The sequence below is a fragment of the Corvus moneduloides genome, chromosome 6 (genome assembly GCF_009650955.1).
Source record: "Corvus moneduloides isolate bCorMon1 chromosome 6, bCorMon1.pri, whole genome shotgun sequence".
Taxonomy (NCBI): domain Eukaryota; kingdom Metazoa; phylum Chordata; class Aves; order Passeriformes; family Corvidae; genus Corvus; species Corvus moneduloides.
The window spans coordinates 41,026,002-41,314,359 of NC_045481.1; the positions used below are offsets into that span (position 1 = coordinate 41,026,002).

The window sequence follows — 288,358 nt, forward strand, 5'->3', positions numbered from 1 at the left end:
TTCTCAAGTAGAAGTGCCACCCACAAGTTAAATATATTTAGTGGGCATATTTTCAGGGTGTTTAATTTAATGTGTATATTGATTTGCCACACTTGAAAGAAAAATATACATTAGACATGACATCTTCCTGCAGAGAACACAATAAATTCTAAGTAATTCAATAAATTATAATCAAAAGATGAATTACAAACCTACTTTCTCCTCTCAAGAGCAAGTCAAAGATGGCAGTGTGCTGAAACAAGGAAATAATCTCCAGGGTTTGCTTTTTTAAATTTATTGAAATTTAGTTTTCTACTTCGTCGGATTTTACTCTCTCAGCCTAAGAGTGGAAAGACTTCACAGGACTGCACTAAACTCATGAATACTGTGCATACAGCACAGCAGTGTCAGGACCATTTTCTGCCCCAGCTGGTGCCAGGGCTCTGCTTGAATCCCACAAGCACGGCTCCTAGGGTGACGGCGTGAGGCAACAGTGGGACTGGAGGCTGCTCCAGAAGCCCCACTACCACATGCATCATCCTCTCAGGAATTACTGTGAAGTGCAAGCACTACTGGGTTTGGGAAGCAGGTGGCAGCTCTTACTCCATTTAACAGTGGTAATGACTGGGTAGAATACACATTTTTTTCTGAACAGAATTTTGAACAGAGTGTTGTTATTCCAAATGCTCTCTTAACCTCGGTTTATAAGAAAAAATGTATCTCAGCACTGAATTTCAGAAAGTATCATATTTTTTAATGGAATAATTTTTGGGCTTCTTTTTCAACAAAAAGTTCTTATGGGAAAAAAAAGTTTGCATTAGGATGGAGAGGGAGGAAGGCAGTACTCTCTTAAGTTACATATTTCAACCAGCTTTTATAAGAAAACTTACTTTTCTGAACTCTTCAATGGGGTACATCTCTCTAGCATATCAAGCCAAAAAATAGATAGAGGAGAGGCACTTTTACTAAGAAAGAAAAAAACTCTCTTCACCATTCCACGGGAAATTGTTACTGACAATGAGCCACAGTCTGTGAACTTAAAATTCCTTGCATTTGAAATGGTTTGAGGTTTTTTTTCAGTGTTTTACTCCCAGATCTGACCACCCACATGGGACAGGAAAAATTGAGAAGAGCATACAGCTTGCACAAAAAGATTCCTGCAACAAAAGGATCCTTTATTACCTGAACTGATTATAAGGTATCTCTCTTATGACAATTTCCAGGATATGTTCAGCACTGCAGCTTGCAGGTCAGAAGATCAGACCAACATTAAAAGTTCTGAGAGCAAATTTTCAACATCACTGACTAGAACTGAAGAGTCAAAACCAAAAATACCAAACCTAAAAGGCTATGGTTTGGTGGGTTTTTTCTTCTAACATAGGAAACACAAACTATTGAAGTTTCCTCAAAACAGGAAACACATACTGTTGAAGTTTTTAATCCAGAAAAACATTGTATTCTGGTGCCGCCATACTGATAAACTGGAGTTCCTAAATCACACTCCAATGCATTCATAAGCATCCTGAACAGAAGAGATGTCATTTTCACTTGAGAAGCAAGTAGATTTGCAGAAGTCTAGTAGGGTTGTCCTCCACCCTCTATAAAAATAGCATTATCTCTGCATTTCTAGATGAGAAAAAGCAAGTCTTTGATTTGCTAATACCACTAAACTTTAATGAAAAACAATGAAAATACATGTGCCAATGTTTAAAGAGGCACCTAATGTAATAGTTGTTATTTTGAAAGAGTGGTTTCTATCCAAGGCTTTGTAAATCACTATCCACTTCGGATGCCCTCATTCTGCAGTTTCTGACTTGTGCCCCTCTAGCAGGGGGTTGACATCTCAAATCTAAAGTGGCCTAGACATTTTAAAAAGCAGACCAAGTAATAAAGCAGGGATGAGAAGAATCTTGTACCCGCCTACTGATTCCACAGTCTTCATCAAAGACATCTTTTCAGTAAAACTTAAGCTGTGACACTTTCTCCTGTTTCTCTCATATCATCTGAGCATATTTTACCAAAAACTTATTATCAAGCCTGTGGATATTCCCATCCTGCAAGGGAAAAATCTGTAGAGGTGTCTGAGCTGCTGCCATCCAGATCTGGCCCATGCCTACATCCATGCAGCACGGAGGGCTTGTTTACAGCACAGACCTCGAAAGCAGCCCAGCCTTGTTTAGAAGGGCATGTGCTTGGATTTATAGCCCTCTTCTCTCAAGCAGAGCACACCATCAGCACTCCCAGACCACTTCTGTTCCCAAGGCAACCTCAATGTGAGCCCTCTGGTGTGCTCCACTGAGTTGCAAGGACAAGGTAGCTCAATCTGCTTGAGCAACACCTGAGCAACACTTAGTTCAAGCTTGCACCGCTGGGGCCAGCAGACCCTGCCTGCAGGCACAGCTTTAGCAGCAGCACAGCCCACCTGCTCTGCTGATACTGGGCAAGCAGGTGTGTTCCCATTTGGGGAGTTGAGGTTCACTTCCACTCTTACTTTACTGGCTGGAAACCAACTCATCCACCACCCTTGCCGCGACCACATGCAAATTCCCGGCACCAAGGGCTCACCACTTAGCTTAACTTTGCTCCTCCTTCTCTCAACAGCACCAGTCCAGCTGGGACTGCATCACACTCAGCAGTGTGCTACATCTCTGCAGAGGAACCTTGAGTCTCTTTCCTTTCTGAAAAGGGTAGGCTTGAAGGAATGAAATTGCCGTGGCTTTTCGAGAAAGGTTCAAGCTCTGCAGTGCCTGTGCCTTGTTCTGCCAAAAAAGCGAGGTTACAGCCTGCAGAGGAAAAGCTTCCATTTGTGGTGGCAAGGTATCCTCATAGCAACCTGAGAGAGGCAGAGCAGAAGTTCCCCACACCAGTGACTCCTGGTGGTGCTTCTACACGTACAAATGGAAGAATCTGGGAGTGAGTGTAACTGGTAAATATTAGCGTTTTCTCTCTTTTCCTTGCTTTCAAACTGATCAATCTAAACAAGGCTCTCAAGGAACAAGAGATCCCACCACAAATGAGAAAATACAAGATAGAAGTCCAAGCCTCTTCCTTTTTCCAGCAACACCTTTCATGGCTCTTCATGTGTAACTGAGAAGTAGCTGTACTGTAAAAGTAAACTCCTGTGGAAAAGGAATGGTAGGAACATTTGTCTTCTGCAGTGGAAAAATTAGGTAGTGAGGGAGTTCTTGTGCCTGGTTTGTATCATCAAAAAAAAACCAGAAAGAGAGGGGCCAATGACAGCTCCACTCCTCTGGCATGGGTAAAAGTAGTCTAGTTTGATATGTGATATTGAGGGATATTTCCTTGTAGCTTCCAAACCAGAGAAGTTCTTGTTAAGCTCTTGGAGATGATCCACTACGGAGCAGTCGGAAATCCTGCCTCAGAACCTAGAAAATTTGAGGTTGAAAGTTTCGTGTTTTGCCTGTGTTTAATAAGATGAGCAATACTGGTTGCTAGGCTTTGCAATATGCCAAGCACATTCTCTTTCCTTTGTTATATATCTCAGGGAAAGACAAAGGATGAGGGTGAAATTAGGAATATTCTTCTCAGGTAATGAGGAGACTGTTTGGATGCATGAGTGATACTCTTGGTATAAGAACAAGAGAAACTAAAGAGAAATCTAATTTTTCTGGAATGGGCAAACAATTCATGTTATTCTAATTGAATTATTGCACTACAGGACAACTTGAATTGAAGCCTTGTTTTTCTCTCCACACACAGCATTGCTGGTTTTAAGTATTATGCCCCATTTGCACTACTACATTTGTAGGGCTCTGCTATTCAGTGTTGTTATTCTCCTCAATCCCTGCCAGAAGTTTTGGGTTTCAGATTCAGTGGAGCTCATCTGAAAATCCGTAGTTCCTCATTGCTGCTCAGCTGGCCTGACTTCATTGCTTCTGTTCCTGCCTGAGACTCAGCCTTAAGAGCTGGCAAGCTGAGAAGTCAGGCCAAGATGAATTTGAAGCTGCAGCAGGGCAAATAGTTGCAGTCACTGTGAATTTAAAATGAAGAAAAAGAAGGTAAATAATGCTAGGTCCTAGGAACATCTGAGTTACGAAATCCATGTCATCCAAACAAGAAATCATGGCACAATGGCTCATTGTCCCACAGTCCCATGACCCATGGGGCATGAGCCAAGACCAAAGATCTACTGCCCCTCTTTATCACAACGCTTGCATCCCAGCATGTTCTACTGAGAATTAAACCAGGAAAGTCCTGTGTCTGCTGTTAGACAAGCAGGTCATGCAAGGCAAGCATAGCTCCCTCTGGACCAACTTAGGACTCTCACTGCCCCAGATTCAGCAAGCAACAACTGAGTTAGTAATACCTCTCCACCTCTGGAGTTTCAATATCAATTTTTTAATCCAAGTTCTCAGTGTTAGTAAGGATTGAGACTTGGATAAAAAATTTAAAAATTACTCCTCACACTCAAAATTAAATGTTAGTTATTATTAAGTGGAAACTTGCTCAGTGGCATGGCTTCTTCAGCTCCATTATGGGGAGATGGTCTGTATCAGAAATTTAATTTACCCAGCTTCAATGAGCACTAAAACAGTCCTTCAGGATCTAGCCAATATCTGATATCTGACAGTGCCCCAAACCGCATGCAGAGCAAAGATAAATCCACAGCAGTGCTGGAGGAGGGCACTCTCCAGCAGGGACTGCCCAAGGCAGAGCAGCTGCTGTTTTAATATGCTCAGGGACAGATCTTTTCTTTTCTTAAACTTGCTGCAGACTGGGCTGCCTAGGTACTGCGAGACACCTGGGCATGGCAATAACCAAGGAGTGATAACACAAGTGTGTCTGTAAGCATCAGGTGCCTGTGACTGGCTGCACATCCTCTCTTGTCCATCTGCCATTCCCATCCATGAATGCAGGGAAAAAAGCCACCTTCCTAAATCTCTGCTGGATGTTTCATGTCAGGAACACAAATTTATCTTCCTCAAATATTTGGTCGGCTGTATTTAATAAGACCTTAATCTTTATCACCAGTGGCAAAATGTGCTTAGGATTCATATTATCTGGCGATCACTTCATCTTGCTTCACCTTCACTTTGCACTTCATCTTGATGTAATCTGTTCTGTGACAAGAGTATCAGGCACCTTTTCCTTTCCAGAGCCTGTGGACTGCAATGCCATGGCTTCTTTCACTGCCACAGGTGCAGTGGGGTCCTGCTCTGCACATGTCTCTTTCACCACCATCTATACCTCATTTTGCTCTATGCCAGTGGTTCCTTTCACACAAAAGAAGCCTTTTGGTCCATATAAGATCTGGTTTAAATAGGCTGACAGCAGGCAAGTTTCTGAATGTGCGTTTAGGTAGGAGCACAGCACAGAAACATATCTGAATAACCACTGCAGGTAAGGTGCAGTTTAACACAACATGCGTTTTACCCACTCATGAGTTCACCATCCCTCATCCCCCACACTCACCACAGTGCTGTTCTTCCCTTTCCCATCTGTCACAGCCTCTACTGTGTGTTTCCCATCTGCCCCACATACCCTGTGCTGCAGAGAGCGTGAAAGAGTCAGACTCAATATCAGGTGACAGTGCAGAGGGGCAGACTCTGCAACTTTCACCCCATCTAGCCCAAACTTGTTCATGCAACCAAGAGTTACTCATTCTCCTGCAGCCCCAAATGGCTTGGCACTGGCAGAACCTTCTGTCCAAGGTGCCCCAGCAACCCCTCACATCCAACCATCCTGCTTGCACCAGCATGCATGCTGACGCAGGGCAGTGTTCCTCCAGCCCCACCGAGAGCAAGAGCTGATAAAAACCCTCTCCCAACTGCTGGCTGCCCAGTCCCAGGGCTGGGGAACTCCGGGGCTCCACAAGTGTTCGGCACCTGCAGCCTACCCCAGCTCCCAGCTGCTGCCTGGCCAGCCCCGTTCTCCCTCTCGGCTGTGGGAAGCAGCCGCTGAAAGGCGATCTGCCTGACCTGATGTGAAAGGGATTTCACTGGTGTTAGGACACTTGATGACAGGGGGAGGGAGGATTGAAATGAACTCCTTCCATCTTTCTGATGCAAAATGAGTGCAGACACATTGCTTTAATATCTTCTTTGTAATTCATTTCCTCCTGCAAAGACTGAAGACTTGATGCTTTATGTGTCTCTGGGTTTATGCCAGCAAACTACTTGCAAACTGACCCATCTGGAATAGACAGGGGTCATTAGTAGTTCTGATCCAGCTCTTTGTATCCTCTCCAAGATGGGCATTAGCCCTGTATGAGTATTGAGAGCTAATCTGCTCCTTTAAGAGGTGATTTAACTGCTTCATACAACAGCCTTTACCTTTTCTCATCATTAAGATGTTGCTTTTCTCAGACAGTGTCCTAATGTCTTGACTGCCACCAGTAAGGAGCCATGGTTGAGTCCGTGAGTAGGAATGGTTTCAGCACAACCACACAGTAACAAACCTCAGCTGCTGCTCCCAGTAGGCAGCATCAATGCCTTTAGTTTCAGGTTCGCCAAAGATCTCTGCATGGAGGCACAAAATGGCTTGGGCTGGAAGAAGGGTCGATTCTGCTTGAAAAGTGCCAACCGCCTCTCACCTCCAGAAGGAAACCCAAAGACCTAGGCTCAGGGATTGCCAGGTCTTCTTTGGAGAGCCTCCTTCCCAGACATCTTATGAGACTGGGATCACACCCAAGACTGAAAAATCCTTAGGGCCAACATACATCTTAAAGGGAAAGAGTAACAAGTCACGACACTCTCTAAAAGATTGCACACAGAGAGAAGAACCTGCTTGCAGCTTGCTCCTTGTTGCCAGCGTTCTCCCTGCTGGGAGGATTCCTTCCTGTCACAAGCAGAAGGAACAGGAGACAAGGCCACTGCATCTTTCTTGCTCTTGATGTTGCCACTGAGCATTGCAGATGGGTGATCAAAATACGCCAAGTTTTTCTCCCAAACTTTGTTCCTGTTATGTGACTCAGTCAGGCATATTGTCTGTTTAAGGTAAATTGTGTTTGTAGTTTGTGTTCGGGAGCTTGGAGGCCTTTGGACAAGGTCCTCCTGCAGATGAAAGCCTGTTATTAGTGTTTGTTATATTGAATAACACCTGTAAGCATTATGTAGTGTCAGCACATTTGTCCCTGCAGGGAAAGGAGACTTGGTTATTCCATCCCAGAGCCAGTGCCATCTGGTTTGGTTCTTATTCAGTGCAGAAAATACAAAGACTGCACGTTTTCCATTAGAAGGCTTACCAACACTAGGCTCCATTTATGAGTCAGTCTTAGTAAATTGAATTTATTTGGAAATATACATGGCCTCTGAATCAGCTCAAACTGTCTTTTAACTTTATCTGTCTGTGCTATGTATGGTGATGGAAATGTTTAACCCATTTAATCTGGAGTGCTTTCTCCAAGTCCTGCTGAAATTGCAGATCCAAATGTTTGTTCATTAGTGTGGATACCCTATGCCCAGGGCTGATGGCTATCCTTTCCTAAAGAAGCTACTTCTGACATAAAACTTGGGCTAAGAAAGAAATGCTTTGGACCATATAAGGTCTCCAATTGTCAAAGAGCACTGAAAACCCTGCAAAGGTACTATTGACAAATACACAAGCTCTGTGTATTTCTTACATTTTCTTACAGGATTTCAACCTCTTTTCTTTTCTTTTTTCTTTTTCTTTTCTTTTCTTTTCTTTTCTTTTCTTTTCTTTTCTTTTCTTTTCTTCTGAGAGGATGGGTAGAAAAGGTTATCTTGACTTGAAGACACTGTTTTTAAGCCAGTTATTAAGACTACGCACAGCTCCTTAACATCCCTGTTCTGAATTTCAGTATTCAGCTCTGTCCCCTACCAGGTCAATAAGCATCATTACATTTATTTTACCAATACCTTGTCAGATCATCCCAAAGCCTGGTGGTTAGCACATCATGAAGCCCAGAACACAACAGTGAAGTTCTCATTTTCAGACCTGCTTGTGACTTACAGGACTAAGAAATGGCCTTACAGTTAGTGCACCCACTACACCCCTTGTACAGCCTAGAAATCACTTTGAAATCATGTGGTTGGGTGGATTGTTCTATTCTGCTCTTGGCAATACGAACAGTTATTTAAGATTGTGCTGCAGTGAGAAATGGTTCTATTTTCATCTATCTGTCAAGTTCTAACTCAGGCTCTGGAGTTTTTAATTTTTCTCCTAGATTCACTGGTGGAATCATAAGCTTCTCCACTAGACTTGAATGTTGCCTTCTAATGCTATCCTTATGCAAGGTTGTTGCAGAATAAATGGAAGCTGCCAGTGTTGGCATATCTAAAAACAAAGCAGGCTTCTATTCACAGGAAAATGTCCTTGTCAATAACTTTTCCTCATAACTGCTGCAACTCTTTCCTCTAAGGTGTAAACCAAGTTCAGCCACAGTAGAAAACTGCTGAAATCAGCTCCTGTCAATGAATTCACACCTTTTTGCAAAATCGGTGACACGTTTTCTCTTCATCTACTCAGTGATTCCCATTGTAAACAAGGCAAATTTTCTGACAACCCATCAGTCCTAAGAGGGTGGGCAACATGACCTGTTTGTAGCTATTTCCTGAGACACAGCAAGAACTTTCCTTCCCTCACCATACAGACTCCTTCAGTGGGCTGTTGAGACGCCATAACGGTCAAGTCATTGGAAGTTAATATGAAACTGGATAAAAATGGGCATGTAATTGGATAAAAATGCAGAGTTAGCAGTTCTAAATGAGCTGATGAACCTGATCTAACACATCACTGAATGTCCAATTAAGTCCGTCCCAAAACATCAGATTTCTCAATCAAACTGTCATTCTGGCACATCTTATTAAAGCATCTCACTGTTTGAATGTCAGCATTGCTACACAATTTTCTCTGCTGCAATTTCAAAATTTATTCTAGTGAAGATTTTTCTTGTACCGGACGTAGAAGTTAAGTTAAGGATACAAAAGGTTTTTTGTGCCATGGCTGAGACGGGGTACTGCAATCTGTAGGCTGTCAGCTCTTCCCCTGCAAAAGTAACCTGTTGATCTGTACAAGGAGGGGCTTGGTAGCACTAGCAGCCTCATTTCCAGCCATGTCACAGAAATCAGAGATTTTGTTCAAAAAACTTAAATCTCTTCCTGTATTCTGATTTATCCACCAGGTGGATGGAATAGGTGACCATTTAAAAATTAATCTTCTTTCAGAAGAAGAATTGTAAAGTGTACTTTGCTGCCCAGGGTGATCATTCCCATGGACTAACATACGGCCTCCATTTTCATAAATGGTGACACACATGGCACAGTGATGCAAGGCAGAGGGGGATTCTGTTTCCTGTACATGTCCTTTTTATGTCTTTTTCTTTGTAGAGAGAAACTCCCAAGAAAAAACAAAACAGCAATTCTTTCACTGGCCTTTCTTAGAAGACAGTTGCAGGAGCAAAGGAATTAATGAAACATCAGACTAGACTGCTGGTGTTCATTAAGAGATTCAGTGGCAGCCACTACCTTTCCTTTTTAAAGAAAGCTTAAACCTCACATAAAACACCTGTCTAATTGTGCAGTAATGCACAGAAATTAGCTGTGGTGGAAATTTCTTTCTGACCCTCACATGTTTGGCATTGCTCCATGGAGCATCAGATTTGCTTATCCTAAATATAACCAAATGCTAGTCATAAATGTATTTAACTGTTATTTTTTCTTTAATTTACGGCATTGGACTTGCAACTTTCTGTGGTTGAGATTTCCACAGTCTGACTGTAAATGAAGGTTTTTGTAAATCTCAGTTTGGATATAGAATGTGTTCCTAAGATGTCAAAAGGAGTTAATATTAGACATTTAGAAGCCAAATAGGTTGTAGAATCTGTGAATGTATGTGTGTGGACTTACTTGTTTTAAAATGGGACAGAGGAAAATTTTGCAAATTTCAGATCTGGAGGAAGCATGGGGCCAGCCTTGGGCTCTCCTCTGAGCCAGCAGTGCTCCACAGAGTGGTACACATTCTGTGAGACACACATCCAAAAACCCTGGCCCCATGGGTTCCCCTCCACCAGCTGCAGGAGCCACAGGTCGAGTACAGGGATACACACAAACAGAACATGCTGTGAACAATACAGCCTCACTCTAACTTGTAACAAACTAAATTCTGCAAAATTAAGGTATATTTGGTTGTCGCGAGAGGCTACCTCCTAGAAGCCAGAGGATACCCAAATCTATAGGTAGATCTGCATTGTGGAAGAGCCCATGGCCTTGGCCGTAACGCAGGGTGGTACTAACACCTCTGAAATATTCCTCAGAAGTTGGTTTTTTTTCTCTTCTGATCTCCATTGCGGCAACTCTAGGGACCCCAGTCAACATTGTATTTGTGAAGCAGGCACTCTCCCTGCACTAAGCACATTTTTTAAATAAGCCTGAAGAAAAAGCTCAGTGGGAAAAGGGAAAGGGAACACTATGTATCCTATTCCATTCAATTATAGCCAGGGAAAGCAGAAGGAAAGACGACCTTAAAAAGTCATCTAGCCTGTCCTCCTGCCTGAAGGCAGTGGGTACCATCTCTTAATTTGATACACACTGAACAGAAATTAAATGGGTTGAAGGATGGGGTTTTTTTCCCAACAGGACTTACCAAAAAACCCTTCGTTTTCACTTCACGTAGTTTAAAGCTGATTTAGGCCTCTTCATTGCAAATGGTTGATGCATTTTGTTGATCCAAATCACCAGACATTTTCATTTTAAAATAATGGCATATCAAAAAACAATTTTTCCTCCTCAAAAGACAAAAAGATCAATCTTCATTTACTTTCATAAAAGGTTTTTAATTGATAGAGTGAAAAATAGCTGCCTTTTTCTGTATATTAGATCTAAGCTCAGCCCTTTCCTATTTCTATCTACAATTGCCCTTAGCTGGATTTTTGGAAAGATTTTGGGTTTTTTTAAATAAAATTTTCTCTTGCTATTTTACCCTTGTACAGTGGTATTTTTCTATATAGTTCACTTGTGCCTTTTATGCATCTGAATTTTTTTGCATTTTCATGTCTTTCTTTTCTATTTGCGTTTAAACTAGCTTTAAATTTCTGCCCTCTTTAATTCCTTAACTTGTGCCATTTTATTGCCATGATTAAGTAGCTGTCCCTAGGCAGCAGCAATGAAAATGCAAGCTTTCCCATCACATTAACTTATCTGGTACTTGCTGGAATTAAGATTAATTATAGTTGTCAGCGCATAACTAAAATCACAAATGTCAATTTCCTCTTTTCACGTTTTTCGCTGTCAGAATAAATTGCATAATCATCACTTAATACCGAGCTCTTGTTTCCCTAATAATATGCTGCAGCCAAACGTTTACCAAGGGGAGCCCAAGGAAAACACACGAAACCTGAGAGGGTAAATACAACGTGGGAAAGCACAATTGCGATAAGGCTGGAGAGAAACCTTCACAGGGACTCCAGGACTTAACCTTGCTGGCAGTACTTCCATGGGCCACAGAGGTGGGCTTTGCTCTGTTGGGTGTGATTGCTTAGAGAATGAACACCTTGGGAGATGGCCTGAGGTACATCTCTTCCCAGAAAAATGGCCAGCAATCAGCCAGAACTTTTCACAGGTCTTTCCCAGGGAGGAGCTCTGCAGGTGCAGAAAGAGATCTGGGCTGGAAACATCTGACAGCAGCCCACATCTTCAATGTGAGCAGTTTGTGAAAGCCCTCCTTTGAATACTTGCTCTCACCACCTTCCCAACATCTCAGTGTGCCCACCACCAGATATGGTCTCCTGCAGGGTTGTGTCACTTTGGGTTTGACAGAATTAGAACATATCTGTTAGAACACATCTGTAACAGACTGCCCTGTCAATGTGTTCTGTTCATGTGGCTCATGTTCTTGCTATACAAACTCATCTTCTAAGCATGTAGTTAGATCGTGGCCCAAGGAGGTAAATGGGGAAGCTCATTTCCAAGTTAGGATCCCAGAAATTACATCAACACAAAATCCACTTTGTTGCCCTAAACTCCTGCCCGATCCCATCCTACATACTGATGTCAGGCCCTGAGAATCACATACTTGCTGTCCTCACAATCTATCTTTGTGCTGGTTTTTAGACCCTACTTCTCTATGTTTTCTGTCTTAGTAATGTTAGACAAATCTACTAAAACCTGTGTTCCCATGGCCTTTAATAGAGGGCAACTGGGGAAGCAACTACCCCTTGTATCTTTACTCCATGTCCTGCTCAGGTACCAACTTCCCCTCAGAAGAATTCCTCTCTTTCCTCTGACCTTCCAGGAAGGACTCTCAGAAAAGTCATCTGCAGTTGTGGGTACCTGCAGCTGGATGATGTTTGTCTCAGCTTTTGAAAAACTGAAATGCAGTCTTCTCTTTTTATCTTCCTTTTTAAAGAAAAAACAAACTTCAGAGATTTACCATTAAAAGAAATAAAAACCTATACTTCAAAGAGAAAACTCAGAATCTTTTATGAAAATTCTGTATTTTAGCTTCCAGCTCTTAAACTGGAGAGTATATTCAAATCTTGACTCATATTTGTTAGTCCTTTCATTCTCCTAATGCTTTCTAACTCAATTTCCCATTTTTAAAAAAATTAATTCTAGTATCAAATTCATTCGGAGAGTTCAGCACTACAAAGTGAGAGAAATATATGACTTCTGACCTGGTATATCAATAGTACATTTGTGTGCAAACCAGAATGAAAATACCACTGTAGTCAAGGCCCTTTGGTAAAGTTACTGTTCCCCTTCCAGTCCCCTAGTTTAAGTGGAATTTTTAAGATGGATTGCCATAAGTCTTCTTTATTTTTAGGTCGGATTGTTTGGGTTTTTTATTGTTGTCTGCTGTCTTGAGAAGCTCAAGGCACCTGGTTTCAGGAACTAAATGCAGGAATGTATAGATGTGCTTACAGATGCCAGGTGTTTGGAAAACTGGCCCTACAAAGGGACTTTGCTCAGCTTCTGACATTTGCAAAGATCTTTGACATCCAAAATACAGGAAACCTCCAAAACTCACTGTCCTCAGGAGAACCTGGTCTCCAGAGTAGAAATGCAGAGTGAAGAATCAGAGCAGAGGAGCTGGTGGGGGATTTGCAGAAGGGAACAGGCACTGCAGCAACAGGAACATCTAGGTCTGGCCTATGCCCCTCACCTGGCAGCAGTAAGGCATCCTGCAGCCCTTCAGCTTGCAGGGTGACCACGCTGAAAATGCATGGCTAAATTGCTGCACATTACAGTGCACACAGAAAAGAAACCCCACACCTTGTAAAATCAGATACTTAAGACTCTTGAATGCAGTTCACTGTCGTCCTTGGCTCCTGCAGCTGTGACAGGTCTTCTTCAGAGACACAGGGTAAGGGAGCCTTTAGTAGAGGTACTGGGGGCCAGATGCCTTGTTTTCTTTCTGATTGGCTGCTTTGGCTTTGTACCAGACTCTTGTGAAGTGCTCTGGGAAGCTGGTATGTGAAAGGAGAGACGGAGAAGAGCTAGGATGACATTTTGCAGTGCATGTGCTAACTTCAACTGCCAGCTTTGACTGCTTTCCCACAGACAGCACTCTTCCCAAACCCTTCTCCCCAGCCTCCTAATCCTCCAGCCCTCTCTGAGGGCTGTGGTGTAGCCGAGGCACCAGCAGTGGTAAGACTGGGGAGCCAAGTATTTCCATCCCACTTTCCAACAAGTAGAGCTGCTCCTCTCCTGGCCCCTCATCTGCCCCACAGCCCACCAGACATACTCTCGTGGTTAATGGAAACGGTCAGAGATAAATAGCTAACTCCAGCACTGGAGGAGTAGATCATGGAAGTATTTTAATGGAGGCAGCATATCAAACAGTGAAATAATTTGGCTTGGTGTATTTCCTATGGCTTCTTTTCTTCACAGAAAGAAAAGCATGAATGCATGCTTTTGGGCATATGCCTACTGGCTGCAGTGCCAGGATAGAGAGAACACAGAAAGAGGATGCGCTTTCTCTTCTGCATTGTGTCAGAAGTAACAAGCTGCCAAGATGAAAAGGGGCCACATGAGATCCTGCTGCTCCTTTCTGGGGCTTGACTGGGGCTCAGAGGCAGCAAAAGCCCAATGTTACTTCACCCCTTTAAATAGGCAAAGAGGGTTCGGGACAAGAGAGGTACCAGTAAAAGGAGCAAGCAGCAGAAAGTGGGTTATTTTTACTCTCCTAATGAGCTACTTCTCCAGACAGGCTTGTCTAAGGCAATCACGGCTCCCTCAAGACAAACCTCCCTCCCATCATTCTCTTACTTGGGTCACATACTTGAACAATATAATTCGTAGTTTGGTTTATTTTCTTTTTTTAAAAAGCTCTTGTGTTTTAATGCTGTCAGTCTAAAGCCTTCTGTAACAACGGAATCTGTCAATAGCTTCCAGATCTTCTCACGCTTCCCACCAAAAGCTCTTTAAATATTTGTAATATCCAAAATTGTGATAATTAGCATTTTGCCCCTTCTTGGATGATGTCATGGTCACTGACTGATACAGTAAGAGTGGCTCAGCAGGCTAGCTCTCCAACTATGAGGAATACTCTTCTATCTGTAGGAATGTTAATGTGCACTATCATTCTCTGCACTGCAAGACAGATCAAGGCTGGGGGCAGAGATGCTGTTTCCTGGCTGGAGAGCTTTCTTTTGTCGCAATAGGGTAATCACTGGCCAAAAAATGCTGCTACTAATTTTCCAGTGTTTCATGTATGCTGTTAAAATCTGTGAAGTGCTGGAGACTCGCGCATTTCTTTGTGCATCTCATCCTAATCTGAACTTTTCTAGCAAGCAAGCAATACAACATTACATCAGTGTTTTAATTTACAAAATCACTTCCAAACCAGTTCGAGTATTTGTGACCAGCTGTTGATTAAAGTATGAATCCTCATCCTATTCCTACTCAATACAGAAGTGGTTTGTTTTCTCATACAGAAGATTGGTGGCACTATGGAGGTTCCTGGATCTCAGCTCTAGCCTCTCTATAAGGCTGAGGGTAGCGCAGAGGCAGTGAACAGCAAGGGTTACAGATGCACAGCCTGGTAGCCATGAGAGCCAAGCTAGCAGGATGCAGGGCCTCCACTACTGCCAGCTCGTGTGGACAGTTTTATGTGCCGTTTCTCTGCCTCCTGATTCACAGGCAGGATAAAAACAGTGTGTGAAAAAAGCCAAGAACACATTTTATATGAACACCATGTACTGTAGGAAACGTGTCTCTGCCATCTTCCAGCCTTGGCTCCTTTTATAAGAAGTTAATCACTAAATGGAGAAAATTCAATTTCTTCCTCGTCTGTATTTTCTAAGTGTGTCAAGACCCATATGAAGAGGTCATTAACAGACTAAAGGAGCACAATGCCCGCAGCACATATTTGGGGGGAGGCAGATGGTTCCAGAGAGCTGATGTCACCTGGAGCTGTGTGGGGGCTTTTCCGAAACAGAGGAGGCTGGGCTGGTGTGCCCTGGGCCCAACAGGTGTGTCCCCACAGCCCTTCACTCACTTTATAGGCAGGTAGCTCTCTCCTCCTCTGCAGCTGAGACTGTTCTGGCTCTGTCCTTCCTAGGGCATGTGACCCTCCGCCCCATCTTTTTGGGCTGCACATTTCGGTGACTGCAGATGCACTTACAAGATGGAAGCTTACATGCTTTCTAAGCAGTGAAGTTCTGTGTCACCCCTCCCTCCTGGACCTTCTATTACATGAATAAACTCCTTATTCAGGGAAAAGGGCCTCCTATGCTGAGCACACTTTTCTTCTGAAAGTGTCAGTCTTTCCTTGTACAGATGGGCTAAGCAAAAGGGAAAATACGTAAATTTTGTCAGCTCAAAGTCAAAGTTTTCTGTTTAGGACCAAGGGCTTTTACCAGTGTGTATGGATGTATACATCTTCATTCAATATGGGTACTAGAAAACCTGTCCTGTTTTGTCTGAGGAGATACCAGGGAGATACTAAAGGTTGAATTAGCTTTTTTTTTTTTGCTTGGAGTTAAATCAATTCCAGACTCTATTAATTTGAGCAAATGCCCTTGGTCCCATTGCCCAGCTATCCAGAGCTATTGTATAACAACTAATTGGTCTATGTGTCCCCTTCAATAAGGTGAGGCTGCCGCAGACACGGGGCTCGTGGAGCCCATAAGAGACGCCTGGGTAGGGGGAGCTGCTACACAAGGGGGATTTAGCGCAGCCCCGCCGTGTTGTGTTAACCTCTGCGGGCGGGGGCCTGCAGCAGCCCCCGGGGTGCGCGCGCAGCTCCTCGGGAAGGGGCTGGGGTTAGGGGAGGCAGGAGGGTGAACAGTTCAGAGAGATTATGAACCAAAAGACAAATAAACACCACCCCCAACCCCAGGCTCTGAGGATGGTGAAGGTTTAGCTGTGCATGTTGGGATGGCAGAAGAGGGAAAGCGGGACTTGGGGCTCCGAGCAGGGGTGGGCTGGACTGGAAGCAGCCTGGTAGCCATAGCCTGGCAGCAGAGGCATGGAGGCAAGGAGTCAGTGAGGAGTCAGGAGAGCTGCTGAGCTGCAGGAGCAGAGGAGACGGATGTCTGGCCAGCCAAACCCAGCCCGAGGGCTTTGCTGTCACTCCCACAGACGGAACTGACGTGGCTCTGAGGGTGAGCAAGCAACCTCTGCTCGCATGGGGATAGTGCTGAAAACTTATTTGCCACCTCACTGGGGGAAAACATCCCCTCCATATGTGATGATGGGGCAACAGCAAGGAGGCTGCCGCTGGTCTGGTGGCACAGGATGTGTCCCCAAAAACCACTCCTTGGGGCTGATCCCAGTCCCTGGGTCAAGGAATATGCGTAAGAGCGTTAGGCCTAGGGGGCTGCAAAGGGGGATCCCATGAATGAACAGGCCTGTTCAGCTCTTAACCTGAACAGGATTCCATGTTAGAAAAGACATTCTCGTGGAAGACTCTGTGGCTGTCCTGGCCCCAGAGAGGACAGCCCTTCTCTCCCAGCAGGACTATGTCCTGTGAGGGCTTCAGCATTCCCTCAGGAGATGCCAATGAGAGAACCAGGACAAACATTTCGGCTGCAGGAAGGTTTCCTGATGGGGCACAGGGCCAGGCTTTGGCTCACAGGTTTAATAATTGACACCAGGGGTAATTTTGGTTTCCTCGGGGCTTCATTCCCCTGGGAGCCTCCCTACCCACCCTCGAGGCACCAAGTCCTGTGGACTTGGGCCAAAGCTGGACTTGGGCCCAGCACTAGAAGTGGCTCCAGGGCACACAGCAGGGCTTGCCAGCCGACTCCACCCTTGCACAGGGCTGATACAATGTCCCCATGTCCTTGTGCTGCAAAATGATGAGAGGACGAATCTGGCACAGCTTTCAGCCCTTTGGTGCTGCCATTTCTTTTTCCTCAGACAAGAAACAAAGAGAAGAGATCTGCAGCAACAAACACAGAGATGGACTGATGCTTTGCCCATCATGATGCTTCAAATCAGCCACTGCTTTCTCCCATATTTGAGTCTACCCTGCCATGGACATCCTTCATCAGACGTGATAAATCTGCAATTAGTAAATATCAGGCAGAGGAATAAAGATGCTACTAATTGTGGGGAAAAATTTAGCCCCCTCATCAAGAACAGTGGGGAGAAGAAGGCTGAGGGGAGAAAGGGGAGGAAGTGGGTATGCTGAGAGCACAGGAAAAGAGAGAGCAGGAAAGGACAGAGAGAGGGGACAGGCAGTGTGAACAGGAGAAGGAAGAGGTGGGAAGGGGCAGTGGGAGAGGATGAGACACAGGCACAAAGGAATGGATACCAAGGAGGACAAAGAGCGGTGTGGGGTAGATGGAGGGAATGGCATGAATGTGTTTGCAGAAGAATACACACTAATTCTTGGAATATGCCCGTCCCTTAAATCACTGCCACAGGAGGGGATCCATCCAAGGCTGGGGAGCCCCACGGACTCTGGGTGACAGGCCCATGGTCTTTCCTCAATGAGAGACTGAGCAGAGACAGGAAAGCTTGAATCACTGCACCTCCTCTGAGGGCTAACATTTCTCTCCCTCTTTCTTTTCTTTCTTGTCTTAAACTTGAGAAAATCAAAAAAGAAAGCAAGTAAAACAAAAGCTCCTTTGCCTTAATTAAATTACTCAGCCGCCCTCTGGGGTTGACACTGGGGATACATGAGGCTTTTGTGTAATATCTGGAGGAATTCTCCCGCCGCCTCCTGCCTCCCCCTGCCCCGTCCCGGGGACAGGCGGGAGGATTTCAAAGGGGAAGGGAAAGGAAGGGGGAGGGGGGTAAGCTAATAGGGATGGGAATTATTCTGTGATGGCTGGAGGGATAAGAGAAAAAAGGGAAGGAAAGTCGCTGCTGAAATTGAAAGCCGATTCCCTGCGCTGGCTCGAGGCAGTGCTCTGACCTGAGGTAACTGCCCTTTTGCCAGAGACACAAGCAAAGTTCAGGGCACAGGGAAAGCTGCATAAATATGAAGTCTTTATCAGGGGGATGATCCGCTGCCTCAGGACGTTCCTGCCCATTTTGGACGCAGCGTGACAAGGCAAGGCCAGCTCTCCATGGTCACCAGCACTGGGCAGGGCTCGAGGCAGCCTGGCCCCATTGCTGTGCAGCTATGCAGGGGCAGCTGTGGGGCTGTGCCTGAGCAGGGATGCTGCTGGCAGCCAAGCCAGACCATCCTGCAAGCTCCCAAGAGCATCCCTACTGACCCAGGCAGCAAGATCATCATTCCACATCTGCTGCAGCAAGCTCCCTGGGTCCCACCAGAAGGTTAGCAGTGGGAAAACCAGCTTTCATGAGCAGCAGGATTCATTCAGAGAGGGCACTGATTTTTTTTATCAGTTCCCCCAGCTTTTTGCAGAGCGTGTCCTGGAAATGCTGTGGCAAATGCATGCTCTGCCAGAAGGATTGCTTTTACACTGCTGCCATTGGTGGACTTGTTTGAGAGCTGTGGTGTTCTTAACCAGAATCTCCCATTGGCAAGACCCTACATCTTCCCCTCTGAAACCTGGGCGAAGGGAGCTTTGTTTTGCACCTTCAGTTTGGCCTGAAAAAAGAAACCCATATCTGTGCTTGAAAGAGAAATGCGCCCTTCGCATTAGGAGTAGTCTGCAATGGTAGTTGAGTCCATGAGGGACTTGCTGGATCCTTTCCACCATCTCCCCTCATTGCCCAGGTCCCAGAGTCCCAACATCAGGTTTGATCTGTGGCTTTTGGGGAGGTAACTGGAACTGGGGGTGTAACTCATAAACAAGCGATGCAAACAGAAGGAGCAGGGACTGCATACCAGCACCAGTTCCCTTTTACTTACTGTTGGGAAGGAATATTCTGGGAACAAAGAACATCTGGGCTGTAGGCTGAACTGGGCTTTATATGATGAAGCTTGTAATACTGTCCCATCTGGAGAGCAGCTCCAGTGAGCTCTGTGGGGAGATAAGAGACAGAGTCAACCATAAATCCACTCCTTTAAGCATGACAAGTGTGTGCCTCATATTCCAAAGAGAGGAGGGGGAAAAGTAAGTGGAAACATTTTTCTCTGTGCTGAACACACGCAGAGCTCAAAAAAGGCCCGTCCCTCCATAGTGTGATGGGAGGCTGGTAAGCATGGAGCACCCCCAGGGTGCCAACAAGAACAGTCAAAGGCTTTTCCTGCAGTGACAGCTTCATTCCCGAGTGACAGTCAGGCCTGGCTGGGATGCACAGGAGCTGGGGGATGATGCCACACACACAAAGCCCCCATGCAGCTGGAGCTGGAGGCAACTACCACTAGGGCAAGAGAAGGAACCAAAACTTTGGGGCTTCCACCTTGGTGGGGAAATTGGCCTCCCACTTCTCAGAGCTCCTCTGCTGTTTATTACTAACCATGATTTATGGCATTAATAACAAAAGCCTTGCAGATGTGGAAGGCCCAGGTGAGGAATCAGGCTGAGGGTGTGGGGGAATAGTATCACTGTTAGGGAAAAAAAATAAAAAGATGTATTATTTCCCCAGGTGAGCTATCAAGGTTCAAATGAGCTCTTGCAGTTTGTACCCGATGGACTGGCAGCACATTTCAAATACCCACCTTGCAGCCAGCATGTGATGCTCCCTGCAGTGGTCGGCCTCCCCTGTGGCAGTGTGGCCCCATGATCAGCCCACCCAGGTAACCCATGTCTGGTGAGCACCTGTGTCAGCCAGCTTGGAGGAAGGTACAAATACACCCTTGTGTTTATCTAGGATTTCCCACTCACAGTCTTTGGCTTTCAAATAGCCACCCACTTGAGACAAGCAGGCAGCATCCGCGCTTCTATCCTCCAAATTTCTCTTGCAATTCCTTTTTCCCTCTTGCTTCCTGTGATTTTCCAGATTGGGTTGATTGATTATGACAAATCAATATTACAATTGATTTAAAAGTCTATCTGCAAGTTCTTTTTGGTATGTTTGAAGAAGAAGATTTTAATCCACATCCGGATCTTTTGTGGACAGTCTGCCACTGTTCATAAAGAAAAATCATTTGCAGGGCTGCAAAACAGCACATTGCATGGCACAGTGCCTAGTGCAGAGCTAAACTGCCCTGCTCCCCACTCCAAGAAGCTTCCAATCAGAAAGCACTGGAGAGGGGACTGACTGGGGTGGTGGAGGCCAAAACAAGGAGAGAAGTGAAGCAGGAGGAGGAATGCTTGGGGTTGGGGTAGGCACTGGTGCACTGCTCCTTCTACAGCCCGTGCCAGGACAGATCAGTCCCTTCTCATCCAGGGGCTGGTTGTGCCACACAGGGAGCAAGGTGAGTTGCCAGCATTTGAATAAGAAAATATCACAAGGAGGGGGCTTTGAGGGAGGACTATCCTTGAGAAGTTAGTCAGAGGTGGGATGTGGGGCAGAGGCATGAATGATGTCATGGGGACTGTATCATGATCACACCTTTTGTACCTTTGTGCACATTGTCCTGTGCCATTTATTAAAGTCATCTAGCAATGCCTGGATGTGAAGGAATGGAAAACTCTCAGCTTGCATATCTGTCTGAAGTGAAAGCCTTCATTTATTTATGTCCCAGAATGTGCTGTCTGGATCTTGCACCCCAGGTTGACAATAACTCAAGCACCACTTACCTTGGCTTTTAGTTGCTAAAAAGCAGGGTTTAGCATAAAATGAGATTTGTGCTGGCCCATGATGGAGGTGTTATTTTCATTCACTATTCCCTAAACTATATTTTCCTACAGAATAGAAGGGGAAGAAGAGGACAGGTAAGGGTGCTGGCCCATGATGGAGGTGTTATTTTCATTCACTATTCCCTAACCTATATTTTCCTATAGAATAGAAGGGGAAAAAGAGGACAGGTAAGGGGAAAAGTCTTCCTTGTAGAATGCTGTCCTCATCTGATCCATACCCCACCCTTGTTCTTCCTTCTGCCATCTCTCCCCAGTCCATGGCAAAAACATCAAAGACATCAAATGGTGCGTGTGTGTGTGTCTGTGTCAAAGGGAGAGAGGGAGACCATTTAAGACACAGGTTGTTTATTGGAGGTTTAATATTGCTCCATATAGAAATTAAATGGAACAGCATCCAGACATGCCATTAAAATTTACTGCTTCTTGCTATTTAAAACCCACATAATCATTTCAAGTAACACTGATTAAGGTCTTGCAAGAAATGAAAAAAAACCCAAACAACTCAACTCAGGCATCACCACAATGTCTCCACCTAATAGCAGCTTTATTAACACAAGTCTGGAAGTAGGACTGCCTTATGTTAAATTTATTTATTTTCCATTTACACATCACTTTTCTGTTGGATTTCTTTTCTAAACCATTTGCATGATAACCACTTCCTTCTTGACAGACTGCCTGACTATATGGTATTTAATGTTTCACTGATATAAACATGTTCATTTCCCCAAAAGCGTGATTTTTTTTTTTCTTTATAAATCTGGCCTTTATATTTTCTTCTTAACTTGCTCTTTCTGGAGTGAATATGCGTGAATGCACATATGTTCAAATGCATGCACATGAAACACACTGTCTGTCTCCCTCTTCCCTTTCTATTTCTTTTATTTACACACATATATACCTCCTCCCAGCACTTTATTTTATATGCATTCCTAGACATATGTTCACATATAAAAGTGCATGTGAAAAACTTGTAGTTTTCAAACCAAGCTGGACTCTTTTCATTGTCCATGCCTTGACACCCAGGGAAATTCTTACAAACTACTTAAGGTTTGGATTTGGGGACTGTTTTATTTGCCCTTTTGCAGATGAATTAATAAGAAGGCAGGAAAGCTATACTGGGCTATGTGGTAAATGCTTATTTGCTTCAATTATTGATCGTGGTGTTCAAATTACAACAGATTGCTTTGGATCAACATTCAGTCTCCTTAGCTGGAGTCCTTTGGTGGTGCCAAGTGCGAAGGCCATGTTTGTGTGATGGGTTTAGCCCTGAAACTCAGGAAAAGGTGTGGATGGTGGTGACTTTGAAAAACATGCTGGAGGCCAACTGCTGGAGGTCATTCACATGATTATTGTGCCATATGTGGGTCCCTGTGAAGATCATCATATGGTGACCTGGAGATTGCGTATGTGATGAGGTAGACACATAAAGGCTGCATCTTACACTATCTGGTTTAGTGGCATTGCACCAGTCAGGAAAATGCTGTAAGGTACTCCTACCAGATAAACACTAGGATTTTTTTCACATGCATTCTGTCAGTATTAAAGCAAACACTCCTGGATTCACTGCCATCACATAAGACTGGAAGAGAAAAAAAAGAGACTGCCCAGAAGTGTAAGCCATGAAAAAAGCAGCCTGGAGGAGGCTTTGAAGCATTATCCTGTCCAGCTTCCTATGCCAGGGGAAGCCAGGCTATTTCTGTGTCATTCCTGACAAACAGTTGTCCAGCTGTTTCCATAGAAGTTGCAGTAGGAGAAGTTATGCATCTTCCTCAAGCAGTTTGTGGCTATGCTTTGCTACCCTCACTTCTGGAAAGCTTTAATCCCAACATCTGTCTCAAAATCATCACCACAGTCCTGCTCATTTTGGTATTTATGCTCCTGTTGGACAGAAGAATTCAGAAGAGCATTTGGAGACAGACAGGAACTGAGAAATCAGAGAGTTTCATCTTGGCTGAAGGGCAAGAGAGGAGGTAGCCCTGAGGAGGTCTGCCCAGAGCAAGGTTTTCCTGCAGTAGGGATAGGTGACGTGTTGACAAGGTTAACAGTTCCCCCAAAATTAGCTTTAAAAGTCATCACTGAAAGATAGGATGGATTATTAACACGGTCTTCTAGCTTGCATCAATAAATAAAGCTTCAAGGAGGTCAGATACAGGAAGGTAATAAGTAAGTATTTTCCAAATGATTCCTGTTCCTCTACAGCTGGCATGCCTTGCTTGAGAGCTAGAAAAATGGATGAGGAGGAGGCAGGTTACTAGTCAGCATTTCATTGCTTTCACTTGGGTTTTTTGGTGGGGTTTTTTGGGGGGTTTTTTTGTAACTTTGTATCCAAGTTTATAACCAACAAATTAAACCCTCACTTTGCCAGAAGTTGTCTTTTTTATGCATTAGCTTGTTTGTTATTTAACTGAACTGAAGGGTGCATAGTAAGAACAGCTTCTACTTTCTCAGCCACAGTCAGACAAGCAGTAGCTGCTGTTAGAAGAAGCTCTGGCTGCCTGAAGCCTCAAGAGGTTTTGGAGTCATAGAAGGTTGGGAAGCATTTACTTGCAGGATATGCAAAGGATTCTGATGGATGGTTTATCCTGCCAGGTGTAACCTGAGGCCCTTTCAACAGGAGTGTCTGTGAGACAGCCCACAGGCTGATGCGCCCCACACCTTGCACAAGGTAGGTCACCCATGACTGCCCTTTGAATGAGTGAAACCAATCGTGAAGAAGCTCAGTCAAGCTCACTTACTATCTTGTTCTCCCCCGAGTTTCTCACTAGCCTGGTCTTTGCCTTTCCTCAAACATGGATTGGATTGACTCACTCCTGACCTAAGTAGAAACACGTGCTTTATCCAGCATATTGATCTGGTTTACAGAAAAAATTTTTTTCCAAAATATGGTAGCCTTAAATGCTGGTGTCCTCTGCGCTTCTCCACTGGAGTGAGTGACCTCCTGCCTTGGTTTCCCTAGTGACTTAACTAAACAGAAGGTGCAGGCTGGGGACATGCCAGCTGCTCAGGACTGACTGATGCTAGTCCAAGGTGTGTTATTCATCTCAACCTCCTTTCATTTGTCTGCTCTCAGTAGAGCAAAATAGCAGCACTACAGCTTGTATCATGATATGTATTTACAACATGATGCCTCAGCACCACCGCTGGAACCACACCAGGTAGTTTGGTGATTAGTTTTGCCTGCTAAATGGCACCATCATGCAACGATGTTGCATTATGACTGCTCATTTTTAGCATACAGCCTCCTCTATAGCCTCAGCTTCTCAAATATAACTCAGGTGAAGTTCCATGGCTGATCGGATGGACGGCAGTACTAATGGAAAATTATCTGCTGGGCCAACAGTGTGCCAACACCTTCCTGGGGCTTTCCTCATGGAGAATTCCAATCACCATGTCTCTATAATAGCATGTACAAAAATACTTTGGTAACATCTTCACCTGTTAGGAAAAAAATTGCCCCTCGTCTCATCCACTCTTCCTCAGAGATCATTTTGTTTAATGAAATAGAATTTTCAAACATACATATTTAAAAATGCATATTCAATACTTTTCTCTTATGCCTCTTTTTTTTCTCTGAAGCTTGACACATGGGAATGGTGTATTGATCCATGGATTAAACTTAGTTACCTTGGCTAGCAATTGAGCCTGGAGTGCCAAGATAACCAGGTCAAGGAGGGGAAAAGCATGAATATTAAAAAAAACAATGTTTGACTGACAAAAGCAATTTTGAAGAGATGTGCAGGATAAGGGGAAGTGAGGAGGAGAGTCCTGGTTTACACTGAAAAAGTCTGTTATACAACTTAAACATTGCAACTGTTGGTTTTGCTCCACCACCCACTGTTTTGCCCAGATGGAATAGCCTGAGGAGGGTATATAATACTTTGAGTCAGTGGAGATGCTGATGGCAGCAGACTTCTGTCTGCTGCTGAGTGTCCACTGCCACTCAGCAGGCAAGACACAGGAGTTGGTGCCATGAGAGGACTGCTTTGCCCCATGAGCCAAAGGAAGGGCAGCACCAGCTTTTCTTTCTGTACCTTCCTCAGCCTTCTTTATCTAACAGCTGCCTTCCTGAAGAAGAGCTCAGGGGGCATTTTCTGAAGAAACTCGTACACACTTATACACCCCTTAGAAAGCTCCGTTTTTGTCAGAAAAATTTCAGTTCCAGGAAAGGGCTAATTTCAAAGCCTTTTCTGGTCTGAAGACCAGAACTCTGAGGAGAAACAATGGTAATCCTATCCTCTTTTGGCATCCCCAGCAGGAAAAGGTAGGGGTTCTCCCACAGTTCATTGACACAAAACCAAAGTGAAAATCCAAGGTAAACATTTTGATTGACCAAATCTCTGTTTGGTTTTCCTGTGGACTGTAGGCATGCAGAGATATCAGAGAGCTTTCTCACCTCAGGACAGAAGGGCAAAGCCTGTCCATGGCTGGTGCCCAGACATCCCTCCCCAGAGGCCCAGGAAACCTTGGCAGAAGCAATCCTTTTCTCTGGAACATTCCTGGGACTGGCTTCTCAAGAGCATCTGCAGAACCATTGTTTCACCAGCCTGTGAAGCCAAAGCTATTACCAGACTGGAGGGCCTTGTATCATTTTACCTTCAGCAGTGCTTTAGCCTTTGCTGTGAACTCTCCATCAGTTTCCCTTTGATTTCCTGCACACGTACACGGGGACCAGTGGCAGAATCACAGGTCGAGGAAAGAAGCGTGATACTACCTTGAAGCAGTAGAAGCCAGCCCATTGTTTTGTTCACAGGGTTGAAATAGGACTTAAGTGATGCTTTTGTTTCTCCTGAGTTTTTTTGTACAGGCAGGGTGTTCATGATTGGAATATGGCACGGGTACTGGGCTCTGTGTGTGTACTGTGTGTATACACACACTCTTCCTGGGGTAGTTCTCAGTCGGGGGCAGGCAGTGAATGGGAGCTGGATTAACTGTTTTCAGTCTCTAGATTGCCACAGCCCCACAGAATCTAGGAGTCTATTAAGAAATCTTGCAGTATTGGATAACCAGCAGCTCTCATGCAGCAATTTCCAAGCACTTTCAAGAAAATAACAGAGTAGCCAGGCATGGCCAGCCTAAAACTCTGCCAGCCCAGCGTCCTGTCAATGTATAAACACAATGCAAGAACAAAGAAACCTACAGTAATGGTTATAAATATTAATGGCATGGTGAAGAACTGACATTTTGTAAGCACATGAAGAAATCTATCTCAACCCCGCTAACCTGGCCAGCTAAATCAGCATCATTTGGAATTCCTAATTCTCTCCTGCAGGGGAGGCAAGAATTATCCTCCTGACTACATTATTGGTGTAATAAAAAGACACAACAACACTGAGGCAAAATAGTACAGGGAAAGCTAGAGACCGAGATATATGTTCCTGTGAGCACAAGTAATTATTACAGTATGTTTTAAGAAGCAAAGAAGGTTTGGTTAATAAAGGTGTTGTAGACTAGATGCAGTGAGTTTAAAAAAAAATACTGATTTGACAGTGGTTTTCCACATCCTACACATTTCCATCTTACCTTTTCATTTACTGAAATCATGGGATTTTCTTTTTGTCTCTCAATAGGATTGTGGAACTTCCTCAGTAATGTGGAGATAGGACCAAAGCATTTGCAGCTTCACTGATATCAAATCTTGATCTCTGTGTTTCACAGGTGTGTCAGGCAGCAATATGAAACGTTAAAAAGTTGTCATAACACAGTACAAGCAAGTTTGCAAAGTAGTCACTCTGTGAGCTCTGATAACCCTTGGTGGTGCAGAAAGACCTCCAGACATTCCAGGACTGCAGTCTTTTGTGCACTAAAATGACAATTGCCGTTGAGCTTGGCAATAAACTAGGCTGAATAACTCAGACCTCATTTCAACCCACAGATCTTGGATCTCCAAATGACCGCTTGCCAGATTTACATCTGTTTCCTCTATGGGGAATGTGGAGTCCTTTTCAAACCCTTTGAGCTCGGTTTTTCTTCTCCTCTTGGCTTTGCTGCCAGATGATAAAGATTTAATTCTTTTATTACCGTTACAATCCATCTGGTTTTGAGCACAGAAGCAAGCTGAGCTTTCAGAGTAGCTTCTGTTTCTAAGAGAAAATTAAGTGTTTTCACCTATCCTAGTGTGCTTCTCTCTTGGGCACAAAATACACTTAACAGTGGGGGTTATCCTTGCTCTCCCCATGTCCCGTACCTCACCTGTATTGTAGTATGGACTTGACAATACAGAAGGATGGCTCTTCTTCCCTTCATTCTTCAGCCCAGGGGACACTAACATGGAAAGTTTCCATTTTATCTTCAGTCTGAGTTTATGCTTGGTTTGGCTTAGAGTGGTATGGGGATAGAGAGCAGTCCTGAGCACCAGCGTTCAACTGCCACAAAGAAAACAGTGCTGTCATTCCCTCTGGTGGCCTCAGTTTCTTGCTAACCTCCTCTACAATCTAGTGACAATATATTGACTTGGAGGCAAAACCTGTGCTTGCTACAGATAATGTGGGCTTTCTTTTCATCAGAACAAGGGTATTATCTGTGAAATGTCTTCTGCAGTGCAGGCAAAGCATAGGCTATTTATCCCATTGTGCATTGTTAGAAAAAAAGCCAAAGCTGGCTTCTTTCCACTGATGTCTGAAATAGCCAAAACATTTCCCTTGCCCCCTGTTTTTAAGAGATCTGTGATCTCTGGATGAAAGCTCCTAGATATATGTGAGTTAATTAATCTTACCAAACCAAGTTCTTCAGTCATCAAAAAGTTCTCACTCATCAGCTGGGCACATCTCTGTGGAATATCAAACTTTCTTCACTTTCTAGTGCAGCTCCAGGGGCAGTATTTCTCTAGAATAAGAGCATGCAACATTTTAAGGATTTACAGTGAGTTTTCTCTGGCATTTGCTATGCCCAATATTATGGGCCTCTGTAACCAATGACAGGACTGTAATCAGTGATCAGGCATACCAGAGATCTAGAAATCCTGATATTAATATTGAGCAAAGTGTATGGAAAAAAACATAGTCAGATACTCCTGCTGAGATATCGTCGTTCCACAAATACAGCCAAGCAGTCTGTGTTCTTACCTTTCAGTCCATATGCCCATTTCATCCATAGCTGTAGAACTTTCTGCAAGCAGAGTTGATATTGAGGGTTAAAGGTCAGAACTAAAAATCCAGACACTGCTCTGACCAGGCTGCAAAAGCAATAAAGAGTCAAAACATGAGAAAAACCTTCTCAGCTCATAGCTTACCTGCTCCAGGGGTTTGCTAGGAGTTGGATTGAGGGGATAAAAGAGAGTGGAAGAGACCCAGGACTGGGGCTCAGAGCTGGAAAAAGAAACAACAGTGAAAAGGTCAATGTTCAGATGATGGTATCACATCCTCCTTTCATCCCTGCAGTTCACACGAAGGCCGGGATCCTTGCTTTGCTTTACTTTGGGGAAAACTCTTGCTTTATTTGTTCATGTTGAACTCCTATCAGAGCTCAATGTCTCAGTGTTGTGTTTTAATAACATCAGTTTCCCTGGACCAGATACATATGAAGTCGGTTAGACGATTCTATAAACAATGGATCCAAGTCACGCAATGCAACATTTCTGATTGCAAGATAACCTTTCCAAGGGCGAAGTTAGCGAGGTGAGGGGTTGGATTCCTCAGCCAGGCATGAGGGGAGACCTTCACTGTTCCGAGTTGCTCCAGTGGGACAAGGTTCGTCTCCTCTTCTTTTGGGGGAGCAGCTCCCTGGTTTGTTTTTCTAATCCCCAGTCAGCACACTGGGTGACTTTTCTGAATTCTGGCTGCCCAGAGCATACTTTGTTGACAGTTCATTTAAGGAGATCTGCGCAGAATATTTTCTTTGAAATCACTTGAGAAGAGGAGTTACGCTGAAGTTTTAGTGAGTGCTTCATTTTTATTTTGGAGTTTAAAAAAAAGCAACACTTGTGGGAAGATGTTTCCAAACCAAGAAATGGGAAGGTTCATTGAACATAGTATGGGAAAGGTCAGAAAGGAAGAGAGGACAAAATCAGCCAGATGGAGATTTTGGAAAAGCTTCTCTCAGTTTCTAGCATTTACAGTTATTTGTTGATGAAGGTATTAGTTTCTAACATCTATTTTAATCCACTATGAAGTGTATGTGATGTTTGAAATTTTTTTCCTTTCTTTAGTGATTAACACAAGGGAAAACCTCAAATGGACAACCTGTAGCTTTGCCTTCACCAGCTGATGAGCATGGTTACCAGCACTTGTGAAGGAACCTGACCTTCACATTTGTAAACAATACCAGTTTGGCACCTACAAATACTCTAACTGTATGTCCCAGCATGAGATCCATTCATACACTTTTGTTAGGAGAATTCTGCTCTGGAGGTTTTTGTGTTCTTTTTACTGTATAACCACACACAAGCTGAGTACAGAGACATGCAGGCTTTATTCTTTTTTTTCCTGTAGCAAAGTTTGTGTGCAAAGCTGCATAGATCATGAGATGCTGATGTGTTTTTGCTCATGATTCAAGTCCTTTTCTGGTGGTGTTAACTTCAGATATGTTTGTTGAGTGTAAATCACAGTGAAAACAGCCCTTCCCTGCTGCTAAGTGAGTGGTTCCCAAAGTGAACATGGACTTTCTTCTTCAGGTACCAGGAGCAGTTTTGACGTTATGGCATAGGGCTTCATCTTTCCTGTGGGCTGATTTGCTCTCTCTTCATGAGTTCAGATGAGAGTGGATAGAGGAATTTGATTCAGTTCATAAAATCTGAGATTTAGGTCTTCAGCTTAATCCTAAAGTGTAAATGTTCAGAGCAGAGACTACAGTTGTAATCCATTTTTTAATTGGTTCTAATCCATAAATAATTTAAGTAGATCTTTAACCCAACCTGCATCTCCATAACTCTCATCATTTGTAACAGGTGGTATCCAAGTTTCATTCAGGGAGAAACTTCATTCATCTAAAGGAATAGGGCATCAGGGGGAGGCTAGACAGCAAATTCAAGTTATTAGTCTCTCCCAACACCCTGTAAAACAAACCCTCATTCACTTTCACAACAAGGAAATCCTGGACTAAACACCTGGAATGGTTTCCCAGTTCAAGGGATGGTCTGGAGTAGGATTACAACCATGGGGTATTCCAGACCCTATCTGAATTCCCAATGTCCTGTTTGGCTGATAGGTCTGGCCATGGAGCAACCAGCTGATTCTGCCAGACGTGGTGACAGTTGCAAAATTCCTTTGCAGACAAGGCACCAGTTGGCTGCAAGTGGCACACGGATGCAAGTGACTGCCTGCCACATTTTATCAGCTTTTACTTTATGTTGTAGAGAAACAGCTCATATTGCTCAACAGTCTGGATCTCGTATAACTACCCAGGCTGCATTGGATTATCAAGCAGTCCCATGCATAGAGAGTCAAAAGAGGACATATTTCTAGCTGCACAGAGTGCCCTTGTGAACTGGGCTGCTGTATTTTAGATCAGTGATTGACACTTTACCGTGCCGTAAATCAAGTCACTCCTGTTGGGAGAGAATTTGCTGAAAGTCCTTGCAAGGAGTTTCAAAGATAAACTGAGACTTTTCCTTTAGTTTCAATGCTTCCAGATAGTTGTTTATTAAGTCTTATCAGAGGAACAGAGCCACTAGCGTGACCCAGGTACAGCATAGAAGACAGAAAAGTAGGAGTGAGAACTAATTATCAAGATTTACACAGCCTTTTAAAGATATTTTAACCAATAGTTACCAAAAACGTACATTATTTTCACTTTCCTACCAATTACTCAGTAACGCGACTAGGAACTGCGGAATTTTCTATCCAATCAATCCAAACTACTTTTACTGCAGAATATGGAGTAGTAGAAGAAGAAGAAGGTTTAGAGAACAACAACAATCCTCCATTTTGATATTTTTTGCTCTTATCTATGTACTACAAAGAGAAGCCCAAAACCTCTAGATTTTTCACCCTGTGACAATCTTACATAGTAGTCTATCACCTAATTCACAGCATTGTATTTTCTAGTTCTTGTCTGACTGTTGGTAATTTTTTCCAAGGTTTGAAGCTAAAAGAGTGTTGTTCAGGGGGGTAAGAATGCTTAAAAACAGGCAGAGAAATATTCTAAGCACTCTGGGTTCCTACAAGTGATTATGCTGCTAAAGTCAATCACCAGCCCATCCCTCTGTGCATATAGCTATCTGTCTGCTTTACAGGAAAGGAGCTAACATCTCGCATATGTTTGGGGAAGACTTAATTAAGCAGAAATTAATTGACACAATGAGAGTTCATTTACAGTTTACAGTGGCTTATGCATATACATACAAATCTGGGTTTTAGAAAAGGCTCTGGCTGAGTATCCTGGGGGTCTGGATTCAATTCTCAGCTTTGCCATAGGCTTCCTGTTTAAACCTAGGCCAACCACACAAGGACAGATCCATGAGGTATCAAGGTATTTGATCCCTAAATGTTTATTGATTTCTTCATAAGGGCTATGGTGCCTTTCTGCCTCATTTTATCCACCTATAAAAGGGAGATAATTGAGGGTTTCTTCACACACAGTGGCTGGAGCATTTGTTTCAAGCAAAGGATACTTCTGACTGTGCCTCTGTACAGCAGCAGGAGAAATTGGATCTTGATCTCAGTTATGATCTTTTGAGCACTTCAGTGTTGTGAATAAAAATAACCCTTAGTGCAGAGAGTGGCATACATACTGACACTTATACTAGCACTCACTCTGTTTGTTTGTTTGTTACTTAATTTTGTGAGTGGATTGTTTTTTTCTTGGAATACTTGTTGTATATTCCCCCCAGCTATGATTCTGTGCTCCAGTTGCAATGTTTAACAATGGGAAGATCCCTGACCTTTTGTCCTGACCTAATACTAACTGACTGGATTATTTTAACAAGAGGAAAAGTAAGTTTTCCCACTTCCTTCTCAGTTTAAGCCTTGTGTAAGAGTCATGGTCTCTGTTGAACTCTTCCTTTTTCTGTCTCTCCCTTTTTCTCCTGTCAGCTTTTTCCTGAGCCAAATAGTCTTTTCCACATGACACTATGCTCCATTGCTTTACAGTTTTTTTGTATAAACCAGGATCCAGCATTGCCAGTGAGCATTAATTATTGCCTCAATTATGACACACAATGTTTTTCTGGGTAAAATGAAAGCCACCATCATCAAGAATTCATGACCAGTCCTCTCAGCAGGGACCAGTAATCCATGGGGTAGACATTTTTGAAAGATACTTAAATCCATAAGTCATTGTATTGATTAAAAGCAAAAGGGGGCTAGCTACTCTGTGTTAAAACATTCTGTAGCTTTTCCAAGTTAATTATTCAACCACAGAGGCATTCTACCACCCAAGAACTGCACTCACTTTCTTCCTGAATTCTAAAGGAAATGTCTTTTCAGTCCCTTTGCACCAGCCATCTCCTGAGCCAGAGTGACCAAGATGAACTACAAAAGCTCAACAAAAAAGGCCTTGCCCAGGAGGACCCTCATTCCCACCTGTTTTTCCCCATTTCTTTGCAAAGACATTTGGGGTGATCCACCATTCTTTTGTACCCAGCACATCCATCTTGATGTGGCAATTCCCAGGTTGCTTCCCCATATCAGGAAATGCCTCTGTAGCCTAGCTTTTACTAGTGTGCTGAGGGCCCTGACCAGGCTGACCTGCTCAACTCTGTTTCGCCCCTGACCTCCTTAAGCCTCTAGGAAGAAGAAAAAAGCAGGTGCCACAGCAGGTTCAAGTTTTTCTTCCTTCGTCTTTTATCCCCAAAGGGTTTTAAAGAAGTAGCCGAGCTGTTCCTCAGCAGGGACCTGGCCTGCTCTTCAGTCCTGCTGGATTTCAAGCTCTTCCTGCCAGGCTGCCCTGGTGCTGGTTCAAACACATGTCATCACATGCAATATGGACACAATACCCTCATTCCTACGGGCTCCAGGACCCAGCAGAAGAAAGCGCAGGCAGAAGATCAAACATGGAAGGAACAGAAGACAGAGGAGCTGCTGTTGTCGTCTGCGTCTGGAACAGAAAAATGAACACAAGGGAAGAGACAGGGTAGGGGGATAATTACTTTCATCCCAATTTTATTCCCACAATTCCCAACCACTTTTGAAGCCAATTTTCCTTTAATAAAATATACTATTAATGACTCGAGTAGAAGCCTTTTGTGCAAGACAATACTCAGTGCTCCAGATGGAAGTATTTTGTGTTCTGCACAATATACATGTATGTATATTTATATACATAAACGGAGCTGTGAGCATAGCCTGTATTACCGTATTTTTCAAATTGAATAAGCTATTTCAAAATATGTTTAACATACTTCCTTTCTTTGAAACTAATTCTTTCATAGCTCTCCCTCCTCTTCTAGCTCTCCTTATCCCTTAAAGAGAAACACAAGCCAAACAGCAACAAGAACTATATCCCATCAGTTCTGGAAGCCATTCATTTGCTATTTCTGTTCATCACAGCTTCAGAATGAAGGAATTTAAAGAGCTACTGATGCCTTTTGTTGGCATATATATCCAATATTGTCTTTCAAGAAGTTTAGACACATCCTTCTTCTCTTTCTTCTTTAACAGCCTGTCAAAGAAACAGGCCTAATTAGTTTATTGTGGGTTTGTGTGTGAAGAAGTTATTGAGGGAGTGCCAAGTCAAAAAGTCAAACACAAACTGATTAATTTTCACAATGCACCCCTCTGAGGTGGGGAAGTTCTGACAAATCCACTGGGTGTTCACAGTTATCCTGTGCTCAGCTCACGGAGGCTGGGAGCCATATGGAGAGCAGAGAGCTGGCACCACACTTCCCACTTCCCAAAGCTCACTCTCTGGATGCTGGGGCTGATGCTGAACTTTGATGCCCACTGGGAGCTCTGCCCATCAGACCTGTCACTTTCTCTTCTCCCACTATCATATAGACACCTCATGACGGCCCTTCCTTGAGGTCAACTTTCTGGGCACAGCAGAATATGCACATCTTAAGAGTGTGACACAATCATTCATTGGCTCACAAAATAGATATCTGGGGTTTGATAATCCATTAGGGTAAGCATCAGTGTGCCCATCACCATGATAGGGCAGCTTCAGTCCTGTCTGATCAGGCAGGCGCCAGTCAGGAGCAGCTGGGTTGGCCTCTGAAGTTCTTGGGAGCTAACTCCTCTCAGTGCTCCATTGTCACCTTCCCCTGGCTTCACTGGCAGCAACAACACTGACTTCCCCACACAGGGACACTGCAATTCCTCACAAGCCTCCACAGGGTTTAGTATTCTTTGCTGGTTTGTTGGTTTGGGGTTTGTGTTTTTGTGCTTTATGGTTTTCAATGTTTCATGGCAGTGCTTTCCCTATTGAATCCTTGAGCTACATATGAACCCATCTCAACAGTGGGACCTTGTCTGTCAGTAATTTTACTTTTCCCGTCTCTCTACAGACTTTCTCACAGCTCTTCCTCAGCAGCCTGAATCAAGGTTTTGATTCTGTGTCATATCAGAGCAGGGCTCTGCTCCTTGGTTCACAGGCAGCTGAATCCAGAGAGGGTTTACAGAGGGGAGCTACAACAGTTACTTGGGAAGGTCAAAAGGAAATGACTGGGTGGGCTGGTGTTAAAGCCTGGCAAGAGACTGGGCTAGATTGGTGGCTTTTAGCTCAATGAAACTTCCAGAAAAAAGTTCATGAGCCACAGTGGTTTCCATTTCCAACCAAATACAAATTAGACTGACCTTTAAGAGTTTGGTTAGTGATTTGTTATACTGCCCATTGCATTTGCTTGCTTTCTCAGATGCCAGAGAATATCAGGAAGAAGGAAGGTTTATTTCCCCCAACGGTTTTGTGAAATGCCTTGTAATGCCTTTCAGATCAGCAGTGGTTCGCTTGATCCTGAGCTAAGAAACACTGTCCTAAGTGATTTCCTAAGGTCCCTTCCAGCGCTAGTTTGTTTAATTTTGGAAACTCAGAACCTCTTGAATTTCTATCACTATTCTATTGCCACCAGCTATGTGTCTTCAGGCTCTCAGGACTATCTTTTGTCCCCTATTATGCTAGCCAAATAGTTTCAATACAACAGAATACTTGTCCAGAAGGGAATTATTGTTCCTGCCACAAAAGGTTATTTGAAGTCACAGCTGCCACAGGGATAAGTTTGGCAGCACTGCAACCTTCAAAGACTTGAGTTTATCTCACTTGGAGCTGTTTCCAGGTTGCAAGTTCCATGACCTTGTGCAGGTTGCAAAACTAGATCTCCACCCACTCAAAAAAACCCACTTCAAACCCTAATTCTGTGAACTTTAGATTGTGTTTCAATAAAGCTATTCACCCCTCTGTCTTTATCTCTGCTTTAACAATCTTCTCCATTGAAGCATTTTTTACAGTTGTGTGCTTAAAACGGCGTAAAACCAGACACTGAAGCAATATTAAGAAGTGATCACAACACATCCAATTCTACCAACAGCTTCTCTGAGCTAAAGTCTCACCTTTCTTTGGTATAGAATATATAAATATATATTCAAACAAGTAACTAGGAGGTGAGAGGAGAAGTTATTTCTATATTCAAGGAGCTGACAACTGACAACTGACCTTGAGGTCACTTACCTGAAGCTGTGGACCTCAGGCCACATTTCCATAGGGGGCCCATCAACACACTGGTCTGGTATTGACCACAGGATCATTCAAGCCTCTTCACTGGTTTAGCTTTAAACCTCTATACGCTGGGTCAGATTTGCAAGAGTTGGTTTTTGTGGTAGGGCACTGTGCCGCAGCCATCAGCCTCATTTGGATTCAAACAACATTATGAGACTCGAGGGGTTTATCTGAAATATGAAAGCACCATTAATATTCATTTTGAGAAAATCCTGCTCAGACAGGGAGCATAGAGCAGACTGATTTGTGCCCTGCTAATACCGTCCGGCTGTGAGTGGGCAGGGAGACCCCAATATTGCCTGTTCGTCAGACCCATATCAGATCCACGTGGCTGGCTTGACGTCGTCCTGCTGTTGGCAACCTCACAGTCCCCCAGGGAGCCATGGGCTTCCACTGAGCAGCTCAACAGTGACTTGCCATTCAGCTTACAGCAAGGAAAGACAGTTCCCGTGCCTTCCACGTATGCTGACTGGAATGTCTTGCACATGGGTGCAAGGCAGGCACAACAGAGATATCTAATGTTGGTCTGATTCAGTGGAAATGAAAATAACTAGACATATGTTAAACACATTAAAAGTACTGGTGCATACTGTGCCCTGATTACTGTTACTTCTCCTTTTCTTTTTTTTAGGACAATTCTTGCAGATCCTCCCTCCATACCCACATGTAGCTTCATGGGGAGAAGGGCAAACTTTAGAAAAATACTGAAAATTTACTCTATGGTCAAGGTAATGTCCCTCATGTTTAGAAGCCGTGTCCTGAGTCAGAGGAGATCATTTGGTGGAGTTTTCATTGAGTGCAGTGCTGGATCAGATGCCCCTTGTCCCCCTTGTCTGTGCCCCAACATCAGCAACCCAGAGTCCCTCACCAGTCCCAGACATCTTCAGAGGAAAAGGACAGGCAGCAGCCACCTTAATCCAATTTCATCTAAGTATGTAATTAGGGCTGTACATCTGGGATCACTTTTTCTCCCCTTCAAAAGTTAAAAAGCTGTATGAACTAGAGGCAGGAAGAAGGGTTTGATCCAGCTTTGGGTGTTGAAAAATTCCTCTCATCTCAGCTCAGCCGTACAAGACTCCAGAGCCTCGCACTAACCATTTGATGGCCCTGAGGGAAGCCAAAAACTTGTGCAGTCATCCCAGGGCTGTCTCATAACCATTTCTCTGCTGTGTGTGCACAGGATTTCTGTTTCTCCCCAGTATAATCTTCTGGCCTTCTTTTGCCAAGGTGGGACACCAGAGCAGTGAGCAGCTGCTCACCCGAGCATCCCACCAGGCTCTAGGGTTTTCCCAGACATTGGTGTTTGGAGACACATGCTTCATGGGGGATGCTCCCATGCAATGCTTTGTGCAAAAAGGGGCATCTCTGCCATCAACGTGTGCCCCTGTTCACTCTCCATATATGACAAGGTTCAAAAGAGGCTGGATATTTTCAGAGATAGCAGAATTACTCAAAATATATTATCTAATGTGAATGCATTCCAGGAAGTTTGTCCAGCCCCTGCTTCAGGAGAGGACTTTTTTGGCCTGACATTCACAGCCGGCTTGTGACCTGGGGAAAAATATTTAACATTTCCGCCTCTTTGTTAAAATTCATGCAGATAAACAGTTATCTGAAGGTATGAAAATTTTGGAATGGAGGGAAGAGGCAAAGAGGAAGAACTGAGGAACAGTATGCTGTGAATGTACTGTTGAAGAAATTCTCCAGGCAATGTATGTGATCCAAGAGGTTTGCCACTTTCCTCCTATCCTTTCAGAAAATCATCTTTTTCCCCTTCCACTGTGACAACACTAAATTTGTGTGGCCAAGTGTCAGCTGAGAGCCTGGAAACTCCGCAGGCAAAACACATGTGGGTGAGGACACAGTCAGATATGTGGAAGCAGTAGACACTTACCAATGGACTTCAGGGCTTAAACACAGCATTTGCTACCAATAAGCAGGAGAGCACAGAGAGAAGGCAGAGGCTATTCCATGTGGGCTCCCAGGTGTCTCCTCCTTGAGAGCACAGAGGGTTGTCAGGGCACACAAGGCTGTGTGGGAGCTGAGATGGAGCTGATCATGTGTGGGCAATCTTGTTCCGAGACCTGGCACGTGTGCCAGGCCCTACAGGCAGGATGGTGTGACCACTTGCCCAACACCTCCACCACCATTGGCTCATCCTCGATTGACCATGGGCTCCAAAAGAGCTGTGAAGATCAGAACATGGTGATTTTAAAAGATTACCAAGAAGAAAAACAACTGATTCTGACCCCTCTCTTAAGGCTTGCTTCATCAGATTGGCTGGGCCAGTCTCAGCCTTTATGGAGGCAAAAATACACTCCTCTAACTGCAGCTTTTGAGCCAAACCCTCAGCTGGTGTGACACTATTTTCAATGGAGCTGTGCTAATTTACAGCAGTCTTGTGTCTGACCTTCTTCTGGGGAACAATTCAATGTGAAGAGAATGAGGATTATAGGGGAGTAACCTCAGCCTTTCTTCTAATATAAATCACAGAGGAGTAAAGTTGGCAACTGACGCTGGTCAGAGAAAGCTGATGGAATTGCACTCTATGAGAATATGCCCTTCCATCAAGATAAAACAGATACTGCTGTTGTTATGTGAAGAAGAAACCTGAGGGAAGGGAAGGAATTCCAACAATGCCAGTAAAAAACACAAGATATTTTAATATTCTGGAACAGAGAAATAACCCTTTCTTTTTTGATACAAAGTTTTGCTAATACTTTTTTTCTAATTCAAGCTGTATTTAAGAAACAAGAAAACAGTTAAAAAATTAGAAATCCAAAATCAATCAGAAGTATTTCAACAGATCCCAAATATATTTTTCTGTAGAATTTTGTGTCGTAGAGATCTTAACCTGGGGAGGGTTGATCAGATTTGGAGCAGAACCAAATTCCAAAATCCTGAACTATTTCTTGAAGCAAGCATTTCATCCACTTCACTGAACAAGTCAGAAAGCTTGGGTTTGTTGTAGGTGAATGCTTCCTGCTACTTCCTAACTGCTTTTTAGCCTTCCCAAACACTAAAGATGTCTGGTTTTGTTTGAGACTCAACAACCTCAGTCCCAGAGAAGTTACAGAGAAGCTTGTCTGAGCAACTTACATTTACCCACTTAAAAAATAAATAAATTCAAATGCACTAAGCAAAGGATTACAAAGTCAGATTTAGAGATAGACCCTGAAGAAACTTATTTGTAGATGGGCTTAAAGTGTGGATAATAGTGCTGACTCACCATTATGAACTGCTTTGAGGTCTAGGGATAAAAGGGTTTATGTTAGTACTAGGTATTATTACATTTTATTGTTAATTTCAAAAGCTAGAAAATTAATAACAAGCAGAAAAGAAAATCTCTCAGTGAAATTAAGGACTTAACCTGATAAGAGATCCCAAATGTCAACACTCTGGCACTATAACTGTCCCTCCAGCCCTTCTTACCGTGCTGGCACTTTTTAAATCCCTTCAGTGGGGAATGGGTCAAAAAACTGCAGGCACTTGGACTTGAAAATTCATAGGGTTTTTCATAACCTATTTCTTCTGCTGTAGGTGTTGTCATGTATGACTTTGTTGCTTGTCATGCTGTCAGAGAGCCCTTACACACACTCTCAAACACACGTTTTTCCTGCCATACACACTCTATCCTTAACAGGTAGCACATACAGCACAAAAGGGGGAGAAACAAGAAAGTATTGGGAAATCAACATCTGGTTTGAATAATTCCCCTATTTAAATTTTTACTTAGAGAACTCCCATTGGTATAAAATAATTGAACTAGGTTATTTACAGCTGAAAATCCTGGTAGCCCTGTTCCTCTCTGGTTTCACGTTGTGGATCGTCACACCTTGGCTCCTAAATCCTCACTGGGGATTTTCGTTGCAGGTACCGCACACCAAAAGGCAGATCCCTGTTCCTCCCTGCCTCCTCCTCCCATTGGCAGGCATTAAAAGACATTGCCTTGCTTTCTCCTGCTCCTCTCTTTATTAGGAGACGTTGAACTTATAACAAATACACTTCACTTTGCAAAAAAGCAGTGTAATTAGCCTTGCTTTTTTTGGCCTGCATGTGTGTGGTAAAATGTCTAGTAATAGTTGGCAAGGCTTCTGCAGGGAATGAGATTCCCATGGTTAGATCTAAAGCCCAAATACTTGGAACAAATTAACACCAGCCAAGAAAGTGAGGTTAATTACTGGAACACTTGGAAGGGGAGGTCTCCCTAGCCTGGAAAACTGCAATACGTATCTGCATGTATGGTATGTGGCCAACAGGGATCTCTCCCTCTCTTTCTCTCTCTTACTTGCCCTCTTTCTTTCTTTCTTTTTGTGTCCCAACTGCAGACAAATGTCAGAGCCACTGAGAGAAAAGACTTCATTTTCCTCTGACCCACTCCTCCATCAGGCCAGTGCCATCGATGGCCCTGGAAGCTACTCAAAGCTGAGAAACACTGCCATCAGGGGCTGGCTCTCCTTCTGTCTATGTTTTCTCATTAGTGGTTTTGCGTTGTTGAAAGGCATCTTCATTGGAGGCCCAGTATTCCAGCAACATGCTGCTTTAATCTGGGGTGGGCACTGAAGCTTTCAAAAACACAGCCTACGACCCAACAGGAGAGCAGTCATCTTCCCTAATATGCTCTTTGGAGAGCAAATCTGTAAATCCTGTAGGCCCCTAAACATCTGCCTTTGGTAACGTTTTAATGGGGAAAATTTGCCTAGTAACCACATTGCCGTTGACCTTTGATGCGTGAGGAATGTATACATGCACATGTCTGGGGGGAGCTGCGTACGGGCGAAAACCTGTGAAATCAAGGTTGAAAAACCATGGAGGTGGAAGCTCCGTAGACCAGTTCAGTTACCTGTGCACCTTTAGGAGGGCTCCCTCATGTGTTTGCTTTACTCATGACACAGCCTTCTGTGGCATGAGGACAAGGCTTTTTTCCATGAGATGGGTGCCTCACTCTGTGCTCAGGAGGGATACTGTTCATTACAGGAACAGCTATTCAAGATTTTGTTTTTTCTTCATTGTTCAGCTTGTGACCTCAAGCCTTACTGACTGCTCACTATTCAAATCCTCCTCTGAAAACAACATAATTTTGTTTTCTCATGGGCTTTTCTATAGCACTCATGACAATAGTATCAAAGTGTCTCGTAAAGATTAATTCATCTATTTTTGCTACAGCCCCAGGAGTCAAGTTGGTATTTTCTTCATTCTCCAAATGTTGAACTGAAAGCATAAACCCTGTCTATACAATCATGGGTGCAGTTTACTAAGCAGCTAAAGCCGTGGTGTCCTCTGAGGCCCCACAACTCTTTCAAACAGTGCCTGCATGGTCCGTCAGGCTACATCTGGCTTCAGCATGTGCACTGCCTGACCCCCTGGCCACACTTGCAAACTTACAAAATTGAATCTAGTCTTGAAGGCAGCCTCAGGGCCTTTGACAGTATAGACATAGCCATATGGTCAACAGTGTGTCTACAAGATCCGTGGTAAGCATTAATTTTAAATCCTGTCATTGAGATGCCTAGGTCTTGATTTTTCCTCTTGCTTATCATTAACCAGCACTGCATATGTTCATAGCAGAGCTCCTGCCAACGTCAGTCCAGCTGAGACCCCAGGATGTCAGGCTATATGAGATACATAAATGAGATCCTACATCTAGGAACCCTCAGTGAACATTCAGTGTAGGCAACATGGCCAAGCCTCTGCGAGGCCGGACCCTCTGCTCTCACAACTCCCTCCGGTACAGCACCGGCCCTCCCTTTGCTCATCCTGCTTCAGCCGTCTCTCAGTTGCTGTCGCCTGCAGGAGTCCAGGGGCTGGTAGCCTCCTGTCTTTGCTGGATCATGGCAGGAGACCTGTGGGAAAGAGGCTTCAAGAATGTAACTAACACATGATCTGCCCAAAAGGGTGAGATTACCAGTGCACATGAAGACCTAATCCAAGTATTTCCTGACTTTTGAGTGATCAAATAGAAAACCTTGGTAATGTTCCCTTACGACTGGGATGCTGTATTTCCTATGTCTTAAAGTAAGCTAGGGGACAGCATAGGCATGTGAAAGTAGCCATACCATGGATGTCTACAGGGTTTGCCATCAAGATGGCAACTTTCTAGTGCATGCTGCTGTGCCAGGAGTTAAGCTGGCAGAAGTAACAGCTCCTCTCCACTTGGTTTTTCTAAGTATTATAACTTGGCCAAATGTGAGTAGTTTTTCACAGGGACAGACAAAGCCCATCCCCAACACAAAAGCCACCTCTTCTGCCAAGTGTCCGATTGCACTTCCAAAGCACAGGGGTTCTAGGGCTTTCCAAATAAAAGGTTGTAAAAAAAAAAGGAAAAAGCAACAAGGCAAACAATGTATTTTTCCAGGCTTCTTCTCAGAAACACTATGTCATTTTGGCTGAAATTTCCATAAATAATTCAGTTTGAGGCAAACACCCTGTACCTAAAATTTAAGACCAAACAGTTGAAGCCGTCAAAGTTATAAATAAGTGAAAGGCCATATAACTAAAAATGTTAGTCCAACTTACTAATAAGCAGTTTTGCAGCTATATGTGATGCATTATGTGGGCATTTGCACATATTCAATAGGGGCTGATACATCAGGCTGACTTTTAAAGTTGTTCCGAGAGTCCTGCCCTGAGAAAAAGACCCACACTGACTGCTTGCCGTGCCATTTAGAAAAGAATATTGGAAAATGGACAGAGAGAGGAGACAAAATACACTGTAGTGACAAGAAATTAATCAGTGCAGTCTATATAGCTCAGAAGGGCTTTCTTCTTCTGCCAACCCAGCCTCTGGGGCTTTCCAGATTCTTAGACTAACAGGTCCAGCAAAACATGGAAATGCAGGGCTGAAAGTAAGGAATTCATCTAGCCCAGCCCTCATATCTAAACTAGGATTAAACCAATTTATTCTTGACCAACTGACGTCTAACTTTTTCTTCCAGCACTTCAGGAAGAGGATCCCCAGTACCCCCCGCCTCTCCCAGTGCTGAACTGAAAGTGCTTAGAATAACTTCATTCAATTTCAAATGGCCTATTCACTTCAAACTGAACACATTCTTTCTACCTCTGCCCAGTGTAACAGGGAGCATGAAAGATCACTGTTCATTCCAGAAGCAGCTTTACATACCAGGGGACTTTTATATTTCCCCCACTATTCTCTTTTCCGAACATACATGGAATTCCTTTGCTCTTTCCCGGTGTTTTCCAACCGTTATTATTCTGGGCTGTCATCACTACATCTTTCCTGAAGTGCAATACCTAATACAAGAGAGTCTTCCATTTGGGTGTAAAGTAAAAGTCATATCCAAGCAGCCCATCTGCTTGCAGCTCATCCATGCCTGTGTAAGCAAACTGCTTGACATGTATAGAAGAACCCCAATTCGAGAGTACTCAGGAGACTAATTTTACAGCTACATTAATACAGTCCAGCATTTAGGATGGCCCAGAATAATGCCTATAAGCCTTATAAAGACTTGCCTGGTACCCTGGCCACAAAGTCAGAGTACAACAGGGTAATTACCTTGCATAAAATATTCATTTTGCCACATTGCAAAATCAGGTTGGTGGGAGGTTCTTTCAGTATGCAACTGCATCATGTTGGTGGCTAATCGTCTTTGGGGTTTTTTAACCAGTTTTGTGCTGTCTTCAACCAGGTCATGCTTTTCTGTTCACAGGGAAGGATATTTGAGAGCTTTCTTGATGCCAAGGTGTAACACAGACCTGGGTTTATTTGAACACACCAGAGCAGATACCATTTTCAAGAGAGAATTCTATTTTATGTTTCTTTGTCTGAAACACCTTGTACAAAATCAGGAATTAATATGTTTCTCAAGCCAACATATCATGGAGTAAGGGCCCCCACTTACAGGAAATACATCCAAAGGGGTATCTGGGTACCTGACATTCCTTCCAAAGCTCACAAAATACACCTGTGGTGCCAGAAACAGCCTACTAGTAATGAGATGTACTACTTTACATTCCCGTTGAGCCATCCTCCTAGGTGGATGGGGCAGCTACCTCTGCTCTGAAAAGCACATATTCCTCATCCAAGCTTGCTTACTGTCCTAGAACCTTAAATCATTTCCCTACTAAGATCTGTGTATGTGTCCTCTTTGCTCTTTTGACTACTTTGAAACCACATTTATCTTGCTAACTCTTGCAGAGCACATAAGCAGCATCATATGCCCAGAGGATGCTCTGTGCCCTCTGTGATAATCCAGAATCTCCTATCTGTGCAGATGTGCACACAGACATATGACCCTGAAGTCTCCTGTTAAAGAAAAATAATCGTTTCTGAGCCCTGTCGGGTTTAGTGAACCCATCACACCGTACAGGAGTTTTGAAAGTTCACAGAACAGCAAAGATCACTGTGTTTATGCATGGAACAAAGGGAAAGAGAGGCAGGTACAACACTAATGTAAATGTGGCCATTTACCAGCCTGTTTTCATACCCCTGTAATGAGGTGCTGAGGAAGGTGTAGGTCATGCAACAGAAATCAGCATCCACATGTGTTCTCTGCATGATCATCTCCCTCCTGCTAAGGCTTGGTGGGAAAAAGAAGAGTGATACAAGTGTGCCCAGACTTGCAATTGCTACCCATGGAGGCAGCCATCCCACGGTGTAGGCATGCTCAGAGACTGCAGGTTTGGGCACATCCCATCAAGAGGGGTGAAAATGTTTCCTTCCTAGCCTTTGATTGCTATATCAGCAGTCATCATGCATGCTCTGTACAGCTTGTGTGTGCTCATGGAATGTCTTGCACTAGGGAAGGGGGAGGAAACCTCTGGCCAGTCTGCGAGTGTGATCTGCCCTTGGCAAAGTGAGGGCAGCAGTGGGAGCTGTAAGCTGGGACTGTGGAGGTAAGCTCACCAAGGCACACAGAGGACACTGTAAGAATGCAAAGCTCTCCAATACTATTATTCCATAGCACTTGGTGGAAGGTAGTGTGTACAATAAATATATATTGCAAAATAGGGTTTATTTCCTTAAAAAATCATTTCACTCCATTCTCCAAGGTGTTGCTCAAAGCAAATGTAATTTCATTGCTGACAGTTTAGAGAAGCTGAGGCTGTTATTCCAGTGCTGGTGGGAGGCAGCTGTATTTGGCTCATTTCATCACTTGCATATGGAGAAAATTTTGTTATTAGAGTCTCTCAAAGTCGAAATTTATTTCCTTGAACCCCGACTTCCAGCTGTGAGAAACAGAGACTTCCAGCACTGGTGGCATATGAGGACTAGAATATGTATCCTAAGCTCAAGCAAGTGAAGGTCTTGACAGCTCTTCTTGGATTGAATTAGTGTTTTCCTGCATAAAGGCACAAAAACTGCTTCTTTTGTGTGCTCAATGATTGACTTATATTAGGGAAGGGTGAGAAACCCTCTGGCCATGAGTGTGAGCTTTGGTTGCGCTCCCTTTCTCAGGAAGGTAAGATAGGAAATGCCCTGGCTTGTTTGGAATCCTCTGCCCACATGTTCTTTCCTTCATAAGACCTGGCAAACTCAAAAAAAGCTTAACTCAGCCTTTGGTACGCCTATGAGTGACCCTTCTTTAGATAATTTTCCTTAGGATTTCCACAACACTTCTGAGAGCCTGCAAACATCTTTTCTTAATAACGGCATTGCATCATGAGGAGCAATATACATTAATACCAATTTTCTCTTCATCCAAGATGTCAGACATAGCTTTTCAAAGATGCTTTAGTTAAGCCCCATAATCTCTCCAACAGAGCAGTTGGTACTGTTACCCTCTGAAGACGATGGACCCAAGGTGCAGAAAGATGAAGTAACTTGCCCACAGCTGCACAATATATCAGTCACAAAGCTGCAGAGTCCAAGAAGCCCAGCTCCCAATCTTAAGTGTTAACCACTAGACTGTGATCTGTACAATACCAAAAAGAGCAGGAAGGACCAAGAGGCAGCTACGTAACATGAGGAATTAATTCCACTGGAGGGATGCAGGAGAGGCAGAGGAGCAAATCTTAGTCAGCATGGGCTCTGTGATGATTGCTGCCTTACTGTTCATGGGCAGCAGAATCTGTCTTCCGTTCCCACATCTGCCCTGACTCTCACTGATCTTCTCTCTCTTTTCCATTTTTCCTGCCTCTCCTCATCTTCCTACGGCCTCCCTAGATGTTTGTCTTTTCACTTATTTAAAAAGAGAATCTTGTCTTTTGCCCAGTTCTTTTTCTTTAAACTCATTGGGAAGAGATCTAAAATGCCTGTCGCTCTCCAGAGTCTTAAGGCAACACAGCTTCACAGTCTCTGGGAAGCCCAGCTCTTCACCACTGTAGATTTAAATCCCAGCATGAGCCCCCATAGAATTTATTGCGTAGTACCATATAATGAAATTGCACAGTACCTTGTACCTATCAGCTGTTTTGTACAGATAATTTTCACCAGAAATTAATTTCTCTTCAGATGTGTAGTCCAAAGTCATTTTGGCTCTGGCATCAGTTTTTCTACTCTGCAGAAATCTCAGGAGGATTTCATTGTATATCTATAAACTTCTGGAAACTCATATGGATCCAAATAGCAAAGGGGAGCAACCTCTATGATGTGGCACCAGGAGAAGGACACATTCTACAGGCTTTTCAAGAGAAGTTTCCTAGTTTCAGTTCCAGTATGTGAAGCCAGACTACCTCTAAGCAAGTGAAATTTGAATGTGAGAGAGATGGCCAGTAAAAATGGAAAGTGTGTTGCAAACTGTTAATCTGTAAATCTGAATGACCAAACCTCTGCAGTCCTGAATGACCTCTGAATTTCAGAATCAAAGTCCTTTTTGAGATAGGCATTACTGCCAGGGAAAGTAAGTAAAAGCCTCAAAATGGGTCTCTAGTCCACATTTTGAACAAAAACACTATATGGAGTCTACCAACCTTTTTTTTCTGCAGACAGAATTCTGATATAAAGCATTAACTTATGCAAATAAGACTTTTCAAAGTCATAGGAAATAAAGGTCTCCCTTTAGAAAGAACAACCATATTTTGTCAGGAAAAACCCCACAATTTAATCTCATTACAAATAATACTAATAATAGTAAACTATATTGTATCAGAGAACTCATAAACAACATTTCTCCTGAAAAACAGGACTGTCAACAGCATACAGAATGTCAAGAGAGCTTGATAAAAAGCCATATTAATGTATTTATTTCCCTTACTGGTCCTACAGTGGTGAGTTTTGCAGGCTACCCCTTGAAGCACTGGTGATCCCATGGAGTTAGCATTCCTGGTTTGTTGCTTCCAGGATCAAAGCAATGCAGTGAGCCAGCAATTACAGAGTTAACTGATAGTGGTATACCTCTGGTGACTCCAGGATGCTTAGGTGATTGAGTTCCAGGACTGGGTAGTTTTGATGGTGCTCTTTCTAATGGAGCTGCTGCAGTGATGCCATTTATCAATGGTTTTTATTTCTCAGGAGAGGAGGTATAAACTGTATATGGCTACAAACTGCCCATACACTTCCATACAGATTCAGGTGGTCAGAAATCCTGCTGCCTGCTGAGTTAAATGGAGTTTTCGACAATAGGAAAGTGAAGTGTGGCCACCTGGCATTCATCAATCCTCTTACCATTTCATGAGTGTCCATTAGAAACCTATATGCATGATACCTGCATTTCAATTGTTAGAAAAATTAGCTGTTAACCATCAGGAAATTACCTGTTTCCCCAGCACAGTCACTCAGAGCCATTATAGGCCCTGTTCTAAGTCCTCTTCTTATTGAACACAATTTAAAAGAGGTTCACCATAATCTCTTTAAAATTAGATTTTTGTTCTTTTTCTAAGCCATTCAGATTGTTACTTAAATAAAATCTTTTTTTCTGGTTGCAGAGAGAATGAGAAGTCGACACCAGGGTGGGTGATGTGGTATCATGCATGACTGCAGGAGAGTTGATTCATAATTTGGGGTGCAAAATAGTTTTCCATCAGAAGTGGCTGATTTACAAAGAACACTTCTCACATGTGGAGTGTCATACCTGGTGACAGCTGGGAAGAGGCAGGAAGAAGTTCAAGAGAAAACAGGCAGATAGCCCCAACCATGGCAAATCTTCAGACCCTCTTTGGCCTCCTTTGGACAGAGAGGGATGGGGCCCCTTTCCATACATGTGGGGCATGTGGCTACTGCCCCTGCTGCCAGCCTGGCAAAGCTGTTAGATGTCAAAGAAATACTCATTGGAAAAGTGAGAGATTGAGCTGCAACCCCATGATTAAGCAAGTATTTAAATCCACAATATGTGAGCACTTTGCCACCAGGCTTACTGAAAATGTTTGGTTGTTTTTCTGTGTTTCTGAGAGGGAGAACAAAAGGGAAGAGGTGGACAAGGGTTTTGGGAGAAAGTATTTATGTAGCCTGCTTTCCATTTGGCTGTGCAATAGCAAAGCACATTTTTTAAGCTCTGAAACATTTTGGTTTCAAGAAATGCTCTCAGTTTAAAGTTTTTGATTCCTGCCTAGTTCTCAGCTGAGTGAGATTCTCCATGGCAGGTATTGTGCCTCCAGGTACCCCTGTGCAAAACTGCACGTACCAGTTGCCCTAGTGAAATTGGAGACTACAGTTGTGCGGTCCCGTTACAGGACATACATCCCACACATGGGTGCTTATCTTCAGTCTTTAAGACACACTCATTGACTGGTCTTGGGCCCCTTCTCAAACACCAGGAGGAGAGTGGATTAACTGATTTCAGGAAGCTGAGACTGAGCTCTGTGTAGAAACCAGGACTCAGTCTGGGCAGTGTATGTACAGAAGGAAGAAAAGGGCAACCAGAAAACTTGACCACTTCAGGGGTGTCAGAAATATATGGTTGAGGTCCAAGACAAGTGTAGACACTGAGCTGCCACCCTCATAATTGTTCATAACCCAGAAGAGTACAATGCCCATGAGATTTTGTTGCAGAGACACAGTTTGCATTTCAAAGGAAACACTGAAAAATCCTAAACAATAATGTGTCTGTTTAGCGCAAAAGCTGGTCTTCCACCCTTCTCTATCTAGTCATTGCCCTTCTGAAACTCATTTGCTATTTACTCCAGAAAACATCATCCCAGCAGCAGACCAGTAGAAGCCAGGGTGGAAAAAAACGTTTAATTTCAAACTGTAATTAGAGGATGCTGAAGGCAACATTTCAACAGTCAGATGTATCAAGCACTGGAAAGTCTGTCAGGAGAAGCAGTGGAAAGAATATTGCTTCAATCATGGCAGCAAAGCTCTGGGAAATGCATACTAGGCAGAAATTTTGCCTTAGCTCGTTGGTTATCAAAAGGCAGGAAGCCGCTTCTCACGCCAGCGAAAGCACACAGCCTGTGGCAGGGGGAAACCCGCTTCCCACAGAAACTCGAACCTCAGTTTGGGCTCACACACTGCAGGTGGAAATAAGAGCTCACTACTCAGGGAGAGCTGTGGGTGATGCTCAGCTGCCCCAGTGCTGGACACCCACTGGCTGCTCAGCCCATGCTGCCTTACACAAGTCTGGCCTCCCACCTTCAGTGGTACTTTCTTTTTTTTTTCCGAGTAAATTTAATCAGAACTTTACTCGCATCTTTAACTCACTTCATGTGAACTTAATTTCCAGCTCTGATAGTTATTTTTAAAAAGGAATTTTTAAAATGCAGTGGGGTTTGTGGACGAAAGAAGGAGGGAAAATTCAATTAACATCATTTCCTGTGTTTCCGTATTTCTTGGGTGTATGAGCAAAGCCATTTCAGGCATTAGAGGAGTTATTTAGATTTGGACTGTACCGTGCCTGACAGATCATATAACCAGGCTTTTGGGTTTTTGGACCTTATCCAGTAGGAAGGATGGTTTCTGCACTCCACCAGCACAGAGCAATGCCCTCGGGAGCACCCGACAGCGAGGGACAGTTTTGTGACATTGCCTGGGCTAACACCCAGGAGAAGGTGTTACAGCCTGGGACTGTTAGAAGGTATTTAAGAAAACACAGAAACAAGGAGGTATGGACTAAGCCTATTTTAAAATGGAAAAAAACTATGGAAAATCAATAGACCTTATGGAAAATGAGCTTTTCTCCCTTAATCTATGGAGCAAGATTGCCCTTCAAGGATTTTGGGGTGGGGCATTTTTTTCTTGCTTTTTACATCACAAAGTGTAGCTACTTTTAACCTCCCTGCTCAATTGTAAGGGATAGGAAGCACCAGTAAGGACAACAGGATGCCTTAAAGCAAAAATCCATAGTTTGGGTTTTTTTATTCGTTTTCAAAATCTTTTCATTTTAAAAACTTAGAGTCAAATAAACTAATTCTGAAATTAAACTATTATATTCTGATTTTAATTGAAGTTCTAGTTACAATTTGCAACAAAGTAAAAAATACTCCTTTTCTAGTCTTTTTCTTTTCAAATGGAACAAAAAGTGAACTAAATAGTTTTTTTGTAAGCGTTCTTGAAGAAGAGCATTAATTTGCATCCAGTTATTTAACCAACCAAGGACATGAGTTCCTAATAAGTATATTATGTGATCACCAATTTAATCAATCCTTTCTTTGGTGGAGACAAACTTCTCTGGGTGTGGGCCAGGAGATAGGAGTCAGAGAATGACCTATTTCATTGAATTTGCTTAATTAATCCCGAGCAGTTTCTCATGTGTTTTCCATTCATCGATGTGTCCAAATGTTTTCCCCAATAAAAAATCAAAAATAAAAATGTGATTAATGCCAAACAGATAAACCCCACTGATCAGACATATGTCAATATTTTGGTGGCCATCCCAATAAAATCTGTGTAAATCCCCACTGCTACATACTTTATACAATGAAGTCTAATATGTGGGAGTTTATACTTTTTCTAACTTTCTGTCTTTCAGAAAGATACTCAGTGCTTCCTGATGATCCAAACTTCAATCCTTAAAAAAACCGCGTAGTTGTTTGATTGATGACAATTTCAAAACCATGGCTCTTGCTCTCCTCACTACTTGCTAGTGGCGAGGAGGCCACGTGCAACTTCCCAAGACCTCTCTGTCTTCAGGTGACAAAATGAGATCTTTCTCAAACAACATCTTTTTTTTGGTTTGTTTTTTTCCCTAGATTTTCTGTATTAGTTACCAATTCAGTAAAACTGACAAATATTCAAAAACCCCCACCATTTGATGCATTTTAGCCATGCAAAAGAGACTTGTTTTATGTATCTCTACTTCTGGACTTGAAATTTTTTAATTCTCTTCTCCCATTATTTGTTTTTTCTTTTCAGTCTGTACATGCTCACAAGAAATAAGAGATTGCCTTCTTGTCCATGTCTGGAAATCTCTTAGATAGATACCTAGGTGGAGCTGCCTGAGCTATGATGGCTTTAGACGCAATTTTCAAGTTAGTCTCAAACATTTCTACCCTCCAGCAGCAGAGAGCTATCATCAAGCATGCATTTTTGGGGGGAAGGCCATAGACAATGCATTCCCCAGTACCGCTACTTGTCACAGCACAAACCATCCTGGTGGTGTGATGTGGCAGCAACTGGCACAGCAGTGCAGTCTTCCTCACCATCTTTACTTTAGCAGCGACCTTCCCTTCCCTTCCCTTCCCTTCCCTTCCCTTCCCTTCCCTTCCCTTCCCTTCCCTTCCCTTCCCTTCCCTTCCCTTCCCTTCCCTTCCCTTCCCTTCCCTTCCCTTCCCTTCCCTTCCCTTCCCTTCCCTTCCCTTCCCTTCCCTTCCCTTCCCTTCCCTTCCCTTCCCTTCCCTTCCCTTCCCTTCCCTTCCCTTCCCTTCCTCTTTCCCTAGAAGTGCCTCTGCTGAATCTTTTCCTGGTATTTTGTTGACTCATTCCTTAAGGCATGTGACACCTTAATGATCCTACTCGTTGCTATTGAAACTTTCCTCATAAAGTCACCATTGTCACGATCACATCAATCATCTTTTTTTTTGCCCTTCTCTCTCTCACTAGCTTGCCTCTGTTTGGTTACTCCAGCAACAGATTCCTTAGTTTTCACTCCCTGTCACACGCTCCCTGACCACTAACACCTTCCTGCTGTCAACTGCAGTTGGAAGAGCAACCTAATTCATGGAAGTCTTCTGTACTTTGACAGGAGAGTTTCCCTGTAAATCCTGAGTGGAGACCTTTGCTCCTGCTGGTTAGCAGCTTATCCAAATGAAGCACTTTCGTGCAAGAATTGCTGATGCTCAGTAATTTCTTCTGTGTTCTCTTCTGCTCAGAAATCTGTTTACTGAGGAGTGGTGACAGTCCACTTTCCCCAGCTAGAGCTGCCTAAAAATTGTTTTCCCTTTGCTTGTCTTCCTATGCTAGAAGGCTTTGGAGGCTTTACCACTATTTTAAGATACTTTGGCAATGTGTTCAAGTGAAGGGAAGAGCAGTGAAAATGCAGAGGCTGGCCTTGCAGTGTGGGAGGTGTCTTAGCAGTGCAACTACAGCATCATTATCAGTATCCATTTCCCCCACGGATGCTTTGGCCCTTGGTGACAAAAAACACTTTACAAATAATGGTAAATTAACCTTCATAGCCTTAGCCCAAGCAGGACAAGATTTGTCCCCACAGTACACTTGGAAAAACTGAGACATCCAGCAACAAAATAACTTTGCTGAGCAATCCTGTGGTAAATCAAAGGAAAAAAGAACGAAAGACTTCACTCTCAACCTCATGATCTAGTCATGAACTATTATCTTCCATTACTCAAAGAAAATAAATACATTATCCTGGATGACATCTCTACTGGTCTCCAGATTTTGTTTTGCTGTCCTCTTTGCCTCCTAAGCCTCATCCAATACAAAGGTTCTCAGTGGACATTTTGATAAAACATGGGGCAGGAGAGGAATGGAGCAGGGTGGCATTAAGTTTTATCACCCCTTAAACTGTAATACTTTCCTTTGCATGCTCTGTTTCTTATTCACACAGCTATAAAATTTGCCACATCCGGGCGAGAACATCCCTCCAGTCAGCCAGGCAGTGTTTACGAACTGGAAAAGGCGTTCTCTCGCTCCTCACCATAGGGGTGAGACAGAAACATTAACAAGTCGCTTGTGGTTTTCTCTTTCCAGGTTGGGCAATCAGACCCCTCTTAACACCACAAGAGGGGACATAACAATTTAGGGACATTTTATACCTCTGAAGATTTGCAATCAGCAAATTGTCTGGAACGTGTTTGATTTCCCCACCCACCTCCCCTCCATGGTGTCCCACCACAGAGCCTCTTGCTAGGGACATCTTGATGTTTGTGGTCTCAGAGATTCCTTGCTCCAGCCAAACGTATTTCTGGTAATGCTGGTTCTCAGCCGAGCTTGCTTTACATCATAAATGTAAAAAGGTTTCTTTTAAAAAAAATTAAAATAAATTAAACAAAAAAAAAAAAGACAAAACACACAACCAACCTATAAACAGAACATAAAAGCTGTTTAATGGAGTGCATAATGAAGCAGAGAGGAAACAGACTCACATTGATTTTCCCTGACATTTCACCTATTAAATTAAAAGCTTCTTAAGGAAGAGTCTGAATTTTTGGGGGTTTTTTCAGTTCATTTAAGTTCTGTAATGAATAACAAAAACATTATTGTCCCCAGCAAGGCGGACTGAGGCTGTGCGATAGGCAAGTCAAGAAGAAATAAAGCCTGAGTACAAAGACCCCCAGGAAAATATCCCTCCCCATTTCAGACACCCCTCATGCCAGTCTGGACACACTACAGGAGAGATTCTGAAGGAAAACCAGGTCACAGAAAACCATATCTTTGAGACAAGTGAGAAAGTGAGACCTCAGGCCTGGTAACAGAGCTTTGAGACTTCTACTACAGTTTTGGGCAAGCTGCTCAGACCCCCAGCTACTTGATCCTGTCCTCTGCACAACAGGAGCAGCAGTGTTGACCACTACTAAACCACCTACTGAGGTTACTGGAAAGATTAATTAATCTCTCAGGCTCTATTGAAGGCAGCGTTCACGCCAAGAATTCATCTGGAAGTCCTCATGCAGTCGTTGGGAAAAACTATAAAGCACACCACGTAGCTGGAAACTGGGGAGTAAAGGGCTGCCCATGCTGAGGCAGGGAGTCACTTAATTAAGGACAAGATGAAAAAAATAGCAGCACAGCAGGAAAGTGAAAAAACAATGTAGGATTCATTCCTTCAGGCACAATGACTATTTTTAACATGAACTCAGCCTCACAAGTCAGTGTTTGCTCCTCTCAGGCAGGCAGAAGAGCACCCCAGTGTGAGGGTCTGTGTGGCTGAGCACAGGGATGCTTGGAGAGGTCAGGGCAAGGGTGTGAGTCCCATGTGTTGACAGTGCCAGCGCCATTGTCAGCCCCACAGGTTCTGCCAATACAGACACCCCAGAGGAGGGCAAGGGGCTGGTGTCACTCACAGAGCCATGGCATGGCAGGACCAGCAGCCTGGCCACCCAGCAAACTCCTTGTCATAATGTGGGCCAGCTGTCAGCTGTATTAGGACACACTTCTTTATAGCACTCCAAAATAGGGGGAAATTTTGGAGATGCTCTTGGTTTCCATGCAGACACTGAACCCTGTCATTCCCAGGGCAGCCCAGCTTGCTGGGGGCTGTCTCAGGACCCACACCGCACCTCAGCATCTGCTCTTCAGTCACTTGGCACGGCCCTTCCTTGGTTTGTCTCAGAAGCATCTGCACTGTGCTAAAACTGAAGCTTTGAATTATCAGCAGGTCAGAGCAGCCAGAGCAAAGCCTTGGACATCAGCAATACTGGTTTAGCGTCTTAAGAAAGGTGGGGTTCTTCCAAGTGAATGTTAAAGAAAAAAGAAGGAAAAAGACTTTTCAAACATAATCCTGCTAAGCAGAGCAAAGTTCCCACTTCTGTTAGCAGTGCCACGTCCTTGAGGCGCCAACATGCCTTGGGAGCTGTGTTTGTAACTGAAGAGTTGTTCAGCTTTGAGGTGATGACCTAGTGAGCTCTGTCTCCTTGGGTGTGCCACTCACATGGGTGACACAACAAAGCGCAATAAATTCTTCATGTGAGATTTGTGATCTTCAGGGTCTGGAAGCACCACACACACAAAGTCTTGCTTGAAAGGATTTTCTTCACACAGATAGAAGTTCTTCCCCAAACCACACACAAAGCAAACCAAGGCCTGTAGTATTGATGGGAACATCAGCTGAAGTAACTCTTACATGTGTTGTTATGACTCACACAGTTGTAAGAATACACCTGCATGTCCCAAAAACCATCCACCGCAGTAATACTGCTCTTCTGGTTTGCCCTGTGCAAGCAACCAATTTGAGTCCTTCTGACTAAATAATGCCAGAACTCTGTAAATCAGTAAACTTTATGGTAAGATAAAGCAAAGAATTGTTCTGGAAAGCTTGTTATGTCACCGGAGAGTACCTGACTTCCTCAAAGATGTGTTCCTTCACTTCTGGAGACTTCGGTGGCCCAGCAGTGCAGGGCACACAGGCTGTGCCACTGCTCCTCCACACACCATGAGTGCCGTCGTGCAGGTGGGCCGGGATGCTGCTGCCAGCCTGGACCCCAGGAGCAGCACTGAGTGAGGACGAGGCAGGGACTGATGTCCCTGGGGTCTCTCACACCAGGTGCACCCACCGGAGCATGGGTCTCACGTGCATTCCAAGTGCCATCATGTCCCACAGGTTGCCAAGGGCATGCCAGCCGTGGCAGGGAGGCACAGCATGCCACGGCATGGCACAGCGTGGGGGTTGGAGTGCTCAGCTATGTGACCAGGTCGCCACTTGGTTTGGTTTCACATAACTTCTTGAACTTATTAGGAGGCTGGGGAAAGGAGACATTGTTTTGCTTTGGCTGTGAGGTTTTGGATGCTTTGCTTCCAGGCCTCCATCCCAGTGATCCCAGCAATGAGGACAGATCGAGGGAAGATTAAGTCAACGCCTTAGGAAATTTACAGTTGGAGCCTGGAAGAGAAGGCTGTCTTCTTGGGAGAAAAAAGAAAAGTGATAGTAATGCAAATCAGAATGCGTATACATGTGTGTATATATAGACACATACATACAAACATGGTTTTTTGCGTTTCAGTGTAGTTATGTCTCTGACCATTTATTTCTGTATTTCTCTATTTTAAGTTTCAGGTAGACAGAGGCAATTGAAGAGTTTTCCTCCCACGCACACCCCGCTAGCTATAATGGGGGAATAGCACCACTGTAATTAAAGATCAAGATTTGCTGTTGGACAGAAAGTTTTTCTAAGTGCTTCAAAAATCCACGTGCTTATTCAAATTTTCATGAAAATTGCTTGCCTAGAGGGCTCCTGGGGAAGAGCTCCAGAACAGCCTCCTCTGCCTTTGAATAAGCAGACACCCCACAGACGATGCAGCAGCAGCAGTGTTGCACTCATCTTGCAGAGTGCACTGTTCTGCACAGCTGTGGCTCATACTTCCTCTTTGGTCCTTTTCACCAGCTAACTCATTTAGTATTCAGATGGTATTCGGTCATCTCCACTACCTGTTTTTGTAAAAAGGAATCTCTGTTTTAAGAGTTTTTTGAGTTATAAATTGAACCACTGGATAAGGGCTGCCCTGTAAGTCCAGGCAAAGGGGGAAGCTGCCTTTCGCAGCTGGTCAGGCTAGTGCAGATGCTGGGTGAAGGCCAGCTTACATGAGTGGCTGCTTCTTCTCAGGAACCTGTGGAAATCACCATTGCAGGCTCTCCACAGTGCTCCCTTTCATTTCCTGTGGTGGGGGACACTCAGCCCATCACCCCTAGATAGCAAAACTCAGGTTTACCCTTGCTGAGGTGAGTCTGGGGATCCAGTGTCAAACCAGTGAACCCAGTTTGGGAATTTCCTCCTCTGCAGCAGAGGCCCCAGATGGCAGAGCGAGGCTGTTGTGAAGTATTATGCCATGGGGGACAAATTCAGGTGTCTCTCCAGCCAGTGGTTTTGAGACTTTCATTTTATGCTCTTTAAAATTAGGGGATTTGCCTGTGTAATCTGGGGACCCCTGTAGAAGCTTTGCTTTAAAAGCAAAAATTCTGATTCCATAGCTAAAATTTAAAAATCTGGTAAAACATGCATGCTGACTCTGATTTTAAATAATTAGCATCCAGAGAAAAATCATTAAGCAGCGAGATATTATTTTAGAGCAACATAATATTTCCTTGCGCCCCTTATCCATTTGTGGACAGGGGGAATGAGTGTCATATTAAAATAAAGTGAATTGCTTATCCCCAGGAACTCAGCAAGGCAACAAAAAGCAAAGGTTCATAGGAGACAGGTCAACCACAAAATGCTGTAATTTGGGGGAACAGGAAAAATCAGACGTCATGCCAAACCTGCCACGTGACCTTTCTTAGAGTAGCTGTAATAAACCTCAAATGATATTTTAGGGCATACAGAAAAATGAGTGGAATGCAGACAAGAATAAACAAATGAAAAACATTTAACCTGAAGCACAGAGACCTGGCAGGCCCTTCTGCTTTTTGCTGAGAGGAAAATCCCCAGATAAGCACCATGATGGTGCTGTCACATGTCTCCCTTTGTACTCCCGTGCCCCATGAAGGCCCAGGGCTCTCTTTGTGATCACAGTGGTTTTACCTTTCCTCTGTCTTGTGGCTTTCTGGGGGTGAATTTAAATGAATTTAGCATAACAGCAAGCAAGCACTACACATCTCACACCTTGTAACCAAGGCCATGGATTAAAAACAGGGGCCTTATTCGCCTTTCTTTTGCAGGGGAAGTAAACCCCAATATTTCACTGAATTAATGTTAAATTAGAGTGAAGTAGTGAATTAAAATTAAATTGGTAAGGCTAGACTTAACCAAAAGGGTGATTAAAAGCAAAACATTAAAAAATAGACTGGAAGGATGGGAAAATCCTTTTTGTTTTGCTGTTCCATGTTTGTTTGACAAGAAGCACATTCCTTGTTATTTCAGTAATATTGGCATCCTCCTTTCTTTTGCGCCATAAACTCACGTGTCTCAAGTGGCGTTTTCCAAACTGCATTTTCCATCCATTTCAGGGGCATGTGACAGGTTCACTCTGCTTCTAGAGATGTGTTAAGTGCACCCCAAAGCTAATAGTTCAACAGGTGCTGTTCCTAAAGCACAGCACTGGACTTTGTGCCAGGAGACTGGCTTACTTTTATTATTTGCTATTATCAGCTTCCTTGCCATGGTGTATACGTATAAATATATTGTAGCCTTTCCAAATGCCTTTTGGGGAGCTGGATTGTATTCATGGCTGCTTAGGAGATGAAGGTTCCTTGGATGGTTAAGGTGAAAGACAGTTCACTACTGCTGCTGCTCTCCTTAAAGCAGCTGGGCGGAATGCTGAGGCACTGGAAGCACCCAGGGAAGGTGATATCTTGAAATGCTATCAGATGGCAAAATCCATTTTGGAACAATAGGTGGCTTCTCAAGAATGCCTTTGACCTGACACAGAACTGAACCTTTAACCACTAAATTGGGAGATTTGGTCAGGGCTAAAGGTGAAGCTGAGGCACTTGAGACCTGCGTGGTTTGGGAAATTATCTAATTAGGACTTTTCGGCAGTGACGTCATGAGGAGTTCCTGATTCCACAGCTGGTTTGTAACTGGCAAGGTTTTTGTGAAGGCTCAAGAGGTCTGAAAGGTCATCTGATCCCTGAAAGCTGGTCTGTTCTTTCCTCTATTGTGTTCTGTGCTCCCTGCTTTGGGACCCCTAAGATGCCAGCAGCAACTAAAACAAACCAAAAAAATAGTTTATTTATCTTTTTTGCCTAGTACACTGCTAGGAAGAAACATTTCCAGACTATGACAATTGTCAATTGTAGGAGAGGAAGTTCAAACATAATCAAAACCACTGATGCATCCCAAACTCCCCAGGCCACAGCTGTTGGCTGAATGGGATTGCTCCTGGCCTCACAGGCATGAACCCGGCTGGTGTCACGGCACTGACCAGGGTCCCCTTTGAGGTGGCCTGGAGATGCCTCCAGCTGGTGCAGAGGTTATTATCCCTGCTGTGGTTTGCAGGAATGAATAAGGACAAATGAATGATAAATGCCATGTGATGTGCTGTTTAAGCTCTAAGTGTCATACCAGCTATCAGCCTTCTTAGCTCTGTAATCAATCCATTCTCACCTGCTGGTGAGCTGCAGGGCCCCAGTGTCACCTGGCTTTACAGAGCCTCTCTCCTGCATCTCTCCCACACAGACCCCTACAACCACACTGCAGGGTGTAGGTCTCTGTATCAAAGCATCTTATTGTCGGTTTTTCCAGTCTTTACTAAAAAACACTCTTCTGCAGCTAACTGTTTCTTGCCCTCTGTATCAGACTGCTAAATCTTCTTTCCTGAAATGCTTCTTGTCACTCAACCTGAGGATTTACAAAACATGGGTCCATTTACAAAGTCTACGGGACTGCAGAGAAAAGGTATGTGACAACTCATCACAGGTTGAGTTAAATTTACAATAATCTATAGTTGGAAAGGCCATCTGAGTTGTTATTTAGAGCCCTGATTTGCTGAGGGACCATGAACAACCAAGAAGAGAATGCCCCGTCAGAGAATCCGTAAGCCTAAAATTTTTGGACAGAAGATGCAGGCTGGATTTAGAAATCACATTTCCCCTCTCTTGTCTTCCTATTTGGTCTGTTCCCAGTATTTTATGTCCTCTTTTCACCTCTCTTTTTTAGCGCTTTTGCAGCATTAGAGGCAAATGTGGAGTAAATGTTTCTTTGTATGTTCTGCAGAGAAGGACTACTTTGTTCTTTCTCTGCCTTAATGGGCCCAGGATCTCTGGTAACATGCTGCCTGCTCCCCATGACTAACACACTTTGGAAGGAACAACATGCCATCTCAAATGACTTTTTCCACAGTGGAAATGCCTGGATCTGTAACCCTGTAACTCAAAAACAGGCTGCTCGAGTATCTTTCTGAGGCCAGACCCAGTGTTCAGTAAAGCAAGTTTTATTAAGGGTGCAAAATTTCTGTCTGAAATTCAGCCAGTTCAGAGAAGAAACATCCAAGGCTGTGGCTTTCATGTGCAATGAAGCATGGCACAGAGCCCCCCAACCTGCCTCAGACCCTGGCAGTGGGCACACATGTGCAATACAGCATGAGGCCAGGACAGAGAAGCAGAGCAGTGTCTCTGCAGCATTGCTCCAGCCCATCGTGGCCATGGTCCTTCCGTGTTCAGCATTCATTTGTGCAGACCCAGCTTCTGCCTTTCCATGCACAAACACACATTCCTGGTCTGGTTACACAGACATCATTCATAAGAATGATGTGATAAAATGCTAGTGACCCTCAGGTTCGGGAATAGAACCAAACAAACCAACCCTGTTATCTTTAGCTCATCCCCAGCACACCCATCCATTTGAAGTCCGAGCTTCCTCGGTCCCATGTGGGAAAACTTGGGCCCAGTCACACAGACTGTCATCATAACCAACAGTCTCAAGCCTTGATGAAGAGGGCTTGAAGAATGGGCCCAGAGTGGGAATGTGCCTGCCTTTGGGTGACTGGGGAAAGCAGGAAAAATGGCATATCCAAGGACAAGCCCCTTATTTTCCAAAAGAAACAGCTCTGTGGCAGCTCAGACATTTGAAGAGGATGTGTGTGTACAGGTATATGCTCACATAAACACCCTCACCAGACCAGTCATACCTGGCACTCTGCGTGTCTAATTCCCAGTCAAACTGGGGAAACAAGTACAAAATAGCCTAGATAACTTAAGAAAATACTTTGTGCAGGGACGTCTCATTCTGGCAAGATTCATACTGTCAGATTATGTCCTTGTTGCATGCCCTAAGACACATAACTACATTTCTGTTCCTGCTAATGCTCCCTATTACCTGGAGCATCCTCATCCAGTATATTCTTCCTCAAAGATCAGCAAAGTGGTGATACACTCTTCACAGCATTAAGTACTAATCATGCAGGGTCAGAAAGAGAGTAAGACTGAAGAAAATTGGTTTACATCTCCCTTTCATTCTCCTTCCTTTCTCTCCTTTCTTCTGTTCTTCCCCAGAAATTGTCAATCCTTCACTTTCCAACCCAAAAGCAATCAAGCTGAAGCAAGATAGCGGGGTGCGGAGGGTGATCTGAGTCAACCCCCTTTATATCAATTTCAGTTCCTGTTGGGTGTTCTCATGACATTTCAAAAGACTGCAATCCTAATGAAAACCACACAAGCTCCTGAAATTAAGTTAACTGCTTTTGTAAAAATGCAGGGGTGGGAGGATGGAGGGAGGGGAGAAGGGGGGTGAGAGGAAAGAAAAAGGAAAAGGGAAAGAAAAGAAAATGGGAAAATTAAAGAAAAATCCCTTTTGGGTTGTATTCATGCATGTAAAGAGCATATTGTTTATAAAGCCTTATTCTGCCCTGTAAACAAACACACTTGTAGTTACTGCAGAGCAGAAAAGCTACAAAGATTTTCTATTCGACATTTTTGCCTTAAGAAACCAAAGTAAAATAATTAACACAGCTTTTTTTTTGGTGCAAGATGTCACTCTTGGGGTTTTTTTCCATATCTCTTTTTGTATTATTTTGTCCTTTAATGGATCAGCACGTTGAAAAACCTTCTCTCTTCCTATTAATTTGGTTTCCTAAGCAGCACAAATCCCGTACTTTTTCTGAATGTTGCCGACTTAGACCATGACTTCTTCCTGTGTCTATACAGAGCTGAGCACAAAAGAACTCCAAATCTTGCTGCACTACTGATTATCCTAATGTAAACTGAAGTAAAATACTTACAGTTCTAAAGGGAAGTAGCTCCAGGGTGCCAAAATCTAGAGGTTAAAAATAATGATACAGAGAGAGTGAAAAAGACTGTAGAATCCCTAGCCAGCCCCCAGTAGAAAGTGGATGTACTGCTTAGATCCCAGAAGAAAAGTTGTTTTGTGGGGCATTATTGTTGAATAAATGAGTGTAAGGAGCACATCCATCAAAAAAATAGATATATAGCTAAGCCTTTGCCTGTCAGAGTCCAAGAAGCATCTGGACTATGATCTTAGTTATATGGTTTAGTGTTTGGTAGTCCTGAAAAGAGCAGAGATGGACTTGATGATCCTTAAGTGTCCCTTGAGATGTTCTTGACTGAGATATTCTTGCTTGAGATACTCCACAATTCTATGATTGCAACATTTCTTGGCCTATTTTTAAACGAAATGTTCTTCATTGATTTTCTCAAGTCATACAGCATGTGTAAAATGAACATCCAAAGCAACATGAGCTCAGCAAAAGGGTAATAGCTTAGCCATTTCAGCAGTCCAGCTGGTCAGATGTCAATTGATGTTGGGCTTGTCAGCCATTTAGTCACCTGGGCGAGATCCTTCCTTAGTGCAAGCAAGTGCAGTCACTCTTCCGTATCTCCAGAAATTTTGAAATTTCATTCCTGAGTCTTGTTGCTTGGTCTCCTGCTAAAGTAGTGGGGACATATTCTGGGAACTGAAAGCTTGGTGATCAACCCTTTTCAGCATTTCAAGGAGAAGTTAAAACCAAGTTTGTCTGGCTTTGATGATGACCGGAGAAGAGAAGCTAGAATTAAAAGTCAAATCAACACTTGGCTTTCCATGCCTCTCTATTGGATAGGTTCTTCTATGACCACTCCCAAAGTAACCTTTTGCTTTTTCCATAATTTGTCAAGGATCACATTTTGAGCCCTCATCAGATTTTCCATTCTCTGATTCTCCTTCAAATGTTCCCCCCTCAGGTTCCTGTTGAAAAAAGCTTGGACTTCGGTGGAGTACAGGTCAGTATGGAAGCTCCCATCCTAAAGAAGGTTTGGAGATAGATGATGATTTCAGACATAGAATGTGGTCAGTAAATCCACTGGTGTCAGTAGACTTGCTTAGAGTACAGGACCATGGCCTGGCCCTTTCTGAGTCACCTTGTGGTTCGGATAACCATTGACAAACGAATAGGAAAAAGCCTCATCGTGCTCTTGTTCTCTAACCAACTCAGAGAAAACAAAAGATTTTAACAGGATGACAGGAGACCTCTGGCAGGATTTTCACTGCATTTCTCATAATTTCTAGTGTATACAACAGGGAAAAATCTTTCATTCCTGGTTGTGATGACCTTCATATATTGTGAAATCCTCCAGAGTTTCAACATAAGAATGTGGCAATTTCTAACAGTACAGAGCTTAAACTCATGGGCCTGAACCGCAATGTCAAGAAAGCTGAAACTTGGCATTGCCCCTAACTGTATGGGAATCATTATATACATTTTCTTATAGTCAGAGTTATCCACTCCAATGCCAAGATGAACAGGGAAAGAAAAGTCATTAAACAGACGTAAACAAAGTTCACCAGAAACAACTTCAGACTATGGACCTCACCCAGAACCTGAGATGCAGAGGCCTTGGGTAGATGTGTTTTCAAGAGGTTTTTCAGAACAAACAAGTTGAAAGAGAATATGTCACCTTGAGGATGGAAACTTAAAAACAGTCATCTTCTCTCTTTCCATCTCTCCCTTCTTCTGTCTTCACCAATATCCTCAGGCAGCTGGAAGAACCACCAGGGTGATCTCAGTGGTAAACAACGTCCAACATGTTTTTCCCCGCTTTTGATAATGAGCTGGTTTCATCAAAGCTTGGCCCATTTGGAGAGGCTCATGGGGAGCTCAGACCCACAAGGCTTCCTCCTTTGCAATGTGCTTTCAAAAGTTTCCAGGACAATGACATCATGAGAAAAATGCCTGTCTCCTGTTGCCTAGACAAGTTTTGGGAGAGGTGTGCCTCTGCTCTGCTTTGCTTCAAGTGGGGAAGTTAGACACAGTAGGCTCAATTTTTCAGAAAATTACAGCAATTGCGCAGCTGTCCAGAGGTGTGATTGCTCCTTCAAGGCCCTTCAAGAAGTGGCCTTATTTGCAGACACCTCAGATAGCTCACAGCATTCCACTACAATGCACACATTTTTACAAAGCTGATGATGTAAGTGGGAGGTTTTGGATGCTGAGAACTTTTGTTGATCTGACCTGTGGTTATGTGAGCCATGCCTTAGCTAGGCAGGGTCTCAGTACAGAGAGGGTACTGCCATTGCAGGGTGGCTCGTGAGCTCCTGGCCATACAGTTCCTACAGTCATCCCTCCATTAGGACCAGGTATTGCTTCCCTGTTACTCATTTAGGCCACACTGCTACTGAAAATACAGCTGATGCATAGCTCTCCAGTGTGGAGTTAAACTACATGGCTCAAATACCTTTCTAGGGTTCATCTGGGATGAGAAGGGAGCATGGGAAGGAGGATGGGTGTCAGTGGGTAACCCACACTGAGCTCCACAGTGCTGCAGCTCATTCAGTTTGCCATGCTGGTCCTCCCAGCTGTAACACAGGAGCTCAAGGCTTCATGGCAATATAGACCAAAATGTTTGTTCCTACCCCATGGATCTGGGCTGAAGTTAACCTGGCTTTTCTGCTGGTGAAGAGTGGAGCTGAGGTGGATATTCTTTGGAGTGCAAAGGGACTGGGAAGGGAAGAAGCGAGGGGTTAGGCACAAACGACTGGTGCTGGGATCAACACCATTCCTGTCGTAAATACAGAGTGCAGCTCCTTTCACAAGTGAAAGCAACAGTATTTTTGGCTCTCCAAACCTGTCTTTTTGCACAGGCAAAGGATGTGTCAGACAAAACATGTTGCAGGCAGCTGCCAGCTTTGCCTAAGCCCAGAGTCCACCCTGTGCACAACTCTCCCACACATTCCTAGCACTAGATGTTCATAGGACTCTAACTCAGGAGAAGGAAAGTCTTAGAAATTACTCTTCCAACCTTCTGAAAGCACATGTTACTGCAATGGCTATCAATGGGGCTTATTTATATATATTGAGTGCTAATCTCCCCTCTCTCATGTCTGCAGCCACAGAGCCAGAGAAGAGCTCAAAGGACTTGTGCACACAGAGCAGAAAACACATCTGCAGCTCTAGATCCCCCAGAACTACACAGCTGTTTGCAGGACTGGAAACCACTAATGCTACCAAGGTGCCTTCCCAGTCAGTATCTTGCAGCTGAGTTAATTCTCCTGCCAAGCAATTACCACAGTCTCCATACATGAAGAGGAAGGAAGAGCAATGGACATAATGAAATCCAGTGCTCTGGGCCCAAAACTGGGAGACATGGACTGCAGCACTCCCGCTCCACTGCATCCCCTCTAAGATCTCAGTCAAATCACTTTATTTTCTCCTGCTTTAAGACAAGGTTCGTAATGCCCACTCCATAATGGGAGATAGGTGGTCAGCAGTAAGTATTTCTACAGCCCTGCAGCGTGTGCTCAGCTGGGTCAGATCCCATAGTAGTTGGGGACCAAAATCCCATCAGTTAGATTGTTGCCCTCTGAAAAAGAACATTTTTCTGTTTTGCACAACATCTCTTGCCACTCCATCCCCTCTCTCCAGCCAAGCTGTCTACCTGTTCCCTGAAGCAGGAAGATGGATGCATCCCCTGTGGGGCGATCCATGCAATAGTTGCTCCTTTTTCCTGACTGCCACTGTTGTTTTCAGGTAGCTCTCACATCTGGCTGTCTGATGTTAAGCCAGTTAAATCTTGCTACTGGGTCTGTGTGGTCAGGACTGGCTTTTTCCATATATGTTACTTTTGCAACATTTAGTTTCCTATTCTATAACTAATCTTTTGTAGTCACGTTGCAACTCTTTCCATTTCCTTTTATGTTTGACTACCCAGATCAGTACTGTATCATCTGTATTTTATCAGCTCACTGTTTATGCCTTTTTGTGGATCATCATTTCTGAATACCCTAAACGGTGATCCCAGAAGGGTTCTCAAAGGACACTGTGGGTAACCTCCCTCTATTGTGAAAGATGACTATTTCAGCCTATTCTATTTCCCTGCTCCTTTCAACTTGGCATTATTCTAAGAGAGGAGCTTCCCTATTGCCCCAGGATAGTTTATTTTCATTAGTCCACCTTTGTAAATGCTCTTTTGAAAATTTGAGTGGTTTAGATCTGCTAACTACCTTCCTCCATGTGCTTACTGACTCTATATGGCTCATGAAATTAGTACTATACTTATGCATATTTATTTCCATTGATTTTTACGGAACTTTGTGAAATTTGCCTGTAACCTGGCCTAAAAGATGAAGTCACGATTGCCACATTCAGCTAAATGCTAAGTGCTGGGGTATCCCTTAAATCAGCACCTCCAGTTCATCTCACACTACAGGGCGAATGCAAGTTCCTCTGCATCCTCCTCCTCACTTCTGATTCTTCTTCTGATGCTCCCACTTGAGCAAGTGCCTCCACTTTATGCAGCAGAAGAACTGGGTCTTGCACGAGAACTGACCCCAACGAAACATGTTGGTCCTGCTGCTCATTTTTGGGGCAGCTGTCATTTATGGGGCCTGACAATGTAACGTCCCCACAACACTCTCTTAGAGCATTTGTCCCCTCTACATGGGGATGCACAAAATTCCCTCTATGCTTTCTTCTTTTGCAGCTATTAAATTCTATTAGCCTTTCTACAGCCACTACCAAAATTTGACAGGCTGATCAATACTACATCATAGTCCCACTAGTACTAATGGTCCCTAGTGACCCCCCACATCTCTAAAATTACAGTAAATAGATACTCTGTGGTAGGTGTTGATGTGATTAGCTTGTTTCCCTTCTTTGACATTACGCTTTCTGTAATACAGAGGGCCACCCCCCACAAGCACTATCAGATCTGTCTTCCCAACCCCTGGGTGGTAAATTAATGTTGTCATTCATATTTATCCATGAGTAAGTACTCTGAAATGCAGACAGCTGAGGGGCATCCAATGTCAGCCTAGACCATAAGCTCCCTGGGGCAGAGATGGCATCTCTACTGTGCATGTAACCAAGCTTGCAACTTTTCAGACTTCACCATTTCTCCTGGTGAAGGGATTTGGCTGAACCACAACATTCAAAGATTAAGTGGTGGAAATTTTTCCAGTTCTCCAGGTTTCACTCAGACATCTTCAACAAAAAGGCTGATGAACCTCTGGGAGCCTTTGGATGAACTTTTGCCAGAATTGCAGATGGTCACTAACACATAAGCCCAGATAAATTTAACAGAGCTTCTGGGTTTGCAGCTAAAGTTTAAATGTGAGTGGTTTCATCAGAGGCACTCTTAAATCAAACTGGGATCTCTTAAAGCACAGTATCTTAGTGATGATTCTTATCCACATGTGAATTTTGCCATTCAGGTCAACACTGTCAAAAGCAGATATCAACATATGTGGTTCTGCATCCATCTCCCACAGCGCAGTGCTACACTTTGCTAACTTTCTCCAGACCCGAAAAGACTCCTTTGCTTGGAGACAGCCACAGCACAGCCTGGCTAGATCACTTTCAAGTGACTCCTTTATCTTTGACAATTGTTTTTTCCTAACAGTGCTTTTCCTCTGGATGAATCTGCTTATACAAAGTCAAAGCTTTGAACATGTTGTATTAGTTAACAGAAAAATTCAGCATAGCTAAACTATGCCGTAAGGTCTTTTCTACCCCTCTTCTCCACTGCAGAGAGAGAACAAAGGTTCTGCCCCAGGAAAGCAGGAGATGGAAGAGGAGGGACTGGTGGGGCTGACTGTGAGGCTGTAGGCCTGCTCTTCCTGTGGATGCAGAAGGAAGAAGGAGGAAAGGGAAGGGAAGGGAAGGGAAGGGAAGGGAAGGGAAGGGAAGGGAAGGGAAGGGAAGGGAAGGGAAGGGAAGGGAAGGGAAGGGAAGGGAAGGGAAGGGAAGGGAAGGGAAGGGAAGGGAAGGGAAGGGAAGGGAAGGGAAGGGAAGGGAAGGGAAGGGAAGGGAATATCACACTAGCTGTAAGGGATGGGTTAGTGGGAAGGAATCTGCCTGTGAAACATCTTTATGAAACCCCAAATTCACTGGAATAAAAAGACAAAATGCAAAAACTACTTAGATGCAAAGTGAGCACTGTCATTAAACTCTTCCCTTTGGTATGAACTGCTATTATTCATAGGCATTTCTCTGGTTTTCAGAGGGTCCAGGGCCCTTCATAGAAGGGGGAGAAGATCAGTCACCCAGAGATTGTGTGTGTCTCTAAGACATTTGGGAGAAAACATTGTCACTTTTAGATTCTGTATATGGAGATTAGTGGAGAGCAAAAAGGAGGAGAGAGGCATCTTGTAAGAAGAGAAAATAATACCCTGTGTTTATTTCTGCTGAACATAGGACCACTGACCATCATCTTGTTTTCTAAACCTTTGGTTTAGGAGGGGCTGAACACATTTTGGGGGAAGCTTCTGGTTAAGTGGCAGAACAAACATGTCAATTCACAGTTCATGCTACAGTGTGTTAAAGTATATTATTAAGCTCAAAGTATCTTGAGGACTGCCTGAAACACAGCCCACAGCTGTCTGTCTTGTAACAGTTCTTCTTTCATAGTCAATTGCCTACAATGAAAGAGATAGTTTATGTCATGGCCCAAATAAAGAGGAAAGTGATTCATCAACATCCAAGATTTTAAAAGATGAGGTTGAAGGGCTTGTGAGGTTCTAAATTATAAAGCAAAAAAAAAGTATGAAAGAATGAAGTGGTCAGTTTTGATCAATACTGGAGTCTGTATTCCACAGCAGACAATGTAGAAATGATATCCTAGTACCTGTCTTGTCTTCCACCTCTTTCCTTCCTACTATGCCTTTCCCCTGCCATCTCAAGGGTCACAACTCATCTTAAAGGTGGATTGCAAAACTGTCCCGTTCATCTACATTTGGATATCTTAAACAGTGTGGCCAGTGTCACACGAAATTGGCCAAAAGACAGCATGAGACCAGTGCCAGTATTTCAGTTTCATCTCAACCCCCAGGAAAACACACATGCAAATCAAAATGTGCAAAACCTTTCACCATCTGGGGCAGAAGCTGATCAGTGAAGGTGATAGGGATTGGAAAGGATGTTACTGCCCCCACCTCCAGACAGAGAGCAATAATTTTTCTTCTGAAAGCAAAATGGAAACAAAGCGCCTCTAAAGGTGTAAAAGCTCTTACAAAGCCAACGAAGTTATTTCTGTACAAAGTCTACAAGCCAGCATTGCAGCACTTCCAGATGTTCCCCTTTATCTGGCTGCTGCCTCCCCATGGTGCACCTGCCTTTCCCCTTACCCTTGTAAACAAGTTATCTTCCACAAGCCAGGGCATATTTTTCTCCTGCTTTAACCCATGACCTAAAAGCTTGTGATGAAGTTGTATAAGGTTTTAAATGAAATGATCAGAGGTAAAATAACACAGTAATAGTATACCCATCCTACATTATGTGTCTTATCTGAAAAACAATCACCCACATCTTAAGGAAGCTCAAACAGCTGAAAATCCAGCAGATGATAGAAGATCTGCTCAAAGATGTTGGGCTAAGGTCTGCAGAGACATTAGCGTGGGAGTAAGGCCCAAAAGTGTGGAAAAAATTCATTAATGTCTCAAATACCATCAATTTCTACCTTTTCCCCTAGCATCTTCCCTAAAGACATACAGAGGGATAGGTCATCCCAAGTGACTGCAAAGAGCTTCCATATTGGGCGGTTTCAGGATTACATTACTGATCCTTAACTGGCTTGTGCTCTGCTGCCCACTGCTACCTCTCAGTACCCATCCTGGTGCACACACTGCACACCTGGGTAGAGTAGCACATCTGTTCATGTCCTAGGTGCATGCAGGGAAGTAGCTCCAGGAGCCCAGGAGCTGCAGAGCCGGGCTGATGACAGCTGGCAGTGCTGCGGGTACAGAACCCACAACTGAACCAAGATCAGGCATGTCCATGGTTAGAGTGGAGAGGAGTAGTCAAAGTCGCTCATTTTCAAGTGCTGGCTTCTGTCCATGTGCAGAAGTGTGTCACAGGCACCACCACAGGGCAGAAAACATGACCATGGAAATCGACGCAGTGTTTGGAGAACAAAATGTTCCAATGTGTTTGGCTTGTGATCCCTTGTGCCACAATCTGACTCTGTAGCTTTCTTTAGTCAATCAAGGCTGTAAAAATACCTGTGTCCTCCCACCACCAAGCAATGATGCGGCCTCTCCGGCTCAAAGGGAGGGAATTTATGAAATGCCAACATTAAGCAATGCCATCCATTTGGAACAGTACAAGGCTTGAACTTCAAGTATTCTGTAGCTATATTAATCAACTCTTTTTAAAAATTATTATGGCTCCCATTTTCCTCTTAGGTCTTCTCTGCAGATAAGTATGATTTGATGGACACATTGGTGGGATCCTTCCCACCCATTCCAATGCCTGGTTTTATCTACTCGCTTCTAAAGTGGAGATTTAATGTTCATATTAAGAATATCCAGATGGCACTAAGGTAATTAACAATACAGAACAGCATGCCTCAGGACAGGCCAAATTCCAGATGCCTGAGGTCTGGAGAAAAAAGAAATCTCTTTAGAAAATTAGCCCAAAAATTGTCCATAAATTATATTTTCCCAGTTTCTTAAGAAGCAGTAGGCAACAGCCACCACCCAGTTTGCTCATTCAGCTAGTTCATCAGATCTAGCACAAGGATTTCTACAGTCAAATAAAACAGGCAAACAAGTAGAAGCAGCTCAGGACCCTGGGAAAAGCCAAAGGCAGGCACCCCACTTCACTCTGATATTTATCATTGCCTCTGGGAGGCACTGAGTGTCAGCTTTCATTGCAGGAGAAGTTCAAGATCAGATCTTTGGAGTGGTGCAAGAAGGATAATTAATGTCCCCTGAATTTATTAAGAAATATTCATAAGGACAAAAGGCACAGAAATCAAACTGCACCTGAATTGCAATTAAACTTTTCCGCTTTCTGCTCCATATTTCATCACCCAGCCTTCCTTCCTGCTCCCATTCACCTTCTTTATTGCATTTATTATCTTTGCTTTCCATCCAACATATCCCCTCTAGGGATGGTCTGCTGACTGCTCTTCCCACCCCCTCAGTCCCAGGCTCTTCCTGGGTTGCCATCCCAGTGCCTGTGCTCTCGTGCCCCATGCTGAGCACAGAGAGCTTAGAGCCATCATTTCTGCCGGTGACAGCACTGCCCTGGGTCTGCACAACCCTTGGAAGATGCTGACATGGCCTCTGAAGCCTGGCAGCACATCTCAGCCCTCTCTGCTGACAGCCATGGAGAAGAGGTGGCCCTGCCTCACTGCATCTGCTTCCCATGATGCCTTCAATTCCTGCTTCAGTGGAGGGGATTTGAACAGAAGGTGATTGATTGTTGATTCATTGAGCTTTGCAGTAATACACAGCATCCTTGTCCATTATCTTCCTTCAACAATTATCTGCCTGATTTTATTGTTTCAAGAATAGGTAATTATTAATTATATTGCGAAAGGTACTGCAAGCAAAAAGCTCAAGTTGGTCTGAATGTGTTTATTTGGTTTGTCTGTTGCAAGAAAACATGGGTATTTTCACTAAAATATGTCGCAATTTTATATTTTAATGTTTTCATAGGAATGTAAGAGTTGCCATCTCAGAGCAGCCTGAAGTCCTGTCACCCTCTTGTCCTGGATCCAGAAATGAGAGCTACTTCAGGAGGTGTGCTAAATTATATGTTATATATATTCTTCAGATCTTCAGATAAAGAAATTATCTCAGGCTCCAAAGCCTCCAGAGTCTAATGTCTCAGTCACAAAAGGATCATTATTGATGATCATGATAATGTATTTCCTTGGTGTCCCCTTAATGTATGAGAGGAACCACCTAAAATATTTGTGAGTCTTGGAACATCACAAGTTAAAGCAAGACCCTAACACTGGTTATTTTTCCCTTAGCTTTGGGATTGAATTTCAGCTGGCTACTTTAGGTACTTGATCATGTTCTTTTCAAAATATTTATTTTGAAATTTTAAAAAAACCAAAAATCAAAATAAAGTCTAATAAGAACTTTTCCGAATAAGTTTATTAAGTGGATTTCACATGCTTAGCTACCTTGAATTGATCCGATGCTACTGCAGAAGAGGCACTCTGCCAATGATAGTCTTCAATTTTCCCTGGGGAGCACAGTGTGGAGAGCAGGTGCTCTGCACAGGGAAGAGGCAGCCCCTGTTTCGGCAAGGCAGCGCTGCTCCTCTCAGACAGGGCTGAGTGCAGCTCAGAGTGGCCCATTTTGGGGTGGCTTCCACCCCAGCCCCTGCCTGCCAGCTCTGCCCCAGCAGGCTGCCGTGCACGTGAGGATGCACAGCAGGCTCCCTCTGATCACTAGCTCAGGGGGGAAAGGCCGATGTGCTGCAGCAAGCTCGAGAATTTCATGGCCTGTTTGGGTGGTGGCTATCAGCTTCAAGGGCCTTCTCAAGGGAAGCAGAAAATACACCAATTTCATGTGGATTCTGGCCAAAAGATGAATTTCCCCACTTCGTCCCTGGAGGAGTGGAATGCATCAGTCATGACAAACAGAGCCCTGTCGCTGCTGCACTGGAGATGTCCTCTGAAGAGGCAATTTATTCAGGTTGGAAGCAACACATAAACTTACAGAGCACAACCCATAGCCTCTATAGGTCACAGTATCTGCTGGACAGACAAATTTAGCCTCTGCTGATCTGTCCTTTCATATTCAAGGCTTCACCCTCCTCTTATATGCTCAGATATTACTTTACATCCCTTCCTTTCATCAGCAGAGAATCACCTCACCTGAAGGGTCAAAAGCTTGGGAGCCTCCTGCACGCTTCCTGTCCCCATGGGGCGTGTTGCTCAGGATGGAGTGCTGGGAAGCTGGTCTCACCCATCTGTCCTCAGGATCCCAGCTCAGCAGTGAGTACTGTTATGGGTAGGTGAGATGGAGAGGGGGGTGCTGCTAAGCAAGGACTGCACCATTCTCAGACCTGAGGGCTCGTACTGGTCCCCACCATTTTTTATTCTGCTCCTCATCCCCAAAGAACAAACCTTATTTTAACCTGGACTGCTCCTAATTTTGCCGGACAGACTACAGCAGTCAGCAAGGCACTAAAAGGTGCTCACCTTACCCTGGAGACTCTAGCCTAGCTACTTCTCCCAAGCCTCCAAGAAGGCCATATGGATTTGTACCAGACCAGGAAAATAATGTGACTTTCACATTTAAAACTTTGTCTTCTCTGTTGGGAAGTATTAGTGCCTTCCATCATGTCAGGACACTGTAGTTACACCCCCACACCCCATTTCCATATGTGGAACAAGGACATTCAGTCTTGCCCCACTCTGGTCAGTGTGCAGATGAAGAAGTCAAAGTGGGAAGCTCTGACAGATGTCCATACCTGACATGAGGAGAGTGATTATTCACTAGAATGAGGAATAAGTTTCACACAGTAAAACTGCAGGAAGAATTTTATTTAGGGGGGTGAATTCTAGGTCTGAGTAAGTCAGGGCAGACCTTTTAGCTCACTACTAACACTGCACTAGTGAGGGGTTCAGGTCTTTTTAAATTCAGATGCCAAGCTGAAATTTGGGTTAGGTTTGAATTGATGGCTTGGCATCAAGCTAAAATTTTAAGCTTTCACAGAACAAAGGAAAAAATGCCTGTCTTTGTTTTGTTCCAGCTCCAAATGCTTCCTATGACTCAAAACAATTGGAAATTGTTTAATTTTTTTCTCTCACTTTCATTTTTACCTTGTGGTTTTTTTTGTTAAACTGCATTAGTTTTGCACTTCTAAAATGTTTCATACTGTTGTTAACAAAGAAAAATAAATAAAGCCCTATTAAAAAGTTCTTACATAAGACCCTTTTCTCTATGATTTACCATTTTTCCAGGTTCTCTCCACTGAAAACAGCACAGGCCATTTTGCCTGAGACAATGGCAGACAATCTCTGTGAAACAATTCCTGTTTGTTAGAAGAGCAGGATGCCCTTACTGTGTAAGGCACGTCTGACCTGACACATCTATGAGATCACTGAGCCAGGAGAGCACCAAAGCAACTGGCAACACCTTTAGGACTAAGAGGGCAAGGCAAAGAAGCCAAAATGTTGAATCAGTTTAATTCACTGCTGCCTGCAAGGATGGCACAAGGCAAGGCAAGGATCATGTTTAAACAACTGCCTATACCTGTTGTAAATAGTCAGGTCTTTTTTCTCCAGTGCGTTATACCCACTATGTGTCTCTGTTTGCCCCAGCATTTTCCTGAGCTGAAGCCGAGGGATTTTTCCATGTCCCCAGGGAGTGTGTTAGAAAAGCAGTGTTTATGTTAAGGGACTTCATTAACATTACTAGTCAGGCTGTAGTACCCAGAGACCATCACAGCGAAAACAAGACCTTGTTCCTTTGCGTCATTGGCCCAAGCAACCACCAGGCTGAAACCTAACCCTGGCTGCTTGCCTTCAGGGGAAAAAATAAGAAGGGTAAAGTAAACAAGGTCCCTGTTCAGCTTTCCTGAGCCTAGATGAGAATTGCTTGCAATTATATATCAAAACTCGGAGCTGACTCTGAGCAGGCTCAGCTCTGCTCCTCTGCAGCCACAGCCATGGGAAGAAAATCCATGCCCGCAGCTTGCAGCTGCTCTGACCAGCCACCTCCACCCTGAGCCACGAATCCAGGAAACTCTTAAGTACATGCTTAAATCTACCATTCCTCAGGACAGCACTGATTTGATACCAGTGGGGCTTAAAAGCAAGCATGAGGTTACAGGCTTTCCTGAACATGCTTGCTTTACCGAGCCTGGTTTTCAGACATTCATTATTTTATCCTGATGACAGCTGAGGTTTGGGGTTTTCTGGCTGCTGAGCTCAATCCCCCCACTCTCCTCTCCATCATGGCAAGTTCAGCCATGCCGTCCCCACTGCATGCCTGCCCCTGCCAGTTCATCCCACTCAGTGAGCTCCATCACATCTCCTGGTTCTGCAGCTGACCCCACTCCTCCTGCAGCACCGGCAGCTCAGCTGCCTCTGCTCTGGTGGGGATGCCTGGGGGTCATGAATAGCCACTCACCTGCAGCTAAAACCCCCCAAGCACCAGGTGCAGGTGCACCAGGGTCCCCTGCATCACCCCATCCCCTCACATCCCCTCCTGTCCCACTGGCAGAGAACAAGGGCTCCCACTGCCTCCCCAGCCCGTCCTGCTCAACAGGCATAGGGCCCTAAAAACGCACATCTAGGGCCCTGGAGTCCTTCCTACCCTAATGCAGCCTATTTTCTAATCTGTTCCACATTCTTGGGAAAAGACAATTAGTTTCCACCTTCCCTGTGAGCTTTAAAATTCCCCCACGTCTCAACAAATCAACTGCACAGAACCAGAGGAAGGGTGTCAAGTAAAACCAGTCCTGCCCTCGTCTTGTAGCCTCTGACATTATCTTATGTGAGTATAAAGAAATTCTCCAAACAGACTTGCAGAATCTAGAGATAGTTGTGCTGGGTGGATTTTATATAGCTGACAGGAAAATTTAAGCTTTGGATTTCAAGTGACAGCTGAAGCAATACAGCCTTATCTCACCATTAATTTCCCCTCCTTCCCCAAACTGTGTAAGCTAACTAGGCTTCTGACCAGACAGCATTCTATGTCTTCTCTTCTCTTCTCTTCTCTTCTCTTCTCTTCTCTTCTCTTCTCTTCTCTTCTCTTCTCTTCTCTTCTCTTCTCTTCTCTTCTTTTCTCTTCTCTTCTCTTCTCTCTTTTCACAATTCATAATGATGCATTTAATTAATAGTAAATGTGCATAGAAGTTTTCTGGGCAGCCGTATGACAACCAGTCACTTTAACACCACACGAGCCCAAAATTGTTTATTGTTATTTTAGTAAATACCAAAGTGAATTAAGAATGTTTGATCAGACACTTATTGTGACTTGACCAAATATATACATATTTAATAAAAGGATGTTTCAAAAGAAGAAAGAGAAATGCAGGCAGAAGAGAAATTCAAATATATATATGCCTCTTTCTTGTTTGTTTGTTTAAAAAAATAGCTAATTAGCTGAGCTGCGTGGCCATATTTGAAAGAAACAAAAGTATTCACTATGCTTAGTACCACTACGCTAACCCAAGGTGACACCTACAGAAATAACTTGGAAGTGTCACTTTACAATCCATCAATTCCTTATGGTCACAAACCCATTTGAAAAACCGTGGCACCAAAGGTGCTTAATTAAGTAAAAAATTAATAGGGCATTTAAAATCGCATGGAAAGACAGAAACATGTCGGGCTGGGAGGAAGGCAGGAGCAGGAGGGCCCTGCCTGGTATCCTTGTGCTCTCTGCAGGGAAGCGCACGGAGATCGGGGAGTCCCCCACGGGGAGTGCCCCTGCACTGCGCTCACCCAGGGAAACAAAAAAAGCAGGAACCCTTATTGAAAAGATTATCTTTCCCATCAATAATCCCCCTCTAAGAGTTCTTTATTAGTAAACCCCATGGCAAAACCTGACATATTTACAGCTTGCAGTAAACTTTATGTATCTGAAACAGTATTAATAATAAGGAGCCGGTGACCAGAGCAAATCATTTCGGCCTGCAAAATGATCAACTGAAAGCTTAATTGTACTGAAAAGAGAGAGTCCTGACAAGTTGAAAATCCTTCCCACACACCCTTTCCAAAAAGCAAACTTTACTAAGATGAAAAAAGTGTGTTGGAGGATTGGAAACATAAGAATACATATTTAAAAAAAAAAAAAAAAAGCCCAAGTCTGATATCACAGGCTGAGCTGAGACAGAAACCTGATCTTTTACATGGAATGGGCAACATTTGGGTCTGTTTTATGTGAATTGCTCCAAGCTGTTTTGGTTAGAAATGTATAGATTTTAAGGTAAGGAGTACCGTATAGGCAGTGCAGGTCATTGGAAGACGTTCTCCATTACTTTTCAGCTGACAAAGGTAGGGTCCAAATTTTCTTTCTTTGCTGAGTAACTTATTTGCTTTAACGCTGAGCTGGATTTGGCAAGAGAAACACTTGTATTTTGCTGCCTGATTGTGCTTTTCAACACTCTCATTCCCTGTCTCCCTCCCTTCTAAGGATTATCTTATTTTAGTCACCAACACGCAGAAATTTTTATTTTCCTTGTTCCTTCTGATGTAAAAAATAAAAATAAAAAAAATTGTTATTTCTCAGTAGTTCTACAAACTTGTCTCTGCTGGTGAAAATGGGAAAAATTTTGCTGTTTATAACAATATTTTGGAGAGGATAAATCTGAAGAGCTCCAACTGTTTTTCAAGTAGGCTTTGTTCCTTACTAGACAGCATTTATGTGCTCTTCTTATTAATTTTTTCACTAAAAATATTGAAAAATACCTTCCCATTCTGCCAGTCAAAAATATTACCTTGCCTTTGTTTTGCTTGACATAATAACTTGCGAGCATCTTTATATTGACTAAAGAAGAGAACTGTTCATGGTTTGGAAAAGGCAACTAGAAATGCCAAACACAGCATAAGAATTTTTGTAAGAATTGTAACAACTTCCAGGATGTTCTCTAAAGTCTGTTTCTGCTACCAAAAAAAAAAAAAAATCAAGCTTAGTTCCACTTTTATTCCTTTAATTATTTAAAACTATATTTTGACAGCATCATATTTCTTATACATGTGTGTTAAAACAAGGGGGACAAATACTGCAATTTATTTTTGAATGCCTGATATGTGCCATTTGTTGATTTAAAATTTACCACTGAAAAACATAGCAAGAAAGCTGTAAAACTCCCTTTAATAGGTTACATATTTAAGTAGTGCTTACTTGTCACATTTTGGCTAATACTTACGTAGCCTTTTAAAATGAAAATAAAATATCTTGACCATGATGTTGTAATTATGCGCAGCACGTCCGTTCCCTTTCCAGAATGACTCCCTGCTTTATTCTTCTCTGATAATCACACAGCAGTAGCTTCCCTACGTGGCAATTTCTTTTTTGTCTTCAACGTATTTCTGCTCTCAGAAGGGTTTGTGTTTGTAGGGCAGCAGGTCCAGACAAGGAGCCGCAAATACATACTGCTCTGTCCCCGTGTATGTAGCGCATAGATGGATGGGCAGCGGGTACAGTTCAGTTTTACAGAGAAAGGAAGAAAATCCTACAGGAACCCGCTCCGCTATTTCCTGCCTTCGAGCCGTACTGGTTCACTGTCAGGGCTTGTGTGTTTGGCACACAAGTTTCCTCTGAGTTTGTCCTTTAGATTTTTATCTGCTTAAAACATGGAGCTTTTCTTCCTCAGAGCATGGGGTCAGATCTTATTTGTTTGTTCGCTTTGTGTCATCAATTGTCACAAGACACATTTTCACTAAATTCATTTTGCCGCTGTACAATAGTTATAAATGAAGTGAGGGGTGGGAGGGTGACTGCTGGGTGACTTGTTTTTTCCTCAACTATCTTCATAGAAATAGACAGAGATTTCATAAAAAGAATGAGGGAATAATTTTGTTTGAAAAAAAAATAATGCAAGCAGCAGAGATGTGTTGCCTACTGCCCTCAAGAAATTACTAGAAGAGACTTGAGAAAAACATCATCTATTTTTGCCTTGTGATTCTCTTTAATTTATTTTTATTGTCTATTATTATGTAGAGATACATCTGTCCATAAATAGATTGCATTACTTGCTTTCCTAATATAGCTCTACTAATTAAACCAACCTCAAAAAAGAAATATTTTCTCATCACATCTTCAGCTTAATTGCCTCAAACTTGGAACTAAAAATTGTTTTAATTTCAGTACACTAAGAAGACTCATATTTTAAAAGAATAAAGTATCATTCTCTAAACTTATAGTGATTTTCCTTTAGCCCGTTAAACTTTCTAATAATCTTGACTTGCCTGTTTGGAAATTTTAAAGACAATACCACTATAAACACAGCTCTTTCTGTATTACCAGGTACATGCACATATATATATATATTCCAAAGGCAGGTTATAAACTGCACCAAGTTGGCAGCTGTCGGGAAGGTTATTTGTGGAGCGAGCGCTTTAGCCTAGGGACGTAGTGGGCTCTTAATAATAAGCAAGGGGGGGAAGATTTAATGTTTTCTTTAAATTAAGACTCAAACAGAATTGCTTTAATGAATATCGGAGGAACTCACAGGCTTCAGTTTTCTCCTACTCTAACAAAATTTCCTTTGTGGTTTTCAGTGTAAGATCAAAAGGAGCCAATTAACTTTTCTATAAGGTAAACAAACGGGGAACTAGAAATATCCCCGCAAATGATCCGACTGGTGGGGTCCGGCTTTTGTTGTTTTCCCTTTATTTTTGGTGCCATTTCCCGCATCCCCAGGGCAGGGGCAGAGGAGGTGCCCCCCGTGCCGGGCTCGGAGGGGACCCGAGCAGGGGCTGAGGAGGCAGCTCAGCCCTGTCGGGCTCAGAAGGGTGGCCGGGAAAGCTGACAGCGCCCGCACAGAGGAGCCCAGGGCTGGACCAATGATTGCCCTGTGTGCACTGCAGCTTTTGGAATGCAAGATGTTTCTCAGCACTGAGGAGGATAATATAAACTGAGACCACCATATAATGGGGGAATGGGAGCATTTCCTCACCCTCACAAACTGCAGTCCCTCCCCCACTGCTGCCTTCAACAGGGTCCTCCACAGCCTGAAAAGTCCCACGCAGGCATAGGAACCCATTGGGTTGAGGGACTCGTGCACAGCTTGACCATGCTTCATGTCCCAGGGAGAGATGAGGGGGCACACACAACTGGGGTTGCTCTGGAGAAATCTGGGGTAGTAGAGAAGCAATATGTTCACACACAGACACAGAGACAAGAGCAGTGGCCAGGGAAGGAGAAACAGAACGCACAAGAAAAACGTTCAGCTAAACCCTCTCCCGTTTTCTTCTCACAATGTGAAAATAAAAAAAAAACCAAACCAAAACAGCACAAAAATATGCAGGTCCTCACTCCCACCTTGCACATAACCAAGAAACCTGCTCTTTTTAACTTTTCCCTTGCTGGATGTTTGCTTGGCTGCCTAACACAGCTGCACTTGCCCAGTTAGCCGTGGAACAGCTGTGCTGCTCTCCCAGTGAGAAAACGGAGTGCTCAGGATTGCTCCTCTCTGCTGGGAGTGCCACACTGACCCCCCAATCCAGCCCCAGCTCCAGGGAGCAGCCACTGCTTGCCATCATCACCCAGACTGGAGAGACCAGACGGCTCCCTGCACCTCAGCAAAGTCACTCTGGTTTTAGAGAGCACCAGCTATATTTATAAATGCAGATAATGGAATAAAATCACCTACCCTGGGGAAAGAAAAAGGAAAAAAAAATGTTTTCTGGAGCTCCAGTTATGTTTACTTGAAGTGGCCATTTCATCTTTGAGAGAGACACTGAAATTGAGTGTGCCACAATCAGGACAGAAGAATGCTCATTTTTTACTCATTTTCTGATTTTCCACTGAAAAGTGGATAATTCAGGAAGGTGTCAGGCCGTGGTGATGCTCATGCTTTGCCTCCAAGGTAGCTCTGTCTGAATTAACTGAAGTACCTCTGATCCACACCACCTCATGGTGTGGGGCCCAGAGGTGCTGCTCTGGAAACAGAGAGGCTGTGCCTGCAGCCCCTCCAGCCCCAGCAGTATTGCTGCTTACGACAGCAGCAGCCACATCAGCCATCAAAATATCAGGGTGCAGGAGCCCCCAAAAGTTTCAAAGCTCACAATGTCCTGCCTTTAGCTGTGGGGTCAGAGAGCCCGCATTTGCAAGGCCAAGCAGGTCTTGGTCATCCACGCAATGTGAAGTTCATCAGCATTAATTGCTTTGCAGGGTCAGATCCAGAGGCAGGAGCAAACTCAGCGGTAGTGACACCAAACTGTTTTTGGCTCTTGGGTCAGGTGCTGCAGTCACCAGCACCATGGAAATACCGCAGATTGACAGGCTGAAAGATGCCAGGATGCAGATGTGGGTCACATACTTTATCACTGTACAAATATCTCAAAATTCTTCCAAACCTCTGAATAACAGAGAAATGCAGCCAGCTCTGGGATGGAGGGCAGCGGACAGCAAACTGGAACATTACGGAGTAATGGCAGGAAGGAAGGAAGGATTTGGCAGGTTCCCACTCACACCAAAAGGCATCCATGGTGTTTGATGTCTATGCAAAAATATCTCCCCCCTCCCAACAGCACCAAAGAATTGCAAAGCCATCTCACCTGCATGCCCACCCTCAGCAGTTCCAGCCCCGGGTGTCCCCCCAAGTGCCTGGGAGCAGAAAGACACATCTGCACTCCCACCAGCCATGGGGCTTGCTGGCTCTCATTTCAGTGCCACGGCCTCGCTGGAGATATGCAGAGAGGAAAGCACTGTTCCAAGGGTTCTCCTCGTGCTGCCGCAGGCTGGCTTCTGCACATGCCTTTCAGGAGCACAGAGAGTGTCTGCCCCTGGAAAGCGTGCAGGGGTGACCTGAGCAGAGTGCTCTGTATCCATGGGACAAAGCATCCCACCGTCCTTATGCACAGAATAGTTTGAGGAGAGGGGGAAGCAGAGTGATGACTGCAACTGCATGGATTGTTATTTTAACCCTCAAATGGGTTTAATTACTAGGAGGTTTTTTTCTCCCTATTCCAAGGGGCAGCTAACAGTTTCTTGGGTTTTTTAGAACAGGCTTTCCTCGTCATGTCACCAATACATGAAATTAAGAATTTCTCTGCCCCCGCTCCCAACCCCCACACCTTCCTGTCAGATCCCTTTGGTGGGGAAGGAGAGTTAGCAATATTCACAGATCCCAGTCATTAGGCCTTTCCTGCATAATTTCTAAAATGCACTAAGAGAAAAGTGGGGGGTGGAGGGGGGGGGCAAAGAAAAACTCCTTTATTGTGCTGAGGCTCATAAATTCACTGCAGGATGATTTATAGCAGCAGAGCGTAGCACCTAACTCAAGTCAATGCAAGAGGTTAATATGAAAGGTTAAGGAACTCGGTTCTGGCTGATTTATGGTTGGACTGTCGGCTTTTATCCTGACCACAGCTCTGCAACTGTAGCTTGGGACTCTACAAAGCACAAGAGGGGGTGGTGGTGGTGTTAAAAAAATAATGTGTATTTAGACATTATCCCTGCCCATAAAATAAAGACCCCAAAATTCTTAAATGACCAAGGAGCTTTCGTATCACCACATGCCACTGCTAAAGCAAAGCACCTCCAGTCTTCTATTCCCAGGCTCCCAGACCAGAGGGGATTGCTGTGATCATCTTGTTTGCTTGCTGTATTACACAGGCAATAGGTTTTTCCCTGAAAGTGGGGTTAAAGAATGTCTTTCTGAAAGCTGCCCAAGCTTAAAATTCCCAAGTGCCAGGAAGCTACAGGACAGAGCCTGGGATAGGCAGAGGTGCCTTTGGAGACAATGAAATGACACTTTGCTCCAAGGATGAACTTGCTTGACTCCAGCATCCAGCCACTGCATCATAAAAAGCATTTTTGCTTGCAGGGTGGAAAAGCCCCGTGTATGTGGATATCTCTGTTTGCAAGTGCACACACTCAGTGATCTCCCAACATTTTGTCTCCAACAAAATGACTGGATTATGCTCTACACAGCCTCCTTCTATGAAACTTATTAGATTGCCTTGCCAAAAATTTTTTCAACCTCCTCCAGCACTTGTCCAGCAGAGGAGAGCAGAATTGGGTGCAACATCTGAGTAGCAGCCTTACCAAGTGTCATACAAGCTCTGCTCCCAGAAATATGCATTTCTACCGGTGTCACACTGGTGGTATTTTCATTAAAATACATGAACAAATTTGCTCTCAGTTTATAAAGTTCCATCTTAATTCCACATACTAGAAGTTTTTAATCTGGCAGTATTAAGACAGGCATCGTAAAGAAATATGAGTATATGGATTTAATGTAAGTTGGCTTTACCAAGCAGGCTGTATTCCTGTTTGAAAGGGACAAGCAGCTCCTCTCACGAGATCCATTCCTGTGAAGCAGTGTATTGGCAAAAGACTTTTGTCTTTGCTGTTTTCCAAAATCATTTTAATCCATGACCAATATCAGACTGCTCTGTCTATAGATCCCTGAATCATCTTTCAGTCCCAGACTTAGCATTGTTTGTTCTCAAAGTCTTGTGGATTTGCCCTAGGTTTACCTCTGTGTAACTGAGAGCCCAGTCTGGGCACTCGGGAGCAGTTCTGTCTAACCACCCATGCTGGAGAAGGGACATAGCGAGGATACTTTCACAGTAACATTTTGCAGCTATGATCCAAACCCACAAGAAATTTCTGTGCCTGTAGGTCTATTAGTTTGTTAGAGAAAAATTGCATTTGTCCTTTGATTTTTTTTATATAAGAGCATCTGTCTGTCAAAGCTCTGAGGAGCTGGGCTGTGTGGAGGCTCCAGCCTAGAACTGGCCATGTGGTCTTTCTGCTCAGGAGGGAGGAAGGACTGGGAGCCAGAGGCAAACCTCAGGCACTCAGTCTTCCTCTCTCTGCTGTGCAGGGCAGGGTGTAACTCAGCACCCCCAGCCAGGACACAGTGTCCTCTCAGTGCCTGCCAGAGCCCTTGGCCATCCTGGTCTTTGCCCATGAGGTACAGAAACTCCACTCCCACAACTGCCCTTCCCAAGCTGCCTTTCCAGCAGCTGCCTCCCAGCATGGCAGACAAAGGATGTTTACGTACCAGCTGGGCAGCAGCACAGAGGGAACAGTGTCCCTGTCTGTTTGCAAATGCTCCCTGCACCAAGGATACACTCCTGGCCAAAAATAGTCTTTGGGTTTACATGTGTTGGCTAAACAAATCATAAAGCTTTTAACCCCACTTGAAACCCAAATCTCCTGAGGATTTCTAATCAGAGAGAGAGAAATGTACCCTTATGTGTTCAGGAAAGACATTATTTTTTTCTTAGCTGTGTAACTAAGCCTTTTGTTTTCACTTCATTTGCTTTTTGGTCAATTATGGTTGAATAAGCTCAAATTTTAATATCTGCATGTTTGTGCTACTAGCCACTGTTCCTGCTGCTTCTGGAGAATAGAGGATATTGGTTCATGGCTCATATGAGGCGGAGAGAGACAGAGACAGAGAGAAACAGAGAGAGAGGAAAGAAGTTAATTTTAAGACTCTTTCTTACCCAATTTTTGAAGAACAACTCGGGGCATATTCCTGTTCTTGGGTCTTAAATGATTTGCATAATACTCTAAATGTGTAAGATGTGCAAGTATTTTTAAGAGCCATTATGCAAAGGTGAAGTACAGAGTAACTTTGCCAAGTTATTGTCATCTGGGAAGGTAGGCATTTGCATAAAGAACTGTAAGTTTTGTACACACCTAGTAAGATGCTTAAATGCTCAGTGTACGGTATTTCAAGTAAAAAAATATTGTCTCTCCCTCTCCTCTTGCTTTCCCTGTCATCAATTGACATCAATGGTTAAAGCCCTTGGCAGAAAACCTAAATCACAGATAAAGAAATAATACAAACAGAAAGCTTAATCCTGCTGCCAAGAAGTTGAACAGCAAAAATTTTATTGGCGTTAGCACAGTCCAGATTGGGCCCAGGCACACAGAAATTAGGACAAGTTGCTATCTAGATCGTATGAGCCATCATAATGCAGTCTCAGGAGGTTAGGGAGATTTCACTTTGGAAATGCATCCACCCAAATGCTTGAAAAGAGAAGGAGATAGTTCCCGAAATTCAACTTCCCTCACAGACCTGGTCATATGCTTCTTGGACAGCTCCTATATATATATATATATATATATATATATATATTTCTCTTTTTAGCAGAAAAGAAAGCAAAGTTTAAAGTCCACCTGCCTGTGCTAGTAGAACATATGTGTGTGTACTTTTTGTGTAAAGATGGGCTGAAGAATTGAATATTCTTAACACTTCTCCAAACTGTTGCATGTTCTTGCACTCTTCAAGATCAGACATCTTTTTACAAGTTTAATAGCGTGAGCAGCCACAGCTGTAGGGAGTCCACGCTGCTGTATATATGTGGTCCTTCATATTCTTATCAGGGGAATCTCTCAGGAGATTGAAATATCAGTACAATGGCCTTGAATCGGCCTCTGCTTCTGTAAGGAGACTGTGCAACAGGGGTATCCTCAGCAGACCTGAACAGCAACATCACTGCAGTGAACTTCACTGGAGGGCTTTTCCTCTGGGGCATTAATTTGATCTCCAGGTAAATTCAGTTCCCCGTGACCATACCTGCCACTCAAAGAAGGACATAACCTTGCAGACCCAGTCATAACCACACCATTTTCCTTTTCCTGCTATCGTTATTTAGGGATTTCAGAGGGTGGTTCAGAAGGATCAGCTTGGCAAACCCTATCTGGCTTCTGATAACAAATCAAGACAGTGCTTGGCAACTTGTCATGCGCGGGTACGAAACAGGTCAGGGTCAAGCGTCCAAGAGGACACCACCAAATCTTCCCCACTGCTTCTTGCACCAGCTTTCCTGGGTAGTTGCCAAAGCCAGGGCACTGACTCTACCTGCCAGGCTTGCACTCAGGGTAACACAGAAATCATGCCCCTGGTGAGGAGGAACTGGACATGAGGCAATGGATGGAGTTCCATTTCATCCTCAGCCATGGAAGTAACCAGACTCATGTTTCTTTGGTATCTGTGAGGTCTCTATTCATCTGTGCAGTTCAGTGATCTCATCCTTGCTGCTTGTCCCAAGGTAAAATAAATTTATGGATTTAAGGTGACTGAAGGTTTTTAAAACAAATCTATTCTTGTCCCTCAAGGAACCTAAAAAAATCATATTTCAGCTTTCTGTTTTGTTTAAATGGCATCACAAAACTCCATTGCCCTCCCGGAAATATCACTGAAGAACTGCCTCAAATATGACCTGGGAGAGTGCTGATGCAGTTGAAGTAAATCATGCCGGTCATCCAGAGTGAACTGCTATTCCCATTCTCCTTATAAAAATAATATTAACCTAGGAAAAAAAAAAGAAAAATGCTGAGTTTCTTGGAACTGGCTATCAGCTGAGTGGGTCAATTTAAGGTTTTTAGTGAATATATTTTCTTCATGCTGCTTGAGGCCTTGAAGAGGAGCTACTATACCCCTTCCAATATTTTTCAGTGCCGTGTGTTGTATAAAAAAAGAAATCAGATAGACACACTGCTGGACTCTCTCCTTTTGTCCAGGTTGGCCGGAAGTTTTGCTGATTCTGACTGTTAAAACACAATCAACCCAAACCCAAGCTGCCCTCCTTCTGAACTGCATTATTTTGTTAAAACATCAATAGACTTCTTCTTTTTTTTTTTTAAATTGAGACAAATACTGAAGAGTCAAATGCCTTATGTGAATCACCATGATGCCACCAGAGCCATACCTATTTCTGTGAGGTAAAAAAACCATCCTGGGTATTCAGTATATTAAGCCCACTGTAGACAGTTCTGCTGGGAAGGAAGATGGGAAAATACGAGAGGTAAAAAGATGGGTCTTAACCCCTCTAGAAACAGCAGGTTCATATTTCAGACTCATGGGGTCACAGACTGATGTGTTTCTTAAAAGGAGTCAAAAAGTCACAAATACTGTTCCCTGAGCAGATGTCCTCCAGGTAATAGCAAAGGCACGTTTGATTAATACTGTTTTGCCAGCATACTTAAATCTTGCCCTACAGAGCTGTAGGCTGCTTAATTAAATTTTTGTTCAAAAGGAGAGTGGAAAGAAAGCAAAGGACCAGCTTCTAGGTGTAAAACTAGTGTTATCCTCATTGAAACCACCCTGAAGCCAATAGAGCAAGTTAGCCAATAGAACTTGAAGTAAGGAAAATTCTGACATTTTCTAGCCATGTTCTGGCAGCAAATATGTTTTTGACAATCATTGGCAAGGAGCTGAGAGCTGTTCCTATTCCCATGTCAGCAGAGTACTTGGTGGTGGGCAGCTCACCATTGCCACGAGCCTTTTGTTTCCAGTAAAGTCGACATGAGTTCACAATCATGTGCATGCCTCATGATGTGTGTGACTAGGAATAATTCAAATAGAAATGATCACATTAGCTCAAAAATGGAGATCAAAAACCTTATTGACCTTTACAGGCAGTGACACCTTCACTCTGACCAGTGTGCTCAGGACCAAGTCTTGATGCTCGTTTCATACCTCTGAGAAAAAACAGAGGCACACTGCGGGGTGTCGTGGGCAGGAGTAATATATTTTGTCTCTCTATGATTTGGAGTGGTTTTTTTGCCTTTGATGACAGGATTCAGTGCAGAGTTTCACTCAGATGGCATGGAAATTTCAGAGAGTCACAGACAGCATGGAGTCCCTTTTAGGAGAATCTGGGTATTGTGAACACTTACAAACTGGTCATTTATGTCAAAATATAAGAATTAGTGTGAGATAACAGATTCCTCCATATGTGGAAGTCAAGACAATAATATCTATTTTATTATATACCACTTGCCCAGTGAATCTAATATCATAAGCCAAACAACAGAGAGTCATTTTGTCCATAGAAACCTCAAGTGTTGGATGTGAACTCAAGAGTGAGGTCGGCCTGATCGCAAAAAGGGGTTGAAGTCACTCCTGTGCCACCATAGCAGAACTGTTTGGTGGATTCGGTGCCCTTGACCCAGGGCAGAGAATCTTTCTGATTTCACTACTGAGAAGTGGGGAGAAGTGAATGCTATATAAAAGTATTCAGAGATCAGAGATACTCCGTGGAAAAGGGAGAACAGGTTGAGCTGGTTCCTTCATGAACCAATGGAATTTGTTCCAAGGGAGTGTGTACAGGCACTGATGGTTCAGTGGAACATCACAATATGGTCAGTCTCTGTATCTACTTGGAGTCTAGAGTGATCTGAGGAGAGAAGAAAATCTGAAAAATTCAGGCCTAGCCACAACTGGATTAATACACACAGAAGGCAGGAACACAGCCACACCAGCAAGTATCTGATTTACTGGACAGAGAATGCAAGGTGAAGTGTGCCTTGGAGAATGGGCAATCCAAGAGCTTTTACGACATTTAGATCTGGTAATTCCTTAAACCCATTGTCTTTTCCTGGTCTGATGCACAAAGATGTGTTTCACGTGCTCTGGATGTGCAGTTCTCCATGATTAGCCCATGCATACTTCCCACACACGTCTCCCTGTAGGCCTGGGACACATCCCTCCTTAGGGAGCAACCAGGTTATGTAGTGCTGCTGCTCTCAGCACATTTTTGTTAATCATATCTGAATGAGGGTTACTACTTCTGGGTAAGCAATCAGAAGTTTAAACTGCATCTGGGTAAATATTCACCATCACATGAGGGCTTAAGCTGCTCCCAGCGGAGTCAGGAGTCATCGAGCAAACACCCACGGCTTGTCTGGGTGTATCACCATCTGTCTGCATGGTTTTGTCCTTTTTCAGTGGCAAATGGGGGCTTAGTGCTTGTGCACGTGAAGGACTGGTGGCTTCACAGAAAAGCAGGTGCTCTGAAAGCTTTAAATAGCTCTGCCACATACTTCAAACATGACTGGCAGCACTCCTAGTATTCTGCCCTGCATTATTTGGCCAAGAAGCCTCAGCCTTTAACTTCCAGGCTTGGCCATTTTAACCTTAAGCCTCCATATGTCTCAGTCCCTCAGAGCATCCCACCACTGAACCTTGCTTAACACAGGTATGGCTCCCTGGGGTGCTGTTCAAACATGCCAAGGGAGGGGAACATAATGAGAGCCCATGGCAGGGCATCTGTAATTTAAGCCAGGGTTTGAACCCAGGCCTTGGCAGATGTCTAGGAGAATTTTGCCCAAGTGTGCTTGCTTTCCTCCTTTCTTTTTCCAAGTGTTTGTTTCCCAGTTTGCACTAAATTTTATTGAAAACATCAGGCTAATAGCAATGGGGAGAGTGGTTGAGTAGATTTTGCCTCTTTTTCCCTTTTCTTTCTGGAATGCAGCCATCAAAATAAACATTAAATGTAAAATGCTGGGGCTTGAGTTATTACTTGTGAGGGTGCTGGGAGGGAAATTTATAGCAACATTACTGTGTTTTGCTAGAAATCTCTTAATGCACCAAAGTGGAGAGGTGTGTGTGTTTTTTATTAAAATGTTACACTCTATAAATCTGAGCAGCAGGGAGGACACAGGTGGCCCCAGGGCTCAGCTGACTGGACTGTCATTTTAAACTTGGGGAAGGTCTGTCTGACTGTCCTCCCACCCCATCCCAGCATCAGCACGGCCACGGGCTGTCTCCATCACTGACTGCAATGGCTCTGGAGGCTCTGCCTTTGCTTCATTATAGCAGCCTTCCAGTACCTAAAGGGGACCTACAAGAAAGAGGGAGAGGGATTTTTTACAAGAGCCTGTAGTGATAGGACAAGGGGGAATGGCTTTAAACTGAATGAGGGTATGTTTAGATTAGATATTAGGGAGAAATTCTTCACTGTGAGGATTGTGAGGCACTGGAACAGGTTGCCCAGACAAGATGTTTATGCCCCATCCCTGGAAATGTTCCAGGCCAGGGTGGACAGGGCTTTGAGCAACCTGCTCTAGTGGAAGGTGTCCCTGCCCATGGCAGGGGGATTGGAACTGGGTGATCTTTAAGGCCTCTTCCAACACATACCATTCTATGATTCTTTGCTGTTATTGTTGTTGCTGTGGGGTTTACTCCCTCTTTTTGTCCTTCTGATTTTTAAGCCACCAAAAATGACCAGTCAGACTGAGTCATTGCTCCTGCTTTGATAGCAAATTTCCTAATGATTTCATTCAAACACTGCTCCTTTTTAGGACTCTCTCAGTGACCTTCTCTTGTACCCTGGCAGCAGTGTGTCCTGATGAGAAGTTTTTGTGAGTGGATGACCCCTAAAAGCTGAGGATGGCAGCTGGGCAGAGGTCTGTTGCTGTGGCTGAGTGAAGTTGTCACCATGCAATTTGGAGACTTGGGTGCACTTCACCAAGGCTGCTAACTCAGTACAGATTTCTGTGTGAGATGCTGCAGCTTGCTCAGGCTCCGGGGAAAACTGGAGAAGGTCAGGACCCAGAGAAATACCAGTCCCTTGTGTCCCCATGTCTGTCAGTAGGTAAGGTACTTTTGCGTGAAATTCGGAGGCTGGCTGAGCCGCTCACCTGGGCGGGTGGCTGGTACTGCTGAGCTGCTCACTGGAGGAAGGGGCAGGGACCCGCAGGACTCCGGGGCTCTTTCCCAGCTTCCAGTGGACAGCAGATATTGTGGCTTAGTGGGAGTTCGGGCAATCACTTTTTTTGAGACTCATTTTCTCTGCCTTAAATCGAGGGTGCTTCCCTCAGTGTGAGGCTTCACAGTAAGAACATGACATCCTCATGGGATGTACATGCAGGCATCTCCTCAGCCTGCTCCACTGCTTGCAAAATATACTGGATGCTTTCTGTAAGACCAATCCTGGACCATTCTGTGGAGGGAATTTGCAAACCCTGTGAACCGATTCCCCCTTAATTAGACATGGCTTTGACACAATAAGTCTTGATAGGATTTTTTTGCGAGTTAAAAAAAAAAAAAAAGGAATAGCAGGGTTTAGGACTGTTTAAAAAAGTAAACAAGCAAACGAGTAACAGCAAAGAAGGGGTCATATCTACGGTCCAGGAGACTGGAACAGCAGCATGAAGCCCCTGCTAGGAATCACATCTGCTCAGAGATCCCGCCGCTGCGGCTGTGAGACCAGGCCGTGGCCGAAAGCTGAGCCCCCGGGGAGCCGCGGCGGGGCCGGGCAGCCCTCGGGCCGGGCGCTGTGTGCCCGAGGCCGCCAAGGGCCATAGGGCAGCAGGCGGGCGCGGAGTGTCCCGAGACAAGACACAGTGCGAACGAGCCGAACGCTCTATTTGCAAATCCCCTTTGTCCCGCGCCTCTCCCTCTTCGGACAGTTCTGGAAGGGACTTTTCCAGAGCTTGCCTAAGCTCCCCAAAAAGCACACGTTCCTCTTCTTGTATTCCTCCTCGAATGAACCTGCTGATAAGAGGGGGGCTTCCTCCGGCGCCAGTGCCTTGGAAACAGGCGCTCCGAGCAGCGGGATGGGAGAAAGCCGCTGCCGTGGCCGTGGAGCAAGCGCGGGAGCCCAGCGCGGGCACTCCTCGCCCGGGCCAGGAGCTCAGGGACTCCGCGGCGCATTGATCCATCGCCCTGAGCATTTAAACCGTGCTGGGTCAGCAGATTTTGGCGCAAATCACAAGGAAAATTAGTTTGCGAGCCTCGCATTTTGCTGTGATATCTGTAATGGGTACGGGATTGTTATCAGAAAAAAAAAAAAAAAAGTCACGATTATAATTCCTAGCAGTGGGTCACGAATTGCTTTACTTGGGAAGATCTGTTCTTTGGTTTAGAGATGGTTTAAGGGAACTGCTTGGAAATTGCAACGAGAAAGGTGTATTTGTTACAAACAACCCGGGAAATGTCCATCGGAGAGTAAGGCAAGGAGAGGAACAAACGAAGTTCAAGGGCCCGGCAGGACCGGGGACGGGGCTAAGCCGGCCGCCTCATCGCGGCAGCCCGAACGTTCGAAAGAGCACTGCAGAATGCAGGAACGGGTGCGGGTTTGCCGCCCCTCTCCCAGACCTGGAGTCGCCTTGCCCTGAGCGCTTCATATTAGCAATTAAAAGTATCCACGCTTCTCTGGGAGAGCTTTTCATCCTCCCTCGGCAGCAGGCACCAGCTGCTCTTCGCCGAGGGATGCTGGAGGTGGGTCTCCGGGCTGGGGCAGCGTTGTGCCCGCGGCCTGGGCGGCAGGGCCGGGTCCCAGCACCAGGCGTGACGGGCCGGGGGCGAGCTCCCTTTCGCTCAACCTCCCCCCCGCCCCAGCGTGTCCCCGTCTCTTCTCCCTCGGCCCCGCCGCCGCGGGCTGTCCCAGCTCTGCCCTGCGCATAAAGGTCAGGGGGAGCCGCTCTCGCCGCGCTGACAGGTGCACCAGCTGCCACTGGATGCCTTCGGCTCGGAGCTCCCTCCTCCCCGACCTCTTTGTTTCAAGCGCAGGGCAAGGAGGACATTCCCAGGCCGACGCACCCCATGGGGAAATGCCTCTCCCGCGGCGCATGGCGGCCCCGGCCCCAAAAGGTCACCAGTATCGGGGGCTGTCCTTGTCCTGTTCCTGGGACCAGAGCCGGGACGCTTGGGGCAGTGGGTCCGCCCGGTCCCGTAGCACATTCCCAGCACGGGCGGGTGGTACCCAGAGCGCGCTGCCGCATCCCCAGGGCTCTGCTGGCCCGCCGAGCCGCCCGGCCCGCCGCCTCCCTCAGCCCCCGTGGGTGCTGCCGTGCACCCTCCCGCGGAGCCTTCGGCCGCTTTCTCGGCATTACCGCCCGGAGGACCCCCGGCTTCCCTGAAGGCAGAGCCGCCCTGCCTTCACTGCGCCCGAACCACTGACTTCAGCGAAAAATAGCCCCTGAGTTCAGAGCCAGCGCTGGCAAGGTCACACACAAAAGGAAAGGATCGAGCAAATTAATAGCAAGTGCATATTTCCCCGCGTGAAGGAATTTACAGACAGCCACCAGGGATGGCACACTAAATATAGACACCCTCCCCCCCATCTCAGATCTGTCCGGGGTGCTTGGTAGCGGGATGAAGTGAGCAGCACCGCTTTAATTCAGCCCGGCTCTACCGTCTAAGCCTGTTTGTGGTCCACCCCGCCTGGCTCAGCCCGGACCGGGGCACGGTGCCGGCTGGGTGCGCTCCGCCAAGCCCGCCGGGACGCGAGGCGGAATGGGGTGCGGATCGGGGTGCGGGGGGCGCGGGGGCCGCCCCTGCTCCGTCTTCCCATTGGTTCTCACATGCTGGCGTCACCCGGGGCCCCGCGAGAGCGATGCCAAAAGAGGTGATTTTCCATGTTTTTCTGGGAACACTGAGGAAAGGACGGGATCGAGGGGTTTGTGATGCTCCGGAGACTCCGGGCTCCGCTGCGCACCCGGGCGCCAGAGCAGGGCACAGCCTGCCGGGGAGCGGGCCCAGCCGCCCTTCTCCAGCCGCGGCAGCCTCGGGGTCTCCGTGCAGGGCCGGGTATATCAGCGCCCTTCGCTGCCCGCAGCTTGGCGCGAGCTCCACACTGCCTGGAAAAGAAAACAAAATTTAAAAATTAAAAAAAACCCCAAAACTAAGGGAACACAATTCTCGTCTGGAAAGCCCTTGCGGCCCGGAGCAGTCCCCTGAGGCACCTTAGGGACCCGGGGGCTGTGCGAGCGGAGCAGGCCATGGTGGGTCTGACCCGCTCCCGCCGCCTCTCCTTGTGCCCCGCACGGAGAGGTCTGGGAACCCCCGCCTCTTCCCCTCCTCCCCGAGCGGGCACCGAGGCCCTACCATGAGCCGCTCGGTCCGCGGACCGGCAGCGGAGGCGGCCTGGGTCCGGCGGGTCCCTCACCCAGGGTCCCAGCGGCCAAGCAGGTGCCCGCTTTGGTGACAACATACAGACACACAGGCACAGGTGGCCATGCGCACCTGTGGATCCTCATGGAGCACTCCGTCCCAGGGGCACCAGGGCTGGCCGCGCTGCGGAGTGGGGCCGAGGAGAGCCGCGGACAGCGCGGCTGCAGGACCAGGGTCGAAAGGCAGCAGGGTTGAGGAGTGAGAACATGCGGGAAGCGGAGCTCTCTTGCTGAGGTGGCGGTAAGAGGCAGCGGGGCAGGATCGGAGGAGGTGGACGGAAAAGCTTTGCCCGCACAAGCCCAGAGACGCAGGGGCTAGCCTGGCCTCGGAGCCTGGTCCTTCCTTTTCCCCGGAAAGGAGGGGAGCGGGTCAGCTTCAGTTCTCTGCAAGCGCTTTCGTTACACGAGGAAGGTGTTTTGATAACATTCGATGTTAACCCCCGAGGAAAGGCGCAAAAGGCAGGACAGCAAAGCGCCCGCGCCCCCAGCTCAGGCCCCAGCCGGTGCCCGGCAGGAGGCAGGAGCCAGAGCGCAAGGCGGCAGGTACCAGCGGGACGGTCACTAAGCAAGCTACACTCCCGAAATAAAGATGCAACCTTCGTCCCGCTGGAAAAAAAAAAGTTGTTGGGGGAGATTAGCACGAGTACTTTTTCCCCTCACTCCCCCCTTGCAGTGGTGTTATAAATAGGTCGCCTTCAGATCTCGGTCCAGTACAAAAGGAGCCCGCAGCTCTGAAGTGACCACACAAACCAATCCGTTGGGGAAACAAACTCGAAACAGTTTCCAAGAGCAGGGCTCTGCCAAATTGCCGGGAGGCAACGGTGTGAAAGATCCCCCCTGTCTTTATCCCCCCTCTCCGGTGAAATGATCCCGCTCCCTGAACCGAGGTTTTTACTCTCCCACGACTCAGAGGGAGGACGCAGAACCTGGGATGCTGGATCCGGCACCCCGGAGTCCTGCCGTGACTCTCCTCAGCCATCCCGTCGCCTCTCCGGCTGCAGCCATGGGGAATACCAGGAGGACGGTGGAAGCTTGAGGGGACACCGCAGGTTTCCCTCGGCGGTGGCTGGGAAAGTGGGGAAGAGCATTCTTGCCTCCTCCCCCCGGCCTCCTGCGAGAGCCCGGGCTCGTTCCAGCAGCCGTCCCTCCTGCCCGCTCCCCGCAGCCCTGCGCTGCCGCGGCCGGTGTGCAGGGACCAGCGGAAACCTCTGCCTTTTCCCTGGACTTGACACAAGCCTGAGTGTTTAAATCACACAGGAATAAAGGTTTATTTTTCTTCCAGAAATCGAAATGCGGGATACGCCCGCCATCGCCTGCGCCTCGCTCCGGGTCCTCACCCGGGAGTGACGCCCGCCCTTGCCGCGGAGGAAAGGAAACGGCTCCTCGGAAACAAGCCAGTCAGGGCTGCCCTGGGCTGTCCCTTCTCCCTGGGGTGTCGCCGGCAGGCGACACCTGGAACGCCCGGAACTGCAAATTCCTGACGATTCCCCCATCTATTACTCGGTCGGCGTGAGCTGCCGTCCATAAAGGCGGGACCGGTTGGCTCTCACAAGGGCTCCCGCAGCTCTGGGGGAGAAGGGACCCTCGGGAGTGACCCCTTCCAAAACCAACAGGGACCGTACCTGAAAATGGTCTCGGTATAAACCCCACGTACACATGGAATTGGCAACCGGTTGCTACGGAGCGCAGACCTTTCGGGCGCTCTTTCGTCCTTCCCTTTTGGATGCATTTGATGCAGGGACAGGGCAGATTTGGGGTCACTCAGAGAAAAAAATGATGAGATCGTGTTTCAAATGGCGCGCGTCCCTTTGTGCCCTTGCTCTGCGGATTCTCGGTCCCGCAGCCGGGAATGCGGGGAGACCGGGCGGGCAGAGCTCCGCGGCCGGATGGACACGCAGCCCCATCGCCTCGTTTAACGGGAGGGACGCTACAGGCTCCCTGTTTGCTTTTGCATTCGCAAAGCTCCGCTCCCGGCTCACGGGGGCTGAGGGGAATCCCCCGCCACACTTGCTGAGGGAACTGCATGCCAGACCTAGTCCAGCTAAACGAAAGCAGTCAAGAAAAGTGACTTCCCGGTTATTCGCCCCCCAAGCCCGCTAGATCGCCAGGTATTTGCGCGCATCCTTTCCCGCCGTAACGATTCCCGAATTAACCTTCCGCTTCTAGGGACGCAAATTGGCTCTTAGAGAGAGGGTTTCATTGCTGTCCTTTCCGAGGGCTGCGGATTAGCCCTGATTTGAGATTAATGGATTTTTCGTTATAGTTTAATGCAAGGAGGGGCTAGCCGAGTGCTCTGACCGAAGGGACCCTGGGCAGCCCCCCTTCGGCTCGGCCACGCTGCACTGCCTCTGCGAGCCAGTGCACTGCAGCGCTTCTGAATAAAAATTATATATATATATATATATATATATATATATATAAACTCCTGCCCGATCCCCAAATCTCTCCCTTTCGTTTTTGCTCTTGCTGTTGTTTAACTTTGCTGAAGAGAAATCCCGAGGCCGAGTACAACGCTGTAGCATCCAGGACTGCCCTCACATCATTTCTTTCAGGGTTCTTTTTCGTTCCTCAGAAACATCGCAGGGAAAGGAACTGGAAAACACGTATTTAAAGTGCCCCTCCACCGTGAGCGACTCTGCGAGGCCGCTGCGGAGGAGCTGGGGATGCGGGAGCTGAAGTGCTACCGGTGCCCAGGGCAGCTGCCTGCCCTTCGGCGGAGCCGCTCGTAGACTGCCGGTACCGGCAGTACCCAGGCTCCCTTGGCCGCCTCGAAGCGGATTTTAGAAAGGCTTTCACGCATTGAGTTGGTTTGGTTTTTATTATGTCGTGGACGAGGGAAAGAAAGGGGCCTGCGGTGGGGTGGGCGAGTTTGGGAGGGGAGAAAGAAAGGACAAGAAAAGAACTAAGTAGAGGTAATAAAGAGAGTAAGGAAGGCAAATCCGCTGAAAGCTTTCTTGGACCAGAAAACTCAGCGAGCCCAGCGCTGCTCTCAGGGAGACTCGCAAAATGGTTTAAAATCTCATAAATGAAACCGTCTCTGGATGTTTTTAACGACGATGTCGCTAGAAATCCCTTCTGCATCTGGGGGGTGGGCGCCTATTCTTGTCAGATCCAAGCTAATGAAAACGGCGGAGCCGGTCTTGCTCGTGGAGCAAAGGCCTGGAGGGTGGCGGTGGCCACGGGCCCCTCCCGAGCCGTCGTCTCGGGGGTCGCATTCCCATTCTGCCGTCCCGCTCCCTCTTGAGCCGCATCCCGCTCCCCCCCGCACACACAGATATATACACACACACATGAAAGCCACCAGTTCCCCCCGCTCTGCACGGGGTGGGGGAAGCGACGCGCGAGAAGGGAGGACACATGGTCCGGGCCCCGGGGGGAGCCCGCTGGGAGCCCAGAGCAGCCGCCGATGCCCCGCTCCTCTCCCGCAGCCGGCTCCGCTGCGGCCCGCGCTCCCGAAGGGGTTAAGGTTCTTCTTGCCTTCCCTTTCCGTTACTCTTTTTTTCTTTAATTTCGTTACATTTTTCTCTTTTCTTTTCTTTTCTTTTCTTTTCTCTTTTTTCTTTTCTTTTCTTTTCTTTTCTCTTTTTTCTTTTCTTTTCTTTTCTCTTTTTTCTTTTCTTTTCTTTTCTTTTCTTCCGAAGAACTGTGGATTTAGTTTGCGTAATATCTTTATTACTGAAAACTTCAAGGTAAGTGAGCAATAGAAACCAGATGTGGGGATGGGAGGAAGGCAGGGTAAGAGTAAGTAAGGGGTAACAGGAGTTAACTGGGGGAGGAGGGGAATCAGGTTGAATGGGGGGGGGGAAGGACGACGAAAGGTGAGTATTGATTTATTTTTAAGCTCTTTCTGGGTTGTAATTGACCCCTCAAACCATAAAGGGCTTCTGCTAGCCTCTGTCCCTTTGCAAGTCACCTCTGGCAATCCCAGAAGCTTGGTCCAATTCTGTGTGTTTGGTGACTCTGTTAAAATCCGTCCCTGCTGCCCTCCCGTTTGGATCCAGTAGTTTTACACCTGAAGAGAGCATGTTTTTAGAGGTAAATAAATAATAACCATCATAAACGTGCGGCGAGATCCGACGGAGAGCTCGCCCGGCTCTGTGCGGGGCGACTCCGACACCGCTGTGTCACGGTAGGGAAAGGGCTCACGGCATTGCTAGGAGAGCTGTCGGCCCTGAAGGGGTTAACGGGAGGGGGGAGGCTTAAACGCAGATAGCTGCGGGGAAAATCCGTATTGCCTTTAATAGAGAGGAGAGGGTCGCAGAGGCGAGGGTCCCCACAGCTGGGGCAGGGAGCAGAGGAGAGAGCCGCAGTGAACAGAGCGTGTCACGACCATTAAATCGTCCCCGGCGCTTCCGCCGGCGCGGATCCCGCACTCATCCCTTCGTGGCGTTTATGTCATCTGCTTGATTTTCTGGTTTTTAATCATAAAAGTTTCGGGGCTGGTTTGTTTTTCTGGTTTGGCTTATTTTTTATTTTTTTTTAAACACAAAAGATATGACCTCCACCCTCCCTCTGCTTCCACACACCCCCATACACACACACTCACACACACCCCTTCCTGGGCCCCCTCCCCTCCACTGTCATCATCTACATATTAATTGGGGGAGAGGTCTCCCTCTCTCTCTCTTTTTTTTTCCCTATGTGGTGGGGGGGAAAGTGCAGAGAAGAGCCTCTTTAGAGTGTAGTTTGGAGAGAGACATGGAGGGCAAGCGTATGTGAGAGTAGGGAGGGAGGGAAAGAAAAAGACCACTTTTACTGTGCTAGAACTTAAGGGGGTTTGGAGATCTGGTCAGCTTTCACGAACATCTGAATCCTCTTAGAGCTCCCCGGCCCAGCTGTGAGTGTGTGTCTATGCGAGAGGGAGAGAAAAAGAGTGGTTCCTGGTGCCCCTCCAAGCGCATTAAGGACACTCGGGCCTTTTAATTTTAGGAATGAATGCTGATACTTGTGTTTCTTATTGTGATCCGGCTGCCATGGATTCCTACTACAACGCAGCCTCCCAGGACACAGAAGGCTCCTCGCCTTTTAGGGCATTTCAAGCAAGTGACAAGTTCAGCCCTACTTTCCTGGCCAGCAAAGGACAAGGCTTTGGTGACAGCAGCACTAAGTGCCGGAGCCGCTACAGCCAGCAGGAATGTCAGTCCCTGGATGGCAGCGTGCAGGCTCCCGGCTCTGCCGGGGCTCCGGCCTCCTTTAACAAATACCCTCCGCAGCAGCAGCCGCCGCACCTCTACATGCAGCGAGGCCCCTGCAAAACCCCCCCGGACAGCAACATCAAGCTGCAGGAGAGTAGCGGCCACAACGGAGCCCTGCAGGTCTCCTGTTACGGTGAGTCCTTGGCGTGCGGCGGGGAAGCATTGGAGGCGAAAGCGGAGAGAGACTCCCGGGCCTGGGAAGGGCCTCCCGGGAACGTGGGGGGTGGCTGCCTGGCAGGACAAACCCTACCGGGCTCAAGGAGACCTTGCCCGGCTCCGGCGCGCAGCCCCCTCTCGCCGCAGCGGGGGCCGCCGTGCCCCACGAATTTCTTCATTCTCAGCCGGGTCTGGAGCCCGCGATGCCCGCGGGAAGCCGCCTTCCCTCGTGTCCCGCTTAGCGGTGATCTTAATCGTAATTTCGGAATGCGGGCGATGCGCTCCCGCAAAGCGTTAGCTCTTGAGCAGTGCGGGGAGCTCCGCGGAAACCGGGACAGAAACAGAAATAGCGGAGCGCCGGGCTGTGCGATGTATTCTCCCCGGGGACGGTTTTCCACAGAAAGAATTTCTGGAAAATTTCACCGAAACCATCACTTTTCGCGGTAACGGCCTCTCCTGTCTCTCACTCACTCCCCTAATTGCCACTCCCCTAATTGATTTCTGCCCGGCTGCAGATAACCCCCTCGCATCCCCTCCGCGGGTCATTAGCGGCAATTAAGACACTCCCTCGTGCTGGCGCTCGACAGTACAGCAGGGAACGGGGGCGCTTCTCATGTCGTTTCCGAGCGTGGCTTTAAAAGGCTTCTTCGGGAGGTTTCCGCTGTATCGTGGTGGTTAGGGAGAAGCAAACCAACCAAACAAATAACCCCCCTCCCCCCCCAAAAAACAAACAAGCAGTAAAATTCAACAACGAAACAAATAAACCCCCCTAATCAGTCTTCCCAAGAAGAGAAAGTGGAAATGTAAGCTCTTCCTTTCCCTCCCGGTGATCTCTGTGTGGGCCGAGGGGCTGCCCCGGCCTAGATTCAGCGCGGCGCCGCTGACGGGGTTTCATCCCCGACGTGTCAGTCCCAAAGGTAGGGAAAGCTATAGGACCGTGTCTCGAGGGAGACCATAAGACGGGCAGTGACTACGGACTGGGGGCACACGGGAGGTGGAAGAGGTCCGGGTCAGGCCAGCCATCCCACTTCTAGGTTCTCGCCGTCATTTGAGCACTCTTTGCCCTCTTCACCCTTTTCCCCCATTTTTAGACTTAAAAAGGGGTAGAGGCGCCTTACCTCTGCCCGTTTCCCAAACCCCGGCGTGCCAGGTCGCCTTCAGGCGCCGTCCCTCGCCTCCTGCTTGTAGCTGAGGTGACCCTGGATCCAGGTCCACAGCCTCAGTTCCCCCACGCACAGGGGATTCCCCTTCATAGGCAAAGGACATGAAGTCCTCTCCATACAGACGCAGGCATAGCCAAGGTACGCTGCCCTCGGACGGGCTCCTGCCCCAACCCGCATGGGTCCTTCCTGTACCCTGTGGCACAATCATCCTCCCGCGGGTATCTCCTCACCGGGCCACGGAGTGGCATGAGGGCTCTCTTTGAGGGCTGCTTCCGCGCTTTTTCTGGCCAGAACTGGGGCTTTGACCCTCTCCTATGCTCCCTCTCTTCCCCCGCCCTTTCTCCGTGGGCGGACAACCCCCACCAGCCTCAGGCCCGCTCCTCATCCGCGCAGGCCTCTGGGGTCAGCCCGGCCTCCACGGGAAAGGACGCGGTGGGACAGGGGAGCCCCGAGGGGTTGTGGTCCGTGCGGGAGGTAACCGGTCCCCACTTCCTTCGGCAATGGGATCGCAGGGCAGCCCTCCGTGCCTTCCCGGCTGCTCTGACATCCTCTCTCTGCTAACCCGCTCTCTTGTTTTTGTAGGTTGCAAAGCCCAGGGCGCCGGCATAGCCTGTGATGACACATTACAACCCCCCAGTAGAATCACACGAGTTTATTGCCCTCCTAATACGTCCGGGGTTCCCTGATTTATTTTCAAGAGGAGCTCGGGGTTCTCCGTCAGTGGGAGCCCCGCGGCGGCGGCGGGTGGCCCGGCCCGGGGCCCGGCCCGGCCCAGACCGCGCTCGTTGTGAGCCCCTTGTGATGTGGCTGGGGACGGTGGGCTGTAATGAGAGACACATGGTTCGGCAATGATAATTAATAGCAATAGTGATAATAATAGTGCTTAACGGTTGAAGAGAGAGACTCGCTAATAACAGACAGATCGGGGTTTCACGGAGCGATTGCAACATCCGTAGGCGCCTCTCCGCCTTTTCCCAAACCGCGAGACCACCGCGCCGGGCGCAGGAGTTGTGCCCCGGCAACGCCGCGACGAGCTAAAGGGACGGGGAAACCTCCGAGCCGGAGTAGATCCCCTCGGCGCGGGTGAGCGCGGGGGAAGAGAAACCCGTCCTCGTTCTCTGCAGCGGGCACAAGCGCGGTCAGCCAGGGCGCACACGGCACCCGAGGCGGGTGAGGAGAGCTGCCCGGAGAGGTTTGCTCGGGAAGCCGGGGACAGGCGGCTGTCCCACCGCCGCCCGCCGAGACCCCGCCGCGGCTTCGGTGCTGGTCCTGCCGTGCGCGTTGTGCAGAGGTGAAGGAGCGCGGCAGGGACCGCTGGCTCCGCGCGTCCCCTGTTGTCCGGGCCTGAGCAGGATGCTGGAGTGGTGGGAAGCCGGGACCGTAAACCCCTCAATTTAAAAAACAACAAAACCCCAAAAGAAGAGGAAAAAGCCCTCAACCAAGCAAAACACAAACCGAGGCCAACCAGCAGGCAGGCTCTCCTGCCGGTGGATACCCAGGCGGCCGGCTTCCCTCGCTCCCGTAGCGGCGGCGGGTCCATCGCCCGGCCTGGCCCCCGCCTGGCCCGGTACCCCCTCGAGGGGGTGCTGCTCCCCGCACGGTGTCCCCGTAGCCCTCGCCTCCGCCTTTTCCCTGGTCGCTGTGGAGGTCCCGGACGAGCCCGGAGCGGAGCTGCCGGGCGCTGCGGCGGGGGCCGGGCCGGCGGGGCACGGCAGGCATGGCACACACTCCGCGAGCCGCAGGGACAGGGTGTCCCCTCCTTTTTTTAGCTGTTTAATTTCATTTTATTTCTTTAATAAACACGTCTTTTTGTGTTATAAAAAGCCAGAGCCTGCCATCTATTGCTCTCGGCTTCTATTTCTAGATCTAAGACCTTCTACTGCATTGTATGGATAAATATAGGCCAGGGAGAGCTGCGGCCGTAAATACACGGAGGACACGGACGGCAATCATCGGAGCGCTTCCAGCCCGGCTTCTGGCAGGGACAGCGGCACCGGGCGGCCTTGGCTCTCGACCGGGCTCCCCGCGGCCCCCTCGCAGCGGCGGCTGCCGGCCTGGCCCTATGGGGTTCCCAGCAGGGCTCCTCCTGCGCCTACCCGGAGCCCGCTGCCCCTGCGCTGAGACGGGCCGGCAGCCTCGCACGGCTTCCTCCGAGAATAGGGGCACGGGTTATTCCGCAAACCGGCACGGGCAGTGAAAGCCGAATTCTTAAATAACAGTCATAGAATCATAGAATCATCACGGGTGGAAGAGACCTTCAAGATCATCCAGTCCTCAGAACAGGTCATATATCTTGGCTTAGGAGGGGGAAAGGCTTTCGAATGATTTATGTGCTGTAGTAATCTGACTTGCTATTTCTACTGCTCGGAGCTGAAGTAAGTTATATTTCTTGAAACATGTGTATTCACATACCCCTATACACACAGAAATGTATACGTATATTGCAGTCTAGAAATACCGGCTGGAACAAAATCCTTTGGGGAGTGAAGGCGAATGTGATGGGGATATTTGCTCAAAGGAAACAGGAGAAAGGAAACGGCTTTCTCTAGCAGAGGAAATTCTTTAAGTACCGCGTTATGCAAATAACGACCATTTCTTTTATTTAGCTATCAAATAAAAAGTGCGACCGTAAGTGGGGTATTACTAGAAGTAGAGAAAGTCACTGCTGTAGGAATCGGAGGCTCGTTGCGTGCTTTTTAAATTGACACTTTTAATGGATTTCTTCTCCTCCTCCTTCCCTGATGTAATGTAAGCTGCAGGCACGGCAGGAACGAGCTCGCTGGCGGTCCCTCTCCGCCTCCCGCGAGAGACCGCTCTCTGCCAGGCGCTCGGGGCTCCCCGCGGCGCCGCGCAGAGCCCCCGCCGACGTTCAAGGGCTCTGCGGAGTTCGCCGTGCGCCGGGGAGGGCCGGCGGCGTCTGCCCCCTTCCTCCGGCTTCGGCCGCAGCCCCGTGCCCGGAGCGGAACGGGGTAACGGGGGCCGTGTGTTCGCCTTGGGACTCCCTCAGGGCTCCCCCACCTCGGCCGTCCGGCTGAGGATCTCCGCAGGAATGGCTCTGCCAGGAGCGGGATGGCGGTCCCTGCCCCTCGCCCGCCGAGAACCCGGGGGGCAGAGGACTTTGGGTGGGGTGTCCCGAGCTGCGGCGGCCCTTCGGTCCTGCCTTCCCTTCGCTCTCCCCGCAGCTTTGATCTCGGCCCCGGCTCCTGCCCGGGCTCCTTCGCCGCGGCTAGGAGCGCAGGCGGGGAGGCAGGCGGAGTGCTCGGGATCCCCCCGCACCTCTCTCCGCCGGGGTGGGGAGATGCTGCTGCCCTGATCCCCGCGGGGGGCAACAGGGGAGTATAAAGGGGACAAGTGCGCGGGAGGCAGGCGCGAGTGGGGAAGGGGACAAGGGGGGACGTGATCCAAGCTGGCGTCGGGGAGAAGGAGCCGGCAAGCGAAGCCAGGAGGGCGGGGAGGCGAGGCGAGCTTCGGGGAGCTGGGCGGCAGAGCCGGCCCTTCCCTCCCGCTGATGTGGGACCGGCTGCCCGGCGAGGCTCGGCCGCCGGCTCCCGGCGTGCTGCTGACGCCGCCCTGGCAATAGCCCTCTCTTTTCCACAATAGGGCCACCAGATCTGCCATTCAAGGGTTCCGGCACCCTCCCAGGGAGGGGAGGGAGCTCTCGCCAGGAGTTTGGCTAAACCTCTGTTTGAACAGACACTCGGAGGTGCGGGATCTCCTCCGCGGAAACCTGCGGGATTTCCTCAGGGAGCCAGACGCGAAGGTAGGGCTCACGTTCCTTATCGCTAGGGCCGCGCAGGTTTATTCGCGGTTCTTTCCAAAAGGTGTTTTGCGCTTCTCTTGAATTGGACGGTAGATCTGGCTGGAGGCTTTTATAGGATTCCTGACCCGAGCTGTTTATAACACTCATGTGTCAAAGGACCGGGAGACTCCCTCCCCCTTGTATCCCTGCCGCTCCCTCCTTGCAGTAAGATTTCTTTTCGCACTAGAGCTGTTTATTTTCGACTTGTCCGCTGCTGATTGGGATTAACTCCGCTTTAGCCCTACACTTCAGCAGCGCACGCCTGTAAACCCAGCAGGACGTTACCAGCAACAAGAAGGTGCGGAAAGAGAGAGAAAGAGTCTTAAAACTTTTACTAGTCTTAATTGTTTTGAAAGCAACACAGAGCGAAGCAGACGAGAAAAATACTGATGGAAAGAGAGATTTGGAGATGCTTGTTTGAGTACGTTTTTTTCCTAAGGGTTTGGTGTAGGAGTCCTATTAACAATATATGCCGATGCCAGATAGCACAAATGAGCTGTGTGTGTGTTATCTGGAGCTGCAGGCTGTTTATTTTGTGCAGCCTTTTGAGTGTACATTCAGTGTGGTTGCATGACTAACTGGCTGGAGTGATTCACTGGCTGCTTTATGGGTGACTGCTCAAAACAAGTTGTGAATCAAAAGAGATTTCTTTGGCTGTGGTTTCTAACCTCCCAAGTTAAAGGCACCCACGGTTTAAGGGGAGCTAATGTGCAGACTTCAATCCCTCAGATCGTGAAGATTTATTCGTTCTCCGAGCCCTGCGTTCAAAGCCATGATGAGTTTCCCTTGTAAGAGGGAGGTGGTGTCTGAGAGGCTCGGAGCCAAGGTCTGCTGCTAAAGGACAGCTCCAGACCTGTCCATTTGGTCTCCCTAGTTCCTGGCCCTTTAGCCAGTTTTGCTCCCTGGGGTCCTTAAGATGCTTTATTATTTGTTCAGGGCATTTTTGTAGCTGTAGCAATTCTCAGGTTAAAAGTGTGAATGTGTCTCGGGGAAGTAAGGGACTTTTATTCTCACTTTACAGTTGGAAAAACTGACACTTGGAACACCCGAGCGGCTTGTGCAAGGTGAAGCTGTGGCCACTCAGTGGCATCAGTGTGACTTTCGCAGGGCCGTGGCTCCGGCAAAAGGAGGCACTCAGCCAGCTAGAGAAGGAATCATTGCTGGAGTCAGAAACTCACAGAGTAGAGGTCCCGTGTGTGATTTTGTAGGGGCTTTTACTTAGGTTTCTTGACAGTCATGTCCTTATTCTGTGCAAGAAGCTGTAAGCAATTGGTGTGTTCTCATATGTTCTGGTCTCTCAGCATGTAAAATAGGCTCAGCCTGCCAATCCACGTTTAATGGTCTAATCTGTAAAAAGCAACTCATCAGTGTAGGCAGCCTATATTGGCTAACACAAGATATGAGTTGTGCTTTTCAGAAAATGCTGAGCAATCCCTGCCCCAAAGTCGCATGTTTCTGAGGTACTCCTCCTACATATCTGAAAAAAAAATCCCATCTCAATTGTTAATCATGTCGGAAAGCACAGGTCTAATATCTTTATGTAGATACATTTTCAAAAGGAAAAGAGAGAGAGTTCTGGATTAGGAGAACCCTAAATGGTAATGCAGCTGATATAGGACCCCTGTGACTTGAGAAACATTTACTAAGAGATGGATGGGAATATTTCTTATTAATAAAATGTCAGAGCAATGTATCATAGTTACATGCATCTGAGCAGCCTCAACTTCTAAAGGAAAGTTCATAAGTAAAGGAGGAGAGCTGCTTACATATATTAAATAAATGACCTCCACTTTATTTCTGTGTAAGTTCAGATGATTCAATATTATACATACTGGTGAATCTGCTTGGCCACATTTTTCACTAGTGCTTGCAAATCATCTTCATATTTTGACTGTCACATAAGTAGACACAATGTGAAAGAGCAATTGTGATCACCATGATAATTCTAAGGTCATTTTTTGGTCAAAGAGAGGAATCAGCGAGAAACAGGAGAAATGGATGGAGAGAGGAAGGAGCAGACATGAATGAGGAGAGGCAGGGGGAGAAGAAGAGGAGATATTTTGGATGAGTAATAAGCAGGGACAGACTCAGCATTATTATGGAAGGTGGCGTGCAACTGATTTTACAAACTATCTAAGTATGAATGCACCAGTATCAAATTCTTTATATCTCCCTTGAGAATAGCTGTGATTCAGCATTTAGTAGCTGCTGTCTTCAGGTCCCAGCAGGATTTAGTCATGACAAGCTGGTATGTCATGAGCTGTGGTCTCTCATCTGCACTGATTGAAGATCGTTGTGTTACCCAGCTCAACATTAAATATATATTTAAGTCTATTTGTACCTGATTTTATTTTTATGAAGATGCAGTTTAAGTGTTTATCTTTTTATATTTAATCTGCTTACTGGAAATGGATGGTTGAATCAGTATTATTTCTAAATATATTCTTTATTAGCAAGGACTGTGTTCATTAGCTGTAAGGAAGTGGGTAAGCTGGTGGTGGAGCCTGAAAGGTAACCTGGTTTACTCACCAACAGACATGCTGTATGCTGAGCCTGGGTGCAAACCCTGTGGGGCTTATGAAGATAACAGCCACCTTAATTCAGTGGAAGTCTGAAAACCCTACAAAACCAAAGGGCAGGAAGACAACAGCATCAAGGCCCATCAGAGAAATGCTGTCAATGGGGAATGAGGAAACTGAGGAAGAGAACAAATGTGTTGGGCAGACTGGTGTCTGGGGGAATAAAATAAACTTGTAAGGTCTCAGTATAACTTCTATCTGATTGCTGTTGTTCCCCATCTGGGCTCTGTGTGCAAGCACTGCTGCCTAAAAGAAATATCTCATGTTGCATCAGTTCCTCCCTGTAGTGGAAGCAGTCCCCTTGGGACTTTGGATATTGACTGACTGCTTCACTTGGGAGCTGTAACATCGTTTTTGGGGTAGGATGCTGTTTCCAAAAAGGGAAATGGGGAACTGTATTCATTCTTTTGATGCAAGAGAGATCAGATAACAAAAGTGCTTGCAGACATCTAATCTATTCAGGAGCAGTGGGAAGTGAAAGAAATTCACACCAGAATTAAATCAAAAGAAACCAAAGTTGTACAGTATGCACACAGAAAGAGTGCAATACTGAGAATTTTCCCAGAAAGGGTCAAAAACAATCAGAGAATGACTCTGTTCTGGGAGAGGGCTCAGAGAGATCTGAAGGCCCATATGCAAGACCATGACTCTGAGAGGTGTTGAGGACTGGGTGTGACACAGGCTAGAAGTTGTTTCACAAAACAGGGGAAAGAGGAAAATATTGCTCAGCCCAAAACTAAACACGAGACCTGTGCCACAGCAAGGTTTCTGAAAGAAAAGAGAAACATTTCAAAAATTACACCAAAGGTTCACTGGGATACCACCCTGCTGGGCATGGAGCTAGTCCCAGGCTGTTGAGTGTGCCAGGTGGGGATGGGTCACCTATGAGACTGGCCCTTTCCAGTGTGTGTGCACAAGACCACGGCATCAGGCTTTTCCTGCCCCAGAGATGTCACTCAAGAAATACTGCATGGGAGGCTGATGCATGTCTATTCCCACTGTGCAACTGGCTGGAAAGAGGATCTGGGCAGAGCTTCGTTCTGCAGAGCTTGTTCCCAGAGGAGAGCCTGAGGCCAAACAGTGAGGCAGGGTATGCACTAGAGCCTGGACCGCAGTGCTGATCTACAGTTCAAGAAGCTGCAAGACCTTCTGGAGCACCATGCGGTTCTTTTCCAGCCTTCCCTGGGATGGTGCATGCCCAGACCTCTTCCTGGAGTAGAGTCAGGAGCACAGCTGTGGCAAGGACCCATAGCTGAGAGCTGAGAAGCACTGTGCTATAGACATAATCTGGCTTATCAAGATTTGGTCTGAACCTTCATAAGCAGATTGGAGCCAGATAGCACTCTGAGCTAGACAGGACACAGCCAAATGCTAGAAGGCAAGAGGAAGAAGAGCCTACCTAAATTGGCAGAGGACCTGCAGACATTTTGTGCTCCTCACATCTCCAGTGAGGACTTCCAAGACAAATAGCCGATGGATCAATTGCTAGACAGTTAGTCAGGTTGTGCAGAAGGCCAGAAACATCCATGGAGCTGTGGGATTTATAGCAGAGCTTAAATACTGCATTTCATCTCTTGAACAGAAGTTGGAAAGCTGCTACTGGAAGAGAGGGAAGCTGGTTGCTTTATATAGGTCCTGTGCTACAGAAATGAGTATTTCCATCCAGTTCATACCACTCCAAGCTATTAGAAAAAGGGACTTAGGAAGGATAGAAAGCAATGGGGTATTGGCTACAACATCAAACATGAGTGCAGCGACTAAGTTAACTGCTCTGTTGGGGAGGGGAAATATCCACAGAGAGGGTTGTTATAAATATATGGCTGGTCAGGACAGAGCCTCATTAAAATCTACTGAAAGGCCCAAAGTCAGCTCAGGAAACAGGGGGACCTGGAGCTGCGCATGCAAAGTTGGGTGATGCTGGTTTTGAGTTAGAGTTGAAGCTATAATAAGGCTTATTTGTGCCCAGACTTGGATATTAAGTTGGTGTCCAGAGAACCCTGCTGTTCCCTTGTAGCCTTTAATTAGTTTGGTTTTGTGGCTGGTTGTCCTGGAAATCCCCTTTTCCTCAGCCTTGGTGGTGAAAATTGGAGTTCTTCGTTGAACATCCTATTTTTCTCCATTTGTCAGCAGACCCCCTCAGACAGTGGGCAATGGGAATAGCCGAGTAGCAGGAGAGGGATTTATCACCTGTGTAATTTACAGTCATCACAGGTGCTCATTCAGGTACTGCAGTTGGTCATTGAAACCAGAGAGGGAGATGATGGCACAGTCCAAAATGTAGCCCTCACCCTCGCATGGGTCTGACGGAAGGCAGGGACTGAGGAAAATATTCTTGCTGGCAAAAAATGCATGCGGGAGAACGGACTGCTGGGATCCAGGAAATGGCTCAGCACAGCCAAGGTAGGGGATGAACTAACACTCAGCATATACATCACTGCAGATATGACCTGGTCAGTCAGCACCAGGGCTTTCAGCCTGCAGTGTTTTCCTTCCAAAACCTGGCTCATATGAAAGAAAGAGGTTTGGGCAATCCGTTTGTGGCGCCTGCCTCTGTGGGCAGGCCCTGAGCTGTCTCTTTGAGCTTCTACACAGTTTTTGGACCTCATCAGTTGTCCTGGTTAGAAAAGAAGGCCAGCAAGAGCTTTGCTGTGTAGTATATTAACCAGAGGGTGCTTGTGTCTTACCATTACTAGATAATATCTGGGATGTGCCTTACTAGGTTCATTTTGGTTTCCACAGTGAATATCTGGAGGTGAAAACGGCTTTCGTGTTAGCACAAGTCCATAAAATACTGTAGTGTGGGTCTCCCATCCTCTGTGTACAGCAGCCCTCCCTCGAGAAACCAAGACAGCAGGTAGTACATGGGCAGCCACCCAGTCCCTGTGGTACAGCTGGGGATGTCCTGGTGTGTGCTGAGCCCTTCAACAGGAACCAATGATGTTTTATGATGGTGCTGTCATGAGCTCCAGGCTGCCAATCTAAACTGAACCCAGAGCAAGGTGAACTGCTGAAGAGAGGCATAAAATGCAGCCTGGGCAAACTCAGCCAGGAGCAAAGGGGCAGTGCTTCCTCAATGTCAGGGAAGGGAGCACAGAACTGTCAGCCTGTCTAGCCTTGCAGGATCCTGCTCCTGCTCAGCTGCAGACTTGCCAGGATTACAAAAGCTCCACACGCCCCTTGTGAGAAGAGAAAGCTACCCCGACAGTGAAAGGAGAGCAGCCAGGCATTTTCAGGGCTGAAGCAGTTTCCATTGAACACAGCTGGGGGTGCCTGTGGGGTCGGAACAGCACTGACACAAGAGCAGTCACCAAAGACTTGTTCTGCCAGTGCCTTGTTCAAAGGCCTATTTTTGGGCAGATACCTCCCTCAGCAGGGCAGCAAGAAAAAACTGAGACTGCATCCTTTTTTACCTCCTTCTTCCACAGTGTGCAGGAATGAAAACTCTCCTATTTCATCCGTAGATGTAAGTTTGCAAGAGCAGAGTTCATGGAACTAAGAGGGAGAGTTCCTCAGAAAGACTCCTGGTGTCAAACAAGGCGTGATTAAAATAAAAAATCCCTTGTTTGGCAACCTTGTCTGCTTTTTGACTCTTTTCAGACTAGCAAGGAAAAAGCCCTCCGGTCGTGGTGGGAAAGCTTGGAATTTAAAGATGAAATGTACAGGAAACGGGAAAACAAAACAACGTGTGACACGCACTCATGACAGCTCATTATCACGAAAACACTCAAAAAAGAGGTTCTGATGTTTTGCTATGATGTCTTGAAGTTGTAAAGTCTTTAGTCAAGCCATGAGAGAGCTGGTTTTGAGGAAAATGCAGACAGATGATGGAGAGTTACTACAATGAAGTGTGATGCTTTTCTTGCATGTGTTGTATTTCTGAAGTGGGTCCCCAAAGATGGGGACAAACCCTACTGGGCAGTGTCTCCTGGGGGCCTTACTGTGATTCATTGCTGTTGGTGTTGTTGGGCCTTTGCCTGAGACAGAATCTGCCAGACAATATTTGTTGGTAGCTATGGATTTCTTTAGAAAATGACCTGAAGTTTACCCAAAAAGGAACCAAGACGCTGTGATAGCAACCAAGCTTCTAAGGGATGAATTTTTCACCATATTTGGGGACCAAGACACAAAGAACATGCAACAAGGCAGAGGCTTTGATGCCAAAATATTTCAACAGGTTTGTCAGATGCTGGTAAAGGCCATAGGAGGTATCTAGCACCCTAAAGATGGTAGGAAGGAGAAGCTTGGCTGGTGCTGAGAGGAGGCATTGAGGCAACTGCATGCCACCCGGCCTGAGATAACTCCATTTACACTCCCTGGTCTCCCTGTGCTGCTCCTCAAGGCCTGGGTATCTGCCCTGTGTCAGCATCTGACAGACCTTAGTGTGTCTTGCACAGCACCAAAACCCCGTGAGTGGGCAACTGAATCAGCCCCCAGACACTTCACAAGAGATTGACAAAAGGACCAGGACTGGTCCAGCCCTTTGTCTGTTCTGTAGGGTTTAATGACTTTCAGTGTAAAGGGAAAGCACTGTCTGAGCCCAGTTCTCCTTGTCAGACATTAGCCAGGAAACATAGCACAGTCCTTGGGAGAAATTCATAAATCTGGACATGTAAGTCTGGCCTATCTGGACACTGCAAAAATCACGTGGAACAGCCTAGGTTTTTCTAGAGAAAATCTGCTGCAAACATTGCCTGAGGCAATGAATGTTCTCTGATGTAGGCTTTTGTGTGGGAACCTGGCTGACTGCACATCCTACAGAGATGGAGATCTTAGGAGCCTGCAGCAGATAAACCGTGGTCTGTAGCAGTGACCACATGCATGCATTAACACATAAGAGGCCAGTGGGTCCTGGCCAAGGAGAAGTTATGAGGGTAACTGAGTGGGTCCTGAAAGCCAAGAATACAGCTAAGGATGTCGAGTCTGGTAGAAATTAGTTCCCCACTGGGGAAATGTAGGGAATGGCCTCATTTAGCCCACAGATTTTATTAAAACCAAAAACTTTGCTGAGAACTCCTCCTCAGGAGTTCAAAAGAAAAGGGAGCAGCAGCTGAAAGCCTGCGGTGGCATCCCAGTGGGAGCAAAGTCAATCCAAGCTCTATGAAAATGTCCCAATAGGAAAATGCAATATGAGTATGTAAATAGCTACATCGGTTGCTCTGGCACTTCCTCCCTGTATGCCTGGCATGAGGTAGGTCCATGGGTCTGGTTTCTTCTGGAAGGAGGCTGAGCAGGACATGTTTTTGCAGCGTTATGCCCAACAGTGGTACACAAAGCAGTTCCCTTTGGTTCAGTCCTGTGCCAGAAGTATTACCACAGTGGTGTGAGCATGGGCACTGAAGACTGCCCAAAGCATATCCCAGAGCATGCCTGGCCCAGGTGGCAGGGGAAAGCATGGGACCTGGCAGTATGACAGTGATGGATGGCACTGTAGCACCAAGGTTGAGGTGACCTGCTCCTCGTCCTGTTGTGTCCTGCCCAAAGGGATGTTAAGGCAGAACACCCCTTTTCCAGGCAGGCAGTTCTGCTCCGCAGAACGGCCCCAGCTTCCTCCTGGGGCAAGAACATTAAATACAAAGATGGTACACTGGCTTCCAGACTGTCCCTGGCCGGTAATAATCTATGAAGCTTCTTACTGTAGCATCCAAACATCACAGTCCATCAGGTGACAGGAGACGAAGTAATCTTTTGTGTTTATGTCAGATCATGTCCTTGACAAAGTTACAAACACATTATGTAGTCCACCCCATACCACAGTTTGAAGTAAATTGGACAGTGTGCTATCCCTGTTTATAAGCCTCAGCTTCACCAGCTGTAGAAGGTGTCAGTGGGAAGAACAACGTGGTTTAAGCCAGTTTAGGAAGTCACATCTTTGCTTTGGAAAACAGAGGACATAAGCAGCAAATACTCAGAGGGTCCCTGATTCCAGGCAAGTCTCTTGTTACCAGCAGGCACAGACCAGGGCTGCGCTCCCTTCTTTGGGATAGAGAGTTTCCTCTAGCACTAAAACCTTGACTCTAAATCCCTGGCTCTTGGAAGCTACATACTCATAACTGTGTTCACTGAAGGAGTTTTGGAGTCCCATTATTTATATCAGACTGTATATTTTCTCCTGAGAACCCTATAAACAAAATGAATTGCAGAAGAAATCGCACATTCCCACACAGGCATGTTTGACTCTCATGGAGTCTGAAAAACCATGACCCAAATGTACTGTGAGATAGTAAATCTGAGAAGGCAGTGTGTGGGAAGCTTAGTCTGAGATGAGAGGGACAGAGAAAGCAACCCACTGCAGTCCCCAGCATCCTTCCCTACAAGTACTCTGAGCCTGGGAGCTGGAAATGCTTTGGGGAAGCAGAGGCCAGCTGATGGCTAGTGGTCCCACTAATTCCAGGAGCCCTCAGACATTGGAAACTGAAGTGTTTATCTGTTCTTCCTAAATTTCAACCCTTGCAGACAGGCTTGTTTCTGAAGAGAACAGCAAGACAGCTGGTGAAAAGGGGTCTTGCTTGCTCTCATCTAGGAAAGTCTGAAAGAGCACGTACCTTTCCAGCTGGTGCTTTCCATGTGTATTGATTCCAGCCCATGTTTTCTGATTGTGCATTTTATTCTCCTCTCTAGGCCATCCTGCCTGCAGTCACTCTTTCCACCTGCTTTTAAGGCCTCCTGTTGCTTCCCACCCTGCTGAAAAAGGCATCTTTTAAGCACCGAAGCTCTGCTTGTGGCACTGGCATCATGATGTCTCTAGGCAGAGACTTTCTGAGTTGTGGTCTGTGTCAGCACACAGCCACCCTTAGGGAGATCAGGTATCCCCAAAACAAGGGCTCCCCTAAGGAAGTATTTTGGGAGACAGGGAGCAGCAGGGATGAACGCCCCGTGCGTTTTTTTGCAAATTGTGAGCAAGGTATGATTTTTTGAGGTCTGTCTGGGACAGGATTGTTATTGGGATGATGTTAGTGAGTAATCTTTGGTCAGCAGATTGTGTGTGTGTGAACTGGTGCAAGGAGCAGGCAGCTGAAAGGGTATCTGTGGTGGTGAGTGGAAGGTAGGTACATGGCAGACACAAATGATGAGTCTCTGTTCCCTGATTGGATGAGCACCTCTGGCAAAAGCAGGTTTCTGGGACAAATATTCCTTTTCGCAAGTTCCTAAAGATGATTTCTGTAAATGTTTGCTAATGTTTACTTGACATTTGTAGTCACTCATGTCAATATGATCCTGTCCTGCCTGGAATGTTAACTGGAAGCAAACAAAAAAGTAGGCATGAACTCAGCTGATGTGGATACAGTTTTTAATTTAGGCTGATTTTCATGGTCATTATCTTTCACATAATCATCCAGTTTGGTTTAGAACTAGTGGTGCTCCAGGAGTTCCTCTCCTTCCAAGAGTCATGATTTTTTTGTTTTCTGTTGGGAAAATGTGTTACCAGAGTCACTGCTGTTTGTGTCTACTGCCTGACACTTCATACCACAAACCTGCATCCAGTTTCTTCTAACTTAATCAAAAGTTAACAATCTTGCCTAAAAGCTCCCACAGCAGTTGTTTGCCTCTGGCTGTTTTCATAATACCTTCTTTAAAAAAAGTTCTTCTGAATCAATTAAGCTGTTTCCAAGAATGTAACTAAAACTAAGCACATTTTTATTTTCTCCATGTCAGGAAAAAAATCTGATGATGACTTTTCTCATAAGTTCTGCTGCACTGTGCTGTGGAGCAAGATCATCAGATTTACAGTGGAGCTGAGTTTTGGGTAGGAAATGTGCTTTGCGCCTTTCATCTGAAAGATTATCCAACAACTAGCCATAAGGAGTTGTGGTTTGTACTGTCTCAGTAGTGACACCTTTGATTTTCACACCTAAAGACACTGCAGATTTCTCATGTTGTGGGAGTCTTTCCAGCCAGGTCTGAACCTACTCTTATTGCAGTGGCCATTTACCCCAGTAATTGGCCCAGACTTGCTTGGATCCAGGCAAAGAAGGGGAGCAAAGGATGGGATAAGGATAAGGAATTTTGATGAGGAACAAACTTGTCCTAAAGACTGAGGAGTGTTTTGGATTGAACGGGGGCTTATATCTACTTGGCCAAGATACAAAGGCATTGCATGATTCAGGCACCTGAGGGGCACAGCTGAGGCCAACAGGACCTTCACCTCCAGGCTGCAAGAGCATTAGACAGCACTAAGTACTTTTTAAAACTCAGGCTTTGATAGAGTGTCTGTGTGTGCCTGGTGGCTCTGTCTCCCTTTGCCATCCACACAACATGAGAAATAGCAGGGCCTCACCTCACCGGGCTCGCTGTGACTCAGGCATCTCCGCACGACCCTCCGGCACAGCCCAGTGGATGCCGTAGGAAGCCCAGAGGACACTGCTGAATAGGGTGTGCATGCCATGCAGTAAATAATGATCACCTTCAAACACTGGATGACGACGAGAAAATGGAGAACTGTTCACCCACAGAGAGGCATGCAGTGTATGTGATCCAAAGACCCAGAAAGCAAGAAGTATTTAGGAATAAAAAGTAAGAGGAATGGCACAAAAGCCCTTAAGAGAGTACTCTCGCTGCTCATCCTCTTAGGTCCAGTAGACATGTTTGGTCCTGGCATTGTGTTTAACTGTGGCGCCATGCAGGCAAGGACCATTCCAGCTGGCAGAGGCACCACGCAGTGTAACCATCTGCAGCCACAACAGCACCAGGGGCAACAACTTCTCCCTAGTCCCGGGGTGGCTTTATAAAGGAATTTGGTGGTGCAGGTGATGGTCAGAGATCCACACCTTGGCCTGGTTTGGTCACCACCAAGTTCAGTGAGTGGCCAGATTCCAGTAACTTTGGCCATCAGGGTCAAGTGGCTGGAGAGCATGTGCAGGATGGGCAGACACTGTGGGAATGCGGCTCACCAGGCACAAAGTCTGGGAAAAGAAGTGAAACATAGAGGTGGAAGAGAAAGTAAAGGTCAAATACTCTTGGCTCATGCAAACTTCTGGGATTTTGGGGTTTTTGGTTTTTTGTTTCATTTTTTTCCCCCTGGTGACAATTATATGTGTTGCAAGGTGAAGTAGTTCTCAAGAGAAACTAAATCCCTTTCTCTGACCTGGGAGTGCATAGCACTCTGAATTACTTGACAAGCACAGTTTACCCTTTGAGCAATTCATGACTCCCCTTTCACAAGTAAGAGCACACTTTTGTGCATGTTTTCCTTGCTCAGTACTACCTAATGGATTTTTTTTCCCTTAATAACTGTCATTTGACCTGCATCTTGGGTTCAATCCCCATATGGGCTATTCACTTCAGACTTGGACTCAGTGATCCTTGAGTTTCCAACTCAGAATAATCTATGAATCTGTGAATCTTGCTATTCTCAGATCAAAATTTAAAATGTGAGTTGCTGATTGAGAATACTATTTGTTGTTTATTTACTAGAGGAATATTAGGCACATTCATCCCATTTCCTCTGAGTGCCTCATTATCAATCAACCTTTGCCTCACTGCTTCTGTAAATAATTTTCATCCCTTTCCTTTGGGAACCCTGTGTTTGGGCTCTTGCACAAGTGTCTCATGAGAGTAATTGGCCAAGTCATGCAGTATCATTTTAACTCCTTGATGAGTTGGCAAAACCTCATTAAAGGGAGATTATTGAACAACACATAAGTACTTTTTGGATGAGGAAAGCATTGCACTTAAACCTTGATGCAAGTGGGGTTTCCCAGTATTTTACAAAGCACAGTGGCTGGCATCAGCTATTGGGATCATTCAAAAGACTTGGATTATCCAGACCTGGCTCCCATAGTCAATATATACCCTCTCTCTTCTGGGATATGAAGGATATGGAGCTAAAGCTCCAGAGGTGTCCTAAGTTGTATATATGTTTCAGAGCTGATGACAAATGAGGGAGAGTTTCAACCACTCCTTCCCTACTCCTCACAGCCCCAGCAGAAAAAAAGGTGAGGCACATGAGCGTAGCACTCACAACTCATGGTGGTCTCCCATGGGAGGCTGCAGCGGAGTTGGCTGCTCATGGCAAATAGTTGTGGTGGACATAGACCCAGAGCCAGGCTGAGGCAGGGGAGAATTGTTTGGTGCAGAGGCTGGAGGGAACCTACAGAGGCCAGGGGTTTATTAAACTTCAGTTTGGCTGGAGCTGAAATACATGCCTCTAGAGCAGGGCAGCAGGGGTTCACGAAGTCCTTTCTGTAGACATTTTATGACAGTCTTTGGGGATACATATAAGAAAACTGGGGCATTCTGAGTAATTAAAAAAAATATTTGTTTAGACTGTGTCAGGGTCAGCTGGAGTTTCCAAGCAAGCCAGTCTTAGTTGGATTTTTTTGTCTTTGCCCTTTCTCCACAGCTACAGTGTAGATACGCTGTGGTTCACGGCCAGTCCATGCAGTGCAGCCATGTCCCCTCAACACCTCAGAACAGCTCTTGAGATCAGAGAGACCTTGAGGTCACTGTGTACCTCCTGCACTGCATGTGGGCTCTTGGAGACCAGGGATGAGAGTCCCTGGCTACCAGGGATTGCTGCTGCCACCCTCAGACCCTGTCAGGAGTCTGGGCTTTCCCATCCCCATTGACATCAGCCCCTGAGGGGCTGCAGCATTGTCCCCACCTCATGAAGAGGATGTAAAGGTCGGGGGAAACAACCTGCTGCTCTCAGGTTTGCTGTTGGTTATTGTGTCTTCCTTCTTGGCTGGCAAGATCCCAGTTTGGTTGTGCTGCTTCTTGCCTCAGTTAGGGATTTTACTGCCCTGTTACTATCTGCCAGTAAAAGTTGATGCCAGTCTGCTTCCCAGCCCTGGTGACTGTGAATTAGTGGGTTTGGTAGCCAGAAACCTAATTTCTTTCTGGAATGCTTCTAAAAGCCTAGTGCTTGTAGGAATTTTCCCAGACCTGGCCGGCCTTGAGTTTTGCAATGTGCAGTTGGAATGGAAATAAATTATAGATGTTCTTCCAAGAACAGGCAGGTTTGGGGAAGGCTGAAGGTTTTTCTTCCCTCATCTGGGCCTTTCTTTACTAATCAGCTGTATAAAACTGAAGAAAAGCAGAACTACTTTGCTAAGAAATCTTGCCCAAACTTTGTCTCAATGTTTAAACTCAACCCTTTCTGTGGTTCAGTGAGCTTCAGCCAATTTTGGTTGTTTTCTGATTTTACTCCAGCTTTCCATCACTCCTGCTTTCCAATTTCCAAGTGTACAGGTGGCACCCAAATCCCCCTGAGGTGTGCTGTATTTGGGTCCCAATGGGGCTGCCACAGCATCTCATCCAGACTCAAGAGTCCCCAGGTCTTCTCCATGGGGGCACCTGAGGGCCCAGACTGGAAAGCACAAGGAGCAGCATGGGAGCAGTGTTGGTAGGATTTGTTTGGGCTTGCCTGACTGCCCATATGAAGCACATAACACTGCACTTTAGCAGAAGGGTAGTCCAGGGACACACACATGCTGCAGTGCCTCGCTGGACTAGGGCCGCAGGCTGGCTGCTCCAGCTGGGCAGAGCCTGCTCGGACACCGCCCTGGCCAAGGCCCGCAAGCCATTGAAGTTCATCTGTCATTAATTTGAACCAGGACTCCATAATGCAGATGCAGCTGAGCTCTTGCCCAGCTCATTGCAAAATGGCCCTAATCTCCCTCCTCCTGCCCCCTTCTCAGCTGGCAATTTCAGGTTGCAGGTTCAGCCCTGCTACCAGCAGCACAGAACAGGCAACTAGAAATCACCTCTGGGAGGCAGCTGAACTTCAGCAATGCATTGCTGTCTCTGCTGCAGAGAGGTTGCTTTTGCAAAGCAGACTGACAGAAGAACGCAGAGAGAGGCAGACAGACCAACCAAGCAAATGACGTGAACAGCGTCCAGGCAGGCACTGACCCACAGGATGGGGTGAATCACTCTGCAAGCTGGCAGCAGGGAATTAAACTGTGCCATAGCCAGACATCAGAACAAGGATCAACTCCCTTCAGGCAGCTTTGTCTCACCAGCAGGAAGAGTCCCCCACTCCCTTCTTAACTAGATGGCTGATTTATACCTTCTGTCACAGGTGATGGCTGGCAGTGCCTTGCTTGGCGTGTGCTTAGCATGGAAGACAACACACACACTGAGACCCAGAGGGCTGCACCACCGCCTCATGCCTCCCTCTCACCCTGACAGAGCAGAGGTCCTGCTCACCCAGCACCCAGCCTGGGGTAGAAACTGTAGGGGAAACATCCAGGAAACATGTTGTGGGGAAGACAGAGGCACTGACTGGCTGCAGGGGAAACCTCTGGAGGAGATAACAGCTTGCAGAGAAGAGCCCCCTTTTCTCTTGCAGTGCTCAGGCGAGGGATCTCTTTAGATCCTTGCAGTGGCCAAGCAGCACGGGTGAGGTTAAGATGAATACATAAATCTGCATCTGATGGGACCATTTATGCTCTTCCTTTCAGAGTGAGAGCTTATCCCTAAGCCCTGCATCAGCCTCATCTGTCACTCACATCTGAGCAGCCCTCAGTGCTACCACAGGCACTGAGTGGCACTGCCTGCTGTCAGCCCCAGAGCTCCCCAGCACTTACCTTTCCCTGCTCCAGGTGCAGAGCCTGACTTCACAAGACTGCAGCACAGGGAGCGGGGTTGAATCCTGGCTACTTTAAATGCTACTGTCACTAACTGAGCTGGAGGTAGCATCTAAGCAGGGGAGGAGCAACCTTGCTGGATCTAGATTTTTCTAAAACACACCAGTGGGATAACTGAACGATCCCAGAGTAAGATAGACAAGGTGAATTGGGCAGGAAAACTCAGCTCAGACAGGAGCAGAACAGAATTCCCACTTTGGGACAGAGCATCAAGGTGTGCAAAAACCTACAGTGTCTGTCTGTGGAGAACAAAAGTCTTCAGCAAACAGCACTGGGGGCCTGTCTGTTCTGCCTTTCACTTGCCCAGGGATCTGTGGACTCTTGGACTGAAATCCCAATAAACTGTTATTAGCTCGTGTGCAGTTATGAGTCTATGACTGAGATGACACCATTCAATACTTTGTCCAATACCAGTGATGCTGATTTTTTTTTCTTAATGATATAACATATTTTGTCTATTCAGCATTGAGCCAAGCCTTCAGAGCAGTTAGGTGCTCACATCTGATTCTGAGGAGCTTGGGAAAAACCAAGACCCTCAGGCGATCACTGCCACAGCAAGGCAATGCGGGACTGCTTGGGAAGGAGGAGACTACTTACCCAAAAGGTATCAAAACCAGAGCCAAGAGGAAACTGAAAGCCCTGTCAAGTCTCCTTCCCATCCTTGCCTGCCTTGTCCATCTTCCTTAGCTGGTACACATCGGGGACATATCAATTCAGAGGTTCTAGATGGCTTTTGGTTCATATGCACTGTTTTAGCAGACACACAATAGGACAGAGCAGAAACTCACAATTTTTCCTAGCTGTTTATGACATGCCTACAGTGGCAAATGAGACATTTCAAAATGCAGTAGCTGACCCATCTTGTCTGTCATACTTTCAAACTTTGCACATAGCCTGGCATGCTGCAAACCTGTAGCTGATCACCCCCAGCCCTGTGCCCGGGGACGCCTGTGTGGGATCCAAAGAGGCTCTGATGCCACTGAGGTGGCCGTCACTTCCCTCTGCTGCCACTTAAAAAGTCATCTTGTGGCTGGTCCTGGCATATCCCCAAGGCACTCTGTCACCCCCTACAACACTGAAGACCTTCAGGTGTCAGAGGGGACAAAACCATGTCACTGGGAAATTAATGGACTAATCAGAGAGAACTGAGATGCCCAACTCCAGAATATTGGCATAAGCAATAATCTCCCTTCACATTCAATAGTGAGGAAGCCATGGTATGCAATGGAGCAGTTTGATTTTCTCTCCATGGACACAATGGCAGTACATTTTCTTGCTCCTTCTCTTTCCTTATATCATGGTCTGGGAGCCAGAAAGTCAACTGCAATTGCAGCAGGTTGCTAGAAGCATTTTTGTGCCTTCAAAATTTGCTAGTCAGCACTTTCCTGCTTTTCAGATGAATGGGCCACATGAAAAAGGACTTGGGGAATGAGCTGTGCCTTTTTCCCTAGCCACAGCTTCTATGCCGAGTTTTCAGAATTGATTTGTTTATGTAACAGCCAGTTTTGTTAGCATCCTTTAAAAAACATGAAAGAGGAGCAAGCAGCACATGTTGCACTTGTACAGACAATGCTGAGCTCTCCCCAGCCACAGGGTGTGTGAACCCAGCTAATCAGGCAATAAAGCAACACATGCCCTCAAAAACAGATGTTTGTATTGGGGGAAAAGAGCTAGATCAGAATAAAAGTGAGAGGAACGGCAATTTTCCCAAATAAATAGTGCATATTCCCCAGGCTTGCTGTGATGTAAACTTCTCAGCAGCACTAGAGTTAATGTTTATGAAGCTGTCTGTCCCCAAACTCATACAGTGATTTACTCCAGGAGAACTAGCCAGCCTGGAACAAGAGGGCTTAAGTGCAGCCAGGGCTGAAGTGAATTTGACTCCCACTGAAACGTCTCCCAGGCACACAGTGGAGGTAGAGCCAGTGACTCAAGTTATACACTGGCTTCAGGGCCACCAAAAGAATGCCTATAGACCCACTGTGTGACACCCTTGGCATCATCCCCAGACTGCTTTCCAGGAGCAGAAGGTTTTTCAGACCTTTCTGCTCCAGGCCTGTTCCTGGTGTATGCTCTGATCAGAAAAACAAGTCTCTTCCCAAAGAGGGGGCCCTAGGTGTGGTCAGGAGGAGCACAGTAGAAAGAAACACTCCTTTCCTCCTTTCATTTCTCTACAAGTAGACTTTTCTGTAGGACTTTGCTCTGTCTGTAATTAGCTCCCCAAGGTGATCAGGTATTTCACAGCTATTTTTACATTGAGTTTCACCATGAGTAGCCACTCAGTGTGAGCCCCCTGCTCTGTAGAGCCTCAGGAGGCTGCAGGCAGCAGAGCAGCAGTGCCAGCAGCTTTGACAAGCTCAGCAGAGATGGATGGTGTCCATGCAGACAAGAACATCCATGCAGTGATCTCCAGAGCACTATGGGAAGTCAGTAATGCTGTACCATGAGCAGAGGAACAGCACAGACCATATTCAGCCTTTCTTCAGGTTCTGCACAATCAACCAAACGAGGTCCCTGGCTGGGAGGGATGGGCAGGCCATGTACTCATCCTTATCCAGAGTTGAAATGGAGATGCTCCAGCCAGTTTCTGCTTAGCAGCAAAGGGTAACTGCAGCTTCCAGAATGAAGCCAATGGTTTGTGTCCTGTGTAGAATTCTACCACCTGCATTTAAGAGATGAATGCTGCCCAGTTTTACACCTCAGTTAGGCCCAAGAGTGAAAGTACGATTAAGCATCTGATCATTGCTAATAAAATCACTGATGCCACATACAACTAAAAAAGTGTTAAAATCTTCTCTACATGTGCAGACTGCAAGAGCACAGACTCCCTGAACAGAAATAAACCTAAATATTTGGGTCTTTTTATGTCTAAAATCCAGTCACTTTGTTTTTTCTAATAGAACCCAAAATGTGGATGTTTTTTAAATAATAGCCTTGTGCTGACTTCTAGACTTTAATGACAGATAGGAGACAGAAGACTGAACAGACAGCTTAGAAACAAGTATAATGATTTCAGCATGTGTTAAGGCAAGATCACAAGAGTCGGATAAGGTTCCTATGGCTGGCAAAGTCCTTGAGGTGTGCTGGCTGGGCTGTGGTGCAAATCTGCCTTGGTAAGAAGTGTAAAATACACTGCCTGAATCCTATCTAGGCAAAATTTTAACACTGGTATTTAAGCAAGAGTTGAAAGAATAACATTAAGAGCTTTTTTTTTAAAAGCATCATTGCTATGAAGAGTCAGACCACACCTGTGCAGGCAGGAAGAGGCAGCAGGAAGTAGCCAGCATTGTAGGCCATAGAATTTGGGTGTAGGCAGGGGGGAACACTGCTGTGCCCACACTTGGACAGGAAGGCAGTAGGCCCCTATGTCATTTAGTGTGGGAGCAGAGGGGCAGCCTGGTGCAGCCCCATGCCACCCATGCCATGCTCTTTGAACATGGGCTGTCCACAGACAGCCAGCCTCTGTGAGCTGCCACAAGCCAGTAGGTGTTCCAGGCTATTCCTGAAGCATCTCAGGACTGGGGTAGCATCAGCTCTTCGCTGAGGCTGTAATAGCTTGGACAAGTTGCTGCCGGAGCAGTACATTAACAGGGCCAAGATCCAGCAGGCTTCTTTGCCTGGAGCCCAGGGGAAACTCTCCTGTGCTGGCTGTGTCCCTGGGTTGTGTTGGCCCTGTAGCTGTCATGCAGCCTTATGGGCTGTGGGGCTGCCATCACGGCATCTGTGTGAGGGAGCCTATCGTGCAGGAGCTGTGGCTTGTCACACATGTGCTGCGCAAAGCAGACCCACCATTTCAAGCTGGGCCCAAAGCTGTGTGTTGGAAATGTCCCACTCTCCATTGCCCTGTGGATGCACTAAGCTGATTTCGCTCTAAATTAAATTCCATGGATAAGATTGTATGCTGTGAAGATTTTACTTTAGCCTCCCAAAATAGCACACCTGAGAAACAAAACGGATACAGGTTGTGGATCCAAGCATTCTGACAGCACAATAAAGATGACTGTTCCCTCCGGGAGCTTGTCAGCAGAGCAGCGCAATGCCCGGCTGTCTCAGCACCTTACCTCATGGTCACATGTGAACATGGTCTTGTGTCTCCTGCACCCCCTTTCTCCTCCGTAGGGTTCCCAGGACAGATGTGGGGAGATTTGAAAGGCACATCCCCTGCAGAAGAAGTGAGAACGCAGGCATCCCTCTTGCCCAAAAGGAGCTGCAAGATGCTTGGGGCTCACATGCCCAGTTATCCTGGACTGTCCCTGCCCCTTGGCAGCTGACACAGGATGACTCAGGGAAGGTCTTGGGAGTGCTGATGGCCTAGCAGGCAGCCAAGGCACTACGAGAGCAGGGTATAATTGTGGGAAGCCAGAAAATATCCTCCTTCTACTGCTACAAGGGCAAGGATGGATTGGCAAGCAGTGGAGGAGACACCAAATGGTCCTGTCGGGCTTGTAAGGGTGCAGTGGTGCTCACATTAACTCCTTGTCATGGAGATCTTCACAATATGTAACTCAAGGTCTCTCTAGGTTTGATTAGAAACAGACACCCCACTGAAACTTTGAGGCCATCTCCAGTTACAGGAAGTCTGGGCATATCCATATGCAGATGTATGCAATTTGTTTCACTTCAGCACTTAGCGTGACTGTTTTGAGGTCAGGGAGCCTGTTTCTAGGGATTGAGAGTTACTTCTTGGAATGCTCAGCTGAGGGTACATTTACACCATGCCCTCCCTATGCTGCTGTCCTGCCCTCCATCCCACAGTTTCTGCCCCTCTCCTGGAAACAGCTCATCCCTACCAGGGCCTTCAGGGGCTAGAGGTGAAGAAGCCCATGTCTGCTGCAGTGCAGGAGCACGAGAGCAGCATGGCTGAGCTGCAAGGAGGGCTCTGGCCTGGCAGAGCAGGCATGGGAACACCCACTGTGTGTGCAGCAGGGACAGTCCTTGCTCCTTGGGGCTGGTAGTTTGTGATGGAGATAACTCATCACTGCTGAAAGTCCGGGGCCCAGTTCTCAGCTGCAGTTCGAGCTATGCTGTCAATGAAACTAGAACAGACACTGAGCTTTTCTCTCTCTCTCTCTCTGTGTGTGTGTGTGTGTGTGTGTTTGCACAGACCATTCCCCAGATAGCTGAGTGTGTGTGTGTGAGTGTGTGTGTGTGTATGTTTGCACAGACCATTCCCCAGATAGCTGAGCTCCACAAGCAGATAAAAAACAGCAGAGGAATTCCCAAGGAAAGGCGTCAGGTCTTGTGTTTGCTGCTGCTGGAGCTGCAGGGGGCTTGGGAGTTAGGGAGGCAGCCAGCACAAAGCCGTGGGGGAAAATGTACTGAGCTTCCTGACATCATAAATAATAAAAGAAAAAGGGAAAAAAACTCAACCTCTTGGAATGCTTTATTTATTCCTCTGTCTCTACTGACTCTCATAGGTGGTAGTCCATTGCTGCAGACTTTCTGGAACTGCTTTATTTTCAGTTGTGAAAACTATAAATATCATGTCCGTAGCATATGATTTGCCAAGGCTGTGGGACAGGACCCTGTCCCAGCCCATTCTGGACAGGTCTTTCCACCGGCATCCCCCAGAAGTCAGCTGGTTGGAGAAGACAGGTTCAAAGAGGAGGAAGTGTGTCAGTCACTGGCCTAGACACTGGTCCTGGAACCCAGGGAGCATAAGTTTTGGCAAAATGTTCCCAAGGATCAAAGCAAAGAGAGCTGAGATAGACAACATCAAGCTTTGGTAAGCTTTACAGGGAGCTCCTCAAAAGTCAGAGGGAACAATATTAGAGAAAGCAATAAATCTGAATTCACAGTAGGGAGAAAGTGGCAGGTAACTCCACTGCCTTCAGCCAAGGTCTGCCTACGAGCCCTCTGTACCACCTGGGCAATTCTCTTCTCAAATCCCTTTCATAGCTCATCTCCCCAAGCTTAAATCTGGGCCTCATGCCTGAGGGTGACAGCTACATTTCATCCTTCTAGTTTCATCCCAGTCACCTCAGTGCAGCCTTTCAGCTGCGAGAGTGAGAGGTGGGCAAGGGCTTGTACACAGTACAGCTTCTCACAAGCCCTTTCATGGGCTTTTGGCTGTGAAGATGTGACAGAGTTGTTCACAGAAGGGCTAAACTGTAAATATACAGCAAATTAGCGGAAGGATTTTGTAACAAGAGATGAGTGCTGGAAAAAATGGCTGTTGCCAAAGACATGGGCTAAGATGCCTAAGCTGGCATTAATGACCCTGGCTATGACATTGCCAGGGAAAAGCTCCCAGCAGGGACATCACTAAATGGTGCAGCTGTTTCCCAGAAGGACTGATCCTGGCCTGGTAACATTTGAAAATAGACTAATGTGAAATTTCAAAAAAAGATGAGACACTTGATGTGCCTTTGGCTTGGTAAGGAGCGCATGGATAGAAAATACCACAGTGCCACTTCCCACACATTTAGGAACTGAGCATGGTGGCTCAAGGTTAAAACCTGCAGTAGGGCTACCATGCTTTTTGCCCAAAGATCCCAGCCAGAAATGTGTCCAGGTGTGACACTTGGTTGTGCACTATATGCCAGGTGGCCAGTTGCTCACACAAATCCTTCTTTTTCTCTCCTGGTGACAGAAATGCAGAGCAGTGGCATCAGGTAAGGGAGAGCCATGGGTCCCCATGGCATAGCATCACTCTTGCTAATGAAGGGGACACCACTGTCACTGGAGGCAGGAGGTGTGCAGGAGAGGACACACATAGTGCCTGTGCCTGAGGAGGCATCTGCCCCGTGACAAAGCTCAAAGGTGGTTTTACTGTAGCTGCTAAGCCTCAGAAAGGAACCGGTTCACTGGTTCAGTGGTTGAAACCTCCTCCTCCTGCATTGCCATACTGCTCTCATCTGTCACATCTCATTAATTACTGATTATTGAGGGCAGTCAGGCAGGAACAGCCCCCCAGACTGCTGTCACACTCCTCTCATTTCCCTCTGCCCTGCAAGCAGGGGGTGCTGCTCCCGCAGGTGTCTCATACTGTCCTTTTCCACGGCACTGAGCCCCGTTCACGGCCTCCTTGCCAAAAGCAGGGCAAGTCCTGGCAGAAGGCTGTGGGGGCGACTGGGGGTGTCAGCCAGGAGCACCTCTGCTGACACACCACCACTGCCTGAGGATGCAGGAGCAGAAAACAGACCCCACCGAGCACCACATGTGGCTGCTGCGTACTCCCGGTTTTCTACTCGCTGTAATTCAGCAGGGGAGCACAGATGGGCTGGTGACAGGGGACCTGCATGGTGCAGGGAGCAGATGGGTACCTCTCAGAGACCTTTCCTGTGGCCAGGACCAAGGAATGTAGTGCTCCATGATGTTCAGTTCTGATGTGGCTGTTGGGAGGTTGAAGGAGGGCCTTGCTGGGGTGTGTGCACGTGAGTGTGCAGGGCTCATCCTCCCACCTGAGTCTCTGAGAGGGAGCAGGAGCTGAGAGAGCTTGCCCATCTGTGCTGGGCAAAATTGGTCAAAAGATTTACATCTGTTTCCTCCTCTGTCTCCCTGCCCCCTACCCCTGGTCAAACCTGCCCCCCTCTTCCCTCCCTTACCTCCCACCCAAACAGGTAAGGAAAGCAGTTTGGGAGAGCCTGACTTGCAGCCAAGCTCCGACCCTTCAGCAATGGACAGCAGCTACCTCAGCGTGAAGGAGGCCGGGGTGAAAGTGCCCCAGGACAGGGCCAGCACAGACCTCCCCAGCCCCATGGACAAGGCCGACTCGGAGAGCAACAAGGGCAAAAAGCGGAGGAACCGCACCACCTTCACAAGTTACCAGCTGGAGGAGCTGGAGAAGGTCTTCCAGAAGACCCACTATCCCGACGTCTATGCCAGGGAGCAGCTAGCCATGAGGACAGACCTCACCGAGGCTCGTGTACAGGTATGGGGGGAAAGCCTGGGGCTGGGTGAGGGGTGGATGAGCCACAGAAAACCTCCAAGGTTCCCTTGCAGCCCCACCATAAGGTGCAGGCAGCCAAGCCCTAATCAGAGCCTAGGGAAAGGACAAGGAGGTACATCCACATCTGGCACTAGTGTCAGCTCCTTTATTCGGCCTAGTGTCCTGCAATTCAATGTTCACAGAGAAACCTCTTGCCCTTGAGCTAACGGGACAGCAGGCGGGTAAGCCTCACCGCCACCCTGAACAAAGCTTGCACAAAACCTGCTCTCTTCAGGAGACTTGCAGGGAACACAGGTTCATTAGCATGAGCAGGAGCAAGCTTTTCCACAGGATGGGCTTGTTCTGGCAGATGAGGATGCAGAGGTGATCGGGAGTTCAGTACCAGAGACCATGAGGCGATACAACAGAGGCAGCTTGTGTTGCCTGCTTGGCAGGCGCTGAGGCCGCATGAAAGCTGGAGATCTAGAGGCAAAAGGTGCACCCACCATCTTGGGAGGAGCAGGAGAGTCAAACAGCCACACTGTTGAGAGTCTCAATCACCTCCACGCACACAGGGGCCAGCTCTCATGAACTAGCTCCCTTGAACTAACCTGGGGGCCCAGCAGAGCCGAAATCCACTTCAGAGAAGGGAATGATTCTCTGACTACTGCTCTTTCCTCTGAGTCAAGGTTAAACAGGAGGCCTGTCAGGGCTCAGAAGCATGTTCAAAAAGGAGCATCACTGCATGGAGCAGACATCCACAGCTCACGCCTTGGTGGCCAGCTCTTTCTCCAGCACAGCTAATCCTGTGGCTTCCGTCTGCAGGCATTTGGCAGCTCACCACCCCCAGAACCTGCATTAGCATCAAGAATAATTGGCCCATGGAGACACCTGATTCTCTCTTGTACCAGGAATATTCTCAGCTCCCAGGCAGCCTCTGCTTTAACCTTTACAAGTAGTTGTCACAAATAAGGCCCACATCCATGCTTAAGTCCATTTCAGTTTGTGCATTTACTTCTGGATTCAACCAGAAGCAGGATTTTTCTTGTCTGCTTGCCTAAATGGGTTTGCAGGGCTGGTGTGTTCTTCTTCCCCACAGCTGTTTCTCTTCAGGCTGGCCATGGCTACGTTTCAGCAGGCAGCAGTGCAATTCCCATTGGTCCCGAGCATAGCATGCTGAGTACGGCAGCATGGGCAGAGCAAGGCAGTGCTACAAATATCAGCTCTTTACTTGTGCCACTGGACAAAGCTCTTGATTTCCCAGGAACACACCACAAGTGCTAATGGGGTCTCCTGGGAGGCCAGGCATAGCATTGGGTTACTGGCTGCACTGTGCATGAAATTCCTTTTGCTCAGGAATGAGAATGAGGTGCTGGAGGGCGGTGAGCTCCTCCTGCTCGCTTCTGAGCCAGGGTTTGCAGCTACTGTGTCGTCCCAGGCAGTGTGCAGGGCTGGCCATCAGAGCCAGGGTAGGTGAGGCAGATGCAATCTACAAGTTCCTTACACATGACCCTTCATTTTGGGGTTTTTCCCCACTTTACCACTGGGTAACACTTCAGCTGAGGGCAGAAGCAACTCCCTAGGTAGCCAGGAGAATATTTGGCAAAGACGGGCTTCAGCTTGCTCTGAGATAAGTGTGCCTACTGCCTGTTGCCACAGGGAGCCAAGAACAGCCTCCCTGCTCTTGCAACTGCCAGTGCACACCTCTCACTCGGGATGGTGATGACAGGGCTCATGTAACAGAGCAGCTGAAGGGCTAGTCTAAGTGGCCTGGCTGCTCGAGCACTTAGCCCTTGGTGAAAGGGGCAAGCACTTGCATTTCAGTCATTCCCCGGCTCTCCGGCAAGGACTCGGTGACTTGGGCCATGGCCAGCGATGAAGGACTGCCGTGCTGTCGGTAGCAATGCAGACTCCCGTCACTAGAGAGCGAGAACCAGCAGCCTTGTGCCCAGTGCAGTGGGTGCTGGCTGCCAGGCTCAGGGGCTCTCACACCTGTTCCCAGGGGCCTGGGGCTGCTGGCTAGCGAGCTGCTTAGCCCTGGCATGGCAGTGGCAGCCCCGAGGAGGTGTGGAGGTGCAGTCTGAGGTGGCACAGGGCTCTTCTGCTGATGGCACAGGGCTCTGCTTCCCGTGAGGGAGGCTTTTGGAGTCAAAGCCCTAGCGAATCACCCTAGTGCCTGTCTCCAGCTCTGGGTTGTGCTACAGCTTGTTTAGGCTTGACTTTTGTCTCCCAACTCCGGGGCGGTTCTGCTCTGTGGGGGTCTTCCAACACCAGCAGTGTGGCATCAAGGGCCATTAGCTCACATCCCAAGAGTGGGTACGGGCATGGGGCTGCAGCTCAGGAGACTGATGGCAAAGCAAACACGGGCTGCAAGGACTGAGAACCAAGGGCTACAGGGTGGAAATCACAAATTAGCTGCAAGCCCCTCACTACTTTTCAGCTGCAAGCCCCTCACTACTTTTCCCCTGCAAGCCAAATAGCTGCCAGGTACTCAGACACCCTCTGCCATGCTGGGAGAGGGTCTGGCTGCTGCGGGGGGTTTGGGCACATGCTTACTGCATCCCCATGGGCTTTGAGGGAAGCACAGTAGTCCCTCTCCCAAGAAAAATATGGTCATCTAAGGGATAATCCTTCCCTGGAATGATTTCTTGGAGGTCAGTTTCAGCTGCCTGCAAGGCTGAACTAAGAAAAGCAAGGTGGCAGAAAGGTGGGGAACACAGCAGGTTTAAGGTGTGATGCTCCCTCCCACAGCTTTTGGCTGGAGGTCATCCCCTCTGGCCAGGCTTGGTTTCCTGGGGAACACAACCAGCTGCACTGCAGGCAGGAGCAGATGTGGAGCCCGGACAGGCAAGCGGCAGCTCTGATTTTTCCATCCCTTTCCCAAGCTCACGCTACATTAGTGAAGTAGCTGCCGGAGTTCTTGGTGCCTGGAGAAGAGCCCACGCCAGCAGCATACATGGGGTGGACCATGCAGTCTGTGAAGCAGCGGCATTCCATGGCCTGGCCCCTCTCCTGCTCCAGTTTCCTGCCTGCCCCAGTTTCCAGCCATCTGTACTGGTGTCTGACACTGTCAAAGCTAATTCCCCCTGTGATGCAGTGCAACATTTTCTTGTCTAACCCCCACAACCTTGCCCCTTGATTCCATGTACTATTAAGTTACTGCACATCCCTGTTTTCCAAAGTGGGAGCCATGCATAAGCCCTGTGAAGAGGCAGAGCCACACAGCCAGGAAGAGGCTGCTATGGCTCAGCCACAAACCTGCAAGGGTGCACAGGGGTGCTGTGTTCATGCAGGTCCTACACAACGTATATCCCCTTTCTTTCTTCTCCTCTTCCATGTCTGTGGCTGCAGAGCCCCAGAAAGAACTTCTGCTTGGTGTCAGCAACTGCTTGAGCTTCTTCCAGCTCATCCAGGTCTGCAGCAGATGTCTGAGGCAGTAGCAGTAGAAAAACAAGGTAGACGTGTATTCACACATGATTCCTTCCTCTTGCATAGAAACACACACACAGGCACATCCCAAGCCTGTGCCAGCCTGGCCCTGGCTGCTTATCTCTCTTGGGTTATCAGTATCTGCCTCCTGGACTGCTCTCTGGGAGAGAAGAAAGGGATGGGGCTGGAAGGAGGCTTCACAGCCAGGGAACAAAACCCCTCAGCCAGTCCCCATCAGAACCTGCCTTATGATTGCTGGGACTGTTAATGAAATGTTTTTGGTGGTGACCCTGTGATGCGGCGGGGGCTTGAAAGTGAGAGGAAAATGTCAAACTCTGCTGTAGCAAAATCACCGCCTTGGAAAAAAAAGAAAAGAAAAAAAGCAAAGCAAAGCAAGAAGTAATATATCTTGATCCCTTTTCCCCCATAAAACCCTGGGAGGCTGGTGGAAGGAGCGGAAAGACTGAGCTAAGCCTGCAGGAAATTAAACATGAAATGAAAACAAGCTCAAGTTATTCAATTCTCTCATCCCAGGCTCCAATTTCCCATTCCAGGCCACTGATAAAATGGTGTCCAGTTTCAGCACTCAAAGATGAATTCTGGCTCTGTTCTTGCAGTCTGAAAAGCAAAGGGCTGGTGGCCATCTCTGGCAAGAGGGGAGATGGCCTGGCCTTTCACAGAGGGATGGGGTCCTGAACACAGACAGATGGAGGCAGAGCAGAGGGAGGAGGGTAGCAGGGCGAGAGGACAGCAATGGGGAGAACAAGAGAAGAGAGCAAAAGCACAAGAGGCTTGAATGTGGTGGGCAGCTCTTACTTGCATCAGAGCAGGGGTGTTGAGCACAGGGCATGAGCACAACCCCACAGCTGCCACCAGCCTACCACTACACATGTGCAGAGGTCAGCCTCACCCACCACTGCCATGCTGGGGGTAGGAGAGGGGGGGAAAACACATTATTCTTTAGCTTAGAGGAAGGACAAATGAGTGATGCAGCCCCCAACTCTCCAGACATTGTCAGTGGCCTGGCTGAGGTCCCAACTGAGCCATCCACCTGTGCGCTGTGCAGGGCACATGGGGCTTGGTGGCAGGGGCAGACTGGCAGTGCCCACTGGATGCAAGGGTAAGCAAGAGAGTGAGCAGGAGCCTCCTTGCTTTGTCTCAGGCCACTTCTGGCTTCTCCACCCCCAACAGCACATCGGCTGTGTATGCATATGGATTTAGGTACCACCTGATGTTTATGGAGACATGAAACTGTCTCTGCTCTGTAGATTTTTACAGGGCTGACTTGGTACATCAGGGCTTACCAAAGCATTGGCTGCAGGAGTCAGATAGGTGACATTACCGTACACTCCCACTCTAATTGTTAACACTGAGATTCAGCCCACAGCGAGTGCTGGCCCCTGCACGAAGTATCCACCCTGACCCCACAGGACATGCTGCACCAGCCACTGCAACCTCCGCTGTCACATCCCCACCCCACAACAGCCGCTCTTGACAAGGAGTGACAGGCAATGAAAGGAAAATGAACTTCTGTTTGGGTTTAGATTTGCTTTTTAAAAGCAGGTGTCTTCTAAGACTGTGGAAATACTGAGGATTAGTTGGGGTTTTTTGCTGACATTTTCACATTATACATTGCCATGCCTGTCTTGTTTTCCTGGGAGCACTGTGGAGGTCTGGAGAAACCCAACTGCAAGATACCAAGCAGCCAATAAGGATTTGGACCAGAGGAGAAAGAAGAACTTTAAAAAGTGGTCCAAACCTTGCCACAAGTGCTTCAGAGCTCACCGTCAGCTCTCGGAGTGTCTCTGGTGCCTGTAACACCAACAATTGGACTGAAGACACTCTTCTTCTTCAGTCTAATGCAATGACTTGCCACATCCTCCCAGCCCACCAGCCACATGGCAATTTGGGAACTGCCAGTTTAAGCCACTTTGCTCTGTTCAATCCAATGCATAAATGTGTTAGAGCAGAGGCCAAGACGTCACTCTGCTCTGTCAAGGCAGCTCTTGTGCTGTCCTGGGAAACCGAGGGCACAGACCCTGCACTGATGGCTTTGGAGGTCACACTGCAGAGCCACACACTGCTGGGGGGGCCTGAGCTCAGGCGCGCTGCTCAGGCAGGATGCTCAGGCAGGCAAGGCTGCCGGTGCCTTCACCACACAGGGAAGGGCCGCGTATGCCTGGCATATGTTCATCCCAGCCTCGTGCACAGCCAGCACTCTGCACTCTGCTCCCTACCTGTTCTCCACCCCTCTGTGCACAGCGGGGCCTCCTCCGCCTGAGGAGGAACCAGGTCACCACCGCTAACTTTGAATCTGCAGATCAAAACAGCGTGATCCAAGCCAGCCCTGGGACTGGCCTGCAGCTGGGCTGGAGTGGTTGTGCCAAGAAGAGGTAGAAGAAAAACAGAGAGATGCCTGAGGCATCAAACCTGCTCCAGTAGGACGCTCTGCATGTGCAGCGTGTGCCCAGCTGGGATAATGTTAGGACATTTCTGCTGATGCTTTTTGCACCTACTGAAAACACTCACAGGGTTTTTGATTTGGGGTAGGGGGTTGATAGCAGGTTGCTGCTTTGGATATGGCTACTCTGGCCAGCTTGTGGATGGCCCATGCCAGTGGCATTGCCATGGCCGTGGGGCAGGGCACTAAATCCTATGCTATCCACAGCCCCCATGGGGAGCACATGCCTGGCAGCTGCATTATTGGCTCCCTGCCCCAAGCAGACCACAGTGCACGGCCAGACCCTCAGCTGCCTACTCATACCACAGGCCTGGCTGTGAGAGACCAGCACCAGGCTGCCTACATGGTGGAAGGTGGAAACTGAAGCAGGAGAGCCTGAAACAACTCTTCCAGCACAAGCAGGAAGGTCAGCTCAGACCAGAAACCCAGGCCCCTTATCTCTCCCAGTAGCAGCTTCTAACTGCACTGATTCAGGCTACAGGTGCCATGGCTCTCCTGCCTCTGCAAAAGTTGTCCTGCCATCCCACCTGTGCCAAGCACCTAGCTTGCCCTGCTGTCATCCAAAGACACGAGCTTCCTACCTGGCATCTGCTTCCCCTGGGTTCCTCGCAAGCAGCGAAGCTGCCCCACGGCCAGGCGTGGGAAGGGCCAAGCTGCTTGTCAGCAGTACCCCCTCTGCCCCCCACCGCAAGTCACCGTGTAAAACTCGAAGCAGAGCCGAGAGCCTCTAGGACTGCTCCTTTCATGCACTGGCGTGACCTGCACAACCCAGCCCCTGGTGATCGCCCTCATCTCTCAGTGCCTTCAAAGCAGCTCTTGATTGATGTGTTTCCCTGACTCACGAGCTCCAAGAGGCTTTGAAGACACTGGGCCAGGCTCTGATCTCTCTTACGCTGATGCAAATCAGGAGCAATGGTGCTGACAACAGTGCAATAATCCACACTGATGTCAAGCCAGTAAAAATAAGAACAGAAACAGAGTTTTGGTCTTTGCCTTGAAGGGATTTGAGCAGCCTGGTGAAGCAAAGAGTTGCAAACCCTGCAAAGAATACTCAGTGTAAAGCAAAGGATGCTGTAGAAGGGCACCTGTCCTTTCCTGCAGCTAAGGAGGGAAGGGGTGTCCAGCTTTTTATTTCTTGTTGCGGTTAAGAGAAATGAGAGAGCTTGGTGAGAAACGCACGCTGCCATCAATGGCATCATCATAGCCAGGATTAGGCTTGGGGAAAGCCCCATCACCGCTGTTTCCAGCCTGGCAGCAGCACACATGGATGTATTCACATGTCTTGTCTGAGACTGGCTGACAGTGGGAGAGCTGCAGGCAGAGCCTGGGTAACACAGATCTAGGGGTGAGAGGAAGATGGGCTATCCCAGGGAAAATCAGGCTGTGGGAGGCAGAAGCTGGGAATGTCCCCAGAGAGGCAGCGCACCAGAAGATGGGCATCCCCTTTCGCTTGGAGTGCACCCTTTCCAGCAGCACAGGTTGGCCCCAGACCCTCGAGAGAAGCAGGGAAGGACTGTGTCTCCCCTGCAGAGCTTTTGTGCGGAGCAGTGCCCATCTCCACGCTATACAAAACCACCCACCTGGTGAGGCCCTGCCCTCTGGTGGGCTCCTCAGGGCTGCCGGGCTACCAGCCACTTGGTACATTTACACCATGCCCTCCCTACGCAGCTGTCCTGCCCTCCATCCCACAGTTTCTGCCCCTCTCCTGGAAACAGCTCATCCCTACCAGGCTCCCCTTGCTCACAGCCCTGCTGTCGCCTCTCCCCAGGTGTGGTTTCAGAACCGGCGAGCGAAATGGCGCAAGCGGGAGCGGTTCGGTCAGATGCAGCAGGTCCGGACCCACTTCTCCACCGCCTATGAGCTGCCCCTGCTCACCCGTGCTGAGAACTATGCCCAGGTGAGTGCATTCCCCTGTCTGGGCACAGGGCTTGCTGGACACCCTGCCTCTGGTCCCAGTCCTCCCCAAGTCATGCTTCGCTTCTCAGGTACATCCACCCACCCTTAGGCAAGGCTGCAAGGACATCGGGATATTGTCAGGCACTGAAAGGCTGGCAGTGTTTTAGGCAGGTGTCCTGCTTGGCTCCCTCATGCCTTGGCCCAGAGCAGCCATCTTTAAAGCAGGTACCAAGCCCAGCGCTGTGTGACATAGAGCAGCACCCTTGGGCACAGGTCGCCCTGCCCAGCACATCCTATCACATGTGCTGCTGCCCACCAACTTTCCGCTGCTTTGAAAAAGATCCAAAAGGCTAATTCATGCCTAAAGAAGAATAGAGAAAGAGAGGCTTCCTGTTACCATGTCTGGTTTCCATGCCCCTTGGGCATAGTGGTTGGATAAAAGCATTTTTCCCCTGGCAAATTCCCACAGCCGTCTCCCAGTGATGGGCTGTGGTACCCACAGCACACTTGGTGACATCTGGGGATGCTTCCCAAGGGAGTTGCAGATTTATGCTCCAAAGGAAGGGAGGGAGCAACTTGGTTGGGGTACCTGGGGCTGCTTCTGAGTCCTGTTGAAACTGTTCCTGCCCTGACCCCAGAAGCAAGTCACAGGGCTGCCTCCTCTCCTTAGCTTCCTGTCTTGGAAAACCTGTCAGCACAATAGCCTCCTAAACACTGGGCCAGCCCCAGTTTCACAAAACTTCAGATGATGCCAGGCAGACCGGGGTTTGCTAGCTCCAGGGCTAGGCTGTGCCCCAGAAAGCACTCCCTCCATCCTGCACTCCTCTTCCCACCACCCAGAATTTGCCCAAGGGCACAATTCTGCAAGCATGATGCCCTGAATCTGACTGTCCTCACAGATCTGCTGGAAGTCCTCCCTCCCTGACACCCTGTCTGTCAGCTGCTTCCCCAGCCAGTGCTGCACCAATGCTACCCTGCAGCCAAGCCGGGAGCGTTTGACCTCTCTCCTGCTTGGCATCTCCCATAAACTGAACAAGAAGCCCTTTTGAAACAGCTGAGATGCCAAAACAGCTTTCCAAGCAGAGAACACTCTCAGCAGCCTTTTCAGCATGTCCTTCTCTTGCCTTTGTAACTTACACTGCTCTCTCCCTCCATACTGCCCTCCTCTCCCCGCACAAGAGATCAAAAATTTGAAAAGCAGTTTGCAGGAGGTAAGAGATCAGAGAGGGCCAATGGGAGAGCAGTGGAAAGGGGCAGTGGGATGAAGGGCCCTTTGCTCTCTTGCTCCAGCCAGTTGCTCACCTCCTCCCCACTTTCAACTTGCAAGCCCATGTGCGCCCTCCTGCAGCACACCTATTCCCACCGGCAAACACTGAGCCCTCCTCTCTTCTTCTGCAATGTCGTTTTATGAGTGACACTGCAGGATCCCAGATGGTCTCTCGAGGTGGCCTTGCAGGGCTCTGCTCTGCAGCAGGGTGGGTGATGCTGCCTCGATGGGCATTGCTGGGGGAGAGGGGCAATGAAGAGGGACAATGAATGTGCTGGGGGCTGTGGGCAGCTCAGCTCCGACAGGCATGTCTGTGCAGTTATAAAATAGCCCCTGCCTAGGCAAAGCTGCCGGGAGCTGGAGAAGGCAGGCGGATCAGCAGCCTCACAGCAACCCATTCTGCCTGATCCCTCTGTAATGAGTGGGACCACAGAAACACCATGGATGACATAGAGTTTCCTGTGCTGAGAAAAGTGCTCATGGTATAAAAAAAGTGAGAGAAGTGTCTGGGAGAGGAATAGATGAACAGGTGCTGTGGCAGAGGAGGAGCACAATCCTCCTCCCTGTGAGTTACGCTGCTGCACTCCCTGCCCCTGTCCAGGCTGGCATAAAGGTTTTGGAGTGGATTTGCTGGCTGTGCAGCTGGCAGGGGCCGGCAAACTCCATGCCCGTCTCCCTAGCTGCCCCTCCACTAGGCTGCCCTGCCAGGCTGGGGCTGGACACACTCCATTCTCCCAGGCCAGCTGCCCAACGTGCCCTGCACGGGGCAGCCCTGACGCTTCTTTTCCCACCCCCAGATCCAGAACCCCTCCTGGATTGGCAACAATGGAGCCGCCTCCCCTGTGCCTGCCTGCGTCGTCCCCTGCGAGACGGTGCCCTCCTGCATGTCCCCCCATGCTCACCCCCATGCGGCCGGCGGCGTCTCCGAGTTCCTTGGAGTCTCCGCGCCCGGCAGCCACGTGGGACAGACTCACATGAGTGGCCTCTTCGGCACAGCCGGGATGAGCCCCAGCCTCAATGGCTACGAGCTGAACAGCGAGCCGGACCGCAAGACCTCCAGCATCGCTGCCCTGAGGATGAAAGCAAAGGAGCACAGCGCCGCGATCTCCTGGGCGACATGACAGGGCTGCAGCCCAGTGCCCGCGAGACACGGAGAGAGCGCATGGGGACAGCCCAAAACATCCATCCGCTTGGACTCCAGACAGCAGTTGCCTCCTCGGGGATCTGAATGCAGCACTTTTAGCTACCCTAGGCATATAAAGTACATATGTTAATGTAAGTGGAGTGTTTCCAGCATGAACGTGGCAGCTCCCGGCTTCCTGGGATCAGGCAGGGAGAGGGAGGCTATGGAGCAGCACCTCTTCCATCAAGATCTGGGATGGGATGCATCCCTTCTCACTGCCACCTCCCCAATAACCTGGGCATTTTTTCTTCCTGCTATTTTTTCTGACACCAGATCTGCCTTGCCAAAGAGCAAGAGCCCACCGGCCTTTCAGCAGCTTGTCCCATCCCACACCTGCCCCCACACGCACTCACACGCACATATTCTGCCCTGGGCAGGGCACTGGATGGGGACTCTGGCACCAGCAAAGAGACATTTCTCACACTGCTAACATCGTTTTAGCAGGAGCTGCAACTTCCCACAGCTGAGCGGGGACCAAGGCTAGGAAGATAACCAAAGCTAGAGAAAAAGGCAACATTAGCCCACCCTTCTACCTTGCTCCCTCTCCATCTCGTACTCCGAGGTGAAGCACAGAGAGGCCTGTGAAGGGGATGCCCCTCTGCCCACCGTGGCTCGTTGTTATCACACTGAGAGTCTTTGCCAGCCCTCTGGTGATCCAGACTGACATACACCCCAGCAGACAAAAACTTCCCAGCATGGCTCACTGCCCCAGGGAGTGCCTGGGCTTTGCTTTCCCTCGTCGTGGTCTATATTGAGGCTCACAAGCATGGTGGTACAGGAAAAGGTTTCCTCTGGCTTTCACTGGGTCGGGAATTATTAACCTCAATTTAGAGACAGCAGCTCTGGCAGGAAAGCACAATGGCTATGTAAATCCACAAGTCCCCAGAAAGACTGCTCTAAGAAAGAGCTCAAGCCCTCGCATACAGCCACAGTGGCACAAGGCCACCAGATTCCTCATACACTTCATTGTGGGGTCAGACATGTGCAATGACAGGCTCCCCTCAGCCCTCCACCCCAGTGCCCTGTTCCACACAATGGCTGTGAGCATCTCTGCACAGGGGACAGCAAAGGGAACAGGCTGGGAAGGGGCTCAAGGGAGGATGAGGTGATGCTGCCCATCTCCAGCCACCTCAGATCCTCTTCACTTTGCAGAGGAAACAGGAGAGACCAAAACTTCCCTGGTTTGTCCAAACCAATGTGCCTCTCTGCTTTTCCCTCCCAGTGCTCTTACCTGCACAGAGCTGTTAAATAAGATCTCCTTTTCAAGGCTAAACATATTACAAGTTTCTCAATGATCATAGTGCTTGGAATAACTTTGGAACATCCTTTTACCCTGCTGAAATAGCGCCAAGGAGAAGCTGGAAGCCAGCTGAGCACTACCACCCACACAGTGTGGCTATGCAGGCTGGGCTTGAGCTGGGGTAGCCATCTGAGATTCGCAAGGGAGCTATGGGATACTACTCCCATAAAAACTGGTTTGTCACCCTGCCCTCTTTCCTCATGCTCAGCGTTAGGTGATCTTGTAGTTTAAGGTCCAGGAATATCTAGTGGTCTTGGAAAAGATTCCAAATAAGCTACAATCAAATGTCAGGCTTCAGGTTAATGAGCCATACAAGTATTTCCATAGTGCCTAGACTGTCATACATGACCTTAATGATACACCATTGCTAGGTCAAAAATACTATATTTACTGGAATAAGAAAACACCAGTAGTACTCTTTCTTTTCTCTCCTCAGAAATGCTAAGAGATGCCTTCCCTGCTACGCACGGGGAGCCAGCATGCATTTCACTACACCATCTGCATAAGCAGGGCCTCTCCCATCACAAGCAGCCAGGATTTACATCCCAGCCTAAACATTCAGCTGAGGCCTCGGGCATGGTAGCTTAGATGCTGAAAGTGATGCTGATCACTGAACCAGGCAGGATCATGCTGACCAGTTGGAGGTGTATACCCCACTGGGTACCCCAGAAGCCACTGAGCTTCCCAACCACTGAGGGACTGGTGGCAGGAGGCAATTTGTCTATCAGATTTTGTGCAGGCAGCTGAGCACAACATTGAGAGCCTTTTCCCAGGTACACTGGGGATCTTGATGCTTCCCACTGTCAGCAGGCAATCTGTGGAGGGCTGCTGCCTGAACAGACCAGTACCATTGCTGACAAGGCAAACTAGCAACAAGCAGAGCTGAGGAGAGGGCAGTGGGGCAGGCAGGCATATGGGGACAGGTCTCACTTAGCCTCCAAGTTCTGAAGGCGGCTCCAGTGGAGGGCTGTATCTATTCAAGAGCTTAGCTGCATTCCCTACTGAAGTTAAAGGGTAGCTTTTCCTCACAGCTTCCACAGGGCCAGTATTTCATCTGAGCTGTTTAACAGCCCAGTGGATTAAGTGCTGTATCCCTGTCTTGTTAGAGAGAGAGAGGAGAGTCTCCTGGCAGCAGACTTGGCATTTAGAGAAGCTTGGCCCCCACTTTCTCTCGCCTTAAAATTCATGTGGAAAGCACATGTTGGACTCAGTCTAATTTAAACACCACTGCGTGTGCCCAGCCCTCAGCCTGCCTGAAAACACCATGAGGCAAGGGAATGTTGTTCCCTGGACCTCCTTCTGCAGGGCTCCCTTCCCACCTCCAGCTGCAGGCAGCCCCACTGCTCATTGCGCTCTGCCTCTCCTCTCCGGGTGCTGCTGCCATTCTGGCACAGTCCCTTGCACCCACACTTGTGGGTAATGCTGGAAGGAGTGCCCCTCCCAAATCTTCAAAAGCAGTTGTTCTGGTAGTTTTTAAGCTACATGCATATGTATTTACATACATTTTTAAAATTAATTTAAAAGGGTTTTTTAAACTAGCTGTTAAATTAACATGAAAAACTGTATAAATATATATATATACTTGTATATATATATATATGTATCTTAACCTAGCCAGCCTGCAGCTACTGCATTTCTTAAGGGTCACAGGGTCAGTGCTGTTCTTGCAATCTCAAGTTACTACAATGATACCTTTTTTAATTATTATTATTGTTATTTTAATACCTTTCAACTCTATTTATGACTTTCTTTTCTATTTATTTCTTATTTAGTATTTTACTCCTGTCTATACATTGAGTCACAATTCCCTGGCTTGGACTTGCCTTCAAAGCTGCAAGCTTTGTCCCCATCCACCACCAAAATGTCTCAGAAGCGTCAGCCGTCCCAACACCTGCCATGCCCACAGTGGCATCCTCACCCAGCTGCTCTCTCCAGCCTCACGGAGGTAGCAAAACGTTTCTCCCAAGCAGTCCTGGCCCTGGCTATGCAGCAGGTATCCTACAAGGGGGCTGCCTTATGTTGCCCGTGGTTGGGAACCCCAGAGATGTCCCAGAGCTTTAAGACCAGGAGGATGCAAATAGTGAGAGCAGCATGGGTTCCTGGCACTGGCTTAAAAGTGTTTGGGCACCACTCGCTGCCAAGTACTCGCAGGCACTTCTTGCCTACAAGCAGTAGTTAGTGCTTTGGTAGCAATTGCAAACCATTGGGGAACCAGGCTCGGGCTTGCTGGGCCCTGCAGGGTCCAAACTCTAAGGGCTGTGCCTCAACAAGCTCCTGGAGAGGGGCCAGGTCAGCCCCCTGGCACGTCACCTACCGCCAGCAGTGCCGCCCGCCCGCCCGCGCTCCCAGCGGGCTCTCCAGCCAGGCTCCGGCTGCCTCCTCCGGAAGATGCTGCCCGGTTCAGGTCCCACCGCCCCAGCACCTACCTGGGCAGAGCCTACAGGGGGGAAGACCAAGACAGAGAGAAAAAAAGAGAACCACCCTCCCTCTCCTCTAGAGCCCACGGCAGAGCGTGAGCCGGTGTCCATCCCTGCCGGAACGCGCATCCCTGCCGGATCACATGTCCTTGCCGGACCACACCTGGCCCGAGCCGTGAGCGTGGGGAGGGTGCTAGGGAAGGCCACACGCGGTGACAATGTGTCACACGTGAGGTCGCAGAGCTGCAGCACACGTGGCTTCACCTGCCCCATCAGCCGAGGGGACCAGGCGTACCGCGTGTGCTGCCGAGCAGGGCTGCCTGCTGGCTCCCTCCTGCAGTGGAGCTGTTTTGGGGTGGGGAGGCGCGTTCCCCTGACTCCCAGAGTACACTCAGACTGGGCAGCACGTTGTAAAACGCTCTCCAAACAAACTGAGGCAAAAAGGTAGTTTCTTGGAAAAGGATTGAAAAATAATCAAGCAGAGGCAGAGCCCCGTGTTTATTTTGCTGCTCTGACTGACACAGCAAAAAGCAAACAGACCGAGGGAGAAATTAAACCCAAATGGGAAGGGGGTGGAATCGGATGGAAAGTCATTCAGCCCTTTGCAGTTTCCCGAAGGGAGCGGGGAGGAGGCGAGGGAGCAGCCTTATACCCCCTTAACTCTTTGCTGGTAACATGGTTCCCCACTCCCCCACATAGCTAGGTAGGTAGGTAGAGCTAGGACTTTTATACTACTGATTTTGAAGGACAGTTTTCAATGTATAATAATATATCAGTTTAGGTGTGCAGTGTTTGAACGAGAGACTGGGAGAAAGAAAGAAAACAAACCTCAATCAATATTATTGTTTTTTGTTGTAAAATATTGTAACCTTGTATAAACGCTACCTTTTTTTTTTTTTTCTCTTTAGCTTGATGGCCTGGGGTAGAACATATAAAAAAAATAAAAAGTTTTAAAAATGTTCAGGAAAAAAAAAGAATAAAAAAAATCATTTAAAATGTTGCCACGTGAGGTTTGTGCCATGCAATGTTATTGCCTATGCAACCATGTATTACCAGTTCATTACAGTGGAATATTAAAAAAGAACAAACAGTCTTGCAGCTTGATTCTTTTTAACTTTTTTTGAAGTAAGTTATTGCACTTGCAACTTTTTTTTTTTTTTTTTTTTTTTTGGGAGGTGAAGGGCTGGAATTTCCAGTCACCAATTTTTGTTTTTCCAGGTTTTGAAAGGAGTGGCATCACTGGGAAGGTCCCTGCTTCCCACCCACCCTGGCCAAGGGGGCACAAACACTGTTGTTGTTGTTTTGGTTTGCAATAAACTCCTTCTCTTCTCTCCTCTCAACTGCAATCTGGCTGGTTTGTTCCTGACTCATGACAGATGAAATGTGATCAGAGGGGCCTCCAAAATCTCACGTTAATTGAAGCTGGCAAAAAATACTAACACTGCCCTTTTGAACTGCTGATGCAGTCCAGAATGGATTAGCCAGGGGTAGATTCACAACAGGTGGCAGCTCACGGGCTGCTGCCTCTCCCAGTATAAAGAGATGGTTAAGAGCCAGCAGCCAGGCACTGAGGCATCCTGCCAGCCGGCTCCTGGCTAACGGGGCCTTTCTGCCTCTGGGAGTGCCTTTGGCATTGCTTGGCATCTGCACTAGCCAGCACAGAGGGCACCCTGGCCACAGGGAAGAGAGCAGGATGGTCTCCTTTGCTTACTGCTCTGGAGCTGCTGCTTCCAGCAGAGCTTAAGCCTCACAGGGCTCCTGCAGGTCTCCCAGCCCTTCTCAGGCAGTCCTTAATGAGGCAGCAGGTAACCACAGCTGGCACAGGGAGAAGCTGACTTGGCAACAAGAGGCCACAGAACTGGGGACCCTCAGCTCTCCAGCTCCCTGTGCTGTGGCACCACCCCTTTTCCGCAGCACAGTCATGCTTGGGACACCAAGCACAAGGTCTCCTGAAGCCCAAGGAGATGACATCTGGGGCTGGCAGTGTTTCCCATATTCCCACAGGCCATCACACTCCCTCCCCTCCTAACTCCTAACTTTAGCAGAGGTGTCCAAGCCTCATCCACCCTCTCCTCCTCTGTGGCTTTGCAGGGTTTCGCAGAGGTGCCTGCCTGCAGCCAGAAGCCGCTCATTAGGCTGTGGGGCAGACTGAGCCCTCTCAGTTTCACTTGTCCCCACACAAAGGGAAAGGTTTGTCTCGGCCCCAGCAGTTCCTAGAGCACAGCTCTTGTCCCACTGTGCAGGAAATCTGGGTTCTGTGAGGGCCCTTTCTGTTGCTTGCACTCCATCAATAAACTCAGATGCAAACCTGTTTCCTTCTGACTGCACAGACCCACCAGCACTGGGACCAGTAAGAGTTCAAGTCCCTATACCCAGATGCTGGGTGAACTGGGAAGGGCCCTTCTTGTTCTGGCAGAACTGAGAAGGTGCCCAGCGGCTGCCAGCAACCTGCCAAGACCCATAGAGTCCCTCTGGCCTTTCTATCAGTTGTCTGGGAGCATCAGCTTGCTTCAGATGGTGCATGGCTGTTTTCTATCTCACAAAGAAATGGATAATGCAGGTGCTGTTGCAAGCTTATCCATTCCTCTCACTTGTAGGAGAAAAATTCCTTCCCTCCCCAAGCACTCAAAGCCAGATTCTCCAGATGTTGGCAGAGTTCAGAGTGTTGAGAGCCTAAAGCCAGTTTCAGTAACATCCTGCTTGTATGGGTTTACATCAGAAATTGCTCCTGGCCTGAATGATGCCAAAGAACTAAAAAGTGGCAGGACCCAGATTAGAAATGTGCATTTTTTTTCTTGAAGCCACACTTTCTTAGAGGAGTTACAGGAGTTATTTAAAACACATGGAAAAATTTCTCTCTGGGAGATGTGGCTACAGCTCCTAGGTTAATGCGTTCCTTCTCTGCTGGAGAATACGACTTTGAGGCAGGGCAAAGTTTGGGCAGTTTAAATGAAAAACAATTTTTTTATTCCTGTAAACTAAACAGATTTTCCTTTTTTCTTCCTCTTTTTAAAAGCAGGTTATTAACCTTTAAGCAGATGGATGTTCAATAATCTTCTCATTGGCAAGGAAGGTAACAGCCATGCAAGGTGCATCTACTTACAGCCAGCTGGAGCCCACATGTAAAGGTGTTGCATTTAATCTGAGACAAACAAGTGTTTATTATTTGTGAAAGGATCTTCCACTTTCTCTTGCTTTTCAGTTCGTAACTTACTCACAGGGCAAAGACAGATGCTCTGAGTTAGCAATCTGCTCCTTTTGCTGTAGCCTTGCTGAATTCCTGGATCTCATTTTACGGTCCTTTCTCCTTCAAACCTTTTCCCCTCCCTGTTTGTATGAAGTGTGGCAAAGGAGTTATTGTTCCCGTCAGTCCTCAGCTGAAGGCACCCGGCACTAACTGTGCCCAGCACCCAGCTGAGACCCAGCCCTCGCTTTCAAAGAGAGGTTTCACAAAATAAGGACCTGTAAGTTTACAAACAGCCAGCCAAGCAGGTGAGAAACAGTGGTTTTCTTGAGTGTATGGCACATATACACATGGACACATGGGAGGGAACACAGCCTGTGGCTTGAGAAGCTCAGGTATCTTTCCAAGGCATTATGAGCTTATCTCTTGGATGAGCATGAGATGTTCACACAGAGCAGCTGCATATCCATAAGTGGCACTTTGCTCAGTCAGTCCCAAGCTTTGGCTTTTAGTTTTACAGGTCCCCATCACTGCACGGAATGGAGGGGAGGGGCTAGAAGAGATAAGCTTCATCCTTAAAAGCACAGGGTGCAACAGAAACCACACCTCATAATGACACATGGAAAACCTCATGTGGGTCTGCATATCCCAAGTTCTTCATGTCTTCATTGGTCAAATGGTCCAGCTTTGACTTTTGTCCAGCCCGCCCTCAGCTGAAATTTAGGTTAAAAATCTAATAGATGTGGCTTAATAATTAGGCTGGTATTTTCTTAGTCACAACATCCCCCCTGCGTAGAGTCTGGTACTGAGCACTGATGCAAGTTTATAGACCTAGTAAAATCATAACCCAGTTGCCCTGATCTCTGTCCATAGCCACTACAGAGTTGTCATGCTTGTCTGGAGCAGGAGCACTTCCTGTTTATGCAAGTAAACAGGCATTTAGCGTGACTAAAGGAAATTTGAAGGACAATTACTGGATCCTTTTCCAGACAAATGAAGACAGCAAACAGGCAACCTTGCAGGAAGAACCTTTGAGCAGCACTGTTTTCAGTCGGAAAACTCCCTTCGTGCTGCTAGCTCCAAGCCAGTCCACTTAATTGCCTCGATTGTCCCTGTTATCCTTTAATGGGAAACATAACTCACTTTCAAAGCAACCACAAGAAGCTGCAGACAGGGGAATCCTGAAGATCAGCAGAGGTGGGACTGCATTACAGCCATTTCCATCAGGCTGAAATTACACAGAGTGCACCAGGAATGTCTCGAAATGGCTTCAAGCCAGGGCCTGCTGAAGCCTGCTGATTCCTAAAGTCAAGGCTAACAGTCCTCTGCCTTGGTATGAGGAACCCAAAACTCCAAACAAACAACAATTCAGACAAAAGTGTAGCTGCTCTGCTAAATCCCAGGCTTGGGATACCGGTGGTGAATCCCGTTTTTACCCACACATCTCCGAAGGGTATCCGACTGCCTCTCTCTGTTTTCTTATCTGCAGCTGCAGGTAAGAGGCTGATCTTACCCACACAGGAGGACCCTGAAGCTCAATTTCTTGCACTTAGATACAGGAGTGGCAGGCATCATAAAAAGAACTTACACCATCCTACAGGCACTCCCAACAGCATGAGATACAACTTAAGGACCTATGACTCAGTAGTAGAGCAAAAGTGTTCTACCTGAATTTTCTGCTAAGCAAATGCTATCTCTGTCACATGCCAATTTTAGCAAGAGGTTTGAAGTGACCACTTGCTCATGGGATGACTCGCAGATCCTACAAAGTATTGTGTTTGACATTGTGTGGCAGGTTTTGACAGAAATTATTATTTTCAGCCTAAAAATTGAAATGAAAAGGCAGCATAGGTGGAATAGTGGCCAGGATTTGCTCTGCTCTTTCCAGCTCTTCAGGATCAGACTGAAGTTAGCAACTGGACCAACTGGAGGCTCATTTTCTAGCATAGACTTAATCAAACACAAGTTTGCAGAATTTCTCTTTCTTGATTCACATAAATGAATGAGAATATCCACGACTACAAGAACTACACATAGTTTACATTTTAGTTTACAAAAGAACATACATTGCAGCAGTCATAGTAAAATTGAAATATGCAAATCTTCAAAAAGAAAAATGAAAAAATTCATACTCACTCTGTCTGATCTCTGGCTAGGGCATTTAATATCCATTTTCTCATTGGCACCATTGATTTTAGTTTTTCTTCCACGTATCATGCTTCAATTGTGAGAGCAGCTTCCATGTAAGAAGGCTGGACAGATTTATGCAGTACCCATTAACCATTCTGAGATCTTTTCTGATCAAAAGATGCTCTACCTGTGAGAAGTACCCAAGGTATCAGACATTTATTATGGAGGGCACTCATACCAAATCTTGGAGGTATATTTACATTAAAATTGCCCACCTAAATCCATTTTCATGTGTCTCAGGATAGCATCTTCCTAGAATGCTCAACACTCACCAATACAGCCTAAAAGCAAAATGAGTCAGAAGTACTGAGCATCACTTAAATCCCACCTACAATTATTTTGACATCTGTGTCTCCAAGGTCCTTGAGTTTAAAAGGCCCTTGAATGGATAATTAACAGGGATAAACTTGTTGCTAGAGTAAAGCATATTTGAACCACACCACCAGAAGCATTATGGATGGCAGGAGGTTCCAGAGCAGGAGCTGGAGATGGAAGGAGAGAGTAATTTGGAACATTAGGGCCTGAATTTTCACATCCTGTAATAAGATGGAGCGGTGAGGAAGGAAAAACTCATGCATTGTAGGAAGAGTTGATGATGCTAAAAATGTATCCTTAGGACTCCCCACGCCTGGCAGGGCAGGCCCTGCAGCACATCCTCCCTTGCTATGCACAAGCAGCAAGGTGTGCCATGCACACGCTGCCCTTTTGGGGCATGATCCACAGGGACTATGCTGCAGTGCTTCTGGAAACAAAAAGCTGCCACCACATTGGATTCCACAATCTCAGTGACTCAGCCAAAGCTCTCTTCTCAAAAGCACAGTTATTTAACATCTGCTGTATCTCTTTGCAAAAAAAAAAAAAAAAAAAAATCTGTTCCATATTTCTCCAAGATAAATGCTATTGTCAAATCTTGGCAGAAAATTAAAGTAACAACTACACTCCCCAAAAAGGTGACTGGGATGAATTCATGCAGAGAAAACTTCTGTTTTCAAGACAACCATCAAACTCCAGTTATGGGAAAGACAAAATATTGACAGATCTTTCCAAAGTGCGTTGTGGATATTCAAGTTTAACACAGATTTATGTAGTAAAAAAGCTTGCCACTGAAATTCTCCCTTCTGAATTAATTCATGTTTCCTTGTGCCACTCCAGAAGTGAAATACAACAAACACTCATTTGATTTTAATTTTTAATATACAATTATTAAGCTTTTTTGGGTATCATATATACAATGAAAAGTTAAAAATGGTCTTAATTTAAAGATTGAGAATAAAACCATTCCAAATCAGACATAGAATTACATCTTACCTTTACAGATTTTGCATCAAGAACATCACAATCATAAATGCAGAGGGCAAGTAGGCAATTTTACAATTTTTCTTTATGGTCAATTGCCCAATTTTCTCCACAGCTCTAAACAGACACAAATGGGGTTGTAAACGAGCTAGCCCTATAAAAGCAACTGTAAAAGGCCAAAGGATAAAACATGATTGTTAAGGGTCACTGGACGTTTTGTGTCAGGGGAAACTACTCAGATGCTCCTGAATGCAGACACAAGGACCTGTTACCTTTTTACTGACTGGAGATTATAGCTCAGCTTAGCAGGGCAGGTTTGGTTGTCTACATCTAAAAATATTCAACCAACTATTTCAAATCCGTAGCGTCTTTTACAACTCTGTGCAAAACAAACTTACTGAGAAAGAATCAAGAAATCACAGCAGCTTCACAACTCTGTAAAGAAGGTGTTATAACTCAGTTAAACTGCTAGGGCCTGCCAAGCTGAGATCAGCTCCAAAAGGACAGCCAAAACTGAAGTGACTACTGCACTGTCACAGCTACCCTTTTAAAGCAAACATGCTGGTATCTCCTGATGCTCAACCACCAGGACATAAATCAACAGAGAGATTCAGTAAGAAGGTTCGTGTTAATGAACCTGAAAGGCTGCAAAGGAGAAATAATGAGTAGCAAACCTTCCTCTCTCTTGTGATAGCCACTGTTCAGACAGCAGTTGTCACTGCAACAGCTATCCTTTTAGCTCCCATAGCAACTCAGGAATGAAACAAAGAGTGCAGCAAAAAACATTTACTAGTAATTAAACACTCCCAGAGAGTCGGATGATACAGTTTACAGGCACATCCCAGGGAGGTTATGAAGTGAAGCATCCCCTCAGAGCTATTGTTCCAATATGATTCTCATTCACAGCACATCCACTGCATTGGGCAATAAGATAAGTCTTAGTGGGGGTGAGACAAATAGGAGCAGATGTTTCCTGTTTCTAGCCTGACTTTCATTTGGTTTCTGTCATTGCTGCGTATCCAGCTTAGGAGAGGGGGTGAACTGTGATGTCTAACACTTGTCCTATTGTTTGGGGTTTGGCAAATCTGAGGAATAAGGTTGCTTGCACTGTAACAGAAAAACAGCCCATCAAGTAGAATGTGTCTGTAACCAGCAGCAACAGAGCTTTCAAAAGACAGTGAAATCACACTTACCTAGTAACAGACATTTTATCAGTGGAGCTAGAAAAAAGATTGCTTCCTCAGCCCAATTTAGGACCCTCATTAATATTGAAAGACAAGAGTAACAGTCCAGGCAACTTTATTTCTAATTTTGTTGCATGTAGTTTTCTCATTCAGGCTCTTTTCAGTACAGAGAAACTATTCAAATGCTCCTAAGAAATGTAAATCTTCTCCAAAAGACTTCCTAAGCTGTATGTTCCAGCCTGTGGCAATGGGTTCCTTTAATTACAAGCAAAGACACAACCATTTTTCCAACAATGGTAATTTACAGGAGTTTGTAATTGTGCATCAACAGTGTCTTACACATACACATTTGCCTGCACATTGAAGCTGAAACTGGGAATTCCTGCAAATATAGGTGTTTTATAAATTAGTACGCTTCTTGCTGAAGAGGATTCAGATGGGAAAAAACTTATTTCATACTTCTTCCCTATGGAGGGCTACAATGTAAAACTGTAACCTGATTGCTGGTTTGTAAGAAGAATGTAAGAAGACTAAAGACAAATCATTTTCGGCATAATACAACTAGTTCTGATACAGAGTCAGAGTCTTCTGCATGAGTGCAGCAGAAAACCTGAGATTTTTGCAGGAGGTGCAGCAATTGCAGTTCTGTCCTGCAGGTCTCTGCTTTGAAGGAGACTATCCTCCCAGCTGCTGTGTCTCCATCTCCATCAAAATAATTTAAGTAACACAAAATGCTTTGTTCTTTAAACTAGGTGAAAACAGACAGATTTTTGTTGGTGATGTTGTAAAAAAATAAACATTTGTCTCACATTACAGAAGAAAATATTTCTTACACAGTTACTTAAGAAAACAGTTAAAGCTCAAAAGACAGAGGCCCACCAGCCACAGAGGAAATAAACTCCTCCCAAAAGAGAACAGCTCTACATTGCAGACAGTTGCTTGGAATGGATGGATGCTCACTAACCAGAGAGCCTGCAGCACACTTGATAGAAGAGCTCAGTCATGCCAGTCAGACCACAAAGAGCAAGATTCTGTTTTATTCTTCCAGGCACATAGCCTCCTTTGGACAAAAGTGTGTTTGACATTTTTGGGAGAACCCACAAATAGACTCAATCCTCTGTGAGCAACAGAGAAGCAGTTGTCCAGATTTCAATTACAACTTTGTGTAATGTAAAAGGAAGACAAGATTAATTCCCATCTCCCTCAGATGCAACCCACTCTCTAGCGATTTTTGTCTCCAGGGCCTTAATACTCCTCATAGCACCTTTTCAGCTGTCGTGTTCCTCATTGAGGTTTGTCTCACTCCTTACAAGCTGCCAATATTGGGAAAGCTCTTCAGTTTCTCAGGAAAGTCATCTTTGTACAGGACGGGGTCAGCACGATGCTCCACCACTTTGAGAGGCATGGTCCCAAAGACAGAGGCAAACTTATTGATGCATTCAGATCTGGAGAAAAGGAAAGCAGTATAATTAAGAACTCCAACAACTGGGCTGGCTACCAACTCCCACACCAAAATAACTGGTAGAAACCTTCCCTCTTGCAATCGGAAGCATTTCAGCCATGCTGGCTACTAATAAATAAAAAGAGAAACTCACTGCAGAGAGAACAGGAAAGAAGCTGGTGTTCTTTGATTTATCCATTTAATCACAGAGACGAGCAAGGGGATGCTGGCAGCAGCACATGTGCACATGGAGGTCAAAGCTTCCCTTCTCCCTCCCCCTAGAATTCCAGTCATTCTTAAAGCAATGTACATGCTGTAAACCAGAACAGATTAACTGCCAACATGTCTCTTAAAGGGCCACTGTTGGGTCAATTTCATTTATAACGAAGGTTTTGCAAAAACCAAGGCTTTGTGAAAACAGAGTTCTAAATAAAAAGTCTGTCTTTTTTCAGGCTTCTTCAGAAGCTCTATCTTTTCCCACAAAAAAATAAACATGCCTCAGAGAATAGGCAGAGCTGATTGTACTACAACTTAAAGGTGAAGCTGAATTAAAACTATAAAATGAAAGAAACTTACTAGTTTATTTTCCTTGTCTAAAGAAAGATATATTGAGCAATAAGGTATCACATTAGCACAAAAAAACTGGACCACTGATGACTCTTTCAGTTTTAATAATATCAGGTGTCAGTAACGTGGAAAGGAACAGCCATGTTCTTCAAAAAACAAGCAAACAGATGTTTAACCCTTACATTGCTCCTTTAACTCTTTTACTGAAGGGCACTGTACCTATGGAAGCAAGGCAGAGAAAACCTGGCTTATCTCACCTCAGCCAATGCTCAGCGAACATTAGCTGCCTGCTGTATAAAACAGCTTTTAAGAAATTCAGATACCAGGAATCATGATAGCAGTTCCTTACAGATAACACAGAGAGCTACAAGAAAACCGGTGACATCTCTTTTGCCATTCAAAAAGGAAAATGGAAAAGGAAATGTGTACTTTGACCGAGCTACAGAGACTGATGTGCTGCAGGCCAGTCACAGAGCAGGTCTCTCGCTCGCCAACCACTGCACCCTCTCTGGACCCCTTCGAAGGGTTAGGGCGTCACTATGGCTCCAGGATAATTTTCCTCATCAGGACCTGGTCAATCACACCAACTGAGTGTGACAGTTCTGTGATGGGGACTGCTCAACACTGCCCCAAACACTCTTTTCAAGTAGATGGGACAGCAAGAGCAGTTTTCAAAATTATTTCCTCAGCCACATAGCTGTTTCAAGCTATAATGGTCATAATTCAGGCCATTTTCTGCCCTGAGAAAAGTGTCAGAAAACTACTTCATATGAAGTGATACTTGAATAAAATATTTATACAGGTAAGTGCTGATGCTTCACTTTCTGCTACCTTTCCATGCTCTCATACTTCATCCTACCTCACACCTTCTTATCTTCAGATTCAAATCATAGGAACCAGAAACAAACGAAAAGGAATTCAGAGTGTAAGACAAAACTGTGTACAGTGGGACACTGCCTCTACTCCTGTGGCAAGTAATATTTGCTCCAGGGTAGTACATCTGAAACAGCAAAGGAGCCATCAGTGAGGACTGAAGACCCAGGTAGCTGTTCAATATCTGCAATAACAAGGGGAACCATTGAGAGAAAGAGATTTGGACCTTAGCCACTGAAAGGCTGCAGTAGTTCCTGCAGACAGCAGGAACTGAGTGTTTTCTCCAGAACATTAAGCAGTTTCTGTTTCCTCCAGAACATTAAGCAGTTTCTGTTTCCTCCACAAGATGCCCACCGTGAGATACCTTAAATACATCTGATTTTCAGATAAAGTCAGACTTCTAAATAATCTGTTACTGGTAAGAAATGTGGTTAACTAATCCATGATGTGTATTGGAGAAGTCTCATGGCAGGAAACCCACAAACTTCACAGGCAAGGAGGTAGATGCCCTGGGAGATGTGCGTGTCAGAAGTTTGCACAGCTGTTGGCCTTCACTGGTTTCTGGAATACAAGAACACTTTCAGTCTACTAGTTCAAATCCTGCCTTTGCCAGTAATGACTGAAAGACATTGTAATGTAACAGCTGCTTGGTGGCCGGTGTGAAATGAATTCGTTATCTCAGCCTGCTGCCTGCTAGGCAGGTGTCCACATCAGACCAGCCATTGTCACAACCGGAACTAAGTGGCACCCTCAGAGCAAAAGACAAAACTAAATGGATAGGGCAGACAAAATTGACCTCTTCCCTCCAGAGGTTACACTCCCAAATAAAAAATGAGGTCTTATGAGAAAATACCAAGATGGGATCTTTCTACAGCCAAACTTATTTTGGTGGCAAGTCCATTCAAGGATGCCAGTACAGTATCTTTAACCACCAAGAAAAAATTTCATTGTTAAAGAAATGGCAAAAATGAAAAATGGAAAAATTAGTATGTTCTAAACACTCTGGCTGAAGCAGAAGTTAGTCCTCCACAAATAAATATCAAATTCAAAGATCAGAAGCATGCTTTTTTAAAGGAAAGAAATGTCATGCACAAGCCACAAAATATGTTTGAAAGAAAGACACTTCTTTCCAAAAATTTCATCTCTAGCACTAAATCACTTGAATTCTGAAGTCCTTGACACTTTTGGACAATATAAACCAGAAAGCATATCCAGAACATTAAACATTGAAAGGTAGGTAGCCAAGAGAATGTAATGTCATCTCAATATGGAGGGAAGGTGTTTCTCTTGGTTGTGTCAATAGTTTCGCAAATTCAAAGTAACAGAGGCATGTTTGCTTCCAAGAACTATTTTTTTCCCCTTGCTTTGCTGACAACATGCAGTTGTGCTCAGCTCAACAAGAAATTGTGTGAACTCAGAAACTGAGAGCCCCATTGCCTTTAGATGACCTTGGTGCTCGTTAAGGTCTCTCTTAATCAGGTTCCTCGCTGTTATAATCCAACTAACTTTTTGGCAGGGTAACCATGTACCTGCAACCTTTGGCTAACTGTGACCTGGTCAGTTTTCCTCTTAAGGGAATGGCTTCCTATTTTGACTCTAACAAACACTTACATGTCCTAAATAAAACACTGCTGTTATTGTTGCCACAGAAGCAGCTCAGCCCTTTGCTAAATTTACTGTAGTGGCAGTTGCCCTCTAGACTGCATTTTACAGAGTTCTCCATTTTTGAGAGCCAGATGCCAAGATGCTAAAGGCAGAAAACTTGTTGCTACTTAAACACCTGTAAATACAGGGATTATGAGACCTTCCTACAGTTTCTTCTGTGACCTGAGGTAAAGGCTAACCTAGGGCAAGAAGAGGATTCTCGCTTCAAAGCTTTCTTCAGTTTATGTGCTCTAATGATGGAGTTCGATAACCCTGGGGACTGAAGTCTTCTTTTTATTTCAAAGAAATTACACAGCGAGAAGAATAGCAGAGTGGCTTCCCCATGATTCGGTGTATTGCTAAAAGAATAAAATTTCTTAATAGGAGACAGAGTTCAACTGTGCCATCTTCCTTTGTCTCTGCTGGACAAGTCAAAATGCTCAACAAAACCAGTTAGTTACACATCTCTTCTGGACAGATCTCCACAACTGACTTCTCAAACCTTTTCCATTTACAAAACCAACAGGCAGTTGCTGGGCATCTCTCTGCTATTTCTGAACCAGAAATGTTGTACACGTACGTGACAACCCCGATAAACTGCCTGTTTCCCAAATGGTAAGTTGATCCCTGGATATCCAGGCAAGTAATTAGCTCAGACTACCTGTTTGTTATTTCTGAATGCTAAAAAGCACGGAGTCAGGCACTTGGGGAAGCTGCAAGTAAAGCTGATAATGGCTCTTTGCCTGACACCTCAGGTATTGTTCTTGATACCCAACACTGTAAAGTTATCAGTACAAAGTTATTCTTTTATAGTGACAAGGATTCCCTGATGCATGCGTTTTTTTCCATTCAGCTCCTCTCGTGACCCTGAAAATAGTGTATTTATATATGTATTTATAGATAGACAGACAGATAGATATGGGAGCCTTACTCACTGCTAGGTTAGGATAATTAGCTCTAGGAGTTGTTACCATTTATTACCCACTTTAAATTAATATCTAGCTTAGAAGATTCAAAAAAATAAGCCCTTTCAGATTCTCAAATAACTCCCTTTTATTGAATGCAGATGATAACACAGGGCAAGAGGGCATTAGGTGTAGCAAGCAGTATCAGTGTGATATTAAGGATTTTCAAAATCAAGTCTGAATATACCTAAACTATCTCTCCAGATTCTCCTGCATTCAGACTCTATCTCAGCATGTACTTCTTTGGCTGGGCAAATAAAAGTACGTGGATTTGCAGTCAATCTAACACTTCCCACAACCCAGTATTCTCCACTTTTCAAAATTACAGACAAGCAAGGCAACTGTTTAAACATGTTCTCAATAAACTGTCAATGACACTTTACTCTGAGGATACAAGAACTGCTCTAGACATGGAAACATGACCTTTACCCAGCATCATAATGCACTTCAAGGCAAAGAGCACTTTTTCATCTTCTGTTTTTATAGCATTTACCTTAATGAGAACCTAGTTCATAACCAAAATTCCCACATGTTGTGGTAGTGCTACTACTATGACCATAGGAAAGCTTAACTGGCTACAGGTAGTCCATCCTGTAAGCCAGTGCAGAACTGATAGATATGGGGGAACCTCTTGTGCTTCCCTTTCAGCTAACATTTAAGATCTACAAGACTTCCCTCCCTTTTCTCAAATTTTCCTGCAGAGTAATTTTTACCATCTTAATGGGGTATGTTTTACTCCTGACTTGCATACTCCTTTTTTTAATCCAGTCTTATTAAAGCCCATACAACACTTCAAATTTTCTGAGTTCTGCAGAGAAGGACAGAAAAAAGCTCACTGTTAAAATTCTAGTCACTATGTAAATTAGAATTAAAGTTAAAATTCTATCACTAGTAAGATAACCACGTTATACCTCTTCATGCAAATCTGAAGTGGCCTATTTTAAATGCAGATCAGATTTTTTTTGGTCATCTCTTAGAATCATAGAATCATCAATGTTAGAAGAGACCTTTAAGATCATCAAGTCCAACTGTCTGTTTCTTCTGGTGATTTCCTCCCCCTGCTTATCTACCCCATCAGTTCCATGGCTGCAAATGATTTCTCCCAAAGTTTGCAGGAAAGATGCAACAGCCCAAGATGCCTAAGGTGAGATGCCTCTGTCGGTCCTAAATCTCAGTTAAATTCCACTGAATAACTAGTGTGTACATTTATTGTCAGATAGCCCATTTCAACCACAGGAATTGAACAGCTTTGCAAAAGTGAAGAAACTTTCCCTTATTTCACACATTCAGAAGGCAAGGCAGAGAGAAGCCTGGTGTCTTGGTCAAGGCTAGAAAGCCCTTTTACTGTAAAGCAGGGAATGGAAATCTCATACTTACAAACTTCCAGTATTTCACTATAAGCATTCAGTGCCTTTCCAAATGCATACTTCATTTCAAAACTAAATTTTCAGAAAAATATGATAATGCTGCCATTGTTAAAAAACGCAACATGGAACTGTGCAGCAAATGCCCTTCACTAGTGGAAGCTATGTGCTTCCCAATCCTTGGAGAAAAGACAACGTACAAATATCACTTCAAATTCTTTTATTAATGATTTATATCCTTTCTACTCTTTGGTAAGATATCAGTTATCTGATTAAAAAAAAAAAAAATCATGCTTATTACAGTTCATATTCCATGCCAAACAGAACTGTGGTATTACTGACCATACTGTGAAGAACCTGAACTTCATATATGTGTCCTATAAGCTTTACAGCAAAGCTGTTAAAAATTATACCTTTCTAAAGTCCTTTTTCGTAGTAGTCTATTTTTCAGTGACACATCACCCATTGTAGGAATGACTTATGCTAATCAAATCCAAATCCATGTAACATTCTTTCAAAATTAGTAATTTATAGAAACATTATCATTTTTGATCCTAATTTAATGAGACACAGGATAAGATTCTAGGGATCAGAACAAGGCAATCAGAGAAATAAAGAGTGGTCACTCACCTTTCCACCATGTGTGTCTGGTCCAGTGATAACCCATCAATTGCTGTGCATTCAGGACATTTGAACTTCTTTCGTGGGGTCACCTGCAGAAAGGCACGCCAGATATTATCAAATATCAACAGAAGGGACATCAATCTCCTTGCACAGAGAGCAGCGCAATACCTCTGAACATGCCTGCAGTGTAAGCTGAGCTGTCTCAAAAAGAGGGGGTGTACAAAAAAAAAGCCACTCTGTTCCTCCATTCAGCTCCATCTGGCCCAGCTGACTGCAAAAATTCACAGGGGCCCAATAAAAACGGCTTGGAGGGTTTTTTCCTTCTGTAACTGAAAAGAAGTGGCGATGACAAGCTCCTTAATTCCTGTTTAATGACTGTTTTCTCACTGCCAAGGTCCCTGTATAAACACCATTTGTTCTTGCAGCCATAACAGCGATGAAATATAGCTTCCCATACTTCCCCGTAACGTTAATCCAACCGGCGCTCTTTTGCTCTCTTTGGTTAAGGGCCGACTGGCAAACTCTGCAAGACTCTCCGAATCGCACAGAGGTGCCAAATTACTCTGCTGTGCCCTCATACAGCTCAAAAGACTGCTTCAGCAAAAGTACACACTTTATCTTCTAAAGACTTTTCCAGGAAATGCAGCCACCAGTCCCAGTAAATGATGATGGACAGATGGGAAAATGGGCCCTGCTAATTGAAGTAATGCCTGGTGGCCTCTAAATCTCATTCCGAGTTGACACACTTTGAAATGAATGTACGGAGTGAATGTCTAGACCTGAAAACGTGTCGAAACATGTCAGGAAATTAATTCCGGGATAAAAAGTTCATTTAAAGCTGATCTTGCAATTAACGTTCTTGCAATTAACATTCCTATAAATCAGCTGTTGTCAGGCAATGATAGAGTGAGCTGTGGACAGTTGGCAATTTCTTTCCTCTAGAGATCTCAAATAGTTAAAATATATGTATGTGGGCATGTACATATACACACATATGTACAGCTGTCATTTAAATTATCTTCTTTATAGCTCATCTACATGGCTAAAATAGCCACCAGAAACAGCTGGTAAAAAACAATTCTCTGTTCCCAGTTAACATAAAAATTTTACTAGAGGGGCTTTTCTACCATGGAAGAAGAACAAGATACCATACTGGGGTAAAATGAGAGAAAAAGGAGGATTAAGTAATACATTGAAGCCTACTGAATAAATTTAAGTATGTATCTCATGTTTTTTAATTATGTAAACATAACCAACAGAAAAGTCCCACCTTAATGACTGATTTGCCAGTGACATTTGCTACGAGAAAATTCATGGCAATATCTTCACAATTCATATGCGCATCCACCCAATTCTTGATGTCTCCAGGCATTTTATAGGTGTAAAGATAGTTGAAATACTGCAGAGAAGAGAGAGAGAGAAAGAAGATAATTTTAAATACAGACACAGTAACTGCAAGACTAAATATTTCAGTTATGGAACAGCAGTTCTTGTCTGAAGGCAGTTAAATGATACTGCAGATAGAAAATAATTTTTGGGTGCTAAATTGCATAATTATTCCTTTCCTGACCAGCACACAAATTTCGTTTAAATTGGTTTTCTTTTCTGAACCTGCTAGCTACAAAGCTACATTCACTGCAAAATTTGCTATGTACTTTCAGGTCATGCAAACTAGCAAGAGTTTTGTAAGATCATACAGGTAAGTAATGATTTTATTTTAGAGGCAGAGACAAATCACTGGTTTTCACAGCAACTGAAAGAGGTCCAAGGAAAGTTTGCAATTGGTTCTCCGTTCTAAAGAGCATAATCACAGCACCACAAAAAGTGATGGAACAATGACAGAAACACATATAGATATTTTTTAATGTACACATTGTACATTAATACAAGTTGTATATTACCTTGTGATAAAAGGCTGCCCCAGTGAGCACCATTGAGACTTCATTGGTCCATTCTGATTCGTATTTCCATTTGTTCATCTCATGGTCCCAAAGATGCAGGCGGCCTGGATATCCAACCAACCTGTCAGGGAACTCACGCCAGACCTGAAGAGAAAAAAAATGTGACATGCTGTTAACCAGGCTTGCACAGAAAGCAAATGCAACACATCTGCTTTGGGAGGGTAGAGTTTCAGTGGGGCAAAGATCACTTAAATTCTTCTAAGTCCAAATTCCTGGAATAAAAAGTTGCCAGGAAGAAGTACAAAAAAACACAAGCTTGCTGTGGAAGGACCCTACAACTCAGAGAAGCCATGTCCCAGAGCAAAAGGCCATTAATGGAATACTAAAATAATTGTTATAGAGAAATACAAATGACTATTTAAAAAGATTTTAACTCTAACTAAACCCAAGCATGATTAAAATGAAACTTTCGATGTTAACTTCAGTAGATATGACTACAACCTAACTACTTTCACAGCTGGCTTTGGATCTAACCAACCAGCTTCCTTTGTCAGGAACTGGCTTAAATTTTAATATTTCTGGTATTCTTTAGTGGGTGCTTGGCTACATGGAAGGCCTCTTTGCCCTTGACTTGTTCCAGACAGCTGGATACAATCAAGATACCATCCTTGTCACTCCATACATTATTTTATAGCTGACTACAGGATCAAATACAGTAGACAAGAACACGGAGAAGGGCATCATTAACGCAACCCCAGTTCTCCACACGGCTGGCCACATTAAATAATGGACAATTTTTGCATTAGAGAAAAAGAGAGGAAGGATTATAATTATTTAGAGGGGTCTGAATGCTATTTGTTTGCTAGATGCCATTTGTCTGCATTATTTGCAGAGAAATTATTCAAAATTTGTCTCTTAATCCAAATAACTGCTAGGTCTGTTGGAAGAATGAGTCTTGACTTTCTAACACAGTTAGGTTACAAGAGTTTCCAGTTTAGGTTGCATACACAACAAAATTTTTGTATGCAAGATCAACAACAAGAACAAAGGATCTCAAAAATCCCCAAGGATCCCTTCACAATCTCCTTTGTCTGTGCAACAGACAAGGGAACCCTACAGCTGAATGTACAGTAAAAGAAAGTGTTATCTGGAATTCCACCATCCTGCAAACATCACTTCATCAGCAGTTCACTTTGGGCACGTTTTACATGTCAGAGCATTTCAGTTGGGAAGCCTGCACTGTAAGGACTCTATGCAAGTATTTTGTCAAAGTAAATATGATAAAACAATCAGCTTTAAGTTACTGCTTCTGCATCTACATTTCTGTGATTTTGCATTACTGTATATACCTTTTCATCTATACATCTCAACACATTTTATTGCTGTCAGTTAACACAGCTTCAGAATCCCATGATGAGAGCAGTTATTATTTCAATCGTCCAGATGAGGAAACCTGCCAAAAATCATACAGGAAACAAGAATGGGAACCAGATCTTCTGACTCCTCGACTTGTATTTTATCCAGAAATCAATCTTTCTAGACAGTTCTAGGGCACAAGCACTGGGACAGTATTTAGATATGACAACACTCCAACACAGAGGGTTCTTGAAAGCAGATAACTTGGAACTGAAGGAAGAGGATTCACAGGACAATTAAAAGTCGGTGCCATAAGCTAATTAAAACAATACAGACTTTTGGCAGGAAAGCCAGTGAGGGCTTGAGATATCTATCTTGACATGATGTAAAAATCCTTAATAAAGAACACAAAACTAAATGTATGACACTCAAAATTTTATTCCTCACTCTCCAGGACTCAAAAAACTAATGATTTCGTTTTAAACCTGAATATTAAAATGTCTATCTCCCAGCTGTTGGAAGGCACCACCACATAAGCTACTGAGGCTCAACAAAGCATTTGACAGAACACTACAGATCTGCACCGTACTGGGCTAAGAATTCTTGTAGAGGAAATGGCATGCATATTAACAGCAGCTGAAAGAAAGATTAAAGTCAGCTACTGCTTCCCACGGGACTGCAGTGCCTTCTCAACACAGAACCCTGGATTCATATCCCTTCTAGTTTTGCCCTTGGTGTCATCTTCAAGAGTCCAAATGACATAAAACAAAAGCCAACTATAATGCACATGACTGATACAGATTTCTTTGCGTCACTCTAAATATCAACTCCACCCTATAAAAAAATTTCCTGGCCTCTGAAAATTGTCAGGTCAATGCATCTGAAAAATAACTTTGGTGTTTTGAACAAAGATTCCTTTTTAAAGCAATGCTTTCAAAATCAGTGGAAAAGCTTGGCTTTTTCATAATGTTCACCACTAGCACATTCAATGGTAATTCCTGGAAAGGCTCCCAATGGCTGCATCCAGCTCATTGCCCAGATCCATAAATATGCTTTGTGCCAAAATTAATATATACAGCTACAGCTTATAAGGAAGCTTTGAGAATAAAAATAGTGGTAATGATTCTAATACTACTCTCTATTTTGTACTACTGTCCATTTTCTTGTTTGATGGTTGCCTATAATTTATTAGTCTGTTAGGAATGCATTCCATTTTAGCCAGTGATCTTATTAGCTTTCTCAGACTAAGAAGGATGGCCTGATTTAATACTGGTAAGAGACACATCCAAGGAAAAACATATTGCCAAGTGAAGAGGAGGTATGCTTCTTTGCAGGCAAGTCATTCCATAGACTCTGCTAGTCAACCCTGAAGATAAATATTTTTGGACGAAGCATCTCCCAGATGAAATGTCAAACAGAAGTTCTGACTTAGTAGTTTTACTAAAAGCCTTGTAAGGAAAACCAAAAGAAAATGATAGTAATTTTGTTTCCAAGTCAAGTTCCCAAGTGACATACACAGCATAGCTAAAACACCCTCTAGTCTCATCTCTCCAGAGTTCTTTCTGCCTCACAGCCTCAACTATTCTGTGCAATTTGCTGTGCCATCAGAACAGCAAATTCTCATGTAGCCAGAAGGACAGAGAAGCATTTCCTTCTACAAAACATTCTCAAACATCATAATTTATGCATTAAATTCAGTAGACTATATTAAGTCACATGCAATTTCAGCAATTTAACGAACAGAAAAATAGTCGGCATTTCCAAAGCTACCATGACAACATTTTAAGAATGAAACACTATCCTCTACAAATGAAAAGAAACACAACCCATCAGTACTCCTTCTGCCTTCCAGAGCCCCATCCACTCTTAATTCTCCTGCAGTCCTCAAAGGAATGGCTTGTGCTATTACTAAAAAAATAAAGCAAAATACAAACACAGAGTCCTTTAAAAGACACATGATGCTTTGCACACATGTATTTTGTAAAATATCTTCAATTTGAAGAAGAGCTTTGAATGTTGCCAGCAGTGAATAATTCTTTTGTTAGAGTTACAGTATTGCTCCTACAAAGGAATGCAAAATGAGCAAGGAAGAATTCCTCTGAAGAAGGCATTCAAACTTCATGAAAATTTCAGCCTAGTAAAGTATGCAATTCAACTGAGAGTAGATTTTTTTTTGAAGAATGCCAGAGTCATGAAGCACTGAAAAACAATTCTGAGACAGAATAAGATCATCTATCAAGAGAAGGCCAAAAGTTTTCAACAGAAAAAATGCAAACTTAGCAATGCACCAAACCGTACATTCTATGAACGAAAAACAGGCTCAGAGCAATAATCCCCATTTAGACTATTTCTATTATTGCTCTAATAAAAATATTTTGACTCAGTAAGGGCAAAGTACTCCATAAGTATGTGATAAGAAATTACTTAATGCTAAGCCATCTGCCTTGAGGCCAGCTGAGACACAGAGGTGGGAATGCTACAGTGCTTGACTTCAGTCTTGTATTCAAACGCCAAACACTTCAGAGGTGGCCAATGGTTCTGCTTTAACTTTTTAAGATTATGATAATTTAAATACTTGTTCCATTTCTTGGGTCTCTCTGATACTTTCTCTGTGAACAACAAAGTTCAGTAAGTGGGAAAAAAATTATCTAGACATAACATTTTTTTTACCGCGTCCCAATTCATGTAACTTAACAGAAATTTTTTTTTCAAAGTCAGAATGTCATGAGTATTCTTCTGCTACCTTAATACAGCAGCACACAGGGACTATTTTTCTGCTTGCTCCAATAGATTTATGCAAGGTCATAAATCAGTATACCATAATAGTTCACTTTTAACAAGTAAAAAATGTCTGACACTTTGAGTGTTACTATAATTTTTTATGGCTGAAAGTGTACAGAGATCAAAGTTTTCTGGGGTTTTTTTTTAGGCTTGCTCTATACATTCAGACAAGTCTGTGACAGAGGGGGTTTTGCCACATGTTTAAATGTAGAGTTTCAAGGATGTCAGAAGAGAAAAGAAAATTACTGAATGTCACGTTTCCAGCCCTTCATACGACCAAAGCAGAAGCAGACCTACTTTTAAAAGAAAACTTTCTGGTAACATTATATGCTGCTACTGTTCCCTCTGGATTCCTCTGCAAATGAGTCAAGAGTTTGAGAGATACTTTTCTGGTACAACACATAAACAGATAAATAAATTATCACAGACTGAGGACAATTTAAACATCTGGGAGCCAGCTCAGGCCTGTCAAGCAAGTCACAGACACTCAAGGACAGGAAAGATCAATCTTCAGCCCCTGATTTCTGTGCCAGAGAGTAGGAATTACATCACCCACCCCCTATACGAGGAAAATTGTGTATTTCTAGAATAATTTGCTCTGCTTCTGTATTCAAAGACATTTCTATTCATTTAATTTACTGGAGCAGGGGCAGAGGTGGGGGAAGCCAAACTCAAAATATAAGAATTCAAATTTCTCGTATGTTTGTCTCAACTATCTTCTCAATATGGCACTTTAATTTTCCATCAATGTTACTGTTCAGTAAGCTGAATTCCCAGAATCAAAATAGGATTTATAGTAAAATGCAACAAACTGCAAAATAAATAGTTTCCAGTCTGCCAAACTAAACAATCTTATGTCCAAACAGTTACATTCACGCACAGAATATCAGGACTACTATTCAGATAGTCCCTGAAACCAAGGCACATGGCCAATAAATGAGCCAGCACAGTCAAACTCCTAGACCTGTTGGACTTTATCCTAGGGGATGAACAGCTGCAGGTCCCAATTATCCCCTAATTGCACCGACTACAGCGGAATTCACATCAAATTTTTTTCGCTGTATTTTTGTTTTTCATGAGGATAACCCCTTTCAGTGTGAGTGACCAGACTCAATATATGTGATGTTAAAGATATTGTCCATTGAGGGTGTTCAAATTAACAGCTCAGATACACAAAAACCAAGGTTCTGCTTCTCACAACTTCTGGCTGACACAGCTGGAACTCAGCTGCAGTTAGAATCTCTGCTTCAAAGCCCTTCAAGCCTGCTCTGCCAGTAGCAGCAATTCATTTGGAACCACTTACACAGTCACTTAGGTGACTTTGGTAAGTCACTCCTTACTCTTAGTCACTTTGAGACAGCTTTATGAAAATGGAAATCAAACTGCAAATGGAGCAAGGATTTATGCAGCATGCACATTATGGATCTGCTATCTTTCATTCCATCAAATCACCCTCAAAACTAGTAGTTATAAGCACCAACACAGGCAAAAGTAAGTCAGTTTGCAGAACTGCCAGCACTGGATTGCTCTGCTGTTGCAGTACAGTGCTTAAAACATTCAGTGTAGACAACATTAAGTATAGAGAAGGTCTATGTAGCCAAACCCCCTTCCTTCAGTTGTCTTCTCTTCATTCCATCTTTTACACTTCATGTATTAACCCACTACTCTTAACCTGGCAAGGGAAGTATTTCCTTTCTGGAGACACACATGATAGATTAAACCTCTGTCTCCACTACTTAACATCTTTGTTATTACTTCAGCATACCTACATCATCACATGACATTTCTGGAGTCCAAAAGCTTGTTACTTGCTAACAGTCTCTTTGACTCGAGAGGGAGAAAGAGCAATATTTTACTACACATGTACATATGTTAAAGAAATACTTCCAACATATTTTTTAAAAATATCATCTTGTATTAACTGCACTTAAGATTGCTAAAAATTGGACAACTATCACAATTCGTTCGCTTTCTCCACCTTAGAGAAGCAGTTTTCATAATTTCATTCAACTTAGGTAACAGTTTCATGTTCTAGCTCTCACATACAAAGCCCAGTGGTTTTTTGCTGTTGATAATGCATGTACAGGTGTGACTAAATAATTCAAAGCTTTTTTAAAATATGGTATTACATTTCTAATGTTTCTGATTTATTTACAAATACAGCATTTTTGTCTTAAATACACACATGTAACAGTAATGTTAGATCATGAACTGTGCCATACACTCAAATACAAATGGAAGACAAAAACTACCTAATTCGAAACAGAGTTTTGGAAGGAAGACAACAGTGTTGCTGTAAGTGTACTTTTAACAAACAATTCAAGTACCTATGAAGACTGTCACCTCTTTGTACCGCCATGGGTAACTGATTTGGACAAACTTTCTTTTTGCCCATACCCTCATTACAACAGCAGCTGTTTTGCCATTTCAAGCACATGATCCATGTGTCCCCTCCTTGAAATTCTTCAGTTCTTCTTTTCATTGCACTCCACCTTATTTTGGCATGTCCTCAAGAGGCCTCCTCTGTTCCCACCACTTGATCTCTGAAACTTGTCTTGTCCATCAAGACACGTTCATTTGGCTAGCACTTCTGATTTATCTGAAAACTGAAGCTGTTAAGAAGAATGCAGTTCAGTCTTCAGACTGCTTCCACTACACTAATTACATACATTTTCTGGAGTCTCTTGGCACTCCTATGCCAGTTACTGAGAACTTCTTAGCTGGCAGGATTTTCAGTAAATGACTATCTGTAAAACTATTTCAGTCAGCATTGAACTGCTACGGTAAAGAGAGATGTAACAATCTGAATCAACAGACTGGGCAGTGGTTCCTCCACTTTATATACACATACAATGTTGAACTGGACAGCCTAAGAGATGGGGAAAAAACCAATTCTCTTACCTCATAGCCAAACTGGAGTTCATCTGAAGTCAGCATAATGATATCATCATCAATAGCCAACACTGCTTCTGTTTCAATCTCATCATAAGGGAAGAAGCGGTTGCTAAGTTTATTTTCTGCAGTCCTAACAACTTTCAGGGGAACACGAATCTTTGGCCAGAGGGAATCTAGAGAGAGAAAAATTAAAAGAAATAGAATTCAATATTATACTTTACTTCTGAGTCTGCATATCCCTCTCAGCTGCTCTTTTCTTCTTTGCATCTAAAGAAACGCTTCTTAATGGCAAATCAGTGGCAAACACAAGAGCATGTGAAGGCAAGAGCCAGAAGTTCAGCTACATTTCCCTCTGCAGCTCTCTACAAGGAGCTTCATGGACAGCTACACAGGGGATAGCTTGCCCAAAACAGCAACTTATAACACTCACAGAGCAAGAGTGGGGATAATATGTATTGGTTCAGGACACACAGCGTGAAAAGATACTTCACTCAACTGCAACTGAAGTAATTTGAAGCAGCAGTATACAATCACTGACTGCAAGTCTAGGGTCATAAAGAATTTGACAATGTTAGTTCTATCGAGGGCTGAGAAAAATAAATTTTATTATATCAATTAAATGTTTAGCACTATTGACTACTGTTAAGGAGTAGATTCTGTGTCTCAGCAATTTCTTTCATCTTCAAAGTCCTAAGTCACAGTGATAATTTAAATCTAGATAAATACAAATGGATTCTAACTTGCACTCTACAGCACTCTTACAAATAGAAGAGAGCACTAGAGTACACAAACATTAAAATTCATAAGTCAAATGAGGATCTAAATAGCGACAAAACCCCCCCGTAGATAAAAAACTGGATCCAATTCACTCTACAATGGGATTAATTTCCTTTTTTTCTGTGTGTTTAACCTGAGCACCTGAAGTGTCACGTTAACAGTTTCTGCACATATTCAAAAATTTTCACAACCCTATTCTATTAGTACAAAAGAATAACAGTAGGTTTAAGTATAGACCACCAAGCTAAAGAAAATGGATGGGCTAAATATTATACATTAATTCCAAATGCATATAACCATGTACAGTTTCTAGCACAAAGCTTAACGGTAGTCATTATTACAGTATGATGCATCCCAAAAGCAACTATTCATCAAAAAGTATTTTAATTAAAAGCTAAACAAATAGCTAAACAAGTACAAATGCCATATGTTGGTTTCTGCTGGCTTTCACATAAACATATATTTTAATGAAAATTTGAGAGAAAAGAGAGCATTGTAAGATGAGTCTATGGACCTTGTGAATAGATGACCACTTGAGCTTCTTACACTAGTGAAATGGAGGGGGTGACAATGGTAAGAAAAATAAGCAAAAACACATTAAGTCAAATACAAAAGGACTGCTCAAAGAATTTCTGAGTTGTTCTCTGTGACAAATGCAAATGTGTGTAAGGACACACCCTAAAAGAGGTGATTCTTTCCCTCCACTAAAGAATATTGGGGCCACAGCTGGAGTACTGTGTCCAGTTCTGGGCTTCTTAGTGTAAGAGAGACATGGGCAAACTGGAGAGAGCTCAGCAAAGAACCGTGAAGGTGATGACAGTACTGGAGCATTTCCCGTACTAAGGCTGAGAATGCTGTGCCTGTTTAGCCTAGAGAAGAGAAGACTCAAGGAAAATCTCATCAATATGTACAAATAGCTGAAGGGAAGGTGCAAAGAAGATAGAACTAGGCTCCTTTCACTGGGGGCCAGTGACAGAACCAGAGGCAATGGGCACAAACTGAAACACTGGAGGTTCCCTCTGAACTTCAGGAGAGACCTTTTCAGAGTGTGACTGAGCACTAACACAAGTTGCCCAGTGAGGTAGTGACATCTCCACTCTTGAAGATACTTGAAAGTCATCTGAATATGGTTCTGTGCAACCTGCTTGAGATGATCCTGCTTGAGAGAAAGGGTTGGACAGCTGATCTCCAGAAGTCCCTTCCAAGCTTAGCCATTCTCTGATTCTGTGGTAAGTGGAGTCTACAGGAACTGATACTGGGCCTAAAGTCACTGCAATTTTCATGTTTGAAATACATATAAATTTCCAGTGCAACGTGCAAGTGACACAAAGCCTTGAGACATGAAAAATAGTGAAGAGAATAAAGTCATACAGAGCTTACTAAAGTCCATATGACTGGACTGCTGAGTAAACTAGGTACATTTGAACAAAAAACACACTGGCACAACTTGACACAGTTAAACACTAGGACCAAGGCAACTTTTTCCCTGAAAGCAGCCTCCGAAAAGGTTTAAAGGGACAGAGTGGACATTAGTTCTCAGCATGCTGCTGGGGCAAAATGAATTAATGTAATTTTTGTATATATAGATGGGTATGTAGTAAGAAATGGGGACAGAGGGTAGGGCAATTTTACCTGTACGCAGACACAGACAGATGCTAAAATACTGTTTCATTCTGGTGTTCTTATGTTTCAAACCATGTTAAAACACTGAAAATGGTGCAGAAAGAACCACATGAGTTATTTGAGGTCAAGAGAAAATGTCTTTTGGTAAAACGTGGAGATCAATCTGTTTAGTTTACTAAAAGAAGGAACAAAAAGTGGATTTGATTAACATGTACAAGCACCTACACAAGAAGAAAAATGCCATGTATCTTCAACAAACTGGAGAAAGACATAACAAAAATCAATGACTGGAATCTAAAGCCAGGCAAATTCAAAGTATAAATAAGGCAGACATTTTTAATAGTAACAGTGGTTAACCTCTGGCAGAAGTCAAAAAGGACAGCAGTTGGTTCTGTACATCTTGTCTTTCAACAAGACTGGGTATTATTATAGAAGATGCAGTCAAGTTAGAAGCCACTGGACTGAAAAGAAAGGCAGTGTGGTGAGTGATGACTTACAGGTCAACCCAGATGGTCTTACTGCACCTTCTGCCTCAAACTCTGTGAGCAGTGAGATTGTTGATTGGCACCAGGATAAGAATATGAAGCTTGAATATAAACTACTAGGACATGGGGAGCAAATACAGAAATTCAGAAAAGAGCATAAGGAAGTAAGATCCTCGTTTCCGTGTTTTGAGAATGAAAAGTGGAAGTTAAAATAGGTGTCAATGAAAAAAGCCATGTAAGGACCAAAATAAGAGAAGTCTTAACCTGAGAAAATGGTTCAAGGTTTTAAACAGCAACATAAGATCAAATTCTGGAATTGTTCTCAGCAGAAGGATCTGAAGAATGCTGGCTGACAGACAACACCAAAAATAATTGGACACAATTATGTGTACACATTTCCAATTCCATTATAACCCAGAATCAGGTCTGCCTCCAAGACAGTTTTGCCCTCTTTCCACTGTCAGTCTGTTGCACTAGGAAGACAGTACCAGAGAAGAAGAGAGGCTGCTTCATTCCCACATGTACAAGTAAAATTTGCTCTCAGGAAAGAGTGCCCACATCCTCATTGCCACTGGGCCTCTCAGATTTAACAGCTCACACAACACTCAAAAACCTCACAAATCTGCACACTGCTAAAAGACATCAGAGTCCAAACACTACTTCAGTCAGGAAAACAAAGTGATATTTCCAAACCACACTAAGTCTTCAAAAGTCAGTTTTTCTTGGAACTGTATTTTAGAAAGGAGGACTGGCATGCATGGGTGGCCAAAAAAAAAAAAAAAAGAAAAAAGAAGAAATACAGAGTGATATTTACTGGCAAAATTTGTATTCAGTTTCCTACCTCGAGGTTTTTCGTGTAAGGTTGAAAATGCGTCTGTAAAATCTACCTTTACCTGTGTGGTCTTGTAGACCATGGTCTTTACATGACATGTATGCACATTCTTGTCCTGTTTTACTCACCTCTTATCCTTCTATTAGAAGGCATAAGGCATTAGCCCTAACACCCTTGAGTGGCTTGTGATACGGACCAGTAGCCAGCTGGAAGGATTCAATCCCATTACTGATGGACTCCAATGGAAGCCACGGTCAGCCACCGGCTGGGGAGATCCAGCAAGTTCCTTGGGGCCACTACAGAAATGTTCAAGAGCATTGATTCCAATTATAGTGTTAGGAGCTCACTTTATTCTCAGCACTGTAAGGTCTTTGAAAGCCTTGCATGAATCATAATCTGAAATGATGATTCCAGTAGGACACCACTGAAATTCCAAAACGTAACCTCAGGAGGCAGTAGCACTGAATGACTGGAACTGTTTATTGCAAATTAATACTCTTGATTCCACTCACTGCTTTCTTTCTAGTTTACCATGCAATGTGCAAGTACCCATTTATAAAACAGTTACAGGTACCTCACAAAGACACATATCATTGCCTCATAAAGACTATAGACTGTGTAATGTTTGCAAGCTACTTAAAGACCTTTGGGGTAATTGCCTATAATTATCCAAATGCAACCCCAGGATTGGTATAAAATAATTTTGAACAGCCTGCTAGATCCCAAAAATACTGTTCTAAGTGTTTCAGTAGCAACCAGAATTGCCATAGGTATGCAAGCATATGTAAATTTGTATTTGTATGTAGCATCAAAGTTTACATTTGATACAAGTTAAGTATTCTTTTATTCAGTCTTTTCTTCTTTTCATGTCTACTATATGTTAAAAAAATGACAACTAAATTGCAACGAAGTGCAGGAATACACTGAAACAAAAATTGAAACTGAAAATTCATTTGGATCAAAAAATAGTAATTCAGAAAAACAAGCACGCATATAAGCATTAAACTTCCAGCTCTTCTGAAAAATCAACTATTTGATAGCTTACTAACAGACATGCCACTTGCATAAAGAATGGTTACAGAAGAAAAAGTAATGAAAAGGGTATGAAAAATGAAGATGTAATCTAATTATGATCAGCACGCATCTCAGATATCAGCAAATCCTTTTAAATCCACATGATTTACTAAGGTCTCTCAAAATGACCAGTTCTCAACAACGGGTATGTTACTGTCAAATCCTTGTGCTTTGAGAAACATAGTATAAAGTTTCTGAATTTAGCCTTAGATTAATGAAAAGAAAATATAAGCATTTTGGAGAAACTTCGAATAAGAGATTAGGGCACCAGTTACTCTGCAGCATGCAAAATGCACAAGGCTACTTGCTGCCTAGAGGCTGACTTGATACTGGAGGTTGCTGCCCCGACAGAGATGGAAGCACGTGGGAGATGTTATGACACAATGACACCTGGGTAATAACTTTGGCAGCCTGAGCAAAATTAACTGTCATAAAGGACAGCAGGCTCTACTGAGAGATCCATGTATTACAAATTAGCTCTGCCACAGGAACTCCAAAAGAAAAAAAAAAAAAAAATATATATATATATAAAAAAGACAACAGTCACTTCAGAAGTCAAAGTTTCAGAATCCATCAGGAAGGTTAGAACTGACTGTATTTATTTTAAAGGACCATAAAAGAAAAATATTTGTATTTAAAGAGCAATCAGAATTAGGGTGTGTCACTTCTGTAATATCAGACTTTGAATTTTCAGATACTGCTTGGAAAGTTCTGAGAAACCTCAGCACTAGCAAAATGTATATGGAGGAAATTCTCCATTTACTAAACTTTTTTATAACCAAGATTAAAGCACAGCCTTTATTCTTACCATAAGACAGCACTGCATCCTTTAACAGAGTATGACAAACACAAAAAAAGCTCAAGAATCTTACATCATGGCACGAGATCCTTCAGGCATCCAAAAGTAAAAATGCATGTTTGGACTGGGGACCACTCTTACTTTTTTAAAAATCAGTGAGGACTCTGTGATGCAGCAGAAAACAGAAGCCAATTATGGAAATAAAGCTCTCTGGAGCGAATGCAAGTCTATGTATTTATGAATTTATAAGAGAATGACAGGCACCTCCTATTGTGCGTCATACTGAAATAACCATGAGAGAAGAGTGAATAATACTTACACTTGCTCTCTGGTAATGACTCAGGTCACGATTGGCACTATGTGCTATATAGAACTACTGATGCACTGATTGCTTGAGATGCCCATAGCAAACAGTGTCTGGTCTCTAAACAAAATCAGTAGTTTCCCACCTTTGCCAAACGCAGCTCTCTCTTCTAATGGGCTTGCAGACCCTAACAACCACATACATGGCTGTGTTTCTGGCCACCCCCCAATTCCACCATTAAGTCCTGCAAGCCCACATCTCAGAGCAAATTTTTCAAGCGTGATTTCAAGATGATTTAAACTGTAGGATAAAAAAGTGCCACAGTTACACTCCCAGTTAAAACACTCACATATAAAAGAGCAGCAAAATATCCCATCCTCTAATTATGCATTTCTCAGCTACAACTGCCAGTGAATCACATGAGACATGTAAATAAGAGAAGGGAGAACAGTCGTGAGAAAGAGGCAATTTCATTATAACCTAAAGGAATACCCTCTCACACAAAAAACAACTCTCACTTTCCACACCTCCCTAGGCTTGTGATCAGATGTTTGCAATGAAAATGCAACTAATGTAAGCTTGCACATTGTTTATATATAAAAATTATTTCTGAGTCTGAAATCCAGCCCTGTTTTTTAGTACTGAATGAACTGTTACATCATACATAAAAGGGGGGGTCATTAAAAATAATGGAGTGCAATATTTCCATGGAATATTTCTTTTCAAAGAGAAATGGCGCTGTGTCATGGTTTGGGAATGGCACTCCCCAGTTCAGTGCCCCCACCAAGACTCTCCAAACCACACTCCTCTCTTGCTCCTTCCCCTCCCCCTTCTTGCTGCAGGAGGATGGAGATGTGGAGAATTGGAGGCACAAAAGGTGAAGATCACAGGTTGAGGTAAAAACAGCTCACTGGAAACAGCAATGAGATAAGAAAATGAACAGTAGTGGCAACAGTACCAACAACAGAGTACAAGAAAAGAAACTATTCACATGGAAAAAACCCTACAACAGCCAATACCAGACAGCTCCTTCCACCAAGTTTTTCTCACCCAGAAGGAACCCCTTCTCCTTGGAAGAGACTCCCTTCCTCTCACAAAGATGTGAGGTAGTACAGAATAGTGAGCTGGTACAGACCACAAAAATTAACCCTGTCCCAGCCACAACCAGGACACACCATCATGTTGTTAAATAGCACCATTCTCTGTATCCTTGCTTCTAAGAAACTGGAAGGTTATAACATCTGAAGAAGTCCTTTTGCAGCACACACATTATTGTCAATCTTGTCAGAAGACAGAAATGTATTTACAAAGGAAATTACTTGCTCTACATATTAATCATCCATTCCCAGTTTCAACACTCACCCTAGGGAAAATGAGAATCAGTACAGCTGCTGTACAGAGCTAACCAATATTCTCAGGACAGCACTTCTAAGCAGTACCAAGTTCAAAAAATAGCAAGTGATACTTGAATGCAGATGGTTTGTTGCATTTGCAATTGGAAGCAGCAAGGCAGCAGGTAAGGATAATGAGGAGCTGGCAATGCAGCATACACTCCTGATGGCAAGAACTGAATGCTTGCCAGTATTAAAACTAGTATGACAAATAAAAAAAAGACCCACTTATTGGCTAAAATCATGGCATTTTGATGACTCATACAAAGACATTTGTACAAACATTCTTTTTCTGCTTTACTGCCTCAGTAACAACAGCTAAGAATATCTCATAACTAGTGTTAACCTGGGTCCAGAATATTAATTCACATTATGCTCTGACTTCCCAAAACTTCTATGGAGCCCATTTGGAAATACAAAAGGGAAAAACCTTTCCAGAAGTTGTGCAAGGTAGACAAAGACCAATAAAAAAACTGGCAGAAAACATCTCGAAACACGCTGTTTGTACCTGCAGTTGCACAGAATCCCATACAGCACACTCAATTCTCATACCTGAACTTTTGTACAAGCTCTCATCTGATGCTTATTCTAGTTGGTCTATAGTAGGCAATGAATGCAACTAACTGAACATTGTTGATGAAACCTAATTAATACTTTTTCAGTCTCTAATACTGAATGGCAGAATTTGGCTGAGTCTGAAGTTTCAAAACACTGTCAGAAACAACAACATCAAGCACGTTACTTCTACTTATTATCAGAATCCCTTCCATTATGGCTGTTCAGAGTTCAAAACAGGTGCTTTCTACCCACATTAGAGTGTTTATATTGTTCTACAGAAATGCAAAGAATTCCTCTTGTAATAACAAAATAGAATATTTGTTTCTAGGACGTGATTTAGGGCCCAGTTTTTTTAAGATGGGTTTGGTAGACTAACTTTCTAGACTTCCCTAGGAAAAAATACTGCAAAATGTTTTTTAAATTACTTATGGAAGACTAAAATCACCATGAATTAGTTCTCTAGCTAATCAAGGAGAATTGCATTAAGTCCATCATCAAGAAGCCAAATTAATTCAAAACTTCAAGAGAGGTTAAAAGAACATTCCTACCAGTGCTGACTACCAAAGGCACAGTATGCAAAAAAACCAAACCTGTCACTGAAGATGTTTTTATTAATTTTTTTAAAGATAACACTTCCTTAAGATACAGCAATCCAAAGGATACTTACTTTCTTTATCCCCAACAGTTTGTATCAATGTTGTCCATTAACAGCATCAAATAGAAATACAAAGATCATTATTTCAATAATACCATAAGAAGTTCATCAGCAGCTTAGCTCCAGGATCCACAAAGAAACAGAAAATACACATTCTTTAAAATATACTTTTCATTTTTACAAAACTGAACCTAAAAAGGAATCAATACCACACATGATTTGTAGCTTGTTGCATATGAGCAGTAATGAATTTATACATTGTAATACGATTTATGTGGTAGACAAAGTGATTTCTTCACTTGCCTGAAACAAACGTTGGTGGAAATTTCTAGCGCAGACTATTTTCTTGAATTTTAGAACTAGCAATTTAGAAAAACACAAATGAAAGGGAAAAAAAAAATATTTGGCTGATGGAGAAAATCATGACTTCTACACAAATATTCCCAGCACCAGGCACTCGGAACATTTATTTTAATTGATGCAGAGCGAGTGAGGAAAAAGGTTAGGTTTTTTTTCCTGCAATATTTCAAAGCTTTTAATATTTTGATTAGTATTATACACACAATCATGGGCCTACTGACATTACTGCTGCTTTGATGGGCTTCTTGCATACAATGCATGGCAGAGAAAATCTGCAAAACTCAGCCAAAGACACAGAGCAGAGATCACATCCCCTAAATCCAGTGAATACTTAAGATAACAAGCTGATTCTAAAATGTTTTAAGGTTCCAGATTAGAATCATCATTGTATGTGATATTTTCTATTTCACATAGAAGATTTCATATTTTTACCATCAAAAACACTGTGTAAACTTCAAACTTTGTTGTCTTTGCACAAGTCATCTGTGTTTCTCATAGATTTGTCTTGTTTCTTTTCACTGATTCTAAAGAAAACACAGAACCATGAGTTCAGACCTCCACAGATAGTTCTCAAACACTAAATTTAAAAACTGATCCTTGCAAACTCTTAAGGCTAAGGAAAAAACAATCTTAAAATTACTACTGATATCTAGCCCACATACATGTAGTTCTCCAATTTTGTATTTTAACGTGCTATTTGGCTGAAAGCTTTCCAGTCAAGTGTCTAATTAATCCATTGCCCTCTTACCTGCTTACCCTTTTTATCAGCCAGAATAACAAAAAATTTCTGTCACATCAGAGCTGCATCTGCCCTGAGAGGCCTAAGTTTGAAAGGATTTTGTTTCCATACACCTTGCAGAATCCCCACACTTGTTACCACTGTACAGCAGCTGAGATCAGCACAGCCTCTTAGCTGGGATGCTCAGCAGTACTGCTGGCAGTGACCACCTGTGATTCCATGATCTTAAATTTTGTACAATTTTTAGAGCATTTAATTTTTATTAGGTTTCCCTCCTAAGTTGTGAGAATTATTACATAAAGGCAGTATTGCAAGTGCATAGTATATTGCTTTGATAACAACGATATTTTTGCTTATAATAATTTTCTGGTGTTGACAGAGGAAAGAAAGAAAAGGCCACATGCCACTTGTGTGGCACTTTGCCAGCTGCATCCCAGGAAACCTAAACCTAATTCTCAGTTTAGCGCAGATATTCACTCACTAAGGAAGGCAACTTCGATGTTCTTCACCCAACCCTCCCACTTATATATGCAAAACAAAACAAACACATGAGGGGTTGCAATGACAAAAGCCGAGATATGCTTCTGTACCAAAACATGCCCCTTATGTGGAAAGGACCAAGAAATACAGCACTTGATGCTCTAGAAGGTTAAGCACCTCTGCTTTACTACAACCAATTAAAAATGAATAGCCATAAAAGTGCAGATACTACTGTAGGGTAATAAACTAGACTTTATCAGTGACAGTGGTGCACATTACAAACTTCAAACTCATTCCTTGTTCTAATCCATCAGAAACTTCCTGGCTTTAACAGGCTATAAACAGCAGAAGCTTTGAAGTCCGAGGATTAGGATCACTAATAGACAGACTGAACGAGAGGCTGGCTGAAGAGCCAAGTGGAATGCCCTGCATGGATCTGGAATAAAACAAGTCAATTTAATCAAACTGACCTCTCTCTAGCCATAGGCCAAGAGATTACAATGGCTGTAACAGCAATAAAGGGACAAGGGACACTGAAAACAAATAGTTATTCGCTCCAATGCAATGCTTAAGCTAATGCAAGGACAAAACTGCTTACGCTTTCAACCGTGCTCTCAAGTCCACAGTTTTAAGCTCTACAGGTTATTGGTTTTTTCGGAACTGGTTTATGACTTAGTGGTAGTAGAGGCAGAAGAAAATTAAACACACTTTGATTTTCAAGATTAATACAATGATTGAAAAGAAAAGGTCATTGTAATGATCTATTTGCTTCAACTCTCCTGTATCTCAGACACACTTGAAGGAAATGTGGGAGCAATTAATTTGGGTTAAATCCACCCACACTGAGTGATCACATAACTGTATCTATCACTAAGCCTTTTTGCTTTTAGAAAAGAACTGCTTACTGCAAAAATTCCAGTTGTTACCACTTTATACATGACAATTTTTACTCTAAAGGGTTACAAAACATGTGAAAAATTACTAAACTTGAGGTATTTAGCCAAGAAGTAATAAAGAACACTGTTTAAAGCAAACAATAAAGCTACTCTGCTTTAAACTGGAGCAAGTTGCCAAAATGGCAAATGAGCAAAGTGAATGGTAGCAATAGCTTGGCTCTGAGAAGTTCTTAGGAGACGGTAAATTGAGACAAGTGGTCAGGGATTAATTTCTATGCTGCATCTTGCTGCTGTGCAGAATAACTAACCTTGAAGAGTAGAACACAGCAGCAGTTGAAGCCTCTGGAAAGAGAATTATAAAGTGAGGAGTCCTAACAACACACTTTGAAGAAGACTCCACAATACAGCATTTTTTTTGAACACGTATTCCTAGAAGGCAACATTTCCTGTCCCACAAAATCACCACATTTTCAGATGAGAATGACAGATTCATATGTACAGCACATGGGAACCAGGCTCATATACAGCTATTGTAGCTATAGTATTTAATCCAGAATGAGAAGAGGAGGCTTTAATTGCGTAGCACAATGCTCAGGATTTTAGTAGTGGTGTTCAGAACTTGAAGAAGGTCACCCTAGGGACAGTAAGCATGGAAATAAAATGAGCAGTGTTGGAGAGTCTGTCTAGCACTGGAGAGGATTACCAAAGGACAAGCCTAGCTAGCTTCCCTTCCATGGGGCAAGACCTCCCATTTACTCCATGGTGATTTCATAATGGAATGCTTCCAGCTGAGGACCTGGGAGAAGATTAGGAGCAGCATGGTCTCATGAGGCAGGCAGCCTGGGGATGGGAAAGAAGGGAGTTGGTTGGACACAGAGCAGCCCACGGAGTGTGCAATGACATTGCATGGAAGGAGTCAAAAAGACATGGGGTAAGGATCTTGGGTTTGAAATTGTAGGCAGCAAGCTGTGAGGACTGGGCAGCCTGGGACTGACGTCCTGGCACAACGGGATACAATACAGCAGTATGCCAGGCTTGCAAAGCACACCTCAGCTACTGAAAATTAAACAAATAATTGAGAGATTTACAGCACTGAATTCACATTGAAGTCATTAATATACCTTTGAAACCAAACCTTCTTCCAAAAATCTACACATTCAAATAACTTAGGAAAACATCTGTGAATGTGTCCTCTTTTTAAAATAACCACAAATTTTAAAAGTATTTAAAAACCATGCAGATGACAACAGACTCACTCAAATACTATAAAGAACAGCATAGTATATCATATGTGTTGTAAAGAGAAATATTTTAAAACAGGCACTTATGTATTGTCTTAGTGGGCAAGAGTTAGCATTTTCACAAGATATTCCAGTGGTACGGAAACTCCATTTTGGACACATGCAATGTCCCAAGTTTTCATTTCATCAATCAAAATATTCACTTATTTTATAGCTCCAAGCATTCAAACTACTTTGCTGCTTTGAACCACATTTGCTCTAGAAACTGTCCAGTAGCAGCAGTATTGACAGATCAAAAATAGGCCTCTCCTTACTACTCCCCCAAAAAATGTTAAGGACAGAAATTTTTTTGTAATATTGTAACTTTTTGATTCAGAAGTATGCTTTTTTCCTTGTAATCTATTTTGGCTTCTCTTATTTCACTTTCAAGCACTTTGTCACAAAAAATCCAAACCGATTATTTTGAAAGAACCACAAAAAACTTCTTGAATATAAAAGATGTAGAAAAAAGGTCATTCTGTAACAGGTGTCAATAGACATGCTATGCCCAGTTTCACCTTCCTCCACCACCCCTCCCATGGGTTTTTACCTTCTGGTGGATTCTTATTCTGGTTGTTCCAGACTACCAACAATTTGGATAGACTAGGCACTTTAGACACCTCCGTGATGACTCGGAAAAGGCTCTCCACCCGGTCATAGGTCAGAACTATGGCTGTGAAACCTTGGGACTGAGGTGGGATCAGTGGAAGGAAGAGTGGGTTGCTCACACTGCTCCATTTCTGTGAAGAAAAACAAGAAAACAGCAAAAGAATTTGATTAAAGTGAATTATCACAGCAGGGAGTAATTCATTTAGCCAGGCACTAACCATCAGATTTGTAATTTGCTCAGATCAGACAGGCTGACTCTCCTGACTTCAGCAATTTCTCAAAACCTTTACTCCAATCTCTTATTTGATTTTTCATTTTTGTCTAGCTGTAATATTGCAAACAAGTAGAGGTTAAGGTAAAAAATAAAGTGGAAGAGGCAGATAGATTTGTAGAAAAGAAAAACCAAGGTGAATTGAACCCAGCTAGCATGGCTCAATTCTCATTTACTAATCATTATTTCAAGACATTTAAAATTATAGTCAGGACTCAATAAACAAAGAGAAACTTAATCAGCACTACAATTTCAGAGTGAAAAAGTGTTAACTACAATAAAACTAAAGCAATAAACCACAAACTTGGCATAAAACATGCACCCAAGCAAAAAGGGAAAAAGCAGGTATGAAGAGGAACAATGTACTGGCTTCCACAAAGTTTGTTCAATGGTGGAAAAAACCCACCTATTACATTAAAAAAAATTTTAAAAGACATGAGATGCAAGGATGAACTTCAGAGAGTTATCTGCTCCTTGTGAATTTTAACTAGGGCATCCCTTTTAAGACTCTAAAGGTCTTACTTCAATACACTGTCAGCATAGGGAAGCCAGCCCAGATGGCAGAAGACAAGATAGACAACTAAATTCCCACTGAATGTGCCAACCTCCTTTGGAGCTGACAGCGTGGGGGAGGGAAGCAGTGAAGGGACCATTTGACAAGAATGAAAGCACCAGCATTTTAGTCTCAAATTTTCCATTCCAACTGATGTTCCAAGCAGGGGTCGGACAGAGAAGCAAAGGGAAAAACCAAACCCTTTGGGACGAGGTGAAAAGGGGAGTTGGGAAAGCAGAGACTGAGTGATGCTGTTTTGCAAGGAAGTTTTGAATCCTAGCCTGTAAAAACTATGAACACTCATAAGAGGTTAGCAACTTCCAGCAGTTTACAGAAATACTGTGAAATTCTCCAGCTAAACTCATACCATAAGCCTGCTTGTATAAGGAGTAATGAAAGTTTTACAGACTCAGAGTTACAAGGTCATATTTGTAGGAAGTAAACTTTGACATTTTCTGTTTCCCAATCAGTCTTTGGGTTAGTTTCTACACCCAACAATTGCCTTCCTCGTGTTTAATGGTTAGACACCTCAAACTAGAATGGCTTCTACGATGAGGAGAATAAAGAGCCTATTTACTGAAAGACATCATAACATTGTGACCGTTTTGGTAAAGGAGAAAAAAATATGATGTGAATATGATTTCCTTCTATGAACAAATCAAAACTGAAGAGGGGATAAATATGTGAGGCAGAAAAGTTAAGCAGAGAATTGGCACACTCTTTTGTCCAGGATGGTCTAAGAGTATGTTCCAAGCAAGGACCTGTCAGTAGGAGTAATATGTTTTAGTAGACTTCCTGAAATAGTTGGAAAGACAGACTGGCCTTCAGCTACACACACTTTATCAGGTCTGGTAAAAGCAGCATTCATCTTAAACTGTTTGTGAGGATCCTAATGGAAAACACAAAGTTCTAGTTTTTACCCAAGAGGAATAATAGGATAATGTAGAAACAGTAACGATACAATATGGAACTTTGGTTCATGAAAGGGACATGGCTACCCACGAAAGCACACTCAGTAATTCAGAAAATATACATCCACTATGTCAGCAACTGATACGTGCAGAGAAAAATCTGCCTTCAGATTATTACATTTTCTAAAATTAAAGCTTTTGTACATACTTTGCTAGTTGTACAAGATGACTAGTGGCAGATGGGGACAGCCCTCTGATTTTGCTGCAGCTTCAGTAATTCCTACAGCAAATCACAATCTGAATGTGACCAGAGCATAATCCACCTCATTAAAGCTTTACTACACACTTGTTTCCATGCAACCCCCACCCCAAGACTCCTATTATCCAAATGACCCTGGTAATGTCAAGCAGCTTCTTAACACAACTCTCAGAAACCTCTTTTCATTAATACTTGAAACAGAGGTTTAACATCATAATCAGAGTGCCAAGAAAATAATATGTTTCTGTCCTACAAGAAGGAATAACTGGTAGAGCCATCTGCAGACAATGTTCTATTTATTACTTAAGGGTGAGAATTGCTACCTAGATTAATGGCACCCATTTGAAGTTTTTCTAGAAACTTTTTCTCTCTGTCCACAGCACTTCCTAACAAATTGCTTGCTATGATATCCTTTGAAAAGGATTATTCCTTTTCCATAATCTAAGGCTATTTTAGGTACTTACAGAAAGAAATAAATCATGCATATATGTGCAAGCACATAGATACATAAATACTATGTACCTATGTGCTTTTTAGGTACATACTATTTATTAGGTACAATAATTTAGGTACATAGGTACCTAAAATGGTCATGAATTTCTCTTATAAACTTATGTTTTAGGTACATTCCTTAAATCCCAACTTCTACTACTTTCAGAAAGGCATGAAAATTCTCCCCTGCTGGTCATAACTTAGGAAAAATAAGGCAACTTTTAAGGAAGTTTTGCTCCTGCACCTACTAAAGGATGATGGAGGGAGGGAAAAGCCTGTAGACACACACTAATGGATGGGAGAACCATGCCTCTCGTTTGAGAAAAACATTTCAAAAAGGCAATTAAGCATCTCTCAAGTGCCATTAAGAGCCAACCCCCTGCTGCCTGCCTGAAGAGTGTGTCTACAGTCTGAGACCTATTGACCCCACTTTCTGCAGGAAATCAGGCAAATTCAAGCCTCCATAATTTGCTAAAGTCTTCCAGATTTCTGCTTGGGAAAAGCAAACCATACAGGCAATTAATACAACAGCAACCTAATTAAATCTCCATTATGGCAGCAAAGCATGAAATGGCTAATGACATAGGGATGGGTTCTCCAAGTCACTGCTCAAGCAACCAAGTGATGAAGGCACATTTGCTCCATTCCCATCTTTATTAACATTCTTGATGGAAATTCACAGAGACTTTCACTTTCAGAGAGGAGAGCAAACAGCAACAGTACATTGATCATCCATCACCTTTCTTTGACAAAGTGCTGACACTCAGCTATGGATAAGACAACCTTTCTCTATCACCCTCCCAGCTAATATCATTAGAAGAGCCAGGATAATTAATCCAAGATTAATAGGTTACTTGCTGTGAATCATTTTTATGAGCAAAAAGGATCAAATTCAAATGTTAGTTTCCTAAGAGTAATTTCACATCACTTAAGTCTCGCAGTCTGAGTTGTCTGACAGCTCTTTGCAGTTCATGTGAAAATCCAAAATAGTGGAACATGAGTGACAGGCTTAGGAATACCCTGAAGCTGGAAGAGAGGAGAAGTCAGGAATGGTTGTGGATGTACACAAGGATTCAGACTGCTGCAGCTGTCCTGTGCATGCTTTGCACAAGTGTGTGTGTGTAATAATGCCTTAGAAACAAGTCACTTTCCTCTACTATAGCTTGATCAAATATTGTCCTCCCTCTTGGTCATTAAAAACAACCTGACTACACTTTAGGAAAAATAAATACATTAAGGACAAGGTATCAAGGGAGCTGAATTCTCATTATGTGGGAGGCTTCAGACTGGACTCAGTGGGAAGTCTTCAGGTTCAGCTTAGCAGGGGAGTTTGTAACAGACCTTTCTTAGCAGGGTACAGAAGGGAGATAGGTGGGAGCTTCAGGACATCAATGAACACAACTGGACTGAGAAATGGCCAACCTCAGTATTTAAATTCTACAGAGCCTCAAAGATACTTGTAAAATACCAGAGATAACAAAGACTCAGTCCTATCCCAAAACTTCTTAACTGGCTGTTCACTACTGAAAGAGACTTGAAAAAGGTACGGTAGACACATTAGAAACTACATCACAGAATGGTTTCTGGGAAAACAAGGCTGTGTAAGATGTTCCATGTTAAAGAAGAATCATGAACTTCCCAGCTATCATTTAGTGGGAAAACTCAGCAACAGCACTTAAGAATAAAATTTCACTGCTCCCATGAACAAGACAGTGAGCTTTCCTCCCTGTCCTTTCCTTTTTCACCCTAAGACACCATTTTATTTTCAACACCTAGCCTGCTTGTTGTTAACTACGTATTAGTGAAACTACACAGTCTGAACAATAATTCACTGTCTTTTAAAAGTACAGAGGTAAGGACAGCAGTGTGTTGAACTTAGTAGATAAGCAGTTCTTCTATACATCTAAGCAAAACAGAGATATATCCCCTGCCACTGTGGTTTAGGCTTTTTCAGCTGGGTTGTTCTTAAAATCAATCTAACCTCAATGTGGTTTCAATTACGAATTACCAGACCAAAAAAAAGCCTTGATTTATTCTATTTTTCTCCAATTATTTATGGTAAGTTTCTATTCAATACTTTGAGAAAGTATTTCATCATGCTTCCCATCCTCAAGTGGTCACAGGGCAAAACCAAAGGAATTAACCGTCCCTACTTGTCCTGAGCCAACCAAAGTGCTTACACTCAACAGAAACACAAACCAAGTTGCAGCGGCCATCATTTCATGTTTTAATGAAGATCATAAACCCTCCTCATGAAAATAATTAGCCACAGGACAGACAGGAACTTCTATCTACTGTAGAATAATCCACTGTGTAAGAAAAGTATCCTAACCTCTGGGCAGGTAAATTAAAGAACCAACTGTTAAATCATGTTTCACACACACACAAAAATACCAATATTTACAGCTGAATACATGTGGGATATTCAACCTGTACATAACAGCAACACCAAAAAGAATCGATGAACTGAAATTTATTTAATATAAAAAAGAATACCTATCTTCTAACATAATAAACAAAGCAAGATTTCATCCAGCTGACTGAAACTATCACACAAGTAGCTGGAAACTACAGCAGGAACAGATACCTAATATTGTTCAATGGAAAAAATACCAGATATGCACTGCCCAGAAAAGTGCTAGCTTGTTCTCATTTACATATATATATCTCATAGATAAAGTGTATGCTAATATTTGCTTAATGCTTTGGAGATGAAAAATGGTACTAGGAGGGAAGCACAGTTTTAACAGTAGCATTATCTGTAGACTGAGGACTATAAAATACTAGTCAAAGAGGTTAAGAATAGTTTAATTTTTTAACAAGTGTCAAGTGCCTAGTAATTGGCAGGACCCACAAAGTATTCTGTAAACGAACATCCTACTTAGGCTTTGCTAAATGAATGGCATTTTGGGCACTAAGATAATTCTGCTATTTTAGTTTACACCAAATGATGGTGCTGTTTTCTGCCTCACTGGAAGAAATGAAATCTGGTATGTTTATTGTTCGCATACTGATATTCTCAAGTGATTATTAAACTCTGGTCTGTATCATCCAAGGTCAGAGCTCAAAAGCAGCCCCTGACAAAAAAAGCCATCTAATGTTTCATAGGTCTACATTATAAACAGGCTTGAAAGAATTTCAACAAAAGCAGCTGAAGAATTCTGAAAAAACTCTGTCTTACTCATTTTTCAGAAACCCATATATGTTAGTGAGGTATAAGGCAAAGAGGAGAATTTAAACAATCTACAATGAAGCATAAGTGAGGAAGTAATTTACGTCTATTAGAGCATAACAAAGTACTTAATTGGAGGTAACAGATCACATCTCAAGCCCAAGTAATTATTTCTAATCCAGCCCAAACTGGTAACCATCAAAATGCGCACTGTAGAATCACTCATTTTCTGGCTTACTCGGACATAACCGATTGCCTCTGCCTAATGGATAATGACTGGGCCAAAAAATACAAAAGAGATTAAACTCCCATGCTTGCAACAAAAGACTGTCTGAGACATAAAGGACTCAAGTGGTCCAGCAATGAATTTCAGTCCCCAAAAGTATCATTTGCTCCTCTTCATTAAAAGAAGGAAATATCTCATAGTGCATTTTTATTCAAAATATTATTCCATAACATACTATATGCTACTAGTCTTCCATTTCCTCGACAGGACAGTGAACAAGTAGAAAAATAATCCACTTTATAACTTTTTTTTGCTTGAGAAAGGCCAACAGTCTTCAGTCAGCCCATAAAAGCACATAAAACTGCTTGGATCACTTCCCCTGTGCGATATACTAAGTATGGAATTAACTGTATATGCATTTATCTTCTGCATACCTTATACTCCCTACTGGAAAAACACCCTCCTGTACCACTGCTGGATCGACACTGTGGTGAAGATACTCAGGCAACACTCTTACTATTATTTTGAGCCAATATAAGGCAAACTAATGCCAAGAAAAGCAGCCTTCAAGCCACCCAGTCCCTCTCTTGCACACACCCCCACTCTCTTTTTCTTTTTTTCTTTTGCCTGGTAAGTTTTATATGAGGAACATTATTTTGGCTAATTCACGGCAAGTGAAACAGAAAAACCAAAAAGAAGGTTGCACATGAAAGAGGAAACTGTAATCCAACTGTAGAAGAGTGCAGGACTGCTTCTTTGGGCAGCAGTACCTACTACAGCAGTTTAAAGTGTTTGGGAAACTACAAACTCTACACAGGATGGGCTGATGTTTCTTTGTGTTGAGACTTGAGAAATATCTCCAGGAATCAGGAACAGGAATAAAGCTTATCCATGTGCAGATCTAGCCATGAGTATGCCTCTCTAATTTTAAGCAAGTATCATTTTCATGCTGACTGTACAAGGTAAAAGCCATCCCCTCAGATACAAAAATCAATGAAATTTTGCAGTAAAAACAATGTAACCATTATTATGCTTGCAGATACGTCTAAATTCCTAGTTTGAAGTATCCAAGCTCAAAGAAAAGCAAAGAGAAGCCTACCAGTCCTACTTTGCAAACTTGGGGCAGCCTTTTGTGAAAGATGCAGCTTTCTCAGCTTTTTCCTCATATGTGCTGCTGTTACAAACTAACTTAATTGACTATTTGAGACCTCTAAAAATCTCTTATCTAGGATACTTACTGCTGCCATCTGCTAAGTGTTTGCTAACTCAAAATAGAATCTATTCTATTATACTATAACCAAAATACTAAATGGCAGAACTATACAAAACCAGAGAAAACAGACTGAAATCAGATGATGAATCTAATTCTGGGAGCAAACGCTTGAGACTACAATAACTCAACAAAATACAAAGTGTAATGTGCACCTTGGAGAGTTATGAGCCATTCTAATTGTCAAAGTAGAAATAATGGTTATACTGCTTTATCTAACACCTGAAGCAGTTGTAACAATTGAGCAGTACAATACTAGTAACCAGGACATTTTACCAAACTTTTTCTGTTATTTCTCAGGATCCTAGTGGCATACTAAGTAAAATGAACCCCTATAAGCAACACAAAAAAACCCCCACCTTAAACAAAGGAGGCAGGCAGGTAAGCAACCATGGCCAAGGGTTCTTTCTAAGTATCCTTCTCTGCATAATGATTTTGCACAGCAAGCTTTTCTTTCTGTTAGAAAGGTGAATTTGTCATAGCAACTAAGTTCATAAACCTTTTAAAGCTGGCATTTTCCTGTATGGATATTCTATAGGCAAATCTGTGCTCTCTTTTTCAAAACCTCACTATTCAGAGCCCAGGAATCTGAGCTCTATTAAACAGTCTTGTACTGATTAAAGAAATTTCTGGCTAATTTCAGTAAGCCCTTAAAACAGTGATTGCACCTCTGCACCTCTTGTTAATGTGCCTACAGCTTCTACATACTCTTTCTGCACCTTTGTGTTCCTATTGAAACCACGTAATAGGAACAAAAGCATACAGAAGAGTACTTAATCCCTACTGACCACAACATCACATGGAAAAACAAGCAGAGCTAAAGGAACTGGGTATTGAGGCGGCTGAGTTTGAAGGCAGAACACACATGGCAAGTTCTGGAGGTTAGTTCTGGCCAGCAACATAAGAATTTTTGACACCCAGTTGCTAACACTTTTCACTGCAGTATTAATGTTAACTCACAGGTGCTTATTTTAAGTTAGCTATATCCTGGCCCTGAGGCTGACCTGAAATCATTTTCTTTAAAAGCTTCAGCCATGGAGTTTATTTAGAGAAACATATAGGACATTAGTTATTTTGCCTTCCTATCAAAGTTAGAGGATACAGTTGCCATTTTCTGCTACCTCAAATGTACATATGTAAGTCCTTTCAACTATAATGTTTCATCCAGGCTTACTAGAAATTGTAACAGTGCAGTGAGTGGATATTAGGCAGGAGTTAGATGAGACACATACTCAGGCTCAAGCAGATTATTCCTGCCCAACCAGCAGACAACTCTGGAACTCTGACTAGTGCATTTATTAAAAAAAAAAAAAAGTATAGGAGAGAATCCAGGAAATGTTTTTAGGTTCCCTTTAAAGACTGAGTAATCCTTAAGAATTTTCTTCATTTCACTGTGTTTAAAGGTGCTTGGTTCTGCTAGCATAATTGTGAAGGTGTTAAGATGTTCTGATTCCCTTCTTGTGGAGTACACACTTGTGCAGATTAATTTCTTCCTTAAATACTGACCAGGGCCACATTTCCTCTCCAAGAAATGACAAAAGGAGATTATTAATGCCTTTGGCTAGGCAATGGAAACACAACTTCTGAAGCACAGCAATGAGCTTCTAACTCTTCCTCAGCAATTGTTCACACTCCATCGGCCGGAAGAGTTCAAAGTAAAACACACTCTGCTCCTGAGTACTCCTACCCAGCTTTCTTTCTCTAAACTATCATAAAGCAAGACAGTTAACAAGTTTGGTTTTATTAGTAAAACAACACTATTTTTTATATTTTGACACAGAGAAAATTAACTGATTATGAGTGAAAATCATCTACAGAGTTTTATATAGTCAAAAATCAGAACCAGCTGCTTGGTGCAGGAGGTTAATTAATACTGCACCATTTTTTCTTAACAGAAGTGAGTTCAACCCGTGAAACTTTAAATTAAACCAAACCCCCCCCCAAAAAAAAATCAGCAAAACTTTGATCATCAGTTTCTGTATAAGATAAATTGTTAAGAAATAACATGGAGAAAATTATAGGCATAGGAATAATTAGCTATTTCAACAGAATTATATGAAAGATCCTTGCAGATTGTTTGAGATCTTCAGCATTTCCACTATTTTCTCTGCAGTCATACAGACTGTGCCCAAATACTTGCAGTGCTCCAAACTCTCCCTGAATTCAATAGAAATAAAGTGTGTGTGTGTGTGTACGCGTATGCATCAAGGATAAATAAATAAATAAATAAATAACCAAGGAAGCAATTTAACATGTGCAATAGCAAATTTAAAAGTTCTCATCTTAGTGCCAGGACATAAAATGAACTGCTAGTTATTTTGCCAATTGTCATAAAATATATTAGCTTCATCTGTGCAAGTTACCAGCACAACACATACACACACAAACTCACATACACAGAATTACTACCAAGTTTCATAGTGCATACCTTTTATACGAGGAAAAAACCAAAACCAAATCCACAATTTGTTTTATGAGTAAATCAAACAAATCAACTTACCACAGCTGGGGGATCATTCCATTCTTCATAAGAAATGGCAGCATATGGGTAAATTCTATCATTGATAATCTGAAGGGTAGCAAGAGCAATTGCTTTCATCGATCGAAAATATGCTTCCCAGAACCACCTTGCCTGTAAAGAGAATAAAATTCACTTTCACATTGCACAGATCCAGTGCTTAACAATCAATTTTGGCTTGCCATGCACAATCTGTTCCATGCAGTCTACATGTCAGGTGGAAATTAAATTAGGAGGCATGTTTATTGTAGATAGAGTATTTCCATAAAGCCTGAAGGCTTCAAACTCAACTCCACCCCCTAAAAGGACTCACAGCCAATAAAAAGAAGCAGCAGCATTATTTTGCAAGTGAGTAAACAGAATGAGAATATTTGAAGGAACCAAATATTTTTGCACTGATGGGTATGCCCAAAATGACACTGTTCTGGAGCTTGTCATCCAGAGGGAGTACAAAGCAACATCAGTTTAGAATAGAATCACTTCCCTCTCTTATTTCTCTTCCTGGTAGGACTTAACAGCTGGATAACAGGCTGGTTACCAAGAACATGAAACAAAAATACTACCACATTCAAGTGTAAAAGCAGAAGAATTACATAAACAGGTAAGAATAAATAAAAATATACTAAATAAAGGAAATTCCACATGCTAAGCAAAAGCATTAGTATTTCTTTCCCCATGCCCCATTCCTTAAGAAAAATGTATTATCCAGAACTCAGCAGCAACCTATCTAAAAAGAAAACCAGAAGCAGATTAAGAATTAGAACGGACCAGAACAGCTAACTTCTCTGTTCAAGTATGCTAAATAAACAGAAGTAAGAACACAGATTCCAAATTTTATTTTAGAACAATTGCTGTAAGCAACACTAAGTAGGAAGGAGAAACTATTTAATGTAACCTTTTAACAATAACTTTATAAGCAATTAAGTAACTACCAATAGTGTGAAATACAAGATTATGTATTCCATTGTTATTAAATGACAGCATTCCTATAATGTTCTAAGGTTCTTTATTAATACTGTAATATCTAGTATTATCTAGCATCATAAAAATCAAAGATGGTTTTCTTCCTTCAGCAAAACTAGGATGGATCTGATCCAGCTTCTCTTTGCTTAAAGAATGTTTGCAGTGTCAGGCAAGATCACACCTTTATACCAGAAGCAAATCTGGAGAAGAGGGCAGAGGGAATTTATGTTTTATAGACTAATATTTATGTAATTAATTTTTTGCAAAGAGCCATAAAATGTTCCCACAGTTAGTTGTAATATTTTTGGAGTTGTGTTTCTTTAAGGCAGAACTCAAAACCTTCTAAGGGGATTTGAAGTCCCCAAACAGATGTTTCAGGGTCTCATTACTTCCTCCCCACCTTGTTTGCTTTTATAAAGCAGAACTGATTAACATGGCTTGCTAGTGTCTGCTGCTCCACATGCTGAGTTACTAAATATTTTGGGAAAGTTTTCTATTGGGAAGATGTATGTTGATTCCATCTGAAATGTATTTTCTACTCTTCGTGGTGAGGTTGAAAAGCTTATGTTGGAATGTAAGAAATAAAGGGGATAAAAATCCCATGAACAAATTTGTGGTACAGGAGAGAGTAACAACAACAAAAGAAAAAGGTTTCTGTTACAGACTCCTACGCCAACTTTGTTATTATTCTTACCTAGCTTTACTGAGCTCTCTGTTTCTCTTTTCCATATCTATGAATCCAGAAAACTCAAGAGTAACTTCAATATACTAAGCAATGTTTATAAGGTATGGTAATTGTAATACACTAATTAGAGCTACCTGAATGCCTTTCAGGATCTTGAAATAAACAATACATAAGTCCAGACCTTAGCTTTCACATAGCATTCATTACACACAGACTACAACTATGATAAAGTCAGGCTTCTCCTTTAAACTTGAACTGAAATTAGCTTCTTGTACTCTAGAAGCCTGCTTGATGAGGTTTCCAGATTTTTCTAAGGAAGCACACTATGTGGACACAGACTTGTAGAGAATGCTAGCTTTGTACACACCTAAATATTGCTTAGGCCATGGGCAACCTAGGTGGTAAACAGAGATCAAACATCTACTTCATGTAACTGCCAAGACAACACAGAGCAATGTACATTAACCTGTATGGCTTACAAGGAATTGAAAGCAGAAAGAATAGTAATTTCTCTTCTAAATTTCTGGATAAAGAGAAAATCTAGGATAGATCCAAAATGAAAGATAGAAAAGCATTACTTTCTATAACAATTTTACCGACGTTTTGAAGAATCAAATCTAGTGTACTGTATGACTTGATTGACAATGAGAAATACATTATGTTATTGGGTTGCCCAATGGGTTGGAAGTGACTGGAAACTCTCATTACACAATAGATTGCCCATGAAATTAATTCATCTGAATTCAATTTCTGCAGTAAATTTAACAAAGCCATGACAACTTCATTATGGAAGCCAAAGACTGAAGGAATTGGAGACCAAATTCTCTCCTCTCGCCAAGCAGTGAGTTCTGCAGATCAAGTTCACAAACACAGGCATGCCAGTAAGTAGTTGTAAATTGTTGCCCTTTCTTCCTTCCTTCCTCCTGCCCCACTTTCAACTGCTGCATCCTCATTAGATGAGCCATAAAAACCTATCACATTCCGTAAAGGCCAAAATTTCTTAATATAATGTAGCATTATTAATTTATCTCTACAAATACACATGCACACCTTGAGAAAGATAAGCAGTATCTGTAGGACAGATGTTCCTTAAACCAAGTAAGGAAGCATCCAGCCCCAAAGTTCAATTCCACTTGTTTTCAGTTCCAGGATTTAGTTCAGTCAGACTATGAAGAAACTAAACAGACAGTATTCAGCACATACCAGCACAGGCAAGAGCTTGGGAAGGGAGCATTTGCACTTATTTAATACCAGACAACAGGCAGCAGCATGCAGCACCAGGGCAGCCTACTCATAGAAAGTAAGATTTATTTAGGTAAGGTGCTTTTTTCCTTAGAAATAAACACACTTGGGGGCCCAGCATCTCTTTATAAGCTCTTTACAAGCCAACATAGCATCAGGTTACAGAATGCATTAATATAATGTTTATCAGTTCTAGTGTTAATGCCACTAATGGTGCTCTGGTGTAGAGTGCAAGACAGATCAATGTAAATCTTTTGATTGGTTTGTGAAAAAAAAAACCCACTGGGTATAAGGCAAGGAAAGGACTACCTTCTGTAACATTTAGATCCAGGGGAAAACAGTCCATGAAAGGAACTTTCTAGCCTCCTGTCTTTTCACAGCCCATGATTTGGTGGGAGTTGGTAAAAGCAGCAAGAGGGGAAAAAAACAAAATTCACAAAAGAGTAGTAAAATTTAACTGCCCATAAACCACCACTTTTCTCAACTTTTAGGTCAGGCGCCATGATGCTGTGAGATTCTGCCCCACTGCAGCAGTTCAGTGTTCCCAAAATGCCTTGAAAGGGTTTACAAGGCCTTGAAATACAACCATTTTCACACCACCTATGGTGACTCTACTTAAATACTTTCCCTTCTTAATGACTCTTGGTGTTCCTGGTTTTTACTCCCAGCTGGATTAGAGAAGTCTATCTAAGCAAAAGAGTGTGGCCTACCTGCTGCAACAGCACTGGCCTGGAAACTTGGTGATCTTCCTTTTAATCCTGGTTCTCTTACTTATTTACAGATAAAAGTTTGGCATTTATTTGATTTCTTGTTTCTGCTTCAGCCTCTCAGCAGTATGTGTAATATTGACCTCAAAGAGATGCTGTGAGACTTAAACATTCTAAACCTTTCAAATTTTGGGATGGACAGACGAATAGAAAAAAAAACCCAATAACTTTATCTTCTCCTTTTATTTGTAAATAGAAACTTTAAACTAGTGAAACACTTAGCTAAGCAACTGAAGTACCTGACTGCAGTAACCCTTTGCTAAAATGTGTACCTTCAACAGGGATACAAAAAATATTACAGTAAATATCTACAGCTCAGCTGTGCACCTGACAGCTCTGGATACAGAAGAGCATCCACAAAGACCTGCTGAAGTCCTATGTCATACTGTAACAAAGCAAACGTTTTCTAAGGTATGAGAGACAGCACGAGTCAACTACTCAGATTGGTCCCAGGCAACCTCCCCTCCCCCCAAACTATCTGCATTGGGCAGGAGGATTAAATGGGCTACTGAGGTTCAAGAGAAATTGAATTTTTGTATGTTTGCCCTATACTAAAAATGCATATGAATGTAGCTGATGTTATAGAATAGTCAGATAGCAAACCTGAGTTCTCAAGAGCCCTACTGACCTCTCCTGCAAAATGGGACTGAAGAGAGTGTAAGTTTCTCTTTTGGAGCAATATGCATTTTATAAAAAGTTTCCCAAAACAAATTTTGGGTTCAGACTGAGGACCCTACAGCCCCAAGTTCCCACATTTTTCTGCTTATAAATTGTAATCTGCACCCTCTTTCTGTACTGTTTTACTGTTCCTGTATCTGGTTCCCTGTACCAACAGCTTCCTTGCTGATCATACTACTACATACTCTTTTAGTATGCAGTTCTCCAGCAAAGATGATACCAGCTGGGCCAGCTAAAACCAGTGATATCTTTGGGTCTTTTACACAGGCTTATAAGAAAGAAGAAGACCTCATACTATTAAGAATTCAGCAGTATTTTGTTGTTTCTAGAAAACTGTGAGAGTTTGAGATTAAAAAAAAATGTTTGATTAGTTTAGGAACCTTGGCAATATCACTCAATCATATTCAACACACCTAGAGCTGGCTGGCTCATTCTCGCTGTAATCAGTGCAGGAAAAAATAGGGCTATTCAGGCAGAAATTTAGAGCTCTACTACCTTAAAATACCTTCTGATAAATCTGTTCTTCTCTTGGTAAGGGAGCATGAGAGGATAAAATAAGTGACTAGCTGTAGGTCATGGTCCTTCTTCCCCTTAAAGTTCTGTTTTCAATAGTGACCTGAAGTTGTCTCATTTTTCCCAGGGAGGTGTGAAGATTTGAAATGCAAATCTAGGCTACACAAATCTACACAAATGTAGGCTACGCTACATTTTTCAAAAATAATTCACGTGTTTCAGCCATAACAATAAGAGTTAGAGAGCTGTGCTCTGAAAAGCTGTCTCACTTTTGGGGTGCCAGTACAATTACCTGAAACTGGAGGTAAACTCTTTAGAAATTGCAGTCTGAAAGTAAAAATTAGTTTCTCGTCCCCATATATGGACTATGCAGGAATTTTAAAAGCTAATCCATTAAATCAATTAAATACTGGTAAAATCATGCTAACTTGCCTAAAACTGTAAAGTTGTCTGATTTTTATGTTTTCTAGAATATCAGACTAAAAGCATCTTTCAAATTCAACCTAAACTGTCTGTGTTGCATGTGGTTCTCACTGCAGGCCTATCCAAGAAAAGCAGTAGTGCAGGCAGTATATAAAGAGTGCTCAGAACATCAGCATGTCACCTCTACAGCTAAAAAAATGGAGGTAAGCAAGTAATTGAAGTTTTGGAGGCCCCTGATCACTTCAGATAAACACTAATCCATAATTTAGCATCAGGGTTATCTGAACTTTAAACCAGAAGTTCCTCTGCAAGGGAAAAAACAGGAATGAGCAGTAGAACAATGCAGGGCACATACTGTTGTTTCCAGTTAACTAAGGTTTGCTTCTAATGTAACCTGACAATAATAATGTAATAGTAATCTGACAATAATGTAATTATCTTAATATTATTTCTGAACTTTCATTCCATCTTTCAACTCTTGTTCCTGAGTTATGCATGACTCTCAAGTAAAGCCCTGAAAATACTCAATTCATCGATTTCATTTATACAGATTATATGAGTGGCCTGTAGAGGAATATTCCTTAATTACAAGATACTTCAGCAGTATGAGCAAACAAAACAATAATTTGTATCATTACAGTCAAATATTTTAAGAAAGAGATTCTAGACAGACTTTTCATGGTGCTGGTTATTGTAATTCAGCTTCCAAAACAATCTCTTCAAAAGTGAAGCAGTAAGTGGCTTTAATCCTTTGGCTCAATACTCTCTGCTGCAGTAATTTCAGCTATGAAACAAGCACATTTGCCTCCTTCAGATACAACAGAGTGTGAAAACTGAATCTTTCCATTATCCAAATTTCTTTTTTTCCTTTTTCTTTTTGAAGCTGCCAATTCATACGGGGACAGAGGTCAGAGTTCAAAATGCTAATCTTACCCTTCAGACACCAGCCACTTGGGAGTAACTCACTTCTAGTCACTCTCAGTTTTATTGCTGGAGACTACTTGCTGACTCTTAGAATAGTTAAAAGAAAATGTTAGTGCAAGCTCAGATATTAAAATTAAGCTTCTTGCACTGCAGCCTTCCTCAAATTCTCCTCCTTGGTGCTTTGAAAAGAATCACACCAATTGTAGCAATCCATATGTACAATACATACTGTGCATATATGAGAATGGTTCTTAGAAGCATATCTGTTAAAGTTAACATTTTCACTCTTGCTTCCACACTCCCACATAATATTGGGAGTTTGAGGGATTTTTTGATTTGTTTTAGGGGTGGTGGGTTTTGAAGGTTTTTTTTGCTTTGGTCTTTCTAAGGTTTTCATCTTCTGTTATGAAGAGCCTTATTCTGCTTAAATATATGACACAAAAGAAGGTCTTTTCAATAAAAGAGTTCTCATTCTCTCCCACGAAGTGGCAACTTTTTATACAGTTTTGAAATCCGGCATTACCTTTACCCTTAAAATATGGATTTCCGCTATTCCTTGTCCTAGTGATAGCAACTTAATTCTAAGAATAGCAAGAACACAAGACTTGAATAGATAAAAATATCACTTAGCACTGGTGCTATCCCCTCCCTCCATATATTTCTGCACCTCGAACTTGCTTCTTTGATTAATGAGTATGTCAACTTAGCAACTCTGTTGCAGAAGGCAACATTGCACCAGCCAGGAAACCTAACTTACTGTCCTGGCACCCTACAAATCCATGGTCAAAATACATTCTAGTTATGGAGCCAACAAACAGATACCAGCACTATGAGCAGCAAGGAACCACCCTATTCTCAGCTTTGGCTGGAAATACTGTTGCAAAGTATGGAGACAGAGCCAGAAAAAAAAAGCAGCAGGATGAGAGGAAAAAGCAACAAAACCATAAAAAAACCTCCAGCCAAACAAAACCCTGAAGTTTCACGTAGCATTTACAGCTTTAAAAACATGTGATATAAAAAATTACTACCATTTTCTGAATTCCCCTTGCTCCCAAAGAGCTTTCAGTTGTGTCTTCCTATTTACAGGCAGATGGCATGTGTTGACACCATAGAAATAACACAGCTGAAAAAGAGAAATACAGATACTACTCTAGGTTCCAGATAAATCATTATATCTACATAGTCATTGATAATGATGTGAAAACACAAAAAATAGCCCACTCTCTTCCCTCCAGTTTCCAGGAGTTTTTGTGGCTCCCTAATTACTCCAATTTCACCAGGCTATTACCATAAAGGAAGTGGCAGGCACACCTAACCTGGGAAGAAGTCAAAAATACTTGAACCTGTATCATCTTTATCATGGTGTCTGTCCTCCACACACTCCTTTAACATAAAACCAGACCTACAGTGAGCTAGAATTGTGTTATCACTGATTCAACAGCAGTCTGGAAAACAACAGAAAACAAATATGTGTATGTAATTGCAGGGAACATTCAACTATTGCATGACCAGAAGTTGGGGGGTGGGAGGATGTTTTATCCACATTTCTTGACAAGTGATGGACAGCTCCTGAAACCGAAAGCAATAGGTTTCTAGTCCTAGGGGTATTGCCTTCAAATATGTCTATGTTCTCAGGGTAGATCAGTTTTCCCTGCTGCAGGCATCCTGCTGAGAGGTGAGGTCCCAAGCAAAACACAGGAATCTGACTGCAAGTCTTTGAGGTGGCAGGAGCCAAGGGAGGTTCAAAGACAAGGCTGGCTGGTGGGCAGCACCTCTGAGTACTGCAGAGGTTAGAGGTTAGTAAAGCAGGAGCCACTGGCCAATAAAACAGTGTTTGGAGAGCCCACTCTATAGATAAATTGGGGATCTGTTTACACCTTTCCCAGCTTTCTGAGTTACACACACTGATGCTTCCCACTGTGATCTTGTCCTGTGTCCACCAGCATCTCCCTTCATCGGCAGCTGCCCTGCTCTCTGCTGGTTGGCTTTATAACATAGCTAAAGGATGCTTGGAAACTTTTAATCAGCATCCAGCATCAAAAATAAATAAATAAAAGCACAACTGCTTTTATTTGTGTCAACTGCTGCAATAAGATCTGGCTTGTCTGAGATTTCCCATGACTGCTGTACTAATGCTGGGAGAATAGAAGCTTAAATTCCCTTGATTAGAGAAGCTAAACACAAAGCAAGCTCAGTGCCAATCACACACATGAAAGGACAGCTTTTTGAAGGAAGAAAAAAAACTCTAGGTAAGGTTACCACCATATTATAGCTGTCAAAAATCAGCACATACCTCAATTTCAGAGCTTAAGCTCTATACCAGGAAGAACTTGCCCTTTTGATGAAGGCATGTTTTGCTCAGTTTCCTGTAAGCTATATAGCTCTGTTTTATATAAGCACAAACATAATACACATACCCCCATACACACAGTTCTCAACATTGGACAACTTTAACCACAGACATTACTGCCAGCATTGCTTGAATACAAATATATCTTACTGACTTCTCTGAGGATAAAAGCTGAAGGACCGGCAGTCATGAGGTTTTTTTCCACATCTACTGGAAAAATTCCATTTAGGACATGGTGCTGCTTTTTTCCTCCACATCTTAAAAATAACTGTCTTAGCTTGGGCTATATAAAAATACCTCATCCTTAGTGGCTCAAACTGCACATGGCTGTATGGCTATCTGATGAAATGGGGAAGGTGAGTATTAACTGCTGGTTGTGATAATACTATGTGGTAGTCACACTACAACAAAACAGGACTGAAAATAAATATACATTAAAAATCATTGATAGACATCAACAAGGGTTATTCATTTCTTCTTGGTAAACATCTGGAATAGCATGCTATTATTTACTGCATAAAGCCAAATTTTGTAAAAAAGAGAAGTAATATCAAAGATAAATATTAAAGCCTATGTAATAAGCCCTTGCTACAAAAAAAAAAAGAGAAGTACTCCACTAAAATTTGCATTTTTATCATGTATTAATCTTTTGCTTCACCTGAACAATTAAAAAATGTGACAATAGAGTTGTTTTCCCTCTCCCCTTGATACATGTTGGCTACTACTAGGTAGGAACAGACCAGAAACTGAACCAGTGGTGAGAGGAAGAGCGCAGGGCCTGGGCTGGTGCTGAATCTTACTGAAGCATTTCAGAAAGTTGCTTAATGGGTACAGTACTCATGCTCAGGCTTAACCTCACGACCTAATCAGGATCGGGAAAGTTTTTTCCAGTGTCACAAAGGGCACCATTGATATGTTTTGCTTTTGTTTGCTATAGTGTTGGAATGCATATTTATGGTAGACTGCTGTGGGGGGAACAGAGATTCTGTGGACCCCCTGGGACCAGAATTCCACTACCAGAGTCTGGTTACAGGAAACCGTACTTCTTAATCTTAACCATAATCTAACAACTTCTATCCATGATTCCCTACTCCAATATTAGCATCCTAGAATATGCACACCCTCTACAACGCTTCTCTCCATAGCATATCTACAGAATCAGGATTCTCACCAGGATTCAAAGACAACTAATGCCAGGTGCCATTTTAATTTCTAAAGAGCATTCAAAATTGTTGCTAATAAAAAAAAAGGGGAAAGGAAAAGGAAGAAGCCAAACTCCAGATACAAAGTACACCATTTGCAAGCTAAGGGGCACTACAGTATATTCCTAAAACAGCCCACTATTCAGTTTGTAAAAGAGACACATAATTTTCCTACCTTCAGCCATCTAAGAAATTATTCAATATATCTGCATAATTTACAGACAAAGATTAAAGGAAAAGCTGTCTAAAGATTATCTAGCAGCAAATTGTTTCTATAGAAAATATAAGACCTTTCTAATGTAAAAGCCAAATGTCTTCCTACTGTCTTGTAAGATGCATTTGATATAGTCATTAAAACAGGACGCAGATTTCTAAATTCCATTATTAATATTATGATTTGACCTTGTACAAGTTATTTACATAATACAAAATGGATACAAGACCAAGGTGCATTTACTACTCTTTTCAATATACTCACATGCAAATTACTACAGCAATGCAGAGTATTTATGCTATATAGATAAATGCTAAAGTTGTAACACTTTCAATAATTAAAGGGGGTAAGCAAAGCAAGCAAATTTGATAAGGAATGTGATGCAGTACAAACTGTACAGCAGCAGAGGGAAAGCACAGAGTAACAAAGAAAGAGTGGAACACCAGGAGATATGCTTAATCATCCATTTGTCTGCAGCTAACTGCTTCATGTGCATGACAGAATATTTTCAAATATCTTTCTGAAAGTACATGCCTTTCCAATTTCTGGATCATCTGGTTTATCTGTAGTCTATCCAAGTTGTGTATAGCAATCTGCAAAGGGTAAGTACCAAAAATCCACTGTGCAACAAGATACAGACTCTTAAAACACAGACTCTTAAAATCTGATCTGAAAAACAAAAACAAATTATCTTAAAATAGCATAATTTTCCTCTTACAGTCAAGTTTAACCTTTTATTGTTTAGAAGCTGCCAATGTAGATACAAAACCAGCCCAAATGTATCCCATAAAAATTATTCATGGAGGCGCTGATTGGTCTCAAATTTCAGAGCTCTTTCTCAGAGATGCCACGAAGACAGTTTTCTTCATTCTGAAAAACAACAAGGCAGGACAGGCAAGAAGAAAAAAAAAAATCTAGGATAAGGATACTCTGCAACAACTGAAGGGAGTGGGGAGCAATGAAAGTCTCATATATAAATGCCAAGGATTCTACAACTCCCATGGTGATCCTGGCAGCAAGCCAGGAAAAAGTTTTTTCTTTCCTTTGCTGTTTGCAGCAACAAATCTTTCCTCTGGGGGAGGGGTGAGAGGGCTGGAACTAACTTCACTGCATCTGATAATATGGCAAATTGTCCAGGCCTGACATTTATGGGGGACCCGGAGCTTCACTGAAGCACTCTGGGAGGATTAAAGCAGGGTTAGGCTCTGCAGTCGCACTCCTTAAAATGCTACAAATGGCAGACAGATGAAAGTTCACTTAAATTTGATAATGATGATTCTAAAGAACCCAGAGACAGAAGCTGTCCCCTGTCAGGGAAAGAACTGCAGCTGTAAGTTTAATATTCTCATTAAAAGGACTTGTAAAAACCTAAGTATGCTCAAAGAGCATCTAGTGTCCAGATATTGAAATGAATTTCTGTTTAATTGGTTAACAAGACCTAAATCCCATCTCTTTCATGTAAGCTGCACCACCCACAGGAAAACTCCACCACCCATTCGCTTTAACTCTATCCAAGACCATTTCACTGCAAGAATGGGATGTTTCACACGCTGGCAGTGATTGCCTGGAGCCAGCAGAAAGGCTCATATAGCTGTCAGCAAGCTGATAAGAGTTGAAATTACTCTACAGAGCCCTCTTTAAAGAGGAGCCAAAGAAGCACATTAAATGAAAGGGAGGAGGGTCAGAAAAGCCAGCCACTCATGTTATTTTAACGTGGCACTAAAACAAGTCATTGATTTACGCTTGTGTCTTCAGCTCTGTTTGACCTGGAGACTGAACTTTTCTTCAGGTCAGGGCTGAGGCACATGGGATGTGCACAAGAAAAACCGCAACAGCTTGTCCAGGTATTCCAACTGTGGGAACAAACATTGTAAGCTACATATTTTCTATGTACCTTTTTTTACACTGAATTTACATCCTTTTTTAGCCTTTAATTGTCCACACAGGCTAAAAACACAAGAGGTTGTGATTACCTAAAACTTCAGGTAATGAAAAGCAAGAATGATACATGGCCACTATTTGAGAGGGTACCTTCTGGGGCTTTGGGAAAGTGAATTACATATTCATCCAAAGAAGGAAGCTATACATCACTTTCAACAGTCTCTCACTAAAGTGTCTGGCAGCCAGTGAGGTCAAGATGCATTTTAAAAAACACTGATTATCTGACAAGGTTATTACACAGGGCAATATAATACTAAAGTCTTTTGTAAACATGAGTCCTGAAGCTACATCACTGTGCCTGCAGCAGCCCTGACCAAATGGCCTTCTGTTCCCATATTCTCCCTCTGACAATGCTCCACAGGTACCTCAGGAGCCCCCTGCCCATAGACACAGCAGGCATAAGCCACCCCTACCTCAAAGTACTCTCCAACCTCCAGAAGTCTGCAATGCAGGAACTTTTAAGCCAGAGGGTATATCTTTGCGTTCATCACTGACAGATTTTCCTTTTCTGGATTTCTTCATTCTGCCTTTTATGTCAATAAAACCCCTTTACTCACACAAAATGATGAAGCAGTGATTCCCACAGACTACCTATTAGTTCTGTGAGATCATCTCCTTTTTTATTCTTTTAGACCAGATTCCAAATAATAAAAGTAAATGAGACATCAAATGAAAATGTATCAAACTATGCACAGTCATATCCATTCACTTTTTTCATTACCTTCTTATTTCATAGTTCTGTACTATATTCTTGCTTCATCATCACCAATCATTCATTTTCAAGATGAAGAGTGTTAGGCTATTTAATCACTCTTCTCTTGAAACTTTTGATCACCCTTGTTCTATTATATCATTTTTAAGATGGGAGAACCATAACTACAGACTCTATTCATGGTGCAGACACACAACAGATTTACATAGTGGCATAGTATTTTCCATCTTGTTCTCTACCTCTTTTCTAAAAATTCGTTGTATTATTTTTTTTTAATATAACTGACTATGGACTTTATACTTTCACCTAACTATTTATTACAGCTCTTCAGAATTCTTTCCCAAGTGATTGCAGCTAGTTGAGAGGCCCTAACTGCCTATGAGAAGGCTGGTTTAAATTGCATATATACCCCTTTGTATATGGAATTTAATTTATCACTTTATCATTTGGCCATTTTGTACCTGAATTTCTCTGGCCTAAGGTGTGCCAGTTCCAAGTAAAACCTTTTCCAAAGTGGATAATTCATAATGGATAAATGCAAGTGGTTTTCTATGACTGTTAGCTGAAGCTGCAAAGTTTCTCTTAAAAGGCCATGTTATTCTGGGGTGCTTAACTCCTACACAGGTACCTAACTTTATGGGATTTCTTATTTCCAACCTCTCCACTTCTCTGTAAGTTTGGTTTAAATTGGGCAGTAACAGAAATCAGAAGAGAAATGACCATGCACATTGTATGTGATCATACCCACGTTTCCCTAGAAAACCAGGATGAAAAGAATTCCCACACTTAAGTAAGAACACCAGCTCTTCATCCTTGTGCCATCAGAGCACACAAAGTCATCCTGTCTTCCAGAATAGATATGAATTCAGAAGTTTTATTTCTGGGAGATGGGGAGTATTACAAAGTCAAAAAGGAACAGGCACACAAAGCCTTCTTTTGAAAATAAACTCCTTACCTAAAATTTCTTCAGGGAGAAAGAATACCTAAATAAACAGAAGAGTAAGTCTTCTTTTCCCACTAGATAGTACTTATAGTTCCTTATTCTATGTCTTAATGAGTCTATCCATGTTAAAAGAGTTCTAAGTATGCTGGTATTAAGTGAAGAAAAATATTTACAAGATGCCTATATATTCAGATAGATTCACCTTACAAAAAGAGAGTGGAAAAAAAAAAGTACAGAGGCTGAGATATAAGCTGAGGAAAACCTTCATGCTAGTTAAAGACATTTATATATCAACTACAGTGCTGAAACATGTTTCCAGGGACTAATGGGCTTTCAGAGCAAAGCTTTAAAAAAAAAAAAAACCTGTTGCAAGGGAAACTATACAAGGCACGGGATAAGGTAATACCAGCAAAGTTTTGTTTTGCTTTTTTTCCTTTACCTATCTCACTCTTCAGGAGCAAGACAAAATTTCAAATTTTACTCTCTATCATACAGGTCTATTGCATCTGCTTCTTCCCCTCCCCTTCTAGAACTTTGCTGTTACCTGGGTGCTGGTTGGAGATGCAGAGAAAATGAAAGCATAAGGATGCAGCATCAAGTCTGCTGGATCAGTAGCTGTGCAGCTAAGCTGCTTATCAGCTTGCCTCTGGGCACTTCTGCCAGTGTTTCAGACTCCATATGGAACTATTTGTGAGAGGGGGACGGTTCAAGGAAGCTTCAAAGAAAATGAGAATGACAACATTACTGCAGAAAACAGACAAGACAGCAATCCCAGAGATACATAAGTTTCATCCAGACTGCTATTAATTTTAGCAGCTCACTTAGCTGAGGCTGGTTTTGATGGTCAGAATGTTGCAGTTTGTAAGAGCTATCACATGTGAGTATCCGGTTTTCAGGGACATAGGCTGTACATGAAGTATTGAAAAATATGTATCAATTTTTTACAACAGTGTAGACTAGGCTACAAGCACAGAAACTATTCTCTTTTGTGAGGACAGACAGGAAACTGGACTGGGAATTGTTGAGAGGAAACTGTTCTGCAAGTTTGAACAACAAAAGCGTAAGTTAATATAGCTGATCTCCAGAGATCTCAGTGCAATCAGGTATTACATAGAACAGTAGAGTTAATTCTGATTTCCCACACTCACGCTCTGCTCAAACCAATGAATCTCTTTCCCAGTTTATATCATGTACTGTCTGATAAAAAACTGAGCAAAATAAAATTGTGTTGTAGGAAATCACAGCTCAGGTCATACCAGCTACAGATCCTAGCAGATGATGTCTCCAAAACTAAAACACGTGTATTTTATCCTCTTCATGACAGTGTTATGTGATGTCCATGATAGGTGTACAAACTGGAAGAAAACACTTCCAAATATGAGTTCTTATATAATTGAAAAGGTAATGACTTCTCTCTAAGAAACTTCCTCTCTTCCCCAGCTGATGTATTGCTAGAAGTACCTCCAGAAACAAAGCAAAAAAATACACATAGGGAAAATTTTACTCATTAAAAGCAGACAACCTATTTCAACTTGAAAAAAATTATATAAAAGGTATATGTAGCTCTACGTATATATGTTTATGTGTACATTTTAACCTTGATGTATGATCTCCAGAGAATCTCCTGTAACAAAATACTGCAAAAAAGTACCTAATCAACAAACAAAACTGGCAAGCTAACATTTACAATAATATTTGTTTCAATTATGATGTTATCCAACAAAGGATAAGAATTATATCATAAGACAACCACTGAAACCAATGCAGTGGACAGCAAGGTTCCAAACCCACAATGGTTGTCAGACCCAGAAAGTCTGAGAGGTAAGATGAATGCATGCTTCAGCCAGGAGAAATTCAGAGCAAGGATCTGTTCTGTTTGCCTAGAAAAAGATGATCTCAACCATACATGTCAGGTTACTGCTAATCCACACAATATCAGTGTTTAAGTACTTTTCACCGTATCAGGTGGCTAGAACACAGAACCACCTATCAGCAAGGGAATTTCAGAGACACTTACACAGGGATTTTGCCTTGTAAATAAGGTTGACAGGACATGAAATGTATGGATAACATGTTTAAGTATCCTCAATACACAAACAGAAATACATTCATGAAGATGAAAGACCCTGTGATTTCATCCTGTTACTTTTACTATCAAAACACACAACAAAAGCAACAAGATGTGAGAGGAAGCTTTAGAAAAACACATCACACCTTCAGTCAATTGAATCACATTTTCCAATGATGTTCAGTGATGTTTTGAACCCAATGACTATGAGTATCACAAACCACAAATAATCCAACAAAATTCACTCTGAACAGAGACAATATCTGTATTATGAGCACTAAAATATCATCTATTTTAAGTTAATTTTAAAGAGTTACAGAAAACATACATAATGTATATATCATCTGAATTAAGAGGGCTATTGTTGGTTTGTTTCATTGTGAATGTTTAGGGGGTTTGCTTCCTTGTCCTCATTTTGCTGGCTTTTTTCTTAACAGACTGGAGTTGTTGCCTGATTTCATACTTTAAAATTAGTGTTTAAGCTGTGAAGTGCATTGTCCATAGCTGGAGAACACTATCCTGAAATGATTATTTTATGTTATTAAGAAATGGACAACAAGAAAATTAATGCACACTTTGACAGACTATTAATGTCAGTTTTAAAGCTTTATTAGGCAAAACTCCCTAGTGTTAACATCTCTAAACCAAAAATCACATCTCTAGGAGTTGTAACACCGAGGTTACTTTTTCACCTCCTGGTTTTGGTGGCACGTTGGTGCTACTAGCAGGCCCCATCAAAATGCTTCATTTGTGTGAAGGCACTAAAGAGAAAGGAGACCCCTGACAGCTTCTGTGGTATTTGCATACTCTCAGAACAGAATGAAGCGAAGCTGGCAACAGAATGCAGGTGTGAAAGATATTTACTTCTAAATTTGAGAGTCTATTTTCTCCCCATGTATCAGTGTTAATGTACACTGTGGAGCTTTTAGCACAGCCTCAGTAGAAACAACTCGAGTATTGTAGGCTACACTAACAAAATCATGTCTTGGACCACTTTTTACAAGGACCAGGCAAAAGATGACTTTGCCACTGAGCTTGTGCAAGGCCATTTCAGGAGCATGACTTCACAATTCTTGCAGAAATTTGACAACAGAAATCCCATGCATCTTGAAAATTCACCTGAGATCAGAGAGTTAACTTTTTCCTTAATACCTAGCTCTTACTTCCTCTATGATTTTCCTGATGAGGAACTGAGGCATTGATAAAAGTATCTTCTTACCTTATAACAATATATGCTCAGGTACAATAAGATGTCAAGGATGAGATATCCTAGATAAAAGTGTACATCATATGTTAATAGCCTCTTTGCTGGGCTGACAGTTCATGGTCTCAGCTCTTGCAGTCATCAAAGAAGTAAAATCTCTCTCTCAGAGGAATTGTGAACTTAGAGAAAATATTTAAAGCATTTTGGACTTAATGCTCCCCTCACATTTTAAGTGACTAAATTTTTCTACAAACCAAAGCTTCTTTTGAAATAAGCACAGACTCTTGAACTTCTTTACTACAATTTAGATACCATGTAGAAAAATGAAACAAATACATGCCTGATTTCATTAGAAATATGTTAATAGATGTTAGTAGGCAGTACACTTACATTCAGGGAGAGCTTCCATCCCACTGAAAAGCGATGGCAAATGCAGATGTTTAGCATAAAGAAAGAAAAGGGTCAAATAATCAAAATATTAACATGAGAGTACAGTGGATGTTTCTGCATTCCAACAGCTATCAGAGCAAGGCAGGTGTATGAACCCACACTCTAGCTGTAAATAAATGAAAGTAATTTTAACACAGTACATAGTTTTACCTGTCTTTGCATCTCTTCAATCTGTCGCTGGGGGATACTTTGCAGAATACTGTACATTTCAGGCATCTTTTCTTCAGGGATAACAACAGAGGCCCTATAAGCAAAAAAGAGAAAACATATGGCAAGATGAGAAGAAAGAAATTCAACATGAAAAGATGTCAACTGTTTTTCAACCCAGAATCTTTTAATATTTTAATAAGACATATTCAAAAGACATGAGCAAAAAGAAGCAGTCTTCTCTCAGCCTAACAAAATAGTCTCTAGCAGCTCCTTCCCAACAGCAGCCAGTTTGCCCACAGATAGTGCCACCAAAGTCTGTAAATTCATCTGTCCAGACAATCTAATAACTATGAAAGGGACAGAGACCCAGAAATCCTGAATTCTCATCTCTAGATTGCCACTGACCTGCTGTCAGCAGTAATTTTTGAAGTGGCCAAACAGTAACAGATTATACAGTGTTACATATAACACAAGTGATTTTTGTACATATTATCCCAAGATCATGTGGGCATAGGGCATGCATAGAAAAATAATGTAAGCTCCTAACACAGTGTACTCAGTTACAAAGCAATGATCCATTTCCATCTCAGATAAACTTGGGAATAATGATGCAATATAGAGAATTAGCATTTCTGTGATGCAATATTTAGTACATATTTTCCTTAAAAGAGCCTGAATGGATACCAGTCTTCATTGAATTCAAGCACAAGATAATACAGCAAATCTGCTTTAGAAGAAAAAATGACTGGCTACAGGATAATCAAATGTTCTGTCATATCAGTCTCATTTATTTTCCTCTCCTATTTTTGAAACATAATAGATCAATCAATAGATCAAGGGCAAAGACAGAATGCACCTTACTCTGTATTTCATTCCCTGTAACCCCCAGTACCCTTGACTTCTCACACAGATTTGATCCAAATCACTGAAGGCAGTGGTTCAATATACAACAGTGAGGGTACAGACCTCTTCCAGTCCAGAACCTCAGAGAAAGGTAAAATGTAGGAGTCAGCAATGATGACTGGGACACAGCCAGCTTGAAGAACATCACTCAGCACAGCCTGTCCCAGGCGGGCTCCACGTAGAACAACGCAAAACGTAGACTCCTGTCAACAAATGGTATCCATCATATAGATGAGGAAAAAAAGGAAATGTTATATATGCATTGTGTGTGTGTATGTATATAAGCATTATGTTTTCCTGACCTTCCCTTCATAAAAAAAAACAAGTCAAAAGGAAAACCAACTTGCTCTGTGCAATCAATATATTCTGAATTATTAGCTAATTCAAAATAGTTATACAACTTTATCTTCCAGAGGCTAGGAAAAATATCGTAAGTGGAGGAGTGAGAAGTGAGCTGGTGGGACAATTCTGTGCTTTGTTTTAATGGCCAAACTTCAGAATTCAGTTGAGAAAACTCAAGGAGAAAAATAAGTTTAAAACATTTCAGAAGTTTGGCACAAGATGAGCCACAATTAATATAAACTTTTTGGAGTATAAACTGTATGGAGCCAACTTAATTTTCTTCTGTTATAAGGCAATGCAGTTCTATGGATAGTAGGGAATTAATGGATTTCGTATCTCAAGTTTGAAAGTCATTTGACATCTTTGATAGCATTTTCACAGGCTAATTAAGAAATCGGGCTAGATAAAGGCCTCATAGGCTTTACAGTTACATAAATTGCAGTTACAGAACTCAAAGTATAAAGTAGTTAACAGTAGCTCACAAGTAAAACAGTGATGGACCAAGTAATCTTTCCTAAGTGCAACAGCATTCAGTGTGTCCCTTAGTTAACTGAGTAGCAGAGTTAAGACCATACTTATTAGACGTGACAAACCTATGATTTTGTAGGATTAGCAGGTATAATGGATAGCAGGATTAGACTTTGACATTATATACATAAATCAACTAAGAAATACCAATACATACAGAATTCAACACTTAAGAGACAAATAGCAAACTGCGCAAATATAAAGCATGAGGTAACTGGCTAGGATTTGCACTTTGCAGAAGAGGACAATTCCTACAAAAGAGCAGGCAAAGAAAGGGTATTCATGTGACAGCAATGTTGCACTGTTGAAAAAACAAACCACTCCACCCACAGATAGTATTACAGTGCAAAAAGAAGTACAATTTACGAAATCTGAAGGATTCACTCATTCTTCACAGTAACAAAAGACCACAGTCAGAGCAGAGTTCAGTCTTGGGCAATGCACTTCCAGTGGTAAGTAAAGGATGATTACTTACCTTGAAGGTATAATCTACAAGCAAGGATTGACTATATCAATACTATTTATTCTGAAGGAATGAGGGCAGGAGGAAGGGAGCTTCAAAGATAAAAAAAGTTGTTGCAAAAAAGAATATAATCCACTTACTCATGTCCACAACACACAAGAAAAAATGCTATGAGTTTCAACTGCAGCAGAGAAGACTTCTTGACTATGTTGCACTCACCCTGTGTTTAGGGACTCACTGCCAACTGAGGAATCTTGCTACAGATTCAAGATCACAAAATATATGCTAGTAGAGTTCAGCTACACAACAGGGAAAAATCCCAAGTCAGTATTATCCCTAAGTTTAAGAAAGAAAAATTATAAAGTTGATACAGGGGTTCCCACAGATAAGAAAACATTTTTCCAGCTTGTGGAAAGTACATGGCCTGAAGAAAAGGAGCCAGAAGGCTCAGCAGGGCAGCAAAACATCAAGATGGAACTAGGAAATACAAGGGGATTTGCTGGCTCTTCACTTGTTTCCTAATGCAATCATAAGACCTGTGTTCATACCCATAGAGTACTTGAAAATCTCATCCAAGAGAAGACTGCAAACAGGAAGCATTAACAACCCAGAAATCCAAGAGTCTGTCTAGTAGGACATCTGTAAAGGCAGTGCTGGAAAGGATGAGCTGTGATCCAAATCCCCCTTCCCCCACTCTTAGACAGAAAGAGAAGGAAAAGAAGGGTGTGGGGAATGGAAGGAGCTGAGAGAATGAACACACATTTTAACCACTGACTCACTAGATCACACAGCAGCAGGTGGAAGAGACTAGTAAGGTCTGGGAGAGACAAAAAAGAAAAAAAGAAGCCCAGATGTGGACACACATGCTCATCTGCCCAGATAACCATTTTTCCTGTCTAGACAAAGGTTACTATAAATACATCTCCTCACATCACCACTGTTATCAGCCAGACATTCCAAAGGGAAATGCAGGGCTCTGCAAAGGAAAGTATTTTAACAATCTCGGCATGTGCCAGCTCTCTTCTGAGTTATAAAATCATATATAGCAAAATATAGATATAGATTCCCTGACTTGCTATCCTTTAGCAATCCACTTTGTATTTAAAGAAATAAAGCAAACAAGTAGTTTTTTTTTTTTACTCAAAGTTTAAGACTCACAGTGACCCTTTACTCCCTCTCCTCCTCCTCCTCCACACAGAATTTTAAACATATTTCCTACAAAACATAACAGGAGGGGTGGAAACTTTGCCTTTCCTCAGCTTGTTTGTTATTTTACCATCATTTGCTGAAGTTCAAAGACAGATTATATGCTGGTGGCCGCAGACAGAGCACAGTGGCCGATGGCATAACTCACTTCACCACACTGCATGCCAAAGCACCTCTGTTAGTGAATTGCCAAGAGACACAGGGGTCTGAGAACACTATCTAGTTTTATCTTCACTGACACATCAAAAGACCTTTGGAAGTTGGGCCAAGGCCATGAAACACATTTCACCTAGATGTTTTCATAGCTGCATGCTGACAAAGCCTTCTAGCTCAGCCTGTCATATCTATACAGATAGTTTTGTACAATTTAACTACTAAACTGCATACAAAAAATGTAATCTGACTAACTCTCCCTAAATGTAACATTCTTTTTTTGGCCCAAATATAAGAGCATAACCTCTTTAAAGTTCATGTTAACCTTCTATCCAACTAACAAAGCCATCTGCAGCTCCAAGCTTCATCTAGCAAAGTTTGGACTGTCAGATCTGAGAAATCAATTCCAAATTCATGCCTGCTGAGCCCTTTTGCCAGCTATTTTGGAAGGTGTAGATTCCCATGTTCCTCTCCAGTTTTGAAGTGAGCAACTTTATCTGTCTTCAAAAGTTTTTCCTCCCGTTCCTCCATTTTAGCATCCCATTGCTGCTGGATTTGGCAGTATCTTTGTGCAATTTTTTTAAGTTTACATGACACTGTCTTGTGTTACTAAACCACCATGACCAGTCTCATGAAGCTGTTATACAGTGTTTTCAAATTACAGCATAGTCAGCATATCAGTTCGAGCACATGGTTTTTGGCCCTCTCAAAAATAAGTTAGGATATAATATAACTTAGTTAAAGTTAGGATATAATACTCAAGCTAACATAACAAATTATGCAGTTCTAAAACATAACCAGCACATTAATTAAATACAAGGAACTACCCCACCACTGCTAAACAGGAACAGCACCATAGCTAAGACAGACACTGCTAAGAAGAGAAGTTTGGAGGAGAGACAGCCTTACCTGAAGCACTTGAGGATAATCAAAGACTTGATTCTTGTAGCAGCGTTTGCGAACAGCAGGGAGCCCATCTGACAGGTTTGTACACTTGTCCAGGATCAGCACTGATTCCCCATTCTCAGCCTGAAGAGCTTCCAGCTCCAGGCGGTACTCTGGGTGCAGAGCCATTTGAGATGACAGAATGAAATACCTGCGAGGACTGAAAAAACACAGCCACGTTACCTGACAGCACTGCAAGTTTACTTCCAAGATGCTCAAGAACACATTTCCCTCCATCCTAGAAAAGCAGAGCAAGATTAACTAAATACAGACATGCTGCCAAGACCATATTTTCAGACTGGAAAGGGTAATGATGAAACATAATTAAGCCTGGGATAGTAAGTGGCTCAACATTATTTACAACTCTGAATAAATTAGTACTTGGTAAAAGTGCCTATTACACTAGAATAGGCACTTGCATTAAAACTTCAATTAAAAACTTAAATAAACATCACTTAACTACATTTTAAATCAGCCTGCTACTGATGCCAGGATTGTTTGTACTTCTGTTTGGTGATTGTGTACTAAAACAAAGTAGATAGGACACTGAGTGCTGCTTCTAGTTTCTCCTCCCATATATGTTCTCATGAATTTTAATTGAAAAAAGATGCTGAACTGACAACTCAGTATTTAGTATTTAGCTTATTTAGTCTTGATATGGTGACAGCAGCAATAGAACAAGCTCATCTTTTTAAACTGTGATTAAATTCTTTCTCTTTGGGGCAATATAAAGGCAATATTTCCAGGGAAAAGTTGAAGGTCCATATAGTGTATGTTATCCCATACACTCTCAACCCCTACCATGTTCCAAAACCACGAATATTTAAAATGTGCCAAATATGTTAAATACTGAAGTGTTTAAAAACACTAATTAACACTGGAGGTAAACCACACAGGAACACAGGCTCAAATTAGGTGCTTGCTGCTTAAAAAAGTTATACTAATACTGGAAAATAGCATGTCATATAACTGTTATACTCATCTACTTGGGTTTCCTTTTAAAACAGGTCAGCTAAAGTCAGACTGCTCCACCACTCCCCATTGAAAGGAACACACAGTGAGTGAGTGCCCTCATGCTGCCAAAAGAACACAGGAAGCACAAGGCCTGTACTTGAGATTCCAATTCTACTCCACGTGATGCTATCTTTAATTTACAGCTCTGAAAACACACAAACACACACACTTTATAAAGTCAGACCTCTCCTGCTGCTCTTCTCACCTCTTCTACTCATTTTCATGCTGGCCACTTTAGTTGCTCCAATTAACAGATGCATAGTATTTTTTTTAAACATTCTTTCTCACAAGCCTCCAGCTGCTACCAACTTGCTACCAGCAGAAGTGGATTTTAAGCAATCCAATTAAAAAGGCAAGTAAATCAAACCCCCTCAGTTCAGCTCTGTAAGAGGCATTTTAAAAAGGAAATAATGATACAGATGAGTGATAATAAATGCATATAACCAGCTAAAAAAAAAAAGTAGGCTTGTTCGTGTGTATGTTTAAAACCAAATTCTGCCTTGAAATTGCCATCATTCTATGACACTCAAAATCTAGCTATCAAACATTGCTACAAAAGAAAGTACACGCCACTTCCCGAGAAATAACACACTGACATGGAGTAATGCAAAGGTTTATCCCAAGCAAGCCTGGATTCTGAGCGGCGTGTCCTCATCCCACCCCTCCTGCACAAAGCAGCCAGGCCAGGAAGGCGGCTCACTAGTAACGCTGAGTGGCCACTGGATGGCACTCCGGACACCAGGCTGCCCAACACAATTGAAAAAAAAAGCAGCAGTTTTGAGAAACGAAATCTCCAACACCTTAACTGAACATAAAACCTATTTCTCTTATCCGACCCAAAATCAGACACGGAGTTTAGCTGACTACTGGACATGAACAATATGACTGTATGTCTCTTTACATGCCGAAGCCTACCATCGCATTCACGCTCTCCAGACAGAAATACAAAGCGTGCCTTCACTCTGGGTCGGAATGTAGTAACACTTGAGACCTGGGAACGATCAGCTGGGATGCAACCAGATGCCACTTGCTGGCCTGGTCCAGGGACATCACAAGCAGGGACATAAAGGGTGTGAGCAAAGTAAACTGCTGCTGCACAAGTTTGTCCTAATTGAATGCATTATCGTACCTGGAGCAGCCAAGAGCAACAGCAAGAGCACTGCCCTTACCAGAAAAGACAATTGAACCCAATACTTTTGTGTCCAACAGAGGCTTTTCAATCACATTTTTTGAAATGCATTTCAAAATCACATTTTGAAATGGTGCACTTTTCAATGCACCAATCACAGTTTTCAACTTTGAAAATTCATATTCTCTACAAAACGCTGTCAGAAGAAAAGGACCTAAAGTTGTTACAGTTGTAAACTTGATCTTCACAATGAGCAAACACATCATTGATCCCCATTGCCTCTGTCTGCCCATCTTTTAAACCATAACAGAGGTAAGACCTTGTTACAACAAAACTTTTTCAGCTGTGTAATTAAAAGATTTATGAAATATAAAAGAATGGCCTTCCATAACCAGTTAAAACATGTCTTCTAGACTTCTACCTCCTCTTCTTCTGAAGAAATGAACAGATTAGAGAAACCACTATTGCCAGGGTAGTTCATTTCAATGGCTAATTAGATGCTCAGAGAAAATTAGTGGTTTATTTCCCAATTGTCTTGCTTTACTTCCAGCTACAAAGTTGGGGGAGGGGAGGGTTGTGTTGTTTGTGTTTATGTCTTACTCCATTACTTTAAAAAAAAGAAACAAATAAAATATTCTAAGCTCTGGATGTATGTGTTCCCATAATCATACATACAAGTTTTCATCTTCCTTTTTCATGAGCATAATGACAGGTCAGGCACAAATGGTGGCTGTTACATCAGGCTGGCGACCTGTCCCAGTGGGTATCCTCAGGGCTCCAGCTTAGGTCCTGTACTCTTCCACATCTTCATAAACGACTTGGACACAGGACTGGAAGGGATACTAAGTAAGTTTGCCAACAACAATAAATTGGGAAGAGCTGTTGGCTCCGTTGAAGGCAGAGAAGCCTTGCAGAGAGATCTCAACAAATCAAAGGGCTGGGCAATCACCAGTTGGATGAATTTTAACAAAGACAAGCATCAGATTCTGCACCTGGGACAGGGCAACCCTGAATGTATGGACAGACTGGGAAACGAGGCTGGAGAGCAGCCCTGTGGAAAGAGACCTGGGTGTCCTGGTCAATGGCAAGTTGAATATGAGTCAGCAGTGCCCTGGCAGCCAGAAGGCACAACTGTGTCCCTGTCTGCATCAGGCAGCTGGTCAAAGGAGGCGATTGCCTTGCTCCGAGTCCTCTGCGCAGTTTTGGGCACCACAATATAAGAATGAAGTATAAAGCTATTAGAGAGAGCAGCTGGCAATTGAACCCAGACCATCAGCACTGAAAGCATAATCTATTTTAATAGCAAGAGCTGTGAAAAACAACTCTTACAAAACTGCCCAAGCTCACCATGAAGTTAGTAGCTATATTTGTATTTTATAATCATCAATACTAAATATGATATCAAATATACTTTGCCCAATTCATGGGAATTACTTTACCCTGGTCCTCTTTCTGGCAGATCTACTTCTCCCGACAAGGGACTGTAAACAGGAATACTGACATCGTAGCCTTGCCGGTAAGTCCAAGTGGAGAAGCCTCCACCAGCCAACAGAGCTCTGAAAAACACAAGAAAGTTACTTTAAACTCCAGTGATTCACTGCTTGCTGTTACCAGAACAAGAAGATGCATGCTCTGAGGTAAGTTTGTCCCTCAGCATTTGTCAGTAGCATGTTCTCATGCTGGTTTTAGGTTGACTTTAGTTTTCATGATCTTGGTTTACTGCTAAATTGTATCTAGTCACCAACAGAGTGCTTACAATTGGGTATGATCACTGAGGAATTGACCATTTTTGCATTAATACAGGGAAATCTAATATATTGCTGTCATTATGATAATTCTGCAATTTGCCAGCTTACATATCCTAAGACAATTTTAATTTGACAAAATACATTCTGAATTACTTATACTAGCTAAGATATTCCTTGCTGCCTGTACTAAAATAGGGTATAGCACACCTTTCAAAGTGTTAAAGACAAGCTATATTTCAGATACAAATCACAGTACAGTAACATAGCATTTTAGCATCTTACAGTGACTCTGGACTTCTCAGGATGGAAAATAAAATGAAGTTACTTGCAACTGTATTTTCAAAGTTATCATACGAGCTAGTGAAATTTATTTCAATTTTATATTACACAAAAATTCTACAAACAGAAAACACGAGAACAAGAAATCTGTATGTTACGACAGTAAGTTCCAACAGTAGAGGTTGCTTGGGATACTATATGCTAGAGAGCATGGGAATAATCAAAGACTGACAAATTAAAATGCAATTCAACCTTCCAACAGGATGACCCACATCGTGCCTTTTCCTAGATGGGACAACCTTTTGTCACACAGAAGTGCTTTAGGAAACAGAAGAGAACAACATGTATAGAAGAAAGCAGTATATCACACACAATTCCAGGAAAAAAGAGGTTTGTTACTACCTCCTATCACAAAGCAAGCTTCTTCGGAATATGCTAGTAGAGGACAACAGTCTTTTCATTGCCATTTCATGTCCAGTGACCAGGCAGCATCAGGAACACATCATCCTATTTCCAAAAGAAGCTCAGATTCAGCTTCTTTTGTGAGACTTCTCAAAGAGCTGATCAAACTTTCAGTCCTTTGTCACTCAACAGGAGGGTGTGCTATACTTTCGGCGCCCCAGGGTCTGCTTAAGGTACCATACAAAGTAGTTTGGAGAAAACTATTTCTCAATTCCAGTTTGTCTCCTTCTCTATGGAAAGGAGCAGGATACAAATACATTACTAGACAAGGCACTAAACAAAGGATCTTGAGGAGCCATATCCACTGTTGCAGCTATGATTCCAGTGGAAAGCCTTACTGTCACAGTTGAAATCAGAGCAGGCACAGGTCTCATCAGTAATCAGAACACACATGGGAATAAAAAATCAACATGAAACTGGAAGAGGCTGATCCATTAGCTGATATTCTTGTTTTCAGATATCACTGATTGAAACCCTTGGTATGGTGTTTGGAGAAGCAGTTTTTTCCACAAGTGTTAGACAACAGATTATCATCATACCTAATTATCACCCAAGATTTTTCCCATCAGAACAAGACACTCTGGATGAACACCAGTATGTTGTGCCTGTTCTAATCCCCATCAGATGTCCCACAGAATACTTCACTTCCTGCTCTGAGCTGCAGCACAATTGTTCAGTGTTCAAACACCATGATCACACTTTGCCATAAATATAATTCTTCATTCAGAACACAAACTATGTTAGGAGCAAAAATCAACTGGAGAATAGGATGATAAGTACGAGCTGAGTTTTGAATTTATGTTCCAAATCAAGTGATCATTTTTAACTCCTTTCCAATGTCCCCTATCCCCCTGCTTTTGGTGACATGTACAACACTGCTATGACTAGGTCTCACTCTTGAAGCTACACGTTTTACTCCTTATCCATATTAATTCAGTTACAAGAACAGAGAAAAAAATTGGCTTTGGTGTTACTGTTCTTGCACTTTATATCCCCTTCTCTTTTTTTACAACCCACCCCCCCCCCCCCCCCCCCACACTGGGAAACCAGAACCAGATTGTTTTAATAGGATCCAGTGAAAACATGACAGCACCTCATCAGCCTTGAGAAAGCAGGTGTGTGTCATGCAGACTTTTACCTAAATAAACCCACAGGGAACCAACACCACTTAGATTTTCATTGTACAGTGCACTAAGAGAATAGGAACATTAACTCCTAATGTACTCAAGACAAATAATCTTTAAATGGCACTGATCAGCAAGGAATGACTGTCCCTGAGCAACTTTTCACCACTTTTCAAATATTGATCCTTCTTTCTCTCCATGAAGTGCCCCAACTGGCCTGTACTCTGAATGTTTCTGTCCAACTGCCACCTGCAGCAGCCTTCTGCCAAACTTCACAAGCCACTGAACCCAATTAATGGACTGAAACAGAAATAAATAGAAAGTATCTTCGTTGGTAAATTCAATTCCACAGCTACAGATTAGCTTTGCAAAAGAAACCCTTTCAACCCCATTACTGTACCAAATTCAACAGCACTAATTAACAGATAATATAGAGCTTATCTTTTATGTTTTATGGCAGGAGATTACATATGTTATGGCAGCTAACACCAGCAACATAACCTCCATGCCCACAAGGCACACTTTCACCTTTGAAATTATGGAATAAAGCACTTTTACACTGTCTTTGGAAATTGGATTTGAGGATTTAATAAACAAGCAACCCCTTAATGAAGTACCATGGCCAAGAACTTTTCCAGATGTAAAATGATTCTATAACTGAGTTCCCTTCTGTGTGTAAGGTCTTCCTTTAACTGGAGTAATATTCTGCAGCAGATCAATAGAACACAAATCTATTAAACCTCATGATCCACTGCAGTTCAACTGTGAATGACCTCTCAGACACGTTGACTGTAGAAGGCAGGCCACACTCCCTGCACAAACTTCACAAACATTACCTGTGTATTTCACAAGTGATCCACAAACTCCCACAAATGCAGTCCTTCTGGAGCTGTCTGAACTTGTTGTTCAGACAAGTCATTCAAAACCAGCTGAACTCTGCCAACATGCCTTTATTTTGGCCAGCAGCCTCTCACCCTATGATGCTACAAACAACTGTCTTTCACACTTGGTTAACTACCCACTCCTAATATCTGTAGACATTCTCAAATTAAGAAAACACACCCAGGTCACTTGTTCTGTTAGACATGAAGTAAGAACTCCAAAGGTCTCCTAAATCATACTGAAAGCTCATACTGCATCACTCAGGCCGAGGACTAGGTTCACCACACTCCTGACTTGTTTCACAGGCCACTTGTCTTTGCACCTGTGACCTGTACAATAGGTCATGTACAACCTGTACACCAAACAGTCCAACTGTTGGCTGCCTACAAAAAGGAATTTCTACTTTTTTTCCATCCCAAGCACTGTTATTGCCTCTCTTACATATTACAGCTTGTGATCGTACAGCTGTGGGGTGAGTCAGATTGGCAAACTACAACAGCTGAATGCCAAAAAAGACTTCAGTTTTTTATTTAAATTACTCAGTTTTCCATGGTAGCATGACAAACACTTAGGAGAAACACCTACCAAAATAATGTTTCCTGCCTGCTAAGCCAAGGCACGCAAGGCCAAACATAAATGGAGATGTGAGATTAAGAAGTAAAAATAAAAGGTTCTGCAGCATATCTACTATATTCAGTTAATAAATTCACTTCTTTGATAGACACATGCATCCATAGACATGCAGTCCATTCCACTGTCGAATGAAAATTCTCCTTAAGTACAAATCTAAGATAACAAATGCAAGTATTTACTAACAGATTAACAGACTTGTTTACATGAGACTGATGCTTGACTGCCCTCTCCAGGCTAACCCACATACATACAACATATTTCATACAGAGAAGGAAAAAAACTAAAGCCTTATTTCACAGTGATGTAATTACAATGAGCAAATTTACTGGTTAAACACGTGCAGAAAAAAAAAAAATCTGTTCTGGTACTGGAGGATGTTTTAAATTGTCTTTGCTGCAAAGAAATCAAGATACACTCCACAGACAATCATCTTAGCAAACATCCCATATCTCAGGCATGATTTTGTTAACATTTGGCAGAAGGAAGTTAACTTTGACCTTCAAGAAAAGCACTGGTTACAAAGGACCTAACTCAGCAGAACTAAGCACACACAGGCTGACATATTAGAAACATCTTCAGCAACAGTATCTAAGCTAAATAATTTTGCCTTCCTCTTTTTCCAATTTTCTTTGCCTTGCAACCTCCTGTCCCCTTCCAAAAGTAAACTATCCTGGAAATGAAAATTGAGCTCAGAATGTATGCCTTTTAAGTTCCTGGCAAATATTTTTAAAGCACATTTGCCACAGAATAACTAAGAGCATTTGTCCAATTACTAATATAGTCTAATTATTAAGATAACAGAAACTCTTGAAATTCATCACAGTTTTGTCAAACAGCAGCTGCTTTAAAATGCCCTTGAAGCACCTGACTTCTATCAGAAAGCTGCTGCTACAACAGCATCTTTGAATTTTAATTTGCATCGAATGGGACATTCTGTAAAGCGTTCATATTCAGTTACACTCCAGATCAAGATTCTCCAACCTTACAGCAAGTTCAAGAGTTAAAAGCAAACTGTCAGCCACATCCCTTACAAAATTAAGGATGGGGCTAAACTATCAGGTTTCAAAAGTAAACCCCTCTTCTATACAAGACCTTACTTTCTTTTTTTGAGAAGCAAGCAAGTCATATTTTGTAAAGGTTAAGGAGTACATCCTTTGCTATCAATTGCCCCTCTGAGCTCGTTGCTTCTTCAGTGGCATTTAAACCCAGATCTGTCCATCACACAGCACAACACATACCTATCTCTAGGAACATCTAGGGCAGTGTTATAATCAGGTGGCCCTCCAGGCAGCATATTGAAGAGCAAGTGATTTGTGCCTCGGTCCCACCTGTGGCAAAAGAAGAAACAAACTGCAATTAGAAAGGTGCTCTCTGCATAGAGACAAGTTCTGTCAAAGCCTAGTGCTGGCATTAATTCACTGCATTCTCCCCTCCTGCATTAAGCTTACTCTGCTTACATTCACACACTGAAGTTTGAACACTTACCTGGATAGCTGTGCCAACGCCTGAGCGGTCTCTTTGATACGGAGGGCATTCTGATTGAGGACATCTATGGATGGCACAAAAAGGCAGGCCCGGTTGACATCATCAGTGTAGAATTCACTGTCAGAGATGGCCGTCAGCAGCTCATTGTATTCCCTGGAAATGGTGTTGCTCACCGAGGTCCCATATTCATCCACGTACTTTTTCAGTGAATAGATGTACACTTTGATTTTGTTCTTGGGATTGAAGCCACATCTATAGACATCGAAGCAGGTGTGCATCCTGCAGCTGAGGTCACCCCGCTCAGGAATCGGGCTATCAGCAGGAAGCTTGACCACAGGCACATCATGGACACTGCGTTTTTCAACAGTCCAGTCACTGGATGATTCTATGGAGTGAGGCCAGAACTGGAACATTCCTGTGGCAATTAGGCCAAGCAGAACTATGGAAAAGAGAGTGATGTAGTAGATGCGATGCTTGGTTTTCATCCTTGGGATGAGGGCGGGACCCCGGGTGTTATATTTGGCCGAGGCACACATAATGCAATCAATTATCTCTTGTCACTACAAAATAAAGAGAGACGTTTCAGGATGAACTCTAGAAGAGATACATAGTTATCACAGAGAAACATCCAGTTATTCCTTTCAGGGAAGGGTCTTTGTCTCAGGAAATTGTAGTAGGCTTTCTTCAGATGCTCACGTGTCCCACTGGAACGCAGGATGCCAACCAGGACTGCCACTTGGCAAGCACCAATTGAGGCTGATCTGCTGGGCCTGGCTGTAATGAAATGATGTGGGCCAATTAACAACCACAAGCCAGAAAAAGGCACGGCTTGGGCAGAGAGAGGAGGAGGAAATCTCAGACACTGCAGACCTGGTAAGGCCTCATAGGTCCCACTGTACCTACAACTAGGTGTATTCATGGCAAATACTAATAAAAAACCAAAATGCTTATCTACAGGAGAAGAGAAACAACCTGGATACCTGCAAAGGGCTTATAACAGGGCATCACACAAGACTTAGGATCATGACAGTGTTTCTAAGGTAAAGGTGCTTTTAAACTGAATTTCATAGTAGCTCCACCATATCCCATTAGAATGATGTTAAACTACTGCTGGCAAGAAAAAGGAATTAATTTGTCATCTTAGTCAATGGGCCTTTTGGGGCATAAATGTGTTCTATGAACTGCCACTGCAGCCACATTAAGAAAAAAAGCATTTAAATAGCTCAGTATAGCCTGAACTACAGTTGTAATGAAAAACATGACATAATTTAAAGTATCACAAACTACTGTCACCTTTGATATTTCTTACAAGTTCCTACACACGGAATTGTGGTTCCTGCAAAAGACAATTTACATTAACTACAGACTGAAAGATCAGCAAGCAACAACTTGCTTAGGTTTACAGCTAAAACTTTCATAATAAATAAATTCAACCTGAACTCTCCATAGTGAGAGCTTTTTGAGCATAGTAAGCATATTTTCCAGAAAAAGAATGTGAACAGTATAATTATGTGTTTTTCTTTTGGACAAATGGGATGTTTTCTTGCTTTGTGAGCTAGAAAGTCTGACATGTCAACTGTCCAGTAGACAACAAATATGAATAAAAGAAGTATCAATGAACAAAAGAAGCATCAATTTCATTATTTATCAAATGGTCTAACAAATTGAGTTATGTCTATTTGGTGTTCTTAACAAAAAACTGTTAGGGTGGGGTGGCTAATGCATGACTTGATTGTACTTACACACAGTAGCACTAAAATAATCTCAGATGCTAATAAACATTCCACTTTTAACGGCTCTTCTCACCACTTTACATCCACATTCTGATTCTGGAGGTAGCTTTTAAAATCTCCTGTACAAGGCAATACACGCATGATGCCGTTATCAGGGCAGAAGCCAGAATGCTACATTACTATCAGCGCTACAACTAAAAACTTTCCATATGCTTCCGACTGTTAACCACGTCTGTCATTCCTCCTTCCTGACACAGCACCAGAACCACCTGTGTGCTGACACAGGTCGCACTCTGCCGCGGGCACTTCAGTCACTCGGCAAATCTGCGCAGACCGGAGCCCGGGCGGAAGAGCCCCCAGTGGAAGGCACCTCTGCATCCACGGAAACGTCCTCTCGCACAGCACACAGCCCGCTTGGGCGACTGCAAGCACGGACAAGGTGCGCTCGGAGTACTGGAAGGAACGGGAACAAGACACAGCAGACAGAGAGGTGGCAACACCGGGACGGGACGGGCCGCCTTCCGAGCGCCGCGGCGGGCCCAAGCCAGCCCGGAACCCGGCCGGCAGGAGCCGGGCCGCCGCCCCGCCGCGGCTCCCGCGGCTCCTGCTCTCCCGCCGCCCCGCCGCCCGCACTCACCTCCGCCCGCAGTCGCCGGGGCCGCCCGGCCGCGCCCCGCCCGCCCCGGCCGCTCCGCGCGGGGCCCGCCCGCTCCGCCGCCCCCGGCCCGGCCCGGCCGGTGCGCACGCGCGGCCGGCGGGCCCGCGCCCCCAGCGCCCCCCCCGCGGCGGGAGGGCGGGCGCGCAGCGGGGCCCGGCCCGCGGGGCGCGGGGCTCTCCCGCAGGGATGGATGCGTCTCCCGTCACAGCGGGCACCGGCGCCGGGCAACACTGGTACCCATGAACCACCCCCAGCCCGGTTCCCGATACATTTGAATTCTTGGCTCGCTTTCCTCCAGTCCTTCGTGCCTTTCCAAAACTCTATCGGGCTTTCCCGTTGACCGAGGACCTTTGGGTCATGTGGCGCTTTCTGCTGGATCACACTACTTAAGTAAGGAAGCATCCCAAATCTACACCTTCCCCAAACCCTTCTCAAAAGTAACTGGAACCAATGTCTCTTCTAACAGAAGATAGAGAAGGACAAATGTGTTGCACGAAACTCCAGCCATGTGGGAATCAGAAACAATTTTTGGGTTTCATTCCCAAAAATGGGAGCTGACTTGCTCTGTAGGCAAACCAAAAAACTAAGCAGAAAAACCTCAAACAATCGAAAAATAAACAAAAAAAACCAAAAAAAAACCAACAAAAAAAAGCCAAACCAAACAAACAAAAAAACCCAATCAAACAACAACCAAACCAAACAAAATACACCCAAGTTGGTAAGATCATAGAACAGTTTGCATTAAAAGAGGGCATCTTAAAGACCATCTACTTCCAACCTCCCTTCCTCAGGCAGGGACACATTCCACCAGACCAGGTGGCTCAAAGCCTCAGTCTGGCCTTGAACACTTCCAGGCAGGGTGCATTCCCAGCTTCTCTGGGCCACCTGTGCCTCACCATCCTCACAGTGAAGAATTTCTTCCTAACATCTGATCTAAACTTACCCTCTTTCAGTTTAAAGCCATTCCCCGTTATCGTATCACTACATGCTTTTGTAAAAGTCCCTCTGCCCCTTACTTGTAGGCTCCCTTCAGGCTGCTCTAAGGCGTTCCCAGAGCCTTCTCTTCTCCAGGCTGAACAATTCCAAAATGCTGCAGCTGTACTGTGCACAGGGCAGCAGTACAGCAGAGGCATTCCAGCAGCAGCAGTGTGGTGTCCCTGCATGTGGCACCACGTTCTTTATCCTTCTCTGCTTTCTAGGCTGAAACAGCAGAACCTGACTATGTTCAGTGCCACTGAAGTGGAAGCAGGGCTGGCTTTGTATCTCTCACCTGTAAACAATTTTCAACTGTTAGGATGTTTCAACTGCTACAGTTTAACCAAAAAAGTTTTTAGCAATTATGTCCTGCCACAAAAAGTTCTTCTGCTGCAGCCCCTTCAGGCAGCTGATCTCTGAGCCAGAAGCATTTCTGGTCTCTCTGCTCCCTGAGATGCAAGGCAGGCCAGCTCTGCTTCTATCCCATAATCCTTGTTGGTGTAAAAGACTCTTACTTTGTGTATCTCATTATAGTGTCAGCTTTTGCTGCCCTGAAATGTGTTTTTCCCCTTTTCAATTTTTCTTGTAGCTGTTTTTATAGATTTGTATCTTGTGTACAACGGTGACATGATGGTGATATGTACTATCCTACAACGTGCGTTTGTGAAAGGATGGGGGTTTTGCACCCATCCCTGGTCTAAGCCTCTAAACCGAATCTCTCTGTCACACACACTGAGTACAGTGTCCTTAAACAGCCTTGACTGTCAGCAATAGATTAGTTCTCTTTCACTTCACCTGCCCTTGGGAAAAGGGCTTTCTGCAAAGCCATCCACATGCACGCACAGAGACAGCTCGGTACTCCCACAAAAAAGGCAAAACGCTGCCACTGCAGTGCTTTCTCTTCTTTCTTTCAACCTCTCCTCACACACGTGGCATTGCAGGTGATGCAGCATTCTCCTCAGAGTCACTGCTACCTTCTTCATCTTGTCCGTGACATTCAAAGCCAACAACAGACAGCACTAATAGATCTTAAAGCACCTTTCTGAGCGCTAGTACTGGCTTTTCCCCCCGGTACTGGCTTGTTCCTCCTCGCAAGAACAAGCTACGGGGGTTTGTTAGAGCACATAATGTTTCTGGGCTTAACCCATCAGCTTCAAATTGCTGCAAGCTGCCCCATTCATGAATCAGAGGCAGGAGCCCTCCTTCAGGAGGATGGCCGGACCGTGTCTGATTTTTGTGAATTGGAAGGGGCGCCATTCATGTGTTGGGGCTGCTCGGATGAGCACTGGATCTCCGCAGTCATGGGATTCACCAGCATGAGCAGTGCCTGGCTGTGCCTGAGCCGGGGAGAGGGGTTCCCAGCCTCTCGTGTGACAGGGACACTGGCTGGTCCACGTGCAGCGGCGGGGAGGAGGGGTGGGGGTCACCAAGCGCAGCCTGCGCCAGCCCATGCAGTGCCCGCAGGCGCTTCCTCTGCCTCCCAGCTCTGCCAGGGAGAAGAAAGTGCATCGAATCAATCGTAGCTGAAATATTCACGGAGACTTGATGATCCTTTCATCCCTGCAGGAAAATTTGAAAATCAGTGCAATGTTATTAAAAGCTAGTATTAAACAAATGCAAGAGGCTTCAGCTATTTTATTTCAAGATATAGCAAGAAAAATGGAGGATGCAGTCTGTCTTGATAGAGATTTCCCTGAAACCACACCAGGGAGCCTGTTTATATTCTAGTGATGCAGCTAAGCCAGACAAGTCTGCGGCACAGCATCTATTTTTAGACTCCAGGTTGCCATTTATAGTTTGTGAAAATATTCATCAGCATCTGGATAACCGACTATCAATTTTTGTCAATGCACAGGAGAAATCAGACATTTCGCTTCTCTTTGCTTTGCCCTTTTATGTCCTGCCTTATGTGGCTCTTTGGGGGTCATTTGGAATTTGTTTCTAAGGGCTTCACCATCACACCATACATCTGTCTGCTGTTGCATACAGCATCCTGCCAATTTTCTGTTGGGATGATCAGGGTACAGAAGAGAAAACCTTTTGCTAGCTACTGTGTCTCCACATGTGAAGAAGCTGCATGTGAGATTATGGTGCACCTTATGCAGTCAGTGAAAACACCTGAAAACACCTTTATAATAAAATGAGGCAATTTTAAAAGGCAAATATGAAGAGGAAATCTAATGGTTTGAGGACATCTTTTCAACCTTATTTCCCATCTATGACATAGCAAAACTAAAAACTCATAGCTCAGTTTATTCTTCTGAAAATTTTGTTAGTGTCTACTGCCAATATATAAGGTACTGAACTTAATTAAAGAGTTTCTGTTATAAGAGAAAGAAGGATATTGTAGCAGCCAGGTCCTTGCTTTGGTTCGCTGTTCTGGTATAGGTCTTACAACCAAATGGTACCCTCATCTATATCAGTCAAGTTTTTACCTAGTGTGATCAGTAAACTGTATGTAGCAGCCAATTGCTTGGTTTTCTCTCTTGATCCAGTCCATCATTCCAGTGCTGCTGGTTTGTGATGGGTGGCACTGGTCAAAACAGTGATTTAACTTATGTCTGTAACTCTTACTTCCTCTACTGCCTTCCTGAACTGAAAGGAAAAAGAAGTGTAAATATACTTTGAAGGGATGCTGCAATAGCTCCCACTGAGGGATATGAGACACGAGGAAATTCAGTTAGGCAAGAGTTCCCTTCAAAGAAACTGTAATCTGGAAGAAAGATGCAGATAGAAACAATCTGTCAGTGTGTGTTCCCCCCTCCCTAAAGCTTTCAGCTGTCACGGTCTGCAGAGGCATTAATCTTTAATCAATTGAATGCCGTCTGCAGTGAGGTATCCAGGGAAAGGACAGGTCACAACAAGCATTCGCCTAGAATAACTAAGCAGTCGTGCATGAGCTGTGCCATCAGACCTTGCTGGATAGCAGCAGGGAATAGATGGAGAGCTAAAAATAACCTTTCCTTGCAGTGTTTTTCCAGACTATTTTTGATTCTTCATTTTGATAAGGTCGACTGGCTACTTGCTAAAAATAACCATTCCCGGCAAACTGAGGACAAAAAGTAGAGTATTTATAACCACCTCAGACTCTTTAGTACTTTTGTTGGCTGCAGATAATCTAGGATCTTGTCATCAGTCAGTTGCCAGTGTTTTATGTAAGTCAGTAATAAATAAAGCATTAATTGGAATGGAAAACGAGTCTTTCTTGCCACTCTGATTTTCTCAGATGGAACACATATCTTTTTGTACTTGTAGGTTACCTTGCCCTGTTCTTCATGATGTGGTCTGAATTGCTTCAGAAATAACCAAAACAACCTCCTGTTAGGTCAGCTAATCTTACAAAAATAGATGCATATGTAATTAAAAGTGCAAAAGCAGTTTTGCATGCCTGATACTTGACATGCAGAAATTTTCAGGGGCGTGATTCACTTAGCTTCCTCCATGAGAGGTTTTTTTATTGAGCCTCTGTGTGCCACTATCTCTCTGATGAAATGAAACCACCACTCTGCCAGCAGGATGAGAGTGACAGAGGGATTCTGTAACCAAGTAACTGGAGGAGGACTGCAGAGAAATTGTCAGTATAAATGATAATTTGACCCCAAGGCAGGTTTCAAGAAACTGGGTCATTATGGAGATGGGGGAAACACACACCAGTCAGCCCAACTGTGCAACCTATTGGATGTTCCAAGGGAGAAAAACAACAATTAAGGCATTAACATTTATGTTTTAAAAAATAAAGTCTATCACACAGTACATTTGAGCAACTGTCCTTCTTCAGTTAAGGTGGAGAACTCTTTAAGTTATTAGTGAATGTTTTCCCTTACAGGTATTTTGCTTAGGACCTATTAAATTTCTGTAAGGGAAAACTCATCTTCACAGATTCGTTCTTTAAGTATGCATGATTTTTCATAAATATTTATCTAGAATGGGCCCCACTTAAGTTGTCTGCTTAACTGCAATGTAACAGAGGTTAATAATTTGGAGATGCACAGATTTTTCCTTCCCACAAACATGAATGTGTCAAGTGTATGCCTGAAATGTATGCTATGGAAGTTTCTATGACTGAGAGCAGTGCTGCACAGGAAATTACCACCTCTACCCTAAAAGCGCTGAACATTTCTCTGGAGAAGAGAGACTGAATGGGGCAGGGAGGAGAGGAGGGGAACAGAGAGGGAAGGGGAGAGAGAGTGACTGGAACATGGCAAGGACCATGAAACTTTCTAGGTTCCTTTCTGTGCTCAAATGAATGATAACTGGAACACAAAAATTGTATGTAAAGTGGATTTTATCATCTTGTTTGATTACAATGAGTACAAACAATGAAGGCACATTGTTATACTCGTTTTGATGGCATTTCTTATTTTAGATGAAACGCAGCAGTTTTAAAAACATAGATCTGACTGGCTTCATTTGAGGTGCTTCTGTGTTTGCCTATTGCTTGACAAAAAGGTCAAAAGAAATGTGAGGGTGGGGACAGCATGAGAGTGTCCTTAATCTTTTCTCTATATTTTTTTCTGTTGAGATTTGCCACATGGAAAAAAAAAGGTCATTAATAACAACTACGAGATATATCAAGCAGAGAAAACATCTAACATGAAGGTAGCAGAAAGAACAAACGATTTGTACATGCAGCACCTGTGTTTTTCCTCTCAGGGGTATTCTTAGAGCAAATAAGAATTGATTTAGCTTCTATATACATATGCACAGGACTTGCTACATGTTTACTTCTCGTAAACCAGTAAAGGCCATTTGCAAAATTTATGGGGTTTGTGCAGTCAAAAAAACCCACTGCTTTTTCCAACAGCAGACTCATGACCATATTTCTCTTGCCTCATTTCCAGTTAAATTTTTGTTTTCTGTGACCAAGCTAACATTCCTCAGTGGAGAGGTCCTCAGGCAGGTGTTAAACTCAAAAAAACCATGGAAAATACTCCATGCAACAAAGTGCGTGTGTGTTCCGTTGAGTCACAGCAAGCTCAGATATAAGTGACTGTGGGCCATACTATATTAGCTGTGAGGATTCTGAAAGCACCTCTTTCCTGCAGAGGTGTGTTTTACTAGCTGAATCCACACAGAGACAATACAATAAACTTACTTTCTAAGCAGTAAATATATATGGGTGAAAAATATTATATTAATTGTTACTAATGTATATTCACATACTCCAACTGTAAGAGTGACCAGAACAACAAAAGAAAATTAGGAATAATTAATGGGTTGAATTTGTTGCAGGGATCCCCTGAAATACCATTTTAACTAATGTCTTACCTGGTTCTTGATTCCAAAGAACTTGCTCCCTAAAATTTTGCTGTTCATGTCCATCTTGGGGTACATAAATAAGAGAGGAACAATCAGGAAGTCCATTTGTATTTTGGCTGTACATCTCACCTTCCATTCCATGAAGGAGACCTTTGTTTTGCTATAGCTTTCTTTGTGGACTTTAAAATATTGTTCATGGACAAATGCCAAACTAGTAAGCAAATATTATGTTTATAACTATCCCTTATACTGATCTTACCAATCACCTCATCACTGGCCTCTGAGGGAGGAACCGGTTACTGCTCACAGCAGCCACAAGCTCGGACTTTCATTCTCACTGTCCAAGCCTCTTCAGCCACTGCTCAGACCTTTCTTCTCACTGTCCAAGCAGTTCTCCACCATCACCACACAGCAAAGTGGGGTTGCATTAATTATTTGTTGCCAATGCTTTGGTAATTTAGTTTATGATGCAGACATGTGCTTTTGTCACTCATGACCATCTGCCAAATTCTATGAGGAGGGGAAAGGTGCACTTCTATTCAGTTTTCATGGGCAATGTCCTTCAATTCTCGATTAATATGTATGCAGAAAACAGCTCCAATTCCTTTAGGATACCTAAATTTTATAGTATCAGAAGTTAAAGAGTTTTTTATCTGGGAAAGAAGCTTTCCAGTTGAAATATTCTATCACCAGCATACAGAAAGCAGGGTCTTAAAATAGGAAAGAGAGGAAAGAGACAAAAGAATACTGTTTAGTCAAAAAAATTACCCTGCAAATTGACAGACACAGAAAAAAATTGCATGAATTATCCTGATAATGGTGGAAGATGCCTCCTTAGATGCCTGTGGTAGGTGACAGAAGCAGGTGTACATGCAGGTACACCTAGCATGGTGGCAGAAGCATTCTCTGCACTCTTCTGCCAATATATGTCATCATTAACCACAAGGGATGGACTTCCAGGAGTAGGAAGGATGCAAAAAGAACATCTACTTTCAATTGCCTCTCCATTTGTAGCTCTTTTCTGGACATTCTGCCAAGAGGCCAATGGATGCAGTTTATTTATATGAATATAAAAAAGAAGAATAAAAACAAAACCGGACATTTCACCAACCGAGGGTGGTGGATACTGTCTGATCTGAGGTTAGACTGGAAACCAACGCAAAACAAAAAGCTTTATAGAACTCAGTCTAGATGACTATGGTCCTAACAGCCTCACTCATGCACATGAATCCATGCACATGCTTATCTACCTTTAGCTGGGGCTAAGTTAGGGCTGACACTAGATTCTATCTCCCAAATACACCCCTTTGTGACAGCTGGCCCCAAAATAGTTACATCTGATCATCATTTAAGAAAAGGGAAACTTCACATAACTTAACAATCTAAAGTCTCTGTCTTTTTGGAAAGTGTGAAGAAGAATAAAATTTACACCACAGGACCTTATAAGAGAGTTAAGAGCATATTCATTAGAAATGAAATATAAAATACAATGATGCCGCAGGACAGAGAGCAGCACGCAAACAAGACAGCCCCCCCATTCCCTACCCTCACCCCAATCCAAGGAAATACACCTATATAGTACAAATTAGAGATCTCAAACAGGGGGGAGAGGAGGGGGCTTACAAAGTAATTTTCTTGCTATACAGAAAATATATTATTTGCTGGAAGTCACTGCTGAGTTGTTAGGGGCCCAGGGTCAGTCACTGCTCAGGAATGCCCCTGAAGGCACGCTGACCCCTACTGCTTCCCCACCAGTTTGTTGAACACATCATAGATCTCTGGCTTTTCCTGGGCGAACTGCTCCGCTGTGTTTTTCTGTAGCCAGTCAGAGGAACGCATCTGTTGCTGCAGGAGGCCAATGAGGTCACCAAGGCTGGAGCTACTGGCACAGGTAGGCTCCTGGTGGCGGGATACAAAAATGACTTCATCTGTGCTATCTGCTTTGCCATCCTGATCTGATTGACAAGGCTGCTCCTTCTCCTCAGCCAGTATCTCCTGCTCACGCTCTTCCAAAACCTTGCGTATCCGTTGCATACCTGCAGCGGTATAAGGAGGAGAAACACTAGTGGATTAGTTTAAGCCATGAGTGTCTCCAAACCCACCAGATCCAGAAAAGGAAGATGGAAAAAGTGAGAAAAAACATAGAAGACAAGAGGATAATAACAGGCTGAGTTTAGGATTAAGAAGAGAAGGGAACAGTGCTGCAGAAATTGTGGTGGGAGGAAAAAGAGAAGAAAACATTACTCGCCTAACTGCAGCCGGTGGGTCTTGTCAGCAAAGATGATGCGGAACCATCCGGGTTCACTGCACTCAAAGGCTTTTCCGCATGACAGGAGGACCTTATTATCCAGAAAACGCTTCCAGAGCAGCAACTCCTCCTCAAATGTGCCTGTCTTAAGGTACTAGGAGAGTCATCAGAAGGGCCAGAGGTTAGTAACATATAGACTACATCACTGAGATCCTCATGAATTTGTGATTCCCATGAGGTCTGCAAAGGCCAAGGGAGACACCTTTTACCTCTGAAGTACAGCAGTTGTGATACAAAGGAAGAAATGGGGAGGGAAGTGGCTTGAGAGTAGTAAGATTCCTGCAAGGAGGGAAGTTCACAGATAGACGAATGGAAAAGAGTACACTGAAACATCTGGCAGTCCTTCCCCTTCCTCATCAGACAACAGATTTGTTAAAACAAAAAGCTTGTCACAGTATTAACCTTTCCTCTAGATGCAGTTGCACTACATGCCTGCCCTCACCCCAGGAGAAGCCTCAGTTCCTAAGACTACCAACCTTTCGGAAGTCAATCCAGACAAAGAAGCCTGCGTTGCGGTTGAGAAAAGGAACCCCAAGTGTCTTCAGCTCATCTGTCACATATGTATGGGCAGCTTTTAGGCGGGCATGGTTGGCCCTCAGGTACACCTGGTTGATCCAGTCTGACCAGAAGAAGATGATTAAGAAAAGCATCACAAACTGAGAAAGTATTCAGATCTGTTCAAGCTTCCGAAACAGTGTCTTTTCTCTGCTTCACACTTCACCTCCTTTTGTTTTCTGTTTCGTCAAATAACAAAAAGACAGGCAAGAAGTATTTTGCAGTTTCATGTCTGTGCAGAAGAGTATCTCCTTGACCTTCCTGAGGAAGTTTCCCTACACTTATAGTTCTTAGTTGTCATGGACTGCTAGCATTCCATCCTGGGCAGAGTTAGAAGGCCACTCCCATTTCCCTTGTCCCACAAGCGTGTTTTTTGTTTCTGCTCAGCTGGTTCTATACAACACTAGCAATTTCTGTACAAATAGCTACCACACTTCTTTCAAGCTGCTCCTCTAACCCTGCTGATCAGGAGATCTGCAGAAATGGTCCTTTTCTGCAGAGCTGTCAGCCTCGTGTTGCATGGGCAGCTTCAGGGTAACAGAAGACTGTCAATTAAGTTGTACAAAGAGGAGACGCTAAGGAAAGTAAGGGGAGGGGAGATCTTCCAGGAAACACAGAATGGCAGAGGATTGTACATGGAGCTACTGACTCACCTCTGTCTCTAAGCAGCTGTGCAACCTTGTGCTGGACAGGTCCACAAACCCCGTGGAAATAACACAAAGAAGCCACTGCATTAGCTACATCTTGGTTCTCTGTATATAAAGTACCAAAACGAATCCCAGAAACAGCAAAATCCTGAAGAGGACACAGAGAGACTACTTTATTACACTGAACAACTGGGATCCTATTACTTCTAACTTGATCTTTCCAGCATGAGGAACCTGAGGAGCCCAGACCAAAACCTACCAGCCACAAAGGCACAGCATGATAACAAGCAGCACTCACCTTGGTTATGCCCCACATCACGTGAGTCCGCTGTGGATCAGGCAATCTGTATGTAGAAGGATGCAGATGGGCAGTTAGTGTCATAGGTGCTGAAGCTTTTGGATCACCAGTGCAGCATTGCAGAAACAGAGAGGCAGCATTACACAGTGATACACAGTGCACCACGGAACAGCAGTCAAGCAGGGAAAATTCAAATGTGACCTAACTTTAGAAGCTAGGAACCCCCGGGAAGTAGTTTTAGACAGAATCTTCAAATATTTCAGAGACCCAGATGCTTACAAGTGCTACATTTTACACACCGATTTCCTGAATATATGAAGCTCATACAAATCAGGCTTCTGCCAATGTATTTGTCAAGAATCAAAAGCAAGGTTCCTTTACATCTAAGCCCAGCAGCACTGAGCTAACACTTAACCAAGTATATTTTATTTCCTTGCAAATGAGCGCAGAAAGAAAGCTAGCACCACTGGTGAAGACTAGAAATTAAAAAAAGAAATGAACCCTCAACACCCCACCTTATTTTAAAAAAGATATTAAAAGCTTTTCATCTCATTAAAACAATACCTAAAAAAGCCATTATCCAGTCTGTAATACTACTGTGATCTGGGACTACTCTATGGAAAAAAAGGAAGTAAACAGCAACAAAAAGTCTTTGCAAGTATCAACATGGGAAAAAGATTTTTAGGTAGGAAGAAAAGCATCACCTTCAACAAATGAGAAACCTGTTTTCAGTTTTGGGGACTGCCATAACCAAATACTGATGCACACATTGAAAAGTATACCACAATAAAAAGCTAGCTACCATTTTTTACTTGCTAGATTGTATTGGACAAAATGCATTTGCCATTTAGAAATTGCCAAAAAAAAAAAAAAGAAGAAGAAAGAAATCAATGTAAGGTGGATTTAGAATTTGCTAGCTCATGACTTAACTTCCAGTCACAAGTTCTCAGCAAGGCAGCATGTTGAACTGTCACTGGAAGATGGCCAGGGAAATAGGAGCTGCTTTTACCTGTCCATGCCTAGGACACTGTGAAACGTGGCTGATTCATCAAAAACTGACAGCATGTAGATCTCATCTACTATCACATGCAATTCATGTCTGCAAAAGGACAAAATGGAGATTACAAAAGAAGGCTGCTTCTGGATTAGAAGCAGAGACAAATTCAGACCTGCAAATACTTGCTTTATACAAAGAAGAGGGGATGCCAAATTTTGCAGAAAGAAAGCAATTTTTCTCAACTTATCTATTTTGTGTACCTTGAAGTGATTTGAAGTATATGCACTTAACTGTCACCTACTGCAACCATATAACAAGACAAAAATCCTATCATATCCAATGTACTATTGAAAATTAATTCCTGTATGTACTACCCATGTAGAGTAAGTTGCATCACCATCCACTCAGCATCTCATAGATTCTGAATCTCAAATAATATTCTGATCCATGATGAAGCTGGGAACCCATATTGATATACTTCCTTGTCTTTACAAATACAGAGAAACTGAGAGGAAAAGAACTCAGCTTCCTACCGGGGAAGCACAGCACCATAGTGCTTCCTAGGATTACTGAAAAATAAAACCTGCATTCTTTGATGCAAGCTGCTTTGTCACCCCAGATAACTGCATGGTCCATGTTCCCAGCAGTCCCCTCCTTCTTAAGTCCACCAATGTGTGTGAAGAATAGACTATCTGCCTGACTTAAAAGATATGCACAGATAAATTCAGGGACAGCAAGTAGTCCACCAGATTCTGAAAGCTGTATCTGACTCAGGATAGCTCAGCCTTCCAAAGTGACATACCTTTTAGCAAATTCCAGGTAATCCCGTAGCTCTGACAAGGAGTAGATGTCCCCAAGGGGATTTTGGGGATTCAGAAGAATTAAGGCTCTTACAGTGACACCCTGCAGAATGCAAATAACACTACTAAGAGAGTACCCATCATGGGATACATTTGCAGTCCCTCTACTTAAACAGTCCCTCACTTGAGTGTGACACAGGATTCCCCTGAAGCTTCCACCATGACTTTTCACCTCAAAGGTTAGATTCGCATGAGAAAATTTTCAGCCACATATTAAGATTTTTTTTTTTAATTAAATCATTTGTAAAGTGAACTGAGAAAAATATTAAAGAATTAATCTATGATTTTGAAAAGCAGGGATTGCCACCGCCAAGTAATTGGTTGCCATCTGGTCAACCAGTTAATGAGAAAGATGGTCTCACATGCTCCCAGCATGGAAGCACTTTCTCTGAGCTGCATCAGTAATTGGGCAGTAATAAACTACTGAAGACTGTCCATGAATGTGGCAAGAAAGATGAGAATTTGAGTTAGGTGGACGCAAAGTGTACTCATTTAGAGCACACTTGACTGGAGATGTCAGAGCTGGTAACAATTCAAAGATGCAGCTAAACAAATATGAGATTTAGGACAATGCCAAACTTACAGACTAGCACTTAAGAAAAGTGATTTTCACTTCCATTTTATCCTCTAGATTTTCCTCCTGTAAAAACTCTCAGTATTCTTAGTGGATTCATCTGCCCTGCTGTGTAGAGCAGTCAGTTTTCAGGTAACCCAGCTGGACTTTCTGAGGGAGAAACCCTGGGTAGTCTCAAATTTTAGCGCATGGCCAAGTACATTTTTTTTTGTTGATATGAATGGGTTCCAGTGCTTTGTGAAGGGTCTGGGTTATCCTTCCTGCTGTGACCAAAACTGGACAGACATAACACTGAGGGATTCCCCCTAGAACCGCCCCTGAGTCTGCAAGCAGCCTCATCCCAGTCAGTCTACAAGGACAACCAGAAAGCCAGGTGGTAGGTTTTGAAAATGTTTTGATCTTTAGGCCTCTTATGGGATGTGGTGTCTCCAATAGCTTGTAAACTTAGGTGGTAATGTGAAGCTCAGCTAGACTCACCTCTGCTCGGGCATCTTGCAAGGCTTTTTCCAGTTTTTCCACCGTAAGCTGAAAAGGCCGAGTGTTTGTTCCAGTAATCTGCAAGACATAAAAAAGATAAAAAAAGGCAAAGTTGTTTCTCTCAAGAGACTGCCTTGAGCCAATCCACTGAGAAATGTTCCCCGAAAGAAAATAAACCCCCAGCAATAATGACCTAGCAACCATATTCCTATCCTTTTATATGACAGACAGAATAAATAAGTCAATAAATAAAATCAAAGAAATGGCCATCAGAGGCTGGCCACAAACAGAATTTCCTTGCTATCCTTGAATAACTAAAGCAATGCAATGTCTCCATCTGCTCTTCCACCCTGGGGCCAGCTTCAGTAGGACAGGACATAGTTCTCTCTCCAAGGTTCAAAATAATCTTTTTTTTTCCTTTCAGGGACTCTTATTGGGAATAAGATACAAGAAAAGGACAAAACCGGAATCCAGATTTACAGTCTCCAATTACTTTCTTGTAAGCTACATGCATATTTTCCCAGAAACAAACAGTGAAAATGTCCACTGCCTGTAGTGTACCCTTGCTCTGAGAACTGCTTGCAGAGGTTCCCAAAGCTCAGAGCACTTTCCAGTTTAACTACAGAGGTTGTTATTCCCCTCTCTCAGATCTTACCTTACTGTCTAAATAGACATACACCAGCTTGACATTACCATAGAGGAAGACACTCTGGGTAATACCACCATAAAAGGGAGTAGCAATCAGAACAGCTTCTGGAACCAAGAAAACAAAGTTGGTTATCAACAGGTCACAGTCTTGTCTCCTAATGTGCTTTAGCTAAACATGAAAGTGTTTTTACAGCTGTGCCCCCTCGAAACACTGTAATGCTACTGCCTCTTTCTTTGCTTTATTTTTACATTAATTCTCTAATTTTCTGCAAGAGCCCAGGCAAACATGAGTATAGCCCATGTCTAGTCTAGCAAACTAAAACAGGGCACCACAAAAACAGTGAAGGCAGACAGGGCAGGCATCAAGTGTGAGTGCATGACATCTGCAGACCATGGAAATAAAGAATTTCACAGCACAACCTTGCAGGAAACAAGAACTTTGCAGCAGGCCAATGCCAATTCCAATAGTTCACTTCTGTCTAACAGTATTTAAACAAAGTAACACATTATTTCCCCGCAGAAAAAAACCAAACCAACCCAAAACTATGTTCCAATCATCCACTTACCCCCTGGATCACAAAGGACTGTCGCTAATGCAGAAAATAAAGAGCCACAACCATTTAAAACAATCACCTAAGGAAGAAAGAGAGCAGCTAGTAATAAATCCATACATAGCAAGTCAACACTATAAAATAATAATTCCTGACAAAATCACTGAAATAAATTTTCTCCCCAACTCTCTATTAGAATTTTCCTGCTGAAATCCCACTTCTACCAGAATAACTTTAATCCTGTTCTTCGCTTCAGAGACACTTTGTTCTGGTGCCATTCTTGATTCTAATAAGCAATTTACAAAAAGAATAGTCTTTAACTAGGGAAAAAATTGGGGAGCAGTTCTGAGCTGTTAGTAAAGCAAAATACTTTTCAACAGTTAATATGTGTTATCATCTCTTTGTGGTAACAGCAGTACAGACCTCCTGCCAAATTTGTGCAAAGGTAGAAACTACTGTCTCATAAAGAAGCAGGTTTGACTCCTGCTTCTACAGGACAAATGCTCACAGGCACCATGAGTTTCATTCCAAGTATCAGGAAGAATCTGGTGCCTTGGAGAGGCAGTGATCAGCAAACAGATCAGTGGTAACCTCAGTCCCCATGAAGTATGGGGTTCTGTTGAATTACTGCAGCCAGAAAAGCAATGGCTGCACCAGCTCCAGCTGCCTTCAGCACTCAGCAGAGGCAGAAGTCCCTGACCTCCACAGGCCCCCATGTCCAGGCTGTATCTCTCACAAGTCAGCAAGTCCTGCAGAGACTCAGGTCTTGATGCCTTTCTAGCAACATTACCACAAATTTACAGGCTAAAACTAACTCTTGGTTCAATCACAAATCTTTGTCCTGAGGTATAACAGAGGAATGGGATAATATGAAACTCAGCTGAAACAGCGGGCACTCTTTGTCAAGGCTGAGGGATACAGGCATAGTAGGTCCCAGAGCTAAATAAGGAGATGAAGATATAAGGCCCCACTGAGAGCAGTGGAAGGAGGAGTTGGCACACACAAGTGAAACGTGAGGCAAATGTACAGCAGACCTGAAGTGTTTTGGCTGAAGTGTGAATCAAAAGCTACTGAAATGAAGAATCAATCTCATGTACATGATAACGGGTTGCATTCTTATCAAATCATTTGTTTAAAAAACCAGAATTTCAAACAGTTTCCCAACAAATGGCAATACATTAGAACCAACACTAATGGACACTGGGATACCTACATTCTCTGCTTTAAGGGGTGCAGGGGCCTTGCAGTAATAGGTCAAAAATCGAGCCACTTCCTCCCGTAAACTGGAAAATACACAAAAGCAAATATTGATTCCAATATTGTCCAAGAGCCTGGGCTCCCAAATCAGGTTCACGTCTTAGGAAAATAAAGTCAGGGACAGTGAAGTCTGGTGAAAATAGCTAGAACACAGGATAGCTCAGGCCCATGGAATAGACATGATTTTTACACCTAGTAGAGGTGTTACAGATAATGTCTATAATGGTGCATGCATTTTTGATGAACTTTAACCCAGCACAGAAGAGAAGGATTAACATCCCCAAGTGTTCACTATGTTTTAAAGAATTGTTTGGAGTTACGCAATTTGTTAATGTATACAAGTGCTTTTAAAACTCTGTTTGCTTTAGAAAATTTGCATCTTCTCTCATGTAAAAGGACTTTTAACTGGATGAGCTGCTAGGAGAGCTAATGTAAAGTTTTGCAAAGAAAATATGATTAAATGACCTAGAAAAGTTTTAACTAGAGAATGTAGCAGAAGAGGTTTGTATTCATCCATTCTGTTTATTAACCAAGTAAGCAAAAAGAGAAGTGCTACAGAAAAGACTTACAACAGATGTCCTTTCCAGTCAGGATACTGAAGCAGTGGAGGGTCAATCACATTCATATCAGCCTGTGTCAGCTGGGAGAAATGAGAAGAATCATTAAAAGCACAGTTTCTGATAAGGGAAACATGGAGATAGGATCCATGTATGGGCACACACCTGCACAGACACTTGTGCAACTTCAACAGTTGTAAAACTGGATTGGGAAAGCCACTGACCATCAACATTAATGCAGCTTGGAGAAGCAAGGACCAGCAAACAGATCTGTGATACCTTCAGGTTATATGAACCACGGGCTTCTGCTAAGTTATTGCAGCCAAAACTTGCACAGAAATCTACAAAAAGGATGCAGAACAGGCAACACACGATGCCCATAACCAAGGTGCCCACAGAAGACTTCCTCAGCAAATGAAGCAACCCCAAGAGTGTTTTGCCCAAGCTCTGAGGACAACAGCTTTTGGCTGGAAAAATAAGTCCCAGTTGTGAAAGCTCAGGTCTAGACTGTCAGAAGGAGTTAGAAAGGAATTTGAATTGGAGTCAGATATGTATTTTCTTTAATAAGCTTTCAATGCATTATTCTTTTTAATGAATTACAGCTTTCATTTATGTCTCAGTTCCAAGCTGCTGCAGGTTCTTCAGATTTATATTTCTGACCAGTTCTGGTAAGTGCTGAAGTATAAGAGGAGTTTCCAAAAGACAGGAGAAAAATCAAATTATCTTCTTAATAATTATTCCCCAGGGCAGGCACTTTGTTCCTTATGAGAAGTTCATTCTGATCTCAAAGACAGATTGACCTGAACTGTGGAAGTCCTTTTCAATATTTATAATTAGATAAAGTGTGCACACTGATTTTTATTATTATTATTATTATTTCCAAGGTTATAAATATCACGGTTTCACATAATCCAGCTCTGTGAAGTTGCAAGGGAAAGCGCACCATTGATACAGGCAGAGAGAACATTCTGGATAAACAAAAAGGCAATAAACAAGTATTATGTGCAATGTCCCTTCCAAATATTTAATGGCAACCAAATCTATGAGTTAATACTAAAAAAGGGAAACGTGGGGGTGACACAAGTAGGTGATGGTGCAAGGGAGAAGGGAAATTCCACATGCAGTGTGAAAGTTTTGCACATGATAACAAAGCTATATAGGTGTTTTCATAACTGGTGCCAAGCTCTGGAGTTTAAAGACACTGTCCTTATCCCATGCAGAATTACAACCTGGTATTATAGGATTTAAGTTCCTTTATTTAGCTGTAGATGTTCTTGGAGCCTATGTAGCTCCAAGAACTGTTCCTCCTTACATCTCTTTCCTAAACTTATCTAGAGAATGAAACATCAAACATATCAGCAGACTTGGCCAAAAATGACTATGAATTAGTAAGAAGAGAACCCCTAAAAGTAATGTGTTAAGGGGTAAGGAAAGTTAGCCAGATGGGCTAACTTAAAGGAAGAGCATCTGAGATCTCATGCCAGAAAATATTCTCTAATTTAAGGGTCAAAAGTTGAAAACAGAAATTGGATACATTATTCAGTGGCAGCAGTAAGTATTTTTAATCCCAAATAGCAAAAAAAAAATTTGCCTACAATCCCAGCTGATGCTGCATTCAGTGAATCCACACTGTTACTCAAGGCTGCAAGGACTGAGAAGCTGGCAACAATACCTCTGTTCTGCTTGTTGCCACAAGCATGAACACTATAGCTGTCTCAACTCACTTTCACAGAAGGGCTAATTAAGATGCAGCTGACTACTGTCTCCCTCTGCACTACTTCCTGCAGACATGGTGCTGGTTTAAAGGGGAAAGGACAGTGAAGGAAGGAAGGAAGGCATCACCTACGCAGCCTAGAAGACATCTTTCCAGGCAGGCAGCAGCCCTGCCTTACCTGTTCTTTTAGCTGGAAGGTGGGGTAGAGGGGTAGCATCCCCCGAGTCAGTGGAGTGGCAGGCAGAAATAAAACAAGGAACATTTTGAAGGTGGGAAGTGGTGGAATGGGAGCAACCATGAACTTCAAACTGCAGAGACTGACTGTCCAACCCTGAGCCACCTTCCCTCCCTGCACGTAGCTACAGGTAGGAAAAAGTGCCACCTGCCCACCTCAAAGGCTGTCTGCCACCTCAGCAGTGATTTTAATGGAAATCTAGAAGCATTCCTCTGCAGCACAGTTCTGTTGTTTCCTTCTGACTTTTTCTACTTTTTCAGTTGTGCTATGTTCTCCACTCTTCTGCCTGATGCAACTGAACAAAGCCAGCAGGTAGCAGCTGACCCAGCCTGATTTTGAGAGATTTCACTGCTGCCACTCTTTCACATTTCAGGTGAGTTCAGAACCGGGCCTCCAAGTCGTGTGACTTTATAATGGACAGATGTGAAGATCCTCAAAAATAGAGTTCAAAACTAATTTCAAAACATCTGTATTAAATCATCTACTGTCAGCAGGGGAAAATAAAATTTATCTTATTTTCATCTAGTTTTCTGAAATAAGTACATCCCCAGAGAGAAACCCATTATGAAGAGGAAAAGAAAAACACCCATGTTCCTATCCTTCTGGAAAAATAAAATAAATAAATGTACAAGTAGTTGGATTCAAAAGTGACTTCCAACAAATTTAAAATTCGCAATGAAAAACTTTACCAGAGAAACCTGAGTAACAGCAGTAACTCTAGGAAAGTGCAAGCTTTGAAGAGGAACTGCAAAGCAAATTCTGTGGTTTATTTTGGAATAGAACTTACCCGCTTCGACATCAGGTCAAAGCAGAGCTTGTTCTCACTGGTGCCAAAGTTTATTATACCCTAGAAAAAGAAACAGTGTATTGTTTACAGACACATAAAACATGTAAGTACATCACCTTAGCCATCACTTCACTGAATTGCCTCCAAAAAGCTTACCAAGGAAAAGTCAAAACACAGTTCACATAAACTTCACCATATATAACTCAAGACATGCATCTATGTGTGTATGTTTCCATATATACCCTAAGCACTCGGCTTCTTAGTCAATAAACTGTAAATGAACACGTATTAATGGTTTATACTTCTTTACAGAACATGTTTAACTTAATGTTGAATTCACTCACTGGTATATGCACCTAAGAAAAAAAACCTAAAACAATTCTGAAAAAAAACAAAGGTTTACCCTTCTGCAGTGGTTCTAACAAGGTTTTGGATATATTTCTTTAACTTAAAAGTATTTGTTTATCAGTAATTACTATTCCACTCTACTGATTTGCTCAGAAGCCATATAAACATGTAGTCATGACAAGTAGTTAAAATTCCGAATTTTCCCCTCTGGAGAGATGACCCTACAGTTCCAGGTTTATGATTTGGCCATATTTAGTATGGTATTAGATCCTGAAGAGTTCAAATCTAGTAGCACATTTTCATTCTTGGAAGAGTTTTGAGTAAATAAATTTTTAAAATGTGAAAGAAAATCTAAACAACTGTACACTTCTGATATTATTAAAGTACAAGTCTAATTTTAGGTATTTGTTTAAAAAAGCTACCTCTTACATAGACAACAGTTGGTACAAGCAGCAGTCTGTATCTCATAATACACCTTGTAACAAAAACTTCCCTATGTGTTTCTAGTTTAACAATCTAGTTTTCACCACCTCAACACAGGCAATGAAAGTCAGGGCTAAGAATAAAATATTTTTAAAGTTTCAAGTAGTTCAGTACGTGAATGAAGGATCTACTTAGAAGTAATCCACATATAAATTGTTATTTATATTTACTGGTTACTCAGTAATAGTTTGCCATGAAGTATTAACACTCAGTCTTTGTGCCACAAGAGGGCTACGATTAGCTACTTAAAACTGAGCAGCTGAGTGTAAACGGGAAGAAAAAGTGCTGAGTGATATTAAAATTTTAAAAATTTAAAAAATAAAAAAAAGGCCTATTTCCTGCACCCATCACCTGCAATAATCAGATATAGTCAGATAATCAGAGATGGTCCTCAGTTGGGCAATAGAGGTGATGAGGTGGAACGAGGAACACGAGCTGCCTTCCTGCAGATTTCTTACATCTTTCAAGGTCTGCTACTGCTATTATTACCCTGGTAGAGAAATCAGAGTGTGCAAACCTGAGCTGAACACAGCGTTCATCTTTAATACCTAGATGATCTGCAAAGCTACTTTTAATTTCTTTTCCTTAAACAAACAGTTTGACTCACCTTGTATTAGTGAGATCAAAAAAACCCCACACCTTTAGCATATCCGTCAGCAAACCTCTAAGAAACTTATTTCCTAACAAGGAAGCCAGGAAAACACTTTGAGGTTCTTACTCACATTGGGGTTCTTGTCTTCATCATACTTGTCAGCATGATAAGCTTTGTACCCTTCCTCAGAGGAGCCCTGAAAAATGCTGGCAAAGTTTCCGCGAGCAGAGAGGTAGGGGCTTCTCTGGAAGCCACTGGGGTTACAGAAGCCATGCACGTCAACCCTCCTCTTTGCAAGCGGCCGAACCCTCATCTCTTGCAAGTTGCCCCCTCTTCCTCCCATTCCCTCAATTTCGGACAGTGCCTGGCTGAAGTCCAAACCCCGAGGCATGGCAACAGAGGAGGAGCCACTATGACTCTGCTTTAGGATGCTGAGCATTTGAGCAAAGACATTGAACATGCGAAACTCGTGTTCCCGCTCCAGTTCAAACCGGCGCTGCTCCAGTTGCATCCGACGCTCCTCCGCATCCAAATCTCGCTGAAATCGGCGTTCTTCCATCTGCAGAAAGCGCTCTTCCATGGCCCGCTGAGACGTCAGAGTCTTCAGCAGGAGATCATCGAGTGGGTCCCTCATGCGCTGGCCTTTCCGCTTTTTTCTCAGCCGATGCAAAGCAGAGAAGCCAGGCCGGGGAACAACATTCTGGATCCGTGATGAGTTTGCCATGTTTGGCTCACTGAAACCTGTGAATACACAAAAGGAAGAAAAAGTGCAGCAAGCAAAGTGGCACGGGCATGCTTTGCTGCCTTCCCCTGCCTGTCCTAAGAACACCCTGTAGGGTTTACAGAAAAAACAAAGTAAAACCTGTCCGGTACATGCTGAGGTTTGCAAACATTTTTTTAAGTTTGCTTTTACCATCCACATTGGGCACACCATGGTGCTGCCAGCCCCAGCCCCTTACATAGCCTCTGTATTAACCCAAATGATCATAAGTTCTCTCCACCAGGCTAACTATGCAAGCACCACAGCCAAGGGGACATACCATTTCTTCCTGACCTCAGACATTAACCTCACGTTTGTTACTACCTCTTCTTCTCCAACAATTCATGGTCTTCCATCAGTCCTAGACCGGTTTGAAATCCCCAGGATGCCCAGACTGTACCCTTCCTGGCAGCTAAGCAATGCCAACTGCACTTCCAGTGCAGGAGTCTCATCTCCTGGAAACAAATACACTGTTTCTGCCAGTGACTTTCAAAAATATCTTCTTTCCAAGTCCCACTGAATAGCTCAGAAAGCCAGGCAATGATTATTCCCAAGTACTCTTCACTGTCAAGTGGGCTAAAATGTTAGATCTGGAATATATTTTAAAACACTGCAAGGACAGTTTCACCTGCACGTTTATAGTGCAACCATGGCAGAAGAAGGTCTCCCAGTACAATTCAGCATGAGGAGCACAGAAAGCTCTGGTTATGTTCAAATGATACCAAAAAGCATGCCAATGGGTTTTTTTCAACAAGGTAATTACTGTCAGCATTATATGCAGAAATCTAACTAGCCCACCTTATGGAGCCCTTTGGACTTCATACACAATATATAGCCTAGCTCAGTAATTCCAGACTATATTTATCCGCAGCAAGATACCTGCATTTTGGGAGTGGCCAGAAGACCATAAAATCAGCCTTCTACTTTAAAGCTTTTTGGGATCCAAATGTCATTGAGAAAACCAAGTGTTTATCTCTGCACCAGAAATAATCTTCTCTCTCTGGGAAAATGGGCAGAAACCTTATGGTGGAATGAATGTAAAACCTTCCCTACCTGAAGGTGAAACACTGGTTTCAATGGGAATCTCCACCCTGGAGATGGGAGAGTCATTCTGGGCCCTCTCCAAGAAGGCTCTCTCCATCTCCTGTTCTTCAGGGGAGCCCTGCTGGTAAGACATGGCTTGTGGGGGCTCTGGGGTCAAGCTGTGGCCATCAGAGTTCACCTCCTCACATTTGATTTCCATCAGCTCAGGGTGCTGGGAGTGTCCAAAGGGCAGGGTGGAGGAGGCAAACTGGTGGTGGTAGCTCTCCACCATGCTGCCCTGCAGCACCTGCTGAGCCATCATGCTGCTGCTCAGGGAGCCATAGGCCAGGGCCGGCCGGCTGGTCAGCACCCGGTCCATCACCTCGTAGAACTTCCACGTCCGCCCGCCCCGCGGGGTCTTGCTATTGTCCTTGATCCGCCGGTACTCCAGCTTCATCTTCTTGATCTTCTCCCGGCACTGGTCGCCCGTCCGGTGGATGCCCTTCTCCCGCAGCACCTCGGCGATGCGGTTGAAGACGTGCTGGTTGCGCAAGCAGCTCTCCAGCTCTATCTGCACCGACTCGTCGGCCCAGAGCTGCAGCAGCTCCACCACCTCGGGGTCCGACCAGTTACTGCCGCGCTCGTACTTCTTCCCACGAAAATCCATCGCTCCCGGGGTCCCGCCCGCCGCTCGCCCCGGGCTGCGCACCTGCCTCTGCCCCGCCGGGAGGGGCTCTCGCACCTCAGCCCTCGAGGGCGCCCGGGCGGCCCGGCCTCCCCCGGCCCCTACCGGGCTGCAGGGCCTCGGGCACGGCTCGGCACGGCACGGCTCGGCTCGGCACGGCTCAGCCCATCCGCTGGAGCCAGGCGGAGCGAGCTAGCGGGGAGCCGGGCCGGCATGTTCACATCCGGGGTGACGCACATGCGTGCAGCCTTATTCCGGGATAACTATCCCGTGCCAGGCACTTGTCGCGCTCCCGGGGCCAGGCCGGGCTCCGAGCGGCGCCGTGGGATCCCTCCCACCCTGCCTCTTTCCCTCCCTCCCAGCCTCCTGCCGTCCGTCCCTCTGCACGTCCCGGCCCGGGAGGAGGCAGCACCGACGGGGCCGTGCTGCATCACCCCGTGCCGGGCCGTGCCGAGCCACAGCCGCGCCACAGCCGCGCCTCCCCTCACGGCGCTCGGCACCGCGGCCCCGCCCCGCCCCGCCCCGCCCGGCGCTGCCAGGCACGGCCCGGCACGGCTTCGCCCGCATCAGCCCCGGCTGCGGCCCCGGCGAGGCCGAGCCCTCGGGAGCGGTGCTGCCGAATGCCGCCGGTGGAGCGGGCCCAGCTCCCGCCGCGCCCCCGGGCCGGGACACTGGCGGCGGCTTTGCGGGGGGCGGGCCCGGCCTGGCGAGAGCTGCGGGGGGCGGCGGCAGCCCCTGACAGCGGCTGTCCCCCTGTCCCCGTGTCCCTCGGGCACCGCTCGGGGACACGCACGGGGACGGGGCAGTGCCCGCGGCCCCGGGACGCCGGCGAAGGACTTGTGCCTCACGTCTGTCCGTCGGGAGTGACCAGGCATTACACCAGTTCGCTCCTTTGTTTACACCCCACCATCAGTGAGCTGTGTGGTTCAAATCCCACCAAGCACCCAGCGCGTCCTCTGCCACATCTCTTAGAGGGCTGAAGGACTATCGAGAGCGAATGCAAGATTTCTTCCTTTTCCTCTACACCAGCAGGTCAAATTCCCTGCAGGGATCTGTAATTGCGGAGTTCGACTTCACAGAGCTATCCTGCCGCATCAGCCGTGGAGGTGGCCTCAAGCCACGCTACGGGACAGAGCTAGCAGCACCGTGCCACATCGGTTCGGAAATTTCAGTCCAGAGCCCAGTCTGGCAGGATAAGGACTGAGCCCTCAGGCAGCAAGTACAAACATAAATCAGTAATTAATGAGGAAACCAGAATGAAACGTAGTGTCCATATCCTGTATCACCTGTGGCCGAAGTACAGGTGGTGAAGCACATACTAAGTCTGAGATTTTGCTCTTCGACCAAAAGATCTACTTCATAGCAGCACTAGGGTTTTTATCCAACTGTTATTACCTTCACTCTGGATTTTAATAAATCATTCATAGCCTCTATGATTCCATTTCTCAGTCTGTGAAATGGAAACAAAAATCTAAATCTTTGCTATATTTCATGAAATACTTTGAATACTGTCTCAGGTGGGGGGTGGGCAGTGAGGTGGGAGGCAATTAAAAAAAAAGAGGCAAAAAGACTTAGCTTTAAAAAAAAAAAAAAACAAACAAAAAAACAAACTAAAAGTACTTAGCTTTAAAAATCATGCTACCTTTCTTAATAAATTATGACCAGAGAGTAGTTTGGATTTTTTAGTTGTCTGCTGAAATAGCATTTGTATTTCCACATGCCCATAAGGTGTACTTTTACTTTCCTGGCATTTTTTTTTTTTTTTTTTTTCCATGGGAATGGCACTCTGTGTTCTACAAGTACATAGTTATATAAGGACTTTTACATAGATTGTGTACTGGAGTACACAAAGACCAGGGCAACAATGAATAGAGCCATTGATGATATAAGTTTAATAGTAAATATAAATAGATTAAAGGCAGCATGGAATAGTCTTTTAAAAAAGCTTTTCAAAGAAGCCTGAGAGCTTGGCTATAGCCTGTTATACCTGGGGGCCATAACTTAGCCAGGCAGCAGCACAGCATTCTCGAAAGTAACTTGACATATATCCTGGCTTCAGAAAGAACCACTGTTTCAAAATGCAAACATTAAAAGGAATGGAACCTAGATTCATGATATAAAACAATATAACAAACCTTGAACTATTTTTCATGGTTCAGTTGTTTTCACCTTCTTATGCCTTGTAAAGTGGAAACTTGATTTTTAAAATGAAATGGAGAGCTTCCATTGCAACCATGTATCAGACAAGCATGGGGTTGAGCAGGAACATGTCATGTGCTGGTATATTGCTGAGATACTTGTTTCACCTGCCATTTCTTTGAGCTGCTTTTCTAATTCAAATGGAAAAGAGGATTAGGAGGGGGCTATGTTTCCACAGTGCAAGAAGTGATGTTAAAATGTGCACAGAGCAATCCACTGAAAATTCCAAAACCAAAAAGAAAGGCTTTATTTTCTAAAGGGTTTTGTACACCTGTTTAAGTGACAAAAGTACAGGTGCCACCTAATTTGATGTATCCAAGACAGGGTAATTCTTTTAATATTCCTTTGTAAAAAAAAACCCTCTCTACCTTTCCTTTTCATGCAGCAAGCTCAGGAATGCAAACCAAATGCTGTCATGGAGTTCCTTCCTTGCATTCAAAGAATTTCGTGCCTCAGGTTCATCTCAACCGATGACACCTGAACGCCTCAGTTACAGATTCCTTCCCTGCAAAATGCATGTCACAGCTCCATTTCCAACAACCCATGACATGTGATCCTGAACATACCTCCTCTAAAAAATGGTATTAAGCTTCACTATTTCATTACTTTTAGCTTATTATAGGACTCCAAGGCATTGATGCAACTGGTTGATGATCAGCTAAATCTTAGACAGCAATGCTTGCCCTACACATTCCAGGCCACTGGAGCAGGGGACTGTGCTCCTCTCCCAGTGCCCATAAGCAATGATATTCAAAATAAACTTTTGTCAAATCTCTTCCTCAATGGTACGGTCACAGACAGCACTGAAATGAAAGCCCTAGAATTTCTGTTTGTTTCCAGCACATCTGGAAGTTGAGAGGAAGGGGCTCATTGAGTATCAGGCCTTCAGCTGGGAAATATGACAGCCATCATGATGGTTTTGGTAGCAAAAATTTTACTAAAGTAATGGAGGTCTTGCAACTCAGTTCAGTGACAGATGGTAATATTGATAAATTATTTTGTAATTACAGAGGATTTAATAATAATAATAATAAAGCCTTAAAATTATAGATGCCTTCATGCTGCAAAGAGGATGGCTCATAGCAAGCAGCATTTGGGTTAGCATCTCCACTGTCATGCTGCTTCCCTCTCCCAAAGAACGCCCTTTGCATCCTCTCCCAGAGGAGAGGGCATTTGGCAGCTCCCACTGCTGACACCCCCTGAGCCAAGGCTTCCAACAGCAGGACCTCTCTGGTCTTTGGGCTCCATGCACCTTGGCAGTGCGGAGGAGCCGCCGTGGGCTGGAGGTGTCCCTTCCAGGTGGGCGTGGCTGTCGTGGTGACAGGAGAAAGGTCCCTGCAGAGGGTTCTCCAGCCCCGGCTACCTTCCTCTGCCTGGCACAGCGGGTTTGCATGGAAACCTACAGGTGAGAAGGAACGTGTGTGGGACCCTGGCAGGCTGGGAATGTGTTAGCAAGAGATTGAACAGGAGGGCCAGTTGCCCAGCAGGCCTGTTTTCCAGAAGTTCAGTGCATGGTTCTCCATGGTTCAGTGTAAAGGGAAGTTTCTGATGCAGTCAAGTAAAACACAACTGTTTTCAAGAGCCTCCAGCATGGGAAAGGATGCTGGGTTGGCTCTTACAATGCCATAGATCAGAGGAAGGTTTCTTCCCCAGGATGTGTAGTGGCTGCTGGCAGCACCTAAGTAAAGCCCAGAAGCACCGTGACCACCGTGACCACAACCACCTGATGCCCATTTACACACTGCCTTGGAACCAGACTAGGTGAGCAGACAGGTCTATTCCCTAAGAGGTGGCTGTAGTAAAAATTCATTGCAATAATTGCAGTTTACAGATTAAAGTCCAAATCGACCGTTGAGACAAAAACCTTCATGCATCTCTCCAGTTTGGTAGATAGTATAAATAAATATGATATTTTGCCATGTTATCAAACAAATGGGAACAAGTTAAAACCCTCTTAATTCTGCTAATTTGCCTGGATCTGAGCTACTGCTCTGGCCAGTGATGGTGCAGAAGAGCACCCCTAGGCACCCTCTGTTCTTCATCTGATTCCCCAGATTGCCAAGAGGCACTGAGCAGCTGAAGCCAAAGCAGCCTTTATTTTTACGTTCTCTAAAAACTGACCATTGTAAAGAAATGGAAAACACCCCTTCTGCTTCATAGACTTCCTAGTTATAAAGCTTCTTAGTAATATTGATTATCCACTCAATTTCCTGCAAAACCCCTCAGGCCAGTCCCTGAAAACCACAAAATGCTGACTGAAACAAAGCACCTCAACCAAAACTAAGGCAGGATCTCATACGTACCAGGATCTTCCTTCCAAACTTATTACTAATTCTTCTATTTCTGTTTGTTTATTTGGAGATGAGTTTATTATATCTCACTGGCTTTCAGAACCAGCAAGACCAAACAGCCATTACAGATACCTTCTCTTAGGCTTCTTATTGCATTGGCAGGCACATGAAGGGGTGGGGAGTGTACAGCTGGCTTTGTTAAATTAAGGTATCACTCTAATAAGCAGCTGCAGCACATGGACATGAGAGAAGAGAAGCAAAAGTTTCTGAGGGAGTCATATCCCAACACATACCCACAAGGTTATTTAAGGTACTTCACAGTAAAACCCACAGAGGGCAGTAGGACAGCCTTCAAAAATATTTTGTAAAGTGGAGCTGGACAACGAAAACTGCAGAAGAAAATAAGAGTTTGGCTGTTCAGCTCCCAGACTTTCTGGGACTGATTCTTCTTTCTTTCCCCCCAAGTGTCAGTTTTGTACACGATTAAACAGCACATTGCATTTCCTGGGAAACTCTGAGCAGACCCACAGGACCTGTCCCACTGTGGGCAGAGGGAGCTATTGGAAGTGGTGAGTGTTTTCCACCCTCGAAGTCAGTGTGACATCTACACAAACAATTAAGGAATTGTGGTTTTCACACTTTCTGTGCAAATTACTTTGATAAGAGCCAAGTCTGCTTACTCATCCCATGCAAATATTTAATGGTATTCCCTGGAGCAGGAAGTGGTGGTTGGACTGGGGGTATTTCAAGTACTGGCTAACCCTGTGACTAACAACAAACAGAGATAAAGGGAATCTGAGTGTTTAAATTCATTTGCTAGGGGGATTCAAGAGAAGAAATGGATCCAGAGTCTTATAAACCATTCTCTTCTTCAAGATATCTACATTTCTGTAGATATAGCTGCCATAATATGATTTCTGTAAGTTGTGACTGAATAAGTGCCTATGTTACAGTTGAAATGGTGGCAAATTTCAGGGCAGGAGCAGATAGCACTTCTGCTAAATTAATGAGCACACCACTAGGGAGTGACAGGGCCTGTGTTTTCTTCTTCAGGGTGAAGTAACAGTGACTGATGCTGCCAGCAAGAAATCAAACCAAATATATGTATTAAGGCAAATAAATTTAACTTTCCATATGACACTGACACTTGCCATCCTATATGCAGAGAAAGCTCTTGCAGTGCTTCATGTTCTCCACTAAGGCTTGCCAGGCACCAAGGCCAAGGCAAGCAAAGGCACCTCAGCACTTGCAGATTCACATGTACATTTAAGTTCCTTGAAGGGGTCATTGAAACCTTCCTTTTCTAAATACAGAGATTTTGCATTGCCCTAGAGAAAGAAACCCTGAGAGCCTTCGCCATGAAGGACATGGTGTGGCATCTGACAAAGGGACCTCTGTTTGCAGTTTCTTCATAGCCACTGATAGTGGAAGAGGACTGCAAGGAAAAGTCATGTTCAAGGGCATAGATGTAAAGAAGAGCTACTGGCTCTAGCTAGAAAATGGGCACTAGTAATTGCTTCCCTCTTGGTATGTTGTTTATATTAGTCAGGCATGCATTTTTGTTTGGTTTCTTTCTTTTTTGGCCATTGCTGCTTCTATGGGCTGACTCTGGTCTGGGAGTTCTTTGCAAATGTTTTTGCCCTCTCTGATGCCAGAAGATGACATGGGTCATTTCAGAACCTACAGACACCAAGCCAAAAACCCCTCAGTCCCTTTTGTGGCCTCCAAACTTAGATTCACTGAGTATTTACTAAGGTACATACAAGAGATAAAAATCCTCAAGTAATGACACAACAAAATCAGGTATCAACCCATTTCTCTCCCTGTGTGTGGTTGGACTGTGCCCTTCAGTTGCCATGATATTTTTTTTGTCTCTCTAGTTTTACATAAGGCATATTCAGGATCAGTCACATTTGCCTTAAAAGAGAAAAGCCGGCCCAAGGAAGAGCAGGCTAACTGCCCTTATCTGATGCTAAAGATAGACATAGAGACCTCCATGTTTGGTGTCATACAATAAACAGTTGGAATTCAATTTCTATATAAAACCATGGGTGAGAATTCTTCTGTATTTTAACTTACAATAGTGAGGAGCTTATACTGCTTTTGCCTGAGTTAACTACATGAGCTGAAACTGGGATCTCATTTCCAGTAGCATAGCTAAGAGCCAAGCAGGATACTTCTAATGTCCCCCAAAAGGACCTGTTCACTCACACAGAGTCTTTTCTAGGGAGGGGTGATGGTATCAGTGCAGTTTTTTGAGTGCATCCACTGCTACAGGTGTCCTTGGTTTTCACAGGGCTCTGCCAGTGCAACTCAGTCCTGCTGGAGCCCCACAGCTTTCCTGGTGTAGCCTCACTGCACTGACAGCAGATCATCGTTCTCACCCTGGCCTTCTTATCTGCTCTGCCAGGCCTGAGAATAACAAATGGTCATAACACTTACTGGTAGCCTTGTGTCTGAGGCTGAGCCACGAAACTTGTAACTGCTTGCCTTGATCAGAGAGCTACAAAGACAGCATCAATGAATCCGTCCAGCTCAGCTGTGCTCAGCTTCTGCTTTCCTGAGCCAAATATAATCCCCAAAAAGGGATAGTCCCCTCACATATTGTCATGCTTTCTTAGCAACTGCTACAAAATACTCTTTTATTCTTTTTTCTCTTTTTAAGCTTTTCTTTGCAGTTGGTTCATGAGAGATAGAGACCTTTGTATTCTCCTTCCCTCATTCTCCCCATCTTGTGCAAAAGCTTCAATGATGTTGTCAAAAGTCAGCAATTGCTCCCAGGAATATCATTGTCCTTGTGTAATTACCAATACCTCAGGGAACAGCCTGAGACCCTGTGGGCCCCAGTGTAATGGCAACTGCCTGAGCTGTACAACTCTTTGGTGTCTCATCCAGCTGTGCTATCATTATCTGAACTTGATGTGGCCCAAAAATGAAGTCCCATTTTTAAATACTATTTTAATGCAAACTTCCTGAGAGCAGGCTGGGGAAACTATCACTGTCCGGCTGTGCAAGGGAGTGAATGAGAGGGAGGTTTTTGAGCTGCCTGAAATAAATTTTTAAGTAAGGCTGGTAGTAATTTTATGCTAATATTTAAATTAAAATAACCACACTGGATTGATTGCTGTCTGGAAAGAAGAGATAACCAGAAGTCAGATTAGCAAAAGGTTTTGATAGCTGTAAGTAGATATTTGCCAATGCTGCTAAGAGTCTATCTTCCCTTCAAAGTAGTGCATGGAAAGGGCCAGGGAAAGAAACGTGGAAGTGGTTTGGATGGAAGTCAAGTCTCCCAAGAGTGGAAATCCTTCTAATTTCTCACATGGATCCAGTACTAGAACTTAAAATCCCTTTAAAGCCAGCGGCCCCCAGACACTTAAATTGAAGCTGGGGAGAAGATTCTCTTGTTCCCACAGTTGCACAACCTGCCATTAGTATTTGGAGACTACAATAAGACGGAAATAGTCAACAGAAGTGCACAGGTGGTGCTGTTACTTTTGTTTCTAAACAGGCTGACAAACACCTCTTTTGTTACTGAGTGATGTCTCCTGCCAGTGGCACAGACTGACAGGGACACTGTCTGGTCTGTTTCACAGTAAGATTATCAACAGCTTGAGACTGAAAAAGAAACTTGTTTGCCCAAAGGCTTCCCTGGTTTGCACAGCTATCCTATCGGGCTTCTCTGTTGTTCTCTTGTTATTTACATCTCTACCTGTGGCAGCACTACCATGTCAGTTCCTGGAAGATGCAAAGTTTTTGAAATCTCACTTAAAAGACTCCCAAACTCTCCTAAGCAACTTATTCAGTGCTTTTCTACATTTGGAATGAGAAGGGCTTTCTAAAGGCTAACCCTTATCTCTCCTGCTACAATGCAAGTTGTAAGGGAGAGTTCTTATCCTATCTAGCACTGACTCAGACAATTGCTTTTCTTCTTTCTTTCATAACAAGCTGAGAGGTTAGTGTACAAATTGAAAAAATGTAGAGAATATCTTCTCTAGACATCTGATTGTTTTTGTTTTTCTTGTCTCAACTCTCTTAAACTAATCTATGGTTTTTGTGAAATCTGCAATCCACAGGTGTAACACTCAATCCAAAAACCCACCAGTGCTAAGCAGAGAAAGGAGGCTGTTTCAGAGACTATATTCATGTCTGTTTGTCCCAGGATAAGGATGGTCTCTTAGCAGTAGCAAAGCACTTGAAAAACTCATTTTGTGATCCCTTAAAACCACTTGCTGTCCTGCAAGCTGTCACCTACCTTGTATTTGTGCAGTGGATTACTCATTCCTATTTTGTACCTCTCCAGATTGAATATTATTTCATTTCGTCCTCCAGCACCTGAAGACCCCTTTGAATTCTGACCCTGTTCTCCCATGCGTTTGCACGCCCGCGAGCATGACACTACCATCACATTTGACAAGCATTATCTCTGTTGGACCTCTGAAGCCATTAATGACAAGAGTCCCCACATTGCTCCCTCCCATTTGATGCAAAGCTCCAAAGAAAAAGCTATTCAGCGAATAAGCTTTTCCATGGGACAGTGACTCAAATTCCTGGAGTTTCACATGGGATCTGAGTCCATAGCTCCTTATGAATATCATGTGAAGGAATATGGAAAACCTTAGCCAAGCCAGAGTATAGAACATCTTCTTTCTCTTCCCTGGTTGGTTCCTCTGTCAGAAAACAGAGGGCAGGTGGCTCTGATAGGATTTCTTCTTGACAGGCCTGTGTACCTGCGACTTACCACTTTGTTATCTTCTATAGGCTTATACACAGCTCGTTTGTCCCACTTTTTCCAGAAATGGCAACTGGGGTGACTACTACCTAGTTTGTTTCGCTTCCTTTTCTCCTTTCTTCAAAGCTATCGCTACATGCACTCTTTTCTTACACTGTGGGATCTCACCGCTTCCCTGTGATAGCTCAGAAATATTTCCTAATATTTCTCAGCCACTTCCCTTAATACTGGACTTCATCGAGGGTCATGAAGACATGTATCTAAGCAGTGCCTGAACAATCCTAGGATTGTTCCAATTCGAAGCCAGCTCCAATCTTTTAAAGGCCCATTTCCTCTGACACTGAGTGAACCCAGTCCTCAAAGCACAACTTGTGCGTGCATGCAATGTTGAGTCTGACCTCAGTATCTCTGCCAGACCCCACTGTTTCTTCTCACTAGCGTGCATTACAGGGGTGCAGACCCATCCAGGAGACTGCCACAAAACTATTTAGATCTGCTGGTTTGATCATCCCGAGTTTGATTTGGTTCCACATGCAACTTCTCCATCCCAATATCTAGCGTATTCTCCCCTACCAGCCAAACAACGGTGAGTTGACTAACACTCATCCCACTACACTGGTCCAGTTCCAAAAAAGTTGGCACATGGAAATAATTACTCTTAAAAATACAGCTGGTGGTCACTCCAATCTTGTTTTCTACTACAGAACAGGCAAACACCTTGTGTGTTTATGACTACACAACACAGTCATACAGCTTGTTTCCACTTTACATTTAAGAAAGAGAAGCACAGGGCAATTCAGTGACTTGTCACAGGTCAAAAGAAGTACCAACTAAAGATTCTTCTTGAGGAGAAGTACCAACCAAAGACGCTGGTTGTCTTACCAGAGTTCAGTGCTCCATGAGAACAACAGTTTCATTTATCCAGAACTAGAATGCCCCAGAAATTAACTACACCCATTGTCCAAAGCAAACAAAAATAATTCCCCACACTTTACAGCTGAAGCAAAACACAATTGGAATAAGATAGTAATAGATTGCTCTTACCTGTAGATTTTACTGGCAAAAGAAATGGACTGATAGTCAGATTTTGCCTTATGATCCTGGTTACAGCTGCAGTTATAACTCTGGAAAAAGGCTGAGGAAGTGCTCTCTTTGGTGTCTATTTACTTTGTCAGGTACGTTCATCAGATTGCAACAAGGAGCTCCCAGAAAAGCATGTGTGAGAATCGCACCCCCCTTGCAAAATTTTCCCAATCAGAGGCCATGTCCTTGTGCCCTTGGCTTGAGTCACATGGCTTCCTTGCAGTATTTAAAGAGCAGAATGTGTGCTGGTTATCAATCATCAAGTGCATGCCTTTTGGGGTGGAAGGGAACATTCAGAATTCACAGCTATTGCTAGAAACTTTTGAAAATCTGATTCTTTGGAGGCTGACAGGTGTTTTATTACATTAAGGAAAAGAACAGTTTGTTTTGCAGTTTCTGGCAAACCTTTTCTTTGAAAACTCAGTCTTAGTTTGAACTGTGCTACGTTCAAATCATTTTAACTGTATGATGTTTACTAAGCTGTTTTTAAACAATGATTCATTCTAGGGAACTTCATAAAAGGTTCTAGAAACATGTAAAAAATATTTCTAGGTATACAAATGACAGGCTGTTAATCTACTCACTGGCTGAGACATCAATAACAATCAGATGTTGGTGCCTTGAAGAATGCCAATGCTTACTGTTTTTCAACCTCTAGCTTCAGAATTGCAAAGAGGGTTTCTACAGAGATCATCTCCTAACCTAAGACTGTCACAGCAAATTCCCACCCCAGAGCCTGAGGGAATACTTGAGACCCCTCTTTCCAAAGCTAATAAAGCTCTGGCAAGCTGAGGCCCAGCACCCTTTGCAGGTGTGTGTCTCAAGCCTACTGAAAGCCAGTCTCTGCTGCTGACCTGTTGAGGTCACTTTCCAAATGTGATACACTGTGGGAGCAAAAGAATTTCCTCTGTTACTTAAAATAGTAGGTAAGTGCAGTGGCAGTGAACTGAGTCAGGGTATTCATACCCTGAGTGCAGCCAGAAAGGGCATGTCATGTTCAGTCAACAAAAGCAGCTCTCCCCATGCGACTCGCCACCGTTGCACAGCTTAAAACTGGTGGGTGACTGCAAGAGATGAAAGAAAATGTTTCAGTTTCTCTTTAGGCCTTCAGTGCAGCTGGCAAGACTTCAGAAAAGGAACTGCTTTTGTGCCATGGGAGTTGTGCAGTGGAAACTGAGCAGCAGCCAGTTCCACCCATATCTCCCCTCCAGACCACTGGAACATGTCCAGGACCATCACCACCCTCGCAGACAGACGGAAAGAAATAGAGTTCACCAGTATTAAAGATGTGAGCTGCTTGGCTGGAATTTGAGTCAGATGTCTATAACCCAGACTGTAGTAGCAGCCTACACCCTCTGTAAATCAAGAACAGGTGGGAGAGATGGAACATGACCTCACCTGCAGTACTGGCAAAGGCTTACAAAGAAGAGTCTTCACATCATTTTCCCAATTCCTCAGCCTTTCAGTCTGTCCTGTTATCTGACTGTACACTCCTTGAGTATCCTCACCCTAAAGAGATTTTGTTTTAACTGAACCCAAATTTGAGGCTACCCCAAAGTTATCTTACTGATCATATTTAGTTCATGTGCCTTCACCCCTCCTCCTCTGCAGTTTTGGCTCCACTCCAACTGAACAGGGTAATTATGAAGGAAGACACACATAAACTTTCAATTTGAAATGTGTGCATTATTGCCATCTTTCTTCTCTCTGCTTTCCTGTTTTTCATTTTGAGTGAAGCTGCTTTCATTCAGAAGTGACCAAAATTATGGAAATATTTATGAAGGAAATTAGTTACATTTTGAGTGAGTTATTTAGGAAGGATGAATACTTCACAGAAAAACCATTAAGTCTGTTGTTGGCCCAGAGGTCATGACTCAAGCAGGCTGTTTGTCCCACAAGGGAACTTGCCTTTTTCCAATTAGAAGCAAGAACTATTTTGGCAAGCAGAGGCAGCATACATTGAAATGTGTTCTGCCTATACCTGGGCTGCTTCAGCCTGATGGGATTTCATTCATTCTATCTCCATGAAACTCCTTAAACTTCACTAAATTCAAATATACCAAATGAAAGAAATCAGAGTATAGTTATGTTCAGAAAGACATCACAAATTTCCAAACCAGCTCCCCTCACTAGCATACTTTGAACTTCTTTGTCTGCAAACAGAAGGGTACCTCTCCTAGAAAGTACCAGCTAATAGTAATCTGCTTTAATAGCAGCAGCTAGTTTTAAACCACTCCACATTTCATCTGCATTACTAACCTTTGACGCAGCGACTTTGCTAAATGGCAGTGGTCACTTGGCACCCCAGAGGCAGCGTTGTCTATCATTTACATATCTCCAGGCGTGGAAGGCATAGCAGTAGAAGACCTCCTGTGCCCAAGCAGGAGTCACCTTAGCTGTGTCGTTTCACCAGGCACTCTCTTGTGCTCCAAACCACTGGGGAAATATTATTGCTGCCTCACTTCCAAACCCAGGTGCAAGCCACATGCCTGTCCCACGTGGAGAATTTGCCAGATGCTCACAAGTGATGCTGGGGAAAAGGTGCAGCTGATCCACTGATTAAGGAGTCAAGGTCTGGCCTCCAGTCTAAAACCAACCGTGGTTATTTACAGAACAATTTTCAAGAAGAGAGGAAGAAAAGAACTTTTATTTACAGCTTTCATAGATCTTTTTTCTCCATCATGTGCTCACCCAAAAGCAAATATATATTAATAGACACAAAAATGTGTAATTTCTTGATGTCTGTGTATTCCCATTCCAATTTAAAAAAAATAGAAGTTAAACCAATATCTATTTTCCATCAAAACATTGAGTTAAAAAAACATTCAAAAATTATTTAAATGTCAATAAATAAACACTGATCTCCATAAAGCTGGGGCATTAAGGAAAGCAAAAGCAACCACAAGATTGATAGAAAAATCCAGACTTAGGCAATGCAGTGCTGGTTCACTTCTTCTCCCATTTGCAGTCAGTCAAGCCTTTGCCTTAGCTCTTCCCTCTCTCTCTCTCTCTCTCTTTACTCCCTCTTATCCACTGGGAATATTTATTTGCTTGTGACCAGGCTTCAGATGTTTCCCATGAACTGAGGAGCTGAGAGTACATTGCTGTGCCTGGGCTGGTGCAGAGGTTCTGCATGTCTGTGTAACCTGTAGCCCAGTTCCAACACTTGATTGTAGCCCAGAAACCAACCCAATGGCAGCACTTGGTGTTGCTGAGTGTATCTTGGGCAGAGGCTGGAGGCAGGTGTGCAATGTTTGTATTCCCTCTCCCAAACCACTTCAAGGCCTTGTGCCAGCTGACAGGCAATTAAATACAGCGTTGCTCTTACTCGATTAGAGAACCTCTAAAAACTTCACCACGGGCAGGAGGCAGCTGGAAGATGCAGCATACTCCAGTCACTACCAGACAGAGCAAGCACAGACAGGCAGCCAGTCTTCCTCTCTCTCACTCATCTGGACGTGAAGGATCCTCCATTCTGAGTTACTCCAACATCACTGAGGATAAATTGGACCTCTTTCTCCAAAATCCCATTTGCTTTCCATTTCCTCCACTGCCTTCACATCCAGGCCATGTGGCAGTAGAGGAAAGAGGACCTGCCTTCATGGACATGTCCAATCTGAAGGCTTCATTCATACAAGAACTAAAGTCCAAAGAAGATACACCAAACCTCTGGTACTTTTTTAAGACTTCATGCTCTGATTCACACTCTCTGTCAAAATTAACTGGAACAGTATAAGCAAGGCAGACAGTCCCATCTGTATTCTTTACTGCTGAAGTTCACCATTCCTGTGGGTGTTGGTAACCTCTGGCAAACTTCTGCACCAACTCCTATGAGAAGTTTAGAAATTTCAGAAACCTTTGCAGACAAAGTTGCTGGTGCCAGGTTCAGCACTCATAGCAGTAGGTGATGTTTGTCTCAGCAAAGATGAGAAGTACAGTGCCTGTGCTCCAAATGAATCATGCTCATCCATAATTCCTCTCCATGTTCATAGAAAGTACTGAAAGATTAAAAGAGGAATGAGAGGAAACAGCATAAAGATGCTGATCTTCGGTGAAAGAAGCTGATCTGTGGTAGGAGCGGTCTGGGATCCTACAGAATTAAGTCACCAGCACACTGATATTTCAGTGGTCCGGGGTTAGAAGTAAGTTGAGTATGGTGGTGCTCTACCTCTGATATCAGACTTAAGTGAGATGCTATGTTGATCACGATTCATAGTTGGAGTATAAACCTTTCCTAATCTGATCCAAGACTTTTCATAGAAATGGCGTGATATTTCTTTTTCTGCACATATTAAATTATATCATTTTATTCTGAGGGATATTTAGAGCTTTTTGGTGACACAGATTTGTTGCTTTCTCCTAAATGATTAGCTGTGCAAGCTCATGCTGTTCAGGTCTGGAATGTCTCAAGATGGAAGAGGGAAATGAGACTGCCTGGAGCTGAGCCCAGCATTTCTCTGGCAAATGTGCACCAATAAAACAAAAGATTTACACACATAAATAAGAGATCATGGGGAAAGATGAGGGGGGAACCCAATTATCTGTCCCATTGTGTCCAGCTTTAACTCAAACACAAATATTAGAGATAGGAGGAAGGGGGCAGAGGAAGAGGATAACATGATAGACAGAAAAGAATGTGAAAAAGCTGTATTCCAGCACAGTCTAAAACTTTCCAGGGAGACAAATGGGGATAAGCAGGTAACACTGTGTGGCCTTTTATAGGAAGTCTTCCCTTCATAGGAATTCTCTTCATTTCTCCATGACCATGTCCCACTGCTCTTTTTCCCACCATTATCTGATTCTGGATTCACATGTCCTCTCTAGAGTTAACCACAGCAAATATTTTGAGCACAAGTCACTTTACATCTCACAGAGTTTTGGAGAAGAAACCTAAGAGAGACCTACCAAGGGAACCTCCAGAGCTAATAATTTACTTTAATAATAAAACTGTCTCTTTTAAACTAGCATGTTTAAGGTAAGTGGAAAAGGATGCAATCTTTCATCTACAGATCAGAAGGCAATGAACTCCATCTGTCTCTCAATCCACACTTTCTGGTGTGATCAATGAGACAGAAGCTGTGGTGGTTTCTGTCTGGAACAGAACTGCCCCAGGGAACATGATTGAGACATGCCACTAAACAACACCAGGTGAGAGCTTGATTGCTATGACCTCAAGAAAGAGTCAAGAAGGTGACATGAGCAAAAAGACTATCTTTCATTCCAGGCCTGCCTTAAGATAACAAGGTTTTCATGGACTTTGAGTCAATCTGTTGTGTTCCTTCAAGGAATTTTAGCTTTAACTTATTTTCCATGAAACCAAAACGTCATTGTAGTCATATTCTTTCTAGAAAGCAGGAATGCCTGTGAGTTACTCTCAGAGAGGCATAAACAGGTTTCCCTAAAATTAGGTGATATTGGGATACGAATGCTCACCCAGATAATTTCAAAATACCCATTTTGGCAAAAATGCAGCAGGTGGAAATCTGGCATAAGCAGTCATTTTTGGCATAGAAGTATCTGAACTAGGAAGCACATCATTTACCCCTGACAAGGGGAAGCCTCCTGCCTGACTTCTCTAAAGCAGCTGAATTTCTGGGGCCGAAACCTCACTTTTTCAAAAGAGACAGCCTCACATTCCAAGTCAATCAGAGAGGCTACCTCTGTTCACTGCTGAATTTGAATTAACAAAACGCTTTTTCTATTCATCGTTGTTCAATGACTCTGGAATTTTAAAGAATAGAACAAATTGCAGTGGCCATATTTCTGCATTCAAAACAAACTAGCACCAAGAGGGGGATAATTAGTCAGATGAATTAGTCTGTGGAGAGGGAGTCAATCTGGGAAGCGAGTGCTTAAGAGAGCAATCACAGAGCTCTAGAGATCGGCTCCTGGGTGGGTTTTCCAGGGACTGGGGAAATTACTGAGGCAGCCAGACCAGTAACAGCTGCTGTAACAAAAGCACAGACTGGATGCCAGGCCCTGTGAGCTCAGGAGAAAATACAAATGAGCATCCGACGCTGAACGCGTGAGGCGCCGACGTCAACAGCGTTGCAGCAGGAATGCTCTTGGCCCCTGAGCAAACCTAGCTCCACCAGAATTCCCCCCAGCCAAGTCCGTGGGACTCCCATCCAAACCCTCTGCCCTTTGAAGCCGCTGGACCCCTTTCGTGCTGCTCTGTTGAGAACACAGCGGGTTGAAAGCCTGTTTTCCACTTTGCATCCCACTGCCCAGCGGATGGCGTCTGCAGCAATTAAACCCAACAGGCTGAGGCTGCATTGATCCCAGCTGGGGAGTGAGACCCAGCCTGGAACCAGGTACTGTGCTCCTGGGTCAGGGTTTCGCTGCAAGCTGTAGTGAAGGCCAGGTCTGCTCAAGCTCACAAATACTTTGTCAAGCCGGGTTATGCTTTGATCACATCTGAATGTTTTGAGAGGAAAAAATGTGCAGTGTGGAGAGATCCAGAGCCGGATTGTTGGTTTTCTGGTTTTTTTTCCTCAGAAAAAACCTGCTTTGTGTGTGAGAGCTCAATAAATATCCAGGCAGCTCAGGGCAGCCACAGTTGCTGGGAATTTCATTTCCGTTTCCATGGGTGGGCTGGGTCGCAAGCCAAGCTCTGAGCTGGAATTTCAGGCCAAAATTTGGACAGGCACCTGAAAATTTTGATCTCAATAAGAATGAGCAAGCAGAACTTGTCCAAAGCCCCTTTCCAGATACAACTGTGTTGGAGCAATAACAAAGCCCCATACGAGGGTTTGAACTTGGCAAGCTCAGCCCCATCTCTGAGACCTGCCTGGTCTGGGGTACTCTCTCTGGAAGGACAACCTTTCCTCTAAGACTTTTAGCTTTCTAGATCCTGGTAAATATTGAAGAAGGTGATACACCATGCACAGTTTCACACCTCTGTGTCAGATCCTTAAAGACAACACACACTGAGAAGAACAGATATTTTTCAAACCTACAGCAGTAACAAACACCTGAACATTTTGTGTTTTCAGAGGAGGTCTGAGCCAGTGGAGGTTCTGGCAAGCAGGAGCAGCTCTATGCCTGTTCCGTGTAGCACATCATGTCAAGTCACAAGGGATGTTTTCTGTGCAGAGACTCTGGGTTTCAACAGGTCCATTGCACGTATGGCCCCATGGAGCACATCACAGTACAAACAGGGAGCAGATGGAGCCTCAGTAGCCCATGAGACTTTTCCAGCTGTGAGTCTACATCTACATGGAGCCAAAGAGGAAACCATGACAGCTGCTGTCCCCAGGGGACCTGCCAGACCCCCAGGCATCACCTGCAAATCTGGGAACAGCTCAGCCAGCTCCGATCACCCTCCTCATCACCCCTCTTCTGCTTTTCACTGAACCGGGTGGGAAAAGTTTTCCCTTCTCTACTCTCTTCTTCATAAACCAGCCTGTCTTCTGTTCAACTTCTACTCCCCTTCTCCTTTGGTTTGGATTTCACCTATGTCTTTGTCATGGTTTAAGAATGCTACTCCCCAGTTCAGTGTCCCCTCTGAGACTCTCTCAAATCACAGGCCACTCTCTATCTCCCCCTTCCCCTCCCTCTTCCCTGCTCTGGTGGATGGAGTTGAGAACTGGGACACAAACAATGAAGATCATGGCCTGAGATAAGAATGATTTACTGGAAACTGCAATGACATAAGAAAAAAAACAGTAACAGCAGCAATGTTAATTACAAAAGTATACAAAAGAGAGGGTGATTCACATGCAAAAATGCTCACCACAGACCCCAAGACAATGAAAAATGGTGGACAGTTTACTGTCCCCCTCCCCCATTTTTTCAGCCAGAAACCATGCCCTTCTTTTACTAACTCAGAGACTCCTTTTCCTCTGGCCTCGACAGCTATGTGAGGTGGTATAGATTAACGTCTGTGTCATGGCCAAAATTAGGACAGAGATGCTACTCCCTCACAGAAAATATCAGTGAGTGTGTGCACATTCCTGGGATAATGTGCAAGGGCAATTCTTATTCATCACCCATGCGCCTCAGCTTAAAAACCAGGGTTCATTCCATCTGAAACACAGCCTTTGCACTCAACAATTTCTACTGCAAATAACAATCCGGGAGATCCTATGGGTTATATAGGCTGCCAGAGAGTATTTTCACAGGTTATGCAGCTTGGTAAAGCTAGTACTGTAAAAGGAAAAGCTACAGGCCTTCCAAGTCCACTGGACTCAAGGGATTCATCCTTACTCCCAAAGGATTAGCTATTATAAGGATTAAAAGCCACAGAAATAGAACATAAGGAGTGGAGGGGGAAAAAAAGGTAGGGCAGGCATATTTTTGACCTACTCTATTATCTAATCATTTTGAGAGAACATTGGAGTTTCTGATAATCATTTGTTAGTTTTTTATTGTTATATGTTTTCTCAAGATATTTGAATATACTCTACCATTTTGACCCACACTTTCAAGGGTTACAGAAATAGAAGGGTCTACATACAGAGTGATATCACAGCCAGAATGGAGAAAATCGCTGCAGCATGGGAAGATTGAACTGAATAAAAAGAAAGTTACTAACTGAAGAGAAAGGGGCTGAACTTCTTCTGCCATGAGAAAAGGAACAGAGAAAAAGGGATAAAGGAAGGAAAGAAAATAGGACAGAGCTCACTGGGGAACACAGTAACCAACCTGACTCACCAGTACTCTGGCGCAAATGCAGTGGGGGTTCACGACTTGATTTGGTATCCCCGGGGCGCTCCTGCCCTAGATCTGGCAGGGTCAAAGCCTTCCTCAGTTAAACCTGAAAAAGTCAAGTCTGTGGTAGTGGGGGGGAAGCTATTCTGCAAAAGTTTTTTTGACAGAATCTGAGAAAATATATCCTGCCCGGAAGGACAGAAGGGACAATCCTTCTGGATAAGGTCTGTGGGTGATGTTCTCTGGGATACTTTCACTCAGTTGTGTGTAGCACATTGCTTGTAAAATATTATCAAAGTGTGAATTCAGAGAGGAGAAACAAACTCTAGCCAGACTCTCAGAACTGAGCTGTATCTGCCATTTTGCTGAGAGACAAAACAGATATGATCGTAAGTCTGCAAATATGGCAAAAATAAGCAGAAGAATTTTTTTACACATGTGAAAAGGACTTAACCAGAAAAAAAAGGAAAGAAGTGAGTAGGGATATGGTAATGCAATACAGTAGGTCTGAAAGCTTCAGTACTAGAGTATTTTTCAAGTCAGACTGGCCAAGATACTAAGAAATCCTGCAGAGGGACTGGGTTTGTTTTAGCAGAAAGGACAGGAGGGAAAAGGAATGATGTATGATGCTGGGAAATCAGAACAAATTAGGTTGAAAAAGATCTCTGAGATCATTGAGTCCAACCTTTGACCGATCACCACCTTCTCAACTAGATTGTGGCATTAAGTGCTATATCCAGTCTTTTCTTGATCATCTCCAGGGATGATGACTCCACCACCTCCTTGGGCAGTCCATTCCAATGTTTAACAATATTTTCTCTGAGGAAATTCCTCCTGATGTCCAACCTGAACCTTCCCTGGAGCAGCTTGAGGCTATGTCCTCTTGTCTGGTTGATAGTTGCACCCAAAGCCTTTCCCTCACTCACTGAGCAGGTCACCTGGTCATAAAGTCAATCCAGTTGGTCAAGCAGGACTGCCTTTGTTGAACCCATGCTGGATGGACCTGATCCCTTGGTTGTCCTGTGTGTGCTGCATGATCGCACGCAAAATGATCTGTTTCATAACTTTCTCATGCACCAAGGTGAGGCTGACAGGCTTGTAGGATCCTCCTTCTGGCCTATCTTGTGGATGAGCATCACACTGGTGAACCTCCAGGCATCTGGGCCCTCCCCGGTTAGCCAGAACTGCTAATAAATGATGGAGAGTGGCTTAGAAAGCTCTCCTGCTGCTCCTCATCCAGTCCCACAGACTTGTGAGCATCTAAGTGGCTCAGCAGGTCACTAACTACCTCCTGGATTGCAGGACTTCTATTCTGCTCCCTGGCAATGTCTGCCAGCTCAGGGAGCTAGTTGCCCTGAGGAAAACCACTCTCAAAGACTGAGGCAAAGAAGGCATTAAGTACTTCAGCCTTTTCCTCATCCTTGGTGACACTGTTTCCTCTTGCATCCAATGAAGAATGTAGGTTTTCCTTGGCTCTCCCTTTGTGGTTAATGTACTTATAAAAACACTTTTTATTGTCATCTTTTACAGCAGTGGTCAGATGGAGTTCTAGCTGAGTTTTACCTTTCTAATTTTCTTTCTACATGACCTAATGGCATCCTTCTGCTCTTCCTGAGAAATCACAGAGATCCATTTTTTGATGTGTGCGGAAAGAGTGTCAGGTCCTTGGGTACTTTCAAAGACCTAAATGCTTTTTCTGGAGTACTCAGCTCTGATGGTCTGGGGAAGTTATTCCGTTTCCTGAGTGAGGATTTCTTGGAAAAGGAAATGTGAAGGACAGCACTGCATCTAACTCCCTGCTCTCCAAAATCTTCACATTTCCACAAGAGATGTGTCATTTTTTAGCTGTCCACTGAATGCCACCTCTCCATCCTACTCCACACCAGCCCATCAGCCTGGAGCTCACAGAAGTTGCTAAATCACTTAAGTGCTTAAGTAACACAAAAGAACATGCAGCACAGGAAAGGTTACCTGAAGCCAGCTTTCATCACCAGCTCTGTTTACCTGTCCAGCGCTTCTTCCTGTACTTCACTCCCCTAACTGAGCCTTGACCTGAAACAGCCTGTGTGTTTTTTAAAAACCTTCCACCCAAGTGAACAAGAAATCCTGCTGATTTCAGCATGAAGGAAGAAACTACTTAATATTAGCAATAATAATGAAAGCAGGCCCTACAAGTTTAGATTAAGCTATGGAAAATTGCACCAGTGACTCATTCTGCCTGGTGACTCCTCATTTATGATGCTGAGAAATACAGCTCTGCTTGGAGATGATCTTTGTATGTGCAGGTACAAAGAGCAAGGATAAAGCATGCACAACATCATCTTGCAGATGAGAAGAGAGAAAACCTGCAACACATGTTGGTGTAATGGGACAGTGAAGTGCAGCAGACCTGACCTCTTCCCAGGGTCTGTCCAGATTACAGTCTCTGTGAAATCATAGAACCACAACAGATCAATAACATCCCAGAAGCAGCTGTTGTGTATCTGAACAGCTGAGCAGTGCAGCCCATCTACTCAGAGTTTAGTACCTTAGTGTGCCCCAGCAGCACAGCATCAGGTGGAACAGGAGAGCTGAACAGGCAAGTGGTTATAGCATGGGGCCTGCAGAAGAGTGCTTCAAATCACAGACATAGAAAGAGAGGATTCATCAAAATGATTCTTAAAAAATAACAAGAAGTGGGGAAAGGTTTGGACAGCCCTTCCAAGCCCAAGAAGCAAAGAGTCATAGTCAAAGCCTTTGCAGTGTGCCTCAGAGCAAGGCTGCATGCCGTGGTTTCCCAGCAGCAGGGTCCTGTGCTGGTCAGTGCCTCACAGCAGTGGTCAGGAAAGCTGGGAGAGCATCGCTCAGCTGAAGGCAGGTAAGAAGGGTGGCAGGGCACCCAGTCCTGCCAGGATAGTGGGGACAGGGAAATGTGGTGGCAGCTGCTCCGCAGAGCAGGGAGGGAGCACCCAAGCACTGTAGAGCACTGCACTGGGGGTGGGAGCTGGGAAAAGCAGAGTGCTTTACCGGCTTCCACAAAAAGGGAATAAAACTGACAAAATGAGAGCCTTAATTGCAGAGTAGAGACTTATCATCCCCTCTGCTCTGTACCCCTGTGGGGATGTGCCACACAGATGTCTCTGACTGGGGTGGTTGCCAGCAGGGCTTTGCAGAGGCTTTGTCTCTGGGCTGTGCACTGGCAAAGAAATTATGGCTTTTATGTGCTCTCTAACTGCAATTGCAGCTCCAGCTTTATGTTCCTGCTTTGCTGGAAGACAGTTTGTTCCTCCTCTCCCTCATTTAGCCCTCCTGAGGAGCATAGGGGCATTATCACGGCCCAAATGACAGATGAGGAGAGAAAAGACTGATGAGTTAAAGCACAGATTTGACATTGGCAGCTGAGGTGAAGGTATCCCCATAACAGAGACAGGCATCATACCTGCAGGCAGAGTTTCTGGGAAACAAGAGAGCCAGAGGCAGCAGCTGCAGGGGAGGAATGTAACTGAGCCCACAGCATCACCATGTCCTTCCTTGGACACTTTCTGTGGTGCCTGGAGGAAGGTCACTCTCATGACAGCAGGAACTTTGGTCCTCCATACTGTTCAGCAAGACAGACAACTCGAAAGAAGGAGCACTTCAGTAGCCCCTGGGCATGTGAAATGAGCAGTTCAGCTGTCAGTGGGTAGAGATAAAGGTGCCCAAAGGACAGATGGTGTTGTGAAATTCATCCGTTTGTCAGAGGACAGCCCTGAACCTCAGAACTTCTGAACTGCTCACATCTCTTTTTGAAGGGCTAGTTTTTCACTGAGAAGCAAACAGGCAAGTGTGACTCACTCAGACATGAGCTCGACCTGGGGGTCGGAGGGTGTCCCCTTATCACTGCCCCCAGTGTTTCCCTCAGCCTGAGCACATTTTGCAAGGCAAGGGTAGATAGCACTGCCACTTTTACCACCTTACCTTTAGGGTGAGAGGAGGTGAGGCACTAGCTAATTAATTCTGTTCTGTCTTGGAACAGGAGAAAAAAAAGGAAGTGTTGTTGTAGGTCCCCCTGAGAATTACTTATTTTGGAATATCTGGCAAATTGGAAACATTCGGCTTCAGATTAAGTGAAATGTTTATTAGGTGGAAATCAAGTAATTTCCCTTGGGAGGCATTTTCTACAAAAGCCAAAGGAATCAGACAGAATGGCTGGATTCCTGAAAGAGCGGAAACTGTTCCCGGGCTACAGAGAGAGGTGGTACCGCTTGGGCTAAGCGGTACTAAGCACCTGGCCTTGGAACCCACTTTGACCTAGTAGTTACTGGAAGTGAAGAGGAGCAGCTTCAGCAGAGACAGAGGGCAGAGTAGCCCCGGTACTGGTTGTTCATCATGTAGGAGAGAATCCCAGGTTCGTGTCCTTCTATTTGCCCTAATTACTCTTCCTCTTACAGGGTCCCAATCAACAAGCCATCAGATATGCTCCCTGTGTATTTCAGGCTTCTCTTCTGAAGCCATCCCCCATTTCTACAACAAAACCTAATGCAGACCCCCTGGTAACTGAAGCACCTGGGCATCAGCCTTTGCCAAAGGAGGGGTCTCTTGGATGTGGGTCTCTCACACCAAAGGATCTTCTGCCCTAGTGGTTGGACTGGGAAACCCAACAGTAACTGCTAGCCAGTTCTGCATGGGAACCCAGTCTGAAAAATATGAAATATCCTGTTACAGAAACATCAGAAAATGGATCAGTCTACATTCAGCCATAGATAGACAAAACAATCTGCTTGTTTTTACATAAACTAATCAATCATTTTGAGCAATCGGGTACTGCAGTCTTTGGCAAAATTAAAACAAAATCTGGTAAGGTGGAGCAAAAGAAAGTAATATGCACATATTTCTGGATTTCATTTTTCTCATCTCTTTGCATTAATTATTCTTTCCTTTGGTCAGTGATGAAGATGGACACACTTTTTGACCACATGCAGCTTTGTTAGTAACATTTAAACAGGCAAACCACCTGTGTGCCAGAACCCAAAGTTGTGTGCTACCAGGCAGATGTGCAATGCTCCAAGAGACATGTGAGCAAAGCCTCCTATGTTCCAGTGGTATGTGGGGTCAACAAGGTTATTTGGGATCCATGAGGGTGCTGTAAATACTAGAGGGAAGAACAACCAGATTTTACATAAACAGTGTCAAGGTCCTTTTGTGTCAGCAGTCAGCACCTCAGAAAATTACCTCATGACAAAGTTTTCAGGGAGAGAAAGGTTCTGCACAGATTTCTAGCTTCCCTGACGCAAGTGCTTGCAACACACACTTACTGAACATGCACTTCTTCAGGGCCAATTTATGCTTGTTTTAATATCTTTTCCAAAATATCTTACTGGGGTCATGGGAAGTGCTACGCAGCCAAGTCAAGTGACAAGCATCAGCATGTTGTCAGCATGTGAAAGCAAAAACAAACCTTTTTTAAAGGAATTAGAGAGTCTAGTGACTGAGCTAATCTGAAACAGTTCCAAGAAAAAATGCTTCTGGTAAAGGAGAGAAACTAGAAGGTTTTACCTGCAGTTACTCCCCAAGGTGAAACTCCTCTGCACCCCAGATGCAAAGCCAAGCACAGCAGAGACAGCAACAGGATGGACAAAGCAGGGATCTGGCATCAGAACCTGCTATTTCCAGACTACACTGATTAGTCCATCATTTCTAGCACAGCCTCTGACAAAGCCAGCTCCCCACGTTGCCTTTGCCATCTGTAAAATCAGGAGAACAGGTGGATTTGTCTTATTTCCAAACCAGTAATGACCAACCCTCACAAGCTGTACTGTATTCCCACGCCTGGGAGACAGAAAGGTACTACTGCCCCCACTTTGAAAAAGAGGAGCCAAGAATAGGTGAAATGTAACTGTTTGCCCAAATTCTCACATAAAACTGATGACAGAGCAGCTGGCTCAAAACCAGTTGTCCTGTCCCTAGGTCAGGACTTTAATTCTTAACACTTTCCTCCAAGCCTGACCTGAGATTTGGTCTAGAAGGTAAATACTGATGGCTGTGGGTGAGCTTTTTGTTTTTCTTACAGGACTGCAGTTCTTGAAATTTTCTTCATTAAGATCTCGGTCTCTGTTTATTTATGGGCAACAAAATTGCACACAGAGAAACTCAAGCATCCCACAGCTAGTATAATGTCAGTATCACTTGGAAATGAAGGCAGTCAGCATGCCAAAGCTTTAGAGGCATAATATTTTAGATTTGATTTCAGTCTATAATAGGATAAGACTACATAGAATTGGGTCGTAGGATCTCTTTAGCCAACAATTAAACTTCCCCAGAGGTTTTGGTTCTCTGGGGTGGGGTTTTATTCAAGCACTAAATATGCCTGTGACCAAATTCCCAAGAAAGGAACATCTCCTGAATGTGGAAAATACTAACACTATTTTTTGTTGGTGCTGTTGATCTTCAAACTCATTCTGTAGAGACAGAACAGAGCAATACCTTATCAGAACCTGTAAAACAATTTTCTTTCTTGCAAAGAATTTTGGAAATGGCCGAATTTTTTCAACCCTTAGTCTCCACTGGATGAGCCTCTGGAGCCTGTGTGCAAGTAAACCTCAGAGTAAATTATATTTTATACAGCAATAAAAACAGCTGCTATCTAGGAGTATAGTGGTTGTCACAACACCTCCAGTCATCTGCTAAAAATTTCAGCAATGATAAGGTAGAAGTCAGATCTCAGGCTAGCTGACTAATAGGATTTCCTTTCTGCAGACATTTTCAATAGCTTGAAATGTAATTTCAAATAGGCATAAAAAAAGTTTGCAAGTTTCCTATGAAGCAGAAATCCTGTAAGATTTTATTTCAGAAATGCTGATACATACAAAATATTAGATGCAGACCAGGACTTCAGTAGCTGTTGAGTAAAATGACCACAGCTGGGTCTTTTTCCAATATCATGGCTGCTCAGCACTGAATGAGGACAGCAAATGTATTTGGAAGTGAGCAACAACAAAACTGAAGAGTGACATCAGCCTCACGCAAGAACCAAATTTCCAGGTTCTAAGGAACAAAATAAGTCCTACCTCAGCCAGCCAGAGCATGCCAGCCTGACCACAGGGCAGCAGTTCCTAGGCAAACCTCAGCAGCTTTGTTTCTGTGCAGTTCCCAGATCAAACATGTGATACAACAGGCAAGTTATCCAACACGAGACTGACAATTAAAATTTGTCAAACCACATATGTTTGTTTCCATGAAACATTTCTGCTTCAGCACATGCACATTTTCTAACTGCATCAGCTCTGTTGAAACATTCCTACTCGGTTCCTACTCAGCCTGTGGAAACAAGCTCTACTTAGTTCTGCTTGCTCCCAAAATTACAATTTCTTCTCATAAAAGCTACAGGACAGCTGTGATTAGGACCTTATCAAGATCCTTTGTGCATGCAAATGGACAGGCTAATTCTGTTACTGTTATTCATCAGCCGTAGCAAATTGTGTACATGTGCTCTCTTAAGCAGCTTGTCACGGTACTTAGAAACACACTGGCCCACACTAAACTGACCAGCTCTGCAACCCTTCATTAACTCCTGTGGAATCATAACCTAGCACAGATAGGTGCTGTTCAGAGCAGAGCCACAGAGATCAACTCTGTTTTGGAAACAGGCACCTGCACAGCCCATAAAAGCACAGCTAAGAAAGGAAAGCATGTTCCAATTAATCACTAATGACTGACTTTCCTTTGTGTTGAACAGACTATGCTGAACAAAGCAAACCTAGAGCTTGGAGTATTTAAACAAAAGCACGTAGTAGTGCGTTGAGAGCCTATAAAAGGAAGCAATATATAAGAAATCACATTTCTGCATGTTTTCACAGTACCACCTAGGAATGCACAGTACTGGGTACAGATCCAATATTGGGGCCATGGAGATCTCACACCTCAGTAGGCAACCTAGAAGGCATCAGATACTCTGCAAATTACTGAATTCTCTATTAGAGAGAATACAGTTCTTTCTGTATAACAGAAAACCCAGTCACTTCAGTCACTTTGGTTCCCACAATCAAAGAGGTCCATCAGTGTGTGAATACCATCAGGTCCCCACTGTCACAACAGTCCTCGCCAAGTCACTGTTGGCCATCAGGATGCTGGTACCCAGAGTAAAGACAGAAACATCGGGACAAAGTGATAGGGTCTCCTAGATACATGATTACATCTTCTCATATGGTATGGGTGGCTACAAGCAGAGTGTGCTCAATGATCTGCCCCCTTATGAGCAGCCCTCAGCCCAACTTAGGCAGAGTAGCCTAAATAGATGTGCCCAAGCACAGAACATCCCAGGAGATGGCCTCCAAACCCACACTGAGGTGACATCAGGGTGCTTTTCAAGGAGTCCTTCAGCTATGGTGTCACTTACACCTCTGAGTTCTCTTTGGAGCAGGGATTGTTTCCCATATGTAACTTGTATCAGGTTTGAAGCCTCTGGGTGTCACTGACATGGGGGTGACTTGGACCAAGAAGACCTTGGTCCAAGTAACTTCTAGTAACTTGTACTAGGTGCGATTAAGTAGATGCGTAAATGCACTGAAGAAATCACTGTGGCTCATTGCTGAGCAGGGGACAGATTTACTGACCTGTGCTCATCTGTACAACCCACGTAGCAGGCATAATGCTTCATCCAGAAGATAGAGCCACCATGAGAGATTTTCTCTTCCACAAGTTCAAACTTAGAAGAGTTAAAACAAAAAGGACCTCTGCCCCAGCTGCATAAATAAGAATATTTCCACTCAGAACAGAACTGAAATGGAGGTTAGATAAGCAAGGCCTTGGCAGCAGGAAAAACAAACAAAGCCAGTCCCTGCTACGCCCACTGAGAAGCAGCTTGTTTTGCCATGAAGCAGTTTGTCACACACGATCTGCAATGACTCACTGGCAGGCAAGAGCAACCCAGCTAGGTTTCTGTGAGCTCAGACAGGCGGAGAAATGGCTCCTGGTTAAGATGTTTCCAGTGCCGTGAAAGGAGGGCAAAGCTGCAGCCCATCCAGGCACACCACCAGGCAGATGTTCCCTGGGCAGAGGGCTAACCTGCAGGCTACCCTGGTTCCAATACACCATGTCAGTTGAGAACAGGAAGCCAGTTTAATCAGGCCATGTAATTCTCTGGCAATCCTCACTTCCCTTAAAGAGGTTTTCCACTAATAACAGTCCAGCTTGGCTCAGACAGTAGCAGGAAGCTGGGGTTCTTCTGCTGAGGTCTCAACACTGAGTTGAAAACAAGAGATGTATCAGACCTAGGCAGACATCAGAGCACTGACCTCCACACACCTCTCTAAGGGATCCCAGAGGTTTAGGAGAGAGCTCTGAGCTTGCCCCAACGCCCTCACAGAAATTACACTATTCACAGTCACTCACGGAGGAGCTTCAGCCCAGCAGCCTCATGCTGCTGACAGCAGCAGCACGGCTGTGCTGAGCCCAGCTGCACCCACTAACCTCCTCTGCCCTCTGGGACACCTTGCCGTTTTTACCTTGGGTAGGCTGGCTGATGAATAGCTCCTTGACTGAAGGGATGATTCAGATACAGCTCTAGCAAGAAGAAACTCTTGTGCTATGACAGCCACACAGAATTCAGCATCTCTGTTTTGTTGTTCAAGTGTCCTTTCCCCTCCTGCACCTCCCTCAGCTTTCTCCCTCTAATTTTATTCCCAGAGCCGAGCGATTGCTTTTAACAAAGATGGTTGAGTCATTTCCCAGCTCTGATGTGCCATCTACCAAATGCTTCAGATGACTGATGTCTTAAGAAGGAATCCAGCCTGTTCCCTTGCTGCACATCTTAAAGCCGCCAAAATGGAGCAATTATACCCAATTTCTGTGACAAAGAACAAGAAGTCCTGTCATTATCACAGCTTCCCCTTGGAAAGGCAGTGGGTGAGAGAAGGAAATACATGATCAGTGTCACAACAATAACAGGCTGATGCATGCCATGAACTGCAACCGGCTGTGAGTCTGCATTAGGAAGGTGTCTCTTCTTGCAGGCAAATAATAAAGCCTGAGAGACTGACCTGGGCATTACAGGAAGGTACCACTCTTCAGTGGTGGGCCCAAGGGAGCAGTGGTGTCCCTGCAGAAGACCCTCTGCCAGACAGCTGCCACTACACCTGTGGCCGGACTCTGGGCTCTCAGTACGGACTCCAGAGGACATTAGGCATGGAACATTTGACTCCCCACACCATGCAGCATGGGCTCAGCAGAGCATACACAGCACCTCCAGAACAGGCAAGGCAGCTCTCCGGGGAGGTGCATGACTCTGCTCTGACTTGTCAACACAACATCCACCTCTAACAGGGACAAAATTCTGTCAGACAGCTGCCAAGTAACCTTTGTATAAGGCTACAGAACATTTCTCTGTGGCTTCACATCCACCGCAGGGGAAAATGTGTACCTTTGGCTTTTATTCCCTCCTATACATAGTCCCATAAGGGATGCTGAAGGTTAAGAGAGGAATGGCCGTACCCCAGGCAACACTGGCATCACTTTCTTTCGTGGATTTTGGCAAGGCAGTGTAGACAGCACCTTGCTGGGTACTTCCCTGACTACCTCAAGCAACCAAAGACACACAGTGCATCCCTCCCTCCCCACACTCCTCGTGTTCATCCCCGTAACTCCCACACCCTTTCTCTGGCACTGGTTTCTCATGGAGGTAACTGACAGGCTGCTGCCTGGCTCAGAAGACCCCTGACATGCTCCAGTATGCCTCACAGCAGTGATGAGTCCTTCCCTGGGAACCAAGAGAGGAGGCAGCAGGCCCTGTTCTCTACGCAAGATTCATGTGCAGCAGGTTGGAGACCTCCAGCTTTGTTCAGCCATAGTGTGAGCCTGACAGATGAAGGAAGAACAAGTAGAAGAGAAAAGGCAAGTGGGCAAGTCACGCTTCTCAGACCTGAGCTTCTTTGCATGTCCCTTGTGTCTGAATGCATAAATAATACTTAGAACTTGGACACCATCACAAATTTCAACAAGAACACAGAAAATCTTTCACTTGCCTGACCACTCCCTTTGCAGGGGGTCTGTACCACTCCAAATTTTCCCTTCCTTCTTTCCCACCTCATTTTCTCTGCCCTCTCATTCTGCTCCCCACCCTTCTCTCTTTTCACAGCCTATAACTCTTCCAACTCATCACATGGACTCCTAAAACCCAGGATCCGTTACACCTGAATCAAGCGCTTTCTGTCTCATGGCTCCTCTCTCATGAGCCCAGCAAAGCCTCTTCCCCCACTGACTGCTGTCTCCAGTCAACACAGACGTGTTGCACACCAGTCAACCACTACCAACCACTGCTCCTCATCCTTTGCTGTTCTAAGTTCAAACCAAAACAATGTAACCGTGCAAGTCCGAAGCATATTTTCCTGCTCCCATCTAACAAGAGTTAGATGCTGTGATTTGCTAAGGTCTGATCCTGAAAGTCAAAGACCAGAGAGACCTCAGTTCTCCCAGTCATTTCCCGGCACTCAGCCTTCCAACTCTTGACTGGGTCCAAACAAAACAAACCAATGAGAAGGGCTTGAGCCTGCCCTTTTACTGATCCAACACTTTATATTGCTGAAACAAAAGTGTAAGTGAGAGCAGAATAAAGGTAAGGACCTACACTCAAGGGTCTGGGAAGCTGTATACTATTTGTATTGTTGGCAGGAGACTGGCTTTATAAGTAAGTCCGCCCATGCTTATGTTTTCAGGTTTGAGCCTAACCTATATTCCTTGGAAAAAAGCCATGCACACCTTCCCATCCACAAAGGAGAGTCCCAGGAAACAGCTCTTTCAGGCATTTTGGTTTTTTTAGCAGTATGAATACCCTTGGACAAAAGTCATCATTACTCTGTGGCAGGGTCACTGATCCAGCCTTGCCAAAAGTACAGCAAAGTCTTCTTTAAATTTGAGTGCTTGTCTCCCCAGAGCGAGTCTCTGCCTCAGACACCTCTGCCTGTCAACTCATTTCTCTGTTGTCATCCGAAAAAAGGAATAACAAGTGAAAATCACAAACCAGTGTGGCCTGGGAAAATTCTGACAGCTTGACAAAGGAAAGCAGAGGAAGTATCTACTTGTTTATACATTTTCAGATCTTTGAATAAAGATTCCCCTGAAAAAACATCGTGACTTCCTCTAACCAGATGAAGAAAAGAAGATGTCAGATTGTATCTCATCAGATTTTCTGGTGTAGATGCTAAACCAGGTATTTAGATGGATGATGCCATTCAATGACAGTAATGTCCCTTCTGAGAAGCATTACCTGCACTTAAAAACACAGACTAAACCAAACCCACTGAAAGAACAGAGTGTACAGAAACTACGTACCACCCACTCAGCCTTACAGATGCAAAACAACTGAACCCACAAGGAAGAAAACAAACAGGGAAGGCAGCCGGAGCACAATGCCTGGCTCAGGCAGCAGCAACTAAGCAGCAGCTGTATCACAGAGGTGGGTAAATGGCTGCACAAACACAGCCCTGAGCATGTGGTCCCCCGTGACACCCCAGAGGCCCCTCTGGAGCTGCCAGGGGTCCCAACTGCCTCCTGCTCTAGCACACTTCTCTAGCACCAGGGTTTATTTCTCAATATGGTACACACTTGCAGAGCTGTAGTGCCCCAGACTCCCTCGAGTACAGCAAGTGCATGCTTGGCCCCTGTTACTTCAGACACTTCAGGAAGGGCAGCAAGACTAATATGGGAAATGGAAGGGAAAGCTGAAAAGGGAACACGTTAGATCTCAACAAAGAGCACAACAATAGGATTACGTGCAGTCAGCAAAGGACAGAGCAAGGGAATTTTCCTTGGGTATTTAGACACAAAACAAACCCTGATGAAGCTGGTCAAGCAGTGCAAGAGTCTCTTGGAGAGGCTGTGAATTCACCATTAATGAAGATACTCAGTAATCAGCCAGATGTGGCCCCAAGCAGCTTTGCAGTTGGTCTTGCTTTGAGTGGATGGAAGGTCCGGGTGATCTTCAGAGATCTCTTCCAGTCCAAATTAAATTCTACAATGTGTTTAATCAAAAGCTACCATTAAGCGTTGGAATAAAACAGGACCTTGCGAATGGCTATTCACAGTACTTAGGAAGAGAACTGTGATCGGGGGAAAAATTGAATGCAGAACAATTTGGAAATATTCTGTTATTAAAATAAACTTGATCAAGTAGGTTTTACTGAAATCACAGGCCCGTCATATGCCTGACATTCCTGATACTGCTGGATGCATCCAGAATGGGAAAGCCAGACTGAGGGGGAAAGCAGAAGCACCTGTCTCCACCTTCAAGAGATGTCTTTCCTGCCCACCATGCTTTGCATGTTGGAGAGGCGAGGGTAAGGATCCGCCCTAGGAAGAGGCAGCTCCCTGTCCAGTGCCGGCAGGTTCTGGCAGGCAGGAGTGACCTCTCCTGGAGACTGCCAGCCCAGTAGTCCTGCTCCGGGGACGGCAGGAGCCCAGCCTCATGCTCTGGTTGCCTCTGTTTGGCCAGAGTGCAAGAGAGAGGCCCCTGACAAACCTCTGCATGCACCCCAGCGTCAACCCCCAAGACACACTTAACAGCAGCCACCCCCCATAACATTGTCAGCCTGCAGAGAAACACATCTTTTGGAAGCACCTCTGTTTTGTATTTGGCATGAGCAGGATTACCTGATAATGAAGTGCTCTCTATTTCATCCACAAATACAGTTCTTTAAGTAGATTTGGTACAAAGGATATTTAAATCTGCAGGACCTATTCCAGTTAACCTGTCTTTGGAACAGGATGAAATGCAGAAAAGTGACTGTAGAGGACAGTGGCAGTTATTAAAAGTAGTGACCTAATTAGTCACACAATTATATATTTACAGAAAGATTAGAGTTGGGAGGGACTTCTGGAAGTCATCTCACCCAAGCTCCGGCACGAACAGGTATGATTAGGTGGTGAAGCTTCTCAGGGACTTGTCTGGTTCAGTTTTAGTATCTGCAGAGACAAAAATTCCACTTTCTCTCTAGGAAAGGTGCTTATCTTTTTATGGGATCAGGTCTTATTAAAACACAGTCCCATATTTGGTGACATCACTAATTTATTCTATGTAGATAACTCTATCAGTACATTTATATCAGGAGTCATTTCGCAGCCTCACTTGACACTGTCACATGAAAACAACAATCTACAGCATTAGTATTGCTCATGGAAAGCAGGTAGCACTAACCATGATAGAAAAATGGTGAGCTTGGAAAGACAAGGAGCCTCCTCAGACGTACAGGCCCACCTAAAAGCCTGTCCGACATGACAAATCAATTTGTACATTATAATGGTTAATGCATCCGAATTTGGCTCCCTCATATGGTAGTAAAGGATGGTGAGGGTTACATGGGTACAGTGGAAGACAGTGCCTTGAAAAATAGCATCTCCATGAGGGATGACTAAAATCTGACTCTATGCAATGGTCATGGTACATAGTTAAACATGATCCTATTGCTAGAACAAATGTGATTCTTGGACCTACAAGTACGAAAATATCCTGCAATAGCAGAGAGGTGGCATTATCTTAGTATACACTGCAGTTGAAACAGCAGCAGAAAATACTCCACTATATCAAAAGAGAATGTGTAGTTTTATGTCAGTGCTCACAGTTTAAAAACAACACAGAAATGGTCAAGAGTTCAGGGAAGAGCTTCAAGAAAGATACAGCATCTGGAAAACATACTTCTAGCAAGAATCTTAAGAAGGTCAATCCAAGTTTACCCAACAGAAGGTCAAAAGATGATTTGAGCACTGTCTATAATTGCCGGCACCAGAAAAAATTATAAGAAATAGGGCTTTTTAATCAGGTAGAGAAAAACAAAAACAAACAAGGAATACAATTTGATGCAGTGGTTGGAAGCCAAGCAAATTCAGAGGAACTATAGGGAGCATTGTTTAACAAAAGCCATTAACTATTAGAACCACTTATGTAGGAATGGGATAAGATCCCACAGTTTGAGGTCTTGAACCGAAGACAAAACAGCCTTTTTTCAAAGATACAATGCATCTCAAGAAATGTTGGAGCAGAAATTATTGGGTGAGATTTATTGTCAGAACAGATAATCATAAAGATCCCTCTGGTCTTAAAAATATGAAAAGTGCCCAGGAAGAACAGAAAAGACCTTTGAAAGCACTGAAATACATCAGAACAAATTGTTCTATGTTATGAAACAGATTCTGATTACTATTAGAAGTTGCAAAAGAAAGTGAAATCTTTTTGAAAGCCACAATTTCTTTAACAAATATTAAAAATCCAGTGAGGAAGTCCTTCATGTAGCTGCCAACAACTGAAGAAAAGAGGAAGGACATCTGTAGAAAACAAAAAAGAGGTCACAGAAGTATTCCTTTTCTGCAAAACTTGAGTGTAAATGTAGATTAATTTTGGTGCAACTGAGAGCAGCACCTGGCCTCTCGTTTTAAACAAATAAGGCAGAGTTTTGTACTCTCATAAAATCAAACACAGAAAACAAAGGAAGGTGTAAAAATTACAGTCTAGAGATTGCTCAACGTTGTTGAGTTTGCTCTACCCAGTTTTTGCAAGCTGGCCTTGTGCCTTGTGTTTTTGTATATTTGCAGAGGCTTTGTGGGTGCAGAATACCACCAAACCAGCCACTTTGTGCTGGTGCCAGTGGCAGTGCGCAGTTGCAGGCTGCGAGAGAGACTCAAGCTCTGGCAGAGGATTGCCTGGGAAGCGCTGTTTTGATGTGAAACCAGATGGTATTCCAGTGGTGATTTGCTTTGAGATTTCTGGGTTTGCTCAAATCCAGGAAACTCGGGAGGAGGGAAACCATAAGCAGATGAAAACATACCCAACTAACAAACAGAGTTTGCACAAGCTCCCCTGCACACAGTCTGGGGAGAGATGTAACCCCGGCCTTTCCCACTGGAGCCACACTGGGACCCAGGCACGGAGGAGACGTGCTGTGAGCGAGGACATGCAGACAGTGGGAGACCTGCAAACCCAGCTCCTTGGGCAGACGGGAAAGGAAACAGGAATTCAAAACAAAATAATGCTTTACAGAAGATGGGTTTTTTTCTAAAACAAATCCCAGCAACCACCAGCTGGTTCTCATTTCAGTCTACAGACAAATAGATTTCCAGCAGAAAAGCAGCAACAGATGCCTCAGTGCTGCTCTGCAGGAAGCAGAGGAAATTATCCACATGCAACTCACCCTTGGGACCTACAACCCAGGAGGCTGCGCCATCCCAATGCCTACTGCTGTTTCTCTTCCAGCCCTAGGTGCATCCCTCTGGGGCATCACAGGGCCTGGCTGTGCTGTGGAAGCTGGAATAAAGGCTGTCCTTTCCTTTCACATCCTCAGAACTGCTCACAGCTGGGGAAGTGTGCAGGGAGGCACAAGAAGAGAGCTGGGACAGACAAGGCAAGACTTTCGCAGGCATCCCCAGGAGGGAGGACGGGGCCTGTGCTGACCTCTCAGTGGTCTTTTGGGGACAGAAAGCAAAGATTATCTGCCATTTACAGGTTTTACCTACTCAAGTCTCCATGGTTTTTCACAACTTAGGTGCAAGGGAGAAGAGCTGAGGTCCACAGCCTTTCAGGAAGCATGTCACCTCCCTTCACGTGCACCTTAATCTGTGTGAGAAAGCCCCTTGAAACCAGATCCGCACAGGCTCTGCTGGATTTGCCCTGAGAGCTTCTCTGCTTGGTCTGCAAGACTGACCACAAGGGTTCAAGTTGCATCAAGTGACACACAGGAGCCCTGGGACACAGCCCAGGCATCCAAGTCAAGGACCCCCTGCCTGGGGCTTACCGTCTCTCATGCAACCATCCCATCCTCAGCCGTAGGGGTCTGCCTGATAGAGCAGCAGCAGCCTGGGCAGCTTCAGCCATAAAACCAGCAGTGAGAAGCCAAGTGGGTAGGGAATTGGCTTTGTAAGGTGGTTGCACATTTCCAAGGACCACCCCTGTGCCAAGAAGAAGGCCAGAGCTACTTTCATGGCTTTTACAAAACCTGCAAAATCCTCTCTCCAAGGAGGTGTATATAAGGAAGCTGCACTGGTGGATTAGTTGCAGCAGAGCCTTGAGGAGGAGGCAACAGGTGGATTGAGGCTGGGACAGAACATACGTGTGTGTGCTGCAGAGGCAACCTCAGAACGGGCTAGCCCACCATTCCTGCTCCTCAGGGCTCTTCCTGGGGCAGCTGGCTGTAGGGGTGCTGCAAGGTTGTTTGATGCCTGCTGGAGCTGGGGTCAAATGAGAAACAATATGGGTAGGGATTAGCACAGTGGGTTCTGTGTCATTGCCTCTTGTGAGGGTGGGCTCCTATGTGTTTTCCAGCCGTTCCCATCCATGCCACGGTCACGTGCTAAGCCTAGATCTTAAGCTTCCTGGGATGGACTCCATGTGAATTTGTGTATAAAACAAAGGGACAGCACATACATGCTTTATATAAACAGATATTGGAGTAAGGAACTCTGCTACAGTTAACATTTCTGCAGGTCAACCCGAGTCCTTGTTATGATTGCAAATGGTTTTTCAAGTGCAGCTCTTGCTGTCAAGGAATGTGCGTTTTAAATATCTGTAACATATCGTGCACAGATAGATCGCTGGGTCAACAGTGCACATGCACATACACACTCAGTACTCCAGTATTACCTGCTTACATTCACCTCGCGCTCTCTCCTGATCAGCAGTCTTCCAAAAGCCAGAACACTTCTCAGGCATCCTGTTTGGAGAGCAACCTGGACTTGCTAGCTAATGTCACAGCAGCTTGTTGTGACAAATCAAGAGGATTGATTGGCTTTCTGTGGTCCTGGAAAAGCAGCTTATGGTTTCTGTCAGACTAAACAGTCCAGTTTCTCTGACTGTTCCCACCACCTTACAACTACCTGGCACAGAAAGCTGACAGTCCTGGTGAGGGAGAGGGCCACAGAGGAGCATGAGATTAGCGGGCAGTAATTCTTGCACTTGTTTAGAGCTGGACTAAAAATAGAGGTTCTTGAACCCATTTCACCGTAAAAAGCCTGCATAATTCAGACAAGTTTTACCAGTAAATTGCAGCTGCAAAGGAAAAACCCCACAGCCTTAAAAGGTCTTTGGAAGCCCATCCAAAACGATGTTCTGTCCAAGTGCCCTGTATGAGAGGGTGGTGGAGAACAGGGTGGGAACTCAGATGCTAAAGACAGCTCTAGCCTGTCGGGAAAAGAGCAAACTTTGCCCCCCATCTCTGGTGTGTGCCTGCCACCAGAACAGCATGTCCGAGTGCTCTGGGCCCAGGGCAAGAGGCAGCCCTTTGCTTACTCATTTCTGTACTGCCACCCCAGAACATGCGCACACTCTGTACTGCCTCTGTCCTGGGAACTGACTTCAAGGGAACTGCGGGAAATGAGGAGGAATCTTTTCTTACCAGACTGCAATGCAAGCCTTTTAAGATGAGTTCTACCCCTGTATTTATATAAATATCCAAAGACAAAACCAAACATTAAGTCCATTTGCAAAAAAACCTAAACAAATACAACCCCCAGATACACAGACCTTGCTCCCCTCATTGTTCAGGTAAAATCTCCCCTTTGTTTCTGCAACACTGAGTGTAAGGAGTTGACATTCTCCACCAGTCTCCTGCCTTCAAGTGTCAGTTCTGGTTTCCTCTCCTTTTATCCTTAAGCCCCTGCTTGCTTCCTCCTTCCTTCTCGCAGTCTGCTTAACACAAAACAGAGGCTGTGACCTTCTGCAGATGGTGTAGTCAAAGACAAATTCTGGCAGAGCTCATCCCTTCTCATTTGGCCTGTAAAGAGTTTCCCCACAAGTATTCAGTTTTATTTCATCAGCTACCACTTTTAGATGTTCAGAGATGCAAACTTTCTTTTAACGCTAAATGTTTAACCCTCTACTTAAATTCAATATCTCGAATGCCCCCTCACTAGGTGAGGAGCTGCACCTATCCCTGAAAATGCAGAGGAGAGAATTCAGCTGAGCCAAGATGAAAAAGGTGGGTTTATTCCCCAGCTGAAAGCATCGCAGCACTTTTAGTAGTCATGAGAATGCCCAAGCTTTACTACATAACACACATATCAATGCTGACTTCCATGAAAAAACTGCATCAGAGTAAATCCATCTTTGTAGTGAGTAGGAATAGCTGTGACAAGGCAGTTGGCACTTCAGGCTCTGAACTCAGGAGCGCACGAGTGAAAGGGCATCTGTGACTCAAACCTGTTGGTAAGATCATAAAATGTCCTTTCCAGCTTTCCCTGAAACTATTTGGACTGCTGCCTGACACTCCTGACACCAGCACTCCCTGAGACGGGGATGCTTTCATCTGTATTTGCACAGGGGAATTTATTGAACTATTAAATCAGCAGCAGCTCCCCCAAGGCTCCAGCTGGCACAACAAGTAAGGCACCAAGGCAGGAAGCAGCCAAGAAAGTGGGGCAGTGAGCCAGGAGCATCTGCCTCCTCCATGGGACTTCAGGTGCCATCCCTGCTCTCAGCAGCTTGGTCTCTGACGTGTCCTGGGCACACTGTTGTGGTGCAGGGCCTGGAGTCATGTGAGCAAAAATGCTGCTGGGGTTTCCCATTTAGGCCTGCAGCATCATCAGAGAGACAGGTGCACTTACAGAAGGCAGATCCAATTTTTCCATTAAAGATCCACCTAGAAATAATGGGGGAAGCCCAGGCAGGGAAAACAAGCATGCTGACATTCGGCAAAACTCCTCCACTTTCATGATAAATTAATTAGTCTGGAGGCAGCGAGCAGAAGCATCCCCAGCTTGCTGCAGCAGAGTGAGTCATCCCCTACTCTTTCCACTGTTTAAAGACTGCCCTCCTCAACAGCCAAACACATCTGTGGAAACAGAGGGAAACAGAATTGACAGGAACTAGTAGGTAAGGGCTGCCATTTGGTTTTGGCTGGAACCCTTACACAATCAAATTAAACGAGTCGTGTTTAATTGGAAAGTTGTAACTGCCCTACTGGTGTTGAGAGGATGACACACAACTGGTAAGTCAGGGTTATTGGCATTTTCCAGGCAACAAACAACAGGTCACAAGACCCTGACAGTGCATGGATGGAGGTCAACAGTAGCCACAAGGATTGTCTAGTCAGCCTTCAAACTTGACTTAATTAGAAATATGATCTGCCTGCTCACCTCCGGCCAAGTCTTCTTCCTCTCACAAAGACAGTGAAATAAAATAGGGAGAAAAAGATTGGCTAATATGTCTTGAAGGCTTGTTTTCATCTGCACTTTAACATGTCTGATGGGTTCTGTTGCTACCAGGATATACCCTTTTAAATAAAAAAGAATCAAGAACTTAGCAACATTGTGAAAATTCCCATATCATCCTGAAATGTTTGTTGTGACTATCAAAATATATGAACATATATTTTGCACGTTGTAAAACGATCTCAGGTCAGGAGAGAGAGAAAAATGGATTGGTACCATTGTATTCTTGATTAAATGCAACAATTCCCCCCATCACAGCAAAGAATTTATCATTATTATGCTGATGCAGGGCCAGGATCATGGATCCCAGACTGTCTCAGGTATCACACACTCAACATGCTTTCTGCATAGTACTGCTCATGCACCCCTTCTGATCTGCATTTCAGATGCCTGGTTTTGAACACAAGAGATATAAATAGATCAAGGCCAGATCAAGTGGTCTTCAAAGTCACTATGACAAGTGCTGGAGGACAGCAATGCACCATGAATGTAGCAATATTTTCCTAAATTTCTCCTATGGCAACTTCTATCAGACCCCAATATCTCCCATGTTACCCTCCACCCTTCTGTTAGGGCTTTCTCCCTTGCCTGCTGCCCCTTGCCCAGAGTAGTCAGGCTGTAGGTCACCGTACATATTATTCCTAAGATATGTTAAAATTGATTTAGAATTGATGAAAGATGACAGCCCCAGAGTCCAAGACAGCAATAGGGCAAGCTGCCCAGGTACTGCCTGGTATCAAAATTTCTCCAGGGAAAAGGGGCATTTAACCTTTTAAATAATTAATCATTTAATCTTCAGCCTGCTCCAGGTTTCCTTCCCTGGGAATGCCAATTAATGTTCAATATGGCATTTCCTGAAATATAACTTTGAACAGTTTATGAACTTGGCAAAGATGGTGAACTCACCAGAGACTGCTGCCAAAAAGATTTTTGCCTTTTCTTTTATACCCCTGTTACACCTTTTTACAACTTCATTATTCTTAGTGCTTTTTGCCTACATTCTTGGACTTGTTTGTTCAGCAAGGAGACTCAACATCATAGAAGCTTCATAGGTAGGCGTTAGTGTGCCCCAGACCCCAAGGTCCTCTCCAGAACACATTCTGTAAACCAAGATAGAACCATCCAGGAGAGGGTTCCTTCGGGAGGGGGGCTCACTTGAGCCTCTCATTGGGGAATCTTTGATAGATATGCTAATTAGTAAAACCTATAATGTTATACCAGATCTTTTGGGGGTGTGCACTGCAGTGTGCATTGAGGTGCATTTGACCTGGACGTGGTGCACCTAAGGATCCTTAAAATAAATACCAAGGTAAAATCCCTTTTTCCCTTCTAACCATGTTTGACTCTTGATTTCCAGACCAGGAGAAGGCATCAAGACCACAGAGTGGCCATGAGACTGTCAGCAAGGATTTTTGAACACAATTAGCTAGGGTCATGTTCTAAGCAGTGACTCAGAAATGAGTGGCTCTCTAACCTTTTTGCCAACCTTGCTTCTTTGCCTCCTAATGATTGCTAAATTGAATCTGAAGCAACCCCACTGATGACAGGAACAAGAGCTCTGACTCCTGGGAACAAGTGTTGATGACAGAGGACTCACTGGTTTAGTAAAGCACTGGTTCCTGGGCTGTGCTCCATCAGATGAATGTTTCCTTATTATGTCCCCAAAATCCCCTGGGCAGGAGAAGATGCAGCAGAAGCACACTCAGTTATTTTTCAGAGACTTTCCCCTCCAGGCTGTCAAAGATCTGAAGAAGCTGGCAACCAGCCCACACTTATTCTGATAAATGCTATTTGCAACTAAAAAAGGATTAAAATAGCCTCTGAAAGCTTGTCTGAAGGGGAACAAGCAGTCTTCTTCAGAGATGCCATTAGCAGGAAGATATGGAGAGGACTATTCTGGGGGCTGCTTATTTTTGGCTTTCACTCCATTTTGTCATTTGCCCTGGCCAAATATAAGGAATAAGGAAATTATAATTAGCACTCGGGGCACTGTTGATGGGAGCAGCAAACAGGGCACGGCCAAAATCCAAACTCTGGTTTCCTCTGCTTCTTCTTCCATTCCCCTCCCCGTGATATGGACCCAGGGAATCTGAGCTTTGGCCACTGTGTCCACCAGACAGCATGGATTCTCCATTTACCACAAAATGGTGTTATATCAGGAGCTAGGCAATGGCCATCTTTTTTGCCTGCCTGATCCTGTTCTTAGTCTTGTGGATATCCAAATCTTCCCCTCACAGCTATCTGGAAGTGAGAGAAATGCAGAAGTTTCAAGGGAGAAATTTTAAGGGTTGACAGAAGGAAAGTGCCAATTCTCCATTACATTTTTAATCACTAAATAGCCATATACAATTAAATGGTCAAATTGGGAGGAAGAGATGAGCTGATGCTGTGAGAAGAGGGGTGCGCAGTGAAAAAAAATAATGGAGCCTTTGGTCTTAGAAGATAAGCTGGGTGGCAGTGGTAGGTCAGTGGTTTTCGGATTTCCCAAAGCTCATCCCACCTCTGTACAGCAGTAGTTGACAACAGTGGTGGGAGCTTTGCCATGCACTACACTGGGAGAAGAGTGAGTCTCTTGGCCCAATATCCACCACAAATGCAGGAGCTTTTGCTGTTTCCAGAGTTAGCTGTCTCAGCTCGGCTCTCCAAATTAATGCTTCTCACATGGGACAACCCCACCAGATCCCAGACATCACTAAAGAGAGGAAGATGGGGATCCTGTCTCCACCTGATGAGCTGATTGGTCTGTATGCTCACCTCCTCAGCACCATGAGGCCCCCTGGCCAGCAGACCAGATGCCCATTTCAATCTCAACAAACTGCTTGTTACCTCTTCCAAGCCTCCTGGGGGTCAGTGTGCCTCTTCAGACATCACAGGTCACAGACAGAGCAATATGTTTGGGCTGCACGGTGAGGTGAGATGCAGTCTAAGTCTATTCACTTAGAATAATCCCAGAGTTTTGTACCCCTACTGCAGCTGGGACCTAGGACATCAGCTTTGCTCTTAATCGTTCACGTCCTGTTCCTGCAGCACCCCAAAGTTGTTGCAGGTTTTATACTCCATGCTATAGGTCTGAAGTTAGTTTGCAATGAATGCACTGTGTCTGTGACCTGTGGTGGGAGGGATGCAGGAGTCAGGCAGGAAATTCTTCCAGACATCAGGGTACCCCACTCAATGGCAATTCTTCTTTAAGGTACACTATGACTCAACAGCTTTGCTATCTTTCCCAGTTTTCTACAGTCTCCAGACTCTTCCTAGGCTACAGGAGTCTGTAGTAAGCCTACATTAACAGCCTTTCCTTCTCCTGGTTATATTCTGATAATCATCAAGCCATGAAAAAAATTCAGTTATAGCTGAAACTGGTACCCAACCCAAGGTGGCAAGCTTACTACTGCTTAATAGCAATAGCCTCCTGCTTCCATGTAAATATATTTTTGCATTGAAAGACTTGTGCTTTACATATTTATTAGTTAATTACAAATAAGGAATGAGAAAATTAATCCTGTATATGCAACGAATCATAAATTAGTATATTATCCCTTAAGAGCATTATGGGTAACTGTAAGGAACTTGCAAGAAATTAGCTGTCTGTTTTGTACATCTTCATAATCCTTGCCTTCCTCCTCCACATGTTTGCTGACATGATTCTGTGCACAGTCTTCCTTTTGGTATAGATTTGCAGCTTGTGGATCTTTGCACTGGAGTTCACAATACTCTGCTCCACTGACTGATCTACTAGGATCCTTGCAGTCTTCCTTAGAAATTTACATTAACCCCTGTATAAAGATTAAGGAAGTCAAAAGGCCATTAGTTTTCTGTTGCTTTTCAGTTAACAGGAATAAATTTACAAAGAGCCACGGTTCATAAAAGGAGTAAACAGCACGGGTTGTTTCAAAACTTCCTTGTCTCCCTCTGATATGAAACTGCTAGAAAGTCATGATTATTTTTTAATAGTTGGTGCATTTCCCCTCTCTTTTCCCAGCTTCCAAGAAAACTGAAATCCCACTTTAATGCTCTTTCTTTCCATAACAGGATGTGTGGAAAGTGTTACAGAAGCAAAAGCAGAGATATTTGCCAGACCAGGGGCTTCCAGGAGCCAAGATAGTAAGAAAAAATCCTGAACTAGCATAAGATTTACAGTCAAATTGCCAGAGCTGGGACTCAGAGCTGAGTTACAGTGACATGAGTTACAGTGACATGAGTTACCATAAGTAACCAGCCACGCACACAGGACGAGCCAGGATTGTTGCAAGGCAAATGTTATTAAGCTTAGCCTGTGATGAAAGGCAGTAAGATGATCTGCTCATCCTGGGCTGCAGCACGTACACTCAGACAGCTGCCCCAGCTCAGCAGCTGCACTGGGACTTGCAATGGCACGGCAGAGCCAAGGGAGCGTGGGAGCCCTTTGGAACCCCGAGCCCTTCAAAGCAAACTGTCCCTTAGGGATGTCTTTGTCACAGGGGACCAGAGCACACAACAGAAGCAGGAGAGATGACCACAGGACGCTCTGCTGCACCTTCCCAGAGCAGGCTGAGGGTGCTCAAACAGGCACCCCAGGAGCCAGAGGAAAGGGGCCGTAGCAGCAGGCAGAGCATGCAGCCAGGGTCAAGAGCTGTCACTGCAAGAGGAGTAGTCACTGCCTCCAGGGCTTGGTCCCTTTGCCCTCTCACAGGTCACCTCCACCCCTTTCCCATACCTGCAGCCAAGCAGGCTGCAGGTTTCCCTTTATGAAAATATTGCCTGTCCAGCCTTAGGTCAGCCTGCTCCTGCCCCCATGTAGCCAGGTTAAACAGCAGCAGTGACACATCAGCTGTACAGCAAACACCTCCAAAGGTGTCTGGCTTTAGGAAGAAGGAAAGCCAACACAGAATCCTCAAAAATCCCCCTGGTCTGCAGGCCAGGGCATTCATTATTGCCATGGCAGCTCCAGGAAATGTTTGAAGCATGACAGGAACTATTACACTGCAGCACCAATCGCATCCTGTACTGGCACAGGATAAATGGGATGCTCTTGCCCTGTACTCCTTGATCCTATCAGCTATAAGAGAAAGCAAAGGTCAGCCCTAGAGAGGACAGAACTGTGTGTACCTGGTACAGCAGAAGAGACTTACAGTAGTGGGATGAGTGTACTGCAGTATCCAATTCTTCTCAAAGCTCCCTCCATGGCACTGGAACAGTTGAGCTGCTGGGCTTTCATTTTACACAGTGGTTGACTCTAAATGCTAAAAATTGTTCTGGTGACTTCCTCACCTGAAATGTTAAAGGGATGTTTTAGCACAAGTGCCCACCTCACTTTCTGCTCACAGCAGGGCATGATGCTGGGCAATGTCCCGTAGCAAAGTTTTATACCTTGTCCCCACACTTTGATCCCAGGGCTGACAGATTTCATTGACCTCACAAGACTTTTTGTGGCAAGAAGACAGGACTAGAAATTGGTGGCGAGAAATGCACTGCAAGGGATATATTTTGAGCTAGGCTAAAATTAGAGCTCTGACCCTGCTTGTTTATATATAGCAAGATCTATACGTGCACTTGCTGGCAGTAAGTCAGTGTAGGGGCAAAGACACCCCTGCAATACACACCCCAGGTCTGCTGGAAGAGCAAAGCTGTTGGGTGCAGCCCCGAAACAGTGTCTCCCAAGGGCAGAGGGGCAGCAAGTGTGGCTACCCCAGGGGCAGAGGTGGTAACTTCTGGTGTGAAACAACCCTGAAAGTACCTTCTTCTCCAGGACGTCAGATGGGACAAATCCACAGCAAGGAGCAACACCACCAGCTCAGGACTGCAGCTGGAGGGTTCTGCAGCACCCTCCTGTACAGGACTTGTGTGGCCTCCTTGCAGGCACCTTGGGAGAAGCTGCAGAGTGGGAAAGAAGGCACAGTGCTGTAATGTGGAAAGTGCAGACTTTTCAACAGGGGTGCAAACTCCAAGTGCAAGACTTCTGGCTTGTGACTAACAGCTGGGCTGCAGAAGAACAAAGCATTTCATTTCATCCCAGTGCACCCAAACACTCACACTCCAGTCTGGCACTTCATCCAGACCCATGTGCCTTGGGATTTTATCACAATAGCTCAAGACACATTCATTACTATCTTTAAATCCCAGTCTTTGTCTTTGCACAAGATTCCCAGTTTCTGCTCAGAAGAAAAACATATTTCCGGTCCTCCTGTGTATAGAAAAGTGTTTGAGTCTACTGAAATTTGTTCAATAGATGAAAACAAGAAAAAGAAACCAAAATTAATACTTCGTTTAGTCTCAAAACTTTTTCTGCACATAATTCATATTTTTCACAGCCTGAAGCCATGGCTGAGCAGGCAGGGGCAAATGGGGCTGATTGCCTGTGAGTCCTCTATGCAGAAGTGAAGCAGGTGTCTGATCCTGTTACATCAGGACATCGCTCTGCTGAGCCTGTATGTAAAGAGTAATCCTCTCTCTTGCCTTAGGCCTCTTGAGTCCTCCTTGTGCCCATGGTATTAAACACACCAGAAGAATTGCTTTTAAAACCCAACAGGATTATAAATATCAAAGAGCAATTCAAAGCCCTGTACCCTTCCTCAGCACCACATTGCCCATAAGGTGTGGACCTTACAGACCTCCATTGGCTGAGACCAGCCCTGTTCTTGTGAGCACTTCCTGAGATGCCTGTGTGCTCCAGAATCTGGAGCTGGTTTTGAAACCATCTTCCTTCTCTGTGATACTGTGAGCAGCCACAAAAGGTTTAACTAGCTGTGCACTGTGCTGCTTCAACACCACCAGCTTCCCACCTGCTGCTGCTGTGCTAAGATGTGGTTGTGGCAATCAGGGCTCCCAAGTAGCCCACAAATAGCTCACAAGTTGCCTGGCAATGCCAAGCTCCTTGGTGTCTTCCCACAGTTATGGGGTCAGGCCAGTCTGAGATTTCATGCAGTGTGTTGAGCAGAAAAACAGAAACTTGATTATTGTGAGTAGCTGAACATCCATAGGTTCAAGGTGGAATGATTGTGACACATGGTAG

The 288,358-nt window shown here is 44.2% G+C and overlaps 3 protein-coding genes and 1 long non-coding RNA gene across 8 annotated transcripts; 2 read left to right on the forward strand and 2 right to left on the reverse strand.

Moving 5' to 3' along the window:
• The first annotated feature begins 96,288 nt into the window (after positions 1-96,288).
• ALX4 (ALX homeobox 4) lies at positions 96,289-141,118 on the forward strand. Of its 2 annotated transcripts, XM_032112559.1 has the most exons (5): positions 97,617-97,798; positions 102,585-102,744; positions 125,512-125,822; positions 133,478-133,606; positions 135,670-141,118. In XM_032112559.1, exons 1-5 carry the CDS (start codon positions 97,619-97,621, stop codon positions 135,991-135,993), a joined length of 1,104 nt encoding a protein of 367 aa, XP_031968450.1. In that variant the 5' UTR covers positions 97,617-97,618; the 3' UTR covers positions 135,994-141,118. The 2 variants fall into 2 exon arrangements, with proteins under 2 accessions (XP_031968449.1, XP_031968450.1); XM_032112558.1 differs by lacking the exon at positions 102,585-102,744 and having other exon boundaries at positions 96,289-97,798.
• Positions 141,119-146,321: 5,203 nt separating this feature from the next.
• On the reverse strand, positions 146,322-219,730 carry EXT2 (exostosin glycosyltransferase 2). Of its 3 annotated transcripts, none has more exons than XM_032111662.1 (14): positions 219,667-219,730; positions 217,297-217,856; positions 217,050-217,139; positions 212,123-212,239; positions 208,505-208,700; positions 204,967-205,106; positions 204,001-204,094; positions 186,554-186,685; positions 176,841-177,030; positions 164,044-164,210; positions 157,006-157,149; positions 156,375-156,503; positions 155,111-155,193; positions 146,322-149,071 (listed from the first exon to the last, which is right to left on the reverse strand). In XM_032111662.1, the coding sequence occupies exons 2-14, from the start codon at positions 217,830-217,832 to the stop codon at positions 148,933-148,935; spliced, it is 2,157 nt and encodes a 718-aa protein (XP_031967553.1). In that variant the 5' UTR covers positions 217,833-217,856; positions 219,667-219,730; the 3' UTR covers positions 146,322-148,932. The 3 variants fall into 3 exon arrangements, with proteins under 3 accessions (XP_031967553.1, XP_031967554.1, XP_031967555.1); XM_032111663.1 differs by lacking the exon at positions 219,667-219,730 and adding an exon at positions 219,039-219,137; XM_032111664.1 differs by lacking the exon at positions 212,123-212,239.
• Positions 219,731-227,364: 7,634 nt separating this feature from the next.
• On the reverse strand, positions 227,365-252,682 carry LOC116445801 (1-aminocyclopropane-1-carboxylate synthase-like protein 1). 2 transcript variants are annotated; one of them, XM_032112797.1, is made up of 15 exons: positions 252,541-252,682; positions 239,940-240,550; positions 238,387-238,446; positions 235,663-235,733; positions 235,050-235,119; positions 233,852-233,918; positions 233,293-233,390; positions 232,638-232,715; positions 231,529-231,629; positions 230,739-230,828; positions 229,730-229,775; positions 229,438-229,579; positions 228,706-228,848; positions 228,170-228,323; positions 227,365-227,957 (listed from the first exon to the last, which is right to left on the reverse strand). In XM_032112797.1, the coding sequence occupies exons 2-15, from the start codon at positions 240,531-240,533 to the stop codon at positions 227,659-227,661; spliced, it is 2,013 nt and encodes a 670-aa protein (XP_031968688.1). In that variant the 5' UTR covers positions 240,534-240,550; positions 252,541-252,682; the 3' UTR covers positions 227,365-227,658. The 2 variants fall into 2 exon arrangements, with proteins under 2 accessions (XP_031968688.1, XP_031968687.1); XM_032112796.1 differs by lacking the exon at positions 252,541-252,682 and adding an exon at positions 241,623-242,705.
• A 9,273-nt stretch (positions 252,683-261,955) lies between these two features.
• Positions 261,956-272,791, forward strand: LOC116446054. Its single transcript, XR_004241019.1, has 3 exons — positions 261,956-262,121; positions 268,788-268,792; positions 272,782-272,791. It is a non-coding gene; the product is annotated as an uncharacterized LOC116446054 (long non-coding RNA).
• Positions 272,792-288,358: the final 15,567 nt, after the last annotated feature.

Coding starts and splice junctions, on each gene's coding strand:
- ALX4 (XM_032112558.1), top strand. CDS start 97,402: ATGAATGCTGATACTTGTGTTTCTTATTGTGATCCGGCTGCCATGGAT. Junction 97,799..125,511: donor CCTGCAGGTCTCCTGTTACG/GTGAGTCCTTGG, acceptor CCACCCAAACAG/GTAAGGAAAGCAGTTTGGGA. Junction 125,823..133,477: donor TCACCGAGGCTCGTGTACAG/GTATGGGGGGAA, acceptor GCCTCTCCCCAG/GTGTGGTTTCAGAACCGGCG.
- EXT2 (XM_032111662.1), bottom strand. CDS start 217,832: ATGTGTGCCTCGGCCAAATATAACACCCGGGGTCCCGCCCTCATCCCA. Junction 217,140..217,296: donor GCGTTGGCACAGCTATCCAG/GTAAGTGTTCAA, acceptor CTTTTGCCACAG/GTGGGACCGAGGCACAAATC. Junction 149,072..155,110: donor CAGACACACATGGTGGAAAG/GTGAGTGACCAC, acceptor CCTTTTCTCCAG/ATCTGAATGCATCAATAAGT.
- LOC116445801 (XM_032112796.1), bottom strand. CDS start 242,259: ATGGATTTTCGTGGGAAGAAGTACGAGCGCGGCAGTAACTGGTCGGAC. Junction 230,829..231,528: donor TACCTGGAATTTGCTAAAAG/GTATGTCACTTT, acceptor GTCCTTTTGCAG/ACATGAATTGCATGTGATAG. Junction 229,776..230,738: donor AGTGTCCTAGGCATGGACAG/GTAAAAGCAGCT, acceptor TTCTACATACAG/ATTGCCTGATCCACAGCGGA.